General features: G+C 49.4%; 5 protein-coding genes and 2 non-coding genes across 31 annotated transcripts in view; 5 read left to right on the top strand and 2 right to left on the bottom strand.

Moving 5' to 3' along the window:
* PRRC2B (proline rich coiled-coil 2B) overlaps positions 1-67,764 on the top strand; it is a 93,835-nt gene extending 26,071 nt beyond the window's left edge. Inside the window, exons 2-32 of one of the 10 annotated variants that reach the window (XM_087418903.1) lie at positions 3,705-3,874; positions 4,691-4,868; positions 8,251-8,353; positions 11,854-11,926; positions 15,828-15,971; positions 17,855-18,096; positions 18,557-18,678; positions 19,125-19,267; positions 25,316-25,406; positions 27,792-27,984; positions 31,998-32,313; positions 34,046-34,242; positions 37,142-37,337; positions 41,586-41,802; positions 42,492-44,567; positions 45,932-46,128; positions 46,722-46,867; positions 47,468-47,609; positions 49,130-49,212; positions 50,004-50,189; positions 50,335-50,532; positions 51,152-51,238; positions 52,011-52,115; positions 52,223-52,415; positions 53,368-53,465; positions 54,441-54,568; positions 55,167-55,407; positions 58,689-58,865; positions 59,563-59,654; positions 61,815-61,896; positions 63,153-67,764. In XM_087418903.1, coding sequence (XP_087275029.1) covers positions 3,760-3,874; positions 4,691-4,868; positions 8,251-8,353; positions 11,854-11,926; positions 15,828-15,971; positions 17,855-18,096; positions 18,557-18,678; positions 19,125-19,267; positions 25,316-25,406; positions 27,792-27,984; positions 31,998-32,313; positions 34,046-34,242; positions 37,142-37,337; positions 41,586-41,802; positions 42,492-44,567; positions 45,932-46,128; positions 46,722-46,867; positions 47,468-47,609; positions 49,130-49,212; positions 50,004-50,189; positions 50,335-50,532; positions 51,152-51,238; positions 52,011-52,115; positions 52,223-52,415; positions 53,368-53,465; positions 54,441-54,568; positions 55,167-55,407; positions 58,689-58,865; positions 59,563-59,654; positions 61,815-61,896; positions 63,153-63,284 — 6,693 coding nt within the window. In that variant the 5' untranslated portion in view covers positions 3,705-3,759 and the 3' untranslated portion in view covers positions 63,285-67,764. Of the gene's footprint in view, positions 1-3,704; positions 3,875-4,690; positions 4,869-8,250; positions 8,354-11,853; positions 11,927-12,110; positions 12,299-15,827; positions 15,972-17,854; positions 18,097-18,556; positions 18,679-19,124; positions 19,268-25,315; positions 25,407-27,791; positions 27,985-31,997; positions 32,314-34,045; positions 34,243-37,141; positions 37,338-41,585; positions 41,803-42,491; positions 44,568-45,931; positions 46,129-46,721; positions 46,868-47,467; positions 47,610-49,129; positions 49,213-50,000; positions 50,190-50,334; positions 50,533-51,151; positions 51,239-52,010; positions 52,116-52,222; positions 52,416-53,367; positions 53,466-54,440; positions 54,569-55,166; positions 55,408-58,685; positions 58,866-59,562; positions 59,655-61,814; positions 61,897-63,152 lie in introns of those variants that run through there. The other 9 variants (XM_087418901.1, XM_087418900.1, XM_087418899.1 and 6 more) reach the window with 9 other exon arrangements.
* On the top strand, positions 52,963-53,048 carry LOC147913180 (small nucleolar RNA SNORD62). Its single transcript, XR_015549056.1, has one exon. It is a non-coding gene; the product is annotated as a small nucleolar RNA SNORD62 (small nucleolar RNA).
* Positions 57,740-57,825, top strand: LOC147913179 (small nucleolar RNA SNORD62). The gene has a single exon (XR_015549057.1). It is a non-coding gene; the product is annotated as a small nucleolar RNA SNORD62 (small nucleolar RNA).
* Positions 67,765-69,112: 1,348 nt separating the features above from the next.
* On the top strand, positions 69,113-86,524 carry POMT1 (protein O-mannosyltransferase 1). 9 transcript variants are annotated; one of them, XM_087418897.1, is made up of 20 exons: positions 69,115-69,547; positions 70,274-70,424; positions 72,014-72,120; positions 72,292-72,342; positions 72,873-73,019; positions 73,838-73,949; positions 74,324-74,389; positions 74,477-74,570; positions 74,802-74,957; positions 75,510-75,640; positions 76,283-76,378; positions 77,620-77,712; positions 79,457-79,553; positions 81,325-81,417; positions 81,732-81,852; positions 82,258-82,355; positions 82,973-83,086; positions 83,869-83,995; positions 84,798-84,975; positions 85,643-86,523. In XM_087418897.1, exons 2-20 carry the CDS (start codon positions 70,303-70,305, stop codon positions 85,815-85,817), a joined length of 2,178 nt encoding a protein of 725 aa, XP_087275023.1. In that variant the 5' UTR covers positions 69,115-69,547; positions 70,274-70,302; the 3' UTR covers positions 85,818-86,523. The 9 variants fall into 9 exon arrangements, with proteins under 9 accessions (XP_087275021.1, XP_087275022.1, XP_087275023.1 ...); XM_087418891.1 differs by having other exon boundaries at positions 69,362-69,496; positions 74,216-74,389; positions 85,643-86,524; XM_004423594.3 differs by having other exon boundaries at positions 69,362-69,496.
* On the bottom strand, positions 86,509-92,781 carry UCK1 (uridine-cytidine kinase 1). 2 transcript variants are annotated; one of them, XM_087418898.1, is made up of 7 exons: positions 92,623-92,781; positions 91,962-92,121; positions 90,956-91,052; positions 90,621-90,763; positions 90,438-90,532; positions 88,490-88,538; positions 86,509-87,929 (listed from the first exon to the last, which is right to left on the bottom strand). In XM_087418898.1, exons 1-7 carry the CDS (start codon positions 92,701-92,703, stop codon positions 87,748-87,750), a joined length of 807 nt encoding a protein of 268 aa, XP_087275024.1. In that variant the 5' UTR covers positions 92,704-92,781; the 3' UTR covers positions 86,509-87,747. The 2 variants fall into 2 exon arrangements, with proteins under 2 accessions (XP_087275024.1, XP_004423653.1); XM_004423596.3 differs by having other exon boundaries at positions 92,596-92,753.
* Positions 92,782-101,684: 8,903 nt separating this feature from the next.
* Positions 101,685-126,029, top strand: PRRT1B (proline rich transmembrane protein 1B). Of its 3 annotated transcripts, XR_015548911.1 has the most exons (5): positions 117,513-117,890; positions 118,070-118,536; positions 119,396-119,539; positions 120,605-120,884; positions 121,037-126,029. XR_015548911.1 is itself a non-coding variant. In XM_087418888.1 (4 exons), the coding sequence occupies exons 1-4, from the start codon at positions 102,086-102,088 to the stop codon at positions 120,752-120,754; spliced, it is 771 nt and encodes a 256-aa protein (XP_087275014.1). In that variant the 5' UTR covers positions 101,685-102,085; the 3' UTR covers positions 120,755-126,029. The 3 variants fall into 3 exon arrangements, 2 of the variants coding, with proteins under 2 accessions (XP_087275014.1, XP_087275013.1); XM_087418888.1 differs by lacking the exon at positions 117,513-117,890 and adding an exon at positions 101,685-102,095 and having other exon boundaries at positions 120,605-126,029; XM_087418887.1 differs by having other exon boundaries at positions 120,605-126,029.
* An 11,840-nt stretch (positions 126,030-137,869) lies between these two features.
* RAPGEF1 (Rap guanine nucleotide exchange factor 1) lies at positions 137,870-280,888 on the bottom strand. 5 transcript variants are annotated; one of them, XM_087418885.1, is made up of 27 exons: positions 280,692-280,887; positions 210,385-210,524; positions 209,691-209,804; positions 205,032-205,210; positions 200,436-200,592; positions 187,426-187,514; positions 186,586-186,738; positions 185,993-186,116; positions 185,335-185,518; positions 183,699-184,199; positions 177,629-177,828; positions 174,796-174,954; positions 160,983-161,255; positions 159,975-160,067; positions 157,741-157,829; positions 155,103-155,214; positions 153,217-153,292; positions 150,429-150,513; positions 147,985-148,077; positions 146,935-147,120; positions 146,047-146,131; positions 145,808-145,902; positions 144,213-144,291; positions 144,000-144,101; positions 142,469-142,566; positions 141,162-141,290; positions 137,870-140,539 (listed from the first exon to the last, which is right to left on the bottom strand). In XM_087418885.1, exons 1-27 carry the CDS (start codon positions 280,750-280,752, stop codon positions 140,389-140,391), a joined length of 3,807 nt encoding a protein of 1,268 aa, XP_087275011.1. In that variant the 5' UTR covers positions 280,753-280,887; the 3' UTR covers positions 137,870-140,388. The 5 variants fall into 5 exon arrangements, with proteins under 5 accessions (XP_087275011.1, XP_087275012.1, XP_087275009.1 ...); XM_087418886.1 differs by lacking the exon at positions 209,691-209,804 and having other exon boundaries at positions 280,692-280,888; XM_087418883.1 differs by lacking the exons at positions 159,975-160,067; positions 160,983-161,255; positions 174,796-174,954 and having other exon boundaries at positions 280,692-280,883.
* Between the last annotated feature and the right edge of the window lie 2,184 nt (positions 280,889-283,072).

The raw sequence follows: 283,072 nt of genomic DNA, 5'->3' as shown, positions 1-283,072 counted from the left end.
CACATGGTGGTGCTTGGTAAAGTTTGTTGAATAGGTGAGTGTGTTAGTTTTATATTTTCTTGTTACAAATTACCACATATTTAGTGGCTTAACACAAGCAAATTTATTCTCTTACAGTTCTGGAGGTCAGAAGTCAGCAGTGAGTCTTACTGGGCTAAAATCCTGGTGTTGGCAGGGCTGCGTTCCTCCTGGAGGCTCTAGGGGAGAAGCTGGTTCTTGCCTTTTCCAACTTGTAGAGGTGGTTTCTTTCCTCTGCTCGTGGCCGCCTTCCATCTTCACAGAGCATCACTCCAACCTTTGCTGCTGTTGTCACACCTCTCTGACTCGCACCCTCCTGCCTCCCTCTTCTAAGGACTGTTATGATGACATTAGGCCCACCCAGATAATCGCCTCATCTCAAGATCCTTAATTTAGTCTCATCTGCAGTATCCCTTTTGCCTGTAAGGTAACATAATCACAGGTTCTGGGAATTAGGACTTCAGTGTCTTGGTTATTCAACATGCCACACAGAGTTTGTAAAAAGAGTGCTAAATAGTCCCTAAGTATCCCATCATAGTCCATGGAATAGTCTTGTTGGGGCCCAGGGCAGGCCACCCCAAAATATCCCACAATGGCATATGGGTTATTTTGAATTAAAGTTACTTGAGAGGTGAAAAGGGCATTCTGACCCTCCTTTCTCTGTTCCCCGTGAAAGCAGGAAATAAATCGCTCATGTGAAACGTGCTCTCCCTGCATCCTTATCGCCAGAGCTAGGAATTCAGGGCTTGAGAAGCCTGTGTAAACAAACCTTGTTAATTTACTACCTCAAGCCTAAACTCTGTTCAAATTCCTCGCTAATTACATACCTCAAACCTAAATTTCTTTGTCCTGTCATTTCCTCACAAACTTATTGTTTCTTTCCGTAAAAAGATGTATATACTGCCTGCTTTGTTCACTCTTGGAGCATCAATTCTCTGTGATCTTCAATACATACATATTAAGTCGGGTTTTCTCCTGTTAATCTGGTCCTGTGTCAATTTTATTATTAATCCAGCCATAAGAACACAAGGTTAGAGGGAGAGATTTCCCCCTCCCCGACTGTCTCCTGCTGGTGAATGAGGATACATGTGCCATCCCTCTGCCTGGGCCCCTCCCTGTTTTGGCGGGCCCCTGCTGGCAGACCCCTGTTTGAGCTGTAGGGCCTCATCAGGGGTGCTCTCAGGCTGCCCATCTGTTGCCCACCTGGAGACCTTTGAAAGTGCTTTTTTGAGGCTTTTCCTTTTAGACTCAGGATCAGCCAACTTTTTCTGCATGTGGCTTTGCAAGCCGCATGTGGTCCTGTGGCATATTCTTTGTTTTTTTAAACAAATATAAAAAATGTAAGAAAGAAAGAAAGAAAATCATTCTTGGTTTGAGGGCCTTACAGAAACAAGCCGTTGGTGGGACCCTGAGCGATGTTTGCCGACCCCTGTTCTCAACTGTCGGCTCTGTGAGGCAGGGTCCACTGGTTGCTGTCACCATGGTGGCAGTCTCAGGGGCTTTGTTAATAGTGTAGTGTGTACCTGTCCGTGCGTGCCTGTGTGTGAGTGTGTGTGGGGGGTTCGAGTTCCTACCCAAGTGGTCTTTTCTGTTGGTTTGATTTGACAGAAATGTCTAAAAATTAGATCTCATCTAATCTTAATGGAGAATTTCAAGTTGATTCATATTTGAGAGCATATTAAGTACTAGTCATTCTGAGGCGTGTAAGATCCAGTCCCTGTCCTGGAGGGGCTACAGTCCAGCCTGAGGGAAGGAAGCTATTAGTTATGACTTTTGGGGACGGGGCAGAAACTTACTGGAGCCAGCTTCTGGGAGGGCGATTTAAAGATAAAGAGGTGTGTCGTGGAACCCTTGGGCACCACAACCAGGATTTGGACACTTTTGTCCGAATCCCGTCCATGGTCACTGCTGTCCTTTGCGCCTGGCACATGAGGCAGACACTGGGGAGGGCTGCTGGCATTGAGTAAACCTGGGAGCAGTGAGCCCTTGTGAGGGTTTCTCCTGGTTCGTTCCTTCATGGTGCCTGACTCCTGCATGCTGTATTCATTTAGTTTCCCGGAGGTTGGCCTCTGAATGCCAGCCTCCCTCCTAGGCCGTAGCTGACTGAACCGGGATCTGGGTGAGGAAGGGAGTTAAGTGTCCAACTTGGGTGGCTGAAATCACGTGAGGAGGAAAGGAACATTTCCCTGAAGAAAAGGTGACCACCTGGTAGGTGACCCCTATAGTTATGTATCCAACTTACAGGGCTCATCCCTTGGCATCCATCTGTGTGCATTCCTCATGACTGTTCACTGATGCGAATTGCATGCTTATCTGTTCCTGCACCTGAGGCAGTGGTGGGCAGATCTTGGGTGTCAGTCAAGACTTGTGAAATGCTTGAAAGGCTGGATGCACCCAGTGTTGTGTAAGAGCAAACTTACACAGCACTTGGGCTGCGTGGAGGGGTGTGATGTCAGCGTCCCCCGTTTCACCTGTTTTGGGCCTCAGTTTGTAATGGTCTTTGTTCCCTGTGCTCTATAGTTTTGGAGCCTAACATATAGAGCTTTATCTTAAAATCATCTTTGAGGGTGCAGAATACTTCCCTAGCACACAGATGTGTCCCATCTGGTCTGTGTGGCTTCAGAAGAGGATGAAATGGCAGACCTTACTGCTGCAGCTACTACTGAGGCCTTTTATTAGTGATGTTTTCACAGTTATCTGCATGTTGTCATTAAAGACATGTTATCCATATGTGTAAATTGATGCTTTACCTTTCTTTTCCATACATTAATTCCAGGGGGAAATAATGGTTACTCAGACAAGTTTTCTTTTTGGTGATCGAGTTTAGAAACTGTAGCCAAGGTTGAGTACAGAATAAAAGGCACTGGCATGGAGCACTCACTAAGTATTCGAGTGAATGAATGAATGAGTGAGTAAATAAATGATCGATGAGGAAAGTGCTGACATGCTCGTAGCCGCCTGTAAAAAATTAGAAAGTGGCGGAGGGAAGAAGCTTCTTGGTCGTCTTTTGGAGATTTTCTCTAAGTGGAGGGGCACGTGTAGGCCGTGCAGCCCTGTGTGGGCTCTCCCTGGGGAGCACTTGCTTTCTGTTTTCCACGCCTGCACCTCAGAGAGCCCTGCTCTCGTTGCCTAAGCAGGTGTTTTCTCTCTGGATGCTGGTTCTTTATTTTGAAAAGTGCATGCCCCTGACTGTGTCCGAATGATTTAGTGACCTTCGTTGCTCCCTTTGGTTTGGTTTTGCTCGTCCTTGAAATGAACAGCCTTGAATAAGTGAGTGGTGTACCTCCCCTGTTATGCCTGCTTTGTTTTTGATGTTGCATGGAGGTGCTACAAGTGAGGAGCATTTATTTTTCTGTCTTAGTGAGCTGTCCTTGACTTGGAAAGAGGACTGTGTGTGACAGTTTCCATTTCCATGTAGTTGGTGAGCAGTGGGCTCCAGTGATTCAGACAGAGTGCGAGTTCTTAACGCTGGTGCGGGAGTGAGGGGAGGGTGGGGGGAGGTGGGGAGTGTAGCTACAAATGCTCTTCACATGTGAGCAAAACTGCCTGTGCCTGGTAAGGGCATCTTTCTAGGGACAGAGTCCAAAGCTTTCTTCAGATCTTCAAGGAGATCCGTGCTAAAGGATTTAATCCACTGGATCAGAGGTGCTGGTGGATTAACACTGTTTTTTTTTTCCATTTCAAAGGCAGATTGGGAGCGGTGCCGAGAAAAATTTCCTTACTAGATGACATTTCATCGCAATGTCCGATCGTTTGGGGCAAATAACCAAGGGCAAGGATGGGAAAAGCAAGTATTCGACTCTCAGCCTGTTTGATAAGTATAAAGGAAAATCAGTAGACGCAATCAGGTCCTCAGGTAAGAAGCAAGCATGAAGGCCATTGCTTGACGCTTTCCCTTTAGTGAGAACCTCCAGGTCAAGGCCCACGAAAACCCGGAGTCCCCTGTCTGGTTAGACAGATGTGGTCCATGCACACCAGTCTTCTGGGCACGTACTGGTCACCCGGTAGTTCTGAGGAAGCAGAACCTCCCTGCTTCTATTTCCGAGCCTGAAATATCCTGACTCTGCTGTGGTGGGGTTGTTTCCCCATCTCACTTATTTTGTTGAAGCCATGGATATTTTTAGCTTGATGGGTAGAATGGAACTTAATTTGCATTAGAGTTGCCCTTTTTAGATTTTGTGGTTCCAGTATTCTGAAATTTGGTGGGAAAAGTTCCTGTTGAGACTATCCACACCCCATGAGGTTTTGATGACTTTTGGGTGCCCTGCTCAGGCTCGGCTTGGGTTTAGACAGAGGCTGTCCTTTCAGTCCTGCTGTGATAAGGCCAGAGCAGTCTCAGCTTGCAGAGAGGTAGTTACTGTGTGGGAGGGAGTTTTCTGGGCCTGGCTCCTCACCCGTGTCATAAGCTCCCTGAGCCTTCGCCTGCCCACTAGTAAAATGGAAGCCTCTGCACAGATTTCAGCCGTTCCTGTGTCTCGGGTCCTCAGTGAAGAGCTTGTAAAGTGACTACCAAACACTTCTTGTTTGTTTCCACTGTGGGTCTGCCCTTTGTTTTTGTTTGGTTGCCTTTGTCATTATCACTCAGAGTTTGAAAGAGCGCTGAATGAATCCAGCCTGTTTCCTTCTGTAACTTTCCTGTGCGACATCTGTTTCCATCCCTCTTTTCCTGCAGTTATTCCTAGACATGGCTTACAGAGTCTTGGGAAAGTTGCCACAGCCCGGCGTATGCCACCACCTGCAAACCTGCCAAGCTTGAAGTCTGAAAACAAAGGAAACGACCCCAACATCGTTATAGTACCCAAGGACGGCACGGGATGGGCAAACAAGCAGGATCAGCAAGACCCAAAGAGGTGAGGGCGGAGGGACAGGTGGGGGGCTTCGAGGGTCACTCCTGCACCCTTCCCTTCAGCAGAGGTGGTGTGGGCCTCCCGGCGGCAGGACTGGAGAACTGGGGAGAAACCAGAGGAAGCGTTCACCCCACTCCTGCTGCTACTTAGTTGTTTCTTGCTCCCTGCCTTCGTTTTTCCTGGCTTTTAGAGCCGATGCAGCAACGTTTCTGTGGGCTGCCTTGTCCCCAGTGACCAGTGTCCCCTGTGCCTTATTAGGACAGGCCTCATCACCCTGGAGGAGCTTATGCAATAGCTCAGAGCCAGTTCCTGTAAGAGCCACTGTGGACAGAGCTGGTCTTGAACACTTCATTCTGGTGGTGGTCCCTGTGGCTGGGCTCCAGGTTGAGAAGGCAGCCTTCCTCACTGTGGGCCCAGCAGCTTCCCGCAGAGACTGCTGCAGTTGTCCTCAACAGACCCAGTTACGAAGGAGAATAACCCGGGCTCCTTGTTATCTGGAGTCAGTGTGCAGTCTCCCTGAAGGCTCACCCACTGCCAGCACAGCACTTACGGAAACCTTAGGAGGCCCAGGGTCTGGCTCAAAAATCATCATTAGAGAAGCAGAGCAACTGTTGCAGCTGCTGCCGTGTGGTGGGGCTGAACGCATGAGGCCAGGCCGGTTCCAGTTCTGCCCGGGACGCATAGCCTAGGCGATTCCCTCTGACACCTGAGCCTTCGGTCATCTCCTCCTCCTGCAGGTCTTCTCTGACGGGTTCCAGCCCCTGTGGAGGGTGTCCAGGAAAGAGGATTTGTGCTGGGAGGGGACTAGAGAGGGACAGGGCCTTGCTAAGGCTGTAGGCAGACACCTACTGCTGGGGTTTGCCTGTTGGGGAATGAACACACAACAACCCTGTCTTTTGCACCTTCTTGCCCTGCATCCCTCGTGGTCTGGCTGCTGATGCTTGGGATCCAGAAAGTAAAGGTGAACCAGTGTCCTTTTCTCATTGGAAGTGGCCATGGTACCTTTTGTAAAACTTCCCTGTAGTTACTTCAGACAGGGTATAGACGTGAGGAAATAATTCATTCAGATGATCATAAAGTAGTAGTAACTGAAATAGGGTCTTAAAGCTGTTTTAAACAATTTTCTGACAGTTTGCTTAGGGATCGTACTGTTTGATTGTATTGCATGACTTTTGGAATCAGACAGACGTGTATGTGATTTCCGGCCAGACCTTTTATTAGTTTTATGGAAGCTGGAGAATTATCTGACTTTGAACTTCTGTGTCCTCCTGTGAAGTAGAAATAATACCTGGCTCCAGGGGTGGTTATAAGCAATAGATGAGATAACACAAGTCAGTTACTTAGCACAGAGCCTGGCATAGAGGAAGTGCATGGCAGATGTCAGCCATTATTGTCATCATTTTATTCAAATGGTAGACACTACAAACTCCAAAAGGAAACAGGTATTACACATTTCAGTGTAAGCATTGAAATGCCTCTGCTATCAAAAGTTCTAGAGAGAGAAGACAAAGCATCGCTCCCTCCTCTTACCTGGTTTTACCCAGCATCGGCATAGAAAGTATCAGGCAGCTTTAATGAGGCCAGGTGTGCTGCACATGTGCCAGGGAAGAGGTCAAGAATGAGTCCCGGGGCCGGCCCCGTGGCTTAGTGGTTAAGTGCGCGCGCTCCGCTGCTGGCGGCCCGGGTTCGGGTCCCGGGTGCGCACCGACGCACCGCTCTCCGGCCATGCTGAGGCCACGTCCCACATACAGCAACTAGAAGGATGTGCAACTATGACATACAACTATCTACTGGGGCTTTGGGGGGAAAAAATAAATAAATAAAAAAAAAAAAAAAAAAAAGAATGAGTCCCGGAGAAGGCCGCAGACCCTAGGCGCTGGTTCTCTGCTGTCCCTGGGGCACAGCCTCCAGCGGGGTACCGGGGAGGTGGCAGAGTGGAGGGCCATAACTGCTGGGACTTGCTGCTTAGGTTTGGAGAACACAAAAGTGACGCGACCTGGAAGCTTCTGTTTTAGGTAGAGGTGATGCGAGAGGAGGATCAGTGGCCTTTATTATGTAGTAATCGTGAATGGTGAGTTACTTGGGTTAAGTAAACCCTGGAAGAGTGTGTATGTGTAGAATTTGGTTTCAGCTTACAGATGAGCCACCAGTTTTGACTTGGATTCTGGCCAGGTGGATTGCCACCCTCCTTGAATCTCGTCGGGTGGAGGGTCGAATAGAAAGAGTGGCTGGAGAGCTGCTGAGTCAGTAGAAATCTTTCTGCAGAACCTTTTCTTGGGGGCCGGCCCCGTGGCTCAGCGGTTAAGTGCGCGCGCTCCGCTGCTGGCGGCCCGGGTTCAGATCCCGGGTGTGCACCGACACACCGCTTCTCTGGCCATGCTGAGGCCGCGTCCCACATACAGCAACTAGAAGGATGTGCACCTGCAACACACAACTATCTACTGGGGCTTTGGGGGGAAAATAAATAAATAAAATCTTTAAAAAAAAAACCAAACCCTTTCTTGTTGCTCTCTCAAAAGATTACTTGTGAGGTGTAAATTGACTGACAGGCTTTTTTGGACAGCAGTTTGGCAATGTCTTTTAAACCTCAAAACATCTTTTGATCCAGCAATTTTATTTCTAAGAACTTATACACTATACAAAAATACTTACTGCAGTTTTATCTGTAATAGAAAAAAAAATTGGAGATTGGTCAGTTATGACCCACTCAGTTGTGCTGTGCCATTAAAAGAAAGAGGTAGACTCATACGTGTTGCCATGAAAAGGTGTTAAATACGTTAAGTAAAAACAAGTTATGGAATTGTACGTATAGTGTTATCCCACTTGTGTTAAAAAAATGCTATCTTAATATATATAGAAAAACAGGCTTGGAGTTTCTGGAGGATGAGATCATGATGAATTCTGTGTCATATATATTTATAAACTTATTTTTACTATGAACATATATTTGTTTTATAAGCCAAGAGAAAGTAAAAAAATCTCATATTTCAAAGCAGTCAGCCTCCTGAGTAGCTGTGAGCTCCTGGTCAGGCGTAAGGGACTCAGAGCCCCTTCCCTGCAGTGACTCAGTTTCCCCATTGGCAGATCCTCCATCACTTCGTTGTTTGCAATGAGCTTTCAGTTTTTGTAAACAAAAGGCTCTGCAAGAAGGCAGAGGATCGTCCTGTCCTGTAAGATGTCACTGAAGAGACCTCAAACGTGATTCGTGATTCGGTTTCTCCTTGTCCTTGCCAGCTTAACCCTCTATTGGGGAAGGTATTGTTTTTATGGGTCAGGGGAGGTCTTGCTCCGAATGAGCAGCTGTGGCTCTTGGCAATGCAGCCGGACCTCATCAGCGTGGCCTGTGCCGTGTCTAATCTGCACTGTATGTCCTGCCTTTGTCTAGTTCCAGTGTGACGGCCTCTCAGCCGCCGGAGTCGCTGCCGCAGCCGGGTTTGCAGAAATCTGTCTCCAATTTACAGAAACCGACACAGGCAATCAGTCAGGAGGTAGGTGCAGGACCCTGTCCTGATTGTTGCCCCAGCATCGGAGCCCCTAAACGCTTCTGTTGTTGGGGACTGGGAGGAGCTGTCACTGCGAAGGGCGGCCTTGCATGACCTGCTTATTCCAGAGGCAGACCTGATGAGTGACTTTGGAAAATGAGCGTGGAAGTTGTCGTGGTCACTGATGAGGTATTTTAATCTGCAGTTTTTGGAGAAAGAACCCAAATATAGAATAGAATACAGACACCTAATTTGATTCCCATTGACTTACTTTGAGGTGAGGTCGCTCAGGCCAGCCGCAGGGGAGATCAGAGTTCCCTCATACGTGCTCCATGGGAACTAGTGCCATAAGACAAAAGGTGTTGGCCTCAAAGATACAGAAACACGTGGGCAAAGAGAGCAGATTAGTGGTTACCAGAGGGGAAAGGGCTTGGGGGTGGACATAATGGGTAAAGGGGCACATTTATATGGTGACAAATAATAATGTACAACAGAAATTTCACAGTTATAAACTGTTATGACCTCAATAAAAAATTAAAAAAAAAAGTGTTGGGTACAGAAAGGTTCAATGGTCGGGTGAGTTTAAAAACAAAATTAAGCAAGCTCCTTTACTGTTAGACTTCTTCTCAGTGTCTTTAATGTGCTAATGTGTGCTATGACTCTCTAAGGAGAAGACATAATCGACAGTGTTCCCCAATTCATTTGTCCTAGGCAACCTTTTTAACTGAATATTTCTAGGGACTAGTGTCTCGCAGAACACACTTTGGGAAATACCGAGCTATAATCCTTTATTTGTTGATACATTTAAAATGTTTTTCTAGGGCCGGCCCAGTGGCTTAGCAGTTAAGTGTGCGCGCTCCGCTGCTGGCGGCCCGGGTTCGGATCCCGGGCGCGCACCGACGCACCGCTTCTCCGGCCATGCTGAGGCCGCGTCCCACATACAGCAACTAGAAAGATGTGCAGCTATGACATACAACTATCTACTGGGGCTTTGGGGGAAAAAAAAGAAAAAGGAGGAGGATTGGCAATAGATGTTAGCTCAGAGCCTCAGCAAAAAGAGGAGGATTAGCACGGATGTTAGCTCAGGGCTGATCTTCCTCACACAAAAATAAATAAATAAATAAAATGTTTTTCTAAACAGAAAGTCATGATTTAACCGAGCAAAGCTGATAATATGCTCAGTCCATCGGAGTCTGTCTGTGGGATCTCTCCTGCAGAGATCCGTGGGAGGATATACTTAGCTGGTAGCTAGAAATCTAGATGAGAGGTCTGTGAATCTTTTAGAAGACAAGAAGAAATCTAGACATAGATACCTACCTTTCACCAGCTTTCTTGAAAACAACTTGGAACTACCATATTTTAGTTTTTATTGTGACCTGGGCAATAGAAGGTTGGAGATGCCATCCCCCATCTGTGGGGAAAGTTTATGGCTTTTCCAGAAGAGCACCCTCCCCCACTCAACACTGAACTGTCCTTTTGAAAGTAAGAAAAAGAAAAAAAAAGTCCATATTCATGTGAGACTCCATATTCATTGGCCTAAATCCACTGGGACCTGTTAACCAGTCAGAGTACATGGCGTTGAGTTTGTATGTTTCCCAGAATTTGAAACTATTTGTACTCTGGCTGTACATCAAACACACCTTTGGAGCCTGTGAAAAATACATATGCCTGTACCCCACCACTAGAGACTCTGAGTTGAGGCCTGGGTACAATCCTGGGCATCTATTGAAAAAAAATGCTGAGGGAACTGTCTGTGGTCAGGGTCGAAAAGCCCCATCCTAGAGCCAGCACACAGGTCCCTTCACCCAGTGCTCAGCTTTCTCGGCTGTTCCCTGGTTTTCTCCCATGTGCGGAGGTGGAAAGAAGACGACACTCCCAATGTTTTCCACTCTCTAAAACCTCACCCCAGAGGCATTACAGCAGTTCTACTCCTGGGGAGAGATTTGCCAGCAACGTTGGTAACCCCTTCTTGGCCTTGTAGGCATTCTCTTCCAGTTTAGTGCCTTTGGTGGAGGAGGGCAGGGGCGTTGTTCCTTTGGCTGCAGACACAAAGTGGGAGGGTGTAGGTTGGCACTGGTACCCTCTGCTTCCTGCAGGATCTGGAGGCTCGCTCCTCCCTGAGGGACTGCCAACCCCAGCTGCGCTGTCCTGTTATGTTGCTGGCATGTCACTTATGTCGTTAGTGTGGGGGTGACCTGTGGGCATTCCAGACCGCCCATGTCAAGCAACTCAGGGCAACTCCTAATAAGTAAATGGACCGTTACACCTGGTGAGCTCTGCATTGAAGGCCAGAGAGCAGCCGTCTGCCTTAAGTGTGTGTAGCGGTGGTGGTGGGGGGGACCTGGAGGATAGGAGAGGTTGGTTGGGAAAGAGCAATTATTTAATCTGGTATCTGGTCCAGCAAGGGATGAAACTTGATGCTGCATCAGCCTTGTTTTTTGTATCTTTACTTTTTTAGAAGGGGACGGCTAAGTTGAATGTTGTTGAGAAAGGCAGGTGAGCTCAGAGACTGGGAACCCAAAGGGGCTCTCGCCACAGGCAGAGTGGAGACAAGTCCTGGTCCTGCCTCTCTGGTTGGGACTAGTCACTCTTTTCTGAGCCTCACTTGAGATACGACTAGAGCCTTCCCAGGGTGTGGGAGGATTTGGTCAGGCAGGGCATGCCTAACATAATGCCTAGCCCATACTGAGCTTTCAGCAAAGGTTAGCCAGTAGGACTGAGTTTGGGCCAGGCAAGTCCAGATTAGTGGAGGAGGAAGGCCTCTCACCTGGGGAGTTGTGCCTTGTAGAATGACAGTATAGTCATGTGCCACATCACGACGTTTTGGTCAATGATGACCGCATATATGACGGTGGTCCTATAAGGTTAGGACCATATAGCCTAGGTGTGTAGTGGACTGTATCATCTAGGTTTGTGTAAGTACACTCTGTGGTGTTTGCACAACAACGGACTTGGCTAACCATGCATTTCTCAGAACGTGTCCCCGTGTTAAGTGACACATGACTGTAATTATGGAAAGTGGTGCAGTGGCCTGTGCAGTGAAAGATCAGGCATGTTGGCTTTCCCGTGTTTATATTCCTCTGTTAGCAGTGGCACACAGTTTTTGAGACACGTGCTAGAATTGGGGTTTGGTCTTTGCCTCTGGAGCAAGACAAAGTAGCTCTGTGGGCAGGAGAGATAACTTGACAGAATATTCTGGAGGGAGCATGAAGGTGGACCTGGGTTCGAGTCCTGCCTTTGCTGTATAACTGTGTGACTCTGAGCTGGTCACTGCCCCTCATCTGTAACGTGGGCGGGCAGTTCCTGACATCTCGGCTGCTGCACCGAGTGGGGTGCTGCCTGGGCACCTCATGTGGTTTGGATGCTGCTCAGCAAGTGTTGGTGGATATATCAGCGTAGGGTGTGACCCTAAGGTGCAGCCCTATGGGCACCTTATTTTGACTCGCTCAGTGATGGACTGCAGACCGATTGGGCCGGCTCTCTTCTGATTCTCTTCCTTGTTTCAGAATACAAATTCAGTGCCAGGTGGACCAAAGTCATGGGCACAGCTGAATGGAAAGCCAGTAGGACACGAAGGTGGTAAGTGTGTGTGTGTGGTGTGGGGCGGGTGGGTAGGAGGGATGAGTACCATTCTGGCTGGGTCTAGGCAGTCTGTGTGGAGTCTCTTCCCTGAGAGAGATACTGCTCTGTGGAGCCCTGTCCTTTGCCCTAGTGGGGGAAGCACCGGTTCCGCGAAGTGTGTCCACCCCTTGATTTCATTCAGTGTTACTGCTGAAGACATTCATCCTGAGGTGTACAGAGGAGACCTGGGCAGCTATCCCTGCTGTTCTTTAATTCGGCTCTGCTGCTGATGGAATTAATACCTGCTCAGCAGTGTTGCTGACACACATCTACTGCCTCTCTCCTGGGACCACAAGGAGGAGGTGTTGCATGGTTTGGTGTTAACTTCAGGTATGGATTTATGAATAAGCCAGCTCTGGCAATTGAGCTGCCTGTTTGTGGACAGTAACACCAGAGCGTTCAGAGGGTACGTGGTGTTTGTTACCTGTAGTGCTGTGCCCTACACTAAGGAAGCACTCAGGAAGTGTGGTCGGCTGAACTGCCACTGTGGTAGTTCAGTAAGACGGGGGAGGTGAGCGGAAGGGAAGAGTTCAGAGTTTTAAATGAATGCTGAACAACAGATTCAAATGGCTTCCGAGGCAGGCCCAGAACAGAGAGAGGGTCACGTGTTCAGATAAGGGCAGAGAGAGAGCGGTGGAACCTGAGCAGAGAGTAACTAGGCTCCCCTCCAGTGACTGGAGCCCTCTGAGAATGCAGGCCCAGCGTCAGGGGCGTTTTTTTTGACAGAAACCAAAAATCCAGATTTTTTTAATGTGAACTCTTCTGATTTTTCAGTGTTAGTTCGAATGTTTCTAGCCTACTGTGCAGACCAAACGAGGTGTTGCCTCCAAGCTCGAGGGAGAGTGTCGGTGGTGCCCATGGTTAACCCATGATGGCTCCTGCTTCTGTAAAGCAGCGCCGGCTGCCTTCTTCACCCTTTGCCCCCTGTCTTGGCGTCGCCCTCTGCCTTCTGCGTGTCCCTGCCAGCCAAGGCTTCGCCAGACCTTACCTTTTGTAGCTTATATTAGAAAAACAGGTATACGTCTCGCCTTCCGTGTATCCACCCTCTCTCCCGCCCACCAAGACTTCAGTGCCCACTCTGGGTTGGAATCACTGTGCAGTTGAGGGCTGTCCCCTCAGTCTCCCGTGGGGAACGACACATCAGTCAGTGTGCCAGTGGAGCTGTGGGCACAGCCTGGGTACTCCTGACTTCACAACAGGCAGGGCAAGCTCGGGCCTTGTCTGGAAGAGAGCTTTACTGATTCTCTGGTCCCCAGAGGGTTATGTGGAGGGAGCAAGATGAGAGAGGGGCAGGGAGGGGCGGCGACCAGCATTTCAGTACCCTAAAATCAGGTCTTTAAAGAGACTTTGTAAAGAGTACCCACTAGACTGTTGATAGTACTCCTTTGGCTTTCTACAGCCTATCTTTCTGTAAGGTTAGGATTTTAAGTAAATCAAATGTATTAATTTTTATTTAGAAAGAACTACAAAGATTAAAAAAAAAAGCTAGTATAAATTGGCACAGCCAATTTGAGCAGTTTGGGACTGCCTCAAAATAGTAACACATATATTGACCTAGCAGTTCCGCTTTGAGGAATCACTCTATAAATTACACTTGCCCATGTATGAAATGACAGATGTATGAGATCATTCATTACAACATTGTAATAGGAAAAGATTGGAAACAATCACTTGAAATGTCCATCAAATTATGGTACTTTAATGAAATACTTTTTGGCTAAAAGGAAAAAAAGCAGTTTTCTACTGATAGGGCAAGATCTCCAGGACATGTTCTTAAATGAAAGAAAGTACAGAATAATATGTAGAGTGTGTTACCATTCATGGAGAAAATTGGGATGAGGGAGAAAAATGTTGTATAGGCAATAAAAAAATCTATGGAAGGAAACACATGTAGGAAGGAAGGAGGGAAACAACCAAGAAAGTCCCGATTTTTTGAGGGCATTAGAAGTGGGCAGATGGGGCACAGGGTGGGAGGAAGGCTCTTCATGGCTTCTTACTTTTGAACCTTGTGATTGTATTACCTATCAAAAATAAGACCATTTAGAAGACAGTTTTAAAACACAGTGAAGTGCTTTGTAAACATGTGATAGCTCGTCTGGGAGATGGCAGAACCCAGGAGCCCAAGAGGAGAGAACAGACTCGTGCCGGGCCCAGGTGGGTCTGGGGTGGGAATCAGGCTTCTGGTTCCCCCTCCTGTGCCAGAGTCACAAGTCTGTGGTGCCATCAGGGCTGGGAAGACTTGGGGGTGTTGCCCACAAACGTTTTCATGACTCTTTGGGATCGGAAGGACTCTTCCAGAGTTGGTAGACTCTCTCCATTTGGAAGGTGTTCGATTGGTCTGTTTCGCCTGGAACAGATCCAGGAGACCTGCTTCTGTGGTTCGGGCGGAGGCTCATGGCTCATGGGCTCTGGTGCCAGCAACACCAATGGCTCAATGTGGGACCTGAGAAGAAACCCCTGATTTTACTGCTTCAGTTTCTCATGGCAGAGAACAGATGGTGTGAGAAATTGGTGGGTGAACATTGCAGAGCATTGAGACCTTAGGAGTACCACTACTTTGGTTTGAGATTTTGAGTTCTACCCTTTATCCTTTTTGTCTGTAGAGGGTAAGTTTAATTCATGCTTATAATAATACCTTTGTAACTGTTGAGGCAGAAAAAAAGTACTGGGCATTTTTTTTTTAAACTTCAAATAATCTACCATACTTTTAAAGTGTGACTTTCATGCTTCATTCTCGCTGATGACCTTTTAACATAATGAAGTGGCTATGTGAGTCAAAGTCCCCCTTCACGGAGCAGTAGAGCTCCCTCCTGACACTCGGAGATGGTCTCTCAGGTTAATCATTGGTGAGTGATGTGTCCAGTTATCACTCTGGCAGGTTTATTTGACCCTGATGTTTTTACTAAGTGGGATGGCGAATGAATTGCTGCCTTGTGCATCTACACTAATCCCACTGCATCTTTCTGGCAAAGTCTGCCTTAGTCAACAGGTCCGTGAATCACTGGTGCTAAGAATGATACCTAGAGGGAAATTTGGCTTTACTGTCTGGGGAACAAGGCATATCACAGTCCCACGTTGTGCTGTGTGATATTACTGTTATTAAGTTTATATGGTGCTGGATGTGTGCTGCATATTCCAGATAATAGGACCAAATCTCACTCTGGACCCTAAAATGCATTATTTATTATGATCCATTCATCCAAAAGATGATTGCAGGCCGTCTGTGCTGAGTGCTGTGAATGACAGGAACAAGTTGAGAAAAGGCTTCTTCTCTAAAAGAGGTGATAGTGTTGGAGAATGAATGAAAGAACAAAGAAAGAAAGTGTCCCAGGATTCCAAGAGGAAAGTATTTGGCCTTATAGGGCTTGAGGAACTTTGTAGAAAGTGGTGAACTGAAATGGACAATGAGGAAGTGGTACTCAGGAGTGTAAATCTAGGGTGGAGGCCTTTGGGGAGGCATGAGGGGGGCGACCTTCTGCCGGCATTACCTCCACGTGCCAGCAGTGGACTTCCTTGGGCTGATTTTGCTGACAATTGCTCTTGTCTGCCCTCCGGGGCTGCCAGAAGGACCTTACTGCCTTCTTCCAGGAATGATTAAGGATCTGGGCTGGAGCAGCTGTGATAGCTTACCCGTGCACTTTGTAACCAGCTCCTGCAGGTTAGCTGGTGAGGGGCCTGGTGTAGTCCATGACCAGCCTCTCCTTGTCACCTTTGGGGAACTCTTGTGCCGCTCTGCACAGCTCACTTAAAATGAGCGTGCTTCAGAGCAGTGTGGCTTTCAATGCGTGGAGTTGGTGGAGCAGAGAACTGTTGATGCCCAGCTCCCTTGCTCCATAAATCTTCCTGGTTTTCTTGACAGGTTTAAGGGGCTCAAGCCGACTATTATCCTTCTCTCCCGAGGAATTTCCGACGCTGAAAGCAGCTGGAGGGCAGGACAAGGCTGGCAAAGAAAAGGGCGTCTTAGATCTGTCGTATGGGCCAGGACCAAGCCTCCGCCCCCAGAGTAAGTGACCTGCAGCCCTGTCTGGGCACAAGTGGGACTGCAGAATTTCTCCTCCTCTCTTCCCTCTTAGAATTGTGCTGGTTCTCAAAGAACCAGAGCTCCTGGAGTCCAGGCTGCTGCCTGGGAAGCCTGGTTATCTGTGTCTGCGTCTGTTGAACTTCCTCCCTAGGCTGCTCTGGAGGTCATTTCTCGTCTTTTTGCTTGGGCCAGGCCTGTCTGCCTTCCCAGCTGTCATCAGATAGTAGTTCTGATATGCTTGGGTGGTCATGGCAAGGATGGATGGACCAAGGGCCAGTTACCTTGGTCCCTGATTCAGGAGCTTGTTTTCTAAACCAGAGGTTCCTAAACCTAGCTGAATCCTGTCAGAATCACATGGGGAGTTTGTTGAAACGTCTGATTCCCAGCTTGTTCTCCCTAGCCAAAGTACAATCTCTATTTTTTAACACGTTGCCCTGGGGATTGTTATGTAGCCAGCACAGCGCTGGTCTCCATGGTCACCTCATCTGGGGTCTAGCCAAGGAGTCAGCAGGATTCTGTGGCGATATTTGCTGGTAATATTTTTTCCTTAGCGGCGTTGGGTGGTCAGAGGTTAAGGTGTTGTTTAGGAATGAGGTTTTCTATCTGTTCTAATCAGGGATTCTGAAATGGCTCTTGCTTTTTGTAGAGGGGTGCTGGGGGCTTGATCTTGAAATAGGAGGGACTTTTGTTTTCTTGTCTTGGTTAATTCCCCAAGTATTCCAAAGTCAGAACTGAGATCCTGTAAATGAAACGATCACTCTGCAACTCTTTAATAAAACATACTGCCTTTCAGTGGCCTTTGCTGGGTTATTTTGTCTGCTATGTAGTTAAATTCCTGGGGCCAAGAATTTTAACTTTCTGGGGTTAATTAAGAGGAGCTGCTTTGTAGGACTATAAAAATTTAGAACTGGGAGAAGCTTCTGGGATCAGTTTCATCTCCTCATTTGAAAAGAAGCAGATGGCCAGAGAGTGACCACAGGACTTGCCTAAGATCACACGCAAGGTGGTTGATGAGCTGGGAGCAGACCTGGATTTTGTGGCTCCCATCCTGGGTCTCTTTCTCTTAGGGGTCACATACTCAGGGACCTTTCCTATTTCAACTACTAACCAAAAGTTGACTCAAAAGAGGAGCCTTTTGGCTTATCTGGTTTCTTGCTGGCCTGTAATCTCGTCAGATCATGGCTACACTTGGTGGAAAGCATCGTCTTAAAAAGATAGACAGATAGGTCGGCAGGTTTTTATCTGTGACCTGCAGAAGGGCTCCACGGGATTGATGCAGGAGCAAGTGGGGGCGAAGGCCTGGTGGGCAGGGCCTCAGACCCTTCCACGGCCCCGCTGGAGTGAGGGCAGCTCTGCTTTGTCTTAGGAACCAAGGAATCTCTTTGACTAGAGGTGCCAGTGCTAAACAGACTTTGTAAATGTGTGTCAGGAACTCACTGGTTTTGATGTGCAGTCCAGCGTGGGCACAGTGCTGATCCTGACGGGGCTGGGTCAGTATTTGTGGAAGAAAGCACCCAAGGCTGTTTTCGTCAGGGCTGTCTTGATTTCTTTGGGGTATTAGATCTGCGGGTGATGTGGTTTCTGTTAGTCAGTGAAGACCGTGTCTTGTTTTCACTTGCCTTCTCTCTCAGTGGACCTTATTTTGTGGACCTTATGACAATCAGACTTCCCTCCGCAAGTTCCTATTCACTGGCCAGGTGTCTGTCCCGCACTTTCCCTGACCGACTTGACCAGTTGACTCGAGTCTTCACTTTTTGTTTTTTATTTTTTGGTGAATGAGGGGGTCCCTTGACCTTCAGAACCTCATACAATCCCTCCTCCCCCCTCCTCTTTCCTCTCCCCTTTTGCCCCCTTTCAATTTCCAGATGTGACAAGCTGGAGGGAGGGCGGTGGGCGAAACATAATTTCTGCCACGTCTCTGAGCGCCTCCCCAACTGAGCTGGGCAGCAGGAACTCGAGTGCAGGAGACGGAGCCCCCTCCTCGGCATGTACCAGCGATTCTAAGGACCCCTCTCTCCGCCCGGCTCAGCCTGTCCGCAAAGGGGCTTCACAGTTCATGGGAAATGTATACCACCCACCTACATACCATGACATGCTTCCTGCTTTTGTAAGTCTTCAGAGTGTGCCTTTTTTTCCCATGAAGTCGGATTGTTCATGTCCAGCAGAACCTACTTCAAGTGGTTGAATGTCCACCTTGGCTTCTCCCTCCCAACTTCACTCTTTGCCCTGAAAACCCTACTCTGGAGGTTCCCATTAGTTTTGCATTTTCTCTCCCCTTTTCATATCTTAAGGGCCTCTGGCTTCTTTCCCTGGTGATGTGGATATTATTTTAGCCTTGGTTCTTTAGAAAAAGGAGAGGCAGGTATTTCCCAAGACACAAGTCCCCAAATTTGCTTACTGACAGCAGGAAAGAAATGGGGCAGATGGCGGTAGGATTAATTGGGAAACCCTAAGACTTTCCTGTTTCTTTCTCCCGTTTTCCATTTTCCAAGACAAATTCTAATGCAAGTGGGATTGAGAATTTGGGCCATTACCAGAAAATCCTGTTCATTGATGTTATGTTTCAGATGTGTTCGCCACAGTCATCAGAGAACCAGGGTACAGTGGAACGAGGATCTTTTCCCCTTCCCCAGCTCCGTCTAGAACCCCGTGTTCCTTTTAGACAGTTCCAGATGAATGACCAAGATGGGTAAGGCTATTGCATTGTAGTCACATATGTAGTGATTACCCCTGGTGGTGATAATGGGCTGACGTATGAATGACAGTGCTTTGTCTTCTGGAGACCACAGTGAACCTAAAAACCAACTCAGCCTGCAGGGTAGGTGGGATGGCTGGGACCTGGGGCTGAACGAGAGACTGGGTTCTGATTTCAGGTTCCTGGCAGAGTTGAAGTTTTGGCACGTGCTTATTGCTGCCATCCTAGGCATTAGCACTGAGCATATAAGACTGCAGAATGAGGCAGAACTTCTCTCTGGGATGTGTTTGTTCATTTCTTTTAAAAGGAGATGATGTAAATATTAAATGCAAACAAGCACCTTTGCAATGTAGGACTTATTTTTGGAAAAGTATTTGGTTTTGCTTCCATCTGTATACTTGACATGAGTCCAGCATCTTTACTCTTCCTTCTCTCATCAGAAAAGAAAACAGACTGGGAGTGACTCGCCCTATCCGTCCACTAAGGCAGCTGGTGGAACGGGCGCCACGGCCCACCATCATCAATGCGGAAAACCTGAAGGGCCTTGATGATCTGGACACTGATGCTGATGATGGCTGGGCAGGTGGGTTATGGTGTTTACTGGTGGGCTTACCACTGCCAGTTTAGGAAGGGAGGAATGAAGTCGTTCTCTGCTCACCAGGGTTGAAAACCCTCTGACACCACTGTGTGTTTTCTCTTGGGGAGCTGGAATGAAGGCGTGGGGGCAGGGAGCAGCTTCAGTGCCCTGAGTAGATCCTTGTTGGTGATTAGACCAGTGGTTGCTTCCTGACAGAGCCGTATCTTCTTTTGGTCTTTGGTCTTGATCTTAGAGCTGTGGGAGATTTTGCTGTTAACTTTTTAAGAAGACATTTTATAATGGAAAAGTTAAACAAAACAAAATAGTGTAATGAACCCCCAGCTGCCCATTACCCCGCTTCACCAGGTAACCAACACTGCCATTCTTGTTTATCTTCACCCTCGTCCCATCCCCCAATCTGATTATTTTCTTTTAAAATCCTCTTTGTTTATTTTTGAGTAGATTTTAATTACGTTGAAAGGCGCACATCTTAATTGTACAATTTTCACAAATGGATACACTTGTGTAACACACCCCCCTGTGGAGGTAGAGAACTTCCCCTCAGCACCCTGGGTCCGGATGGTCCTCTCCGCCCCACTCCCCCGTGAGTCTTCCTCCCCCAGCTCTGCCCCGGGGGCCTCCTCCTCTTCTCATGATCTTACTGTAGATTGCTTCTGCCTGTTACAGAACTGCAAATGAATGGAGTCACATAGCTTTTATTCTCTGGTAATGTTTTAGAGATTCATCAACGTCATTATATGTCTCAGTAGTCGCTTTTACTTACTGGGGTATATTTCATTGTATCAATATACTGTAATTTGTTTATCCGTTCAGAAGTTCCGTTATGAATGGTATTTTCATTTCTCTTGAGTAAATGTCCAGGAGTGGAATTTTTGGGTCAAAGGGTAGGTGTGTGATTAGGTTCATAAGAACCACCCAAACCTTTTCCCTGGTGGTTGTGCCATTTTACATTCCCAGCAGCAAGATACGAGATTTTGGTTGCTCTACATCCTCGCAGCACTTCGCGTTAGTCTTTTTAATTTTAGCCATTCTAGTGGGTGTGTAGTGGTATCTCATTGTGATTTTAATTTGCATTTTGCTGATGACTAATGATGATGAACACGTTTTTGTGTGCTCTTTGGCTGCTGGTATGTCTTTTTTCTTTTTTTCGTTTTGAGTGTTAGGATATAAATTATGGATACAAGTCTTTTGTGACTTAGATTTCACAAATGTTTTTCCCCAAGGCCTGCCTTGTCTGTTCATGTTTTTAGCACTGTGTTTTGATGAGAAGCTTTCAATTTTGATGAAGTTTAATTTATAAATTTGTGTTTTTTTGTGGTTATTACTTTTGTGACCTGTCTAAAAAAATCTTTGTCTCTCCTTAGTGGTGAAGATATTCCTTTATGTTTTTTAATAGTTTTAACTCTTATTTTTGGGTCTCTTATCCATCTTGAATTAATTTTTGTGTGTGGGGTAAGGTAGGAGTCGAGGTTCATGTTTTTTTCCATAAGGATATTCAGTTGTGCTGCACCATTTGTCGATAAAACTTTTCTTCTGCTGTTGAATTGCTTTGGCACCTTTGCCAAAAATCAGTTGACCATGTAAGTGTAGGTCTATTTCTGGATCTCTTTGTTCTAGTGATCTATTTATTCATCCTTATCCAACATTACATTGTAGCTTTATAGTAAGTCTTAAATTCAGGTAGTGTGGGTTTTCCAAGTTTTTCTTTTTCAAGATTCTAACTATTCTAAGATCTTTTTTCGTTCCCATATAAATTTAGAACTGGCCTGTCAGTATTTATGAAAAACCTGTAGGCATTTTGGTTTGGATTGTCTTGAGTTTATTTCTGGATAAATGATAGCTTAATTTTGAATCTTCCGTCCAGGAATCTGGTGAATCTCTTTATTAGTTCTTTCATTTCACTCAGCAGTGTTTTATAGTTTTCAGGATAGAGATCTTGAATGTCTTTTGTTAAGTTTATTCCTAAGTATTTTGTGTTTTTTGATCCTATTATAAGTGGCATTAATTTTTTTTATAATTTCATTTTTTTTTTAATTTTTATTTATTTATTTTTTCCCCCAAAGCCCCAGTAGATAGTTGTATGTCATAGTTGCACATCCTTCTAGTTGCTGTATGTGGGACGTGGCCTCAGCATGGCCAGAGAAGCAGTGCGTCAGTGCGCACCCGGGATCCGAACCCGGGCTGCCAGCAGCAGAGCACACGCACTTAACCGCTAAGCCACGGGGCTGGCCCTATAATTTCATTTTTTAGTGTTTGATGTTATGTGGAAATACAGTTGATTTTTTTTTTTTTTTCGTGAGGAAGATCAGCCCTGAGCTAACATCCGTGCTAATCCTTCTCTTTTTGCTGAGGAAGACCGGCTCTGAGCTAACATCTATTGCCAATCCTCCTCCTTTTTTTTTCCCCCAAAGCCCCAGTAGATAGTTGTATGTCATAGTTGCACATCCTTCTAGTTGCTGTATGTGGGACGTGGCCTCAGCATGGCCAGAGAAGCCGTGCGTCGGTGTGTGTCCGGGATCCGAACCCGGGCCGCCAGTAGCGGAGCGCACGCACTTATCTGCTAGGCCACCGGGCTGGCCCACAGTTGATTTTTGTATATTGATCTTGTACCAGACACTTTGCTGAATGCACTTATTAGTTTCACTAGTTTTTGTTGATTTCTTAGAATTTTCTACATAAACTACGATGTCGCCTGTAAATAGGGACAATTTTCTGTCTTTTCAGATTATATGCCTTTCATTTCTTTTTCTTGCCTTACTGCACTGTGGTACTTCCAGTACAATGTTATGTTTCAGTTCTTTGTTCCTGATAGTAGAGAGAAAGTGTTTAATGTTTCAACATTAAATAATGTATGTTAGCTATAGATTTTTTGGAGATGTTCTTTATTAGATTGAGGAGGTTCTCTTCTCTTTCTAGTTTGCTGAATGTTTTGTTTTTTAAATCATGAATGGATATTGAGTTTTGCTAAATACTTTTTCTCTCTTTCTTTGTGGTTATATCATTTTTCTCCTTTATTTTGGTAAGCTGGTAGATTGCATTAATTATTTTAATCCTGTACCAACCTTGCATTCCTAGAATAAACTTCACCTTTTTTTTTTTTTTTAATAATTTTTATTTATTTATTTATTTTCCCCCAAAGCCCCAGTAGACAGTTGTATGTCATAGTTGCACATTTTCTAGTTGCTGTATGTGGGACGCGGCCTCAGCATGGCCGGAGAAGCAGTGTGTCTGTGCGCGCCCGGGATCTGAACCCGGGCTGCCCGCATCGGAGCGCACGCACTTAACTGCCAAGCCACGGGGCCGGCCCAAAACTTCACCTTTTTGTATGCCTAGATTCAATTTGCTGATGTTTTATTAAGATTCTTAGTGTCTATGTTCATGGTGGATATTGGTCTATAATTTTCTTTTCTTTTAATATCTTACTTGGGTATTGGTACCAGGTTATGCTGGGCTCATAAGATGACCTGGAAAACAGACAGGACAGGACACTTCCTTCTCTACTTTCTGAAAAAGTTTCCATAAGATTGGTATTTGTTCTTTCATAAATGCTTGATGCAATTCACCAGTGAAACATGTGGCCCTGGAGTTTTCTTTGTGGAAACATTTTTTTGTGTGTGTGAGGAAGATCAGCCCTGAGCTAACATCCATGCCAGTCTTCCTCTTTTTGCTGAGGAAGACTGGCCCTGAGCTAACATCTATTGCCAATCCTCCTCCTTTTTTCCCGTTTTTCTCCCCAAAGCCCCAGTAGATAGTTGTATGTCATAGTTGCACATCCTTGTAGTTGCTGTATGTGGGACGCGGCCTCAGCATGGCCGGACAAGCAGTGTGTCGGTGCGCGCCCGGGATCCAAACCCGGGCTGCCATAGCAGAGCGCGTGCACTTAACTGCTAAGCCACGGGGCCGGCCCCTGTGGAAACATTTTTGATGGTAAATTTAATTTCTTTGATTAGTTATGGGGCTGCTCATATTTCCTCTGTTGTTTTGTGTCAGTTTTTGATAAATTGTATTTTTCAAGGGATTTGTTCATTTCTTTTGAGTTCAATTTATTGGTATAAAGTTGTTGATAATGTTCCTTTTCCTTTTGATGTTTGTGGGATCTGTGGTAATATACCTTTTTTCATTCCTGATAATTAGGTAATTTGTGTTTTTTCTCTATTTCTTGTCACTTCTACCAAGGGCTTACTAGTTTTATTAGTCTTTACAAAGAGGCAGCTTTTGGCTTTAACTTTCTCCATTGTTTGATTGTTTTCTGTTTCATTGATTTATTCATTTTAATTATCGGAGCTTTCTAGATTTCTAATCCCATTATAGTCAGAGAGCATACTCTGTGTGATTTCAGTTTTTTTCAACTCATTGAGACTTGTTTTTTTTTTGTGTGTGTGTGTGTGTGTGAGGAGGATTAGCCCTGAGCTAACATCTTCCAATCCTCCTCTTTTTGCTGAGGAGCACTGGCCCAGGGATAACATCTGTGCCCATCTTCCTCCACTTTATGTGGGATGCAGCCACAGCATGGCCTGACAAGCCGTGCGTCGGTGCGCGCCTGGGATCTGAACCTGGGCCGCCAGCAGCGGAGCGCGTGCACTTAACCCCTATGCCATGGGGCCGGCCCCCTGAGACTTGTTTTATGAGCAGGATATGGTCTGTCTCAGTGACCATTCCAAGTGCATTTGAAAAGGATGTGTGTTGTACGGTTGTTGGGTGTCATATTCTGTCAGTAGCAGTTTAGCCAGCGTGGTTGGTAGTGGTGTTCAGACCTTGTATGCTTACCGATAACTCTTGTCGACATCTGTCAGTTACTGACGGTGACGTGGTCCACTCTCCACTCTAATTGTGGCTTTATCTGTTTCTCCCTTTAATTCTGTCGGTTTCTGCTTCATGTACTTTGAAGCTGTTATTAGGCGTGTGCACTTCATAGTGTGGATGACTCTGACCTATGACCCTTCGTGTTGTTTCACGTGTCCTCCTTTATCTCTAGTGATGCTTCTTGTCTTGGAGTCTGTTTTGTCCTATGTTAATATCATTGCTCTAACTTTATTTACTGTTTTCATGGTATGTCTTTTTCCGTCCTTTTCCTCTCAGCCATTTGTGTTTGTATTTAAAGTGATGATCTAGTAAGCATGCAGCTGCACTTGCTCTTTCATCAAATCTGTCTCTACCTTTAATTGGATTGAGCTTTTTGTTGTTTCCTTTTTTTAAAGATATAATTCACGTAACAGATTTTCATAAAACCTAAAATTCACCCTTTTAAAAGCCTACAATTCAGTGATGTTTAGTATATTCACAAGTTTGTGCAACCATCTCCACTATCCAATTACAGAACATTTCCATCACCCACAAAATAACGCCCATACCTATTAGCAGTCACTCCCAATTACCACCTGCACTCCTCTGCCCCCGCCCCCATCCTCTGGCAACCATTAATCTACTTTCTGTCTCTGTGGATTTGCATATTCTGGGCATTTCATATAAATGGAATCACACAGTGTAATATGTGGCCTTTTGTATCTGGCTTCTCCCAGCATGTTTTCAACGTTTATCGTATTGTAGCATGTGTCAGTATTCGTTCTTTTTTATGGCCAAATGCTATTCAATTGTATGGATTTCTATACAATTTATGTACCCACTCATCAGTCGATGGACACTTTCTGCCACCTGAGCTGCTCAGGGCTTGGGGTAGCTCACAGACTCACTGGTAAAGTTTCTGTCTTGCTAAGGTAGATTCTTAACTAGATTTTGCCTGCTTTTGCTCACTCTCCTGCACCTTCTAATACATTTTTAAAATATTTTGTCCAGATTTAAGAACTGTTATCTGTGGAGCGTTAGTCTAACCAGCTGTTTTGCTGTTACCAGAAGCCAGAACTGTCCTTCACTTTTATCTGCAACGTTTGTTCTGCTGGTGGCAGCTGGGTGGTTTGCCTTACTCCGTACCTGGGTTGGCATCATTCCTGACTGGAGCAAGCCCCCCACTGGCACTCTTGGCACTGCTGAGATTCTCATTTTTTCTCTTTCTTCCTGGTCCCCCACCTGTTGTAGGCCTCCATGAGGAAGTGGACTATTCTGAGAAATTGAAGTTCAGTGATGATGAAGAGGAGGAAGAAGTTGTGAAGGATGGCAGGCCAAAGTGGTAAGGATCCCCGTCCCTGCTCATAGCACCGCTCCTGTGAACTTGACGTTAGTAGGGTGTAAATGCATCAGTGCTTATTGGTGCTGCCGTGTGCTGGTCACCATGCCAAGTGCGTTTCCTAGTTGCCCCAGCAGCCTCACGGGCCGGTATTGTTTCCATTTTGCGGATGAATGGACGATCTCTTGAGGACAGTTGTTTGGGAATGCAGCCAGGATTTGCATCCAGGCGTGGCTGACTGAGTCCTAGTGATTTTTAACCACCGTGCCAGTATTTTCCCGAGCATGTTGTTCCGCAGATTGTTTGTGGGTGTTGTGCCCAGAAAGGCTTCTCTCACCAAGCAAGTGCGGGAAACCACCCTGGGTTCAACTTACTCATTTACTCCAAGGTCGCTCAGGGCCTGGTATATGCTGAAGCATGTGGGGAATCTTTGGGGAGGTAGGAGAAGCAGTAAGCAGGGCATGCCAGATTTCCTAAACTTAATTGACCACTTTAATCTTTTCTCTCTTTTCTGGATTGTTTCGTTGGACTAGTTTTACTCATAATGCCCTTTGGAAAATACTTCATTGTACTGTAGTCCCTCTAGTTTTTACCATAATATCAGTAGCACTGGCTAGTACTTTTAAAATAGGACCTATGGTTGCTTTAATTTGCATTTTTTTGGGTACCAGCAAATATGAATGCTTTTCTTTGTGTGGAATTGCCTGTTTGCTTTGTACATTATCTATTAGACTTACTGTGCTTTCCTTTAAAACGTAATTAATGCTTTATATTTTTTAGATATTAATGCTTTAATAATTTTCCCTTTGTCTATTTTATTGTCAATAATTGAATGTCTATATAGTTGAGTCTGCAAGTCTTTTTCTTTGTTTCATCTTTTGCTTCAAAGTTTTTGAAATAAGTGCCCATCTTCTGCCACTCTTTCTCTGATGATACACAAACAATTCACTAATTGAGGCTTCTGTAATTTATTTTAATGCTTTTTGGTTTCAACTGAAGCTTTGAGTGCACTTGGGAAATATCCATGGGTCAGTTCTTGGACCACTAAGCTCAGAAGGAGAAGTGATCAAGAATTTAAATCAAAGGCAAAGATATAAAATTTTACAGACTTCCCGGAGCAGTGGGACACTCTGTTCCATGTCTCTTTCAGTCGATGTGAGTTGAATGTTCAACTGAAAGAGTTAGACGTGGTTGTTGGCCCCAGTTTTGCTACTGGCCATGACTAAGACACCTCAGCCTCTCTCAGCCTGCTCTTTTTTCAGTGTTCTCTGAGCTGGTTGATGATTTCCAGCTCCCAGGGACTCGTACTACACACTCCCAAGCTTTCTTTGACATCTTTATTTCCCCAATCATGATGGGTTCCTGAAACTTCCCTTGACTCCATCCCTTCCTGCTAATTGTCTCTGGGGCCACTGGGACCAGCATCCTTTCTTTTCTGGACCATTCAGAAGTTAGCCAGCTTGACTCCTTCTTTTCCTCTTATCAGTCACACTGTGCCTTAGTCGTCTTCTAAACACAGGTCTTTTGTGGAGGATCAGGAGCGTTGGAACTGTGGTCTCCATGTCTCTCAGAGTGACGTCAGGAGTCACTAGCAGTTGTTGCCCTGCCATGGTCTCCTCATCCACCTCGCCTGCCTCCTCTTCCCTCCAGCTCACATACATGTGTGTGTGGACACACGCAGACCCACCATATTAGCCAGACCCGACTCCCTGCCTTTCTCTGAACTCTGCTGTGTTTACTGGGCACTTCCTTTGCATACAAGAGGTGCTCAGTAAATGCACATAAGTGTTTTGCCCCAGTGCCTTTGTTGACACTAGCATGTAAAGATGAGCCCTACCCAGACTTCCTCTTTGAGCCCTCCCGCAGCCTCCATTTGTCATCTCCTCTCCTTTCCGTGCTCCACGTGCTCCTCTCCTCTCGCTCTCTTTATCATGGCCTCATGATTCGCTGTTTGGAGGAGCATTTGTTAAGCGTCTCCTTTATGCAAAGCACAGGGGAGGAGCTGTAGTATAAGGAGAAGGACCTTCACCTGTGAGTCCTGGGTCCTGTCTGTTAGCTCCTCCATGGGAGGACAGCTTCCAACCACCGAGACTCAGTTACCAGCTCTTTAAAACGGGGGGAGCAAGGGCTTTTTTTGCGGTAAATGAAGAAATGCATGTGAAACATCCTGCCTGAAGCTTTGTGTGTGTGCGTGACTTGATGAATGTTGGAACTGAATTTTGGTGTTCTGGGCATGTCTTCTCACCCATAAGCGGGAGTAGATCTAGTCTAATGAAGGAAATCGGTATATAGACAGCTGGCTTTGGGATTCAGAGGGTCTCTGATTGGTAAGATCAGACCATGCTTGCACCGACTGGGAAAACTAACACTCAGTGTGGTTTGTCCTAGGAACACTTGGGACCCTAGGAGACAGCGGCAGCTGTCAATGAGCTCTGTGGACAGTGCTGATGCCAGGCGTGGCCAAGAGGAAGGAAAGGACTGGGGCGAAACAGTTGGCATGACTCGTGTCGTCCGGAAGGTGCCAGAACCTCAGCCACCTTCAAGGAAGCTTCACAGCTGGGCGTCAGGCCCTGACTACCAGGTACCAAGGGCACTGGAGGGGTTCTCTGCCTGTGATTAGCTGGGACACATGCACACGTGCACATGCACACACACACGCACGCTCTTTTCACATTCATTTGACGAGGGTCCCAAGACAGTGACTAGAACGGGTCATCTAGTTGGCTGCCCTGTGCATGTGTACTTTAATGAGTTCAGTGGCTGGGTTTTTGAAAAGTCCTAGGTGGACATTTCTCTTTTTTTAACTTAAAAATTTCTTTAGGGCCGGCCCCGTGGCTTAGCGGTTGAGTGCGCGCGCTCGGCTGCTGGCGGCCCGGGTTCAGATCCCGGGCGTGCACGGACGCACCACTTGTCCGGCCACGCTGAGGCCGTGTCCCACATGCAGCAACTAGAAGGATGTGCAGCTATGACATACAACTATCTACTGGGGCTTTGGGGGAAAAATAAATAAATAAAATAAAATAAAAAATTTCTTTAAAAATTTTTAAACAGTCACAAACATATAAAAATTGGAAGTACAATACAAAGAATATTTTTTTCTGAGCCATTTGAAGAGTAAGTTGCCAGCCTGATCAGGTCCTGTTACCACAGAACACTCTTTCCTACCAAAAATGGCGTTCCTTCTAGGGAACGACAATCCAAACCAGGAAATCAGCGTTGATGCATCACTGGCATCTAATCCTCAGTGCCTGTTCAACTTTTACCAGTTGTCCCATTGATGTCCTTTATACAAAGAATCCAGTTCAGAGTCACATGCTGCCTTAGTTTTCTTGTCTCTAGTCCCCTGCAGTCTGGAACAGCTCCTCAACCTTGCCTTAAGGTTCATGACTTTGACACTTGTAAAGATTACAAGCCAGTTATTTTCTGGAATGTACCTCAAATTGGGTTTGTCTGCTGCTTCCTCATGATTAGGTTCAGGGTTTCCATTTTTGGCTAGAATCTCTCAGAAATGACCCTAACTCTTCTCATTGCATCCTACCAGGTGACCATGATTCCCCTCTGTCCTGCTTTGACAGCCTTCACATTGGTCTCTTGATTAAGGTGGTGTCTGCTGAGTTTCACACCGTGGCGTTACTCTCCTCCATCCCCATTTGTAATCGAGGAGAATTTTGTGGGGAGATACTTTGAGTCTATGAACATCCTTTTTTTCATCAAACTTTGAATTTATTTATATCATTAGGTTATAATCTGTTACTCTCATTGTTTTGAAGCTCAAATTGTCTTTGATTGGCTGTCAGGAGCCTCTTCAAGCTGTCTTTTACATGTCTTCATCCTTTTTTGAGCAAATCCTTGCTTTTTTTTTTTTTTTTTTTGTGAGGAAGATCAGCCCTGAGCTAACATCCATGCTAATCCTCCTCTTTTTGCTGAGGAAGACTGGCTCTGAGCTAACATCTATTGCCAATCTCCCTCCTTTTTTCCCCCAAAGCCCCAGTAGATAGTTGTATGTCATAGTTGTACATCCTTCTAGTTGCTGTACGTGGGACGCGGCCTCAGCATGGCAGGAGAAGCAGTGCGTCGGTGCGCGCCTGGGATCCAAACCCAGGCTGCCAGTAATGGAGCGCGCGCAATTAACTGCTAAGCCACGGGGCTGGCCCAAATCCTTGCTTTCTGATAGAACAAGCTTTTCCAAGCTCCTTTTGTCCTTACCCTGCCTTGGCCCTGGAATCACCCCTCCTGGTATTTAAAAACCAGCACGTGGGCACTGGGAGTGCTCACTGCTACTGGGGGGGTCACTGCTCCAGGGCCCTCTCAGTGGCCAGAGTTAGAGAATGTGTATACATATAGACACAACATTCATATATTTATTATTTCTATATCTATCTATGTGGAAAGCCATGAATTCACAATGATATCTCCAATTCCACCCAATTTGTTCTAATATTCTCCCATTTCATATTTATAATTCCTTTCTCCAACAGTGAGAAATCTGTCTCCCCTTGTCCCTAATATTTATACTTACTTGGTCAGTCCCCCTATATGTGACCAGTCTCCCATTTCTGCCACCACCCTCTCTCCCTTGCACCGATGCCCTCTTCACCCACTCAAGTGTCATTGCCTCCCACATGGATGCCCTGGATTTCCCTGTTGGGCCATTTCTCCTTAGAATTTCCTCCTCACCCAGCTTGGTTGGGTACCAGCTCCCACACCAGCCATGTCTCTACGTGAACACCCTCCTCCCTTACCCTCCCTGGGCTCTAACCATCTGCTCTGAGCCACCGTGACTCACTGGCACTAGATGCCTACCTTGTTTTGCCATACCTCATGCCTTTGGGACTGCATTGTTCAAGAGGGGCAGAGCTGGGGATGGGAGAGGCATTAATTTAAATACACCTGGCAAAGCTTGCCATTTTCAACACACTTTCCTATTCAAAGGACTCCTCTTCCATGTCTTATAAATTAAAAATACCCTTGTCTTCAGTCTTTAATTTATTAAGTGCATATTATGTGCCAAGTGCTGTGCTAGGTACAGGGGACACAAAAGTGAAGCAGAATAGACACAGTGCTCCTCTTGGAAGTTACCCTGCAATTAGTCCGAATTTCATTCATTTATTGGGGTTGCTCAGTATTCAGTAGAAGGTTTCACTTTGATCTGCTCATAACAACACTGTGGATTAACTGAATAGAATCAAAAAAGATAAAATCTGTATAATTTTATGCATCCAAATTTCTCAAAAGATTGTCGCAGTTCAAATATTTTGCAGAATATTTAGTCTATAAAATGATAGCTAATCTTAGGGAAGTTTAGAAAGGCACATTGAAAGGCTTGGCAGTGTACACATACCTTTTGATTCTGCTATATCGTTTCTGGGAAATTCTGAAGGAAATAATCAGGGCTATGCATTAAGGATTATCTGCAAGGGTGTATTGAACACCAGGGGATAAGGTACATATGGTATAGGCTGTGTGCTGAGACAATGCACAGCTATTACAGAACATGGACAGAAGGTAATATTTAAGGGCAAAGTGAAAGAAAAGTACACACTTTGGTCCCAGTTATATTATGTAAAAAGTACCTTCATGCTTCTAGATTAGAAGTTTATGTTCTTTTATGATTGTAGTAATTGTCTCTGGATTATGAGAAGTTAATTTTTAGGAGAAAATTCTTTGTTTACAGTAAATGTGTTGCATATTGCTTTTGTGGACGTATAATTAACACACAAGTAAAGGTATAATAACGAAGATCTTGGTTGTTTATGTTTGATGACTTTTGACAACTATATACATCTGTGTAACTACCACTCAAAACAGGAAGTTGTATATTTTTTTTGATAGTCTTATCTCATTGGAATTTCAATGGCTGAGGTTCAGTTAAACTTGCCCATCCTTTGTGCTCTTGTATATTCTGCGTGCAGCTTCACTTCTTGCAGATCAGTGAGAAATCCTCCCAGTGTTGAGTGTTTTTCACACCGCATATTTGGCACCTGGTTGTTGTCCAGTAACTGGCAGCCAGTGAGAAACTCAGAAGTGGATGAAATATCCAAAAGAGATGTTTTTAGAGATGCTTTTTTGTTTTTATATAAAGAATCACTTTGAAAAACCATATGTCCGACTGTGAATTTCAGTTTCTCATGGCTCTTTATACCTAGAGGTTTATATATTTTCATGGGAGGAGGAGTGGAGCAGAAATAAGGAGTGTGTGGTTTCCTGCTTCTGTTCATTAGCTCTGGAGGCCCTAGCCTTGTGTGCCCGTGAGTAGTGGTGAGAGTGCCCATTTACTGTGTTCTGTCTGTCAGTCACAGCGTTGAGTGCTTTGCAAACATTTCATTGCAACTTCACAATCCCAAGGGCTTCCTTTATCATCCCCAGTTTACAAATGAGGAACTGAGGTGTAGAACCTTGGCACATGCCCAAATCTCATTCCAAATGTAATAAAGGGCAGAGCAGGATTAAAACCCAGGTCCGCCTATTGCGTGACTATGCTGCCTCTCGGGTGCTCATGGATCTTGGGAGGGAGAACTGATCCCATAATGGGAGTGGGCCTGTCTCCTGGGTTTGTGACCTCCCGTTTCATCAGAGACTTTCTTCTCTTGGCAGAAGTCCTCAATGGGCAGCATGTTCCGGCAACAGTCTGTCGAGGACAAAGAGGATAAGCCACCCGCACGGCAGAAGTTCATCCAGTCAGAGATGTCCGAGGCCGTGGAACGAGCCCGGAAGCGCCGGGAAGAGGAGGAGCGCCGAGCCCGGGAAGAGAGGTTGGCTGCCTGTGCCGCCAAGCTCAAACAGCTGGACCAAAAATGTAAGCAGGCTCAGAAGGCGAGCGAGGCCCAGAAACAGGTGGAGAAGGAAGTCCCCCGATCGCCAGGCACTGAGAAGGTGCCCGCACAGGAGAACGGCCCTGCTGTCCGCAAAGGTGAGTGGTGGGCCCCTCTCCCATGAACTGGAAACCGTGGGCTATTTTCACTGGTTTGTTGTTTGCATCTCCCTGGCTTCTTAGCACAAACTGTGGCTGACAAGTAGATGATAGTGGGAAGTGTCAGTCACTGAGAGTTTGGGCCTGAGTCACACGCCTGGGTTCACATCCTATTTCAGCTACTTCAACTAGCTGGCTACACACCTTACCTATCTGGAGCCTCTGTCTGCATCTGTAAAATGGGGTGATGATAGTATGTACCTCCCCACACGCTGAGGGGCTGCATGAGGTAATGTACATAAAGCACTGTGCTCGGTTTCTAGATGCAGAAAGCATATACCTACTGTAATGTTGCCAATTTTGTTGTCACTGTTGTTATCACTGTTGCTACTACCAGCAGTGCTCAACCAAAGATGCAGGTGCTAGAGGACTTGAGTACAAGCACAGGATCCTTTCACGTGACGTTGAAAGAAGCACGCCTGCTTGTTAGAATACATTGTTCCTGGCATCAATTCTAAAAGGAGTGGATCACATGGCTACGTAAGAGACATTGAACAGTGCTATGCGGTGGAGAGTCTCTTGTAGCAGTTTTAAAGAGTGTGATCAGCTATGTTCTTTGTGATTTTCTTAAATCAACTAAAACCAACTCTCTTTAGGAGAGGAGGGCCTGATGTTAGCTTCAGTCCCTGAAAGCTTCTCAGCTGGGGGTCTTATTGGTGATCTGTTATCAGCGCCCTTCTGGCCAGGGAACTCGGAGAACTCGACGACTATCGTCTGTAAATTCCCTTTCACGGAAGTCTGCCTGTGCCCAGTCTCACAGTACTCACTGAGAGAGGCCAGTGCCGAGTCCAGGAATTGGGTTGCTTTGGGGTTAGTGTGGTCAGTTGATGCTGGTCCTCCGGTGGGCCTCAGGGTCTTGTGATTCAGGATGGGCCTGGGTGTTGCGTGTGCCCTGGAGCTTCCCTGCACCCACTCTGCCCTTCTGCAGTGTTCCTCTGTCATGCACCACAGAGTCCCTGAGGCTTTGCATTGGGGTTTGTTTGCTGTCTGCAGTAGAGTTAAGAATGCAAATGTCAATTATACCTCAATAAAGCCAGGGTTAAAAAATGCAAAGCTGGGATGGAGGGAAGAAAGAAGGGAATTTCAGAGAGAATAATGATGGGAAATTGTGTTGAGTATTTACTACTTGTCAGGCGCTGTTGTAAGTGCATTTTGTGGATTATCTCATTTAATTCTCACGGAAGCCTTCTGGGGCAGGCACAGTCGTTGTCCTCATTGTACCCGTGAAGAAGTGGGCAAGGAAGTGGGCAAGGAGAGGCTCGGTGACGTGCCAGGTCACACACCTGTGGATCTGTTGACTCATGCTGTTTGGATGGTGGCTGTGTGGGCTGTCCTCGAGCTCCTGGCTGCTCTGATTTACCGGGATCCTTTCTAATAAAACTTCTCCCACCTGGAACCAGATCCCAGCTGCACTGGTGATTGTGTGACCTCGGGCAATTCACCTACCCTCCCGAGCCTTAGTTGTCTCATCTCTAAAGTGATGATGGGTGATGTGGGGAATCCATGAGCTTGTGCGTGTGAAGCATTTCCCACAATGCCAGGGTTTGGGGGTGTGAATAGTCTAGCAGTGGAACAAAAGTACCTACAAGAAAAAGCATTTGTTGTTAAACATCTGGTGGGCCAAGCTTTTGTGAGCTCACCTCAGCCGTTTCTCGGGTTATTTGTTCTCTAGGCTCCCCTGAGTTCCCTGCCCAGGAAGCCCCCAACACATTTTCAGAAGAAGCCCCCACAGCTCCTCCCGCTGTGGCTCAGACCGGCAGCAGTGAGGAGGGGGCCAGGGAGGCTGGGTCCCCCGCACAGGAGTTCAGCAAGTACCAGAAGTCGCTTCCTCCCAGATTCCAGCGCCAACAGCAGCAGCAGCAGCAACAGGTAAATAAAGAAGACACTTAGAAGGTTGCTGTAAACAGACCTGACTAAGGAGCGGATGTCCCCTCTCCCCTGCCCCATGCCCCCTTCAATCACAACAGGCAAAGAAAATCTGCCCTCATATATCACAGTCACCAGCAGGGATGTCAGGAGTTGCACCTCAAAACTTACGGCCTTGGTAGATCAGCCTTGGCCGTTATTTATTTCTCCCAAGTGATTTGTCCTGTGAATGAATCAACCGTTGTTGGTAGTTTATTGAGCTTGCTGTCAAATATTGGTAAGGAAGAGTTAGTGGTGTATGCACTGGACTCCGTGTACTTGAGCTGGAAGAAGGGTTTTTCATTGAGAGCACAGCATGGCCACTCCTTAGACTGACAGTGGCCCCACCCTGGGACCCTCCAAGGAGTCCGAAGGCCTGGGAGCTGCTTGGAGAGCTGTCGGAGAGAGGCGTGTTAGCTTTGGGTTAAGGACATAGGTTTGTAGGTTTGAGTCAGTTGTGGGTTCTGATCCTAATGATGCAGCTTGTCTAGTCGTGTATGGCCTTGGACAGGTCAGTGTAAACCAGGAAGAATGAACACCTGCCTCTCAGCAGTGAGAGATTTATGGTGCTCTATAAACTGGTTTATCTGTATTATCAGTGTCAACTTTACTGGTCTTTCATAAACCTTAAAAGGGACCTACTCTTTGCCCTGAAGAAGATTCATGTGGGTAATGGTAGTAATCAAGCTGATTTCTTGTAGTCCTGGTCATCTTTCCCAGCTGGAACCACTCATTGGTGATTATGCATCTTATAGGAGTAATAAATGAAGGAACAAATGATGACTGATGAGCAGTGCATTTTGGTGGGAAACTGAGATGATACATGGACATAGCCCACAGCTAGGTGTGTGGTAGATTATTAATAATAACCAAAAATGTTTCAAAATGTGTGTGCCCTGGGGAAACAAATCAAGGTCTTGAGCCTTTTCCCAGCATCTCTTTTAGTTTCCTTTAAAACCTACACCCCAGATGCTCCTTTCCTTGGGCTCCTAGGAAGCATCCCAGGAGCTCACCAGGTCCTGTGCTATAAGCAGGAGGTGATGTTCTTTGGGCTTTTATAGCGTTGTAGTGTGAGCGAGCACCGTGCACGTACTCAGGGGCTTGGTGGAGAATTACTAACTGGGGAGGTCTCTGGAGTTACTGGAGCCAGACACAGCAGTAACGACTGCTCTAGGTTACTCTTCTGGGGGATAGTGATGGGTAAATCCTTCCTTTAGAATAGAAAGAAGTCTGAAAGCGCCAGGGCAGCCTGGAGGAGTCTGGCAAACAGACTGTCTGGTCAGGTTCCCTGGGGACCCGGAGTCTAGACGGGAGGAGGAGCTGTGGGTAGAGGCCCGCGTTCTCCTGTGTGGGCTGGGAGAGCTCTGTTTATTGAGTTCTGAGTGCTCTTAGAAGATACCCGGAGTGCTGACGGAGCCATCCAGGGAATCCAGCCCAGGCGGGCTGGTGGAGTGGCCTCTTGTTTGCAGATTGGAAGGTTGTAGCCGAGTCGGCTGTCCTCCTGGTCTCACTCTGCACCTGAGTCCTGCTGGAATGCTGGTTTGTGCACTTGTGCGGGCAGCCCCGAGGTCACTGATGCTTTGGAGCATGGGCTGAGATGAACCCTCACTGGGTCCAGATCTTTGGTTTTGAACATGCTGTTGATGCTTTATGTTCATCCTTTTGTGCAACAGATTTTCTACATACCAAGTCTGGTGGTAGGAGGCAAGGATACCACAGTGAACTCAGCACGCAGTCTCTTATGATTTAGTGAGGGAAACCAGCAGCAGAAAATAATAGCATATTGTTGGTGCTGCAAAGGAAACTTAATACCAGTGCTGTGAGAGCAGAGGACAAGGGGACCTGATCTCGCCTGGGGAGTTGTGACAGGCTTCCCAGGGGAAGTGCTTTTTAAGCTGAAACGTAAAGACTGAGTAGGGGTGAGCCACGTTTGGGGGTGGAGGGAACAGGAGCTTCCCAGACAGAGAGCCCAGTATGCTACCAAGGCCTGAAGTGGGCAGCAGGCATATGGAGCAGAGAGCGAGGGCCATCGTGTGAGATGAAGCTAGAGAGGCAGATGGATCCTGCAGGGCCCTGCAGGTCTCTTGTAACCTTGTGGGATTCGGGCTGTGGAGAACCATCAAAGGCTCTTTTGAAGCAGGGTGTGGACATGATCAGGTGAGTGTGTGTTAAAAGATCAGTCTCATCAATCAGTCTAGTTGTGGGGCTGGCCCCGTGGCTTAGCGGTTAAGTGCGTGTGCTCCGCTGCTGGCGGCCCGGGTTCGGATCCTGGGCGTGCACCGATGCACCGCCTCTCCGGCCATGCTGGGGCTGCGTCCCACATACAGCGGCTGGAAGGATGTGCAACTATGAGATACAACTATCTACTGGGGCTTTGGGGGAAAAATAAATAAACAAAATTATAAAAAAAAAAAAATCAGTCTAGTTGTAGAGAATGATTGAAGCAGGCAGTAGTGAGGAGGAAGTGATGACAGCTGTTCTCCGTGGTGGTTGTAGACATGGAGAGAGGTGGCCAGCATCCAGAGATTCCCTGGGAGGTGTGCTGGTCAGCTGTCTGTTCCAGAGAGTGTTTGATCTAAATGCAAACCCAGTCTGCCTTGGGTAGCAGAGGAGCGCACGGGCCCCAGTTGTGATAATGGCATGACTGTCCATCCACTCTTGGGAGAGGGTCCACAGCCTGAAAGCTGTAATACACTGGGGTCTTTTGAGCAGCTGCACATCCTTCCCTCTTTGGTCTTCTGTTCTGGGTGGGCTTTCTGTGCCTCCTGCTGAAAAGCTGGAAGAATGAGTGTACGCGCACACGTGCTTGCAATGCCTCTGCCCTGCAACACCTGTCTAACCAGGTCTCTCTCCCGCGGGACAGGAGCAGCTGTATAAGATGCAGCATTGGCAGCCGGTGTACCCTCCGCCTTCGCACCCACAACGCACCTTCTACCCTCACCACCCCCAGATGCTGGGCTTCGATCCCAGGTGGATGATGATGCCTTCCTACATGGACCCACGCATCACGCCCACTCGGACCCCAGTGGATTTCTACCCCTCAGCCCTGCATCCCTCGGGTAAGCACGAGGTCTAGTGGGCCATACCTGCAGAGCCCAGGATGGTGTGGCGGTAAGGGTGTTGCCTCAAAAGGTAGACAGGCCCACCTGGAGTCCAGCTTGGCCTCTTCCTCAAGTCACATGACCAGTCTGTTTGTAAACTTCCTTATTAGCAAAATGAGGGTCTGATAATAGCAGCTGTCACAAAGAATTGTTGGGAAGAGTCCTTACGATCATGCATTATAAATTGCTTTAATTAAAGTTGATATCTCTGCTATGTTGTTTTGCCTCGTTCCATTCTTGATGTTCTTTGTGCCTTCTCTCTCTCTTTTTCTCCCTTGGTTAATCTTTCTCATGGTTTGTCTCACTCAAGGGCCGTGCCGTGCCAGCCAACCCTGATCTGGATTGCTTGACATTGTCGAGATTTTTTTTTATGGGCTATTACATGGTCTTTTTTATTTTTTTTTTAAACATTCTGTGTTTGCTTGAAAAGAATATATAGTCTCCAATTTGATGTGGTTCATTAAATTGAGCTAGCTAATTATGCTATGTGAATATCTATATCATCACAATTTTTTGTCTCTTTGATCAATTACTAAGAGATGTGTTAAAATCTCCCACGATGGGGCCGGCCTGGTGGCCTAGTGATTAAATTTGTGTGCTCCACTTCGGTGGCCCAGGTTCACAGGTTCGGATCTTGGGCATGGACCTACACCTCTCATCAAGCTGTGCTGTGGCAGCGACCCACATACAAAATAGAGGAAGAGTGGCACAGATGTTAGCCCAGGGATAATCTTCCTCAAGCAAAAAAGAGAGGAAGATTGGCAGCAGATGTTGGCTCAGAGCGAATCTTCCTCACCAAAAAAAAAAAGAGAGAGAAAAAAAATCTCCCACGATGATTGTAGATTTGTCAGGTCTTCTAGGCCTGTCAGCTTTGCTTTCTCTCTCTGGAAGCTTACCGGTTTGGACTTAACTACATCTGGTTTTTTAATCTGCATGAAGCACCCTTGTTATCATTAATCGTGTTTCCACCTGTACTGTCTACTTTGTTTGATATTGGTATCATCATGCCAGTTTTTCTTTTTATTAGTATTGATTTGGGATCTGTTTTTCTAACTTTTTACTGTCAGCTTCTCTGAGCCCTTTTCTGGGGAGTGTGTCTTTGATGTGCAAGATGATGTGTATGGTTTTACTCACTGTGAAATCTCTGACTTGTATTACCCAAGCTGAATCGCACCCACAACGCACCCACAACCAACTAAAGCTGGTCCCTTTAGATTTGTTGGGATTATTATGTTCGGGTTTCCCACTCTCCAGTTTTAGGCTTTCTGTTTATCCCTCTTTTTCTGTGCTTTTCTTGTTCTTCCTTTTTTTGGATCAAAAAAAAAGTTTTGCTCTTCTTTTCCTTGGTGTGTTTTTCTTCTACATTCTGTTTCCTCTCTCTTACAGTTACATTAAATTCTAACATGCACCCTTGACTCAGAAATGCTAATCTCTATATTTACCCTTAACCTGAGCTCTGGTCACCTCCTTATCAGTCTTGTTTTTGCTTAGAATTTTAGTTCTGCCTTGTTTTTATGCCCACAAACTAGTCATTATCATTTTGATGTTTTATCCAATCTGCTTGTTCAGGTTTGCCTGTGTGGTCACTAGTTTCTTTGCTGCTTTTTCCTTCTTGCATCTTCCATCTGGGTTCAGTTTCCTTCTTCATGAAATACATTTTGTCGAGTTCTTCAGGAGAGTTTTTGGCAGATTTTCGTTGCCTGAAGAAGTCTTTATGTCACCGTTCTCTTGAACAATAGCATAGCTGGGTGTGGAATTCTAGGTGGACAGTTACTTTCAGAACTGTGATAATAGTATTCCATTTTCTTGGTTCCTGTTGCTGCTCAAAGTGGGATTCATTTGTGGGTAATCTACGATGTTCCCTCTTTGGCTGCTTTTAAGATCTCCTCTTTGTCTTGGTCTCCTGCAGTTCTCTCTCGATGTGCTGTGTCTAGGTTTATACTTACTTTATTCTGCGTAGAACTCATCTTGCTCAAATCTAAGGATGTAAGTCTTTAGTCACTTTTGGAAAATTCTCTTCTAATTATTACTTCAAATATTGCCTTTTCCTCATTCTTTGTATCCTTTTTTCCTAGAACTCCCACTTAAATTATGTTGTATCTTCTTCTGTCTTCCATATCATAGGAGAGGTGTTCTCTCTGTGGTGCCTTCTGGAGAAATGCCTCAGAACTATTTTCCAGTTCAGTTTCTTCTCCAGTTGTGTCTCATCTGCTTTTTTTATTTTATTCTCCAGTGAGTTTTTAATTTCAGTGACTACTTTTATCATTAGGATTTGTTTCTCAAATTTTATTTATCTTGTCTTATATTTTTCTTAAGTTTTTAATTCCTCCTTTTATGCTTTTAATCATTAAAAACATAATTTTCTAGTGTTTAACAGATTATTCTGTTATCTGAAGTTCTTGGGGAGGTATATAATCCTGGGGACTTGCCGTGGACTCATGGTGGATTGCTTTCCACGTGTGTTCTGGTAATTTCAGATTGCGAATTTATTTTCAACAGCACTTTATTTATTGTGGGGATCCAGTATGGCTTGCGTTGTGAGTATGTCCCTCCAGAGTAGTTTTATGTTTTCTTCTGCCAGCCTAGAACCACCTTTTATTTTAACTTGGGAAGTTTCTGGACCATTCTAGGGTATGAATCTGTACTCCCCCCTCCCCCAGACCTGCATGAAAGCCAGCATGTAGCTATGGATTCCTGGCAGAGGACTGTTTTTTCCCTACCCTGGCCTAGCCCGAGACACCAACTTAGTCATTTTCCTGTAGTAAAGAGCATGCATTCTTCTAATCCACCTTTTAATTAAGGGCGTAGCCCTTTGAGAGTCTTTGCTTTAAACAGCATCTCAGTTGCAACTCTCTGCCTTGTGCAGAAAAGCCCACTCCCCATCCCTGAGAGTGTTGAAGACCAAGCCCTTGGGTTACTAAGACTGTGTCCCCTGCTTCCCTCCAGGAAGCACCAGCTCGTGGCTCTGGCCTGTGGTTTCAGCTCCCTGGGGATTTCCCATTTTCTTGGGACTACAGCTCTGCAAGTGAAATGTTTGCTATATTCTGTCCAGCATTTTTGTGGCAGAAAGTGTTTGTGGCAGGACGGCTTTTCAGGAAATAAGGGCTGCCGTATTGCCAAAAGTAGATCAATATATAGTGTTGAGCAGTTTAGCATGCCTTATAATCAATACTTAATAAATGGTATGTAATTTTAGGGTTCCAGAGAGGGCCCCCACCACTGCTAGACTCAGACTCTCTTTGTATTGGAGTCGTGTATCAATAGCATTTGAACAGAGCACTCCACAGCTGAAAGAAAGCTTAAAACTGCAGGCCTCATGCAGAACCATTTTCCTGGCCAGATTATCTCAGTTTAAAAGATGGGCACAACAAAATTTTTGGCTACTAAGAAGCTTTGTGAAGAAAGTATTTAAAGAATCAGATCTTTTTTCTCCACAGACTTAGGCCCAGCAAGACCTTTAACATTATCTGCGCCAGCCGAGCCCCCTCATTTGATAGACACGGACAGAGAGGCCCCGGCGGGGGCGCAGGTTCTCCGGCTAGTTTATATCTAGCAGGACTAATATGTCATCTTTATCATAAGCTCCTTGGTCCACTTAACAGTTATTGTCATTTGTGCGTTCCCACACCTGCATTTCCTGTGTAAAAATGAGGAGTGTTGCTCTCGCTGCTAGGGTTAGAAACAAAAGGAACTAAAACCAAAATCCCTTTCTAGAGCTTCTTGCAGGGGTTTTGAAGCAGGTGGATACAAGTGCATGGTTCCGTGTAGGCGCTCTGGTGTGTAGCTAATCTTCCTTGTGTCTGTGCAGAAAACCTTCGGCACCTCAGCTTACGCAGAGGTTCTCATTGCTGATCGACTGGCCCCTCTAGCCTTCTGCTCACAATGATGAACTCTCCAGTTGGATGTTTCCAGTTTCTGTTTGCCAGTTATATACCTTTGAACATGGGGGTTCTTAATCTGGGAACTAAGATTGGCATTCACAGGTCTTTCTGAAGGTCTTTCACAACTCAGATTGCATGTGTGTGTGCCTTCAAAGGTTCTGTGGTCAGGAAAGATTAAGAACCCAGGGGACGTTAAGCAGGTGGGGTGCTGTGTCCATGTGGAGTGAGGGGTAACCATTGTCTCCTTTGAGCCTTTGGTTGGCCCTGAGATTGGAGCGTGGCTTTCTAAACGAGATGACAGAGATGAGTTCTTTGCCTTCTTCAGGACTGATGAAACCCATGATGCCCCAAGATTCCCTCAGTGGGACTGGCTGTCGCTCTGAGGATCAGAACTGTGTGCCCCCACTGCAAGAAAGAAAAGTGACTACCATCGATCCAGCCCCCATGTGGAGCCCAGAGGGCTACATGGCATTGCAGAGCAAGGGCTACTCGCTCCCCCACCCGAAGTCGAATGACACTTTGGCCATGGACCTGCATGTCAGGTGAGATGAAACTTAATCTACTGACCTGCAGCTGAAGGAAGACTCTCCAGGTCCTAACTGAGAGGGGGATTCTGGGAAGAGGCACTGTCCCAGGAGACACTGCCTGAGGGAAAGGGGTGCCTCGTAGGGACTGCCAGTGCCCTTTGGGGAAAGAGAGAGTGATAAGGATTGCGTGAATGCTTTTGTGTGAGAGGCACTTGTCTGATGGCAGGACTGAAGGCCGAGGAGAAATCTTAGGGTCAGAGGCAAATCTGGCTGAACTTTGGGCAGGGGATCGAGGGGTGGGGGCCTTGCGGGGCAGGTGGGGTCCAGCGTGTGGGTCATGGCTCCTTCCTGTGAAAGTAAAGCAAGCTGGCCGTGCCGGCCCAGTGCCCCAGACTCTTCCCGGACTCCCAGGCTCCAGCTTGTTGTTTGAAGCAGAGGATCCCCGGCTGCTCTCTGTCTACAGAGTGGCGCACTGAGTCCACCAGCAGCCACTGCCTTCTTCACTCTCTGGACTCCCGGGCCACCGGCCAATCCATGGCCCAGCAGCTCTGAGACCTGTTTAAAGAGAGAGCAAGTGTTGGTGCTTATGTTTTTTTCTTTTTTTTTTATAATTTTTTTCTTTTTAAAACTAAGCTCTGTATTCAGCATGGAAACCAGGAACCAGGCTCCAATCACATTGACTGATTTTTCTGGTTCCTTTTCAGGAGTGAAAGCTCTTACTCTGCCTCACCCGGAAGGTCAGGGGGCGTAAGTGCCCAGCGCGATCTCCTTGAGGAGAGAGGGGAGGAGTACTTGAGTGCTTTTGACAAGAAGGCCCAAGCAGACTTTGACAACTGTGTCTCTTCTCAAAGAATAGGCCAGGAGCTTTTGTTTCCACCCCAAGAAAACGTTCAGGAAGCAGGTGCTCCTGGGGGTCACACCCCAGGCCTCAGGTGTTCCCCACTGGATCCTGACTTTGCACCAGCAGAGAAAAAGCCAGAGTATAGCAGTTGGGACATTAGCCACCAGCCTAAGACCACTGACACAGCCAACGGTGTCGAGAAGGAGGCGCCCCCAGAGGAGCCATCCTTTAACGTCTCCTCCTGGGAGAAGGAAGGGAGCCCCAACAAACAGCCGTCCCTGGAGCCGGAGTGGACTCCCGAACCCCGGGGCTCCGGCAGCCAGCACCAGGAGCAGGCCAGCAGGACCCGGAGGTCAGGACCCATCAAGAAACCTGTCCTAAAAGCCCTCAAGGTAGAAGACAAGGAGAAGGAACTAGAGAAGATTAAGCAGGACCTGGGGGAGGAGAGTGCCCGCCTGGCCAAGGAGAAGGGGCCGATTCACAAGGCAGAAAAGGACGAGGACGAAGAGAACGACGCCACGCTGGCCAACTCCTCCCCCTCTGCCTTGGAGGACCAGGGCTCTACCAGTGCTAGTTTGGGCCATGAGGCCAGCAAGTCTGAGGAGGACGAGAAAACTGACAGGGCCTGGGAGACCAGAGCCTCCCGGGAGTCCAGCGATACCCCCCCCACGAAGAGGAATAACTGGATCTTTATTGACGAGGAACAAGCGTTTGGGGGCAGAGGGCAGGCCCGCAGCCGCGGCCGTGGCTTCAGAGAATTCACTTTCCGCGGTAGGCCTGCAGGCAGCAACGGCATCTGTGGAGGGGGGATCCTTGGGGCGCGGGGCATCTACAACAACAGCCAGAGAAGCGGCCGAGGCCGGGGCCTGCGAGAGTTCAGTCAGCCCGAAGACTTCCCCAGAGCCAAGCCCCGGCGAAGAATTGCCAGTGAGACCCACAGTGAGGGCTCCGAGTATGAAGAGCTTCCCAAGCGGCGTCGGCAGAGAGGCTTGGAGAACGGGAACGAAGGCTCGCTCCTCGAGAGGGAGGAGAGCACCTTGAAGAAAGGTGACTTCAAAGATTCCTGGCGGTCCAACAAGATGTACTCGGAGGACCACGGTGGTCTGGATGCTAAGAACCGAGGCCCTCGGGCCTTCGGGCGAGCCCTCCCTCCCCGGCTGAGCAACTGTGGGTACGGGCGGAGAACCTTCGTGTCCAAAGAGTCAGCCCACTGGCAGAACAAGAGTCCAGGCACCTCCTGGCAGGAGTACAGCTCTCCCGATGCGTGCGGGCCCCGGCGACCCACAGACAGAGACTATATCGCAGATGCTTACAGACATTCTGACTCATTTGGCCCCAGGGGCTTCGAGGACAGCCGCTTGGAGGACAAGAGGTCATTCTTCCAAGACGACCATGTGGCAGATTCTGAAAATGCAGAGAACCGGCCCTTCAGGAGAAGGCGCCCCCCTCGCCAGGACAAACCCCCTCGCTTCAGGCGCCTCAGGCAGGAGCGTGAATCCTTGGGTCTCTGGGGACCTGAGGAGGAGCCCCACCTGCTGGCAGGTCAGTGGCTGGGCAGGTCCAAACTCTGTCCTGGGGACAAGAGTGGCGCTGTGGGCCGCAGGTCCCCCGAGCTCTCGTACCAGAACTCCTCCGATCACGCGAACGAAGAGTGGGAGACAGCCTCCGAGAGCAGCGACTTCAGTGAGAGACGGGAGCGGCGAGAAGGCCACGGGGCTGAGCCCGACTCCCAGGTGGACGGCAGCCTGCCTGGGGCCGGTTTGGGTGAGAAGAAGGAGTTGGCCAAGAGGAGCTTCTCCAGTCAGAGACCCCTGGTTGACAGACAGAGCCGAAAGCTGGAGCCGGGGGGGTTTGGGGAGAAGTCTGTTAGGCCCGGTGGTGGTGAAACTTCTCCCCGTTATGAAAGCCAACAGAATGGGACGCCTTTGAAAGCCAAAAGGTAAAACAAAAACAAAGCCCAGGTTCTTGTTTGTTGCTGTTGTTCTGTTACGAAGCCGGTTTTTGAAGCAGCACTTCATGCATGCATGTCCTGCCATATGTGAGGTGCCCCTGAATCTCCCTCTTGTGCTCCAGACGGGTGACTGCCCACCAAGGCCATTCGTTTGAGCGTCTGCATCACTTGCTCTTACACCGCTTGTCTTCTTCTCTTGTGGCGTGTTATTGTTGTTTTTGTTGTTGTGTGTCTTGAAAACCAAAATTAGAGTCCCCACTCCCGTGGTCCTCTTTCAGCAGCTGTCCTAGCGCCCGTCACAAGAGTTCAGTTTCCATGTGTGTCCTTGGAGGCCCGCCGCAGTGAAGGGGCGTTAGCCGTGTGTGGAGCCTGGTGAGCAGCGGTCAGTCCACCACATTCCTCTGCTCCAGGGCTGCTGTCAGGCAGCGTCTTGCTGGGGCATTGCTGGCCTCCTGGCCCTGCAGAGACAGCTCTTCCTGAGCGGCTCTGCTTCTCAACAGTGAGGCGATGCGGCACCACCGTGAGTGGCATGGTTAAGAGCCAGGCGGTAGCAAAAGAGAGTGGGTTGCCTGAGGCCCAGGGAGCATCTCTCCTCTGGAATTAGAGGCTTTGAGGTGGATGGTCTGTGCTTGGTGTCGGCTCATTGCCCACGGGCTGCCCCAGAATCGGGGAAAGAGGAGACCACGTGCAGGGAGTCACTCGTGCAGCCTGCATTTCTGATCATGCACAGGTCCTGACCGCTGCTCACCTTCCATCCTCCTTAGAATCTTGGGTACAGAAAGCTGGGGTGTAATTAATTCATACCCCCAAAGAAGGAGCCACGGGAGAACGCCGATTCTCTCAAGTGTTGGTCTAGCCCAGCTTTCCAGGCCCTGGGTGCCAAGGGTTAGCTTTGCTTCTGATTTCTGCCCCAAGAGCTTTGCAGTAGGGCAGGGCCTAGGCTCCTTGCTGGTCAATCTGCTATGATATGAGCAGGAAGTTCTATGGCTCTGTTGTAGGCATGTCGCCTTCTCTCTCTCCTTTCTGTAGTCCCGATGAGTTAGGCACATAGTGGGGAGGAGCAGAAATACTGAGCCCTGGGAAGGGGTCGGGGAAAGAACAGCTTTAGCTTTCTCCGTGAGCGGGTGAAACTGCCGTAGCAGTGTGGCTGGGGGTGGCCTTCCACGTAGGCTTGCACGTGATGCACTGCTACTGGTGAGCAGCCTCTACAGAACAGAGGGGCCGGTGGCAGGAACTGGGCGTGGATCAGGGTGCTGTATGTGTTTGTGTGCTGTGTGCATATGCAGTTTTTCCTTTCCTCTCCTTCCCCAGCCTGTAGTCGCTGAGCTCACAAGATCCTCCTTCCTTTATAGGTCCCCAGATGAGGCCTTGCCTGGAGGTCTTGGTTGCAGCAGTGGGAGCAGCCACTACACCCTAGATCGGGCAGCCCATGCCACCTCTGACATCCCCGAAGCCTCTTGTGAGAAGGCAGAGAAGGAGGCCAAGCTGGCTGCTCAGAGGGCGGGCGAGCAGGGAGAGACAATCAAACAGTTTGACCTGAGCTATGGAAGTGAGTCTGTCCCCTCATATCTTTCGGGGGAAGAACCCAGGCAAAAGCAAGGTCCACACAGCTCTGCGGGTGTCTAAGTTGGCCCTCTCACTGATCATCTTAACCTCCGGGCAGATGCTGTGCTAAGTTCTGGGGCTATAGTGGTGAGCAAAACAGATATGATTCTTGCCCTCGGATTGCTTATAGCCTTGCTAAACCCCTATAGCAGCATTGCAGTGTCCCAGTTTTTTTAGAGGGGGAACCTGAGGTCCAGAGAGGTCAAGTGGTTTGTCAGTGGTCACACAGCTGGTTAGTAGCAGAACTGGGACTTCACTGTGTCTGTCTCCAAAGACTATTTTCCTAACTGAAGTGCTACTAAGGCCTCTTTGGTTTGAGATAGCAGTGTGTTAGAGGGAGCATGGAAGGGTATAGAAATCACAGCCAATTTCTGTAGACCCCGGTGGATGCGCTGCGGCTCCTTGGAAGTGTCAAGCCAGTTACTGCCTGGCCTTCTGAGCTGAGCCCATACTTAGATATCAGGTGCCTATAGGGTTGGGTTATTCTTGGCTTCTGATGAATGGAAACACTGTCCTTCTTGTGGAATCTTGCTTCAGATGCCATCATTGAAAATTGCGGGTCCAGCCCCGGGGAGGAGAGTGAGGTGGGCTCTATGGTGGGTGAAGGCTTCATTGAAGTCCTGACCAAGAAGCAGCGCCGCCTACTGGAGGAAGAGAGGCGAAAGAAGGAGCAAGCCGTGCAGGTGAGGGGGTGTGAGGTGAGGAGGGAGCGGGGGTGGGAGGGCAGGCTGGTGCAGAGAAACGCAGAGCCAGAAGTAAGACAGTCCCGAATTAAGCCCAAGATAGAAGAGAGCAAGAAAGGAGTATTTATTAAGCATGTGTTGTCTCCCAGTGCCCACTAGCCCAGTGGCCCTGTGGGAGCAGATGGTGTTATCACTGTGCTTAAAGAGGGAAACTTGTCCTGGGTGACGACATCTGAAACGTGGCTGAGCAGAATGCAGACCTCCATCAGCCCCCAAGTCCTGAGTGGGATGCGACTTGTCACCCTGGGAGTCTTGAGGGTCGGGGACCCTGCACTCAGACGGAGTCAGGGCTGGGCTCTGCACACTTGCCCCTGCTCTCGGCGCTCAGATCACAGTCCATTGGTCCGTCAGCCCTTTCCAGGGATGGTTTAGTTGACATTGCAGTTCACACGTGGTTGAGGTCTTGAGAGACAAGCGTTCCAGCATCTGGGGAGCAGTTTCTGGTGGTGTGGGTTTGGTGCCCGGGGTACTTTTCCGGGGAGAACTTGTCATTCTTCACCTCATGTCAAGGCTGGACTGCATCGCCTTTTTTCTCCCTAGGTGCCTGTCAAAGGTCGAGGTCTTTCCTCCCGGATTCCTCCTCGGTTTGCTAAAAAGCAAAACAACTTGTGCCTGGAACAAGGCGATGTGACTGTGCCTGGCAGTAGTTTGGGCACCGAGATTTGGGAGAGCAGCAGCCAGGGTAAGAGTTGGGGAGTGGGACTCAGCTCCTTGGCCTGTGGCCGCCTCACAGGCCTAGAGTCTCTTCTTTGGGAACAGCCTGCTTTGGGGGCCATGAATACAGACAGAGCATTACCTGTTTCCTGGCTGCTTCTACTGAGCCTGGAGCGTTAGATGCCATTGTGGCACCATTTGCTGCTGCAGCCCCTGAACAGATGTAAACCTTTCTCTGCCTGAAATTTGGTGGAATTCCGTTTGTCCAGTGATCGGGAGAAGGGGTAGCCCCCTGCCCTACCCAGCTGAGGTCTCTCAGAGAGTTGGCTTGACTTTGCCCATGTCAGTTATCTTTTCTCCGGACCTTGTGGGAGAGCAACAGATGACTACAAGGAAGGAGAAAAAGAGGCCAGAAGCTTTCTGTCTGCTGTGCAGCCTTCTTAACCCAGAAGGAAGGTCCTGTCAGCTCCTCCCTAACTGCTTTCTTAGACAGACAGCCCGAGGCCAGAGTAAGGGAGACCTTACTTGTTGGAAAATAATTCATATCCAATGCTATTTTTCTGGTAACTTTTCATTTTAAAATACAAAACCATTTTAATTGAGCAGATTCTTCTTGAATGCCTGCTTGGGGCAGGGCCCTGCAGAGTACACAGATAGATAAAACGACGACACATGGCTCCTCACGGGAGGAGCTTGGAGAAATCATCCATTTCCGGCTTATTTTTATACAAAGCAGCCAAGCCTTCCAGAGTGAATTGACTTGACCCCAGAGCCACATGACAAACACCCAAGATTCTTGGTTCTGGGCCTTGATTCTTTCAGATTTAATCACATGGCCTATCCTCCTGTTCCTGGTTAAAACCTTGGTTGCAACACATTGCAACCTTGGGAACCTTGGGAAATACTGAACTCTGATTGAAAGTATGATAATCTTTAATAAGATATTGATATTGGTCAGTTTGGTGGTGTGTATGAGTTATAGTTATCAGACAAATGTCCAAAACCCCCACCCACTGGAGTAGGTAAGCAGAGCAGACTAGACTCAGGAGTCACGTCGCTTGTCAGGCCTTTCCCTCCAGGATTCTGCCATGTGGCTTCAGAGGGCCCCTGGACCTTAACATAGCATGGAGAGTTTTGTGTACGTACACAAGGTCCCTGGCTTTTGTCGGAATCTCAGAGTGGTCTGTGAGCTAACAGAATTTGAGTAATACCAGCTTGGATCTTTCAGAGATTTTACAGAAATAAATAGTTGACTTAAGTATAAGAAAGCTTCGCCACAGCAGAGGTAGTGATGCAGAATTCTAACAGTTGTGAATGAAAAAGTTGCTGGAACGTTTACTAGAGCATATGATTGATGAAACAATGAGAAACGTGTTTATTGAAATCTGTCTGAGGGGGTTGGAAAGTTGGGTGAAGCTGTCAGACTGGCTCCTGTGTATCCAGTCTGTTCACTAGTGTATCGTTTGCAGGGCAGGAAGGTGGTTGGGGGACTTGGGTTGTGCTACTTGGTCCTCTGATGCCGTGACTCTGTCTTCCTCCCTTTGGCAGCCCTCCCCGTTCAGGCCTCGACCAGCGATTCCTGGACTAAAGCCGCCACTGTCTTCAACAGCACCGAGTCTGGCTCTGCTGAGGTGAGCGGCCGCCGTGCTGCTTGGGTGCTGAGTGTGTGCTCACTGTCCACATGGCTAGCTTGTCCTGGGCCTCCTTCATGCCCGCGACCTGCCCGAGCTCTCCCTTGGCCACAGCAGTAGAGCCTGGACCAGAGGCCATTGCCACGGGCCCTGGCTCGTTGCTGGTCTTCAGTCTTGATTTCTGGCCTGTGTGAGACAGAGGGAGAGAAGGATGACCACGGAAATCCCCCCTGGTAGGGCAAGCGATTGAGGGCCTCTCCCCTGAACCTGGGACAGTGGTCACGTGGTCTGGTTTGGGTCACAGGTGGGATGAGTTTGGCAGTCTCTGTCCAGGGCCCACCGCGTATCTCGTGGTTATGAGCTCAGGCGGGGTTGGTGCATTTGGTCATGTGTCTTCAGTTGTCAGGCACCATTGGCAGTTCAGGACCGAAATCAGGACACGACTCTGCAAGGGGCGGGCGGATTGGAAGTTTGCATCTCAGTGCCCACTCAGCCTCGCTTTTTGTTTTTTTTAAAGATTTTATTTATTTATTTTTCCCCCCAAAGCCCCAGCAGATAGTTGTATGTCACAGCTGCACAACCTTCTAGTTGCTATATGTGGGACGCGGCCTCAGCATGGCCGGAGAAGCGGTGCGTCGGTGCGCGCCCGGGATCCGAACCCGGGCCGCCAGCAGCGGAGCGCACGCACTTAACCGCTAAGCCACGGGGCCGGCCCTCAGCCTCGCTTTTTGAATGGTCGCATTTTTGAGTCTGGGGTCAGGCTCTAACCCATTTTGTGCCTCGCACAGCAGGGCTTTAAGAGCAGCCAGGGAGACAGTGGCGTTGACTTGAGCGCCGAGTCTCGAGAGTCGTCTGCAACCTCCTCACAGCGCAGCTCCCCATATGGCACTCTAAAACCAGAGGAGATGAACGGGCCAGGTCTGGAACCCAAGGCCGACGGCCACAAGGAGCAGGCTCAGAAGCAGTCTGAGCAAAAGGTACCCTGGAAGTCTCTTTCGCAGGGCCAGGGCCGGGGCAGAAGGGGCCATTCTTTTTTGTTGTCTTCTATTCCTGGGCGCTTAGAAGCTTGACATTGGAGTCATTGCAGTCTTTGTGTCTCAGCCTGTCTGTTTTTCCATCAAGGATTCAGAACAAGGCTCAGGACAGAGCAAGGAACACAGACCAGGACCCATCGGCAATGAGCGTTCTCTGAAAAACAGAAAGGGCTCGGAGGGGGCCGAGCGGCTGCAAGGGGCTGTCGTCCCGCCTGTCAACGGGGTAGAGATTCACGTGGATTCTGTGCTGCCGGTGCCGCCCATCGAGTTTGGAGTCAATCCAAAAGTGAGGCTTTGACTTGTTTCCTTTCTTCCCTCCTTTTTTTTTCATACTTGGAAAGGAGGGAGGGGCTTAGGGTGTCTCTTAGAAAGAGCAGGGAGATGGGAGCTAAGCACGGGGGGTGCGACTGAGCCGCCTTCTAGATTGTCCTGCTGACACCACCCAGGTTCTCAGGCTGAGCAGGCTGGTGATCTTCTGTCGGGTCAGCCAGTGGGCATGGGCAGGGAGAGAGAATAAAAAGGGGGTGGTAATCTTGTTTGAGTGCCATGGGGAAACATCTGGCCATCTTGCTTGTGTGATGAATGCTGCTTAGTGGAGTTTTTAGTGTGTGTATGTGGGGAAGATTATTTCTGGGCTAACATCTGTTCCCATCTTCCTCTACTTTATATGTGGGATGCCTGCCACAGCACGGCTTGATAAGTGGTGTTTAGGTCGGCACCTGGGATCTGAACCTGCGAACCCGGGGCTGCCGAATTGGAGCACGTGAACTTAACTACTATGCCACCGGGTCAGCCCTAGTGGAGTTTTTGAGTCACTGAGACCAGACTGTGGGTGTAATTAATACGCATCTCTGCTGAAAGGCGAGGCAGGGTGATTTCAGTGGGCTCTGTTCCCCTTTCTTCAGGACTCTGATTTCAGCTTGCCGTCTGGTTCTGCCTCTGGTCCTGCAGGGAATCCGGTTGTCAAACTTCAGGAGGCCTTGGCCAGTAACGTAAGTCTGTGCTTCCACCTCCAGCTCTGTTGTCCCCTGTGCTGGCAGGCTCTGGGTGAAGGAGCCTGGTGTGGTGCTCTGAAGCTAGGCGACGAGGACCAGCACCAGCTTTGGGGTTGGGCAGACCTGCGTTTGAGTCCTGGTGCAGTCTCTAGCTAGCTACATGTTCTTGGACACATTTCTAGAATGTTCCACACCCTGGTTTTGTGACTTTAAAATGGGATAATGTAATCCCTGAGGTCTGGTTTATTTGGCATTCTTTGATTCTATAGTCTTCCAAGTTCTGTGGTTACGTATGTTTGAGAATGCTGGGCTAAACAAATGTCTTTACTCTCAGATTTCTTAGAATCCCTGTAATATGCTAATGGGCACTGGGCATCTGCAAAAGGAGGGTCTAGCAGTTGCATTTCTGCACGTAGTTCCCAGGCACCTGTCTTTCATAGTTTCCTTGGGGGCTGACACAGGAGCTGGGGAATCCAGGCCAGGTTGTGAGTGCCCACGTGCTCGTAGCCGGTCATTTTTGTGTTGTTGAGATGTGGCTGGCCCTGCTGACCGCTCTGTGGGGCGGGGATGTGGAGGTGGCTCTCCACGGACTTGTGTCCAGGGCACCGATGAAGGCAGCTATTTGGAGATAAACTATGGTCTCTGCTGATGCTGGCAGCTTCGTCTTGGTGGTCTTGAGTGCATGTGGCCAAAACTGAAGGTGCATTGTGATGTGCTGTCTCTTTTCCTCTCTGCCTGTCTGTGTTCCATGGTTTCCTTCCCCTTCCAGGCTGGGCTAACGCAGAGTATTCCCATCCTGCGGCGCGATCATCACATCCAGAGGGCCATTGGCCTGTCCCAGATGTCCTTCCCCACTGCCGACCTCACTCTGAAGGTAACACCAGCCCTGAGTAAGCAGCCCCGCCCACCCTCCTGGGGCTTAGATTTGTGCTGTCCGTTGCCTCCCTGGTAGTAATTTTCACCCCTCCTTTGCTTCCAAAGATGGAATCTGCACGTAAGGCTTGGGAAAACTCGCCCAGTTTGCCAGAGCAGAGCTCTCCAGGAGGCGCTGGCTCAGGCATCCAGCCCCCGTCCTCTGTGGGAGCCTCCAACGGAGTCAACTACAGCTCCTTCGGTGGGGTTTCCATGCCACCCATGCCTGTGGCCTCTGTAGCACCTTCTGCTTCTCTTCCAGGTATCTGCACTCCCCCCACGCCCCACCCCCAGCTAGCTCAGGGAGCTTCTCCATTCCCTCTTGAGAGGAACCTTGGATTGACAGCCTGAGCACCACCCCTGCCTTGATTTAGGAGTGTGAAGAAGTGGGAGTTTGTTTCTGTGCTGGGTGGTTCTAGCTTCCCACGTGCTGCAACTTGCACTTCCTGCTTCCCTGCTCTGGGAAGCAGAACCGTGGGACTTGGGCGAGGTGCTCATACCTCCTGGAGAGAGGCATGAGCAAAGACGTGGCTTTGAGTCAGACCTGAGTCACATGCAGGGGTTGCGTCTCCACCTCTGCCAGTGAGTGTCTCAGCGCTCTGAGCAGTGGCTCTCTCCTCTGTAAAATAAGAGGAGGGGGATGATGGTGCTCTGTGGAGTGGCCGTGCCCATGAGACAAGGTCGTCCCTGGAGAGTGCTTTGTATCCACTGAGCCCTCGATAATTGATAGCCCAGTTGATAGCCGTTTTTATCACTGTGTTGGTGCCCCACGGGAGAGGGTGGGGGTTTTGAGGGCCCAGCTGCCAAAGTCTCAGTGATGCAATTCCAATAGATCCTTCTGACCCTCCACTGTGGACTCAATAGCAGGGAGATGAAGAGGAAAGTGACTGAGAGACCAAGGCAGCCCTCAATTACAGTGAGACCCCTCCTGAGTGTACGGGGCAGTGGGCGAGTGGTCAGTTGGGAAGGGTAGGCTGGAGCCCGCCCCCTCCTTCTGGGCCCTGAGCTGCTGCCTCCCCAGGTTCCCTGAGGGACGAGCCACGGGTGTGGTCAGCGGGCGTAGTGCTGCAGGAGCACAGGGCCAGCAGCAGGGGACACTCCTTCCCTCCACTGATTCTGCAGGAAAACGTGCCCTTGTAGAATGTCCCTTACAGGGACATTCAGAAGCAGTGAGACTTGATCCTATTCTACCTCCTCTCGGATTCTGTTTCCAGGCAACCACCTGCCGCCTCTGTACCTGGATGGCCATGTGTTTGCAAGTCAGCCCCGGCTGGTTCCTCAAACGATACCTCAGCAGCAGAGTTACCAACAGGTGATGACAGCAAGCAAGGTGGCCCGGTGGGGGATGGGGGTATACCACATGGCGTGATGGCCGTCTTCATTGATTTGTTCATTGTCTGTCTCGTTTTCTGTATCCCTCACATGTAATGCTCAGCTCCTGGGACATCACAACAATCAGTCAATGTTTGTTGAATGACTAAATGAGAGACGAGAAATGGAGCTCAGTGCTCCAGACTCTGCTTAGTTTTCCTTTCTCAAAGTTCTCCTTCCTGTATCCTAGCTGGGGAATTAGCTGAAACGGAATTCTCTTTGGTGATCAGGTGTCCTTCTGATGAAGAGAAGAAAGGCCTAGACTCCCAGGCATGGATGCATTAGAAAGAGGTAGCTTTAGAAATGAGCAGATGTTTGTCTTTGTGCTGGATTGGCACACTTTCTGTGCTGCAAGGGGATGATTTCTGGAAGTCTCCCTTGTGCAGCTGGTGTGGGGCCTTCTGAATGGTCCGGTATCCACACAGACCCGTGTGCCTGCACGCCTGCAGACCAGGATGGTGGAGCTCTCAGGGAGAAGCACTGCTCCAAGTGCAGATTCGGGGACAGAGGACTTGGCCTGTCCTGACCTCTTTTTAGAACATATTCTTAAATATTACATTACTTAGTTTTGCAAGATTTTGGTCTTCATATAACTGGATCATACTGCATGTATTCTTTTTCATGTACACTTTCCATTTACCGCTGTGTTCCTGAAATCCACCTGTATTGATAAGTGTAGCTAGGATTGGTTTGCTGCTGTGCAGAATCCAGTATAGGAACATACCGTGGTTTGGGGTTGCTAGCCATTTTTTGCTTTTTCCTAAGAGTAAGGGAAGCACAGGAAGGACATGCTCGAATTTGCATCTTGGGCAGTGTTCCAGCTGCCACGTGGAGAGGGGCCAGGGCTGTGGGCGGTGGGTAGAGGAGAACCAGCTGGGAGGGCATGGTAGTTACCTGCCTGGCTTTCCATCCACAGGCTGCCGCGGCCCAGCAGATCCCCATTTCCCTTCACACGTCTCTGCAGGCTCAAGCCCAGCTTGGACTGAGGGGCGGGCTCCCTGTCTCCCAGTCCCAGGAGATCTTCAGCTCCTTACAGCCCTTCAGGTGAGATGCGTGCACTTGAGGGGCTGGCAGCTCGCAGCCAGAGGTTCCGAGCCTTCTGGCCTGTGGGCTTGTTCCTTTTGTCCTGCTGTTGCTCCCCGCTCTCTGCTTTGAGGCTGCTGGGGGTGTGGTGGTTACAGTCCATCATTCCCTGTTTTGCAGGAGCAGCCATGAGCCTGATACTTGGTTGGCCCTGCTTTTTTCCCCATGTCCTCCTGCCCCCTTCCCTTCTCCCCTCCCCCCCCAATCCCTTCTTCCCGCCTTCCACGCCTTTGACCTGCTCTTCAGTGTGTCTGAGGTCCTGTGCTTTGGTATCACACAGGTTTTCCTGTGCCTTGTACAGCCTGGATGTGTCCATTTGTTTAATCCAGTGATGCTCAAACTGTGATCTCTAGACCAGCAGCATCAGTACCATCTGGGAGCTTATTATAAATGCAGCTTCTCAGGCCCCATCCCAGACCTTCTGAGTCAGAAACTCTGGGGGTGGAGCCAGCAAGCTGTGTTTTAGCAAGCCCCCCAGGGGATTCTGATGGGTGCCCACGTTTCAGACCTGCTGGTGTGCTTGCACACCTGACCCCGACCATCTGTCTGGCTTTTGCAGATCTCAGGTGTACATGCACCCCAGCCTGTCACCGCCCAACACCATGATCCTCTCTGGAGGCACAGCCTTGAAGCCTCCGTACTCGGCGTTCCCAGGCATGCAGCCCTTGGAGATGGTGAAGCCCCAGTCCGGCTCACCCTACCAGCCCATGAGCGGAAACCAAGCCCTGGTCTACGAGGGCCAGCTCGGCCAGGCTGCCGGTCTGGGTGCCTCCCAGATGTTGGACTCCCAGCTCCCACAGGTCAGGAGTGCAGTCACTCCCCCCACAAACACTAGACCTCTTTTCCGTCAGACTCCTTTTCTGTTTTATCTGCCTCTTCGTGCGTGCTGACTTACGTGCGGTTTGTAGCCCTGACTGGTCCTTAGGCGGCTAGAACCAGGGCCAGATCTTCCACCTCTTCTGAGTAGCCCCCTCACCTCTTCATCCCTGAGACAGGCTTTCCCCTCAGCCCTGCTGCTCCTGCAGCCTCTCTCGCCGCCTCATACTGTGGGGCTTGGGGATGGGGAGTGACCTCTTGGCACACTCAGTGATGTTTCTAGACCGTTCTTCCTCCTTCTCAAAACCCCAGCTTTTTTTTTTTTTTTTTTTTTTTCAAAGATTTTATTTATTTTCTGCCCCCAAAGCCCCAGTAGATAGTTGTATGTCACAGCTGCACACCCTTCTAGTTGCTGTATATGGGACTCGGCCTCAGGATGGACAGAGAAGTGGTGCCTCGATGCGCACCCGGGATCCGAACCCCGGGCCGCCAGCATCGCAGCGCGCGCACTTAACCGCCAAGCCACAGGGCCGGCCCTCAAAACCCCAGCTTTGAGGCCCACACCATAGACTGTGCTCCTGCTGGCCTCCACGTTCCTGCGAGCGCCATATTCCTGAATCCAGTGTTTGGTTCTCCATCTTCCTCTCCCTTGACCCATTGGCAGTATTGGACAGCTTTGAGGGTCACTCCCCTCCCCTGCTTTGACCCCTGGCTCAGTTTCTCCAACATGCTGCTTTTCTAGTTCTCCGTGGTTTCGATGGTTTCTGCATAGATGATACCCCCAGGTCGCTGTACCATGGGCTCTGTCCCCCCAGTTACATGGCCTTGCCACCAGTGCTGTACTTCTGCCATCGTTTCCAGCTTAAGGGTCCTCCCCAGTCACCATCTCTGACTTTTCTACCTTCCTCTCTCTACTGAGCTAACTCCAGCCACCTTTTTATCATTCCTCACCCCACTGTGGGCTCACTTCCCTCCTTGCCCTCGTTAGTGGAGCCTCTCCTTTGTATTTGCACTCGCTCCCCCGCCGCATTGTATTCATCCTGGTTAAATCCAGTCCCGCTGCTGCTGCAGCTATTTGTGACCGGAGAAAAACAGACCCCCATTCAGACTGGACTCGGGCTAAATATGACCTTGCTCCAGACAGTCAACCTCAAGTGGGTCTGGGTGCCTCCCTGCGCTGGAGCCCAGTCAGGCCCCCGCCCTCCCGGTGGCTGTTTCAGACTCACAGCTTTCTCCTCATTGCCTTCTATCCCACCATGATCTTGATTCTGTGTCACCAAGGAAATATCAGTAGTAACAAAAAGAGAATTTGTACAAGCTCGCATCGCCGCGTGTCTTTGCCTGCGTGGGTGGCTGTTGCCAGGGTGGGCCAGCCGTGCTCTCTGCTCTCGCAGCCCATGCTTTCCACCTGCTCTGGGCCGGGCTCCAGCATGTCTCCCTCTCTCCTGCCTCAGTGTCCTTTCCTGTCAGCACACAAATGTGCCGCAGTGCTGCCCTCCGGCTGTGAGGGTCTCTGATTACATCCCCAGCCACCCTCTCTTTGCCCCTTCAAAAAAAAACCGTGAAGTACCCCAGTAAATTCCGTGTGGCCGAATCTGATGGTTTGTTCCTCACGCTCCTGCTGCGTCAGCAGCATCTGAGCTGATCACTCCTTCTCCCTTGAAGCACGTTCTTCACGTGGTCGCAAAGACTCCGCTCCTGGTTTTCCTCCTCCACCCGAAGCCCTCTCCCTTGTTCTTCTCTGCTCTGTCCTCCTTGCCTCCCCCATCTGTAATGTCGTGTGCTCCTGGGTTCTGTCCTCGGGCTAGAAATAGTCCTGTCCGTGTTCTCCCAAATTTATATCTTCAGCCTAGATCTGTCTCCTGGACCTGAACTCCAATCCGGTGGGCTGCCCGGCATCTCATGCTTAACGTGTGCAGACATTGTGTCCAACACGTGACTTTCCGTGCGGTCCTTCTGGTTGTCTAGTCCATGTTGTCTTGGGGCCCGACTTCCCATGACACCTGCTCTGATCATTCAGCAGGTCCTGCCAGCTCTACCTTTGAAAAGTGTTCAAAATCCAGCCCTTTCTCATCTCCTCCACCCACCACCCTGTCTGGGCTACTGCAAAGTTCCTGCCTGATCGCCCTGCTTCAGCTCTCGGTCCCTGACAGTCTGTTCTCAACACAGCAGCCGTGGTGCCCCTTAACACACAAGTCGGGTCATACCACACCCCGAGCCAGCGCCCCACAGGTGGCAGCGCTGTCCTCGTCTTCATTCTGCACCATGTTGTGTGCAAGGGAGGGTATGGGGTCTCGAGGCTCTGGCTGCCACACGTCTCAGTGATGCAATTCCAGTAGATCCTTCTGACCCTCCACTGTGGACTCAATAGTAGGGAAATGAAGAGGAAAGTGACTGAGAGAAAAAGTGGCCCGCCCCTCTCCCCCTGTCCTGAGAGTCTCCAGGCACACCTCCTTCCTCTCTCTCGACTTTAGAAGTGGTCACTTAGGCCTTGCCGTCGTCACCCCATTCTTCTGTCATAACATGCTTCACAAGGATCCCAGAGGCTCCCTAAAGACCAGATCCCAGCTTAGTCTTGTTTTCTAGCCTCCCTAGAGGCCAAGCAGTAGAGGAGCTTTTCCTTTCTGTGCTGCACAGAGGGATGCAAAGACAGACTTCCTGTACAGCTCTCATCTTTTGGGACTTGGCTTAGACGTTCCCTAAGAAGCCATCCTGACGTTCCCTAACTCTTCTTCCCCCTCCCCAGCAAACCCCCCTATGCACATGGGGTTTGCTGCCTGCACTTTGCACTCTGGGCACCCTGTGGCTGTGTCCAGCATGTCACTGCACTGTCATCACCATTTCCCGGTCAGACAGTCTCCTGGTGCTTCCCCAGCACATAGGTGCCTTCAGTAAATCTTCGTTGGATGAAAGCAGGAGGGGCCGGGGATACCCGACCTTTTGCGCACTCGGAGAGGAGCTGCACACTTAGGCTGTGAACTCCTCGCAGTGTGGCGCCTGCCCTTGTCTTCTCACCACCTGCTGTATGTACTCCAGCGATCGGACCTGCCCCCTGCCATCGAGAGTGTGAAATCTAGGGTAATCTCTGCTGTGCTCTGTAGAAGCCCAGGATCTTTACTGTTGTGCAAAGGCCTCACTTTAATTCTTTTGAAATAAGACTCTGAAGTATAACGTGTGGTCACTGTTGGGTGCGTGTGTAACCAGTGGTCTGTGGCATTCTCCCCGACATCCATTCCTCCTCCTGACTGTCCCTGTCGTCCAGCAGCTGACGATGCCGCTGCCTGGCTCCCAGCTGCCCCTGCCTCGGTACGGCTCTGGGCAGCAGCCCCTGCTTCTGCCACAGTCCATCCAGCTGCCGCAGGGGCAGAGCCTCTCTGTCGGGGCCCCTCGAAGAATTCTTCCACCTGGGTCCCAGCCTTCGGTCCTTAACACCAGCAGAGAGGTAAGGATACCTTCATCCTGCTGTGATCCTAGGGAGGGTCCTTGTCTCATCAACCCTTTCGAGCTAGTCAGGAACCACTGTTGTGGCAGAAAATGCCAGAGGTCTGGGATGCAACCTCCTGGCCTTGCCATACCACTGATTTCCTGCTTGTCATGAAGTCCTCTCGGAATCCCATGGCAGGAACAGGGTTCGTGTGTAAGCTAGCAATGTAAGCAAGCTTGAGTGTGGGTGGAGACTGCAGAGCAGAAAGGGACGTATGTGTGATTGATGCCTGAGGAACAGCACGGCCTGGGAAGCATCTGTGAGCCTAGTTCAGATGCAGGTCTCAGAGATCCTGATAGAGTATGTCTAGGGCTGAGGTCCAGGGATCCACATTTCTCACCAGTTCCCAGGGGTTCTCCTGAGGGTGGCCTCGGGTAGAGAGGTCATGTCCACAGCATTGTCAGTGCCCTGTGGTAGTGCACAGTCTGCTCTCCCCACTCTACTCAAAATAGAACAAAAACGTGATGGTACCTGCTTCTAAGAAAAAGCCCTCTTAAGCCTTGATTGGAGGGGAAGGAGAGCAGATTCCTTTAAAAGATAGCTCTATCTGGAAATTCTCTGGGGCCCTCAGCGGCTTTGCCCAGCGTGAGTCCGCGAGGGTCAGCCGGTCTCCAGGGCCATCAGATGACAGCTGGTTACTTCTTGGTCTCTTTAGTCCTCTCAGATGGAGATGAAGGGCTTCCACTTTGCCGACAGTAAACAGAATGTTCCTTCAGGAGGCTCCGTGCCATCACCACAGACCTACAGGTAAAAAATGCCCTGGGAGTCGGATGCTGCATGGCCGAGCGCTCGCTGTAGATGAGACTTGATGGTTCACAAGAATCCGTGGGGCACAGGGAGAGCAGTGGAAGGGCACTGAGGCTGGTCCCCTTTGTAGGCCCATGTGTCCCTGTGAAGTTCCAGTGCTGGATACACTCGTGTTTTAGTTAACCACGAAAAAATCAGGAATTGGGAGAATGGCTTTGTTTTTAATCATGATCATCAAATGCTCTGGATTGGGAGAGCTCTCTGGAAAGGTAGGAAAGGGAATGGCTAACGTTTTAATAGTCTCAGGACCGACCCTGACTACTCCCAGCTTTCTCACCAGATTTTAAAAACAGATTCACTGGCCAAGAAGGCATGCACCCCGGAAGGGGAGGAGACTTTCCTTTCCTGGGGCCGCTTTCCCCTGAACTGGCCCTCTGACCCTGCCAAGGCTTGTTACCGCAGGGCTTGTGGGGCCGTGCCTTGCACACAACGAACTGGCACCTCTCTTTGCTTCCTCTGTATCTGTCTCCACTTCCAGTAACTGTCCCAGGTCCCTTAGCTGGGTTCGGAGGTGGCTTTGTATGGATTATGTGGAATTACTTATTATATTAAAAAATGTGAGAACCTCTGGTTTTGCTGACCTTTTCACCCCTGGAGAAGATGTGCTGGGATGGGAAGACAGCATGCTCTGGCTGTGGGCCCCAGGGTTGGGACAGTCGACTCTTGTTACATGTGGGAGATTCCTGGAGGTCCCTCCTGTTTGCAGATGAGTAAAGCAGACATGTGTGACTGCAGTGCCCTGTGAGAGGTTGACGGCATGGCTCTGGAGCGCCATCAAACCCCTCCACGGCACACAGCCGCCTGACCAGTTGAGGAGCACTCTTGCCAATCGGATCACCATCTCTGCGAGTCGTTTATGCTGCCCGTGGTCACTCTGCCCTGGTGCTCCTTCTTGGAGTGTTGAGGCCGAGGCCACCTCTGTCACATCATTCCATATTTCCAACTGCATTTCCAGAGAAAGGGATTTTTGTGATTTCTTTTTCCCCCATTTCATCATCTTTTCTGTTCTTATTTTCATTCTCTTGGCTTCGCTTACTTTTGTTTGTTTTGTTTTCCAACCATATTTTTCACATAGGCCAAAACAACAGAACTATAAGGAATATATATATGGAGAGCAGCACAGAACAATGAGTATAATTAGGAAGAAAGAAGGAAGCTTCAAGTAGAACCAGATGCTGCCATTCCTCTGCTGCCACAGGCAGACTTGAGCAGCATCTGGCTTCCTCAGAGGCAAATCCAGAAAAACGAAGCTCCCATAACAAGAGTCATCTGTGTCCATTTGGTGTAGGAATGGCAGCAGCTTTATTCTTTGGAGAATATTTAGAAAATATAAGCCTTAACTAGTAGCTTTTCTTTTGTTGGTGTGTTAGTGGGGTTGAGAAAGTTAGTGTATTTTTATAGAGCAGTGTTTCCCAAGTTTTCTGGAAACGCAGCTTCTGAGGCATGCCTTGCCATAAAAGGGTTCCCTGGTCAGATACTTGGGGGGCATGCTGTACCCAAGTGGCTTGTTGGGAGTCGTGGTGCTCCTCAGCACGGAGTCTACGTGGCCCCACCACCGAGAGTCCTGTTCATCTCCGCACACAGCACTTCAAACGCTTTTTGACCACAGAATCTTTATTTACGTAACGCCTGATTAACATCCCTGAGCACTAGTGTCGGGTCAACGGAACACATTCAGAAAGATGTTCTACATTTTTGTTCCTTTTGGTATGTCTCTCTGCTACCCCCTGCCCCCCAAAACAATGAAGAGTAGAAAAATATTTGGCATAATTCTTATACCAGGTTTATAGACCTTTTCTTGGGTCATAGAATCACTTTGCTCCAGACCCTCCAAACCCTGAGAGATGGTTAGTGTCTGTCCATCCATCCGGTCAGTGTCTGCCTGTAGTAGGGGCCTCGGCCTCTGCCCCCTCGGGTGCGTCTCTGTGACCTACGTTGGGGGCGCCAGGGCAGACCGTGACTTCCGCCCTCACTCCTCTGCACTCTGGCTGTCTGCGGTCTTTGTTTCCTCTGTGGAGAGGTCTGCGCCGCGCGCTAGGCTTGATTCCGTTTCCGTGGTGATGCGTGTGTGTTCTCACCCCCTGCCTTTGGTTTTTTCAGGCCTAGCTCTGCTAGCCCCAGTGGGAAGGCCTCTGGATCAGCAGTTAACATGGGCTCTGTGCAGGGACACTACGTTCAACAGGTAGAAGATGGCTTTCCAGACCCTCCGGCCCCGGACGCTTAGGCCCGTCTCCAAGCGCCAAAAGAGAAGGGACAGTCCAGCCTGTTTGAGTGTGCCTCTTATAGAGAGAGACGTGCCCTAGGGCTTAGAGCATGGCGCCGGGAGCCGGGCAGCCCGAGTGCCCCCTGGCGAAGGCATTTCTCCTCTTGACGGGCGTCTGGATCCTTCCTTGTCCTGCAGAGAAGGGAGGATGCGGACTCCTCTGAGGAGGTGACGCCAGAAGGTGGACTATCCCTCCATAGTGATTTGGGCTGTGAAGGCGCTGGACACGGTTAGGTCTGTGGGTCAGCTCTAGAAGCCGGGGCGTGTGCGTGTGTGTGTTCGCTCCCGTAAGTGCTGTGTCTTGTCTTGGTCTTTGGCTGGGTGGGATGACAGATGCAGTGATGTTTTCCCATTTTATAATACCAGGGATTTCTCAGTGTCTTTGCATTCAGGCACTATTCTTTTCACTACTGCTCTAAAACGTGACGGGCCTCCAGAGCTCAGGCCTGGCAGGCAAGGGTTTTAACAGAACAGCACCCCTGGGGGGTGGAGGCGGAAGGTTGATCGCTCATTTCGTTGGCTCCCCAGAGGGTCACTCCTTGAATTGCTTGGACTGAGCTTCTAAAGCTTCTTCCAGAGTTCACCCCACTGTGTGAGGGCAGAATCAAGGCTGGTCACTCTGTGACACATTCCACTGTGCAAAGCTGCAGGCTGATGGCACCCTGACTAGGGATCTCATACTAGGGTCCTGGGGAAAGGTTTCCACAGAGTGGGAGTCGGGGAGGGTCCAAGATCTGGGAGAAGCAGCCTGCCAAGAGGCCCCATACCTCTTCCGCAGACCGTGGGGGGTTCTGAGACTCGGAGGGTGCGCTTGGATCTGCTTGGGGGCGTTTTCACCTGTGGGGCATGGGGTGCACTGATTTGAAAAGGTTCTTCCAGTCGGCCTTGGATGTGTTGCTCCTGCAGAGGCCAGTGGGCATTGCAGAAGCCTTCCGGAGGACCCGGTGCCTTCTTGCCTCTCCGAATCACTGCACTCAGCGCCCGTGGGAGGGAACAGAGCGGCCTCATGCCAGTGTCCTTCATTATTTCTAAGTCTGGTTCTTCGACCAAAGGATGGCCTTAGGGTAGCTTTCCTCTGTGACTCAGCAGCAGGAAGTGGGTGGTGGGAACTATGTATCCAGACGGATGGTTCTGCGTAAGGATAACTTTCTTTGTCCCCATTTATCTGTCCAAAGGCAAAACGAGTGGATGAAAAACCCAGCCTGGGAGCCGTGAAACTGCAGGAGGCCCCTGCGGCCACCTCCCAGATGAAGCGGACCGGAGCAATCAAGCCTCGGGCGGTGAAAGTGGAGGAGAGCAAGGCCTGAAGGTGCTCGGCCACACCTCACCCCTTGTGAGGACAGTGAGGACAGGGCTACCACTTGGCCTCTCCACAGCTGGATGCTCGGGAGTCTCCCCAGATCCACCGTCCAACCACAGGCCGGACTGAGAGATCTCCTTTCTCTCCTCCACTCCTGAAAGCTCCATTGTCCAGCCAGCCTGCCCCCGTGGATTTATGGCATTGACCTGCTTACTTTAGTACAAACAAAACAAGCCAACGACTCCATTCCCACCTCCTCTCCATCCGACCTGGAGTGACTGGGGCCTTTGTGCAGTGCAGATGCCCCGCCCACTCCGTCCTGCTCCGCACAGCCGGGCGCTTTCTCAGCAGTGCTTCCTTCCCTCGCGGACTTCCGGGCCCTGGGCACAGTGGTTTGGCAGCCGGGTCATTTTAGTTTGAGGCTTTTTGTTTTAAAAAGCAGCTAAGGTTTTTACAAAGGAGAAAGGAAAAGAAAACAAAAACACAAGCTACGTCTGTATAGCTGAACTTTTATACTTTCTTCGCCATCCTCTCCCTGACCCCCACTTGTGTTCCAGTAATTTCCTCTAATCTCTTTGCTGTTTAATTTGGTACATCACTGCGATACCTTAAGAGCTGACTCTTAAGAATGCATCTCCTCCTGCTCTCTTTCATTGGTTAACCTTTGAGGGTACTTGCAGACACACACAGAGGTTATGCAACACACCGTGGCTCACGAGCACTCCACTGTCCAGCTATGTGCTTTGGAAGCAGCGATGTGAGAGAGGTGAGGGAGATAGGTTCTCAGTTGGGTTCTAGCCCCTGGCCTGATGACTGCAGGGAGCTTATGGGCAGCCCAGTGAAGTTGATGACATTTTTTTTAGCATTAGAATTAACACAGTGGCTACGCTGACTGCTGGGCACTCAAGATGAATCAAGGAGATATGAAGTCACTGGTGTTTTCCAGTTTGGCTTGGAGGGGGCGAGCTGACGGCACCATGACCCCAGCGTCTCTGCTCTGGGGCTCCAGCACCTGTAGGGGCTGCTGTTTGCACATACACTCCCTTTCCTCAAAGCTTTCCAAAATACACCCTTCTCCTTTCTCCTTACCTGCCTCTTAATCCTCTGGATCCTCTGTCCCCACCTCTCACGCAGCTGGTCACTAGAAACCATGAGGGTTTTCCACGTGGTGGCAGGAGTGCACAGACAGCTTTTGGTTGGGTCTGCAGCAGAGGCGTGTGGTCTGTGAGGCTGCTGGGAGGGCTTCCTTTTTCTCCTTTTCTTCGCTCCCAGCAGCAGACCCAGGTTGTTGGGACAGAGGGGCCTGAGCTGGGCAGTGGGTGTCAGTTTTTCCAGACGGCTGGGGCAGGGTCCAAGGGGAAGATGGGTTGCAGGGCCGACCATGGTTCCAAAACAGCCTGGGCAGCCTTGGAAAAATGACCGCCTCTCAAGTCTGCAGAGCTGCTTCTAGCAAAATGTTTGTGTGAGCCATTTCATGCTGTTTTTTTTTTGTTTTTCAAATGGTTTTGAAATGTTTTTCATGCTGGTTTCTTATTTGTTTTTCAAGTAAGAACTAGAAGGAAATCATCCCAGATTCTGTCATTCCAAGGAAAGGGGAGGGGAAATTTCAAGTTTTGCACATGCTCTTCAGAGTAACTAACCAGTCATCTATCTAAAGGAGTTGCTGCCTGCTACCGCTGGTGGTTCCACAGCGGTTCCAGGAAAGACCTGGCTCGGAGGACGAGCAGTAGGCAGGCGGGGATGTGCCCCCCGGAGTCCTCCCTGGGTGTCACTGCAGGTGTGTGATTCTGCAGGCTGTGGTTCTAAGCTCTGTGTAGTGTGGAACATGGGGAAAGAAGCACCTCGGGAACTGCTGGAGTAACTCCTTGTTGCCGGACTGCTTTGAGGAGGTGGGGGAACAGCCTCCTAGCAGAGTGCCGGGTGTCATCTGGAGAGGGCTGTGTTCTTGAAAGATGCTTTCCTGCTCAGTCTGTAGCTCTCAGCATCCCCTTCTGGCCTCCACCCGCAGAACTCACTTCTTCACAGCTTGTCCTTTTTTACTTCTTCATCCCCCGAATCTTTACTCTGAAGGCCCTTCTTGAGGGACTGCGCACTTGACGGAGTCGCCTGCACTCGCCTGCTGTGTGCTCATCTGCCCTTCTCTCTCTTCTCTTGCGAGCATCTGACTGCAACTCAACTCCCTTCTGCCTGCCTCCACCGCCCCGCTGCCCCTGCAGGAGCCACACACGACCTGCTGCCTGTACACTGAGAAATACGGCCAGACCCTTCACCTAGTTCTGATGCACATTGTTTGTCAAAAGGAAAAAAGGTTTTCTCATTTGGAAATTTAACAAGCCAGCCCTGGATGCTGTTACAAACTCAAGATGTACCCTTCAGGTGAACCTGCCGTCAGAGTGACAGTACTTCCTGTTTGACAAAAAATAAACACAAAAGGGTCACCTGTTCTTCAGCCCCTTTCTCTACCCCTGTATCACCCCCCAATAAAAACAGAAAACACTAGAATTTATTTATATGTATTGATGTTGTAGGTCTAGGTGAAAAAAAAGTAAATGTTTCACTGCTCTATTTATATATAATGTCTGAATTATTCTGTGCAGGAAAGGCCAGGAAATTGCATGTGAAGTTCAGTGCGTTCACCACCTCCATGTGCCCGTGCTGCAGTCTCTTTCCCGCTAAGATACAGATTTTAAATTGGACTCTCGGGGCAGAGGGCAGGTCTCGGGCCTGCCCAGCACCCCAGCCCTTCCTTGGTCTGATTAAATGCAGTTTTTAGTGCAGAGATGTTTTAAGGTGCAATCTCTCTCTTCCTTTCATGTGGTCTTAGAGCCAAGCTCAAGGTAATAGGACTTAGGGTTTTATTTTGGTTCCAAACCCCCATCAGAGTGCAAATCCATGCAGAGGCCTCTGCTGGGGTGCCATGGGGTCTTTGGTGGGAACAGGTAAAGACCAGCACTTAACCTTTTCTGCTGCTGAGATGGGGGCGGGGGTGTCAGAGCCCCCTCTCACTGCACCTTTGCCTGCTATAATCGCCCTCCCTTCTGATACTGGCAGCTTTGCCCTGGCCATCAATGGTGCGGCCTGTTGCTTGGCAACCAGTGACCCTGCAATAGTGTCTGTCCAGTGTCAACTACTCAGTGGGGTGAAATCCCAGAGGGTGGGGTTGTGTATCCATCTGAGAGGCATCATCCAGCCACTGAAGACTTCTCTGCCAGCTGTATTTGGTCTGGTTTTCTTTACTGTTGCTTCCCCCTTTTTATCCATGTTATTAATGTTTTCAAACTTGGAATTCCTACACTTCTGGCCCTAGGTTCCTTAAGGGAGAAACAGAGAGTGACTTAACACATTCAGAAAAAGTGGTTGGTCCAGTTCCAAAGCCGTGGTCATTCCAGCCACTTCTAGGGATATTAGGGTGTCCTGTCATTAAATATTGGTATCGGTTCTCTCCAGCCATGCTTTTGCCTTCCTGTCTTCTGGACCTGCCTTCTGGATGGTTGATGAGGTTTGTGACTGATGCTCAGAGCCAAGGAGGCTGAGGGTGTGCACACAGCCATGTTCAGAACCGGCCCCCTGAGGCAGGCAGTGTGTGGCAGACTGGTCAAGCCCCTCCCTGCTGTTTGGTTCCCCTCTGCCGGGTAGCTGCATGTTGCCTCTCCAATCTGTATTTGTCCCTTTTCACTTCTTGCAGAGCAAGCCTGGGTTAGAAGGTCTGGTTGGAAATGGCCTTCGACAACCAAGGACACTAGAGTGTTGGTGCTTTGTCGTGTTCTGTGATGAATGGGAAATGCAGACTTCCAGAAAGCCAGCTTTGCCTGTTTGAAAATGTGAGACGGAGCTACGACAGACAGACAACCTGGGACAGGAGCCACTTGGTGTTGGGGTCAGACTCTGTCCCCTGCCATGCTCTCCCCGGGACCACCAGCGCATATCCGGCTAGTGATCTTCCAGGCACATCTGACCTGCTCACCGGTTTTCCACCCCGGTTGGGTGTCTCCAAGATGGTAGTGCATCCCCAGGGCCCTGTCTTCAGCATGTTACGAAGCCTCGGAGTGGGAATTTCTCTTAAGGCTCTGTGTGGATGACTTTCTTCCATTGTTTAAAGGGGCTACTGTACTCTAAGCTTTGGACCTCATGCCTTGCGTAGTAAAAAGGGTTTGGGGTTTTTGTTGTTCTTGAGAGGGTTGTGTTTTGTTGTTTCCTTTTGTTTTTATTTTGGCCTTTTCTCTGTCTCTTCACGTAGACCAGATATTTGAAAGGGCAGACGATGGCTAAAGATGTAATGTGCAGCTTGTTTATACATTATTTTGGGGACACTTTTATCTTGGATGGGAAATGGAATCATGGATTCACCAGGCCATGGCGGCACTCACCCTTTGCCCTTTCCCTCCGGTTCAGTACCTATTGTTTCTCCTTTCAAATATGTGATTGTACTAGCTCTTTCCATATGAAAGAATTCTCCTTATTTAAATAAAAAAGTTAAAAAAACTAAAGCTGAACTTGTTTGCTTAGGCTGTGTCCCCCTCGATTCTGTCATTTGACTGGAGAGACTTAACAGATGGAATCGTTTTCCTTTTTATGGACAGTTTACATGGAAATGAGGAATGACCTGGCTGAATGCCTTAACACGAGGGAGAGAAGGGATTGAAACCTGGGTTCTGGGTCCTGGGTCCTGGGTCCTGGGTCGTCGGCATCAGCAATCCCCACCCTCTTCCCAGTGGATGGAACTGAGGGTGTGCAGGACATCTGCCTGCCCTCTGCCCCCCGCCCCCACTTCCCATGAGAAGTGGGTGCATTGGAGGAGATAAGTGATTGATTTGTCGTGTATTGTTGCCACTTCAGGTATCTCTGTTCTTTTCCTGGAAGTAGGAGAAGATCATGCTGCACTTTGGGGTAGGAAAAAGGAGCAAGCCAGGCATGGGGCATTGAAGGGTCAAGGGTTTGGATTTGGGTTCATGCAGTAGTTCTCAGTTCTGCCACTGCCTAGCTGTGTGGCCTTGGGGAGTACTTCACTTCTCCCAGTCACAATCTCCTTAACCTAAAACGTGGACTCTAACAGTACCTCCCTCATGGGGTAGTGTGGATTCAAAGACGCGGCACTTAGCACAGTGCCAGGCACCACTTAGAAATTATCCCCAAGTAAGTTTAACACTGTTTCCGTGAAGAAACCTGCCTGAAGATTCCTTCTAAGCCTCCTCACTATGGAAGAATGGCACCCGGGCATGGGCGCCTATCAGCAATAAAGGCCACATCCATTCCCTGGCTTCACCGCCCCTGGGGACAGGTGGTTCACAGAACTTGAGGAGGTGCCTGGAAGGAGGCTGAGAGCCCCACAGGATGGAGGCTCTGAACCCTGCAGACGGGCCCTGCTTGCATGAAAGACCAAAGGATGAGAGCCCAGCCCAACTCCACCCGGGGGCCCAGGGAGCCCGCTCTGCCACAGGCGGGGTGAGCCTCGGCTCCCTCCCTCTCTACAACCTTGGTCAGGGGTAAGTCAGAAGTCTCCTTCACTACATTCTAATCGGCGTCATCTAATGCTGGGTAGACCAACAGGTGGAAAAAAGTCCTTGCCAACAGTAAAGAGCCCTAATTCCAGTTATTAAATCTGTAGTCCCCTTTCTGTGCATGAGTATTAAGACACACAAACGAGGGGATCAAGACGGGGTGGGACTGGGGAGAAGCGCTGCGCCCCGCCGCTCCAGTGAGAACACGGGAGGGAAGGATCCCTTAACCCAGGGCACCGTGTCCGGCGCAGGAGCCCGGGTGTGGGTGGGGCGTGGGCCCGCTGGCCCCGCCCTCCGCAGCCATGGGCCCCCCCGCGCGCTCGGGGCCGGAACCCGCTCGCGGGCCGGTCGCCTGACACGGTGGGTCCGCACCTCGCTGAGCGAAACGCGGGTAAGGTCCCACCGTGTCGTTTTAAAGGAGTACCGCGTGTTCCGTGTGCACAGGAAGCCTGGACCGCCAAAGCCGTTAACAGAGAGAGGCGTGTCTCCACGCCGTCCACACCCTGCGGCCCGTGCGGCGTCCGCCCAGTGCGCACGCGCCCCTCCGCGTCGGCCCCCGCAGGCGCGGCGAATCGAGCGTCGAGCAGGGCAGAGGGTGGCTCGGAGGGCCGAGCGGTCTTGCCCCCGCGCGCTGCCGGAGCCCGCAACGGTCGGCGACCCCGGCGGATCCGAGGCGTGGCTGGGCGCGGGAGCGGCTCTGCCGGGACTCGAAGAAACGCGAGTACGCTTGGGGCGCCGGGGACAAGAGCCCAGTCGAGACCTGGGAGAGTCGGTGCGGGACGCGCGTGTGCGGCCTGCGGCCGAGCTGGGGTCGGGGGCGTCCGGGTGCTGCCCGAACAGGGGGCGGCGCCCGGGCAGTGCAGCCTGCGGGAGAGAAAGGGAGTCGCAGGAAGAGGAGTGGGGGCCTCCCGGGTAGATGAGGTCTCTGGAGAGAAGGGAGGTGCTCAGGGCAGGTGCAGCTTCAGGGAGGGAACGGGGGCATCCGGGGTGGATGTAGCCTTGAGAGAAGTGGAGCTCAAGGGAAGATGAAGCCTCGGGGAGGAAACGGGGGCGCCTGGGTGCAGATGCACCCTCGGGGTGAGAAAGGGGGCGCCCAGGGGATGGTGAAGCCACAAGGAGGGATGGGAGAGAGGTGCTTGGGGCGGATGAGGAGGCTCTGAGGCTGAGACGGTCGAGGTCACCGGGCTGTAAGCTGGCCACACTGCCCAGGTGGGGAGGGGCAGGGGAGGCCATCTCATTAACAGCGGCCTCCCTCCCAGGAAGGCCCTCCAGGTGTTCGTGGAATGAGTTGTTGAATGAGTGTTCAGTCCTGGGATTCCTGAATTCCCGTCTTGGTTGGCTGCAGGTGCCATCCTGACTTTCTCAGCGACCCCACAAGGTGGTTTTCCCTGGTGCATTTGGGGTCCTTTTCTCAGCCTCTTGTGGGCCTTCAGGGTTGCCCTCCTCCCGCCGCGCCCCCCCCCCATTTACTGATGACAGCTCTTCCCCTCTTTTCCAGGGTGTCCTCCCAGCCTGCTTTTCTACAAGATGTTGGGGTTTTTGCAGCGCCCTGTGGTGGTGACGGCTGACATCAACTTGAACATCGTGGCTCTGACTGCGGTGGGGTTGCTGAGCCGACTGTGGCGACTGGCCTATCCAAGGGCTGTGGTGTAAGCCAAACAGCTCCACTCAGGGTGAACCGGATGGAATTGTAGTTTGTTCAGTGTGCCAGTGACAGGAGGTGCCTTTTTAAACAGTGTAAATGGGAGAGTAAAATTCTGGGCTTCTTGGTGATGGATGTTTTGGGCAGTTAGAGGAGAGACCAGTTTGTCCCCAGGACAGCCCCTGCAGAGTCCACTTGTTCGATCTTGCCCTGAAGGTCTGTAGCAGGTGCGGTAGCCTTAGGTGACCATTTAAAATCTGGAGAGTGGAAGGTGGAAGATTGAGGAATTTGAAAGTGAGTCCTCATTGACCTTAGAGTGTGTTCTTTGTCATAATGGGAAATGATTGCTGTTGTTATTAAAGGGCTGTTTGTTATCTGATTAATACATGTGTGCTTTTTCATTTAACTTTTTATTATGGAAAACACCAAGCATATTAAAGTAGGGAGAAGAGTATAATGACCCCCAACCAATGTATTCACCACCTGGGTTTTTTTTTAATAATTTTTTTATTTATTTATTTTTTCCCCCAAAGCCCCAGTAGATAGTTGTATGTCATAGTTGCACATCCTTCTAGTTGCTGTATGTGGGACGCGGCCTCAGCATGGCCGGAGAAGCCGTGCGTCGGTGCATGCCCGGGATCCGAACCCTGGGCCGCCAGCAGCAGAGCGCACGCACTTAACCGCTAAGCCACGGGGCCGGGCCGCACCACCTGGGTTTAACAGTTATCAGCTCATAGCCAGCCTCCTCCCTGCAGTGGATTTTTTTGAAGCAAATTACAGATGTTATGTTTCATTCATAAATAATTCAGTATATATCTCTAAAAGGTCAGGATTTTTTAAAGCCACATGACCACAGTAGCATTATCAAGCCTAGGAAGTAGATAGCAGTTCCTTCGTGTCGTCGAATGTCCCTGGTTGTCTGAAAACGTTTTGTTGGGGTTGGTTCCTACACGTCTCCCTCTTACACCTGCGACTGTTTCGTTGGGTCACCAGCGCTGGTTCTGACTCTTAGCCACGGACATGCTGGCGGATGGGGGATTAGCCTCGTGTCCATGAGGCCTTTTGGTGGGCTGGGTGACAGTACACCCTTAATCAAAAACTAGAGAGACTTGGGGCCGGCACGGTGGCGCAAGCGGTTAAGTGCGTGCACTCTGTTGCGGCTGCCCGGGGTTCGCCGGTTGGGATCCCGGGCGCGCACCCACGCACCACTTATTGAGCCACGCTGTGGCGGCGTCCCATATAAAGTGGAGGAAGATGGGCACGGATGGTAGCCCAGGGCCAGTCTGCCTCAGCAAAAAGAGGAGGATTGGCAGATGTTAGCTCAGGGCCGATCTTCCTCACCTAAGGAAAAAAAAAAAAAAACTAGAGAAACAGAATTGGTGTCAGGGAGGCCTCCTGTGTGCCCGCTGTTCCTGGTGAAACTCCCCCCATCCTGATGGATGGATGATGCTATACATGTGTCTTAGTATTTGGGGACGCACTGTGGTTGGGGCATCACTCCCTAAGGTCGTTTGGAAACACAGGTGTGCATTTACCCTTGCACCTTTTGTTTACAGCTCAATTTCTAGTTGAGTATGGTGTGGGTTTGCTTTTCAGTTTTGATGAAGTATACTATGGGCAGTACATCTCTTTCTACATGAAGCGGATCTTCTTTTTGGATGGCAGTGGACCGCCGTTTGGCCACATGCTGCTGGCCTTGGGAGGTAGGATTCACCAGTAAAGAAGTAGCCCTTTAACCTTGTAAGTGAAACTTCTTGAGGGAGAAGCCACATCATCTTAATTCTTTTATCATGGTTTCCCTATTGCCTGCCACAGTTTGGCACTCCAGCAGTATTTGCTGAATGGGATAGATCCTGATTAATCTTCTGTTTTAGGTTATTTAGGAGGATTCGATGGTAACTTTTTGTGGAACAGAATTGGAGCAGGTAAAAGATCATTTTAATTTCCTTTATTTGCATATATTAGAATGGAGAGGTAGTGGCTTTTGTGGGGATTAACAGCTGCGTTGATTAATCTGAGTCCAGGGTATGATAAGTTATTTTACAAGTGAAAGACTTTCCAAAAGTCTGGTAAATATCTTAGTGTTAACAGTAATTATTTTATCCCTAGTTTGTGCACACAGCACACTCTTTACATGGCATCTAATCACAGTTATCTTTTGTATGTATAAATTTTGCGTGTTGCCACATGTTTTTGGAGATGGGGGGGTAAATTTATAAGTAAAGCATTAACTAATTTCAGAATCCTTAGTTATCATTCCTGTGCTTAATGAGAGCTGGTCCTTGACTACGTAAAGCTAATGTCACTTGCACACCCAGTTTCTGACGTGGTCCTCAGTCTTGTAAACTTGTGTTTTAGAGTCTATGAACATGATGCTCCATTTGAAAGCACACCTGCAGTATATGAAGGTGGTGTGTGCATGGTGCGCTCAGCTCTGCTGTGGTTGCTTTTCCAGAATACAGCAGCAACGTGCCTGTGTGGTCTTTGCGCCTGCTGCCAGCCCTCGCAGGGGCCCTGTCGGTCCCCATGGCCTACCAGATTTTGTGGGAGCTCCGCTTTTCTCATTGTGCCGCCATGGGAGCTGCTCTGCTGATGCTTATTGGTAAGACCTGGGCCTCTGCCTGCTTTGGTGTGGCACAGGGAAGAACCGAGCGTGGCCTTTGTTACATTTCAGTGTGCGGCCCAGGAGAGTGCATGGGTTTAGTGGATGTGCTGTGGCATCTTATATTCACAGGACAGATGGAAGCACATCCAGTTCATCCAGAGGTGACTCTGGGACTCACGCCACCCCCAGGCTGTGGGATTGTGGAGCTGTATGGTCAGACTTGAATGGTCTGGAGGTGTGGCCATATAAATCGGGGCTGCCCAGAGAGTGCTCCTAGATACGTTGTGAGCACCTTCACCTCCAGCCTAGTCTGTCACTAAAGTATAACCTCTTGTTCCACCACCTCCGGGGCCTCGACCAATTGAGATGGACTCGGGTTAATGGGTATTCCTCAAAAAGGGTCTTTCAGCCCAGATTTATGAACAAATGAAATTAAATCAGATGAAAAGTTAGACTAGAAAATAAAATGAATTTGTGTTTATTAAGTGATGACTCTAATTGAGGCCCTGTGCCAATCTAATGTTATAACATTCATGGTGGCCCTAAAGTCAGTATTACTTCTGCAGGTGAGAAAAATAAAGACTCACAAAAGTTCAGTGACTTGCCCAAGGTCACAAAGGTCTCGGTAGGCGTGAGAGACACGTACAAATGCTTTTGTGGTTCTGGAGTGTGTCCCCTCCAAGCCACCCCTGTTCTGAACTTCCCTCCTTCACATTATGTGACCCTGGAATGTATCCTTTTGTGTGAGTGTTTTTATCTTTATACATTTGCCCTTGCTGCCTTACAACTGACATAACGTATCATCTTTCTAACAGAGAATGCTCTGATCACTCAGTCAAGGCTAATGCTTTTGGAATCAGTGTTGATATTTTTTAACCTCTTGGCCGTGCTGTCCTACCTGAAGTTCTCCAACTGCCAGAAACACAGGTATGGAAGACGGGACACGCCCTCCTTGTTGATGAGAAGGGTCTTGGTGGTTTGTTGACCTGGGAACGTCTGATATCTTTCGTTTTGGGGAGCTGCTCGCTAACTATCTTGCGGTCACCTAGATTGGCCCTTGGCTCATGACTTCATAAATACACCCTCAGTTTTCTATAACTTAAAATAACTGGAAAAACATTCTGGCCAAAAAGAAGAATTCTGCCGGGACTGATGTTTTGGGAGATAAGGATTCCCTTTTCTTATACCTGAAGCCGGGTACCACCAGCCGACCCCGAGAGAGCTCTGAGACGCATGGCCTCTGCTTACATTCGGGCAGTGCGTGGTGAGCTGTTCCCAGCTCTGCTCTCTGCTTCGCCCAGGCCCTTCTCTCCGAGCTGGTGGTTCTGGCTGGTGCTGACGGGCGTGGCCTGCTCCTGTGCGGTTGGGTGAGTTTGCTCTGTGGGTCTGGGCCGGGGGTGCATCCTCCCTGTGCTGTATCTCATTTTAACTTCCTCTCCATCGTGTCTTTGTAGCATCAAATACATGGGTGTTTTCACGTACTTGCTTGTGCTCGGAGTGGCTGCCGTCCACGCCTGGCACCTGATAGGAGACCAGACTTTGTCAAATGTAGGTGCCAATGTTGAGTGTGGCATGAGGGTGGCCCGCGTGGGTGTGCGGAGGGAGAGGTGACGGGGGCATTTGGTGAAAAGGCTCCAGAAGAAGGTGGGCCTGGGCGGGCCTCCCCGTCCACGTCTGCCTGAGAGGTTGGAGTTTCTGCCGCTCACTCTCTCAGAGCCTGCCCTGTCTGATGGGCATTTCCGTGTAACAGGAAGTGAGCGTTCCTCCATCTTCTGGCAGGTCTGTGTGCTCTGTCACCTGCTCGCCCGGGCAGTAGCTCTGTTGGTCATCCCGGTCATCATGTACTTGCTCTTCTTCTACGTCCACTTGGTTCTGCTCTGCCGCTCTGGGCCCCACGACCAGATCATGTCCAGTGCTTTCCAAGCCAGCTTGGAGGTAAGAGGAATGCCACGGCTGTCTTAGAAAGAGGACGATACTCGACTCAAAGTTTTCATATGTAAACGCCATCAAGTGAGCATTGGGGAAAAAGTCAAATCAAGAAATGAGGAATCCACTTCAGTGTTTTAAACTGATTCTGAGTATGCTGATGGTATGGAAATAAATGGAGGGGTTCGCTCTCTTCAGACAGACTGCTCTTCAATGCTGGCTCTGTCGACGGCCAGTTCTGCGTGTCGGGGCAAATTTCCTAACTCAGCCACGTCAGTTTTCTTGTCTCTTAGACAGACATAATTCCTCTTACACGGGATGCCTGTGAGAGCTGAGGTGTGTGTGGAGGCTCAGCTGGGCGCCTGCCCCGGAGGCAGAGTCCGTGGAAGCTGCAATCGTGATTATGTGATGTGATACGACAGGATTGTGTCATGCATGACTGTCGCTAGTTATGTAGTGGTCACTGCCACCAGCCAGGAAACGCCCCCCGACGGAGGAGCGGCTGTCAGGTGAGTGTAGTCTGCTGTCTCTCTCACTTGGCCCCTTTCTGCTTTGTCTCAGGGAGGGCTGGCTCGCATCACGCAGGGCCAGCCCCTGGAGGTGGCCTACGGCTCCCAGGTCACCCTGAGGAACGTCTTTGGCAAACCTGTGCCCTGCTGGCTTCATTCCCACCAGAACACCTACCCCATGATGTAAGGAAAGTGACGGTTTTAATTTGAAGATTATACAATGTTTGGTTTTTTCACATTTTTGCCACTACCAGCTTTCACTTTAAATGAAGAAGTCGGGGCTGGCCTGGTGGCGTAGTGGTTAAGTTTGCGTGCTCCACTTCGGCGGCCCGAGTTCACAGGTTTGATTATCCTGGGTGCGGACCTACGCACCGCTTATCAAGCCATGCTGTGGCAGGTGTCCCACATAAAAAACAGAGGAAGATGGGCGTGGATGTTAGCTCAGTGACAGTCTTGCTCACCAAAAATTAAATAAATAAATGAAGAAGTTGAGAGACAGAAAGAAATGGAGCTCTCAGATCCTGATTAGCAACGAGTCTTGTCGTTCCTGTGTGTAAAACAGTTGGAGGGGCTTGCTGAGCAGAAGGCCCTCGCACTCCCCCACGTCTGCCGTGCGACCCCCACACACGGGGCGCCCTCTCCTGGCTCGGGTGCTGCTCAGCGTCATGTCTTCTAGCCCCTCTTAGATTTAAGCTTATCTCTTTTATCCTGTTTTCTCCTAAATGCCTTGCTAGGCAGTGTTTGTAGGAACCTTGGGAGAAGGGCCCATGGGCCACCTCGCCAGCCCACTCGCAGGTACAGCTCTTTGTTGGCTCCTTCACGCAGATACGAGAATGGCCGCGGCAGCTCCCACCAGCAGCAGGTGACCTGTTACCCCTTCAAGGATGTCAATAACTGGTGGATTGTGAAGGATCCCGGGAGGTGAGGACAGAACTAGACTCCCGCACGGAGCTCCCCTCTTGGCCTTGCTGGCCGGGGCCCTGGGCTAGTCCCTCCCTCCCCCTCCCAGCTCTGAGACTGGCTCTGTGCTGATGGCCTGCGGTCAGGGGTTAGGTGGTTCCTCAGTGAACTGCCTGCCCTGTAACTCTTCCTGGGGTTGTCCAGATGGGTCCCAACTCTCCTTCTCCACCTCCACTCCCTCTCCCCTCCGTACAAAACAAGGATCCCTCTCTCAGAGGCAGCCCCTTGCTCAGGCCTCTCAGATGGAGGTCTCCCTCACTCTCCCTCCCCACCTCCAGTCCATCAGCTTGTCCTAGTGATTTCCTCCAAAGGAGATCTCGAACCATCCGGGTCTCCGTCTCCACCACCTCCTGTCTTCCCCTGACAGTCTGTTTCCACGCTGCGTGCCCCACCCCCTGCCGTGGTCTTTTGAAACATAACTTAGGTTCAGGTCACCCTCCTCTTCACTCCCTGCCAAGCTTCTGTTGCCCCTCACGGTGGCCTGCAGGCCCACGAGGTCGGCCCTGGCCACCGCCTCCTTCCTGCCGCCTCCTACTCAGCACTCACTGCCTCTGATTTCTAAACCCTGCCGTGGGCTGTGCATGTGCTGTTCCCTCAGCCTGGAACCATCCTGCCTGTGGCTCCTTCTTACTTAAGACTCGAATGTCAGCTGTCTAGGAGGCTGCCTGACCGCCCTCCAGGGCTCCATGCCCCCTCTCTGTCCCTGTGCTGTTGTCTCCCTCATATCCATAGTCGTACAGCTCCTGACTGTGGATCTGTGTGCTCTCGTGTTCACTGTTCTTTCCATGTAAACTGCAGTAACGTGAGGGCAGCAGGCCACCCCGCTCAGCACCCCGCCTGGTGTTGGGACCCAGTAGGGCCTTAGGCGCTTTCATTGAGTGAATAGTGAACCAGAGAGCCTGTCTGTTAGAAGGATTTCTGGGCAGGCGTGTTTATCACTGGCATTCGTAGACAAACTGAAAAGTGATCATGGCACACGGGACCGTGTTCGGAAGCTTGAAAGGTGACCTTAGGTTTCAGAAACGAGTTAAATAAAGCCTGTGTGTTTTGTTTCTACACGAGTTCACCTCATCTAAGGTGCAAATTGATTGGCAGCTGCATGATTCCAGACTGCCCCCATTATGAGAACCCAGAGCCCTTGCCGCCCCGGTGAACGTGGTTATTTTGCGAGGGCACCGTCCAGCCGGCGCCGTGTCTTCCAGGCATCAGCTGGTGGTAAATGACCCGCCGAGGCCCGTGCGGCACGGAGACGTCGTGCAGCTGGTGCACGGCATGACCACCCGCTTCCTGAACACGTGAGTCCCCGGACACTTGCCTCTGGTTCTCGTCCCAGGAGAGCTCACCGCCTCTGGTCTCTCCCTCCCGGGGTGGAGCAGTGCTGTCATCTGCACTCTGCGTCGGGGGGGCAGCAGTAGAGCTGCAGGTGAGTCTGGTGAGACGGAAGCACCTAATCCATCCCACAGCAGGAGGCCCGGGAGCTTGGGGACACGCGGTTGGTGACCCGGAGAGTACTAGAGTGCTTGCCACATCGAATGACGTGTGGCCGCCTTCCACAAAGTGGTACCCTCCGAAGTACGGGTGTGTCCAGAAGGACGTAAGTTGAGGGATACTTAGAGCAGGAAGGATCGCTGCGTGTTGGCTCTTGGTCCTTACCTGACTTGATCTCTGAGTGGCCTCTGCATATTGACATACCGCGTGGCGTCTGTGCTCCCTCCACCCAGCTCTCAGGTCATCCGTGGGGTCTTAATGACTCCCACATTTGGGCCTCAAACGCCACGGCTCTCTGGGGTGCTGACAGGCCCCTGGCCTCTGGCCTGCTTCTCCCTGGAGAAAACCCAGTTGCTCAGCCGTCACCGTTGATTCTTCCCTGTCCTCTCCCATTCCACATTTACTCCATCAGGAAGTCCTGGCGTCTCGACCTTCGGAACTGACCCCAGATAAGGTCACTTCTTCCCGCTCCCAGGTCCCAGTCCAGGCCCCGTCCCCTTCGCCCTGTGCTGTTGGAACCGTGCCCTTGACCTCCTGTCCCTGCCCTCCTCACACGTTAGCCCACGGCCCCCTTTGAGGAGACCCACCATCTACTCACATCGCTTCTCTGCAGAAAGCCCTCCAGTGACTTCCACAGTGTGACTACCACACTCAAAGTAACGTCCCCACCTCTCCCCCCGCTGCAGGCCCCTGAGGACCCAGCCCCTGGGGACCCCTTGGTGACCTTCATTCCAGTCACCCTCGCCTTTACACTATCTCTGAAACAGCCAAGTGCAGCCTCCTTGGGGCCTTCATACTGGGGCTCTGTCTACCTTGAATGTTCTTCGACTCAGGTCCTCCATGGCCCACTGACTCACTTTCTTCAGGTGTCAGCTGAAATGTCCTCTCCTGGAAATGCATTTCTTGAGGGCTGTCCCTACCATTTCTGTTTTATTGGTAGTGCTCACACAGCCTGGGCTCTCTGGTCCATCAGCGCAATGGTCTGCTTCCCAGGGGTGAGGGGGTCCTTTTGCTCACCGTGGGGTCTGCAGCTCCTCCCAGTGCCTGGTGCGTGGTGTGATAAAGCGTGATTACTGCGTGAGTGGGGAGGGGAGGTGGTGTCTCTGGATGTCTGAGGTGGGCGTCACAGTGGGCACCTGGTCTTCCAACAATAGTCTTGGTGCCTCAGCCATTTCCGAGTCCTGGCCGTCAGGGCCATCAGCACATGGCTGTGCTCTTGGGACAGCAGGCACCGTCCTCTGAGACTCGTTTTATCCTCTGAAAGTGGAGTGGCGAGACCTGTGCAGTTGGGACTGACGTCTGTGAGATTCCACGTCGTGTGGACTTCCCCCTAGAAATGTGGTTATTGCAGAGTCGCTGCCTTGTCGGGTCTCCTTCCTCCCCAGGCCCTGAGGTGGCACATCCTTGGGGAGTGGCAACTAGGAGACCTGGTCGTCCTTTAAGGCTGAGCCAGCCTTGTTTCTGAAAAGCAGCTCTTCCCCTCAGAGAAATAGTGGATGCCTTTCAGAGGAGTGGGGGCATTCCCTGTGCAAACACCGTTTGGTTTTCCAGGCACGACGTCGCGGCTCCCCTGAGCCCCCACTCGCAGGAGGTCTCCTGCTACGTCGACTACAACATCTCCATGCCCGCCCAGAACCTCTGGAGGCTGGTGAGTGCCCCCTGGGAATGGGGTCGTGATGGCCGTCAGCAACGCGCACTTTCTAACACAGATGTTCAAAACTGCCGTTGACAATGATTCTGATTCAGGTGTAGAGTGAGGTAAGTGATTTCTAGTCATAAAGCGTCATAGGTGTCATCACAGGGAACAGACTTCCTCTTCTGTGGATGTGAGAATCTGGGTGGTTGTCCTGTATCAGAGGGACGAGTTTACAGAACGATTGGTAAAGGCTCCGTGCTGGGCTCTGTGTGGCTCACGTGGCTCTGCCAGGCGATGGTTCCCTCTGACTTGGTCACTTGGTCAGTCTGAAGATCGGGTCACTGAACACACAGGGTCGGGGGCTCCGGCCACCCTCTCTCGACCAGGGGAGCCTCTCTTGTGAACTCTTGCCTGATATTAACAAGTGTCCTTGCACAGGATTTCCCTAGGGAGAGGCTTGGCCCTCCAGTGGGGGGATTCCACAGGACTGCCCTGTCCTGAGGCAGCTGGGTCTGTGGTCACCTTCCTCGGAGTGACCAGGGGAACCTGCTCCCCTTATGGAATCACTCTCGCTCTTCAGGGCTGCACACAGCATCCTGGGGAAGGTAGCAGGAGGGAAGGGTTCTGTTACTGGGCCACGGCACCGTCTGTGAATTCAAGGACGTGAGTGTGAAATACGGCTGCAGTCCAGTGGTTGCAGTAATGCCCTGGGGTCATCTCTGTGAGAGTCTGACTCTCCTTCCAGCCTCCAACTGGCTACAGCAGCTCCCCACTTAACACTAGCCACCCCTCACACCCCATTTTAGTTCTTATACTGTGAAAGACCTATCAGCCTCATGCAGTGCCACTGGGAGGCCCTCACAGCAAAGCCAGGGGTCTGCAGGACTGGCTTTCCATTTTTGTGCACAGCAGCACATCTGCCTCCATTTTGCCTTCTCTGTGCTACAGATGTGTGTACATTCTGCTTCTCCATCCTCTCTGACGTCCGCGCCTTGAAGCGTGTTGTTTGTACCTGCTCCTTGTCATCGGAGCTCTCCTGACAGAATTTCTGCTGAAGGTCCCGCCCACTCCCCTTGCTGCTGCCAGCTTACTGCTGATCCCTTTCCTCCTCCTCCCCCTCAGTCCCTGCTGGTGGTGCCTGTGGCCCCACACCCACATTTCCAGGAGCTGAGGAACTAGCTCACGGAACAAGCAGGGAGGACAGCTGAGCGCAGCGTGTGCCTCCTTTCTGCCCCGCCTTGCCCCTTGGGTTCTCCGGTTCTCGTCAGCAGCTACATGACCTCACGGGGTCATCGTGAGGCTGCGATGAGCTAAGATACAGCAGTGCCAGCTGTTCTTCAGATGTTAGGTTCTTTATTACCCAGTATCAGGAGTCCCCTCTAAGGACATCTTTCAGGGACAGTCTCTATCCTTCATTTGTGCCGTCTTTGCATCTGCCAGATAAGGACTAAGAATGTTCGGTTTGGGGTCGAGCCCTGAGCCCTGTCGGTGATCAGGCACGTAGGGAGGAGCATCAGGCTGTTAAGTCTCCGCTCTGAAGCCTCTGTCTGCTGCCTTGAAGGAGAGCGGTGTGCTCTCCCATACACCCTCACACCAGCGTCCTGTGCACGGTTGTTGGGAAGAATGTCGCCGTGCCATCCAGGATCTGCCCATTAGCTCCCCTCGGGGGCTTGTCTCCTTATATCAGACCAAGTCGATTTCATTGTTTGATGACTGGGCTTCATTCTTACATTTAAGGAAATTTGAAAAAGGAGGAGATAATTGACAAGATCTGCTTTTACAGGAGATTGTGAACAGAGAATCCAGTACGGACGTTTGGAAGACCATCTTGTCAGAGGTTCGCTTCGTGCATGTGAACACGTCCGCCATCTTGAAGGTAAAGGAGCGCTACTTTTCGGCTTGGCCTCTCTTAAGCTGGGCTCACAAAATCCATTTATGGAACTCTTCAGGCTAACTGGGCTCTAAAGCAGGCCGGACGTTTGGTTCAAGTCATTGCTGGTTTACACTGAGGAGGGAGGTCTTTATAACTTCCCGGAACTGGGTCCTAACATGAGCTCCCATGGAGGAGAGTCTGCCACCTTGGATGGCTGCTGACAGAGTGACTGGGTGGGGGCTCCCCGTCCAGCCTGGGGGTGAGCCGGGGACTCGGGCTTCCCCATCACACCCCTTTATTTTCCTCGGTTTTGCTAGCTGAGTGGGGCGCACCTCCCCGACTGGGGCTTTTGGCAGCTGGAGGTCGTCGGGGAGAAGCTGTCCCCGGGCTACCACGAGAGCATGGTGTGGAACGTGGAGGAGCACCGGTATGGCAAAAGTGAGTCCAGTCCGCCTGGCCATCGTGCTCCCAGTCGCGTGGAACTTTAGTAAGACGCCAACACTAAGCCCTCGTTTTGGTGGGAAGTGGACACATTTTCCACGCTCTGTCGCAGACGCTCTCCTTCGCTCTGCTTAGCTGAGGCTGTAAATGACTGAAGCTGTTCTTCTGAGGTGTCTTGGGAAGGCAGTGCATGCTGAGCTTCCTGAGAGTCCAGAGATCCTGATTTGATGGGGTTGTGTTGCGTATGGGGGAAAACTAAGGGGAATGATGTGGTTTGATGGAATCGTTGTGGGTTGTTTGAAAAGCCAGGAAGTCAGCTTTTTACCGAGCTGACAGCTTCTGTTGTGAGCTCCCTGACCTTACTCTACTCGTGTTCTTTTGGGTTCTGGTATGTTCTGTCAGGCCAGGAACAGAAGGAGAGAGAAGTGGAGCTGCACTCACCTACTCAGATGGACCTCAGCAGAAACCTGAGCTTCATGGCCAGATTCTCGGAGCTGCAGGTGACTTTGCTCGGTGGGAGCTGGCTGCCCGCCACAGAAAGCACTGTGGTCTGTAGAGTTTTTACCTCCCCAGCGTCAGTCTTTAGGGGGGACGTGACTCAGTGTAAAGGAGCAGTTCCCTCTGTCCACTGTGAGGACACGCACGGCACTCTCTGTCCTGTGTCTTGTGGCTCTGCAGGCAGGAATAGTCAGGAACCGAGGAGATTCTGCAGCAGTGTAACATTGCCATGTTGCCACCGTATGTTTTGAGGCCCCCCAGGTCAGGTCGCAGTGGGCCAAGGTCAACATGATGGAGTGCTAGAGAAGTCAGAACCAGAAACTCGGTCCCAAATCTAAAACTGCCCTTCACACCAAGTCCAGTCACTGAATCCCCAGACGAAGCAACTAGAGCCCCTGGGGTGGGCACCTCCCGGGGCCCCCGACGGCTTAGAATTCAGGTCTCCTGACCAGCGTGCCCATGTCACGCTGCCTCTGCTGGGTGATCCCAGCGACCTTGAGGGTGGACACCCTACATGAAAGGAGCGGCAGTTTATTCTGGCTCCTCTGACAGAGGGGAGAGAGTGAAGGGAAGACAGCGTCTGGCTGTGCATTTGACTCTGGCCCTGGCTTTATCGCAGTGGAGGATGCTGACGGTGAGAAGTGACGACTCAGAACACAAGTACAGCTCCACGCCACTCGACTGGGTCACCCTGGACACCAACATCGCCTACTGGCTGCACCCCACGACCAGCGTAAGCCAAGCCTCGGTGCCAGCTGCAGTCAGAGTGCCTTGCGCCCCGATGTGCCTCTGGCACTCAGAGCAGCCTGTGCCTCCTACGAAGTCCAGCTTTCTCCAGAGCTCTTCTAACAGAGCCTGGCTGGCTTTTGTCTAAATGCCCATCAGATGCCAGGGAGGAAGGTTCTAGCATGTCTGTATGTCAGGGGAAACCAGGCTTTACTGCTTTTGTGGGAGCGCATTGTTGCGCTTCTGGCAAAAGTAGTTTTTAAAATATTCCTGCTTTATTTTCTGCACGGTACCCAGCGTCTGGGCCTGTCATGCTTTGTTTACGTGCATGTTGTCTCTTCACCCAGGAGAACGAGCACGGCCCTGGAGCTGGCATGTCGTCAGCGCTCAGTAATTATTCGCTGTAATTATTCCTTCCCACCCGAGGGGACTCGAGAGCGCGCTCCTGGGGAAGCAGGGTCTGAGATGAAAGCTCGTGTGTGGGGCAGGCCCCGGGAGTTCATCCTTCGCTCCGTGTAGCTCTGTGTTAGTCCCTCTGTGAACAGCTCTGTCATTAAAGAAACGTCCCGTCTACTCCCAGTTTTCAGTTTCAGCTCACAAAGTTGAAATGGTAGTAATTGTCTAGAAACCTGTTGGGAACAGGTCCGCCCGTCTTCGCGGTCAGGGTGGAGGATACTAGAGTGTCCTGTGTTTATGCTTTGCTGCAGCCTGGCACGCACTCAGGCGTCTTCACTTGGCCCTTCCCTCCGAGGGGCCCAGCGCCGACGGTGTCTCCCTGTGCCCCTCCAGGCTCAGATCCACCTGCTTGGGAACATCGTGATCTGGGCTTCGGCCAGCCTCGCCACGGTGGTGTACACTCTGCTCCTCTTCTGGTACCTGCTCAGACGCCGGAGGAATATCTGTGACCTCCCTGAGGGTTAGCGCAGCTTGCACATGGCTTGTTTTTACGCCTCTTCCTTCTGGTCGTGACAAGAGTGCATTGTGCCTCGGGTGACAGCCTAGCCTCACCAGGAACCTACACTTTAAGGCAACCTCTTTGTTTCTGCATTGAGGGAACTTAAATTATTCTTGTTGCCCCAGAAACAAAATGTTGCAATTCGGTTCCCACGTTGTGTTAGAGGCTTCTCCAGGGAAGTGAAGGTCACGGGCAGGGGTTGCTCCCTGACCCCAGGACAAGAGCACAGCCTTAATGCTGTGTTTCCTGCACCCTGGAAATGGCTGGATAGGACACAGTGGCCAGCAGGCGCTTAGTCAGGGGTGGTGGTCGTTTGTAAGTAACAGAAACCCACTTAAAACCTTCTTGAAACAGAAAAAGAATAAACATCTAGGGCTGGGGGGTGGGGGGACCTTCTCTCTGCCCGTCTCCAGGAGCTGGTCCGTTCTCTCCACTGACTCTCTGCTCCTCTAGGCAGGTGACCAGATATGGCCCCTTCACCACTCCCAGAGGAGTCAGACCCAACTTGGTATTCCCAGATGAGCTGGGGCCAGTGAGGAATCCAGTAGTGAGCATGCAGGGACTGGCCCACCAGGAGCTGAGATTTCTAGAGGAAAGGGATGATGAGGACTCAGGGTTGGGGGGAGCGGTAGAGAGAAGTCAGGAACTGAGAGCATGTGCACGTAACTTGAAGATGAGTAAGCCAGCTAGTTGGACTGGCAGAGAGCCTTTACAGATGGGGCCCAAGTCAGTAGCACTGGCTTGAGACGATCTTTGCCCCCAGATTCCTGGCTGCGCTGGGTGCTGGCCGGGGCCCTGTGTGCCGGTGGCTGGGCCGTGAACTACCTCCCCTTCTTCATGATGGAGAAGACGCTCTTCCTCTACCACTACTTGCCTGCGCTCACCTTCCAGATCCTCCTGCTGCCTGTGGTGCTGCAGCACGTCAGCGACCACCTGTGCAGGTACGGGGCCTTAGCGGCCACCCCTCAGGGCAGGGTCAAGGGAGTCATAAATGACGATTTCAGTGTGACGTGGAATGGGTTCAGGTCACAAAAGAGGCACAGAGAAGGCACCACAGGGTTCAGAGGACAAAGCTCAGGCTGGTTGGGAGATGAAAGCAACCGATGTGGATGGGGACCCGGAAGGGCGTTTGTGGCCTAGAGAACACCAGGAGCAAAGGCACGGAACAGGGCAATGCTGTGTGTTCTGGAACAGCCAGTGGTCATTGGCCGGATTGCATGGAGTGGGGCAAAGACAAACCAGAAAGCTTTGTAAAGTGGAGCGAGTTCTGGAGGCCGGAGCAAAGGGCCTGGACTCTTTGTTGGGTCGTCAGGAGCCTCAGATTATCTCAGGAGGGCTGTGATGTGATCACACGGGGTTTGGGGACAATACTCTGGCGTCCACGTTTAGACGGAGCAAAAGCTGTGGAGAATCTAGAATTAGACAAGTGAGGACGGTCGTCGCAGTGCGTCAGGCAGGATGTGATGAGGGCTGGTGACAAGTGGGGAGGAACAGAAAGGCCAGGGTAGGTGACTGAGTGGGTGACAGCTGCCAAGAGGATGTGCAGGTGGAGGTCACGGTGAGGAAGAGCCAGCCTCCCCCCTCCCGTGCTCTGCTCTGGCACCGCAGGTCCCAGCTCCAGAGGAGCCTCTTCCGCGCCCTGGTGGTGGCGTGGTACTCCTGCGCCTGCCACGTGTCTAACACGCTGTGCCCACTAACCTACGGGGACAAGTCGCTCTCACCCAGTGAACTCAGGGCGCTTCGCTGGAAGGACAGCTGGGACATCTTGATCCGAAAACACTAACAGGACATAGACACGGTGAAGGGGGTGGGGGCTGGGGTCAGGACACGTAGACTCGTCCTTTATGAATACGTTTACGTCTGACAAGCAGAGTGGCTCTAAGCTTGGTGGAGACTGGCCAGGCTCGGCAAGGATTCTCTTCTGGTTTCATTCTTGAAACAGCCCTCAGATAAGCACCTCACCTCCAGCAGTTTATTTCTTGTGTGCAATGAAGAACACGCCCTCTGTGTCCACTTGCTCCTAAGAGCCCTCTGAACTGGGACACGAGTGCTGAGGGGCTAGTGTGGGACTCTTGATGGAGAAAGGCAGGAAGGGAGCTGGCGGCGATGGGCAAGTTAGGGCTGACCCAGACAAGGCCCCAGTCTCGCCGACAGATGCGGGTGTTGAGTCTGGCCGACAGGCCTGGTCCTCCCTCCAGGCACCCGCTGGCCTGTCCCCAGTGAGGCCTTGAGGAATCGCCCTGAACAGTTAGTGTCACATCAGCTACTGGAACAACGAGCCTTTGCTGAGGCAGAGGTGGGGCCCTCTGGTGACTGAGGCAGGCCTGGGTCACTCCTCACAGTTGTGGCTCTCAGACACCCCACCACGGGATTTTGCTGATGTGTGAGGGAGTAGCATCTTCTGAGTCTAGGTCTGTGTCATCCATACATCTTGTCCTGAATTTGCTTTTTTAATGTAATTAAAAAGGAACAAATTGGCACTCAACGTTTGGTGTTATTTATTGATTCTCTTTCCAAAAGGGCACAGTAAGCCTGACAAAGCCGTCACAGTCATCAGAAACCAGCCACGGAGCTCAGCCTAGCTCAACTGATGTTATGTCTTGTGTAACTAGCTACCACTCGATAGAAAGAAACCAGAATTGCCCATGCAGTTAGCTGGTGGCAGTGGGAAAGGAACACTTGTAGAGGAACAGCCACCATGTGGGAGGGAAGACAAACCAGGATGACACAGATGCAGGTGTTTGCAGCCGGGGGCTCTGGGTGAGCACAGTGGCGGCTGGCTCTGGGCAGCAGAGTCCACTCGTGCCCCTCCATTCCAGCACACACCCTGGCCAGGGAGGGCATGGCCTGGACTGGCCCTGGGCCACACTAGGGACGGCCTGTCCACACAGCACCCTGGGCTCAGGGTCCTGTGTAGGACTGGGGACGCTGTGTGTGCCACCCTGCCTTCTACCCCACACACAGGAGCCAGACAGGCTCGGGCTGGATGAGCAGAGACTACGCCTTCTGTGTTTGATGCTAGTTAAGAAACGCTTGTTCCCCAAGGCTCCTTCCCCCACCCCGCCTTTGGAACACAGTCCGGGAGGAAGGAAACATGGCTCTCTGGCTCCTCCCACCTGTGCGTACCAGACGGATCACAGCCCACTGGTGGGTCGTGAAATTCGGTTAATAGGTCACAGCTAGAATGATGTTATGAAGTAGAATAAAACAGAAAACATTTGGACGTATAACATATGAAAAGGGAAAGTAGTATCTCTTCAAACTTTTGTTTAGGTATAAGTGCATGTATGAACCAGATACTAGAAAAAGTATCTCTCACTGTGGTTCACTGTTAAAAACACACCGAACAGCCAGTGTCCAGGCTGTTTCCTCAGTGTTCCCCAAAATACGTGACTTGCATTCCTCCTGGAAGCAAGTGTCACAGGCTTACCACACGCGGTGGCGTTTCTCAGTAACTTAGAGATGTAACCTGCCATCACGTGGGGAAGCAGGTGACGTCAGGAACGCCTGCCAATACCCTGCCAAATGGAGTCTGAACGACACGTCCAGTATCCCCACGTTAGTGAGGGACGCCTTGATCCTACCGCCACCCTGTCGTACTGGATGCTGAGCGAGGCGGTGGCTGCGTTTTTAGGGTCAGGCGGGCATCTCCAGGCCCAGACCCAGAACTCGTGTCTGGGGGGGACCTGCCTGGGAGGCAGACGCCCCACTCCTCAGTGGGGTCTGCTGCTGGACTCCAAGTGTGACCGTTTGCCAGAGGTCAGCACCCGGGGGTGGTCCCCTGGCTCAGGAAACGTCCTCTTGTAGCTCCGCCCGTTGGGCCCTCCGCGGTGCCATTTGCAGATGTCACCGTTCAGAATGTCCTGGATGTGCTGCACAATCAGGTTGATGGCAACTGCAGCAAAGACAGACAGGAGGGGTCAGCTGCTGCCACTCTCCACTGCCCCCACGAGGCCAGCTCACCGGCGGTGCCCACCCCAGGTGGCACCCTCCCCAGGCGGCACCCAGCCAGGAGGGCTGCCCACTCGTCAAAAGCCCGGCTGTTACTCGTGAAGCACAGGTCTTTCCACAGAGGCATCTGTCTGGTGCCAAGGTTCAGCAGACAGAAAAATGAGCACAAGAAGCCTTACTGGCTTGGTCTGCAAGGGTTTCTGTTAACTAAGAGCCTGGTTAAAATACTTTCTGCTAACAAGCGACTCCTTGTCCAACAGTTTTCACTATATATATATTTTTCCCACTAGCTTTACTGAGATGTAATTGACATACAATATGTCAGTTTAAGGTGTACAACATGTTAAATACATCTTTTAAGTATGTCTTAATCCTCTGCCACAAATGTGCACTGACAAGCCTCCTGCGCTGGGGGTTCTCAGGAACCGTGTGCAGATGGGGCAGCGGCTGCTTCGTGGCCCGGGAAGGCAGACGGGTCGGGGCAGCATGGCAGGCGGTTCTTACCCATATTGTCTACCCCTCGTGGGATTATCACATCAGCATACTTCTTCGTCTGCAAGGCAAAAAGGAGGGGCTCGTAAGGATCTGCCTGCCCCCCAAGCTAATTTCAGGTTGCTCTGGGCTAGATGCAATGGCAGGGAAGCAAGCCCAGGGTGCCTGGATGCCTGTCAAGGGTGAAACCGGGCAGAGTTGGGGTAACTATCAACCAGGTGTGAGAGACAGTGATCCAAGACGTGAGGCCACCGGAAGAAGCGGCATCTCTCCTGGCGCCTCTGAAGTGCTCACTCATCTCGCTCTTTTCCAAGACCACTGTTGTAGGGCACAGCCCTCTGTACTAACAGCTTCACTCACTGGGCCAGTGAGGTGTGTGCCTCCCACAACACACAACTGCCTTCCTCTGCAATCAGGAACCTTCCACAAGAACCCTGGAGGAGCGAGCAGGACAGGACACAGGGTCCTCGATCCTCTGACCACAGAGCTGTGCCTTGGGCAAGGGCTCCTGCGGTCCCTGCTTGCGTTTATTCACCATCCGCATGTTCCCACGCTGAGGAGCACTTACTCCCTCGGGCACTCTGCTGGGTAAGGGCAGGTAGAGAGACAGCAGGAGGTGCACGGCTGCCCAGAAGGGGTCCCAACCAGATGCAGCACACCTGAATCAGGCAGAGTAGAGGGAGGGGAGAGAGGAAACGGCCTGCACGGTGGGACAGACCTGCGAACCATTTGGTGTTGCTGGCATGTGGACGTGGGCCAAGTCACTGGCAGGGACTGAGTCCTGGGGACAGCTGTGTCTGCCGGCAGTGGAGACCCACAGAAGACATGAGCGCAACAGAGCCAGGGCTGGCTTCCTCTGGGTTTGCCCACTCTGGGGGGTGCAGACACGGGGCTGAGGGGCAGGAGAGCTGGAGCCCCGCAAGGAGCTGACAGAGGTCCTAACTGCAGGGACGGGGGAGGGACATGGCTGGCTCGGCTCGGCTCCGTCACACTCAGCGTGTGGCCACACGTAAAGGGGGAGGGGAGGGAGATCAAGGATGGGGCTCAGGGCGAGGACGGTGCTGCCTCCACACAGGGTCACCAAGTCAGATTTGGTGTCCAGAGTTTTACTGCAAACTACCTACTTTGCCAAATGTCTTTCTGTAAATAAGAGAGACTGTAACAAGTTACTTTTCTAATTATTTCCCAGAAACTTTAGAGAACATGAATGTAAAATAAAAAATGCTTCCTTTAAATAGCAGCAGATAGAACTCGTTTGTCCCACTTATCTAAACTAAGGTTCCAATTCCTTTGTGCTGTATTTTTACCTTTAAAAAGCAAAATATTGTTACACTTCCCTTTAAAACACTCCAATTTGAGTAGAGCCACAAGTCCTATCTAGTTAGAAACGTAAGATGGAGGAAGACAGATGGCTACACAACAGTGAATTCCTTCTCTCTGCAAGCCAACTGGACCTCAGAGTGCCAGCCAGAAGCAGCCCGGAGAAACACATGGTGTGGATGAGGCAAGGACCTACTATGCGCCAGACACCATTTCTGGAGTGCAGACAAAGATCTTTGTCCTTGTGGCGTTTACCAGTGTAAGGAGAGATAAGCAAAATACAGGTCGGTCAGATGACCACAAGTGCTCTGGAGAAACAGAAATCAGACAGGCCGGGAGCGGAGGGTCTTTGGGGTTACACTGGGGAGGCAACACAGGCGATCTGGGTGAGGGCCCGAAGCAGGGAGGCGGTGAGCCGGTGTACACTCGGGAACGCTGGCTTCTCTAGGCAGAGGGAGGGGCAAGCACAGAGAACACCGGGAGCTGAGAACCACTCCCTGGGCACTGGGGTACGATAAGCGGAATTCTCCGTTTCTAAGTCAGACCACGTTCATCCACAAGTCAGCTCACACAGAGCAGGCACCATGTGTCTTTCTGAAAAGGGAGGAGAGCCATTCCCACGGAAGCAAAGGGCAGGTACCGGGAGGCAGAACTCCTCGAAGGCTGGCTTGACGAAGGTGGTGTACTGGGTCAGGATCTGCTCCAGGTCCCTGCCACGGTGCACGTCCCGGAGAACTGCGACGACAGGAGCAAGGCCGTGCCCTTCAGACCCCGCACGTGCGCCAGCCTCGCCCAGGGGCAGACAGGCCCGCGTCCGCCTTACCTCTTCTCGACAGCCTGACATCGGAGTCGGTGTCCACAAAGAGGCGCAGGTGGAACATGTCCCGGATCTCCTGGCTGTAGAACACCAAGATGCCCTCAAACAGGACCACGTCTGCAGGGTAGACCACCGTGGTCTCCGGCAACCTGTGAGGCGAGACCAGGAAGTGGGCCCTGCACAGTCAGCTTCAGTCCCCAGGCACCGACTCTGTGGAGGGGACAGATCACGGTGGCGGAGAGGGGTGTCCACAGAAACCAACGGGGCAGGGCTTGCTGCGGGGTGGGCTGTGTAAGCCCCGGAGAGACGCCCTCACCAGCTCCCACGAACCACCTGCTTACCTTGAGTGGCTCACAAAATCATAGGTTGGGACCTCGACGGTTCTGCCCTCCACGATGTTCTTCAGAGTCCTGTGCATCAAATCATTATCAAAAGCATCTGCAGCGATGGAAAAAAAGCAAGACAATCCAGGTGTCCTTGTGCTGGGGGCAGGAAGGAACTTCCTCTGCCACGGGGTCAGCCAGCCACAGCCAAGTGCTAGTGGTGCCGACGACCCCAAGGGACACTGGGACTGGAAGCTGCCCATGCAGTTTATATTTGCAGAGTGCCTGCAGTCCCGCAAACCCCAGGATGGACCTGTCCTTGCTGCCCGCAGGCAGTGCCACTGCCCAGGCCGCTGTCCCCCCTATAAGTTTGAACACGGATTCCCTGATCGGCCAGCACTGGGAGGCAGGTGGGTTAGGTGTCTGCTTCTCTGTGTTTCTGGGAAATAACCACAGACTGACACTTCCAGGGCCTTCTTCCCATGTGTCCCCGGGAAAGGAATGACGATGGGAGGCAGCCACAGAGTGGAATGTTCTAGTAGTGGCAGGCAGGGGCAGCTTGGCTCTTCCCCCTCATCTACTCTATCTCCACCTGTTCTCCTGGCCCCTGACCAGACCAGGAAGCAGAGCTCCAGGGCCTCCAGCTCTCTCTTATCCACCGCTGGCTTCTCGAGGACTTGGCCCACAGCAGGCGGGAAATCAAAGTGGACAGTGGTGTGTGCAAAGTGCCCCTAACAGCAAGAAGGCGAGTGGATTTCTCCACGACCCTAGTCGCAGCAGAGCAGTGGTCCTGAAGGCCCCTCCACTGCCCAGACTTCCTGACCGGCTCCAACCAAGGGAGCCAACAGCCCCTGCAGGGCCGGCCCCAGCCCAGAGAGCTCAGCAAAGTCCTTCTGACTTAGCCCAGCCTGCTCCACCGCGGGCTATGTGGGATATTTCATAGACCCACTTGGGTCTCTCTGCATCCCCATCCAACCCTGGACCCAGTGCCGCAGTCGGCCCTCCTTCCCCCTGGGTGGTCTACCTGGGTGGTCAAAATTGTACTGTCCCTTCAGGGCCTTGGCCTTCTGTTCTGGGGTCAGGACCTTATAGAACCTGTCTTGGCTCAGGATGACCAACTTCCGCTGCCGGTGGTCTACTTCGTTCTGTCCCAGCAGCTCCATGATCTTTTCACACACAGTGGACTGGGGACACAGAAACAGGATTCCCGCCTGGAACCGCTCACCCTGCCATGGGCGCGGGGCCTCTCCTCGGCGTTTCTGCACGGAGCTGGCTTCTGGAGCCACGGGCCCACCTGCCCTCGACGGGCTGCCCGCAGGCCAGCGACAGGTGGGGCTGGACTAGGCGGGACGGCCGCGGAGCACTGGCAGGGGCAGCACGGACCTGGGGGGCCCGAGGGGCCAGGCGAGCGGGGAGGCTTGGGGGGAGTCCCGAGGGCCGGCGCCCCTCTGCGGGCCTGCGCCCGGCCCAGGCCTGGCCCACCAGGGCCGCGGCCCTTCCCGCGCTGCCCCCCGCCCCGCCCACGCCCGGGAGGGGGCACCTGGGCAGCCAGGGCCTGGGGTTTCCTCTCTGTATGGAGGCCGAGTCGGGCCGCCCGGGGGCCCAGGGCCGGGGTGCGGTGACACGGCTAGGCCCCGCCGGGCCGCCCAGCCCCTTACCTTCCCGCTCGCGGTGCCGCCGCTCACCCCGATGAGGAAGGGCCGCTGGTGAGGACGGTCCGCCTCGGGCGCGGCGCCCTCGCAGTCGCCGCCTCCAGCCGAAGCCATCCCCTGCCCCGCTCGCCCGCATCGGCTTCCTAGCTCCCAGCGCCTCCCCCAAACAGCCGGCCCTCCGCACTCGCGCAGACGTCGGAGACGCCCCCCCCGAGCTCCACTTCCGGGAGGCAAGTGGTGCGGCGGGGGCGGGGTGGCGTGCGCGCGGGGCACGGCGGGAGTTGTAGTCCGAGAGCGCCGCGCAAGCGCGGGCCTGGCCGCTGCTCCGGGGGGTTGCGGAGGTTGCTGGGCCAGCTCCTTGTGCCGCATGTTTGCTGAGAAGGACGAAAGCCACTCAGTATCGCAACCGGCTGCGGATGTCTCCAGACGCCGGGGGGACCTCTCCAGTAGAGGCCTGTGGCCGGGAAGTTTCCCTTCATCCGCACCTCCGGTGCCTGGGGGCTTCGAGGATGATCCCCCGGGACTGCAGGGCCGCGGTGGGGGCAAGGGCCGGCAAGTCAGACCCTGAGCCCGGTGGCTGGGGTCGGAACCTGGAAGAGGTTCCCCTGTTCCCCTGGAACAGCCCCGGTGGCTGCCTCGTGTGCAGTCACCCTGAGAGGCGCCCCGGCTCCTGCCTCCACCACCAGGATCAGACCTTTCTCGCCAGGCACAGCCTTAGCCCTGCCTCGGCTCACCCCCGCTCCAGCCCTTCCTCCACATGGGCCGCCCGAGTTTCCTGACAATGCCGGGATCGCGTCACCCACCCACTCTTCCTACAGCCTTCAGAGGCTCCCCACTGCCTTCTGCAGCAAGTGCCGGCCCTCTTCCACCTCCCCAGCACGTGGTGGGCAGATGTCATGATGACTTTCTAGACTCTGGCACTAGGCAGGCTGTGAGCCAAGAAGGCAGAGACCAGGTCTGTTGGGGTTCCACCGGTACCTCCAGCGCCTGGCAGAGAAGGCAGATACTGATCCATTCAAATTGTCTGTTTCCCCAGGGCATCGAGACTCTCTTTGCAGGTCAGGCTCCTAATGCACTGTGAGCACTCCATGAATATTTGATGCTGCTGAAATCTGATGCACCAGAGACTACATTAACATGCAAACAGCAAATGAAGTCATGTTTCTGTAACTTCAGGGGTATTAACCCATCTCAGGAGAGGTTACAGGCTGCTTCTGCTGATCAGGGGGAGGGGGTGCAAGGGGACTTCAACCTCCTGAGCCCTTTGGACCTGGACAAAGGGAAGCTGGTGAAGGGGCAGCTGGATCTGCATGAGAAAGCCACCCTCTAACTGAGAGCAACTTACATGGGAGCTCAAAACAGGAAAGACCATCCACCCATTCATAGTGAGCATGGCAAGGTTAGGAGCCAGGCTCCGCGGTGAGAGTTGGGTTCAAACCTTGCCTCTGCTGGGTGCCCTTGGGCAGTGATGTGATCACTCTGTTTCCTTCCCAAATGGGGGAATGTTATGACTTTGTGTGTGTGTGTGTGTGTGTGTGTGTGTGTGTGTGTGTGTGTGTGAGGAAGATCAGCCCTGAGCTAACATCCATGCCACTCCTCCTCTTTTTGCTGAGGAAGACTGGCCCTGAGCTAACATCCGTGCCCATCTTCCTCTACTTTATATGGGACGCCGCCACAGCATGGCCTGACAAGCGGTGTGTCGGTCCATGCCCGGGATCCGAACCTGTGCACCCTGGGCCGCCGCAGCAGAGCACGCACACTTACGGCTACACCACGAGGCCGGCCCCATGACTTTTTAAAATTAACGTTTGTTAAGTGGAGCACAGGGTACTGGATAGTGAGCAGAGGTTCAATAGCAGACGACAAGAGAAATTGAAATAGAGAAGTTTATTACTCACAGGTCCTGGAGGAGGTACACAGCACACCTCAAGGGGCCTCAAGGGGAGGTCAAGGCAGAGTGCAGACAGAGAGGCAGGACCTGGGGCACCTGCCTTTATTAGGTCAGTGGGTAGAGTGCTTTGGGATTCTCAGGCTTGGGCTGGATTGGTCAATTCAAACCAAAGGAGCAGGGTTTTGTAAGCCCCATGGGGGTCTTATCAAAGGGGCGCATAAGGGGAAGGCGCTGGAGGCAGGGGTGACTGGATCACAAGGGCTGCTGGAGAAGTCGTCTCCAGAACTTACATTTGTTTGTGACTCTGCTGGCTGCTGTCCAGGGCACGCGCTTGTATGAACGGGCTGGTGTCAATTTAAAGTCTCCGCAGGCCACTTGGCCAAACAAAATGGATGCCGAGGCAGCAATACCATGGAATAGCTTAGCTAAACTCTTGACAGGGAAATAACACGGCGAGGCTTCCATGCCAGAGCACACAAAGGGCCTGGAGCAGGGCCCAGCCCAGGAGAGGTACCTGTCCTGTGTTTTCTTTGATTCTGCATTGGTGTATTTGGCATCCATTCATCACAGGGTCAATTATATTAACTGTATTTTCTTATTGTTTGTATTCTTTATGCTCTGGCATTTGGGGGCCTTAAAGAACCCTCCCCTCCCGAGGCTTGCCAGTTCTTAGAGATGGCAAAGGGAACACATCTTTCATATGCAAATCAACCCATGCCAACCATCCCTTATCTAACTCTTACACCCTCCTACCAAGCCCCCCCCCCCCTTCCTGCGGGATTGTCTGCCCAGCTGACTCTTCCCAGCCTCCCTTCCCCAAAGACACTCTGGCCCCTCCCCAGCTGGACCAGACCAGCCTTTATGTTCTCAGTGGCCCCCGGCATTTCTGAAAAGCACCTAACACAGCTGCAATTAAGTAGTAGATTCTGCAACCGCCTGCTTGATGTTTGTCCAGAGAGCAGAAGCCCCATGAGGGCAGGGCCATGGTTTGTTGGGCCGAATCTCTGTGCCATGTGCAGTAAGCATTTGTTGTTGCTGGATGAGGCGTGGGGCTGAGACTTGTAGCTCTTGGGGTTTGGGTTTCTCAGAACCAGGTGCGGCAGAACTTGCAAGAATGACCAGTGACTACCCTCTGGGATTCTCTGCTCCTGTCTTCACTGTCCCCCACCCCATCAAGTTCATATGCACACGGGAAACACAGCTCTCCAAGGCTGCCCTCCCTCCCTGTTCCCTTAGCCAACCCAACTGCATGCAAAATGCCAGTTCATTCCAATCCCATCTTTCAGCTTTCACTGAACACAGGCTGGCGCTCAGCTCTGAGAGTCGCCCAGGTGCCCGACATTTTAAGTAGCATTTATTGCTATTTTCCTAATCACAGAAGTAACCCGTGCTTATTGCAGAAATGCAAACACACACACACACACAAAACTAAAATCACCCGTAACCCCTCACCCAGGGAAAACCATGGCTTTATATTCCCGTGTTTGCTCTCCTGCTCTGATAAGGCTGTGGCTAGATAGTGTGAAGTTTAGCAAGGTTGGCCACGTATCTTGAGTAGCAGTAAAGCCTTGGACAACCTGTCAAAAGTTCAGAAATAGCAGAAGTAAAACCAACAAATCACCAAAGTAGTAATGAGTGAAAGCTTATTGTGCATACACCAAAAAGTTCAAGAACTAGGAGCACTCACACCAAAACATGGAATGAGGCTCTGGGTTCTGTTGTTATAAAGCAGTTCACAGAGTGGGGAGACAGGGACTGTTTATTCTTCACAGAGATTGGTTATAATATTAGAATTTACTTAAATGATACAGAATTGGTTAGTGGTTACCTCATATCAATTTTGGGAAACAGTTTAAGTTTTGCTAATGATTTCCAGAGGCGTAAGCAAGAAATGACCCAGGTCAAGTTAGTCTTGCAAAATAAACTAAATTAAGCTTTGTTTGTATGACTAAACTGGTTTTGTCTGCTCAGGGAATTTTCAAGGCTGGTGTCCATTTGTTTTTGATTTCAACACACCCTATGATGTGGGTACCATTATCATCCCATTTTCCTGATAGGGAAATTGAGGAGCAGCGAGATTACATGGCTCGTCCAAGGCTTGTGGTTGCAAATGGACTTCCAGTAAGATAGCCGAGCCGGCTACAGGAAGTCAACACACCTACATTCGCACACATACGCACTCCAGACGCAGAGAAGTGCCTAATCTCCCTGTTCCAAAAAAGAAGGGAAATACGATATCCAGGCCCCTGGATGAAGAAGGTCTTTATACCCAGGGGTTGAAGCCGAGTTGCCTATAAAGGGGCCAAGACCAGACTGTGTCTTTGGGGGTGGGAGTCAAAGCCACAGCTCCACGCACAGCAGCAGGGTTCAGAACTGGCCCTGGAGCCTGAAAGGGACTGCCGTTTTGTGAAACTGGAGCAAACTACTGCCCCAATGGCCCTGGGCAGACACAATCATCCCTGAGAAAGCAGAACCCTGGGCCAACTCTACACATGGGCCGCCCACAGGGTGCAGAAACACCAAGTGGAGAAACTGACGTAAAAAATGGTCCACAGCCGGTGACTTCCATAAGGATCCACAGAGACAAACGCAAAACTGTCTCACATCCCAGGGCACACTCGTGGCACACACAGGGCACCTTTAGAAGATAGCTCCTGCTGTAGATGAACTCACAAAGGTTACCAAGGCCCGGGGGAAACCTGCCACCTGTGAATAGTCAACAGGTGTGGCAGATGGGCCCAATCACATCTAGAAACTAGAGATGATGCGTCAAGAAAGGATTTTAAAATAGGTCTATAAAAGCATTTGAAGACATGACAATGAAATGCAGCAATATCCTGGACTGGGTTCTATACTGGCCAAAAATATTCTAGAAAAGACAAACGATTAAGTCATTTGTACCATTCTCGCAACTTTTCTCTGAGTTTGAAATTATTCCCAAATAAAAAGTTTTAAAAACCCTTTGAAGAGAAAGCACCTGGAATAGAATACAAAACAACAGAAAAGACATTATTAAAAAATGTAGATTTTATTTTATGTTTTGTGAGGAAGATCAGCCCTAAGCTAACATCCGATGCCAATCCTCCTCTTTTTTGCTGAGGAAGACTGGCCCTGGGCTAACATCCGTGCCCATCTTCCTCTACTTTATCTGGGACGCCGCCACAGCATGGCTTGACAAGTGTTGCATCAGTGCGTGCCCAGGATCCGAACCTGCAAACCCCGGGCCACCACAGCAGAGTGTGAGCACTTAACTGCTGCGCCACTGGTCCGGCCCCCAAAAATGTAGATTTTAAAAGAACCAAATGAAAATTCTAAACATGAAAAGGGAAGACATCAAAATGTTGTGCAGAGGGGCCGGCCCGGGGGCACAAGCCGTTAAGTGAGCGCACTCCACTGCAGCAGCCCGGGGTTCGCCAGTTTGGATCCTGGGCGCACACCAACGCACTGCTTGGCAAGCCATGCTGTCACGGCATCCCATATAAAGTGGAGGAAGATGGGCATGAATGTTAGCCCATGGCTGGTCTTCCTCAGCAAAAAGAGGAGGACTGGCAGATGTTAGCTCAGGGCCGATCTTCCTCACACACACACACACACAAAATGTTGTGCAGAGACCCCCTCAGTCTGGGTTTGTCTGAGGTTTTCTCCCATGTGATTGGGTTTGTGCATTCTTGGGAGGGAGAGCATGGATGAGAGGTGCCCACTCAGTGCATCTCACCAGGTGCACATGATGTCCTATGGGCTCCAGTGATGTTAACCTTGATTTCTTTTGCTTAGTGTTTGCACAGTGTATCTTCGTCCCTCATTTTACTTTTAACCCATCTATGTCCTTATATTTAACTGAGTTTCTTGTAGACAATACATAGTTGGTTCTTTTTTATCTAATCTGACAATCTCTGTTTTTTCGCTGGTGTATTTAGACCATTCATATTTAATGTGATGATTGATATGGTTGGATTAAATTCTACTATTCTATCTTTCTAGCTATTTTCCAAGATCATGACTAGGGTAAGCAAGGTGTCTAGGGTACAAAATTTTAGAAGACATTTACTCTCATGTTCATGCAAGTGCTGAACTCTGTATTGCATAATCCTTAGATTTTTGCACCTATGGGCCTTGCTTGCCTCACCCTAGTCCTAGCCTTGCTGTTTTTTATTTGTCCCATCTGTAATTTGTTTCATTTTTCCTCTTTTTCTACTTCCTGTTGGGTTAATTGAGCATTTTTATGGTTCTATTTATCTCTTCTATTGATTTATTATTTATATCTCTATTTTTTTTGTGTGTGTGTGAGGAAGATCAGCCCTGAGCTAACATCCGTGCTAATCCTCCTCTTTTTCGCTGAGGAAGACCAGCTCTGAGCTAACATCTATTGCCAATCCTCCTCCTTTTTTCCCCCAAACCCCCAGTAGATAGTTGTATGTCATAGTTGCACATCCTTCTAGTTGCTGTATGTGGGACGCAGCCTCAGCATGGCCAGAGAAGCGGTGCGTCGGTGCGTGCTTGGGATCCGAACCTGGGGCGCCAGCAACAGAGTGTGCGCACTTAACCACTAAGCCACTGGGCCGGCCCTATACCTCTATTTTTAAAAAATTGCTGGTTGCCATAGGGGTTACAATATACTTATTTAATTAATCAGAGTTTACCTTCAAATGATATTATAATGCTCACATGTGGTGTGCAGACTTTTTTTTACGTGCAGCTTAAGCAGTATAGTCCCAATTCTTCCTTCCCATCCTTTGTGCTGTTACTATTACTGTTGTACAGTTTACTTTTTTTTTTTTTGAGGGAGATTGGCCCTGTGCTAACATCTGTTGCCAATCTTTCTTTTTTCTCCCCAAAGCCCCAGTACATAGTTGTATATCATAGTGTGGAGTTGTAGCTCTTCTATATGGGACGCCGCCTCAGCATGGCTTGATGAGCAGTGAGTAGGTCCGAGCCCAGGATTCGAACCTGTGAACCCCGGGGCGCCAAAGCAGAATGCGAGAACTTAAACGTTATGCCACTAGGGTGGGCCCTGTACGGTTCACTTTTAAATGTGCTATAACCAAATAGTATTTTGCTATTTTTTTGCTTTAGTTTGTCATTACCTTTTAGCACAATTAAAAATAGGGACATTTTGGGGCCGTGGTGTAGTGGTTAAGTTCGGCGCGCTCTGCTTCGCCAGCCCAGGTTCTGGTTTGGATCCCAGGTGTGGACCTACACCAGCTGTCAGCCATGGTGTGGCAGCAAACCACGTACAAAATAGAGGAAGATTGGCACAGATGTTCGCTCGGGGCTAACCTTCCTCAAGCAAAAAAGGAAGAAGTTTGTCAACAGTTGTTAACTCAGGGCGAATCTTCATCAGCAGAAAAAAAAAAAAAATAGGGACATTTTCATTTTAGTTTACTTTGAGCTTTCCATTTCCAGTGCTCTTCACTTCTCTATGTGGATCCATGTTTCAGTGTGATATCCTGTTTATTCTCCCTGAATGAATTCCCTCAGTGCTTTTTCTTTTCATTTCTGCTGTCAACTTTTTAATTCTCAAGAGCTTTCTGTTTTGTTTTATGACTGTCTCTTTTTTGTAGTGTCCTATTCTTGTTTCATGAATGTCTTCTCTACTGTCTCTGAAGATACTAAAGAGACTTTGTTTTTAAAGTTTTATCCTCCCGGCATCATCTGTTTCCTCACAGTTACTTTTTTCCATTTGTTTGTTTATTTGTGTCTCTTTCAGGGGAGATCTACTGTGGGTGATCCTGGTCTCTCTGTTGATATTTAAGAGCAGGTGGCTGGCTAGCAGGATGGTTAGAAATTCTGAGTGAGGAGGTGAGGTTTGTTTGGCTGGGTATTTTCATTGAAGAAACCCTGCTATTTCTATATATCTTGCTCTTTTCTCTTGGGCTGGCCATATTCCCGGGAGAGCATTCTTCTAGTCTCCTGCCAGGAGGGCTAAGGCCTAGCTGCTGGCTTTCTGTGAGCCAGCAATGACCACAGTCATTGTTTAGAACTTAGACCAACGAAATATTCTTTTCAGGGAGGAGTATTTTCTCACTGACATTGTTTAGAATTACTGTCATATGGTGATTAAAAGTAGACCAACTTTTAGTCACTTTTATTATTGTCTTTAAGTCCTTTTCAAACAATGCAGCCCCCTGTTGCCTGCACCCGAGGGGGGTGGACCACTCCCACCCTCCCGCCCTCGGGGTGTCACCCAGTAATATTTTTCTCCGCCTGCTAAGCTCTGGGTTGTTTCAATCTTCTCCGGTTGGCTTTTGCCTCTTCTGTCACCTCCAAAGCCAGCTCTCTGCATTAAAATTCCTGTATTTTAAATACTCCCAGTGGTTTCTGTTTTTCTGGTGGGATCCTGATTGACCCCATTTCCAATCTTGCTATGGCTGTGTTTGCAGACTCCCGCTCATGTGGATAGTTTCCCAGCATCCTTTGCCATTGCGGATTGTGAGCTCATGTGCAAGAGCGCCTTTTCTGTGGGACTCTTGTCAGCTGTGGTGGGGACTGTGTCCCACCAGAGTGCTTTGACTTTTGCTCTGGATAGATCCCAGAGTTCTTTCCTGAAGCCTTTGTTTTTTTAATGTCAATTTTTCGTGTAGGGGTTTCTGACACACATGCATAGGCTGAATTCGAACCTCAGACCCGTGAGGAACAGGCCTGTGGTTAGAACTCCCAAGGAGACTTTATTTCCTCATCCAGAACCCAGGCTGGGTCAAACCAGCTTCCCTGCTACCTCCATGAGCCGCGGGCAGATTTTATTTCCGTTCCCTCTTCATCCCAGCTCCCCACTTCACAGACCTAAAGCTTCATTTCCTGTCTACACTTGGGGGGTCAAACTCAAGCCCTAGACCCCTGAGCCCACTACCCCACCACAGTGCACAGCCCCCAGGGCTGCTGTTCCCTCCAGGGCTTATCATGCTTCCTCTTCCTCGGTTCTTGGGGATTTCCCTTACTATCTGGGGAGTTCAGCTATGAATTTACAGAGACACCCGGCACACTGGTGTAGTCTTTCCAGCATTTCTAGGTGTTTGGACAGAGACCTGCTTAAGTTCTCCAGTCTGGCAAGTTTCAGAGACTAGAAGTCTCACACACGGTTTTAAAACTCAGGAGATTTCACATGAAAATCTGCATTTCTGGCTTCTCTTGCTGGGAAAAATAAAAAGGAAGAACCGGCAACTATGATTCCCCAGGTCCTTGTTGGCCACAGATACAGCTTTGCTCTGCAGTTTGCCCAACTCCCCACCACTCCTTTATTGTCCCACACTGGCCTTCCGGGCCCCTGGGGGCGTTTGCATTCACCACGCTGCCCTTTCCCAAGTCCCAAGCCTGGCCTGCGTCCCTCCTCCCACCTGCCTCCGAGTCCGCTAACGCTCCGCTGGAAACCTCCACCGCGACCTTCCTGCCCGCGGGTCCGCAGCGGCGCGGACGGCGCCAGCGCCAGGGCGCACGGGAGCCACCTGTTGACACAGCCCGGGCGATCCGGCCGGTCAATTATTAACCAGCCGCGCGGCCGGCACCAGGAAACCCGAGCCGGCGGCGAAAGCGGAGCCGGGCCCAACGGCGGCGGGAGGCGCCGGGCGCGGGGAGCCGCTCGCCCCGCTCGCCCCGCCGCCGGCTCGCGCCATGGAGGCAGGTAGGGGCGGCGGGCACGCTGCGCGCTGCGCGCCCCCGGCCCGGGCTCCCGGGGGTCCTGACGCCGGGGCTGCGGGTGCAGGGGCGGGCGAGGCGCGGGCCGGCCCGGCCTGGGCTCGGAGCCTCTTTCCGCGGGGCCGCAACCTGGCCCTGCCCTGGGACACCCCACCCCAACACACTCAGCCCCAGAACTGGGGGGAGCAGGAGGCTGCTGTAGAAAGTTCAGGCAACTTTGGCCATGCCCCCTCCGGCTCTGTGGGCGCCCCTGCGGGAGAGCTGGGGAGGGGGCAGCAGGTGCCGGAGCAATGGCAATTTGGGGGGCATTTTCCACACCCCTCCCCCACGCCCCGTCCTGGCTCTGGTAACTTTGTTCGCCTCTCTGGCCAGGCTGAAGTCCTTAGAGCGGGGGGAGAGCGCGACCCTGGCAAAGGGGGGCAGAGATAGGGCCCGGGGAGGGAGATGGAGCCGGGAAGAGACCCCCCAGTCTGAACCGGAGACCGAGAGAGGCGCGGCGGGGTGCGGTGGGACGGGGCGGGCTGGGGGAACCGAGCTGGAGAGATGGGCAGACAAGGGTGGGACCGCGGAAAGGCTCGTTCAAGCCTCCGACGGCCCCCACGCCACCAGGCGCTGGAAGGGGCGGGGGGCGGTGAACGGAGACCCCCATCCCTGCCCTCGGGAGTCCCAGGCAGGCGGGAGCAGGCGGGCGGCGGCGGGAGCCGGAGCCGCGGACCGTGCAGTCCTGCCGGCCCCCCCACGAGAACCGGGGGCGGCGCCGGGCGCACCTAGATTTCTCCTGCCACCGGCTCCCAGGGGATGCCGCGGGGAGGAGGGGCGGGCCGGGCCGGCTCCAACCGCCGCCACCACCCCGACCCCCGGCATGCCCCCCGACCCTCGAGCACCTCCCCACCCCACCTCCCGGCCCCCCTCACCGGCTGGAATGTCCCGCGGAGGCTCCGGTGTCGAGAACCCGAGAAGCAGAGGCCGCAGCCGGCAGCCCCGCCAGCATGTATTTACTCTGCGGCGCTATCTCCGCGCCATCGGGCCAGGTATTTGCCCTGGCGGCCCCGGGAAGCTGCGGTTTTTGTTGTGATAACTGGGGCAGGGTGTTCCGTGCCAGCATCCCACAGGGACCGGTCTCGAGTGGATCTGAGGGCCGAGGCTCAGGTTACCTGGTGGCAGCCTCCGTTCTCTCATCTCTAAAATGGGGGCAGTAAAGAGAACAGCGCACCTGAGGACGCACTGAGAGGGTAGAGCAAAGCTCTCAGAGCAGAGCTGGTCATATGTTCACGGTTGTTTTTAAATGATTGTTACTATTATTATCCCCATTTTACAGATGATGGAAAAAGAGGCATGGAGAGTTTAAGTCAGTGCCTGTAAGGTGTCACCCCCAGAGTTCTTGCCGGGCAGTGCTGGTTCCCTGTAAACGCAGGTGTAAGGGCTGTGCACGCAGACCCTGGCGCCTAGTAAGTGCTTTCTGCTGGTAGCTGCTGTTCAAGGCGCTGTCATTGCCGTTCATTCTTACCTGCAAAGCTTCCTCCACTCACCAGCCCCACAGGCACCTGAGCCTGCTGAAACCACGGCATTTTCGTAGGGTTTGTGTACAAAATTGTATTTCTGAGCCTACAGCACTGGTCCATTGAAGGTGCTCAATAAAAGTGTGTGGATTGTCTGCCCGTCTGGTTGGGTGCCTCTGTGTAGTCAGCTGTTCAGAGGGTGGTTTGGCACCTGATGTAGCGGGGGTGGTGGATTTTGGCTGAGAGCTTCATAAGTCAGTCAGCCAGCGGCACTGGGGCGGAGAGGAGGCTCTCTGGCTCAGACAGCAAACACAGCTTCTCGATTTTTCCACAGTGTTTTTCCGTAGTTGTCTTGACTATTTAAAAACTCCAGCCCTCGGCTGGGTGGATGAGGTTGGGAGCTGCCCTGGAAACCCTGAGAGGGTCTAACAAGGTCTCTCTGGGGGTTGTGGTCTGGTGGTGCCTCCTCCTGGGATATTTAGACCTCCCCCACCCTCCAATAGATCAGCAAGCCCTGGGCCCCCCACAGGGGTCCTCCTGCAAGATCCCAGCTCTCTGCATCAAACTTCATAGTCACAGACCTTTCTGACTTTAAGGGTGGACCTCATTTCTCATTGGCTTTCGTTTTCCCCGCTTCTTGTAGATTCCCCAAACCAGCCAGAACACACTTCCATTTTCTCATCTTCCAGTCTTCCTAACCTCGGGTAACAGTAGCCAGTGTTAGCTGAGCTCTGCTCACAGTGGTGCAGGCACTTTACAGGCATACACTCATTTAATCCCCACAACCCTGGGAGGTGGCGTTGTCCCCATTGTAAGGAGGAGGACAGTGAGGAGGCACAGGGAGGTGAAGCAGCCCGGGCAGCCTTGCCCCTGAGCTCCAGCTCCCGACTGTAACACGGAACCCATCCCAGATCCAGCAGCCCAGCTCTGCCCTGGACACTGAGGCAGGAGGTGAAAGAGATCTGATCTGCCCTATTGCTTATGGCAACTCTCTTCCTCTCCTCCCCTACATGTGCTGTCAGGCCCGGGTGCCCCTCCTCAGTACTGCCTGAGTCCGTCCACTTGTCCACATCCCTTCCTGCCCTCTGCCCCATTCTGGCTCAGGCCATTGTCGTCTCTCTCTTTATTCAGCCACTGCCTCCTTCCCACTCACCTGCCCTCGTGCTGGTCACTTCAATGCTCCTGGCACTGGCTGCTGGAGGAAGCTTTCTGTATCAGTTATCAATTGGCTATTGCTGCGTAACAAACCAACCCGAAACTTGGTGGCTGAAAACAGCAAGCATTTGTTATTTCTCATGAGTCTGTAGGTCAGCTGAGTGGCTCTGCTTGTTAGGGCCAGCTCACCAGGGACTGGATGGTCTGGGGATTGGCGGGCTATTGGCTGGGAGCCCCCTTTCTCCTTGTGGCCTGTCCAGTGGGCTAGTTCTGGCTCCCTCACAATGGTGGCAGAACGACTCCCAGCAGTAAGACAGAGCAAGTCTCAATAGGCAAGTGCTTTCACAATTTTTTTAAAAGAATGTTTTAACTTTATTTGGGGTATAATTGAAGTACACCAAACTGCCCATATTTAAAATGTGCATTTTGATCAGTTTTGACATATTACACATCTGTCAAGCTATCACCATCTCAAAATAAACATCTTTATCGGCCCCCAAAGTTTCTTGGTGCCCTTCATAATCCCTCCCTCCACCCCTTCCCTGGAAACTATTGATTGGCTTTCTGTCACTCTAGATTGCGTTTTCTAGAATTTTGTATAAGTGGAATCATATAGCATGTACTCTCTTTTTGACTGGCTTCTTTTACTTGGCATGATGATTAGAGATTCATCCATGTTTTGTGTACAAAGAGTTGATGCCTTTTTATTGCTGAGTAGTTGCATCTGTTATCTATTACTGCATAACAAGTTACTCTAAAGATTCAGGCTGAAAACAGCGCACATTTACGCCTTCAGTTTCTGTCAGGAGTCTGGTGCAGCTGAGCGCGGTGCCTGTGGCCTGAGGTTTCTCGTGAGGTTACAGTCGGGCCGTCAGCCGGGATGTGGTCACCTCAAGACTTAGCAGAGGCTGAAGGAGTCGCTTCCAAACTTACTCACCTGGTTGCTGGCAGGTTTCAGTGCCTCATGCTGTTGGCGTTAGGGTCTCAGTTCCATATGGGCTCTTAGACCCAGGGCCTCAGTGCCACGCCACATGGGCCTCTCCATAGGGCCTTTCCCAACATGGTGGTGTGCTTCCTCTTGGAGTTACCAGAGACAGGGAGAGAGCACCACGAGAGAGTGGGAGAGCAGCTGAGAAGAAGCCACAGTCTTTTCAAAACCTAATCTCAGAAGCAACATCCCACATCTTCTGCCATATTCTCTTTATTAGCAAGTCATGAAGTCCAGGCCACACTCAAGGGAGAGGATTACACCTCAGGAGGCAGCGATCACTGGGGGCCACTGTAGGGGCTGCCTGCCCTGGACATACTCCATTGCGTGGACAGAGCACCATTGCTTTACCCATTCTTCTGTTTCTGGACTTTGGGTTGTTTCCAGTTTGGGGCTATTACAAATAGAGCCGCCATAAACAATTGTGTACAGGTCTTGTGTGGTCATACGATTTTATTTCTCTTGGGTAAATACCTATGAGTAGAATAGCTGCATCATATGGTAGGTGTATGTTTAACTTTTTAAGAAACTGTCAAGCTGTTTTCCAAAGTGGTTGTGTTATTTTATTTTCCCACTAGCAGTGTCTGAGAGTTCCAGTGGTTTTACATACTTGCCAAAGCTCGCAAAGGTCAGGTTTGTTTCTTTTTAATTTTAGCCAGTCTAATGGTGTGTGGTGATATCTCGTGGTTTTAATTGGCATTTTTAATTTTGATGGCATTTCTGATGACTAATAACATTGAGCATCTTTTTCTGTGCTTATTGGCCATTCGAGTATCTACTATGGTGAAGTATTTAAAAATATTTCATCCACTTTCTCATTGGGATATTTGACTTATTACTGGGTTGTAAGAGTTCTTTATACCTTGTTGATACAACTCCTTTGTCCAATACATGTGTTATATTTTCCCCCACTCCGTGACTTGCTTTTGTATTTTCTTAGTAATGTCTTTTGGAGACAAATAAAAAATATTTATTTTGAAGTCCAATTTATGAATTTTTTCTCTATGGATCACGCTTTTGGTGTCATATATAAGAAATCTTTACCTATCTATCCTAAGGACACAAAGATATTCTCCTATGTTTTTTTCTAGAAGTTTTATAGTTTTAGATGTTATATTGAGATTTGTGATCTATTTCAAGTTAATTTCTGTATATGTTGAGGAAAGAGTCAAATATTTACTTTTTTCCACACGGATAACCAGTTGATCCTATGCCGATTATTAAAAAGACTTTCCTTTCCCCACTGAATTGCCTTAGAACCCTTGGCAAAAATCAACTGACCAAATATATATGTGTCTATTTCTGTACTGTAATATTTTAATGTTTCATTGATGTATGTGTCTGTCATTTCATTAATAATGAACTGTCTGGTTTATCATAGATTTATACTAAGTCTTGAAATCAGGTAAAGTCCTCCAATTTTGTTCTTCTTTTAAAAATTGTTTTGATTATTCTAGGTGCTTTGCATTTTCATAAAAATTTTATAACTAGCTTGTCACTTTCTAAATGTTAAAAAAGCCTGCTGGAATTTTGATTGTGATTGCAATGACTCTGTAGGTGAATGTGGGGAAAACCGTTATCTTAACAATTTGAGCTTTCCAATCAATGAACATAGTATATCTTTCCATTTATTTAGGATTTCTTTAGCTTCTCTTAGCAGTGCTTTGTAATTTTCAGTGTAGATGCTTTGGAATTCATTGGTTGGATTTATTCCTAAGTACTTTCCAATTATTTTGGTCCTCCTGTGAATGGGATCTTAGTTTTAATTTCATTTTCTAACTATTTGCTGCTAGTACATAAGAATAGAATTGATTCTTTATATTAGCCTTGTAACCTGTGACCTTACTAAATCCATTTATTGGTTCTAGGAGCTGTTGTAGATTTCCTAGGATTTTCTACATAACAATCATATCATCTGCAAACAAGGGCAGTTTTACTTCTTCTTTTCCAATCTCTATACTTTTTATTTCTTTTTTATGCCTTATTGCTGTGGTTAAGACCGCCAGAACAATGTAAAGTAGAAGTGGGAAAGTGGAAACCCTTACTTTGTTTCTGATCTTGGGGAGGAGATGGGAACAATCCAGTCTTCTACCATTAAGTATGAGAGTAGCTGTAGGTTTTTCATAGATCCCCTTTATCAATTTGAGGACATTCTCTACTATTATTAGTTTACTAGAAGTTTTTTGTTTTTTTTAACCATTAATGAGTGTTGGATTTTGTCAAATGTTTTCTCTACATCCATTGAAATGCTAATATGGTTTTTCTTCTTTATTCTGTTAATATGGTGAATTATGCTGATATTTGAGTGTTGAACCAAACTTGCATAATTTTATTTGATCATGATGTATTTTTTGTGTATTGTTGGATTTAATTTGCTAATATTTTATTAAGGATTTTTTTGTGTTTATATTCATAGGAGATATTGGTCTGTAATTTTCCTTTTTTGTAAGTTTGTGGGTTTTGGTGTTAGGTTTGTGCTGGTCTCATCAAATGAGTTGGGCAGTGATCCCACTTCCTCTATTTTTTAAAAAAGTCTGTAATATTGGTATTATTTTCTTCTTTGAGTGTTTGATAGATGTTAGCAGTGAAACCATCTGTGGACAGAGTTTTATTTTTGAAAAGGTTTTTTTGTTTGTTTTTGTTTTTTGTGAGGAAGATTGGCCCAGAGCTAACATCTGCCAAGCCTCCTCTTTTTTTTTGCTGAGGAAGATTGGCCCTGGGCTAACATCCAGGCCCATCTTCCTCCGCTTTATATGGGACACCGCCACAGCATGGCTTCACAAGCGGTGCGTCGGTGTATGCCCGGGATCCAAACCGGTGAACCCCGGGCCGCCGCAGCAGAACACGCGCACTTAACCACTTGTGCCACCTGGCCAGCCCCTGAAAAGGTTTTTGATAGCAAATTTAATTTCTTTAATAGATATAGAACTATTCAGATTTCCTGTTTCTTCTTGTGTCAATTTTGCAGAGTTGTATTTTTCAAGAAATTTGTTTCATCTACATTGTCAGATTTGTTGGCATGAGGTTGTTCATAGTATTCTCTTGTCATCCTTTTGATGTCTGTAGGATCTGTGATGATGACTCCTTTTTCATTCTTGACATAGTTATTTGTGTTCTCTTTTTTCTTGATACATCCACCTATAGATTTGTCAATTTTGTTGATCTTTTCAAAAAACCTTCTTTTGGCTTTGTTAATTTACTCTGTTGTCTGCTTTCTATTTCATTGATTTTTGTTCCTGTATTTATTATTTTCATCCTCCTATCTACTTTGTGTTTACTTTGCTCTTCTTTTTCTTGTGTTCTTGGGTGGAACCTTGTGTCGTTGATTTGAGATCTTTCTTCTTTTCTAATGTAATTGCTTAAAGCTCTATGTCTTCCTCTAAGAACTGCTTTAGCTGCATCTCACACATTTTGAGATGTTGTTTTCTCATTGTCATTCAGTTCAAAATACTTTCCAATTTACATCATGATTTTATTTTCGACCCATGAATTCTTTAGAAGTGTGTTGTTTAATTTCCAGATATTTGGTATTTTCCTAGACACATCATTGTTATTGATTTATAAAATCAGAGAATGATTTTAATCCTTTAATCCTTTGAGCCTTGTTTTATGGCCCAGGACGTGATCTGTCTTGGTGAATATACCTGTGTCCTTGAAAAGAACGGCATCTGCAGTTCTTGAATGTAGTATTCTATAAATATCAGTTGGATCAAGATGGTTTATAGTATTGTTCAGATCGTCTATGTCCTCACTGATGTTTTGTCTAGTTGTTCTATCAATTGCTGTAAGAAGGGTATTAAAATCTTCTACTAGAATTGTATATTTTGTGTGTTTCTCCCTTTAACCCTGTCAATTTTTGTTTCATGTATATTGAAGCTTTGCCGTTAGGCACATATGCATTTATAATTGTTACGCCTGGTGAATCATCTCTTTTATCATTATGAGGTGTTCCTCTTTATATTCTTTCTCTTGAAGTCTATTTTATCTGATATTAAAATAGCCACTATAGCCTTTCTTGCTGTTTATATGGCATATCTTTTTCCATCCATTTACTTTCACCGGTGTCTTTAAAGTATATCTGTTGTAAGTTGCTTGTAGGTCTTGGTTTTTATTCTTTCTGTCAATCTCTGCTTTTTAATTGTATAGTATATTTAGACCATCAACATTTAATGTAATTATTGATATGGTTGCATTTAAGTCTATGATCTTATTATTATTTTCTCTTTATCTCCTCTGTTTTGTTCCTCTGGTCTCCCTCCCTGTCCTGTGTCCCCTCTCCCCACCTGTTTTGGATATTATTTGAATATTTTTTAGTATTCCCTTTTAATTTATCTCTTGGTGTTTTGGCTACATATCTTCATGTAATTTTTTTAGTGATTGCTCTAGGGTTTACAATACATACCTAACTTTTTGCAGTCTACTTAGAGTTAGTATTGTATCACCTTGAGTAAAATGTAGAACCTTGAACCTTGTAACCTTATAGGTCTCTTTACCCTCATCCCCATCCATTTAGCTTTTATAATCTTAGTGTGTGTTATAGTTTTCATGTGTAGTACATCTACACACATTAAAAACTCACCATAAAATGTGATAATTTTTGCTTTCAGCAGTCATACATATATTAAAGAATTTAAAAGGAAAAATTATTTTATATTTACCCCAATAATTATAATATCTATTTCTCTTCCTTCATTCTTGAAGTTCCAAGTTTCCCTCTGATATTATTTCTTTTCAATCCAAAGAACTTCTTTTAGACTTTCTGTTTCAGAAGGTCTCTGGCAAGGAATCTTCTTAGTTTTCTTTCATCTGAGAATGACTTTATTTCACTTGTAGTAGGCAGAACTCTAAAGATGACCCCCAGGTTCCTTTCCACTGGTTATTCGATCAAACACTAGTCTAGGTACTTCTGTGAAGGAATTTTGCAGATGGAATTAAAGTCCCAAGTCAGTTGATCTTAAAATATGGAGATTATCTGGATGGGCCTGACCCAGTCAGATGAGCCCTTTAAAAGCAGAGAGACATCTCTATCTGGTAGCAGAAGGGGAAGACAGAGAATTTTGAAGCATGAGAATGATCTGATGTGCCATTCCTGGCTTTAAGGATGGAGAGGGTCATGTGAGAAGGACTGTCAGCAGCCTCGGGGAGCAGAGAACCTCAAACCCACAGAACTGGAATTTGCCGACGACTTGAATGAACTTGGAAGTAGGAACTTGGAATGAACTTTATGAATCTGTAAATTCATCTTTCACCAGATTTGAGAAGCCAAATATAATACAATATACAATATAATTGTAGCCATTATAACTTCAAATATATTTTTTCCCCAAATCTCTCCTGGGACTTCACTGACATGCGTAGTGAAGACCTTCTTGTGTTACCATACAGGGCCTGGAGGCTCTGTTCATTTTTTTTTTCTTTTTTCCCCCCTCTCTTCTTCTGATTGGTGTATCTTCCAGTTCACTGACTGTTTTTCCTGTCACCTCCATTCTGCTATTGAGGCCAATCAGTGAACTTTTAAATTTCAGATATTATGCGTTTTAGTTGAAGACTATCATTTTTTTTTTTAACTTTCTAATTCTTTGTTGAGAACTTATTTCAAGTGTGTTTGTCTTTACCCCATGGAGCCTGGTTACAATGGCTGCTTTTTCTGATAATGCCAACATCCAGGTTACCTCAGGTGACATCTGCTGATTGTCTTTTCCTTTGAGGACTGGTCACATTTCCTTAGTTCTGCATATGGTGAAAGATTGCTGATTGTGTCCTGGACAGTGTGAATATTGTGTTGTGTAGATTCTCAGTCCCGTTATAATTCCCTGGAAAATGTTGACTTGTTCTGTTTTAGCAGGCAGTCAACCTGGTTAGTTTCAGATCACAAGTTCTGTCTCACCTTCTGTGAGTGGTGTTTACAATCTTGGTTCGGTTTTCCCGTATTCTTTTTTTTTATTGAGGTATAATTGACATAGCAGTGTTCGTTTCAGGTGTACAATGTAGTGATTCAATATTTGTTTATATTGCATAATGATCACCACAATAAGTCCAGTTAACATCCATCACCATATATAGTTACAAAGTTTTTTTCTCATGATGAGAACTTTCAAGATTCATTCTCCTAGCTACTTGCGAGTATGCAATACAGTATTACTAACTGTAGTCACCATGCTGTACATTACATCCCCAGGACTTATTTATTTTATAACTGGAAATTTGTACCTTTTGACTCCCTTCACTCATTTCACCCATCCTTCGCCTCAGGCAACCACCAATCTGTTTTCTATACCTATGACTCATTCTCATTTTTTTTTTTTTTTAGATTCCACGTATAAATGAGATCATATGGTATTTATCTTTTTCTGTCTGACTTATTTCACTTAGCATAATGCCTTCAAGGTCCATGCATGTTGTTGCAAATGACAAAATTTCATTCTTTTTTTATGGCTGAATAATATTCCATTGTGTATATATATATATATATATACACACACACACACCACATTTGTTTTATCCATTCATCCATTGGTGAACACTTAGGTTGTTTCTATGTCTTGGCTATTGTGAATAATGCTGCAATGAACATAGCATGCATATATCTTTTTGAATTACTGTTTTAATTTTCTTCAGATAAATACCCAGAAGTGGGATTGCTGGATCATATGGTAGTTCTATTTTTAATTTTTCAGGAACCTCCATACTGTTTTCCATAGTGGCTGCACCAATTTACATTCCCACCAATAGTGCACAAGAGTTCCCTTTTCTCCACATCCTTGCCAACACTTGTTATTTCTTATCTTTTTGATAATAGCCATTCTGACAGGTGTGAGGTGATATCTCATTGTGGTTTTGAGTTGCATTTCCCTGATGACGAGTGATGTTGAGCATCTTTTCATGTACCTGTTGGCCATCTATATGTCTTCGTTGGAAAAATGTCTATTCAGACCCTCTGCCCATTTTTTAATCATATTGTTTGTTTTTTTGCTATTGAGTTATATGAGTGTTTTAATATATTTTGGATATTAACCCCTTATCAGATATATGTTTTGCAAACATTTTCTCCCCCCTTAGTAGATTGCCTTTTTATTTTGTTGATGATTTCCTTTGCTGTGCAGAAGCTTTTTAGCTTGATGTAGTCCCACTTGTTTATTTTTGCTTTTGTGTCTTTGCTTTTGGTGTCAAATCCAAAAAGTCATCCCCAAGACCAGTGTCAAGGAGCTTACTGCCTATGTTTTCTTCTAGGAGTTTTATGGTTTCAGGTTTTACATTCAAGTCTTTAGTCCATTTTGAGTTAATTTTTGTGTATGGAGTAAGATAGGAGTTCAATTTCATTCTTTTGCATGTGGCTGTCCAGTTTTCCCAATACCGTTTATTGAAGAGACTATGCTTTCCCCGTCGTATTTTCTTGGCTCTTTTGTCATAAATTAGTTGACCATATATGTGTGGGTTTATTTCTGGGCTCTCTCTTCTGTTCCATTGATCTATGTGTCTGTCTTTATGCTAATACCATATTGTTTTGATTACTATAGCTTTGTGATATAGTTTGAAATCAGGGAGTGTGATGCCTCCTGCTTTGTTCTTCTTTCTCAAGATTGCTTTGGCTATTCAAGGTCTTTTGTGGTTTCATACAAATTTTAAGATTGTTTATATCTGTGAAAAATGCCATTGGAATTTTGATAGGGATTGCATTGAATCTAGCTTGTTTTGGGTGTATAGACATTTTAACAATATTAATTATTCCAGTCCATGAGCACAGAATGTCTTTTCATTTTTGTGTCATAGTCAATTTCTTTTGTTGATGTCTTATAGTTTTCAGTGTACAGGTCTTTCATCTCTTAGGTTAAATTTATTCCTAAGCATTTTATTTTTTTGGATGCAATTGTAAATGGGATTGTTTTTTAAATTTCTCTTTCTAATAGTATGTTGTTAGCATATAGAAATGCAACAAATTTTTGTATATTGATTTTGTATCCTACAAATTTACTGAATTCATTTATTAATTCTAACAGTTTTTTTGGTGGAGTCTTTAGGGTTTTCTGTATATAATATCATGTCATTTGCAAATAGTGACAGTTTTACTTCTTTCTTTCTAATTTGGATGCTTTTTATTTCTTTTTCTTGCCTAATTGCTCTAGCTAGGATTTCTAGTGCTATGTTTTATAAAAGTGGCAAGAGTAGGCATCCTTGTCTTGTTCCTGATCTTAGAGGAAATACTTTCAGCTTTTCACCCTTGAGTATGATGTTAGCTGTGAGTTTGTCACATATGGCCTGTATTATGTTGAGGTACGTTCCCTCTATGCTCACCTTGTTGAGAGTTTTTATAATAAATGGATGTTGAATTTTGTCAATTATTTTTTCTGCCTCTATTGAGATGATCATATGATTTTTATCCTTTATTTTGTTAATATGATGTATCACATTGATTGATTTGTGGGTATTAAACCATCCTTGTATCCCTGGGATAAATTCCACTTAATCATGGTATATGATCCTTTTAATGTATTGGTGAATTTGGTTTGCTAGTATTTTGTTGAGGATTTTTGCACCTGTGTTCATCGGGATATTGGCCTGTAACTTTCTTTTCTTATGGTGTCTTTGTCTGGTTGTGGTATCAGGGTAATGCTGGCCTCGTAAAATGAATTTGGAAGCATTCCTTCCTCTTCTATTTTTTGAAAGAGTTTGAGAAGGATTGGTATTGATTCTTCTTTGAATGTTTGGTAGAATTCACCAGTGAAGCCATCTGGTCCTGGAGTTTTCTTTATAGGGAGGTTTTTGATTACTGATTCAATCCCCTTACTGGTTATCAGTCTGTTCAGATTTTCTGTTTCTTTATGATTCAGTGTTTGTAGGTTGTATGGTTTTAGGAATTTATTTATTTCTTCTAGGTTGTCAAATTTTCTGGCATATAATTGCTCACAGTAGTCTCTTATGATTCTTTGTATTATCGTGGCATCAGTTGTAGCATCTCCTCTTTCATTTCTGATTTTATTTGTGTTCTCTCTCTCTTTTTTTTCTTGGTGAGTCTAGCTAAAGGTTTATCTATTTTGTTCATTTTTTCAAAGAACCAGCTCTTAGTTTCATTGGTCTTTTCTATTCTCCTTTTAGTCTCTATTTCATTTATCTCTGCTCTGTTCTTTCTTTTTTACTGAGGAAGATTCACCCTGAGCTAACATCTGTGTTCATCTTCCTCTATTTTGTATGTGGGTCACTGCCACAGCATGGCCGCCGATGAGTAGTGTAGGTCCGCACCCAGGAAATGAACCCAGGCCACTGAAGCCAAGTGCACTGAACTTAACCACTAGGCCACCGGGTGAGCCCCCATGTTATTTCCTTCTTTCAACTGACTTTGGGCTTCATTTGTTCTTTTTTTCCTAGTTCCTTGAGATGTAAAATTAGGTTGTTTATTTGAGATTTTTGTTTCTTGATGGAGGCATTTATCATATGAACTTCCCTCTTAGAACTGCTTTTGCTGCATCCCGCAAGTTTTGGTATGTTGTATTTCCATTTTCATTTGTCTCAAATTTTTTGACTTCTCTTTTGATTTCTTCTTGGACCCCTTGGTTGTTCAGTAGCATGTTGTTTAATCTCCACATATTTGTGAATTTTCCAGTTTTCTTCTTGTAATTGATTTCTAGTTTCATACCTTTGTGGTTTGAAAAGATGATTGATATGATTCCAATCTTCTTAAATTTATTAAGACTTGTTTTGTGGCCTAACATTTGCTCTACCCTGGGGAATGTCCCATGTGTGCTTGAGAAGAATGGGTATTCTGTAGCTTTTGAATGGAATGTTCTGTATATATCTGTTAAGTTCATTTGGTCTAACATGTCCTGTAAGGCTGATGTTTCCTTATTGATTTTCTGTGTGGATGATCTATCCATTGATGTAAGTGGGGTATTAAAGTCCCCTATTACTATTGTATTGCTGTCTGTTTCTCCCTTTTGCCTGTTAATATTTGCTTTATTTATTTAGGTGCTCCTATGTTGGGTGCCTAAATATTTACAAATGTTATATCCTCTTGTTGGATTGACCCCTTTATCATTATATGATGCCCTTCTTTGTCTCTCATTACAGTCTTTGTTTTATTTTTTTATTTTATTTTATTTTTTTGGTGAGGAAGATTGTCCCTGAGCTAACATCTGTTGTCAGTCTTCCTCTTTTTGCTTGAGGAAGATGGTTGCTGAGCTAACATCTGTGTCAATCTTCCTCTATTTTGTATGTGGGATGCCGCCACAGCATGACTTGATGAGTGGTGTGTAGGTCTGCACCCAGGATTAGAACCCACGAACCCTGGGCTGCTGAAGCGGAGCACACAAAGTTAACCACTACGCCACTGGGCTGGCCCAGCAGTCTTTGTTTTAAAGTCTATTTTGTCTCATATAAGTATAGCTACCCCAGCTTTTTTGGGTTCCATTTGCATGGAATATGTTTTTCCATCCCTTCACTTTGTCTGTGTGTGTCCTTAATTTGAAGTGAGTCTGTTGTAGGCAGCAAATAGGTAGATTTTTTTTTAAAATCCATTCTGCTACTCTATGTCCTTTGTTTGGAGAATTTAGTCCATTTGCACTTAAAGTAGTTATCAGTAGATATGTACTTATTGCCATTTTGTTCATTGTTTTCTGGCTGTTTTGGTGGTCCAGTTTTCAAAGTACTTCTCATGCTGGTCTAGGTCTGTCCCCTACATATGAAGCTTGAGGGTGAGTCCAAGACTTGTGTGGATCCGTTTTAGGGTGACTAACCATCGCAGTTTGCCTTGGACTAAGGGGGTTTCCCAAGATGTGAGGTTTTCAGTAGTATCCAAGAATGTCTTGGGCAAACTGAGATTCATTGGTCACCCCAGTTCATACACAGAACTAGGGGACCCCCCCTTTGCAGCTCCTTCCTCTCTAGGATTTCCCCCGCTCTTTCCATTCTGCAGGGACCCTTTCCTGGCTCCTGGGGCCAGAATGACAGGGTTTCTAATGGAGTTTTAGCCACCCGTTCTGCTGCTTACCATGTGGCTCGGCGGCTGGAGCTTGGAGCTTTGAGGGAAACGAGAGAGAAAAATGAGAAACTCACCCCCTTGCGGGTCACTTCTCTCACTCCACAATCTGCCTGCTTTTGTTCACTTTTCGGTGTTTTTGGCTAGTTTCCTTTTATTTTTTTTGTCTAGAGTTTTTAGTTGTAATCAGGAGCGGCTTTTAAAAAACTGTGGTAAAATGTACATAAGATTTACCATCTTAACCATTTTGAAGTGTACAGTTCAGTGGCATTAAGTGCAAGTTGCATGGCCAAGTCCAGATTCAAGGGGTGGAAAACAGAGGGAACAGCATGGGTAAGGGTGTGGAGGCATGAACACCAGCACAGGTGTGTGAGGAGCGGAGGCCCTGAGTGACCCCTGGCTGCAGGGGGGAGGTGGGGTGGGGAGTTATCAGGGGCCCAGCACTCCCTGCCACTGGGGATCCCTCCCCCAGGGATCCCTGGCCTCTGACCCCACCCACCAGCTCTGTGGGGGTGGGAGTGGGTGGGAGGATTTCAGCCCAGCTCCTCTGCCCTCACCTGAGCTGCCGCTGTTACATCTGTTTTCCTTATTTCTCTGCCTTTTGTAACCCCAGAGATTATCGTGTGGATGTTGGAGGCCAGGGCTGGAAGGTAGCTGGGCAGCTGAGGGCCTGGGAGCCCCGGCTTGACGCTGCTGGTGGGCTTCTCTCCACCCACTGCTCCTCTTCTCTCCCCGCCCCTCCCCACCCCCATTCAGGTTCTGTTCCCTCTATGCCTCAGCAGGCACTTGGCCGGTAGTGACTTCCTGGTTCTTCCAGGTCACTCAGCAGGGTGTGGAAACTCCTGAGCACCCTATCTTCCCTCACTCCCAAGCCAGGAATCTGATTGGTTCAGCTCATCTCCTCAGACCGGCCCCCAATGGACGGTGTCTCAGGACAGCCCGGCAGGCGGCTGCCTTGGGCCGATGCTCCTTCTCTGGTCCAATCTGCTGGGCAGCAGGGTAGTGGGGGCAGGAGCGCCTCCTGGCAGGAGAAGTCTGGATCTAGGGCCCTCCGGGCAGGGGCAAGGCTTGTGTTCCATCCCAGCTGGGCCTCGAGCTGTCTGTGTGTCTGCCAGGAAGACACGTCACCTCTCCGCACCCCAGTTTTCTTGTCCCGTCATTGCGCTTTGGGTAAAGCTTCTTGGAGAGCCCGGCATGGAGAGGCCTGAGCGTGGGGGTCCATGCAGGATCAGGGGCGGCAGGGTCATTGTGACTTTCTCCTTAGAGGGGCTGTGTTTGGGGCTCGTGGGGAGGATCCCATCTGGGTCAGTGGCCTCTTGGGGTTCACGGCACCTGCCATTTCTTCCCAGGAGCGGACACGAAACGGGGCAGCGGCCCCGCGGCCCCCGAGGACCCCCGGAGCCCCGCGCACCCCGAGCTCCCGCAGCTGCCGCGCCGCCCGCAGCTCCTGGATGAGGACGGAGGGCCCAGCGAGGAAGCGGCCGCGGATGGGGGCAGCGCCCGGGCCCCGGAAGACCCCCCGGTAGCCCCCCAAGCCGAGGCCTCGGCAGCGCCCTCCACCCAGGCCCACGCCGCGGATGAGGCCAGGCAGGGGCCCAAGGTGGAGGCCGGCGGGGTCCCCAACATCGGCTTCGTGGGCGAGCCCCCGCCCTACGCGCCGCCCGACCCCAAGGCTGTGCACCTGCTCTACCCGCCCTTCCCGCAGGCGCCCGTGCTCTGCCAGCCCGCGCCCGCGCCCCAGGCCCTGTACACGCCGCCCGCCGCGCCCCTCTACGCTGCGTCCGCCCCGCCGCCGTTCTTCGCGCCCTTCCCCGTGGTGAGTAGAGTAGGGGTGTCCCCCAGCGCGGTCGCCCCGGACGCCTGCTCCAGCCCACCTACTTTCCGCTCACCAGCTCACCCCAACCTCACTTACTGGTCCCCCGCTTGCGCCCCACTTTCCCCCAACTCACCCCTCCCTCCTTCCGTCCCTAGGTGGGAGAGTTTGGCACACAGATGATGAGAGGCCACCATAACCAACCCCTGCAGAGGGCGCTTCTGTCCCCAGATGAGGAAAAGGAAAGGGCTCCCTCAGCCTGGGGAGTGGGCGCCCTGGGGAGGCTTCCCAGAAGTGGGGGCATTTCAGCTGGGTTCTGCGGGAAGAATAGGAGAGTGTAGGCAGAGAAGAGAAGGAAGGGCACTCTGGACAGAGGGCACAGCACAAGCCTGGTGTGTGCTGGGAATGATGGTGGTGTGTTCAGCTTAATGGGAAGGGAGGATAGGAAGGTGGGATCCATTGTGAGGGACCCCAGGGCCTTTGGGTGGGAGATGACTTGATTAGATTTTTAGAAAAAACAAAGCAAAACAAAAGATCCTGGGCTGCCTGTGGAGGAGAGCTGCGAGGTCCCCCTGGTGGGAAGCCCAGTGAGGCCATGGAGACACGTGGTGGCTGGACCCTGGACTGAGCGATTTGTAGAGGGCAGAACGGAGAAGACTCCTGGGGGCTGAGTGACGGGCTGGGGTGTGGAGAGAGAGAGCAGAAGGGGGGCCTGACTGACCCCTCGGAGACCTGCAGCCTCAGGGGGTGGGGGCTGGGGGTGGACGGAGTGACCCTTCCATGGCCCTCGCTGGCTGTGTCCTCCTTCTGGTGTCTGGAGGTAGGGCGGCTCCCTCACTGCCCCGTGGCTGTGCCCCCGCAGTACAACAGCCCCATGGCCGGCGTGCCAGCCCCCGCTGCCGTGGAGCACCGGCCCCTGCCCAAGGACTACATGATGGAGTCCGTGCTGGTGACTCTCTTCTGCTGCCTGCTCACTGGGCTCATCGCCATCGTCTACTCCCATGAGGTGGGTGGGCCGTGCGGCAGCCCTCCAGCATACAGCCACCAGTGCCTGGGGGGTCTGCACAGCTCCTTCCCAGCAGCTGGGTCTCTGGTGCTTCCTCCTCAGGAGGGTGGCAGGAATTGGTAAATCCGTGCCCACTTGCCCCTGTTGGATGGACACCTCCTCCCCTCTCCTGTCTCTGCCCCCTACCACTCATGATCTGCTCTAGAAAGTTCAGCTAAAACAATTCACATTGAAGGTGTGAATGGCTGATAAGGCCCAAGGAACTGCCCCCTCCCAGTGGGGGCTTGTGTTAAATGGGGCAGAGACTTCCATCCATTCATCCACTCATTTCTCTACCTCATCCACCTCCAACTAGCCGTCTGTCTAGCTACCCATCTATTTACCTGCTCACCTACCCATTTATTCACCCATCATTCCGCCTACCATCTCTCTAGTCTCTATCCATCTGTCCTTTCACCCACGCACCCCTCTATTCATCCATTAACTCACTCCTCTGTCTACTCCCCCATCTACCCATCCCTATCCATCCATCCACCCACCAGCTCATCTCCGTGACGCCCATCCTCTCTCCCTCCCTCCCTGGTGTTACTGAGCATCACCAGGCCCCCCACTGGTCAAGCTCCCCAGTCATAAGTGAGCCAGGACTGTGGGGAGAAGGCCGATCTCAGGACAGCTCAGACGTGGGACTCGGGAGGCCGCTGCCTGCCTGTGAATTCTGGCTCCACCACCAGCTGTGTGGCCCTGGGCAGATCACTTAACCTCTCTGAGCCTTTGTTTCCTCATCTGCGAAGTGGGGGCAACAACACCACCAAACTCAGGGTTGTTGTGAGGGTTGTACGAGATGAGGCTGGGGGTGTCATCTGTGCCAGGCCCATGGCAAGTGCCCAAGAGCTGGCAGCCCTCACCTCCATGGCTCCTGCTCCTTTCTGGGCTGTGGCCTGGTAAGGTGCCCGAGTTTCTCGGGGTGTCAGTTTCCCAGTCCGTGCCCTGGGGCCTGGCCCGATGGTGCTGTGCTGGCAGGGGGTGGGGCTCTGTTTCCGCTCATCCTGCCCCATCTCGTTGCAGACACGCGCGGCCCTGAGCAGGGGGGACCTAGCCCAGGCTGAGGAGGCCTCGCGCAAGGCGCGCTCGCTCGTGCTCTTCAGCCTGCTCTTCGGGGTCTTCGTGTCCACCAGCTGGGTCATCTACGTGGTCGTGGCACTCTACCTCCCCTGAGGGCTCGTGGCTCCTTTGGGGACGCCAGGACACCCTGGGATACCTACCCTGGCCAGACTCTTTCTGTGGACTTTGACCCCTGCCGGTGGCCATCTGTCAACCATGGAAGGGGCCCAGGAGCCAGAAGAAGGTGGGCTTTGCAGCCCTCAGCACCCCTGTGGCTCAGCCTCAGCCCCTACAGGTGGCCTCAGGCAGTGTCCTGATCTGAGGTGGCCCCAGGGCCCAGGCCCAGCTGTGGGATGCAGGCCCACGAGCCCATTTCCTCGGTGCCTCTTCCTCTAGGTCGTCCTGGAACTGTGCCGGCCGGGTGCCCACGGCCCTCGCCCTCACCTTACCCCTGGGAGACCACTGGAGGGACCGGAGCCCTCACTGTCTTCAGAGCTGTTTGGAAGGACATTGCCTCCCCTGGCTCCCCCACTCCAGCCCAGCTCTGTGACTGCAGGGCAGAGCTGCCGGATTTCTTTTTCACTGGGAGAGAGTTGAGGGGAGTGCCTCCTCTCTCCTTGGTGGCTCCTGGCTGGTTGTCCTGCGCCCAGCCCCATCCCGGAGACAGGCTCTCATGCTGACCCCATATCCAGAGACCAAGGCCACTACGTCTGGTCAATAAACAAAAGGCAGCACCCTGGGCTGAACTTCATGTTGCTGCTTCGGGGCCGTCGCTACTTCCTGGCTCACCCTCAGTGTGAGCGCTAAACGTCTGTCCACAGCCGTGCTCCTGCACCCGCCCCTCTGAGGTGCTCTTCGCACACAGGCAGCTCGGCGAGGATCTGATTTATTGCCCACACTGTGCAGCGCAGAGCCTGGCTTGTGGTGAGCACTCGAGGCCGGAGCTGCTGGGTACTGATGGCGGGGATTTCTGTAGGGTCTTCCACGGCCAAAGGTGATGGGAGAGCAACGACTAAGGGTCTGAGCATGAGCTTCAGGACAGCCAGGAACCTCCCAGTCGGCAGAGAGGGGAACCTGTTAATGGACATTTTCCTGGGGAGGGGTCCAGCGCTCTCAGCAGATTCCCAAAGGGGTCTGTGACCCAACAAGATTAAAAACCATCTGCATAGAGAGAGGAGGAAGGGGCCCCTGGCTGAGCCATACAAGATTGACAGCTCAAGTTAAATCAGGGGCTTTCTGAGCACCCACTGTGCGCTGCTCACAGCCCTGGACCCGGCACTGGAAGATGAAGCAGAACATCCCATCTCAGCCCTTGAGATGCTCTGGGAGCTGGAGAGACGTGGAGGAGGAAGTGAGGGATGAGCAAAATGCTTGGTGATGGAGAGGGGGCCTCGTGTTCTGGGACACAGCTGGTCCAGAATTAGGATCTCAAGCACTAAAATGCATGATAGCCACAAAACAGGAGGAGGAAACCGTATTTTAGGGATCCATAGATGCCAGAAAGTATTTGGTAGAATCCAACAGCCACAGCTATGCTCACTAAACTCTTAAGTAAAATCAGAATAGAAAGAAATCACCTAGACCAGTGTTCCTCGGACTTGAAAGCATATAACACAGCTGGGAAAGCCTGTGAAAGTGCGGGTGCTGATTCAGTGAGTCGGACCTGAGATGCCGCGCGGCTAGCGAGCTCCCAGGTGGTGCTGCAGCTGGTCTGTGAACCAACAGCACGTGGCACATCAAGCAGGAAACGATTACAACCACTGAAAGCCGTCACCACCAGGCTGAAGCCATGCGATGCTCCCGAGTGTCTCTCTTAGTCAACATTGTTTTGACGGTCTGGCTAATGTAAAAAGCAACAAAGTGAAATTTGTAGCATAAAAGCTACAAGAGACAAAATGATTCTCTAGCTAGAATATCCAAGAGTCAGTGAAAGAGTTAGAATAAGAGAACTCGGTAAAGTTGTTGGATACAAAATACACAATAGTCAATAGCAATAATCAGTTAAAAATGGAAAAAATTTAAAATTCCACTCACAATAGTGATAAAAACAGTAAAATCTAGGAATAAATTTAACAAGAAAGATCTGGATCCAAATGAAGAAAACAATTTTTTAAAATTACCAAAAGAAAAAAAAAAAACCTGAACAAAATATCTGGATAAGAAGATGTAATATCATACAAATATCTAGCTTTCTCAAAGAGATTTAATGAAATTCCAACAAGAAAGCCAAGCTTTTAAAACTACGACAAAAATGTTTTAAAAAATTAATATGGAAGGAAAATGTACAAAAATTGTTAATAATTTTTAAAAGTTTAATGAGGGGGGAGTTTCTTCACCAGATATTAAAACTTACCATAAAGCTACAATAATTGAAACAGCATGGCTTTGCCACAGATATAGATCAGTGAAAAATAATAAACTCCAAAAGCGGACCAGCCCCATGGTTTAGCAGTTAAGTGTGCTCTGATGCTGGCGGCCGGGGTTCGGATCCCGGGCATGCACTGACACACCGCTTCTCTTGCCATGCTGAGGCCGTGTCCCACATACAACAGCTAGAAGGATGTGCAACTATGACATACAACTATCTACTGGGGCTTTGGGGGAAAAATAAATAAATAAAAAAATTATTAAAAAAATGTTTAAATAAACTCCAAAAGCATTCCAAGTATGTATGAGAAGTTAACATCTGATCAAAATGGCGCTTTAATTGAGTGAGTCAAGGAGGGCTCATAACAAGCAGAGTTGGCTATCTCTATTCTCCTGTTGTATGCAAAAATAACTTCCAGATGGATTAAAGAGCTAAGTATAAAATAAAGCTAATACTAATACTAATACTAATACTAGTACTAGAAGGAATCGTAGGAGGATATTTGTATGACCTCAGAGGAGGCCTCTGAAAATCTGGAAAACCAAAGAGGGAAAGACTGATAGGTTTGAGTTCTGTATATCAGGAAAGTACAGATTTAAACATGAGATGACTTTTACTTATCAGATTGGGAAAAAATTAGAAAGACTGAATACATCCTGAGTTGGTGAAGGAACGAACGCAGACCCTCTCATTTATCACTGGTGGGTGTGTATTGCCACAATCTTTGTGAAAGTGGACTGATGGTATCCATTAATTATATATGTACCATATGTACCATATATGCATGTAAGTGCAAAGAAGAGACTCCAGAGGGATGTGTTCCAGACTGCTGATAGTGTCTGTCTCTGGGGAGGGAATGGGCCTGGAGGCTTTGTGTGATACATTGCTGAATTTTAAAATGAAGATGTACTCACGCATTGTGTCATTAAAAAATAACTGAAAAAAATGTGCATGCCTTTTGACCCAGCACTTCCAGTTTTAGGATTCACAGTAGTGAAAAAGGCAGTCTGTTTTCCTGAAGCTTCCAGTCCAGTGTGGAAGACAGACATATATCAGATGGTGTGGATACCACCTGTGCTAGAGGGCCACGAAGGAGACATAGCCAGGGCAAGTCTACGATGTCATAGCTGAGAAAAACTCTGATTTCAGAGATGTTGAAATACGTGTGTCTTAGACTCACTCTGGCGGGGCATAGGGGTCTGTGACCTGAGAGAGTGGTGGAGAGAGGCTTTCCTGAGGATGTCATGGATATATAAACACTAAAATCCAATGAGATGCTGCTGGCTGCGTTCCCATGTGGTTGCATCATTTGCGTTCCCACCAGATGGACGGGAGTTCCGCTTGCTCCACAAACTCATCCATCCCTGGTATTCGTCAGTCCTTTAAGTTTTAGTGCTTCTGGAAGTTAAAGCTGTGGTGGCATTTCAGTGTGGCTTTACTCTGCACTTCTGTGGTGACTAACGACACTGAGCCTTTTACCATATACCATCAGCAATTTGGATATCTCTTTTTATGATGTGCCTGTCAAGTCATGTGCCCATTTTTACACTGGATTGTCTTTTCCTTATCAATTTAGAGGAGTTCTTTATGTATTCTAGACATGAGTCCGGTGTTAGATATAGGTATTGCAAATATCCTTTCCCTTTTCAGTCACTTCTTTTCATCAGATGACTGATGAAAATCTCAATTTTAATATATTCAAATTTATCCTTTCTGTTATGGGTCATGGTTTTTGTGGCTTAAGAAAAACTTCCCTACTCCTGGGTCATGAAGATATTCTCTTATATTGTCTTCTAGATCTAGAAGATTTCTTGGTTTATTTTTACATTTAGATCTGCCACCCTTCTGGAATAGATTCCAGAGGTCTACCTGTCTACTCTTGTACCTCTACCATACTTCACCATCACTTCATTACCGGGGTTTGCAGTAAGTCTTGATATTGGGTAGGTCAGGTCCTCCCACCATCTTTAAGAGTCTTGGCCATTTAAAATCATTTGTATTTATAATAAATTTTAGCATTGTCAATTTTCACCAAAATAAAGATTGAGATTTTGACTGTGATTGCTTTAAGTCTATGGATTAATTTGGAGACAATTGATATCTTTTATGGTACTGAGTGTTCCAACAAACACGGTGAATTTCTTTGTTTAGTAGGTCTTTTAAAAAATTAATCTTGACTTTTTTTTTGTGCAGAAATATTGCACGTTTTGTTAATATCCCTGGGTATTTGTGTTTTTTTGATGCTATTATGAATATGATCATTTTTATATTTTTCTTGTTACTTGGTAGTATACAGACATACAATTGATTCTTGACTTTGTATCCAGCACTCTTTCTTAATTCATTTATTAATTTTGATAATTTATCTGTAGATCCTGTTGAATTTTCTATTTACACAATATCATGTGTATATGATGAATTTTTGTCTTCTTTTCCAATCCTCGCCCCTCCTGTGTGCTCCTCCTGCCGTCCTGCACTGGCCGGACCCCCAGCAAGGTGGACAGACGTGCTTGCAGTGGGCAGACTTATCTTTTTCCTAGTCTCCAAAGAAAGGTTTCAATATTCTACTTTTTTAAAAAAAAATAGATATCTTTTTTCTGATTAAGGAAGTAGCCTTCTGGGGCCGGCCCTGTGGCTTAGTGGTTAAGTGCGCACGCTCCGCTGCTGGCGGCCCGGGTTCGGATCCCGGGCGCGCACCGACGCACCGCTTCTCTGGCCATGCTGAGGCCGTGTCCCACATACAGCATCTAGAAGGATGTGCAGCTATGACATACAACTATCTACTGGGGCTTTGGGGGAAAAATAAATAAATAAAATTAAAAAAAAAAAAAAGGAAGTAGCCTTCTGTTCCTAGTTTGCTAAGAATTTTTTTTAATCATGCATGGATATTGAATTTTATTAAATTACTTTCACATGTCTACTAAGAAAATTATCTGATGTATTCTGTTAATGTAACTCAATGTTGATTTTCAAACGTTAAAGTAACTTTTCATTTCTGGAATAAAGCCATGTTGATCATGACGTATTATCCTTTTTCTATATTGCTAGGTTCAGTTGTGAATGTTTTGTTTAGGGTTTTTGCGTCTGTGTTCATGAATGAGGCTGGTCTGTACTTTTCCTTGTTGTGGTTTGGGAATCAGGGTTATAGCGCCTCATCACAAGGGCTGGGAAGTGCTTCTCATTTTCCACTTTTTGGAAGGGTGTAAGATTAGAGTTATTTCTTACATGTTCCTGAGAGAGGTGTGTTAAAACTTCCCGCTTTGCCCATTTTTCCTTGGCATTCTCTTGGCCTTTGCTGTAGATACTTTGAGGCTGTGTAATTAGATGCATACGTATTTAGAAATTGTTAAATCTGTCTGTTGAGTGTACTGTATATCTTTTCAAATGTCTTTTTGTAACTCTAGTAATACTTTTTGCCTTAAACTCTACTTTTCCTTTTCCTCTAATGCTTTTTTCCTTAAAGTCTACTATTAACATAGCTATGCTCAGGGTTTTTTGGCTGTATTTTCAGAGTCTATCTTTTTCTATATTTTTACTTTCAACTTTTCTGTACCTTTACGTTTTAGATAGCTACGTCTTGTAAACAGCATATAGATTTTTATAAAACTACAGTCTTACGTCTGTCTTTCGACTGGAAAATTTAGTCCATTTATTTAATATCATTTTAAAAATACATCGATTTGGGTTTGAATCCACCTTCTCACTCTGCTTTCTCCTGGTCCCACCAGCGCTATGCTGCTTTCTCTCGCCTTTCCTGCCTCCCTTTGGATCAATTATTATTTATTATTGTTCCATTTCATCCTCCCTATTAGCTTGGCAATTATACGTTCTTTTACTATTTAGTGGTTCCCTGGAGAGTAACAACTTGCATTCTCAACTTCTGCAAGTCTAATGTTTTTGGTACTTTCATCTTCTTTCTAGACAATTCAAGAACGAATCCAAGAACCCTCTAACTCCATTTATCTCTTCCTGAGTCACATTTTAATTCTCTATATTGTAAACCCATAATTGTAACCCCTATTGTAATTCTCTATATTGTAAATTCTCTCTGTTGTAAAACCCTAATAATTGTAACCCCTACTGTAATTCTCTATATTGTAAATTCTCTATATTGTAAATCCCAATATTGTAAAATGATATTGTGTTATTGTTGTTTTATGTGGTTCATGCTCATTCAGATTTATCCACATATTAGCTGTTTTTTGCGGCTCTTTCATTCTTTTCTGCGTGTCTGACTTTCCATTTAGAATTATCTTCCTTCTGCCTAAAAACGCTGTTTTGTCTTTTCTTATGAATTCTGTTTTTGTCTGACAATATCTTGATTTTTACCTTCATTCTTGAAAGATATTTTGAGTGAAGACAGAAGTTTGGTTGGTGGTTATTTTCTTTCAGCACCGAAGACACCATTCCATCAATTTCTGTCCCCACTTGTCGAAGAGTCTAATTGTTGTACCTTTGAAGGTAACATGTCCTGTTTTTGCTTCTCTGTCTGCTTAAAGATGTTCTCTTTGTCTTTGGTTTTCAGAAGTTTAACCATGCTGTGCTTAGATGTATATTTCTTTTAATTATCTTGCTTGGGGTTTATAAGTTTCCTCGAATCTAGAGTTTGATGTTTTTCAATAAAGACCAATCAGGAGACAAACTATATAGTAATTTTAACAGAGAAAGGTTTACATAAAGAACTATTAACTATGAGAGGAGAGTAACTATCAAGGTTTAAAGAGAATACTAAAGTTACTCCGGGCTGAAGGTGAGCACACAAGGAAGGCAAAACTCAGAAGGGCCCAACTCCCCAAGGCTGGGATTCAGAACTCACTGGAGGAGGGGTGGTTGCAGCCCCTGGGGGGCAGAGAAACTCACTGGGTGGCCCACGCCGGAGCTGGGTGAGCAGGAGTGATCCCTTGGAGGTGCAAGTGGGCCAGGGCTGGCGGGTGGGCATGCAGAGGGAGTTGGGAGCCTGCTTGCCAGCAGCATGGCACAAGGCCTGGGGTGTGCGGTGTCCACGTCTGGGGAGCTACAGTGAATTGGTCACCAGGCCAGGGCTGGGCTGCGAGCTTGCTGAGAGGCTGCAAGATGTGGGTGCACGGCTGGGGCAGACTGCCAGTGGATGTCTCCACATTTGCCTCTGGCAGCCACGTGGTCAGAGGAGGAAGAAAGAACCGAGCACCACAGCCAGAGCCCTCCCTCCTGCAGTGTCCTCCCGTGCTCTCCACTGACGGAACCCCGTGCTCGCTGTGGAGGGGAAATGCTCGTTGCAGAGCAGCGAATAAAGAGTGCACTTGGACACGAGGAGCAAGAACTTGATAATGGGCACAATCAGTTTTAGAAAACTTTTTAAAACAGTTTATTGAAGTGTAATTTATATATCATAAAATTCACTCATTTTGAATGTACAATTCAATTATATTTAGTAAATTTACAAGGTTGTGCAACCATCACCATGATCTAGTTTAAAAAATTTTCCATCACCCCCAAACATCCCTCCTGCCTGTTTGTTTCCACTCCTGGGCAACCGCCAATCTGCTGTCTGTGGAATGGCTTTTCCTGCACATTTCACGTAAATAGAAGCATGCAATGTGTAGTTTTTGCATCTGGCTTCATTCACGTGCGTGTTTTTTGAGGTTCATCCATGGTGTAGCATCAGTTTATTCCTTTTTATTGCTAAGTAGTGTTCCTTTGTATGGAAATACCACGTTTTGTTCATCCTTTCACCAGTTGATGGACATTCGGATAGTTTCCACTTTTTGGCTATCATGAATAATCTGCTATGCACGTTGTTTCTGCTCTAATTGCTTTTTCCTTTCTTCTGGCACTCCAATTACACTTACGACTAGTCATCCCCATGTCTCTTCCTACCTTCTGTTTTGTTCATTTTTTTCTCTCTTCATGCTTCATTCTACCCGTAGCTCCTAATTGATCTCCAGTTCACGAATTCTGTTACACATATTCACTGAGTTCTTATCATCAGCTAATGTATTTTTTGGTTCTAGAATTTCCATTTGTCCTCTGTTTATATTTTCGTTATTTGCCCAAATTCTCAATCTTGTCTTACTCCTAGAACAGAGTGAGCCTTGTGCTCTCACATCTACGTCTGGTAACTCCAAAACCCCCGCCCCTGTGGGTCTGATTCTGTCAGTTGTTCTGGTCTTTTTCTGTTCATGTTTCTTGTCTCCTTGTATTCCTGTTTTTTTAATACATGAAAAATTAAAGAAATAATCTGAGGCTTAGGATGATGTTAACCTCCTCCAGCAAGGCTTTGCATTTGCTCTGGCAGGTGCCTGGGCACTAACAATCCATGTTTGGGGACTGAGCTGATTTGAAGCTGGCCCAGTCGCTGTGAGGCCAGTAGACTTGTGGTCCCTCTCACAGCAGAGCGTACCTCCTTGGGGTCTCAACTCAAGGTATGGTGAGTTCTTTTAAATCTCCCTTTGTCAGAAGTGCTGGAGGGCTCTCAGCCACCTCTTCTGGAATTGGCAGGTGCCCTTAATATTATGTGACCCCAAAGATCAGGCTTACCTCCCTGGGTTTCTGTGTCCTCCCGAGTCCTGGCCCAGTAAGTCTTCATTCACCTGCCACCTCTCTGATGAATTCAGGCAAGGATTTTAAAATATTTTGTATGGCTTTCCTAGTAGGAGGGCTCGTCTGAATTACCTAGTCTGACATTACCAGAGGTGGAAATTCTTTCTTATACATTTTTAGAATAAACTTGTCAAGGGCCATATAAAATCATGTGGGAATTTTCTTTGAAATAGTTTTGAATATATACATAATTGACATCTTTAAGAAAGTTAACCTTCCTATCCACAAATATGTGTATATCTTAACTTATTAGGGTCTTTATTTTCTAATAAAGTCTTTTAATTTTTATTTATATTTTATTGAGGTATAATTGACATATAACATTAGTTTTAGGTGTATAACAATGATTCGATATTTGTATGTATTGCAAAATGATCACAACAATGAGTCTACAGTCATGCGTTGCTTAACAATGGGGACACGTTCTGAGAAAGGTGTCGTTAGGCGAGTTCGTTGTTGTGTGAACGTCACAGAGTGTACTTATACAAACCTAGATGGTACAGCCTACTCACACCTGGGCTGTATGGTACTAATCTTATGGGACCACCGTTGCAAATGTGGTCCGTCGTTGACCGAAACGTCATGCGGTTCATGACTGTAGTTAACATCTGTCACCATATGTAGTTACAAAATTGCTTTTCTTGTGATGACAACTTTTAAGGTCTACTCTATCAGCAACTTTCAAATATGTAATATGCTATTATTACCTATAGTTACCATGCTGTGCATCACATCCCCATGACTGACTTTATAACTAGCAGTTTGTACCTTTTGACTTCCTTTACCCATTTCTCCCATACCCACTCCCCACCTCTGGCACCCACCAGTCTGTTCTCAGTAGCTATGAGCTTGGAGTTTCTGCTTTTTGTTTTTTCTTAGATTCCACATAGAAGTGAGATGACACATTCTGTCTTTCTCTGACTTATTTCACTTAGCATAATGCCCTCAAGGTCCATCTGTGTTGTCCCAAATGGCAAGATTTCATTCATATTTATGGTTGAATAATATTCCATTGTGTGTGTGTGTGTGTTTGTGTATACATATATTTTTCTTTATCTGCTTGTCCATCAGTGGACACTTAGGTTGTTTCCATACCTTGGCTATTGTAAATAATACTGCAATGGACACAGGTATGCATATATCTTTTTCAAATTAGTGTTTTTGTTTTTTTCAGATACATACTAAGAAGCAGAACAGCTGGATCATATGGTAGTTCTATTTTTAATTTTTTCAGGAACCTCCATACTGTTTTCCATAGTGGCTGCGCCAATTTACATTCCCACCAATAGCGCACGAGAGTTTGCTTTTCTCCACATCCTTGCCAATACTTGTTATTTCTTGTCTTTTTGATAATAGCCATTCTGACAGGTGTGAGGTGATATCTCATTGTGGTTTTGAGTTGCATTTCCCTGATGACGAGTGATGTTGAGCATCTTTTCATGTACCTGTTGGCCATCTGTATGTCTTCTTTGGAAAAATGTCTGTTCAGATCCTCTCCCCATTTTTTAATCATATTGTTTGTTTTTTTGCTATTGAGTTGTATGAGTTTTTAAAATATATTTTAGATATTAACCCCTTATCAGATATATGATTTGCAAACATTTTCTCCCATTCAGTAGATTGCTTTCCTTTTTTTTTTTTTTTTTTTTGGTGAGGAAGATCAGCCCTGAGCTAACATCCATGCCAATCTTCCTCTTTTTTGCTGAGGAAGACTGGCCCTGGGCTAACATCTGTGGCCATCTTCCTCCACTTTATATGGGACGCCTCCACAGCATGGCCTGACAAGCGGTGCATCGGTGTGTGCCCAGGATCCGAACCTGGGCCGCCAGCAGCGGAGCACGTACACTTAACTGCTACGCCATGGGGGCAGCCCCCAGACTGCTTTTCATTTTGTTGGTGATTTCCTTTGCTGTGCAGAAGCTTTTTAGTTTGATGTAGTCCCACTTGTTTATTTTTACTTTTGCTGCCAAATCCAAAAAATCATCACCAAGACTGATATAAGGAGCTTACCGCCTATGTTTTCTTCTAGGAGTTTTATGGTTTCAGGTTTTACATTCAAGTCTTTAGTCCATTTTGAGTTAATTTTTGTGTATGGAGTAAGATAGGAGTTCAATTTCATTCTTTTGCATGTGGCTGTCCACTTTTCCCAACACCGTTTATTGAAGAGACTCTCCTTTTCCCCATGGTATAGTCTTGGCTCTTTTGTCATAAATTAATTGACCATATATGTATGGGTTTATTTCTGGGCTCTCTCTTCTGTTCCATTGATCTATGTGTCTGTCTTTATGCTAATACCATATTGTTTTGATTACTATAGCTTTGTGATATAGTTTGAAATCAGGGAGTGTGATGCCTCCTGCTTTGTTCTTCTTTCTCAGGATTGCTTTGGCTATTCAGTCTTTTGTGGTTCCATACAAATTTTAGGATTGTTTGTTCTGTGAAAAATGCCATTGGAATTTTGATAGAGATTGCATTGAATCTGTAGATTGGTTTGGGTAGTATGGACATTTTAACACATTCTTCCAATCCATGAACACAGAATATCTTTCCATTAATTTGTGTCATATTCAATATCTTTCATTAATGTCTTATAATTTTTAGTGTACAGGTCTTTCAACTCCTAGATTAAATTTATTCTTAAGTATTTTATTCTTTTTGATGCAACCGTAAATGTGATTGTTTTCTTAATTTCTCTGAGAACTCATTATTAATGTATAGAAATGCAACAGATTTTCGTATATTGATTTTGTATCTTGCAATTTTACTGGATTCATTTATTTATTTACTTATTTATTTTTGTGAGGAAGATCAGCCCTGAGCTAACATCCATGCCAATCCTCCTCTTTTTGCTGAGGAAGACTGGCCCTGAGCTAACATCTGTGCCGATCCTCCTCCACTTTATGTGGGACACCGCCACAGCATGGCCTGACAAGCGGTGCATCAGTGCGCACCTGGGATCCAAACCCGGGCCGCCAGCAGCAGAGCACACGCACTTAACCGCTATGGCACGGGGCCAGCCCCTGAATTCACTTATTAATTCTAACAGTTTTTTGGTGGAGTCTTTAGGGTTTTCTATATATATATTATCACATCATCTGCAAATAGTGACAGTTTTACTTCTTCCTTTCCAATTTGGGATGTCTTTTCTTTTTCTTGCCCAATTGCTCTGGCTAGGACTTCCAATACCATCCTGAATAAAAGTGGTGAGCGTGGGCATCCTTGTCTTGTTTCTGATCTTAGAGGAAAAGCTTTCAGCTTTTCACCCTTGAGGATGATGTTAGGTGTGGGCTTGTCATATATGGCCTGTATTATGTTGAGGTACGTTCCCTCTATACCCACTTTTTTGAGGGTTTTTATCATAAATAGATGTTGAATTTTGTCAAGTCATTTTTCTGCATCTATTGAGATGATTCTATGGTTTTTATCCTTCATTTTGTTAATGTGGTGTAGCACATTGATTTGTGGATGTTGAACCTTGCATCCCTGGAATAAATCCCACTTGATCATAGTGTATGATCCTTTTAATGTATTGTTGAATCTTGTTTGCTAATATTTTGTTGAGGATTTTTGCATCTGTGTTCATCAGGAATATTGGCCTGTATCTTTCTTTTTGTGTGGTGTCCTCTTCTGCTTTTGGTATCAGGGTAATGCTGGCCTCGTAGAATGAGTTTAGAAATGTTCTCTCCTCTTCTATTTTTTGGAAGAGCTTGAGAAGGATTAGTATTAATTCTTCTTTGAATGTTTGGCAGAATTCACCTGTGAAGCTGTCTGGTCCTGGACTTTTGTCTGTTGGGAGGTTTTGGTTACTGATTCAATCTCCTTACTAGTAATAAGTCTATTCAGATTTTCTATTTCTTCACAATTCAGTCTTGTATGTTGTAAGTTTCTAAGAATTTATCTGTTTCTCTAGGTTGTCAAATTTGTTGGCATATAATTGTTCATAGTAGTCTCTTATGATCCTTTGTATTTTTGTGTATCAGTTGTAACATTTCCTCTTCCATTTCTGATTTTATTTGTGTCCTCTCTTTTTTTCTTGGTGAGCCTAGTTAAAGATTTGTCAATTTTGTTTATCTTTTCAAAGAACAAGCTTAGTTTCATCTTTTCTATTGTCATTTTAGTCTCTATTTCATTTATTTCACTCACGTCTTTGTTATTTCCTTCTTTCTACTAACTTTGGACTTTGCTTCTTCTTCTTTTTCTAGTGTCTTAAGGTGTAAAGTTAGGCTGTTTGAGATTTTTGTTTCTTGATGTAGGCATTTATTGCTATGAACATCCCTCTTAGAACTGCTTTTGCTGTATCCCATAAGTTTTGGTATGTTGTATTTCCATTTTCATTTGTCTCAAGGTACTTTCTGATTTCTCTTTTAATTTCTTCTTTGACCCACTAGTTGTTCAGTAGCATGTTGTTTAATCTCCACATATTTATGAATTTTCCAGTTTTCTTCTTGTAATTCATTTCTAGTGTCATATCTTCTTGGTCAGCAAAGATGCTTGATATGACTTCAATCTTCTTAAATTCATTAAGACTTGTTTTGTCACCTAACATATGATCTATCCTGGAGAATGTTCCACATGTGCTTGAGAAGAATGTGTATTCTCTAGCTTTTAGATGGAGGGTTCTGTTTACATCTGTTAAGTCCATCTGGTCTGATGTGTCATTTAAGGCCACTGTTTCCTTTGATTTTCTATATGGATGATCTACCTATTGGTATAAATGGGGTACTAAAGTCCCTGATGATTATCATATTGCTGTCTATTTCTCCCTTTAGGCCTGTTAATATTTGCTTTATATATTTATATTCTCCTTTGTCAGGTGCATAAATATTTACAATTATATTCTCTTATTGGATTATCATTTTTTCTATAAAGGTCTCACACATCTTTTGTTGGGTTTATTCCTAGTACCTTAAGACTTGTGATGCTAGTATAAATGGGATCCTTTAAGAATTGTGTTTTCCAATTGTTGATTGTATATAGAAATATAAATTTTTATCTGACTGTACAGCTAACCACCTTGATAGATTTTCTTAGTAATTGCTTGGTTATTTTTCTTTTCTTGCAGCACTGGCTAGGATCTCCAAGACAACAATGAACAAAGTGATAGTAGAATCCTGACCTTGTTCTGATTTTAAAGGAAATGCTTTGAGTAGTTCACCACTAAGTATAATGTTTGCATAGGATTTTGGAGGGTAACTTTTATCAGGTTAAGGAAGTTCTTAATTTCTATTTAATGAAGAGTTTTTTAAAAATAAAAATTATGAGTAGGTTTTGCATTTTTAACAAAGGCCTTTCTGACTACTTAGGTGATAAGATCCTGTTCTTCCTTTAATCTGTTAATGCAGTGCATTCAGGAGAGGCTAGGCCATGTTGTGAAAATTTATAAACCCTGAAATCTCAGTAGTTTAGTTAGCACAAGTTCATTTTCACTCATATAAAGTCCAGCGTGGGGCAGTGGGGGTGGTCCCTGTCTGCGCTCCCTCCACTTGGGACTCCGCCATCTCAATACTGGAATCTAATGTGTCACTGTGGGGTAAGAGTAAGCATGGAGGTGGCACATGCATTCTGAAGTCCCCAGCCCAAAGAGGCACATATCTCTGCTCCTTAGATCCCCTGGCTGACCTGCAAGGGGCTGGGAAGCAGAGTCTCCCCTGTGCCCAGGAAGGAGAGGCACACCTTGAGTCGAGGGTGCTCAAATAAAGGTCTAGCACACTGGGGGCCAAGTACATTCATCCACTTACTGACATCATTCCATCCTTGCACTTGAGGATGAGCTTAAGTCAGTCAGGGAGCATTGATTTTTCTTTTTTCTTTTTTTTTTGGTGAGGAAGATTAGCTCTGAGCTAACATCTGTTGCCAATCCTCCTCTTTTTGCTGAGGAAGATTGGCCCTGGGCTAACATCTATGCCCATCTTCCTCTACTTTATATGTGGGATGCCACCACAGCATGGCTTGATAAGCAGTGCGTAGGTCCACACCTGGGACCTGCGAACCCTGGGCCACCAAAGGGGAGTGTGTGCACTTAACCACTACGCCACCGGGCTGGCCCCAGAGAGCACTGATTTTTAGACGTTGCTGGTTTGGGGTTGCTAACATTATTTCAGAAGTTCTGCATCAGTATTTGCCTGTAATCTTCTTGTACTGTCCTTGTCTGGATTTGATGTCAAGGTTGTATTTCACTCATAAAACGAGTTGAGAAGTGTTTCCCCTTCTGTTCTCAGAAGCGTTCGTGTAAGACAGAAGCTACCAGTTTGGCATAAATTACCTGTTAAGCCTGTCTGGACCTGATGTTTGTGAGTGGATTTCAAACCAGATTTAATTTCTTTCATGTCAAGTGCTTCTTCTTTGTAGCATTTATCATGGTTGTAACATATCACTTGTGTGATTTTTCCCAATTAAGAGGACTGAATGAGGTACAATGGTCAGCAAAGTGCATGGCACCCAGTACATGCTCAATGAGTACTAACAGTGGTGATGGCACAGCAGACTGTTCCGGGTATTAAATGACTGAGCCTTCACAGACCTGAGGGGGAGAAGCGACTAGTACCAGCTGGAGAAACTGGGGAACAGAGAAGGGGCCACCTACCCAAGGTCACTTGGCTTATTAGCTGCAGAGCCAGGACCAGAGCCCTTATCAGCCAAGGGCCAGAGCCCTCCAGCATGTCCCCAGCATGTGCAGGACTAGAATGACCCAAAGCCAGCCTCATCGGGTTCCTAAATAATGTGCCCCCAGTGAACACATGAATGAATGAATGAATGAATGAATGAATGATGGTCTAAGTGAATGTGTGGGGCCTGTCTCATCCCACTGGGGGGAGCACCACGTGGCCATCGCACCCCAGAAGCCTGGCCTTGTGCCACCCATGGCCAGACCTGGCTCCAAGGTTTGAACACAGGGGTGGCTGGGGAAGAGCGGCTCTTCAAGGGGCATCCAGCCTCCTGAGTCGCTGGTTAAGCATGCAGATTCCCAAGCACTGGGAGGGACCCTCTGGGGGTGGGGCTGGAACCCAGGGGTTTAACCTGCCCCCACCCCCAGTCACCAAAGACCACAGCGGGTTGCAGCAGCCGCTGGCCTGCAGCCCTGGTTGGCAGGCTCAGGCCTGAGGTCCACACCTGGCCTGTCACCTCCTGCTGCCACCTCCCAGTTGCCTGGGGGCGGGTTGGGGCCAGATCAAGATGGTTCTTGGCAATGTTGGCTGGTGGGGGAGATGGGAGTGGAGGATTCAGGAGTTGACTGGTCTCTCTCTTGGCCTCAGTGTGCCCATCAGTCAAATGCACAACAGCAGATAATGGGGAAACTGAGGCACAAGTGGTTGAGTAATTTGCCCAAGGATAGAGCTAGTGAAGGGGAGAACTGGGAAGGTTCAGTTGCCCCCAAGGTTCTGGGAGGCTTCATGGTGATGCCTGGCTCATGCTAGGTGCTCAGGAAACAGCTGCGGGGATGACGGAGGGCTCCCTTGATGTCTGGGGTCCTAACAGTGTGACCAGCCCAGGAATACCTGCTCCCCGACTTAAGGGGACATCCTTTTAAGTTGCTGCCTTTCGGGTTAGGCAAGGGGAGGCTACCTAAGGGGCGATCTGCTGGGAGACGCTGGCCCATCTCTGCCCAGTTCTGACCTCTGTGGGCACCTCCCGCAGGGCCCAAAGCCCTGGGTTCTGCACCAGGTGCTCGGTCTCACAGTAGTAGAGGTGCGGGGGGACAGGACATGCTGGGGGACGGGCAGAGTGACCGGCATGTGAGATGGTTCTGGGAAGACAGTGAAGGGAGACGACAAGCGGGCTAGGAGTGAGTCCAACAGCTCCCCTCGAGTGGAGCAGACACAGCCCAGCTCAGGCAGAGAAGGGACTAGAGCCCACGGGGTCACCTCACTCCTGTGTGAGGCACAGGGGCTCTGCTGTTTCCCGCAGGTCAGGTGGGCTGGGCCGGAGCCTCTGAGCACTGCATTCAGGGTGGTAGGGGACAGAATCTGGCAGAAGACACACTTTCAAAGACAGCACTTTGGGGGCTTTGAAAACAACTCTAGACACCCTTGTGCTCCCTGAATTCTACCCGAGAAATTTCAGTCTTTACCTGGACGATGGGGGGTGGGGGGTGCAGTATAGCTCCTGTGCATTAACCCACTTCTGGGGCACAAGACATAGGAGGGGACATTCTGGGGAGGAGCTGGTGACATCTATCCCACTCTGTCAGGCCTACCCCCACGGCAAGCGAGTCTGGGGACTGGGACAAATGACCACACCCTTAGTGTGCCAGGAACACCACCCACGACAGCACAGAAAAGAGGTGGCAGCTCGGACTGTGGCTTTAATTGACACACGCGGCAGATGGCGTACACACCCAGGCGCCGTGGCTTTCATCTGTGTTTAATTTCCTTTCATATAAAAGTTACAGGTTTGAAATGTCTGCAGGAAGATGCCACTATCAGCCAGGTTAGTTGGGGGTCTATATTACAATGTAACATCGGGGAGGTGTGGGGCAGGGAGTGGGAGGCGCACAGCAGTGGGGTTCAGGTCAGACAGGGCGCACCTGCCCTTCCCCGGCTCCCCCACACCTGCAGGTGAGCACTGACTCTGCAGGGAACCAAGCGTGATCGTGTCGGTCTGCCACACAGACCCACTCCCACACCCTGCCCCCCGCCCCGGCCTCAGCCCCCAAGACAGACGGATCACAGCCAGGTGGTGTCTTATGAGGCATGGGGTGGGGAAGCCTGTCAGCCAATAAGTTAAAACACACACTGCGCCTGCTGCCCTCATGCCGGTCCCCTGGACGCGCTGGCCCCTCACCGCCTGCACTGCCTGCCTGGGGCCCCAGACGTCTGCCCAGACGGCCGAGGGCTCCTGGAGGGAAGCGGGCAGGGCCTGTGGGGGGGGGGGTGTGGGTGCAGGGTCCGTTCTGAATTGAGGAAGGGTGAAGCCTCTCCCACCAGCTCACGCCTGAGAACAGACCTGCGGATAGACCCTGACCACGGACACGCCCCCGTCCGCTGATGCGTGTGAGTGCTGGTCACACCACCCACGGGCCCCGAGGGCACAGCGGCCCCCACGCACACAGCAGCAGTCAACGGAGCTGGGCCAGGGCGGGAGGCAAGATGGGAAGGCAGAGGAAAGACTGAAATGAGAGGACTTAAAGCGGGAACAAACTAAATGCCAACCCACACACAATACTGCTCATCAACAGCGACTCCACACACACTCTTTAAATAATAAAGTGACACGTTCCGGCTGCGGCATCACTGGCAGAGGGGGGGTGACTGACAGTTCACAGATCTCTCCCCTCCGTGTCCAGGATGCACAAACGAGAGGAAAAACCAGCCCACGTATTCTTGATAAAAGCTGCTCCAACACCCATGAGGGACTCAAAGGGACGTGGTGGTCTCCTTGACAAAAGTCTAATCCACGGATGTTGCTTTCGACTCTTCCTTGTTCTGTTTAATCTGGACTGAGCACAGGCAGATCCTGGAGTCCGCCTGACCAAGCCCCAAACCCAGAAGTGACCACTCAATCATGCAAAACAGGACGCAGGGGGCGTGGGGGCCACCGTCTGGTTCTGGTTCCCACGGGCACCCTGCCTGCAGCTCCACTCGCAGCTGACATGGAGCCGGCACCTCTGGGTGCAGAGACCCCCTGTAAACCCTGCCTCAGATTGTCAACCTCAGCAGTGAGAGTGGTTCTGAAGGAGGAGGAGGCAGAGGGCATCTGCTCCTGAAGAAGCTTTGCCAGAGGAGAGCCAGCCCGCCAGGGGCTGGGAAAGCCGTGGCAGCCACCCTCAGGAGGCGCCTCTGCACCTGGCCCCTGCCCTTAGGGACACCCTGTCCTTCCCAGAAGAGGCCCCTCTGGCCCCACCAGGATGGAGTAAGGTAAGAGGGGAGCCCGCGAGGCAGGAGGGGGTAGGAGATGGAGTTTAAGGCACACAGCAAGCAACAGAGGACGGGGCCACGGGCCTTCCCGGGACAGAAATGCCCCTCTGCTCCCCTCCCTCTGAATTAACTCACCCAAGAGCTACTGGCCCCAGCTCAGAGAAAATGTATTTCTTGGATGGTAAAGTCATCCCTTGTTCTAGCCTCCTCTTCCCAGCTCCCCACAGCGCCAGATGATGGGATGAGGGCCAGTGGGACGCCGGTGGGGGGATGAAGGGACAAAAAGATGACAGACACTGCTGCCGCCCCACTGTGGGAGGGCCCTGTGGTGCCAGCGGGCAGCAGGACAGCTCTGAGGGCCAGTACCAGGACTGAAGCTCCAGGGCTGCGGAGGGGCCCCCTGTCGTGCCTTGCTGGCCAGAAAACAAGCTTACTCCGTCTTCCACTTTAAATGCAGTCTGGAAAGTACAAGGACCCTCCCCGGGTCCTCTCTGTCACCCACCTGAATGTCCCCTTCCTTCCTTCATTCCTGGTCACTCATCTGTCACTTCAGCAGAGTCAGGACCCTGGAACTTGGAGAGGGGTAAAGGTTGCCACTGTTCTCGGTCTGCTGATGCCATCCCTGTGCTGCTCCAAGGCAGGGGGGGGGCGGGGGGGGGCGGTGCTGGGGGGGAGACAGAAGGGAAAGCAGAAACCGCCGGCTCACACGTCAGTCCTGAGACCTGCCCGCTGGTCCACTGTGGGCCGCGGGGTCCGCTCTCGCGGAGGAGGGAGGCAGGACGCTGCCGCGGGCTCCCACCCGGGCCCTGTGGCTCTGAGGCTGGGAGACTTGCAGCCTGCCCAGGGAGGGGGCGCCGCCACCACGTAACAGGTCCAAAGTTCCTTCCGGTCTTGGAGCCGCCCTCTGAGCCTCTCATGAGCGTTCTCCTCGCTCATGGCACCTGCTCCTAGGTCTTCTCTTCCCGGTCTGTTTTTCTCCTTGATATGTTCCTGGGTTTGATTTTCAGAGAGAGTTCCCACAGGGCCTCCTCGGCCAGGTGGTCACTGAAGTCGTTGAAGAAGTTGATGATGTCGTCATTTCTCCGGATGTCATAATGCCTGGGGGGTGGGGGAGGCAGGCAGTGAGAGCCCGTGTGGGTGAACAGCCCAATGATCTCTCCGAAGGGGCCACGCACCCAGTCCCAGCAAACTGACGAGACAGGGGCTACTGTGGCCCACAGGCTGCAGGGGAGGAGGCCAGTGCTCGGAGATGAGGCCGCCAGCATGCAGGGCACGGGCTGGACCCTAAAGCTGTGCTCTCTCTGCTCCCTGCCAGGTCTCCTGAGCAGCACCCCTGCAGCCAGGCAGGTCTGCAGAAGCCTGGCTCCCCTCTGCATGGTGCCCCAACCTGGGTGGGCTCTGATGCCCGAGCCCACCCTCGACTGCCCTGGAGTCAGGTGGGCTAGGGTTTGCCAGCCTCCTCCTTGCATTAAGGCTGGCCACCAGCTTCCTTTACTGGAAATGCAGAGGACAAGCTGGCTGCCCACTCTGGGTACAGGCCTGGGGCCACGCTGTGCTCAGCCCTGATGTGCACTTTCTCACATCGTCCAGACAGACTGAAGGAGCAGGTGTCGAATCCCCGTTGGTCCTTTGTCACCTGCCATCTGTGCTCTGGGCCCCAGGAGCCCAGGGCTCAGGTGTGCCCCCGCCTAGCCCCGGCCCCCAGGGCGGCAGCACTCACGCCTGCTGGAAGCACCGCATGCTGTCGAGGATGTTGAACTGCTGCCACCGTTTGGAAAAGTTCACCTTCCCGTCAATGTAGTCTGGGTTTCCCAGGTGAACGAAGGTGAGGTCCTGGAGGATGAGCCCCCTGGGAAGATGGAGAAGCCCAGTTACTGCTCTGGAGAGCAACTCAGAAGCCACAGGACGAACCAGTGCCTGACGAGGCCCATGCCTTTGGGCTGCACCTGAGCAGTTGCCCAACCCACGAGCACATCTGGGATGTTTGTGAATTCCTGACTCGCACACTCTGGGTCCCTGGGAAAGCCAGCTCAGGTCCTGGAGGAGCCTCGAACACCCCGTCTGCCTGCAGAGGACCCCCAGGGACCTGACGCTGCAGCATCTGCCGGCAGAGCTGTGCGTGTGCTAACGTAAAATAAATAAATGAACAGGAAAATACCCCAAACTGGGGGTCGGGGAGATCCCCTCTTTGTTAACACGTGGAGTAACGTGCTTCTAAATACAGAGGGTGTGAAGCCAAAGGACGAGTGATGGGGCAGTTCTCCCACCCAGGGAGAGCCCAGCCCGAGGGCACAGCTGACACCCTCGGGAGCCCAGACGTGGACCCCTGACGGTCAAGTGCGTTAGTGGTCAGTGAGGGTGAGAGGCTAGGAAGCAAGGAGAGGGTCATTGGCTGCAAGATCTGTATCTCTGAGGGTGAAAGCCTCAAAGGCAGCCCCAGCCCTGAGGAATCTTCCATCAAACACTCAGCCCTGGGACACTGCTGAGTGTTCCACCCTTTTTTGGAGATTCCCAGTGTCCACTAGCATGTTATGGGCTCTGGTAAGTTCTGTAACAAAGAACCAGTGTAACTTTGATTTTTCCACTATTTCCTAAGCTTACGTGACCAAGGATCCTTTTCCACGAAACACCCATCGACTCTACCCCACGGCCCACACTGGGGAAGTGCTCTCAGGGTTCCTGGGTGACTGCAGGGCCCCCTTGTAACACGCAGCCCAGTCTGAGGACGGCTGGAATAGAGCATGATGCCACCCACGGGCTCTATGTCTGTCCACACACACGCCTGAGCACGCCTACTGGCAGATGAGAGAAGGAAACAGGAGGAAGCCTGGGAGATGGGCACGACAGACCCGTTCTCACTGGATCTCTCCTTTCCTGTTTCAATTGTGTAACAAGGAGCACGTTTTACATTCAAGGTCAAAATACAAGTACAAACACCTAAGCTGGAAACCTGGAGCAAGGGTTTCTGAGCGCGATACATCTTCCCCAGATCAAGAGAGGGCAAACCTGCTGGGAGGCTCTACTCACAGGTACGGGATGCACGGTGGCTCCACCTCAGAGAGGGCGGCCCGGTAGGCGCGGAAGGAGGATGAGCTGTCAATCAGCGTGCAGTACTCTGCTAGGCCCTGGGCAGGAGGGACACAGAGCCTGTGAGCACTGAGACAGTGCTAGGGCACTGAGCCCTGCCCCTCCTCACTGACCCACTCATCACCCACCCTCCGCCGACACTCGAGCGTGCCCACACGTACAAACCCAGAGCCAGACCCAGCCCTGCCCTGGCCGCAGGGGGACCAGGCCTCTGTGGACAAACGGCCCACGAGGCTGCTTGTCCCTGCTCAGAACCGTGTCTCTGGGCAACCAGCGCCCACCAAGTATGGGACCTGGAGCTCGGGCTCTGGCTGGGTGCTGCTCCGCACTGCAGCTCAAGGGAGATTCTAAAGCACACGCTGAACCGGGTCACTTGGCTCTGAGCCCTCCCTCGCTCCTCACTGCACTCAAGGCAGAGTCCACGAGAGATGGCAGGTAACCTGGCCGCGCTGCTCCTGCCCCTGCACACCGCATGGGGTTCTTGCCTAGGAGACTCAGCTGCTCCTGCCCCTCCCCACAATGCCATTCACCCGCTTTGCTGCCTGCTAGGGGCCTCTCATCCTGATGTGTCACAGGACGACCAGGAAGCCTCCCCTGCCTTCTCAGGACCTCGTTTGTGTTTCTAGAGCAGCTGGTGTGAATGTTCCACTTCTCCATACGACATTGTTTTATAACTATCCCTTTATGTCGCCCTGTGAGACGACCACCAGGGGCCCAGCCAACACTCAGCCCTGTGGGCTTTGCCCCCCTTCTCCAGGACCAGCTGCCACACAGGACAAAGGTCCAATTCCTCGCCAGTCTCCCTAAGGCCCTCGTGATCTAGAGCGGGTCCCCTTCCCTGTGATGCGGCCTCTTCTCTGCTGCTCAAGGGCATCAAGCTCCCACCTGCTCCCGGTCTGTGTTCCTCTGCGCCCTCTGATGGGAACTTCCCCCGCCCCCCCCACCAGGAAACTCCTCTGCTCAGGTCTTGGTGTGATCAACACTTCCCTCGGGGGCCTTCCTGACCCCAGGCTGGGCTGACCACTGGGTCACGTGCTTGCTCAGCACCCCGTCCTTTCCCTTTAGCATGCACCCTGAAGAAACCCACCCTATAAGGTGTCTGGCCTTCACAGTACGTCCCCAGTGCCTAACGTGGCCCCCAGCCCAGAGCAGCCCCTTCAGAAGCAGGGGCCAAAGGGAGGAAGGGGCAAGTGAAGCTGGGACCCAGGCACGGGCTTGCAGAGCAGGCAGCAGGGCCTGTGATGTGACAACCCTGGCACCGACCCTGGAGCCCCTGAGGGCCCTATGACTGGAGCTTAGAGACAGGAGATGAAGGTGGGGGCTGGGCCGTCCCTGCCGCACAGCAGGTCGGCGGCAGAGCAGGGGCCCGAGTGCAGGTCTCCATTCCTGTCCCCAGCATGTCCTGCCACAGCCAGCTCCCCCAAGGGCCAGGCAGGCCTCCCACTTCACAGCTTCCCTCCCAGCCGCTCACCTCCGAGGTCTGCTTCTGCCACTCCAGCCTGCGGATGGGCGCCGAATCCAGCGCCGAGAGGATGGCCAGGTAGGAGTTGAAGTTGTTTAGCTTCCGTAGGTGCTGCAGACAGGGGCGAGGTGGCAGTGAGGGCAGGTGCAGGGACAGGCAGGCCCAGGGCCTCCCGGGGCAGGGTCTGCAGGGCTGGGCTCTGGAGAGGGTGCCCACACTCACCTTCATAATCTTGATGAACTTCAGGAGCAGCCGTTCCCGGTCCTGGGCCTTTTCCTGTAACATGATTATTGACCGGACCCTGCAGAGACCAAGAGGAAAAAGGGGCGGCAGCTCAGCTGACCAGTCTCCCTGCGGGACCCAGGGTGCTCCTGGTGGAGATGGACGTGGACTCCTGCGCTGGCCAGCCAGGAGCCCACGCCTACCCAGTGCCCAGGGCTTGCGAGGCAGCAAGTGTAGCCCTAGTCTCTGCTCTCAAGGAGCTCACGGCATCCGGGCAGAGGCAAGAGGCCACCAAGAGGTCTGGTGGGCAGTGCCAAGCACCAGGACAGGGACCGCTGACCGTGTAGAGCAAGGCTGAGGAGGACCACACAGAGCTCTCCCGACAGGTGCTGACCCCAAGTTCCACGGGGCTGGACACGCTCCTCTCGTGGCCTCAGGTCTAGCTGACACCTGGGTAAGAGACCACCTTACGGCCACAAGGCGGGGCACCTCTCGGAACCTTAGCCAAAGCCAAAGCCCGGTCTCTGAGGACCTCATGGTGGCCTCACCCCACTGTGGTTTCACAGGGGCTACACCCACTCGGAGGAAATGCCACCTCTGCTGTGCCTCTTCTGCCCCGTTAAGGGCCCCTGCACTGACGCGCCTTGAGGACCCCACGTGCACCTCCTCCTAGGCAGCTCCCCAAGGGTGTGCCCGGAGCCTCCTGCACTCAGCAAGGGGCTTGAGTCAGAGGCCGGGCTCAGGGCTGGAGGCAGCTTCTGTCTGCCCAGAAACCACCACGTCCTACTGGGCAAGCCCCTGAACTGAGGCTGGGTTGCTGCCGCTGAGCACACGTTGCTGAAGACGGGAGCCCTTCCTGTGCGGGAAGGAAAGCAGGGCAAGTAGCGGATGACCTGATGTTTCTCCAACAAGCAGTTCTTGGAGCATATAAAAAATACTGGACGTCCCCCTGGTGGCAGTGGTGGACTGTGTGTAGGGTGGGGTCTGCCACAGCACCAGACTGCGTGCCTGCCATGCTCCTACCATCTTCTGATGCTGGGAGGCCGTGGCGCATTTGAGTCACATCTTGAAGAGCCAACAATTTCATTATACATTATAGTATAAACACACTTTTGGGCTTCATTATACTTTAAGAATTAAAGGCTAAATAAAAGTATTAATAGAATCTCTCCTTTGCTAACTTTTTTTCTTTTAGGCAGAGTCAGCGTGAGGATCAACCCTGAGGCTGCCTGGCTGTGGGGAGATTGGCGACGACCAATGCAGGATGGCAAACTTCACACCCCCTCCCCTGCCGCCATCTGCGGCAGACATTACTCATCAATCCTGGCACTCTTCCCTGCTGAGTCTCAGACTCCTCCTCCACCAGCCCTCCAGGTGACCCTTCCAACATGCAAGATGCACCCCATCCAGTCCCTGCCCCTGCTCTCTGCTGCCTACAGTTCACAGATAATGCCCGCAGGCCTCAGGAGGAGCTGGGAGGAATCAAAGAGGCACCTCCTTCTCCTTGCCACTGGAACTCTCTGTCAAGAAAAACACGGGAACCCACCCAGATGTGCCGCTGTAGAGAACTGGGGCTTCGCACCGGCGCGCCTTACCAGTAGGACATGTTGTTGAAGTGCTCCGTGAACTGGGTCAAGTTGGGGCTCTTCTCCTCATTCTGCTCTTTTGCCCAAAGCAAAACCTCAGGAATCTGAAAAAGGAAGTAGACGGGATCGAGCCAGAGCCCTCTGGCTCTGCTGTGACAGGGTGGCCTCTCTCGCTCAGGGACAAGCAGCAGCGGCTCGCCGGGACAGCAACAGCCCTCCCCCGGCCCCAGCCCAGCCCAGCGCCATACCTCTATCTTATAAAAGAGCTCAGCATCCAGCAGTGTCAGCTGCTCGGCTATTTCATGGCTGTGAAAGTCATGCAACGTTCCTGGCCTGGAAGACAGAGGCATGAGACGAGTGGTCAGGGCACAGGGACGGCGGGAGCTGAGCAGGTGCTGCACTGCCGGCCTCAGAGCTGAGAGACCGGAGGAGCAGCGGCCCCAAGCCTCGCTTCCTGGCAGGAGACGGAGGCCACAAAGTGGGTCCGTGGCGGGTCAGGACCAGACCACGCTCCTCCTGGGGACCATGGTGCCTGCCTTCCTCTCCTGCCTCTGCGGGGCAGGTGCTGCAGCTCCCCTCGTGAGCCCACGGACAGCTCAGCTGCCCGAGAACTCAACGCCCGACCCCACTTCCCCGGGCCCAGTGGGAGGGGAGCTGGTGCCACGTGACCGAAAGCTAAAACACCAGCAAGGGGCCGATACATCAGCAAACACCGGCAGCTGGGCTGAGGGGCAGGCGCCAGACTGGATGCTTTATACAGGGTCTCAGGAACCTTCAGGACGGCACAGGATGCTGGCCGAGAATTCACAGCCACCATGTCAGTGCCAGGAAGATAATTAAGAGCCGACCACAGTCCAGAACGCATTCACCGGCTCCTGTGAGCTCCCCCACGCCCTGCCGCCCCACTTCCTGGTAAAAAGGCGACTCGTCACACATCACCTTGGAGAAGAGGCCCAGCCCCCAGGGGACCTATCGGGCTGTCCCTGAGGCACCCTGTCACAGGGCCTGGGCAGAACCAGGACGTGAGGCTGCGGGGTACACGAAGGGAAATGGAATGGAGAGGCAGCTGTGGGGCACAGCCCTTGCCAGCAGAGGCAGGGGCTGGAGAAGCCACGGACGGACAGCTGGCGGCTCACCTGGCGGCTACCCCCCTGGCTGCCAGGGGCTGGTCGGAGTTGGCACACCGGAGCAGCTTCTTCTGGTCCACCTTGTCCAGGATGTTCTTCCGGAGCACGCGGGCCAGGCTGAGCTCCCCGCTGCACACCAAGCGGAAGACCAGCTCCATCAGCAGCTTCAAGATCTCTTCTGTCAATTCCACGAGACTGAAGGGCCAAGGGCCACAAGGTGAGGGGCAGGAACACCAGCACAGGGACAGGACTGCTGCCACCGGGTCCAGAATCCACCTCGAGATACCCGAGGCCCCCGCGGCAGCAATCGGCAGAGCTGGGAAACCTCTTGCAGGAAGAGAGCAAGAGGAAAGGCCTTGGGACGGCCGGGGCGTCCTCCCAAGTCTCACCGGTAACAGTCCCCGCCATGCCCTCGGCAAACGCTGGCACCAGGGACCATGCCGGGGCCTGGGCTATGGAGACAAATCGCACACAGACTGTGCCCGGAGGAACTCCTGGTTCCGGGGGTGATGAGTCACTAAGAAAGAGGTCCTGGCCCCTCAGACCAGACGCCCCTGAACTTCCTCCGAGTAGCACTGTCCACACCTGGTGGTTTCACAGCTGTGCAGTCACTGACTAAGGCCATGCCCCAAGGACTCTCCAGAACTAGGAAAGGGACCAGCTTGACGTGTATTTGTTAAATGAATGTGAGTGCCACATCAGCGGGGCATGGAAAGCAGAGGAGGGCGGGCGAGGGCCTCCCCAGTGCTGGTGGCTGAGGACATGGCTGACTGTGGATGAGGCTCTAAGCTCCATGCCAGAGGGATGGCCCCCACGAGGAAATCAGGGCCGGGACGGGGCTGGTCTAAGGAGACAGGTCCTTCTCCACAAGGGTTGTGTTAGTGCAGGCAGGAGCGAGCCCCGTCCAGGACCGCGGGCAGGGCTCTGTGGGCACGTCCCCCAGGAGAGGCAGGTGCACTGTGACAGGACGCCCCTATCTTGGCAGGGAACCCCCAGACTCCCGAGGCCTGCTGGGCTCCCCACCCGCCTCCCTGCGACCCCGTGGGCGGAAGCACTCACCAGAGCTCATCCACCACCCGCACGAGCACGAAGAACGTGTTCTTGCTGACGCGCTTCTTGAACGTGTCAGCGAAGAGAGAGAACTTCTCGTACGTGGAGCGTGGGTTAAAGAAACAGCCATGCTCACCAGGGCAGAGACGGGTGATGGGAGCGGGAGGGCCCCTTCCTCCCGCTACCGTGGACTGAGTGCCGACGGTGGGCCAGGAAGCCCGCCAGTCAGGCATCGTGTCCGGGAACGAGGGCGTGGGGAAGGCAAAGGACTCACGCCAAGTGGCAGAGCCGTAAAGCAGGATCCAGCCCGGACCTGTCTGACCCCAAGGACTGTCCTGGACCTCTACCCTTTCCTGCCCGCAGAGCCGTCTCCACTGCACCGCCCACACCTGCCTTTCTGTTGGGTTAAACCCAAGGGTCCTGTGAGACCTACGGACCCTTGAAGGCCACCTTGCTGAGCTTCAGGCAGAGAAAGGAGGTCAAAACCACACGCCCTGAAACCCCCAGGTCCCTGGGCAGGTGCAGAGCCCAGAGGTGTCTTCCTCCACTCTCGCATGAGTTCCCATCCATCTTTCATAGCTTCAGAGGCCACCTGAAGGACATCCGCCCCCTTCCCCACAGCCCCCTTTCAAACACGGACCACCTCCAGCTCCTCCCTGAGGCCGTGGTTTCCGCCTCAAGGGTCCTGGTTTCTTACCACCCTGTTGTGTTCACCATCAACTCCCTAGACCCTTCTCCAGCTCTGTCCTGCCTGCTCTCTAGTGATGCACGGGCACTCAGGAAGAAGCCACGTGCCAGGGACGATCCCCAGGGCCTGCACCACAGAGGGCTCACTAGCCAGCCATGCCCAGGATCTCGACGCAGCAGTGCTTCCATTAACACACTTGAAGTGGCCGAGCAGAGAGATGCTGGGAACCTGAGCTCTGGAGGGGTGTATATGGGTGTGTCTGTTCTCCAACCAAGCAGCCATATGGGTCACTTAACCTCTCGAAGCCTCAGTTGCCCTATTATAATTATATAATAGGAAATGATATGATGGCACCATATGTAATATGGTAATAACATATACATAAAACGATATTACAGCTGAGAGAGATTACACGTGCAAATGCTCAGCATCAGGCCTGACACAAGGAAGTTCACAACACGCGTGAGTTACTATCACTCGCTGAGCCAGGCCTGCGAGCAGGCGCCCTGAGGAACTGAACGTGTGAGGCTGGAGGGAGCCTAAGGCTCTACAAATGGGGACTGTCCACTTCAGTCTGAGGGACAGGGCCTCCAGAGCCGGGGCAAGGGGAGAGTGGACGGCACAGTCTGGAGGCCGGGGTCAGGGATGCCTCAGGGCACACAGGAAGGGGGAGAGCTGGGAGGGCTCAGGACTTCCTGTCCCTGACTGACAGCAGATGTCCAGCAGATGGCAGTCATGGGCTGTGATGTAGGGACGTGGCTAAGGAGCAGGGGACCCTGGGCAGCAGCTCCAGGTTAGCCTCGGCAGGACAGGCAGGTTTGGACCCAAGAGAGAGGCAACAAAAGTGGGTCCTTCCAGGCCCCAGGGTCTTCCTCTGCCACTACCGCAGGGAGTGATACTTGAACGTATGAGGCAGATGTGCTCAGGGGTAGGAGCTGACACTGGACGTCCTGGACGTGGAGTTTCCATCCACTGCTGGGTCACCCAGCAGGTGGAGTGGCAGTGCCTACCCCTGAGGCCGTTCATTTGAGTCTGGATCCCCTCAAGCCCTGCACACTTCGCACCCATCACCCCCAATGCCCTGGGGCTCAGCTCTGAGAGGCTGCAGGTGCCAATGATGTGGGTCTGCAGGGGCCTGCAGCTCACTTGCTCCCCTCAGGGCTTCCTCCCCTCAGGGCTCTCTCTCCCCAGGGCTCCGTTCCCCCCTCAGGGCTCCCTCCTCCCAGGGCTCCGTTCCCCCCTCAGGGCTCCCTCCTCCCAGGGCTGTGTTCCCCCCTCAGGGCTCCTTCCACCCCAGGGCTCCATCCCCCTCGGGGCTCCGTCTCCCTCAGGGCTCCCTCCCCCCACCCCGGGGCTCCCTCCCCCCCAGGGCTCCGTCCACCCCCCAGGGCCCCCTCCCCCTTAGGGCCCCCTTCCCCCAGGGCTCCCTCCCCCTCAGGGCATGTCAATTCTTTCCAATTCTTTTTCAGAATCACCCAGTGGTCACCACTGCCATCAGGCACCACACCCTACGTTCTGGGCACTTCACAGAATCTCATCAGCCCCTTTACAGCCAGCAAAGGGGCTCAAAGAGGAAGCCTTGCCCAAGGTCCCAACGCCAGGACGCGGCAGAGCAGGCTGCGCACCTCCCTCACTGCTGCCCGCCACAGGCACGCAGCTCCCTGCGTGAGGGCTGAGGGAAGAGGAAGCCCCTCCTTCTCCTGGCTCGGGCAGGATCTGCGGCGTGAGGGGTGTGGGGCCAGGGCTGGGGGCCCAGGAAGGATATCTGTACTGCAGCTTCTTGATGAGCTCCTCAGGGCTGATGAAGGTCCTGTAGGTCGTCAGGAAGGCCTCACAGTACAACACCAGGTCTAGAGGAAGAACAACTGATCAGTGACGCCTGCCACCAGCAAGGGACAGAGCTGGGCAGCACGCCTGCTGCAGGTATCAGCCACCCCCGATCAGACTCTGAGAGCTTCTTGTCCGTCATCTTAAGACTGGATGATTCAAAGGGTCTTAATCATCATGGGCACAGAGAAAATAATGCAAACTTGTCAGCAGGGTTTTGAAGTTAAATCACAGGTAATACTTTTTAGACGGCAGGGCCCAGGAACAAAACCCTTGGGAATTTCCACATATTGAGAGACCTAAGAAAAGGCTGAAGGGGCAAAGCTTGACACGCTGCTGGAATACACAAGTGTGCCTGCTCCGGTGCCAGGGAAGGGACAGGCCGACAGGGAGCAGCTCTCTAGCAGTCGGGTGGGACTTGGGCTGGCAGTTCCCACCCACACCCCATCCCTTTGGAGGGCTGGTTCCAGCTAGGGATTCCCCACCTTTCCAGAATCACAACAGCCCCCTGTTTATGTGCGATTGTGACACTCCCTCCCAACCATGGAGTCGCTGACACTAAAGAAAAAAGGAGTGGAATGTTTAAATGCAGGACTCTCTCCAAGACAAATGCCCTAGCCAAGCTTGTGAACTTCAGAATTATTCTGCGCTGGAGCTGAGGTCTGAGTCCTGACTCAGCTCCAGCCTTCTCCTCACTGTGAGGTGGAGCGGACACAGTGCTCACGTTTTCTGTCCTGGACACAGACCCCCTTCCCCTATCTTCTTCCATTCACCTCCAACTCCCTGGGTGGAGGAATCTCAAGGAGCCCCACTTCTCCAGCTCAGCAGTGCACCTTGGCACAGCCCTGGCTCCTGTCCCCCGTCCGTGCTGATCACCTCCCAGGACACACGAGAGGAAGACCGGCACGTGCTCCTGTGTGGGGTTGGGCGTGAGGGAGGGAGGCTCACAGGTTGGTGTCACAGCAGGGGCCAACAGGATTGTGTTCCGGCTCCTTCCTGGACCTCACTCCCCTACTCCCCAGCTCAGTGTCAAGTATGGGCTTTTGTCTACGAGGAGCTGGGCACGGAAGCAGAGACAGGTCCAGCACAAGCCAACGCATGCCTCTGGAAGATCAGATCAGCGTCTGCAGGCCCCTGAGCCATGGGTGTGGTCTTTAGTCCACAGGAAGCCACCTGCCCAAGGAGCTAGCTATGTGGCCCAGGGCCTCTGCCTCAACAGTCCATCCCACGCACAAATGACTTGGGTTCTGCAGAGCCTCAGAATCTTTCCGTTAATAAAACCAAGCAGAAGCCCCAGCGGGCAGCAGAGCCTCTGTCCAGGCAGAGTCAGCATGGACTGGAAGGTTCCTGGGCAGGGCTCCCTCTGGTCGTGGCCACAGCTGGCTGCACCTGGCAGGACAGTGGCGTCCACTGCCCAGAGCCGAGGACTGGAGCCAGCTCCCATTTCAGCCCTTCGCCTTTGGACAAAAATGAAAATCGCTCCTCCTGCCTGGCTGTGGACAGAGCTCTGACCTGCCTGGCACGGAGGAGGGTTTACTGCAGAAAAGCAGAGCGGGGGATGCTCCTAAGGAGGACAAGGAATACTCCCTGAGCGCTTCCTACGTGCAGCACGTTTCACGTCAGCTCACTCAACCTCACAGCCACTGGACACTGCAAACCGCTTCAAACAGCTGGGTCAGCTGAGGCTGAGAAGCGAAGGGCTGTGCCCTCAGCTGCCCAAGCCTGTGAATGGCCGACCCAGGATCAGAACTCAAAGTCTCCAGGCCTGGGCTCTGCCCAGGTCAGAAGAAACCAAGGGTGAAGAGGCAAACCCCAGAGGCAAAACAGCAGCTGCGGGGAGTCTGTGGGAGCCATTTCTTCTTTTGCTCTATTATTCAAATTTTCTGCAATGTAAAGGTTATTTTGTACTACTTTCATGATTTACAATCTCTAGAATCATTCTGTGTAACATACTTGGGGAAATCTGCTGTAAAAACATGTGGACAAGGTCGTTTACAAAAATGAAATTGATGGGGGCTGGCCCCGTGGCATAATGGTTAAGTTTGGCACGCTCTGCTTCATCAGCCTAGGTTTGTGGGTTGGGATCCTGGCGTGGACCTACCCCACTCATCAGCCATGCTGTGGTGGTGAGCCACATACAAAATAGAGGAAGGCTGGCACAGATGTTAGGTCAATGCTAATCTTCCTCAATCAAAAAATGAGGAAGATTTGCAACAGACGTTAGCTCAGAGCTAATCTTCCTCAGCAAAAAAAAAAAAAAAAAAAGAAAGAAAAGAAATGGATGGGTTAGGGTTTCAAGATTGGGATGTTTTAATTCCTTCCACAACCTACTTTAACATTGTTGTTACATTATCTTTTTAATAATTTTAAAAAATGTAAAAAAGAAACAAGTGTGGGGAGAGGCCAGGTCCTGCTGTGGGGGCACCAGCACTGGGGGTAGGTCCTGTAGGTCCTGGGGCCATCAACAATCTGCACCAACAGAGGACAGACTCAGAGCAGGCCAGGAAGCAGAGGGCCTGGCTTTGAACATGAGCCACCTGTCCCCCAGGGTAGGCTCTACCTATGGTGACCCAACAGCACCAGGACCGCCATTCTGATCTGCTCAGGGCTGGGGGAGAGGAGAGGAGAGTGCAGTGGAGCCGAGCGATGCTGGGGCTTCAGCAGGACCAGCCTGATCCAGTGAGCTCTGACACAGATAAAAGCCACCACAGAGAGCGCTGCCGTACCTTTCCTGTCCGTCTCAGTAGCATGGACCAGTAGGATATCCCCAGATCCTCCACGGACGTCTGGCCCATCATCACCCTGCAATGACAACAGTGAAGGAGGGCATGAGGCAAAATGCAGCTGTAAAAAAGCCGGTTTAGGAAGTCACGGGCAGGGATGAGATGACAAAGATGCTGTGTTGCAGGACCCCAAGTCCCCTTTCCCCTGCTCTCCCTAAGCCCCGGAGCAGCACAGCCGTGCTATAGAGGCCAGGTGTGTGCACCCAGCATATCCACTGCTCCGCGCTCGGCAGACAGGCACAGGCCAGAACTCATCTGGGGTGGCTGGCCCCAGGAGCTGCCCAGACGCCAGGACATAGTGGGCACCAGGACACAGTGTTCTAATGACACAACTGGGTCGGGGGACCTGGCGCCGTTCCATCTGTCTCTGTTCACCTCTCACCCACGGTCAGAGGGGCGAGGAGGGAAGTTCTCACATGCTGGGAGAGGGGGGACTCCACGGGGAGGCCGGCAGGGCTGTTCCAAGTATGTTCATGTTCCTAAAATTGCAGCAAGCTGCCATAAATCTCAATGTTTCCCAGGCGGAAGGAAAAGTCACTTGTAACGTCACAGGTTCTCCCAGGGAGCCCTTCTTAGAGGAATGTGAAGCATCACGAAGATATTCAACTACACCTGACACTGCTATTATGACCTCTGACCGCCACCTGCCAATTAATGAAAAAGTCTTATTTCCATGCAGGCAAACAGAGGCTTTAAGCCACAAACGCGGCCTGGAGACAAAAAAGGCTGTCACCAGGGCTAGGAATGGAAACCCAGGCCACACATCACCAGGCCTGGCCCTGGGGCTGCAACACTCCTCACTCAATCATTCCGAGGGGAACACGACCACCCCTCGGCCTCCTCCTGTCTGCAGCACTCACTCTCGGGGATGCACTCGCCTCTTCAGCGCCTAAGGTTTTCACCCCTGGACTCCGGAGTCCTGAAAGCGCCTTGGATTTCCAGCTAAGGGTGGGGGTGGCTACACCCATTACCTGATATTTCAGAAGAAATTTCTGGCAAGGGTCACGAAACATCAGTTCTCTCTCTGAGAGGAGCCCACGGTCCAAGCGCCTCCACCAGCCCCACCTTCCCCATTACTCTCAGCCTGGCCCAGAAGGTGCAAAGGCAGTATCCGCCTGCTTGTGCGTGCGTGCATGTGTGTGTGCGCGCGCCACTGGCAAGGCAGAGCCCAGGAACACGGTCACTTCCTCAGGGGTGGGCCAAGGCCGTTTTATCAGGCCATTCCTCTGTGTTTCCAGAATCGCAGGGCAGACGGGAGATGTAAAGCTTTCCGGTTAGCCCTCTTCTATCTGACAGGGTTGGGGACTGTTTTTACCAATGAGGCTCTCCTGACAAGCCACAGGATGGAGGCTGCCACAGTGGCCAGGCCTGAAATTTCTCAATTGGCTTGTGTCTCCCCCACTCCAACTATGGTACGGTTATTCTATCAATAACAACATAATAAAATGTCTTATGCTAATGAGGGCTCCCCACACACAGGCTCTGTGCTGAGCCCCCTAATGGATTCGTTCTCACCACACCCTCCAGAGGCCCATCATTTGGGGCCCAGAGATGTCACATAACGTGCCCAAGATCACGCTAAAGTGTCAGAGAAGGGGACAGCACACTCTCTCCTGGAATTCATCCATTTGCCTGGTATCTTTTCACAGCCATGGTGGCCCAGGCGTTGGGCCAGGGTAAACGAGATGCCCAGAGCCCACGGACTCGAGGAGTCAACACCTCGCTGAGGTCTTTCTGTTTGACACACTTCAAGGTTACATTGTCCTCAGAGCCCCTTCACTCTCTTTACGGCTCAGACTCGGAAAAATTAAGGCCCGTGAAGGACTCACCTCCTGCTTGAGTGTCAGCCTCGCCATAATTTCATTGTGGTCGATGAGGGACAGCTCGTCCACTTCCTCCTCTGCCTGAGCTGACTCGGGAGCATCTGGTGACTTTGGGGCCCTGGAAGGAGAAGTGGTTTGTATTGCGTCAAACAGGCCCTGGGCTCCATGACGCCTGGAGGCTGAGGTGTAGCCCTGTGCACGAGAACTGCTCCCCCAAGCCAGTCCACCCTGAACCTATATGTGCTATAATGTGCTATAATGTGAAGCCCAGACCCGTCCCGTGCCCACCACAGGGGGCCTGAGCAGTGGACAGAAGCCAGGATGCAGACGAGATTTCTAGCTCTGCTTCTAATGAGCTGTGTGACCTTGGGACATTTCCTGCTCTCTCTGCATCTCCATCTGTAAACGGAAGGGGTTAAGCAAGATCAAGAAGGTTCCATCAAGCTATTTAACCAAGTGATGGTCTCAGTCATCTTTGTCGAGGCCCACTGCATGGACAGTCAGTATTCAAGGGGAGGAACAGCAAAGGGCAGCAGGATGGGAGAACACGTTAGCATGGACCTGAACGCCATGCCCCACGACTTCATTCCCCAAGACTGGCCCGAGGGCTGTCTCTCCGTGGGACCAAGCAGAAGCGTGAAGCAGGCAGACCAGCCCTTGTCCTCGGGGTGCGGGCTCTAGCGGGAGAGACAGGTGCTAAAACAAGCAGCTGGGGCAGCAGCACAAGCAGGGAGCCGAGTGTAAAGGGCAGGGCAGGCCCCCGAGCACGGGACAGACAACAGGAGACGGAACAGCCGAGGAGGGGTTTGCTGGTGGGGGAGAGGACCACCCGCCAGCGGGAGTGCGCGGGGCAGCTGGGGGCATTCCGGGCAGGGTCTGTGTTTTATTCTTATGACCCTCATGATGGATCCTGTGAGGAACTGGCTGGCCTTGTGGTCACAGGCCACATCTTCCCCTAAGTCTTAGCGCCTTCAGTAAGGCAACCTGGAAGGGCCAGAGTGAAACCACGTGCGGCCCCGGCAAGGGGCTCTGCCACGCGTCTCGTCACTGACTGGCCTGTGTGGACAGAGGACGACATCCTAGTGATTGTTTCTAACCAGTCAACGTGCTCACCCTTCTGCTTCTTTTCCAAGGACCATCTGGAACTCTGAAAATGGCACTGTCAGGTCCAGTGAAGAGGGAGACAGAACCACGAGCTGCTGTCGTGTGGCACAGGCGCCCTTTGCCACCAGGTGTTAAACTAGAAAGCCCATCATCGCTTCACACTTGGGGAAACCTCAGCCAGGCAGACGAATCAGACCCAACAAGGACAGATGGCACAGAACAGTGGCCACAGCATTGGGTCGGTGGCCTACGTCAACAAGCCCCTATCAATGCTTTCTAATGTTTTTTCTGTCTCTTGCTATTTTTACCACCTCTGCAACCATTTATGCTTGGGCCTGGCAATGACCGCCGGGTACTGCTTGTCTTTGCAGCTGGGACCCCAGAGGTAGTAGCTGGACCTTGGTCTAAAGGAGGGACAGCTTGAATGTACGGAACATGGCACAAACGAGGTGACGCCGACACGACGCTGCAGATGGCAGAGCCGACTGGCGCGTCCTGCACATTATGCTTTGTTAGGTGCACACCGGAGAAACTCACACTGTGTGTCTAAACCTGGTCAGGTGTCACTCCTGCTAACACCGAAAAACGTTATGGGAGATTAAGAGACAGACAACCAAACGCAACGATGATTTCTGACTGAGCTTGCTTCCAAAGAAATAAGCCCTGGCAGACACTTGAGGGAGAACTGGGGAACTAGAAGGTGGTTTGCATATCAGATGATATGAGGGAATTTATTACTAATTTTCTGAGGTGTGATAATGACATTGTAGTCAGGCAGGCCTTTTAAGTTTTTAGGGGGCACACTGCAGTATTTAGGGGCTGTCACGTTTGTAACTTACTTTCAAATGGTTTAGCAACACAATGTACACACTACATCTAGAAACTTTTATAATAAAAAGGTTTTTGGGGGGATCTTTTACACTCCCTTATTGCACTGGAACTTGGAAGAGGCCAAGGGAGGTTGGCCTAGGATTTGAAAAAGACAAGACTGGGGCCGGCCTGGTGGTGCAAGCGGTTAAGTCCGTGTGCTCCACTGCGGTGGCCCGGGGTTCGCTGGTTTAGATCCCGGGTATGCACCGATGCACGGCCTGTCAGGCCAAGCTGTGGCAGGCGTCCCATATAAAGTGGAGGAAGATGGGCCTGGATGTTAGCCAAGGGCCAGTCTTCCTCAGCAAAAAAAGGAGGAGGATTGGCAGATGTTAGCTCAGGGCCGATCTTCCTCACACACACACACACACACACACACACAAAAGACAAGACTGTCGTGGGTAACTTGTAAGGTGGATAATATGTGTGCAGATATCAAGAAGTAATGGCAGACCGTATGTTAGAGGGAAGGCCTGTGAGGGGTGGCATGATTAGTGATTTTTCTTGCACTTTTCTGTACTTTCCATGTTTTCTACCCTGAGTATGTATAATTTTGAGACTCAGAGAAAGGAAAGAATGTGGACATAAAGCGCCTGCAGGCCTGGCGTGCTGGCTGGCAGGGGGCTGACACGTGGTTGGCAGGGGACCCGGCTCCACTGGGGTCCCTTCCTACCTCTCCCCGCCGTCTCTGCTTTCCTTCCCCGGAGCACCGCCGACCGAGGAGGGATCTCTGGGATGTCCGTCTTTCACAGCTGGTGATTCCTGAAAAGAGAAGTCAGGGCTGGGTTTGTGACAGGCGCCCCACGCTGGGGCTGATCTGCTTCCCAGCACTCCTGCCTGCACGTGGCTTTTGAGTGCAAGTTCCTACAGAGCAACCTGAGATGTGAACAAGCCGACCGTGAATGTGGTTCATTACACAGGAAGCACACGGCCCTCCTCAGACTGGCATCTTGCCTTTGGGAAGAGTGAAAGGTGCCACTGCTTATGATCTTTGTCAGCAGCCAACCTAGATGAAGCCATCCCAACCAACTCCTGGAAGAAAGGCCTGTCATAGTCGCTCCCACTCAGCCAAGCTCAGCCAGACACTGTGCTAAGGGCTTCGCAAACCTCTCCTCACTAGGCCCTTACCAAGACCCTATCCGTTAGCTGCCGTCACCATGCCCACGCACACACACAGAAACCGAGGCTGGAGAAGTTCAAGGCCCTGCCCAAGACCACACGGCTAGAAGGCTGCAGCCCGGACTCAAACCCAGGGTCGTCCACCTCCAAAACCTGGGTCCTTAACCACCGTGCGCTGCTGGTGCGCAGCAAACCTCTGACTGCCCGGCTAAAGAGGGTCCTCAGGGCTGCTGCGCCCCACCGCCTCCCAGCTCCCATTCCACGGGGTCTAGCTGCTTGAGCGTGTGCACACGTGCAACCCCCTCCTCCTCCAGCAGCTAGCTTCTTCCCAGGGATCCGGCCCGCCCATTCAGCGACAAGGCCCTCCGGCATCCCTGGTCTGCCACCGCGGCCATGACAGGGGACGGGCAGCATGAATGCGCGGAACGTCATCGTGGAGAGTGCTTCGAGGTGAAGAGGAGTCAGCACTGACCATGCTCACGGGTGAAGGGAGAGCCACGGAAGGCCAGTCTGGGATGGAGTCCACTGTGCAGAGGCTGAACTGGATGATGCTGGGGGCACAGGTCACCACAGGGGAGAAGTGAGGTGGGAACACCAGGGGAGAAATAGCTTAGCTCCCACGGACACGGTCGAATCCCACTGGAGTGAAAACTCCATAATGTTCTATGACTTGCTAACACCTGATATGGGGCTTGCCTTGCGTGGACATCTAAGATCCTGTGGGGATCCCCTCGAGGGACCATCATTTTTTTTTTTTTTTTTTTTGCTGAGGAAGACCGGTCCTGAGCTAACATCTATTGCCAATCCTCCTCCTTTTTTTTGCCCCTCCTTTTTCTCCCCAAAGCCCCAGTAGACAGTTGTATGTCACAGTTGCACATCCTTCTCGTTGCTGTATGTGGGACGCCACCTCAGCATGGATGGACAAGCAGGGCGTAGGTGCGTGCCCGGGATCCGAACTCGGGCCGCCAGTAGCGGAGCTCGCGCACTTAACTGCCAAGCCAAGGGGCCGGCCCTCGAGGGACCATCTTAATGGCAGTGACCATGTTTTTAATGGGCTGGGCCCTTTGAGCTGATCACCAGTGAGGACTCGAGTCCTCATGGCACCTTCCCTCAAGGGGCTCGTCCTGCTCAGGACTGTGGGGGGAGTTATTTTCGAGGCTTTTGAACTTGCTCACGTTTTGCAGTAGCAAAACCCGGAAAGCTGACTGCTCCACAGAACAGCTGTACCTCGACTGTGTCGAGCTGGGACAGCAGTAAAACAGGGGGGCAATGTCAGGTAGGGCACCACTCTCTCAGGAGGGAGGGAGGTGTGCAGAAACACAGCAGGGGCTACCTACAGCCTCAGCCAGCTTCCTTGGGAGCAGCAAACATAGCAGTGAAGGAGCATGCTGGGAGGAAGAGGAGACGAAGATTTGGAAGGCTCAGTGTTGGAGAGAAGAGTCCCTCCCTCTGGGTGAGGGATGGAAGATGGACCTCAACACTAGGAGATGGGAAGAAAGAAATCCCCAAGAGCAACCAGACTCGTGGGCAGGCCAACACCAGGCTGCTCCCGTAGATTTCCAGAAGACCCATCGGCTAGGCTTGAGGAGCACCACACGCACTGAAGCAAAAGGAAAGGGAAGACCTCCAATGGGAAGCCACGTCCTCTCCCCATGGAGCCGAGCTGGCTCCTGGCAAGGCCGCAGGGGCCCAGTCTGCTAGCGACCGGGAGGCTAAGCCAGACAGAAGCAGGGGCCCAACCCCTGCCAGGCCAAGCCACATGCATGAGGCAGCCCCGAGGTTACTTACTCCTCGAGAGGGGGCCCGCTCCTCGCTGCTCTGGCCAGAGGAATACAGATTGACATATTCACCCTCACCAGCTTCCTCACTGGCGTGCTCACTCTGGGGGAGACAGGATGAGAGGAAACGCACATGTGACAGGCCCTCTAGCCCGCCCTCACGCTCAGAGATGGCTGTCCACGGGCTGGCCCTGACCAGGACGCTCCTTTCACGAGAAAGAGAAGACGGTGACAGCGAGCACTTGGTTCTCCTTGGGGAGCTTCTCCCAGGCTCAGAGAACAAAGCTGCGTTTGCTCCCTCCTGCCTCTGTGTTACAGGGGGCCTGCGTTTCCTTCTTCCGCAAAGATGTCAAGGCCTTTCAGGCTGTCCTGGAGGAGGCACGCCTCCCTACTCTGCTGCAGTGGGGACCGCGGGGTCCCCGGTGGGGGGAGAGGCAGTTATGAGGGACAGAGGCAACATGTCAAGACCACGCAACACACTGGACAGACAGCCCCACCTGCGTCTGCTCTGCCCCACCCACCTGTCCACATCCACGCCCACCTGCAGGGGCGTCTCCTGGCGCCCGGATGAAGACCTGCAGTCACCTGAACAGACCAGAGAGCAGGTCCTCTGTCCTCACACCACAGGCAACTAAACACACAGCTGCCTTTGGTCTCTGTCAGAGATCTTTGTACCTTTCTTCCAAAAGTGTCTGTATCTTTCTCTAAAAACAACCAAACTGAAAACTAGCATTTTCTGTCTTATGCTTATGATAACTGACTGCCTCTAGATGGTCACTATCCATTTGTGGAAATCAGACCCCTAGTGTGATGGGAACTTTATACAGAAGGTTCGATTTCTGTTCTGAAAATAGACGGGCTAACATTTCCCCTTGTGACCATCCACAGGCCTCAATCCAGCCATGTTGCTAATGGGCACACGCCAGCCACGGAGCTGGCTGCTAGTGAGGGAGGAATAGGGGTACCGCTTTCTTAGAACGTGCAGCCCCACTGGAGGGCGTGTGTGCTGAGTTCTCACCGAAGGCGTCTGGGGCGAGTCAGTGAAAGAGGTTTCGGAAGGAAGGCAGACAGTGTTCCCATGAAAGTTGCTCTCCTGGGAAGATGAAAGAGGCCCGTCCACGGTGCTGGGAGGCGGACTGGCTACGGTTGGCACCGCTAAGTCAGAGCTCTGAGACTGGTGGACGGGTGGGAAATGTGGAGAGGAAGAGGAGGTAGACGGAAGGAAAGGTTGAACGGAAGCTTGGTTGTGAGGCACGAAATCCTGGGAGTAGGACCTAAACACAGATTTATACTAGAGAACCAAAGTGGAAAACAAACACAAAAACGAGAAGATGGGAAGAAGAAAACAGACAAAAGAAAAAGCAGTTAGATTAACTCAGCAGAGCTGTGACAGGCTGTTCACAGTAACTGTACCGAGGACCAGTGATCAGGCCAGACCAACCCCGTTCTCCTCTGGCCCGAGGACCCCCACCCAGCACGTCCTCCCTCGAGAAGGGCCTGAAGCCTGACCAGTGCCGCCCTCAGTGTCTAAACAGCAGGACACGGGTGCCCCAAAGGAGAGCAGGCCCCACACGCTGTTTGGTGGTCCTGTCCTCTGCTTCACCAGAGAATTAAACCCACACAACGCAGTCTAGGCCTCTTGTCCTTTCAGGAAGCTTGCGGCTAAACTCAACGTGACACCTGGTCATATTTCCCGACTATAAATCTTTTGGATGAATCTCTTTGGTTTTAACCCTTGAAAGTCAAACACTGCAGCCTTTTAAATATTGTAACCCACCTCATATCCTTTTGGAAGGGAAGAGCATAAGCCTTCAAAATGGTTGGAAAAATTGTGCTATCGAAATGCTAAAAGTTTCTCTGAGTTCATTTCCTTTCCTACCCAATCTTTTCTTTCTTTTTTTAACAAAGGAAGTGATCTTGTGATGCCCCTGATGTCACCTTAGAGCCGCAAGGCTACACTCTCCCAAATTCTCTTCGAGAGAGAGAAGTCTGAGGTGAGGTTGAGAAGTGACAGCGAAGGCCCACAGCCCCTTATACCAGTGAGCACTCTGCTTCGGCAGGAGGGACAGAGGAGCTCGGGACCATGACCACCAGGCTCAGAATCCGACGACGTCATCATGTCCTGTAAAGGACCTGCCAACACGCTGCTCTCACAGGGAGATGGGAGAGGAACGTGTGGAAGGGACCGTGTCTGAAGTCCCTGCCAGGCTCACTTGCCCACGACAGAGGCCGAAAGTGGACAAGAGTCAAACCCAGCACAAATGTGCAGCTCATTCACTCAGATGCTCTCTGCACGTTGGCGTTGGAGTTTTGGAACCCATGGACAAGGGAAAGAGGGGAGAAGAAACAAAATTGTAAACGAATATGTCAAAACCACTCGCATCCTTAAGCGGTTTTGCAAAGCCACACTTTAACCTAAGAGCTGCTGTGACTCAAGGGCCAGGCCGGCCCCTTCCCGGCCGCACTGTCAGAGTGCTCCCCTCCTCGGTGAGGCCACGGCCCTCGCACTCGTGAGTTCCACCTGCCCTAGGCAGCTCCCCATTCTTACACAGTTTATTTCCCCATCTAACTCATAAACCCAAGGCTAACCCCCGTACACGGTCAAACGAATTAGTGGAAGCGCCACACACAGTCTGACCAAAGGACACTGAGGGCTTAGATTCCTGCTAGAGGTGAAGTTCCGTTCACACCCCTTCTTTCTAGAAAAGCCGGGTGAGTGGACCACTGGCTCAGCACCCCAGCTCAGCTGCTCTCACCTGGAGGGCTGGGGAGCCTGGGCACCCACAGTGACCTCAGCAACCAGGTGCCACATGGTGACCTTTCCCAGAAACCATCCAGCCCTGGGGAACTCACTCTGGGCCTTGATGGGGATGGCAGTAGGGTGACATGTTTGGCTTTTGGGGTTCTCCATTTCATCTCTGGAGTATGCTCCTCCCCTAGCAAGATTCTCTCACTGGCTGGGAAGGTCCACAGAACACAGTGAGTGGAATCCATCTGCCAAGGGAAGCGGTGGCCTGGTCCTGGGAGGCCACTTTGAGAGAGCCCCCACATCACCTGGTTCAGGCAGCGACCTCAGCGTCATGCAGGAGCCCCGTTCTCAGATCTGTCAGATGCTCATTCCCAACGTGTAGGCACTGCCACGAGATTTGCTAACAGATGCCTCTCCCTTGTCCACGAATCTACCTAGTTTAAGATTCATGTTCAATGGTCTGAAGGTTTGTGGCCCTCCAAAATTCATATGTTAAAATTCTAACCCCCAAAGACGATGGTGTTAGGAGGTGGGGCCTTTGGGACATGCTTAAATCACGAGGGTGGAACCCTCATCAATGGGATTAGCGCCTTATAAAAGAGGCTCCAGAGAGGTGCCTTGCTCTTCTGCCTTGTGAGGACACAACAAAAGGTCTGTAACCCAGAAGAGGGGGGCCCTCACCCAACCATGCTGGCACCCCGATCTTGGACTTTCAGCCTCCAGAACTGTGGGAAATAAATTTCTGTTGTTTATGAGCCACCCAGTCTGTGGTATTTTGTTATAACATCCGGAATGGACTAAGACAAAGGCTAGCTCTTTCTGGAGCCCCAGCACTGCCCTCATTACCGCCCCACCCCGGCCCCCGTAAACTCACTGAGCACTGACGCAGGCCCTGCCGTACCTGAGCACCTGACACACACACACAGACGGCTTCTGTGCAATCACAAAATGTGTCACGTTGCACAGCATCTTCCTAACTGATCATACGGCGTGTTTAACGGGTTTTGATGGGACGCATTTGGGGTGGAAGGCTCCCACCTGAGCCTGCCTCTTCTGGGAGACAGCACGTGGGGAATTGCTAAGAGGACACATTCTCAAGTCACAGGGACCTGGGCTCGGGTCCTGGGCCATCTCCTTCTACCTGTGTGACCTTGGGCAAGTGACTCAAGTTCTTGAGCCTCAGTTTCTTCACCTTTAAAATGGGGATGAGAACAACGGCACTCTTCTCAGAGGGTCTCTGTGTGGTTTTCATGAGATGATGCCCTGCAGGCCCTGAGCACAGTGCTGGCATGTGACAACACTCACTCAACGTCAGCTCTCCTCCCGTGCCCTCCAAAATACCAGCCTGGGAACTACTCTAAACAATAGAGCTGAGGCATTTAACAGGGGTCCAACACATACTTACTGATGAAGAAATACTTAGGAATGGATTAATATTATTATGAATTACAGTGCATAGAATATTGCCTGATTCACAGCAGCGTCTCAGTTTTGAGTGTGGGAGGGTAACAGATAAGCTTTGCTCGCTGCCCAGGACAGGTCCACAGTGGGAGACTGGGGAAGGGGGCCTGTCCACAGTGGGAGACTGGGGAAGGAGGCTCGGACGCCACCGGGGGTGTAGACTGCAGAGGAGAGGGGTGGCCACCAAAGAGACAGGAAGGAGGTCTGGCCCCTCTTGAACAAAGCGCCCTGGCCTGCCCCACCCTTCCTGCCCTCCTCCCTCCACAGCTCCTAGACTTCGAGCAGCTCTGGTATTCAAGCTATGCAGTCATGCTGGGACAGGAGCCAAGCTTGAAAAGTACCTTCAAGGGGGTGGGGAGATGTGAGGGGCTGCTCTCCAGTCACCGGAGAGCACACTGCGCCCCTCTGCAGAGCAGCTCTGCGAGGGAGGGCCGCATTGGGGCTCATCATCATACCATTTTCCACAAGTCTGGTCTCCACTGATTCCCCAGAGAAATACTTCCAGGCTCTTTAAGATCATATTTATTCACATGGGCAGGGAGAAAGGCAGAGCTAGCCACCGAACAGAAACACCACTTCACCACAGCCTGGAGTTTATTTTAGGATCTGGCTGGTGCCCGGCTCTGCTTCTGACAGAGAGCTGCTGCACTCTCTGCGGCAGGAATTTTTATTTATAGCAAGAGTAAGACTGTTTGGGCTGAGGATTTTATAACATGAGGGGCTGCCTGTCTGGAGACTGCAGATTTCTGCAGAAGATCTAGGCGTGCCCGAGCGAGCCAGTTCCTGGGAAGGAGAGCAGTTAGGAAAGGGGGTGCCTTGCCCTCAGTGTCAGCCCTGATCACACCTCCAGTCATCTCATGATGATGATGACGATGCTGGCTACTCTTACTGGATTCTTCCTGCTGGTCAGATGAGGTGCTAAGGGTTTTGCAGGAATCATCTCATTTTTACACAAAGTGCTGTTATGATCCTCATTACAAAGATGAAGAAACAGGCTGGAAGGGTAGGCTGTGTACTTAGTAACACATGGCTAGGCTCATAAGAGATGGTGGAGACAGCCCATCTCACATTCAACGAGTATTCTGAGCACGTGACAGTCCCTAACCACGCAGTCCCACAGCTCTGCAGGATACAGCCTACCAGCTCTGCTTGGAGATCTCCTTACTGAGCATTCTATGATGACCAGCATGCAAAAAGCAGTGAGCCGAGGCTGGATACCCACACCAGGGATGCAGAGAAAAGACCTGCCCTCACGAGAGACACAGGAAACAGCAACCCATGCTTTTGAAAATACACACCTGAAATAACCACCAAGAGTTTTCCAGGTGTAAGGATGATGGAGGCTGACGCCCTATACGTTAGTGTGTGGCCATTCACACACTAAAAAGCAAAGGCACTCAAAGCTGGCCAGACACCAGTTTTCAGTGACACTTTCTCTCCATTATGGTCCTGGCACGAAAAACGACTAGGGATGGGCCCCGTGTTGTGTTGGCAAGAAAGTTGGAAAGCCGATCTTTAAATGAAGAATTCTGATTCCTCAATATAACAGACATTCCATTTAATTCCTCTGATTATCAGGAAGACTGGGTACCAGAGAAGACTGCCAGCATGCCAGCAGCTGAGGGCTAGAGCCACAGGCCAAGGACCTTGACTGGAATAGCTGCTCCACAGTGACTTGAGCTTCAAGCTTTGGAGAACTTTGAACTCTACCACTAACAGGGAAATGCGATCATGTGCGTAAATGGACTTACTGTTGTGTGCAGTGTTTGGGAATTATAGAAGTTGCCAGAGGCCGGTCATTACTGCCTACTCTTGGCACAAGCAAGGCTTATGACTTCAGTGTTTTTGGATGCTACCTGGCAAAACAGATAAGTTATTGGACAGCTGGTTTTCAGGCTTAAATTTTGATCCATCCTTTGTGAGAAAACACTCAAGGGCAACTGCTGTCCTGGTGTGGTTTGGGCTTCCTTCCCCTAAGGAGAATCACTGGGAACCACAGCTCAGTACTGGTCCTGGGCTCAGAGCACGCCTCGTTCAGGGACTGCAAGCGTCGACACAATGGGGGGCTAAGTTATTCCTCTCGCGGCACAACACCTCACTCTGGGGCAGGAACTCCTGCAGAGGGGCACATCTGACCTGCTTCTTAAAGACAGGACACGATCACTCCTCAGTCACCAGGAAGGACCCTGGATAACACTCCTTATCACTCCCTGCGGCATACCAGAGGGCAGACTGCTGGCTTTGTCTCCTCTCTCCTTCCTGGTCCTGGTGTTTACAAAAGCCACCCTTTGGGTCTACCCTAGCCCAGAGGCACCCTCCTTCTTTGATGCCCTTGTGTTAATTTACAACTATGTTTTACATAATGTCAAAAGGAGACTTTCGGAAGCCAAGGGGCAGAGTCTGAGGCTGAAGCAGCAAGCACCTGCACTTGGGGTCTCCCTGTGCTCCTGGCAAGGAGAGGCATTTTGATGGTCCTATTGTGTAAATGATGAGATGGCATTCGTCTTACCCAAGAAGAGCAATATCAGCATCATGCTGGGTCCAAAAAATATCTTCTCTCTCTCTCTTTTTTTTTTGTGAGGAGATCAGCCCTATGCTAACATCTGCCCTATGCTAATCCTCCTCTTTTTTGGCTGAGGAAGACTGTCCGTGGGCCAACATCCGTGCCCATCTTCCTCTACTTTTTTTTATATGGGACGCCGCCACAGCATGGCTTGCCAAGCGGTGCGTCGGTGCACGTCCAGGATCCGAACTGGTGAACCCCGGGCCACTGCAGTGGAGAGGGCGCGCGCTCAACTGCTTGCGCCACCAGGCTGGTCCCTCTTCTCTCTTTTTGAATAAACTTGTTGGTGGAATCTATTTTTTAAAATCATTTGAAAATTCTAATTTGTATTTTACAACAAAGGATGTAAAAGAACAAAAATGTTTTGCTCAGGAGAGTTTTAGGCAGTTGGATGGGTAAAAGTAGAAATTTATTACATTTCTTCTCATATGACATATTTTTGCAACCTGAATCACAAGATCTTCCTTGAAAACACTACATTTTGGGCCAACTGTTTCATAGCTAATTATACTCTCTCAAAAACCTCCAATGCATTTGAGGATGCTCTGTACAGTCACTAAATATTGACCTTGACAGCATCAACTCTTTACAGAAAGATTAGCACAGATTCAAAAATGATCTGAATTCAGTTCTGGAAATCTGCCTGAACTATTTTTACTCAGTTTGGATTTAAAGAGCATGACAGGGGCTCTAATTTATATTTATTCTTAGAACTCTATTTAGAGCCTGTAGCTACACTCTGTAACGTCTCAGAACACGGAGAACAAAACACGCCTCTCAATGTCCAGCCTCTGTACGGACTTTTCTTTTTATCTAGCATTACCAGGTCTTAATATTTATTTACTGGCAATTAAGAGTTCATAAATGTCAACCTAACACCATATTTTTCACCATGGGGATCTGGACTCTAACCTTAGCTCTAACTTAAGACTCTGAGCAAACGGTTCTGCTTCTCTATTCTGGTTTCTCCATCTCTAGAATGGGGGTAAGCATTCCACCGCAGGCAGTAAGGAAGGGCCCTTGACAAGCAGACAAGTAGCTTGAAAACATGAAAGGAAAGGCAGCAGTGAACGAGCGTGGACAGCAACCTTTGGGTTCTTGTCACCAGGGGGGTCCGTTTTGTACCTGCCCAGATGGACTGTCATGGACGGCGTCGGAAGGACACCTGCAGCATGGGGCTCCAGAGAAGTTCCTACGTCTGAAGCTGGTCCGAGAGCACTGACCACCCAAAACGCCATGAGCGTCAACAAAGCAAGAGTCAGGAAGCCTTTAGAAGTGAGGTGCATAAATGGCTGAGTCAGAGTGGGTGCTTTTGTGAGCCCCCAAGGCGAGGATCTCCAAGCTCTGGTCCTGCTGCTGGGCTGTGGCCAGTCCTGCCTCCTGGTATGGCCCTGCTGTCTACAGCAGGCATGGCAGGCTCGCTCCTGGGCTCAGGTGGAAACCGTCTCCTCCAGGGTGGGGCTTTAGGCAAAGGCGGGCTCTACACTCTCCTGAGGGTCTTAAAAACCTGGACGGGGGGGCCGGCCCCGTGGTGTAGCGGTTAAGTGCGCGTGCTCCGCTGCTGGCGACCTGGGTTCAGATCCCGGGCGCGCACCGACGCACCGCTCGTCAGGCCATGCTGAGGCCGCGTCCCACATAAAGGGGAGGGAGGTGGGCACAGACGTTAGCCCAGGGCGGATCTTCCTCACACACACAAACCAAACACCTGGACAGGCTGCTGGTCTCCATGTGCCTCCTTCCACAGGGCTGTGTCAAGGCTCAGAGCGCATCGAGTGCGGGCTTCACACCTCAGAGGCCGCGTTCGCTGCACAAGCACCTGGGTCTTTTAGGAAGGGCGGAAAAACACAGGGTGAACGTACCCGAGGAGCCAAACTGTATTTCAAGGGCCCAGCAGACAGGAACTACCTGTGAAGCTCTCAGGCCAGACAGCCAGCAGCCAGACGTCCTGGGTCAGCAAAGAAGGAAAATGAGGAAGAAATCAGGTTTTCAACCACAGCTTGGGACCAGTGTGTTTGATTCATGGGAACAGAGAGCTATCATGGGACGAGTCGGCAGCAGGCTGTTCTGATGAAATGCTGGGAAGCAGGGAAAGGCAGACGTAATGGCGGGATGGAGGGAGAGAGCTAGAGGCCTCCCTGGTCACTGCTCGCCTCTTTTGGGTGAATCAAGATCTTCCTGGTCAGTTCAGCCTCACAGAGCACCTGCCACTTGCTGTCTTGGCCCTGAGCTATGTAGTAAGGCTATAAGCATGTAAAAAGCCCAGGCCCTGCCCTCAGAGGACGTATACCCTTGAGAAAAAAGAACCTGAACGTTACAAAAGAAAGAAAGAATCTCCTGATGTGATAATAAATATTATTACAACAGCTCCCTCTTTATTAAACGCTGGTTGTGCATCCTGCAGTACATTACCTGCTTTACCTGTGCTTTCCCGTTAACCCTCACGACAATTTCATGCCCCCATTGGACAGATGAGGGAATGGAGGCCTAGTGAGTTGGGGGTGGCATACAGGTCTACACAGCAAGTAAGGGGAAAATATGGTGGGGCAGGAGACGGGGGAGGTCTGGAAGGGTGGTGGAAGGAGAGAGAGGCAAGCAGGTGTGGGCGTGATGGGGAGTCGGTGCCAGGAGAAAGTGGAGGGTACGCAGGTCATGGGCATGGGGACTGGTGGGCAGAAGTAGCCGGCAAGGCCTTAGAAGACAGGGGGCCACGCTGGACTGATGCTGCAGTGACGAGGTGACACTTTAGTCTGACCAGCACTCAGAAGGGGACATGGCAGCAGGACAGCCAGTAAGGAGGTCACAGCAGCCATGCTGGGGACAAGGAGGAAGGGAGTGGCGATGGGGCTGGAGAGAAGTGGACCAGCTCAGGGCGCGTGAGGGGAAGTGCAGCAGGGCTTGGTGAGTGGGTGTGCACATGTCACGTGTAAATGTGGTGTATACATGGCAGGGGAGGAGAGACAAGATGAGACCTCATTTCTTGCTTGAACAACTCAGTGGATGGTGGAAACATGCACAGAAATAACAAGGATGGGGAGCAGAGGGGTTTGAGCAGGCAAGACTGGGTGTCTGTCACATGTTAGGCACGTGGGGATCTAATTCCTAATCCCAGAGAGCCCAGAGTCTGAGCCACCTGCACTTGCACTTGTAGTCTACTCTGCAGTGAGGCTCCCCAGAATGGGGATGAGTCTGAGAGTCCAGGACTTCAAGTAATCTGAAACACCCACATGACACCTGGGCCACAGCAGGTCAAGGAGGAACATGCAGCCGGCGTCAGAGGGCCCTCAGAGGCTCTCCCACACGACGGCAGCACGGCCCTGGTCTTCCCGATGCCGACAGTGCCAGGGGCCGCTCTGAAGGAAACCCCAGAAAGTCAGGCAGGCCCCTGGAACAAAGCCCCACCAGGAGAGATGCAGCTCAAAGAAATACCTCTCCCTCCCTGGGCCACCAGTGCTGCCCACGGCCGCCCCGTCCACCTCTCAGAACAGGTAGCTCTAACCACAGCAGGGAGCCGTAAAGATAAGAGGGCATCTGGAGGAAACAAGGGGCAGAGGCCAGGACGGTGGGAGCTTATCTTTCCCACCCGGAGGACACAGAGCATGCCGGGCCGAGCAGCCCGAGCGCCCTGCGGGCCTCTGGTCCACTCTCTCACCGAACGCCATGGTCTCTCCTTTTCTCTCCATCTCCTTCCTCTCTCTCTGTCCTGTCTGGCCTTTAGACCAGTCAGAGCGCTAGGGTCTCCGTGATGGCTGCTGGGTTACTGCTCAGGGCTGGCTGGTGACCTGGAGGTTGAGGAGGGGGCAGACAAAGCGAGCGAGTGACAGATGCGCCAGTGGCCCTCAGGAGCTGCCACGTGTCTCCGGGAGCGGGCCTGAGGGGAGCACGTGGCAGAGACGCCCAGGGTCAACGCAGCGCAGGCCTTCTGTGGAGAGCGTGTGTGCTGAGGTATGAAAGCCGGGTCCAACATCTCAGAGAGCCACTCTCTGCCCGGAACGGGAGACCAGCTGCTCTACAGATCCCCCTCTACACTGAGGTCCTCAAGGGCATACACACCTGACTTTCTTACCCTGAAGAGTTTTTAAAAAAACAAATGACAGTTATTATGGCTATTTCTCAAGTTCTTCTCAAAACCTGGGTCTTCTAGCACTTTACTTATCCAGAATCATTCTGGAAGCCAAGATAGTAAAGGTATATTTCAACAAATTTCTAGCATCCGAATAGATCTCTTGGTGACAGTAAATATCTCTAACTTGCATTTAGCAAGAAAGGATGTACGAGAAAATCGTTTGGGGGGCGGAGGAAGGTGATTTTTCTAACACTAGCCCCGCAATACCCGAAGGCCACTGGCAACCCCAGCGGTCACTGACTGATGTCCAACAATACCTTGGTCAAGGGCAAAGTGAACAGGGACCAATCCAAAACTTTCTAGATTCGCACTAGCAAGGTTCAGAAGCAGAGCAAATGCAGGCCAGAAAGGAGACAGCACAGGGGAACTCAGTGTGGAGAGGGAACAGCCGACGCCGGGAGGACCAGAGCTGGAGTGGAGGAGGAAGGCGGGCCAACACAGGCGGGGCCTCTGCAAGAACACGGCAGGCAGCCCGAGTACAAGCAACCAAGGGAGAGTCTGGGGACAGGAAGAGGGACCCGGGCACCATGTTAGAAAGCTGTTTCCAGGAGGGCCTGTCACTCAGTCACTTAACCAGTGCCCCCAAGGGCAGGCACACTGCGAGGCCCAGTGGAATCAGAACAGGAAGCATTAAGTAGGCCTCCTGGGCCCGGGGCAGGCTGCACTTAGCTCTGCACATCTTTCTGCTGCAGTCACTCATCATTTCCCCAAACACCCTCTTCTGTGAAACCAGTCTTAATGCCCCAGACACCACGCTCAGGTCTGGACGCTTGTCTGTGTAGCTGAAGGATTATGGCACGTGCTGGGATGGAAAGGAAGTCTGTGGACCAGGCTAACACCTCCATGGAATGAGAGAGCCAAGCAGACCCAGCCAAAGACGGCAAAGAGGAGAGTGGGCCCCACCCAGGAACATGAGTAGGAACACGCCTAGGGACAAGCGGTGGGCAGCGGGGGACAGTGCAAGTCCGGCCTGAGTGCTGGAGGGCTGTGCTCAGGAGGGAGCAGCTCAGAAGGCAGCTGGTTTCAGTGCTGGTGTAGGGGCGGCTAGCTGATCCTGAGGACACGTGGAAGGGCTGGCTACTGTCACCACCCTGCAGCCGGCTCTCCCATGACATCAATCCTTGAGAGCTTACATTTGAGGCAACCTTCCAGAACGCATGCCAGGCTTTCTAGCCCCCATCCTCAGGCAGGTTCCTCGGTGTGGAACACATTTGACTCGCTTTCCTGGACCTTTATCTCCCCGAAACCCTAACTGTCCTTCCACAGCTCAAGCGCCACCTCCCTCACGAAGCTCTGGCTGACCCCTCCGGGCTCCACCACCCATGGGGCTTCTAGTGGCTGTCACTCTCGTGCTGCTCCTCACACCCCCCTTAGCGTGAGTCTCTTTTATGCTCATCTCCTGCCTGCGGAACTGCAGGCACCTCTCAAGGACGATGGGGCGGTCTCACTCGCCCTGGATCCTGCTTGCTGCCTGACCCACACAGGAGAGGCCCTGCGCTTGTTGAATTAAACTCGTCCCAGGACCCTGGGAAGAGTGAATAAGGATTTTTTTTTAGCACCCACTTCAATTTAAATTGGTCAGTGCAGGTTCACTGCTCTACAAATTCCCTTGGCAAGAGGTTTTCAATGGTTAGAATCTCCCGGTAGAAGTAACAGGTCATGGGCCGAAAACCGTGTGAGGAGTCTTCAGATTTGACAACTGCTGTATTCCTAAGTGGCACCCTTTCGGAATGCCATGCTGGACTGATGCCACAGGCCCAGGAACGATGGAATGAAGAAGTTCAGGTACAAAGGGCTGCTCTGAGAGCAGTCCACCGCCCTCGGTCTGGGTCTCATCTTAGGATGTAACCACAGAATATAGGAAGAATATGTTGGAATCACACTAAATCACTTCTCTGGGGTTTCAGCATATCAAATGCCAAGCGTTTCAAACATTTAGGCCATTACTAACAGCTCCTGAGGCCTGGGCGACTTTCCTTTTAATGAAATAAAGCACCTTTATTAGCTCCCTCCCCATGGGCTCCTCTGTGGAATCGGTGCTGAGGACGCAGGATTTCCAGTGCAAGATGCCTTTAGACTCCCCCATGCCCCAGGGGTGAAAACTATGACGTACTCATACCCAAACTTAATTAAATGCCCTCAAATTTTCTTTAGTTCTGTAGCAAACACTCCAATTCATTGACAGTCCTCTAACTAAAACTGCTCAAAAGGGATATTGTAGACACTCTTAGGATAACTCACACTTTCTGTTCACAGAGGGGGGAGAAAACAGTCAAGAGCTAGGATTGTCTAAAGGCCAAGTTTTGCAATATTTGTGAAAGGAGCCCGCCAGAGGTGCCTGCTGAGGAAACAGAGGGCGTCTGTGCACTAGGGCAGAGCCGGGGGTTTAGCCTTTCTGTAGCAGGCGCGGGGTTGCTGAGGGCTCTAAAGCCTTAGGCCCTAGCACCCAAAGGAAGAATGCATTCCAGGGTCCTCACAACAGGCAGGACCGTCTTAACCTGGGCACTGAACTGTTCCCAAATATGGAAACTGAAAGACACCACACTGGGGACCCGAGCTTGGACAAGTCTCTGAAGTCACCAGGTCAACCTCATCGTGTACAGAGGGGAAAGAGAAGTCCACGTAGGTGAAGCCACTTGCCCAAGTTCTCACGTGAAGAATCAGAACAGAACCAAACCAGAATCCAGAAACTGAAGAGCAAGGGCGACAATAACAAACTTTCTAAGCTTACTATGTGCCTGGCAGTTTCCTATGATTTTACCTAATCCTCACTTCAGAAAATAAGAGGCAAGTAGCAGTGTAACCCCAAAGGGAAGAAGGTGAGGCCCGGGGAGGAGAGGTGAATTACCAAAGGACAAACCCATCTGAGTGGAACCAAACGCGGCTTGGGCCCGGAGCTCGTCCCCTGTGGCCCGGCTTCACTTCCACAGGGCACAGGGAGAGCGGCAACTGTTCAGGTTCTTGGACAGAAGGAGACTCCAGCGAAAGACAGCGGCCCAGCACTGTGCCTCCTGAAGGGTTCGTGTCCCCTCAGTTTCAGAAGTAAACGGGTCACACGAATGGCTGCATCCACTCCTCTGTACCCATGCCCTTTTGCAGTGTGATTTGGCAGCAACCCCCATCAAGAGGCGGAGTCTACCTCCCTGTTCCCGGGACCTGGGCTGGCCTCTGATTTAACCAGGAGAACGCAACGGCAGTGACAGTGTGCCAATGCTGAGCCTAGGCCTTAAGATATCTTGCTTGCCTCCCTTTGCTTCCGTGGAACCCTGCCAGCTGCCCTGTGAACGAGCCCAGGCTAGCCTGATGGAGCTGACAGATCATACGGATCACAGCCAAATCAGCCCACTGTCCCAACTGAGGTTCCTGAGATGTCAGCAAGTGTAGCCAAAATCAGGAATGCCTGGCCCAGATCAGCACCACCACCCTAACTAACCTGTGTCCTAAGCAGTGACAAACGGTTCCTGTTGTTTTAAGCCACTAGGTTTTGGGGTGGTTTGTTACAAAGCAAAAGCTAACTGATACAGCCTCAAACTCAAACTCTGCAACACCCTGGTGAAGCCTGCTCTCCTTGGCCTTGCTTCCTACGTGGGAAATATTCCTTTTTAAACACAGAACACTTATGGGGCTGACCCAAGGCCCAGAGGGAGACCAGAATAAAGCCAAAACATCTCTGCCAGTTTATGCCTTAATGATCATGCTCCCAGTATGGCTGCTAACATCTCCCATCCCTGCCCCCTCCCCATCCACCAATCCACACAGGCCTTAGGGCACAGAGAACCAGTGTGCATACTCTTTCCCATCTAGTGCAGGGATGTGCAGGGATCTGCAGGACAGAGTCAGTGATGGGCAGCAGCACACGTGTCAGGAGGTGTGGGCTACAAATGAAAGATCAAGTTCACCAGTTTCCAAGTAAAGAGCGGCAGGGAGCGACTCACCGAGGGCACAGGTAAGTTGCCGTGCCGGCTGAGAAAGGAGTTAGAGACGGACACACTGATGCCCTGAGTGGCACTGCTGTCCTCGGGGGTGAAGGCCACTTTAGTTTGCTGGACACAGTAGGAGACAGAGGAGAAGGAAGAAGCAGCATAGGAGGCCTGCTGGACAGAGGGACAAGAGAGAAGACAGGGAAGGAGGGAGAAAAGCAGAGAACAGTCAGGCAGGTACATGTAAAGGCTAAACAGGCTGCTGCCTAATTCTTTTTTTTTTTTTTTGGTGAGGAGATCAGCCCTGTGCTAACATCCGCCAATCTTCCTCTTTTTTTGCTGAGGAAGACGGCCCTGGGCTAACATCTGTGCCCATCTTCCTCCACTTTATATGGGACGCCGCCACAGCATGGCTTGCCAAGCAGTGCGTCGGTGCGCGCCTGGGATCCGAACCAGCGAACCCCGGGCCGCCGCAGCGGAGCGCGCGCATTTAACCGCTTGCGCCACCAGGCCGGCCCCAGCTGCCTAATTCTGCTCGGACACTCTGTGGGGGATGGCTGCCTGGCTCAGTTCAGGGATCAAAGAAGCCTGCTGAAGGCGACCTGGACGAGAGGGCACCCTCCTTCACTTCCTCATGAGAGATTTAAAAAGCTAACTTTCATATGAATTGCGTGCGTCGGAAGTGGTGGTAAGGTGGAATGAGGCCAAGCAGGCTTGGAGCTGCGCAGGCCTGGTTTATTTAGGACCTCAAGTTCCTCCTCTGCGGGGAGCAGACCATGTAGTTATTCACGCTTCAGCAGAGTGCAGGCCGGGAGCCAGGCTGCCTGGTTTGAACCTGGGCCCTGCCATTCGTGACCTGTCTGGCCTTGGGTATTACTTAAAGCTCTGTGTGCCTCAGCTTTCCATCTGTAAAACGGGAACGCCATTGTGTAGGGCTGTATACACGTAAAGCACTTAGAACCCTGCCTACCACAGTGGACGTGGGCCAAGAGGCGTGAGTAATTAGTGCTCCCATTTTTGTCTGTAAAATGGGGGTAACTCTTCACTTGCATTTGAGAGAGGGTATGCCAAGCAGCCAGCACAGGGCATGTCACGTGGTGTGCATGGGCTTCAGCCAGAGTTGGGCTTGGTCCCCAAATCTCCCACTTCTAGTGGTGGGCTTTGAGTAAATCTCTCCTGCTCTCAGCCTCAGTTTACTTAAAATGTGAGGATCGTGTGAAAGCCCCAGTGCCTACAGGTGTTCAATAGGGTGTCTGCCCAGCTCCAGGGCTCCCCTGACTATTGCCTGGCCAGCGTGTGCAATGGCCCAGAGAGCTCTCTCAGACAGGATCTGATTCCAGTGTGCTCATTAGGGACCTGTCCCCAAATACCCTGAAGCCTGTGGACCCCACAGTACAGAGAAGACGCCCAAGGACGGCCAATGGGCACCTGTGGACACTGGCAGGAGGGGCTGAGAATATTTCAAATCTCAACGCAATCTGGCTCAGCTGTTTAACCAAATATTTTAGGTTAGGGGTCCCCAGGGTGGGCATTCATATTTCTGCGGTGAAGATCACTTCCTGAAATATTTTCAGAGCAATTTAGATTCATATTCGGGCATATTCAGGTATTCGTGGGGCACAGGGGGCAGGTGAAGAACTGCGACTCCGAGTGCAACTGGTGAGACGCGGCTGGTTGGCGGCAGGACTAGAACCCAGGACCCCCGGCTCCGTGCTCGGCCTCTCCTCTACTAGACCAGACTGTCTCCCAGCAGGCTGGCTGTGGTTTTGCCCAGTCAGCCCCGAAGGCCACTGAATGCAGGAAGGCTCGGGGACTCCTGGGGCCGGGCATCACACTCGAGGCCCAATCGCAGGAGGGCCGAGCCCCAGGCGGCTGCGAGGAGTAACCAAGGGACCTTTGTCCTCCAGCTGGCAGCTGCCTCCCAGAAAACTCAGAGCAGCACCTTCGTGTCCCCTCACAAGGGGTACAAGACAGCCCAGCTAGCCACACTGGCCTCCTCTCTAGTTAAAACACTACCAGACTGGCCAGCATATGAGCAAAACAGCACATGCAGCTCTGAAAAAGTCAAGAATCCTCTCCTGGGGTGTACTCTGCCTGGAGGGGTGCCTGGATTCTGAAACCGGACCAGAGTCCACCTGGTTAGTAAACTGGTGGCAGAGAGGACGAGGGTTAGAGGCCTGCAGTAGGCACACTGCCTGGCCCCCGCCTGGTCCTGGGATCTCACAGGCTGTCCACGGCAGGACAGCTTGCCTTCTGTGCTGACTCAGGCTTCCTTACCTATGTGGAGTCCTTACCCAGGAGGTGTTTTTTAAAGGAGGAAGGGAGCCATGGATGAAACACAAAGTGGCTTTGTCTAAAGCCATACTGCTTCAATAGAGCTTGTTTTCACTGGGCCATCCCTGGCAAGGGTGGGATGTAAGTCCCTCTGGACAATCAGACCCATTATGTAAATCAAGTCCCAGATGGCCGCACACAGACTGTGCCCTGTGCTTTGATTGAGTCCCTCCTTTCTGGGAGGTCTATATTGGAGCCAAAGAAGAGAGAAGAAAATACAAGAGACTTGTCAGCAAAGAAAGCAAACGTTCTAAGCACAAGCCAGTCCCAGCTGCACGGGGTTGCTCTGGAAAAGAGATGGTGGAGCAGGAGACAGGCTGCACGTGAGCTTGTCAGGAGGCAGTGAGGGCACCCGCGTGGGATATGGCGCATCAACACCAGCCCAGGGCCCTGGCCCAGAAGAAGAGAGGGGTAAAGCTGCTCCCAGGATGATCTAGTTCCTAGAGACCTGTCAGGGTGGGAGGCTCTGGTCCCGGGTGGCAGGACAGAGGGAGATCAGCAGGGGGGCGCTTACCAGCTGCCGCTGCTTGGGGGGCAGGGCGGGGGGTGGCGCCAGGTCCTGCGGATCCCCGCTGCTGAAGGAGTCGTTGAAGCCGTACACCTCCATGAGGAGCTTGTTCTTCTGCTGGTAGATGTGCTCGTTCTGCGGCGTCTGGTAGAACATGGAGGGCTGCGGCTCCGAGTAGTCCTCGAGCAGCTGCATGTACGCCAGCACTGCGGAACAGAGAGGGTGGGTGGCAGCCCCTGCCTTCTGCTGCTGGGGAGAAAGCTGGAGCGGGGCAGGGCGGGGGCTGCTGTAAGAGAATCCCCCTCCCCATTTTCCTCCTGGCAGCCAGGCTGAGTTCCACGGAAAGCACACCAGCGCAAGGAAACCATTCTGTACGACACCCAATGGTGGACACGTGTAAAACCCATCGACTGTACGACCCCCAGAGAGAAGCCTATGTAAACTACGGACTTTGGGTGACAAGAACATGTCAGTGTAGGTCCAGTGAGCGTAACAGACGAAGCACCTCTGGCGGGGATGGTGACGGCGGAGGAGGCCGTGTGTATGGGGGGCAGGATACACGGGAACTCCCTGTACTTTCCACTCAGTGTTGCTATGAAGCTGAAACCGCTCTAAGAAATAACATCTATTCTAAAAAATGCATATTGGGGCACTTTACTCCCTTGCTGAAAAGCCCTCGGGGGTTTCCAGGCACACTCGAGGGACACTGGGCTCTGTGTGGGGCTCACGGGGTTTGGCACCACTTCCTGTTCCTCTCACTCAGCTCCCGCTCCGCTGTCTCCTTCCAGTTCCTGGAACACCCTCAGGGATCTCTGCACAGGCTGTTCCCGCTGCTCCGCCCCCAACCCTGCTGAGCCCAACTCCCTCCTTCACAGCTCAGCTCAGCTGCGACTGTCCCTGAGGCTCCTCCCAAGCAGGCCGTGCCTGGCAGCCCCACCCTGACCCCCCATTCCTTTCCTTTTCAGCTTTTCCCACAGTGTGTCATGAGCTACCTGTGGGCTTTCTTCATTCGTCTGATCTTTACTGAGCACCTACTTTGTATAAGGCACCGACTCGGGGGCCAGCAAAACGAACCTGCTGCCACATGGAGCTCACACCCTCCCCAGGGAGACAGCCAGCAGCCCGAGGCGGGGTGAACGTTGGGGAGAACCGCATGCCGTGGAGAAGAGCGAAGCAGGGTGGTGATGGTGTTGCTTCTCTAGAACATGGATAAGCTGTGTGAGGATCGAGGGAGAGTCTTCCACATTGAGGCCACGGGCCAGGCCAAGGCCCAGGGCCAGGATGGGGGTCCGGGTGGGCAGAGCACAGCTGGCAAGGGGGACTGAAAGGAGGCGAGGTGATGCCCAGGAGGTCACGGGGGCTGTGTGCATGGGGTGAGGAAGCAGGCTTGGTGCTGAACTGGCGGGAACCCACGGAAGGCTCCCCTCTGGGTGTGCCTGGGGCTGCTCTGTCTTGAGGAGGATTCTGGGACCGCTGTGGTTGTTCAGGTCAAAGAGCACGATGGGGGTGGGCGTGGGGAGAGTGGTTGGTTCAGGACATATTTTCAAAGCAGATGCAACAGGATTTACTGCCTCTCACTCAGGAGGTGAAGCTCCAGGAGGACAGGGGCCATGTCTGTCCTGTCCGCTGCTGCATCCTTAGTGCCTGACACACAGGAGGTGTTCACAAATATCTATATTTGTGAATGAATGAATAAATGAAACACATGTCCCTCAGCATCTGTCCCCACCTACTGACTGGCTAAACCAGGCTACAGCCCCCAGGATATGTCTCGTAAATAAAGCACCTACTGGGTATGCAAGAAATAACAGCCACTAAACTTGCTCTCCCCTTCCAGCTGCAAGGCTACAGAACATCCTGAGAGGGACAAAGGGGGAGAGAAGCACTCAAATTCAAATGTCTGCATCCTCTCCGCCCTAAACATCCTTCCAGAAACCCCAGCCTTTGCCACCGCTGCCATCTGATGCTAAGCTGCTGCCTCCCGTAGAGCTCCTGCACCTACATGGCCCATCCAGTCCGTGCAGTGCGGCATCGCTGACAAAGAGACCCCAGCAGCAGACAAGAGCAGGGACCTCACCCGGCCAGGGATGTGAGATGTCAGAGAACAAAGAGCTCAGCTGTCATGTCTCAGTGACCTCATCCTTGCAGGCACTGGCTCCCGAGGCAGGTGCGGAGCCCTTAGCCCTCATGTGGGGGCGTCGGTGTACACTTTCTTCCTGACTTCTGGAGGGTAGTGATCCGAGCCCCATCTACAGAGTCAGGCCCCTCTGAAGACTCCAGAGCATTCTGGGAGAAGCGACAGTTGGGAGCTGACTGTGCCCAGTCACCTGGCGTCCTTATGAAGCTGTGAGGGCTGGGTTGGAGCAGAAGCCCTTTCTCTAATACCCATCTACTCATGTGGACTGGATCCTGCACTTGACGCTCCCTGCGGCAAAGTCGGGGTCCAGGCAGGCCTGAAATCCTGTGCGGCCTTTCCCCTTTGCTAGGGGTGGAGGAAGCTGCAGGGGTTAGGATAGCCCTATCCACATGGCACCGTCACGCCGCCCTGACACCTGCAGTGGGAACCAGCACTAGTTAATTTACTGACAGAGCTGCTGCACACACACGAAGAGGGAGCCCAAGTGACGAGAGCAGGAAAGAACAAGGGCCCTGGGTTTGGAAGCAAAGGAACTTAAGGCCGTGTGTGGCAGGCCCAGCGGTGGCCACGATCTAAGTGGCCGCCTTGAGTGGGTGCTTCCCCTTGGGTCATGCCGCAAATGCCACGAGCACCTGCTGGGTGGAGCCAAGACTCAGACACCAAGAAACAGTGGCAAGGACAATTTTGCAGGGCTTAATTTTATATTTTCATATAACCACAAAGTCAGAGGCTTAACTGGAGGCCTAAACCAGCCAGACAATTAAAGAAAGACAGAGACACTTTGCTGAGGAGGCAGTCACAAAGGTGGGGAGGTGATCTTGTTCTTCTCTGCACCTCTTCTGGGGTCCAGGTAGATAGGAAATGCCTTCCTCCTGGTATGTCCTTCTGGCACCCTTCACTGAAGGAGGGGATTCAAAGCCACTCTCTTTATTTAAAAGAATAACAAGAATGTCTCAGCGCCAACAAGCACTGAGCAGAAGTTGGCCGTAAAAGGCAGGCAGGAAAAGATGGTTTCCGCCTAAGATGGGCTGGCACTGCTGCTAGAAGAAAAGTGCACTCATGGTTCCCCTCAAGCCCACAACGTTTGTTCTTTCACGCTGCACGAGCAGCAGCACTAGGTTCGAGAGGAAGACGCGAGCCCATGAAGGTGATCCCAGATGCCTACCAACAGCTCCCTAAAAAGACACAACACAATGACCTTTGCCTGACCCGAATGGGAAGCTTCAACAAGACTTGAACTTCCGATATTGAAGACCTTGTAGAGACCTGCTAACCAAGCAGAGAAACAGCAGTGATGTTCCCAACCTTCTAGAAATAAGAAGGCCCAGTCCATTTCAAGGGCAGCCCAGCACAAGGACTCAGAGACAAGACCGGCCGGCATCCCTGGGAATGCTCTGCAGGCTGGCACTCCAGCGGGCAGCCGGGACTGTGGACAGCCAGCGATTAGGAAGCTTGTCTGGCACAAGCGGCTTGTGGGGCTGCCCCCAGCAAGAGGGGCTGGGGATCCTCAGGACGTCAAAGCAACCCAAAGGACGAAGACACTCTATGACATCGGGACTGTGCATGTATGAGCTTTGTCCAGCGTTAGCCAAATAATGGATGACGATGATCTCCTCCCTTTCCCTCAAAGCAACTTTGCAAGAAGTTTCTATGGGGTCACAGACTGGAACTCTCCGAGGGTTCCCTCAGGGAGTGAAGAGTGGACTCAAGACTGGGGCCAAGCCTCGGGGAGCCTCGAGTTTGGGGCCCTTTCACAGGGCACAGAAAACACCGCCGCCTGCGTAGGCATCACTACTGAGAACCAGATAGAATCCCAATGAAGGAGGGCCGGATCCCTTCCTCCTCAGCTTGGGAGGCAGTGTAAGGTGCTGGGAAAGCACAGGCCGGGGTCTGAAGCCCCGATCTGCCACCTGCTTGCTTGTCGATCTTGGGCAAAGGCTTAGTTCCTTTGAGCTCCAGTTTCTTCATCTATGAAATGGGAACTAATAACGCCTGCCTGGCCAGGTTGCAAAGACTAAATACGACAGAGAACGTGAAGCTTTAGCCCAGGGCATGCCACACCTTAAACTCTTAGCAGTTTTTTTGTGTGTGAGGAAGATTGGCCTTGAGCTAACATCTGTGCCAATCTTCCTCTATTTTGCATGTGGGACGCCGCCACAGCATGGCCTGATGAGTGGCGTGTAGGTCCATGCCCGGAATACGAATCCGTGAACCCCAGGCTGCGGAAGTGGAGCGTGCGGACTTAACCACTACGCCACCAGGCTGGCCCCTCTTAGCAGTTTTTAAAGGTTTGCAGGCACAAGTGCTAAAGACATGGAGGGATGAGATAAAGCCTAAAAATAGATGCCTGAATCAATAGAAAATATTTTCAGCCACTGGAGACTTGAGGATGTTCAAAAGGAAACAAGGGACACCTCTCCCTTTGCTTTTCTTCTCTACAGCCCCTGCATGAAGACTGCCGCCCACACCTCTTCTAAAAGCTGGAAGGCTGACCCCCTGGCTCCATGGCCAGGCAGCACCATGCATCTGCTGCAGTTTGCACGGATGCAATTCTGCCCTGTGTTCTGGGTTCAGAGGATTCCTAGGAATGGAAAGGAAAGGCTGTGAGCCCAGAACAGCACACTGTTGAAGTCAAGGTGAGGTGAGTGGAGGGGAGAGGGCTGCCCGAGCCGCGGGAGAGATGCAGAAGAAAACATTCCTGGCATTGCTGTCTGCAGCTCCCTCAACTAGTGCCCTGGTTTCTAAGGAGCGAACTCACACAACAGACGGGAATGACATCATGAGCCCTACAGAGCCAGCTCTCCCTCCAGCTGGGGACCACACCACCGAGGCCATTACACAAGCCAGGCGACACCCAGTGAGCAGCTGGGGAACGCATTGCAGCCTTGGTGGCCACCTCCTTCCACGGCTGCCCAGCTGGCCCTTCGGGCCACCCCTGCTGTGTTAACCAGGCCAGGTCTCCCCTTCTTTGAGAGCAGGGCCCACTCTAGGCAGGGCCAATCAGATGGTCTCATTTGGGAATTTGGAATGGAGATTCAATTTCTGGTTCGTGGAAGTTGTCTGCTGGATGCTTCAACTGAGGCCAGGGAATGCTGGGACTGTGGGGCTGATGTGGCCACACACAAATCCAACTGGTGACAGCTGGTCTGCCAAAAACAAACGGAGCCAAACTGTGCGTGTCAAGTGGGGAGAGGGCGGGCAGAGAGAGACAGGCAATGTGGGGCCCTTAGGGGTCTAGCAGAAGAAACAATTTCCAGTAGAACTCTCCTTAGGAATTTGACGGCAAATTTGCAGTTGGAAAATATTCCAAATACAAAAATCCAAAATTTCAGCTCTACCTCTGGGCCCTAATAACACCATGTATTAAAATATCTGGTCCAAGAAGTGTCCTCGGCAACTCCCACCAGGCAATCTCAGACTCCAAGTCATTATGTGACATTTCAGTGTCTGCAGAGAAGACAGACAGATCCCTGCTACCAGGGTGCTCTCTAAACAGCCACCTGCATACTTTCAGGGATCCTCAGAAAATCTCTCCGTGGGTGCGGTAAGTTCTACGCAAATTCAAATGTCCACCCTACTTTACCCAGATGTTGCTGTAATGCTGTCCTGAATGCTGTGACACTCGTTTCTCTTTGTCACCCTGTGTCCAGGCCAGAGGGTCAACTGACTGCCATCTTCAAGAGACCAAACACTCAGGTTCTGTGGGGACCAGGCCCGAGATTTCATAGAGACCATAAGGAGAGGTCAGCCTATCAGGCTTTAAAAACCACCACCAGTATTGACAGAACAAGGCTCCGAGAAGTGTCCACATACCTGTGGTCCTATCTTTTATGAAATTAAGAGGCCACTAGTTTGATTCGGGTCTAATGCTTAAATAAAACATACCACCATTTTAGGTTACAAAACGTGCTTCTTGACAACAGCTCAACAAAAGCTTACTGTGTTTGTTTTTCTTCTCTGGTAGAGGAGGTGGTTTTTCTGGGTCACCCGTTGATTCAGGAACAGTGAAATCACCCACAAATTCGACCGAGGCTGAGGAGCCTCCTTGCTGGAAGGGGAGAATAGCAGCAAAGGGCGTGAAGGGGACAGACTGGACCGAGGCTGGGTTCTGCAAGTCGTCCTCAGAGATGTTGTCGTATTGCGAGGGGTGTCGCTCGTAGGACACCCTGCAGCCAGAGCTGTCCGCGGTCTGGGAGGCTGCACTCCTGCGCTTCTTCTCGGGGAGAGCAGGCGGCGTGTCCGTCTGCTGCCCTGGGGTCGAGGGTCCCTCTGGCTGGGGACAGCTGCCCAGAGGCAACTGGAAAGGATGGCCGAGAAACGGAGACCCAGACTCCCCCGAGGACTCCGGCAATGGGCTAAGGTTACAGGCCACTTGCTGAGGTATCTGGTCTGCGTTAGAGAGGTCTTGCTGAAGGAATTCGTAGTCAGGATCATAATGATCTGCATTCACAACAGGAAAAACATACCCATCAGCCACAAGACCCCACAGAAAGACACGATCCCATCCTTCTTCCTTCACCCAATCCCGTTCATTACAGTGTGACAGAAATGTGTCTCCCATCTCATCTATACAGGCTCTCGCTTTATTTTATATTCTTCATTCATCCCTCTGTTTATAAAAGTAGAAACAGATGGGAATACGGCTGTTTGCTATCCTAGTCTCTGTACTTTCCTGTATGTTTTGAATTTCTCACCTAAAAAAAAGAAAAATCCATGAGCACTGTAGACTATGTGGCCAAAAAAACCATTACAAGCAAACAAAAATCATCCACAATCTCGTAATCTAACTATAATCTCTGTCTACAATTTAATGTCAAGAGTTGAGTCTTTTTTTCCCTAGGATTCTTTTTTAACCTGAGAAAAAACTATGTAAGTGGTCTTGAATTTTGTCCACTGATCAATATATCATAATTGATTTTTTATGGCTACATATTATTCCACCAAATGGATGTGTCATAATTTGTCTGATTTCCCACCACTGAGTAGTTAGATTGTTCCCAGTTTATCATTACTCCTAACAATGCTGAGATTAACATCCTTGGACAGAAATCTTGCTATAAATCTCTTATTATGTTCTTAAGATAAAACTCTCAGAAGTGAAGTAGCTAGTTCATGGGACACGAACAGCTAACTGCTCTGTAAGCCTCCTGCCAAACTGCCTTCCCTCCGGCCCACACCGCACGCGGTCAGCACCGAGGAGGAGGGCAATGCGTGTGGCTCACTTGCCTTCACCCTCTGTCAAAGTTGTCAGGGGCTCTCCCCCTTCGTTTATTAGCTCTGAGCACAGATGGCTCTTAATTTTGGCGAAGGGAGTCAAATCACACACCGACAGATTAACCACAAGAACAGCTACCCTTGAATGCCTTCTGTGTGGTTTCACATTCTTATTTCATTTAAACTTTCAACCTCCTTGAGAGACAGATATTGGTGTCCTCATTTTGCAGATGAGGAAACTGAGGCTCAGATTTTGAAGGACTTGGCCAAGGGCATATAGCCAATGGCTGGCACCACCGTATGACCCCAAAAGCCACTGAGAAAGGATGAGACAGAGTGCTGACGGAGACGCGCGGCCCACCTAGCGTTTCACAGCTTGTGTTCCGGGAGCACTGCCCACTGTCCCTGTCCGGAGAGGACAGCTGCTCGTCCGACTGGCTGAGTTTGCCCATGCTGCTGCAGGGCGACAGGCGGGGCGACTCTCCGCCGTACGAGTGGCTGCCTCCTGACAGCCGCCTCTGTGCGCAACAGTCCACGTCAAAGTCCTCGTGCGAAAAACAGAAACAAATCCCAGTCACTTCCGAGAAACGGTGGCAGAGACCAGGGAGGGGGAATGGGTGCGTGCTCTTAGAGAAGGAAACACCGCCAGGCTCAGAAGCCCGGTGGAAAGGCCCATCTTTGACGTAAGCAATAAAACACCACATTGTGACTTCCCAGAAAGAATCCCTGAGGAATGCTCAGAGTGTGTGGCAAGAGAGAGCCCTGGGGCTGGGCTCAGAGGTAATCAGGAGACAGCCCTTTGGCTCCAGCCTCCCCACCCCTGCCCCCACCCCCAGACGGGAACTTCTACCACGTCTTGTAGAGAGAAGGTCAACGAAGGAAACCTCAACCCCTCTAAGAGAAATCCTCTCGACGTGACTAACACCAGGCACTGAAGACCACGGGGTTTCTTTTAGCTTCAGGAGTCAAATTCCCAAACCCAGAGTCTTCCTCTGCCTTTCCAGATGGGGCTGCATTACCTGCCTATTAATTCCAATGGGCAAACTGGAGCCACTGGTGGCTCGACTCATGGGGGCCACAACAGCCACGCGGGTAGGGGATGGAGCCGACTGTCTTTTCTTCGGTGGCAACGCTGGCGGAGGGCTGAAACAGACCAAGAAATCCTATCAAACCAACAACCCACACAAAAACCCTTCAAACAGATATTAGGGTACAGAATGTGGGGTTCTTTCATTATTAGACACTTCACACTTTCAACTCCCATCCCACTCCCCCTCTGCCAAAATAAAACCTACCAATGCCAAAAAAACTAGAATCATAAAAATCCTTTCCTTTCCTTCCATAATATATTGTACCATCTTTCTCTTGGCTGAGGCTAAAAGGAAAGCCACTGGGAGTTCTCGGAGTGTGTGGAAGGGAGGGTGTGGGGGCTGGGCTCACGTCCACCAGAGACGCCCCTCCCGAGGGAGGTCCAACTTCCAAGTCTTCTAAAGAGCAAGAGACTGGGCTCCAAGTTCTCACCCTAATGGCACTGTCTTCTTTTTGGCTCATTCCACCCATCCATTCATCAAATTATGTCATAGAGGAGGGTGCTAGAAAAACAGGAAATTACCTATTATCAACCACTCGAATGCCAGGTAATGGGGGTTTGGGGGGGGCGACCTCTTCATCTGTAGAATCTGGGAGTAGCTCAGTCGACTGCGACATGCTGGTTGTCTTGTTTAGAATCTCCATCTCTCGATCTGTCAGGGGAAGCTCAGACTGGCTGAAGAATTGAAAAGAACTTGGGGTTACAGAAGGTTACAGAGCACAAGCAGGTCCTGAGAGAGGGTGAGACTGTGACCAGGGCAGGGAGATGATGGCGGTGGGGTTGAGGAGCAGGAGCCCTGGACAAGTCTAGTTTGATCACCAACAGACAGCAGGAGCTTGGCCATGCCCCCCGACTTTGCATCTCAGTTTCCTTATCTGTAAAAGGAATCCTTAGACTAGCCAATCCAAAGGCTCTCTAAAATGCTCTAAATTTCTGTTTTATATTTTCACTAGGGGCTTGTAACAGAAATTGTTGCAAGGCCTTCAAACTGTCCACGTTGACCTCAGTTTACTTTCTTGATAAAGCAAAATGCTCTCAAGCCAAATCCCTAAAACCCAACCCTTCAAAAAAAATATTTTCTACACCTATGAAAGGAAGTTGGTCAGGAGACGTGCAGGTGCGGGTCACTGTGCACACTCACACGCTATCCTTAGAAAGAGGCATGTTAGCTACTAACCTCGAGACCAGGCAATACTTCAAAACGTGTGAGCTATACACACTTCAGAGTGACACTGGGACTCACCGAGAAAGGAATGTGGGCCTCAAACAGCCCACCTGACGGGGCCGCCCAGCGTGGCTCCCATTCTCTCTCAAGTGTGGACCACGTGACCACGGTCACTGGAGGGTTTAGTCAGCACTCACCCGTCAGGTTTGCAGGCTGGGGAACTGGGTTTCACTGGGCTCGTTGGAGATGGATGTCCCTGCTTCTCGATGGTAAGTCTGACCAGCTCCTACACCCCACACAAGAGAAAAGCAATGAGGCCCGAGGAGAGCTCCTCAGTGCTGAGTTTTCACAACGAGGTAGGTCAGCTGTCTGCCCTCCACTGCCGGTCTCATTTTGTGCCTACAGATTTCCCACACACCATAAATGCAAGTATAATTTGACTTAGGTAATCTGCACGACTTCCCAAAATGTCCCCTACCCTCCAAAAATACCTTCATAGCATGTCGTGAAGTTTCAAATGCATGAAGGCACTTCCTCTTAGAAGGGGAAAATGGCAAACCCCGCTGTCTCAAAATTACTAAGTTCATCACACAAGTTCAATCCCCGGAGAATAGATTCCCAGTCAGTCTGTGAGGGAAGAACTCTTTAGCTCTCTAAAGCCCTCGTATAATGTGCAGGACACTGCCTATTAACAACCACACCTCTGGCTCTGGGGAAGGTGGTTTCCCAAAGTGAGGTGTGGTGGCAGCTGGTATCCTGAGATGACTGGTTGGGGTCTTTGTCAAGGAATGGAAAGTTAAGGGCATACTGCCCAGTTGAGAAGTGACTTTAGAAAATATGTTTTAAAATAGAAAAAAAAAAAAAGAAAAGAAGAAGAAGAGATCAGGGCCTACTTCTTTCTTTTCAATTAGAATGCATTTTCCCTCAATTTGATGATCACATATACCCATATAAGCACCATTCAAAAAATTCCACACATCTGAGGCTGGCCCCATGGCCTGGTGGTTGAGTTTGCATGCTCTGCTTCAGCAGCCCAGGTTTGCAGGTTCAGATCCAGGGTGCAGACCTACACCACTCATCAGCAATGCTGTGGTCGTGACCCACGTACAAAGTAGAGGAAGACTGGCACAGATGTTAACTCAGGGTGAATCTTCCTCACCAAAAAAAAAAAAAAAACCAAAAAAACCAAAACAGAACATTCCCACCACTCCTTGTAATCAATCTGCCCCACCCCAACCACTTTTTTACTTCTATTTCTTAGATCATTTTTGCCTAGAACTTGATATAAATGGAACCATACAGTATGTATTTTCTTTTGCGTCCATCTTTTTCTGAATAGCTTTATGGATATATAATTCACATGCCATAAATCCAGCCACTTAAAACGTATAATTCAATGGTTTTTAGTGTGTTCACAGAGTTGTGCAACCCTCAACACAACCAATTCTAGAACTTTTCATCACCTCCAAAAGAAACCCTGTACCCATTAGTGGTCCCTCCTCATGTCCCCCGGCCCTCCCAGGCCCAGGCAACCATTCATCTCCTCTCTGCCTCAGTTCTGTCACTTTCCTTTACGCAGGAAAAACATCCGAGTTTTTGTGTGCGTGAGCTGTTCCTTGTTATGGCTGAGTTGTATTCCAGTGTATGGAGAAACCCACAATTTCTTTATCCATTCTCCTGTTGATGGACATCTGGGTAGGACCTACTTGTGCTGCATGAGTGGTTCAGGCGTTGAGCATGAATGTCTATTGCTAAAGTTACAGAGGAGGCAGCAAAGGTTGAAACTGGGCAATACAGCAACATGTCCCTAAATCAGACTGCAAAGCCTCTCCAAACTCAAAACACCACAGGCAGAAATCGCAACATATGTGACACAGCAAAGAGTTAATATCCTTCCTAGAGCAAGGATTCTTTCAAAAACACAAAAACTAGAAAAAAGATGAACATACCAAAAGAAATATCAAAGAAGAAATTCACAAATGTAAACACCAATGGTCACAATGATCTTTGGAGATTCTCCACCTTTGATGGTAATAAAATAGAAACTTCCAGACACGGTGGATGGGAGTAATGCTGTGGACAGCCTTTCTAGAAGACGACTTGTTAGTATATATCAAAAGCCTTAAATATTTCTTTTTACAATAATTTAGCCCAAGGAAAATGTCATGGATGTGTGCAAATATTAAGCCACAAAGGATAGTCATCACAGCATTCTATGTAATAGATAAAATTAGACTATTCAATATTCCATAATTAAATATTCAATACTAGGTACTGATTACATAAATTATGATAGAACCAAACAGTGGACCGTTATATTGCCATTGAAAACAAACTCGCAACAAGAATATATGGTAACACATACACTATGGTAATGTATTAACATATAATACAACGTCAAGCGGAAAAATAGCCCCAGGTGTACAATGGTGTCTATACGGTGTATTGTGGAAACAAAACCAAACCAAGAAGACATGTATAGAAATAATACGGCTATAAAACACCCCTTATTTTCTTGTTTTTGTTTCTCTGCTTTTTCTAAATTTTGTACAACGAACATATATTATTTCTGAAATACTAATTAAAAAAAAAAACCTAACAGCATACTCCATATGACCAGATTCAGCATCACACCACTCTGTGTAGCCAATGCCTCTTCCTGGAGAAACGCGGAGAGGCGAGATCTCTAAGAATCAAGTCCTGGAAGAAGAAAGGAGGAGCCTCGTATTTTCCTGTTACCATAATTTAGAAGTTAAATAAAATATCACAAATACTTAAGGAATAGCTACCTAGCTGGTGATTACAGACATGATAAGAAGGTGAGGTGAGGGACTAGGTAATGAGAAGAGACAGCAAGTGGTAAGGGGGCAGCCCCCTGCACCCGATCGCCTGCAGGAGGATGGGAAAGGCAGCTCATCCTAAAAGGACGTTGCCAGGCTACACAGGAGAGCGACACGGCATCAGAGGGAGTCAGAGGGCCAGACCAAAGTGCTCTGGAAGCCCCACATGCACGGTCGCTCTTCTTCACAAGCAGGGTAAAGGGAACAGAGAGAAGTCTGCATACTTGCATCTGCTGACATAGGAAAAAATTCCACTAATTCTTCATTGATTCATGAGCAATTATAATTAGAATGTCATCTTTCTAGACAGGCAGCTGTGTGAACTCAACTAGTGAACGATGGCAAAAGACTCATGGAGTGACAGGCACACGTGTGCAGGCGTGCACTCAGATTCCAAGATACCGTCACGCTCGCAGCAACGCTCGCTACCACCGGTCCGCTGGCCCAGGCTTGAGGAGAGTGGAGAAGCGGTGGGCAGCTGTTTGTATTCACCACCAACCTTCCAGCCCAAACAGACCAGCCAGAGGCCTTTCAGCTTGCCTTCACTATCACAGGCAGAAGAGAACCCTTAGAACATGCACATATCCGCCTACTGTGCCAACAACCCCATCTCATTCAGAGCCGTCCATTTGTAACCTGGCGAGAGCCCCACTCCTCCCACTGAAGGCAGAATTTCTGAGAAGGATGCCAGACTTTTCAGTCCCCTTGAAGCACGGGTTAGGAAAGACTGAGAAAGACAGCACCAGACTATGTGTCCACAGCTGGTGACCATAAACTAGACAACTGCCAGTTCACCAAAAAGCAGTTTTCAAAAAGCCAAAAAGTATTTGGAAAGGTACCTTTCTAAATACATAATACTTTATCTCCCTGTTCATTTTATTCATATTGAAAATGATCACAGAGATGCTTCTATCTTAAATGACCTTCAAAAAGTCAAGGTACAGCTCCGGTGCTCACGTAAGACAGAAACACAGTCCCATCCATGCCTGTCGTCTCCTTGGCACTAAGACGAAGCCCCTGTCGGCAGAGGGGACATGGGCAGGGCTTCCTACGAGGTGCCCATGGGCAACACCAACGTCTTAAGACTCACTGCCATGCTGTCCCTGCCACAAAGGTCCTCTAGGATGCCGCACCATGGCTGATGTCCTCTGGGTTCATACAGAGTGAAAACATACTTGAACTAAAAAGTGCACATTCTACAGCCTGTGGCCTGCCGCTCCTGCTCACGGCCCATGCCGACCTGCCACTGTCTATCCTCTGTCACTTCCTGGCCCTGTGAATCTCCTGGGTTCGGGAACTGGGGCCCAGGGAGACATGTACTTATGGCCACGACACAGCCCCTCTACTGGTTAGATGTTCTAAGACGAGTTCTTTATCTAAGTACATGGGATACAGGCCAGTGGGGAGTTTCCTGGAACTGAAGTGGCATAATGAAATCTCAGGGGTGTCCAGCCCCAGTGTGACTTTTTTTAAGTTATTTATTTATTTATTTTGGTGTGTGTGTGGGGGGAGATTGGCCCTGAGTGAACATCTGTTGCCAATCTTCCTCTTTTTCTTTTTTCTCCCCAAAGCCCCAGTACATAGTTGTGTATCTTAGTTGTAGGTCCTTCTAGTTCTTCTATGTGGGACACCGCCTCAGCATGGCTTAATGAGCAGTGAATAGGTCTGCGCCCAGGATCCAAACCTGCAAACCCCTGGCCGAGGAAGCAGAATGCGCAAACTTAACCATTATGCCACCAGGCCGGCCCCTTTTTGTGTGTGTGTGAGGAAGATCAGCCCTGAGCTAACATCTGTTGCCAATCCTCCTCTTTCTGCTGAGGAAGATTGGCCCTGGGTTAACATCTGTGCCCATCTTCCTCTACTTTATATGGGACGTGGCTACAGCACGGCTTGATGAGTGGTGTGTTGCTCTGCATCCAGGATCCGAACCTGCAAACCCTGGGCTGCCAAAGCAGAGCACGCGAACTTAACCACTGTGCCACTGGGCCGGCCCTGTGATGATTTTGTTGACTTAACAAAAGTATATCCCACACAATTCCTATAGAAAAAGTTTCTACTACACATAACCCGCTCTTTCTCTATCCTCTCTTCCTTTCTCTCCTCATCCTTTTCAAAGCAGTGGAATATTTAAACCACTGCATACAGTAAGCACTCAAATACACGATGAATAAGATGAACCTAACCATGAAGCCACACAAAGAAGAACTATTTCAAATGACTGCAAAATGATGGATAACTTGAAAGTCAAAAATAACTCTGAAATATCTTTAATAATTTTTTAATAATCATATTGATGGAGGTAGTTGGTAGTGTTATTCAGAGACCATTGTGTTTGTATTGTGGGAAAAAGCAAATGAGTCATTATGTTGATACTGCTGAAAACCGGCATTTTCAGTAGGGGAGTAAGAAAATTAAGATATACGTTTGATGAGGTTAAGTAAAAACCCAGTGGTCCTGAATGTGAATTGGAAGTACTTGTATAAACTCAAGATGTGCTTTGTCTTAAAGAAACTAAACATGTGACCAGTGGGTAGCAATGAGGACCCTGTGCCCTCAGGGTGGTCTCTGGACACCATTTCCCAATGAGGAGAACCAGGGCTCCTTAAAGGAATGGCTGTTTCCAGTTCTGCCGAAAGAAATGCACAAGATGACTTATAACTCAATGATAAAAAGACAAATAACCCAATTAAAAAAATGGGCAAAGGATTTGAATAGACATTTCTCCAAAGAGGATATACAAATGGCTCAACATCAAAAGATGCCCAACATCATTAGCCATTAGAGAAACGCAAATCAAAACCACAATGAGACACCACTTCACACCCCTAGGATGGCTCTATCAAGAAGACTGATAATAACAAGTGCTGGTGAGGACGTGGAGACACTGGAACTCCTACACACTGCCGGTGGGGACGTAACATGATGCAGCTGCTTGAGCACACAGTCTGGCAGTCTGTCATAAGACCAAATATAGAGCTTGATTGTGCATATGACCCAGCAATTGCACTCCTAGGTATGTACTCAAGAGAAATGAAAACACACATCCACACAAAAGCTTGTCCACGAGTGTTCACAGCAACATTACTCATAACTGCCAGAGGGTGGAAACAACTCACATGTCCAGGAATAAATAACATGTGGTATATGCACACAAATATTACTTGGCAATAAAAAGAAATGATGTACTGATACATATTACAACATGGATGAACTTTGAGACAATTATGCTAAGTGCCAGGAGCCAGTCACAAAAGGCCACATGGTATATGATTCCACTTAAATGAAATGTCCAGAACCGGCAAATCTACAGAGACAGCAAGTAGACCAGCGGCTGCGTAAGTCTGGGGGGGATGGGGAGAAATGAGGGGCAGCGTGGGGAGAGTATAAAGGGTACGGGGTTACTTCCTGAGGGGATGAAAACGTTCCAAAATTGACTGTGGTGATGGCTGCACAGCTCAATGAATATACTAAAAATCATTAAATTGTACACTTTAAATGTGTGAATTATATGGTATATCTCAACAAAGCTATTACCCCCACCGCCCCGGCCTCCTTAAAATACGTAAGTACCAGATGAGCCCAGAATATCTTTTCATACTTTTCAAAAAGTGAGAAAACTGTCAAAGACTCCTAGGGTCATGCCAAAATGAACTCAGGAAACAACCTGAAGAAGCTTTCACTGGCCAAAGATGAACCTGAGATCAGGAAGAAGAATAGCTGCAACGGATGGAACATATGGAGTGTGTTTTAATTCATGAGTTCAAAATGATACTTTAAAAAACTCAATTCATTGGGGCCGGCCCAGTGGCACAAGCGGTTAAGTGCGCACGCTCCACTGCGGCAGCCTGGGGTTCGCTGGTTCGGATCCCAGGCGCGCACTGACGCACCGCTTGTCAAGCCACGCTGTGGCGGCATCCCAAAGTGGAGGAAGATGGGCACAGATGTTAGCCCAGGGCCAGTCTTCCTCAGCAAAAAAGAGGAGGATTGGCAGATGTTAGCTCAGGGCCGATCTTCTTCACACACACACACAAAAAACTCAATTCATCAATCATGTTAGAGGATCCTAGGAAAGACTCATTATTCTGATAACTGGTAAATAAAGGAAGGAATTAAGCACTGATCCTGCCTTCTCTCTGAGAATTGTAACTCAGCATAACCATAAATTGACAAGGGGAAGTCTCTCTTTTAGATGAATTCCAGCTAGGTAATGACGAAAGAATGGCAGGAAAAATCAGAATGTCATCATTTTGCAACCCCTAATGAATTAATGGATCTAGGCAATAACTCTCAATGGCTTTTAACATCAAAAAGGGAAAGCTGCTCCTTGATGGACGAGTAGAGCATCATCTAGGAAGCATTCTTTTAAAGACAAAAAGTCTGAGTCTGACTCAGCCTCTGGTTTCACAGGAAATTCAAGAGACAGAGGAACGTGCATCAACACAGCGAGATGTAATCAGCACATCTAGAACGTGGAGACGTGCAGGAGCAATTGTTGCTGTCAGTGCTGTGGAGTGGATTCCGACTCCTAGCCACCCTGTGGACAGCAGAGCGGAGCCCTGCCCGGGCTTTCTGCACCGTCCTCTCACCTTCCAGCGCTACATCAGACAACGCTCCAGGGCTATTCATGGGGTCTTCAGGGCCAATTTTTTCGGAAGTGGATGACCAGGTCCTTCTTAGTCTGTCTTAGTCTGGAAGCTCTGCTGAAACCTGTCCACCATGGGCCATGGGTGACCCCGCTGGTATCTGAAATACCAGTGGCATAGCTTTCAGCATCATAGCAACGCACAGCTGCCACAGTCTGACAACCGACAGACGGGTGGGGTGGGTCCCTGTGGCAGTGAGAGCACTGAACCTTAACCACTAGACCACCAGGGCTGACCTTTAGAGGCAATAACTCTTCCTAAAAAATAAAAAAGTTGCAAGGAGAAAAATACAGAGGAGGGGGAACTTTAGACACATATTAATGAATTACAATGTATGGACTTTATTTGGATCCTAAGTTGAAAAACTGTTTAAAAACAGCAAACACCATCCTGAAGGCCAAATCCAGCCCAGGGCTTGCTTTTTTTTTTTAAGTCCCTTGAGGTAAGAATGCTTTGTTAAAAAAATTAAATTAAAACAATCAAACAAATAACAGAATATGCAACAGACCCCAATATGCAACAGAGACTGTATGTAGCCCGAGAAGCTTAAAATATATACTATCTGGCCCTTTACAGAGAAAGTTTGCATGTTCTAGGGACAGGTACTAAGGCATCTACAGGTGAAAGGATATGATGTCTGGGATTTGCTTCCAAATAATCCAGGGGCGTACGCAGAGGTATAGAAGAAACCAGACTGGCTATGAGTGGACAACAGGGGAAGCTATGTGATGGGCCTTCATTAGACTATTTTCATTTTTGCAAACGTTTGAAATTTTTCATAAAAAAATTTAAAAATAGGCTGAACAAAGAACAAAAGAGATGGCTTATTTGAAATGTCACTGTGGCTGAGACAGTTAGTTGTCCCACAATATCTGTTCTTCCTTATAAACAGAATTTTAGCTGGGCATGTGACCAAGTTCTGGCCAATAAAATGTAAGTGAAAGTTCTGAGACCTTTGAGGAAGCACTCTTAAACGGAGAAAGCACAACTTCCTACTCTCTGTTCCTCCTTGCTGGCTGGAGCATAGTCATAATGGATGGAGACTGAGCAGCCACCTTGGACCCTGAGGTGGAATTCATGTGCTAAAGATGGCAGGAAAGCAAGATGGGAGCAGACCACACCCCTGACCATTGTGTGAAAATGTCACACTAGCCTTGGACTGCCAATCTCTGGGCTTCTTATACATGGAGAGAAATAAACTTCTATCTTTTAAAAGCCCGTATGTACAGTAGTTCACCCTTATCTGCAGTTACGCTTTCCGTGGTTTCAGTTACCCACAGTCAACCGAGCTCCAAAAACAATGCTATGTCACAATGCCTACATCGTTCATCGCACTTCATCTCATCATGCAGGCATCGTATCATCTCACATCAGCACGAGAAGAAGGGTGAGTACAAGACAATAAGATTTTGAAAGAGAGACCACATTCACATAACTCTTATTACAGTACATTGTTATAATTGTTCTATTTTACTACTAGTTATTGTTTATCTCTTACTGTGCCTAATTTATAAATTAAACTTTATCACAAGTATGTATGCATAGGGAAAAACATAGTATATAGAGGGCTTGGTACTATCCACAGTTTCAGGCATCCACGGGGGTCTTGGAACACATCCCCCACGGATAAGGGGGGACTATGGTGTTACTCTGGATTTCTTTGCAGTCAAATCTAATCCTAACTGATATAGTCAGGAAAACATTTCTTTCAAAATATTCCTGTTAGACAAAGTGAGTCTGGTACACAAGCCCAATTTTGGGTGGTGATGATTAAATGAGAGAACTGCAGGTATTCCAAAGTTTTCCCCCAGGGCTGTCGGTGTAAGAAGGCTTTTATTGTTTTTTTAATTAAAAAAAAAAAGGCGTGGGCGTGGGGGTTGGGGGTCAGAGAAAGAGGCTCTAGGTCTGAGAATGGAGACTCCTGGAAGGTCGGCGAAGAGGAAAAGCAGAGCCCGGGCGACGGGGAGAAGCTGTGCATCCGAGCCAAGAAGAGCTGAAATTCCAACAGTCAAGGTACCAAGAGTTGGGCTGTTGGTTTTGAAAGGACAAACTGGGTTATCTGTTTGACCTTGAGGAGCCTGGTCCCCCACAGCCAGGTCCTCGCTGGGGGTGGTTCCTGGAGAAATGGGGAAGTGAGGGCCTTGAAATTCCTTCCTTGGAGAGTCACTGTCTTCTCTGAGCCCCAGGCTCCCAGGGGTAAAGCACCTGCCTGGGCCAGGTCAGATAACAACAGAGGTCTACCTTTCGACCTGAGACTTCCAGAGTTACATGGAAAAGAGGCACAATCATTGTCAGGGATTGGTAAATGTGAGCCCTTCTAGAAATGAACATTTCCACAGTTAACAGTACTTACCACAGTACTAACCCACTGTTTACTGGGCACCTAGCACTTACCAGGTACTTCATATACATGATCTTACTTAAGCTTCCTTCAAATCCTCAGGGTAAGAAGCATTTTAAAACCTTCTTGAAACTCAGAGAAGCAACTTGCCCAAGGTTACAGAGCTAACAAGTGACCTTATATGGGGGTTTAAATAATAAATGGTACTACTCATTCAAGGACAAAGTAATCCTGTTTTAAAACACCTTTTCAACCCTTCAAAAAAAAATATTCCCTTTAACAACTGAATGAGTCACTTGAAAGATGGTGAGTCAGCTTCAAGGCACGAGCCAACGTTTCTCCTCCACGCGGGATGACGACATCCTCATGCAAGTTCTTTATTTCTGCACAGTCCTGTCCCTCCTAGACGACCAGGGCTCTCACTCCACCAGGACATGGGCTTATAAGGTGTTCCAGGCCTGAGGGGGACAGTGAGAGAGGCTGGAAGCCAGCTGGCTTGGAGGTGGGAGCAGCACACTGAATCCCTTGGACTCATGGGAGGCAGCTGAGGGTGAGGTGAGTGCAGGGGTCCAGGGTCCAGCAGGCCTGGGTGTGAATCACGACCATGCCCCTGACTACTGGTCTGCCCGAGCCTCAGTTTCCACACCTGTGCAGGCGGTGATCATGCCTCCCTCGGAGAGTCATTACAGGCATTAAGTGGGTGATAAATGTTAGCTATTACTACTATTATACTTTCACAACATGCGCCAACATGATAGTGTCTGGATCGTCCCCTTGCCTTGACTGATTCCAACTTCAAAAAGCTTCCAGTAACACAGGCCAATTCCCGCTCATCCTTCAGGCTTCGGCCTGTCTCTCCCTCGGAGAAGCATCTCTGACCACCCCGAAAAAGGACGGTCACCCGTACAACCAAGTGAGATCACGTGCCATTTCTCCTTCGGAGCACTGGTCCCAGTTACAACGACAGAACACACGCTTTTGTTTGCTGTCCTCTCCCCTCGAAGACTGTAAGCTCCAGCAGGCCAGGGACCCTGCCAGTGTCATCACTATACCCCTAATCCTATCATGCTGCCTGGCACACAGGAGGTTCTGAATAAATACTTCCTGAATAAACGCAACAAGACGGAATTTATAGCACTCTTCACCTAGAGAATCGCTGTTCTGGCTAAAATATTTTTAAAACAACTGTGGAAAACTTACTGGCTTTCAGACGCTGATAGGTTCATAATCTACAGGCTCCCCTGCCCCTTATCCCAGTCACTTTGAGAAATCAGAGAAGTTTTTCTTCCAGACATCCTTTCAACCGATACGGTGGTACTTTAATGATTCCATAAAGGAAATCTACTTGGGAATGTCACAAGCTTCATGTGTAGAACCTCTCTCTCTCTTATTTTGGATGTTCTCACTTGTTTTGGACATCTCATCATAATCATTTTGGTAGAAGGAAACCTTAACAATGTCACCTGAAAAATACAATTTTTAATAATAGCATTTCTGGAAGCCTGGACAGGAAGAGAAGGGTGGGTGAGCCAGAACCACACCCACTCTGCTGATGCAGTGTGACCCAGGTCACGTCTCATTCGCCCTGCTGACCTCAAAGAGCTCCTGGGAAGACTGTGTGGGATGATGTGTGACTGTGCTCCGAAATCTGAAAGCGGCAGAAGTTCTCACATAAGAGGCACCCAGGGCTATACCCTTAAATCTCACTGGCCAAAGCAAATAATGTGGGACCTAATCAACCCTGAGGAGGAAGAGAACCTGGGAGCTACCAGAGGAAATTGTGACGTCATCTAGACAAGTCTCCCTCTAAATGAACTCAACAGAGTCCCCAGCAGACACACCAGCCCTACCTAAATGGTGCTGGAGGTGGGGAGCCACCAAGACTTCCCAGCCAACACAGTTCATTTGGAGCAATCTGTAACGTTACGCAAGGCCGTCTTAGCCTTCCCTCTCTAAGTTTTACCTTTTGGGGTTCCTTAGTCTACTCTCCAGAGCTTCTGAGGAATGTCAGTCCCAGGAGGCAGCTCTCAGGAATCTGAGAGCATGGCTGAATGGGGAAGAAATTTTTTTTTTTGACTTAGGGTAACTACCTCAGCTATAATTTTGTTTTGTTTTATTTTTAAAGATTTTATTTATTTATTATTTCCCCCCAAAGCCCCAGTAGATAGTTGTATGTCATAGCTGCACATCCTTCTAGTTGCTGTATGTGGGACGCGGCCTCAGCATGGCCGGAGAAGTGGTGCGTCGGTGCACGCCCGGGATCCGAACCCGGGCCGCCAGCAGCGGAGCGAGCGCACTTAACTGCTAAGCCATGGGGCCGGCCCCCTCAGCTATAATTTTGGATTGAAGGGTCTAGAAAGGAGGAGGACAGAGTTTTTTCAAGCCAAGAGATCTGTTTGCAAAGCATACACCCAGCACCACATAATTAATAACAAACAGCAGCAAGGGAAGGGTGTTTGCTATGCACCAGGCATTGTTCCAAGAACTTTATATGTATTAACTAATTTAATCCTTCTTATAACCCTATGATGTGTGGTGCCATCACTATACCTATTTTATAGATGAGTTAACCAAGGTACAGAGCACTTGAGTAAATTGCTCAAGTTCACAGACTAGCAAGAGGTGAAGCTGGGATTGAAACCTGGCTGGGCCCCAGGCTAGCCCTCTTTCCACTGCATTATATGGCCTCACAGAACAGCAGGGTCTCCACCTTCCCACTGCTCACAGCCCCTGTCCCACAGGCCCTCACTTGTTTCATGCCCTACATTCCGCTTTATTCCTCATCCACTAGGGCTTATCTTCTCAACTAGGGTTTGTCCCTTGGACTCCAATTCCAGACCCTCTACGGCCTTTGCTTCCTACCTTAACTATGATTCACTATTTCCTATTATGCCATCTCTGACTTCCCTGGGTAGTAAATTCACAGACCACATCCGGGATTTCAAATACAGACAGTTTCATTTCTTACTCATCTCAATCCTGCTTTTTTTTTTTTTTTTTACCAAGAATCCCAGAGTTCTTAGAACATGAAAAAGTAGCAGCTGAAATGCTGGGAGTCAATGTAAAAACAATTTACTTTGCATTTTGTCTAGCTGGCAAGCATACACAGCCAGAGCTGTAATGTAAGGACTCACTGAAGATTTAATACAATGCTCAGTAAAGGCTGATGGGTCTGGCAGCTTTTCCAACTATTGGGAGGAGTACTCCAAAGGCTTGTATTGCTATAAGAGCCATTTGTACCAGACAGAGCAGCACACCAAACCAGAGAGGCTGGAAGACATTCACTCTGTGTTCAGCCCAGGAACAAGTCCTTATGTGGTAAACATCCAGCAGGGAGGCTGCTCTAAGGCCCTGGCTAGGACCGTCTGGACCTGTGCCCGTACCTTCACTCCGTCCAGCACAGCCTTGATGACCCCCTTCACAGTCGTCACCATCTCTTTATCTTCTGAGTTCACACCTTCCAGCATCACCTGGTCAGACCAACGAATGAGGTTGGCGAGACTCTGGTACACTCGGCTATAGCAGGAGGAGAGGGCTGAGCTGGAGGGAAGAGAAGATTTTTAAAAAGAATGTTAAAAATCTAAAGCCTGACCATCACTTTAATATACTCGTTTAGCACAGAACCAGTTTCTTGCTGACGAGGGCATGTTTCTTGATCGTTCATTCTGTAAGGTCTACACCTCCTTTTGATAAACCAACTCTTCCTTCCTGAACCTATCTCCTTACATCCAATGAAGATTTTGTGGAGCTTAAGATTCTAATCAGTTGTAAAATTTTTTTTCATTTCCCAAATACAACATAAAAATTCCATCACAATAGTTACTATGCTTTTTCAAACTTCACATCCTCCACAAGATTCCGATAATGCCTCTCAGGGAGTGCTCCATATTCCCCCACCTCCTAGTTGCTCATCATTGGACTAGGTCAAAGCACTGTGCACTTCTTGTTTTGAATTAGACTAAAATTCACATTAGATGTGTCACAAGGAGCCAACAGGTTTGTGGGATTTTAGCAGGCAGGATCCTTTAAAGGAACAGCCTTTAAACATGAGCTCAAACAGATCTGTAATTTACTAGAATTCCTTGTAACATGGGCTCAGCTTCGTCATCCCCTGCACTGTAGCCTCGGCTGAGACGTCAGAGGAACACACAAAAGAAGAGTTCTCCAAGAACGACAAATCAGCGGCAAGGAGAACTGTGGCGGCTGGGAGGAGGTACCAGCTACACTGTGATGCCAGTACACATAACAGAAGCCCCGGGTACTTCTGGAAGCCTCAACGATCTAGGGTGGAGGCCAGAATGAAGGCTTTCTGTATCTCCCACATATTTTTAAATAACTCAAGATAATTTTCCCTAGGAATTACAGAAAGGATTATTTGACTATTTTAAACATTACGTATTACAACAGAGGAAGAGCAAAAATATAGAAAATTTTGTGGGTTGCCCCTGCTTTCACTCAAGGAAAAAAAGAATGAGGCAGACACTTAGGAGCCAAAGATATAATTTTGAGAAAAATATATAATATTGTAAGATATGATTAAAACAGGTTCTAAAAGCAAAGCTATTTAAAACAAAAACCTGAACCAAACAATGCTCTAATGAGCAGCTCTTCAGAATAAGGTGAAGGAGGGAGAAAAAATTCCAGGAGACCTAAAATTTCCATTTAGCCAGTCATTCCACTCTGAGCATGTTCCAACAGGAGAAAAGAAGAGTCAGAAAAAATGAAAGCAAACTCCTCAAGTCCCATTAGAAACAAGAAAAACCGACAAAAGGAGCCCGAGAAAGCCAGGGTTTGGCTGCTTAAGAGGCTAATACGAATGACAAGTACTTGGTGCTGGACCTACTCTCTTAGGAAAGAGATTGAGAAGGTCAAACAGAAACCACAGTCTTTCCTGGGGGCTGGAGCGTAGGTGACATCATCCTGAAGGGGGAGGGCACTCCTGGCAACTCTGCCTCCTTCTTCCTGGCAAGGCCAGGTGAGGCCTCTTTAAACAAAGACTGCTGCCTCCTTCCACCGATGTGCCCATGGGGGATTCCACCCAAGCTTCACGCTGTTAACCTACGGCAATAATTAGATGGGGACGAGGGGGGCACTTTATTATATAAAACTCAATTTCTAACTGCACTGAATGGCAAGTTTCCCTGAAAGCACCTAAAGAATTGGCCATTGTGTCCACCCTTCACCTTATTAGCTCAAAAGTAGAATACTCCTCCATGTCAAGGGGCTAAGACATTAAGAAAGGAAGGGGGCTCCTGTACTATGAAAATGCCATCCAGTGGACCAGTCGCTGGTCTGTTTCTGAAATGGAACAAAGCCATCTATATGGAGGGCGAGCACAGATCCTGCTTGCAAACGTCTCCGGGTGTTCCACCGCGCAGGAGAGGCCTCTGCTCACCGCTCACATTGAACAGCAGCTGCTTGTTCAAGGGCCAGTCCACCCCATCCTAGGAACCCGGGGAGGGGTGGCGAAGAACATGCCTGCTGGACCCAACCCACAAAAGAGGCTCTGAGCAGAAGGCAGAAAAACACCTTCTCAGCTTGCAAACTTCACTGGGAGGTACAAGATGATGGAAGCAATCTAAAAGAAACACGTGAGGGCCGGCCCGTGGCTCAGTGGTTCAGCGTGCGTGCTCCGCTACTAGTGGCCCGGGTTCGCATCCCGGGTGCGCACCGACGCACCGCTTGTCCGGCCATGCTGGGGCCGCGTCCCACATACAGCAACTAGAAGGATGTGCAACTATAACATACAACTCTCTACTGGGACTTTGGGGGACAAAAAAGGAGGAGGATTGGCAATAGATGTTAGCTCAGAGCCGGTCTTCCTCAGCAAAAAGAGGAGGACTGGCATGGATGTTAGCTCAGGGCTGATCTTCCTCACAAAAAAAAATAAAATAAAATAAAAAATAAAAGAAACACGTGAGAACGATTTCGATCATCTCAGGGACATCAATACAAATATTATCAATTGGCTTTGGAAGAATTTCAGGAGGAAAAATCCCTTAAATGGTATTAGCCAAAGAACTATCAGAAAGAAAAATATCACTGTTCCTTAAGGCCACACCCAAGCATTTCTCTTTTTCCCTCTAGGAAATTATTATAGACATTAAATAATTTTTGTCAACTATAAAATGATTATAACACCTCCCCCATGGACAAAAAATACCCCCAACCATTATCACATTACTTGATCAATTCTTCCAGCGCGCACATGTCTAGAAAGTCACTTCCTAAGCAGAGCTGCTGGCTAACACTCCAGGAAGCGACGATTCTAGCAGCAACACACTGCCAGCACTCTGTTACAGGATTTAGCTAAGGTGACTCCGTCCTGGACTCTCCCAAAGAGGCTCAGCCCTGAGAGTGGTGGGGTGAAGTGGCCCACTCATTTCCCACGGCCCCTCTGTCAATGCCGCAGAGCGGTCACACTGCCCACACGACCGCCGCTGCTCCTCTCTTCCAGGAACACACCATGCCCCGCTGGCCTCGGCGCCTCTGCCCTTCTCGAAACCCTGCCCCCACTGCCAAGCCAGTCCCCACTCTTCCCTCAGGCCCGGCTGCAGCATCTCCTCCTCTAGGAAGTTTCATGGGACCACTGCAAGCCTCGTGTAGCTCTCCCTCCTTCAAATCCCAACAGAGCTTCTCTTGTACCACAAAATCAGCACTTTATTAGAGGCCGGGGAGTTGATGTTTCAACTTGATTTTAACTCTTCCAGGTAGGGCCCAACATGTGAGAAGAGGTAAATGAGAGCATTTCATAAAAAGCCATCTACACACCTGCCCCTGGCACAAAGTCAGGCACATCCCCTCAAAGGAGAACAGCACTGGGCCCTTCTACGAGCTGGGCACTGCGCTAACTGTGGGAAAGACACAGGACTTGGTCTCGAGGCTCTCGAGACCAGCACACAAAGCACTACATACGTGGCTACTGAACAGGGCCCCGAAGTGACTCACATCCTCAGAGGCTTTCCCTACCTGACAGGAGCATGGCACAGAAAAGTAGAGACAGTAACAGGGCAAAGCCACACCAACGCTTTATCCTTCCAGCAACCAGCTTTTGTGAGCTTCCAGCCAAAAGACCACAATCTACAGGGGTCAGCTGAAACTCCAGGGTGGAAGTCGCAGGGCAGAGAGCTTTTTGGAAATAAAGACACTGTTTGCTTTATCCACCAGAAGAAAACTACGCACTTCATCGCCAAGTTCTGAAAGCAGTTCATAAAAGCTTAGCCTCCTGGGGCTACATGAGCACTAAACCATCTTGAGGAACTGCCACAGAGCTGCGTTTATCCTGAACAGGTACCACGGAGAAAAACAAAGCCAGCAGGCATCCGACAGCCTCTCAAGAAAAAAGCTCCTGCTAGGCTTTCACTTAAGATTACATTTAATACTGCTTTTCTCTCTGTACTTAACAAGAAATACGGGGACACGCTGTTCACTAACCTTTAAGGGGAAAATGCACTCTAGCAATAAAAGCATTCCCCAACAAAAGCTTCCTGGGATGAGGCTGACTCCATCTCCCATACCTGGCTTCCAATGAATCCAGGTACTGTTTGGGAGGTCCTGGCTCAACACAGGTCAATGTTTCACCGATCCATGCTCTAACGGGGTTCTTCTCTATCTCTTTTGGCCTAATCATCTAAGCAGTTGAGGTCCTTAATAGGCAGGATTTAACGTCACAATAAACTCTGGTTAACATAGGGTACTAGAAGAAAATCAATGGGATTATTGCCAATGAGCTAGTGGAAAGAAATAACCACAGACTTACACGGTGATTGTATTTCTAGCGATGGTAGAGATCTCCCTCAGTGTTGAGGCCTCATGAGCTAACAATGACCTCTACCCTGGGAGAGCATCAAGTGATAGCCATGGGGGGCAGGGAGAAGGCTCCTTTCCCTCCCGAAACTCTTCACTGTTCCTAGAAACCTTGAGTAACCCCAAACCAAGACGCCTCCAGACCTCCATTGCTTTGACACAGAGCAGCTCACCTGTGTTGAATTCGAGGATCACTCTGCACCAGGGGTAAGATGGCCTCCAGCACCTTGCTGGCTGACCCTGGAAGCATCTCCAGTACCTTCTTATCAATAGCCATTTTGTCCACAATGGTCTTAAAGTAGCGCAAGGCACTGACAACTTCCTTCTCTTTCTCTTCCAGCCAGCTCAGGTTCTGAAAGGAAATGTTAAGCATAAGGAGGGAGGAGAGAAATTAAAGGGAGCTATTTAAAAATAAATAAATAAAATTTCCTGTAAACTAGCTTGAGATTGACACGAATGGGAAAAGCTTCTTGCTGCAGAAACCAAGCCAAATTATTCTTCTAAGGATTGCAATCAGGATACAGAGGCTAGACTTGAAGGAAGAAGAAGGGGGCTTGGACCAAGAAAGGCTCGTTAGATATTCCTGAACTCCCTTCCTGGAACAGAGGCTGATTTGCCCTGAGCCTTGAAAATCTGCTTCTCCTCCTCTACCACACTGAGATATCACCACTAATCTCATTAAGTGCAGTGGGGACTAATTTGCTCGTGGCTGTAGGACACTTAGAGAACCAACAGTTAAGTCCCATGGTGCATATCTATCCAGTAAATCAAATCAAGAAACCCCAGGCCTGTCAAAGATCCGAGGGACTGTGTAAGACTGGACAGAGGCAAGAGCGTTCAAAACCCATTCTCCCAGGACTCCTCTCTAGATTCCCACATTCAACCCAAAGATGCGGCCCTCTCTCGATGAAATGATACAGCTATCCCAAAGGACCTGGAAACCCCAGGGTTAGAAGGGGTGGATGCTCTGGGGTGAAAAGGTGAAGAAGCCAGAGTAGATGGCAAGGACCCAATCACAACTCATGCAGCAACTGCTAACAGTATTCAGGGTCCCTGTGCTCCTGAGAAAAGCCCACTGAAGAGGAAAATAAAACACAGAGCCCCGCATTTCCCAGTATTCAAATTAGCACGCCCAGATCTTTTCTCCTGGACTGCAGGATACCCTGAATCCACGCTCAGTGGGTATACATACCCCTTTGGTTCCTTTCTCCAACCTCTCCCTATATTGGCCCTTATGTCAATGACCCAAGTCCCAGCTGGCTGGCAGGGGAAGGGGAATCAAGGATAATCTATAAAATGGACAAATCCAAAAGGGAATATCTACTCAAGTAGGATCGATTACATGTCCAGTGCAAATTAAGAGTGGTATGTATGAGGAAAACTGCCACCTGTGGGCTCTTTGAGGTCCAGAGAATATATAAATCAAAGCAACTGAGGGCAAGAAGATAATTTCTAGAAAAAGTAGGTTTAAACGTTACTCTATAAATATAAAAAATGATATATAATAAAATGATTATGAATCTTTTCTTATAAAATGATGGAGAATGTCATTTTAAGTAAAAAAAACTCAATAGTGGAGGCATTTATTATGGGAATATCAAAAGAAAAATACATAAATGGGATCAAGAAGTAAACAGCTCCATTAGACAGATAACTTTCAAAGACCTGATTAAATTTCTCTCAATGGGGTACTTCCCAAAAGGTGCTCTGTAGACCAAGGGGAAAAGCACCCCTTCCCCATTCCCATCACTGCAGCCTCTTTACCCTCGCTTTATTTTTCTCTTTTCACTTCCTGACATTTTTGTTGATGTACTGTCTGTTTCCAAGAGGCCAGGCATTGCTTCTCCGCCTCACGGACAAGAGCTCTCTGCTTTGCCATCACCCATCCAGGGCCGAGTGTGAAGGAATCGTGGTGCCTGCAGACATCAAATGCGACTAAAACCACAGAGGGCCAGTCTGGCTAGAGGACGGGGACCACAACACTGCCCTCTCAGCACACCAGGACGTGTCAGGAGCCCGCGATGAGGAAACGTGGGGAGGAAGCAGGAAACATTTTAAGAAACTGTGTCATCAGGTTTGCTCAGGAGACGGGGGGCTAACCTGGGGATGGGAGGCATCTAAGACAGGAAGGCACTTGAGACCAACAAGAGCATTCTCCTGCTGTTTGCAGACAGACCAAATGAGCCACTGAAGAGCCAGGCTGCCCTGGGCTCCTAATAGAGGAGCCGACAACCTAGCAGAGTCAGGTTTCATCCATTAACTCTCCAGCAAATTCAACTCCCAGAATTAATGGCCTCTGAGTGTGATGCCCTCCCCCAGCCCTTCAGCTGTTAAATCTGGCTTCTTGCAAAATGCAGCCAGCAGTCAAGAGAGTTTACAATGAGACACTAGACTGAGTGCTCGCTAGAACTGGGAACTGGAGGCCTTGGCTTTGCTGAAGTTGCCCAGCTGCCCCACCTCAGAGAGGCAGCTGCCCCACCTGCACAGGCCCTCCTGCCTGGGGGATTAGGTGCCACCATCGGTCCAAACAAACCTGGAAACTCCATGAGGCTAGCAGTGCAGGGGGGAGGGCCTAGATCCAAAGCCACCACTGGGCTTGGGGACCAATGGGCTTCATGCTCCTCATCTGCAAAACGGAGAGAATCATATCTCGCCTGGGTAATCTACAGAGGATGATGTGGGGGTCTGAATGAGAATGTATATGGAAGTATTTCATAAAATTTAATGGAAAAACAGATTTTGATTAAGAAAACTTGGGCCAGAGCCCAAGCTCTCTGTATACTGGGAATAATAAAAGCTTCCTCACAGTTATAGTGAGGAGTAAATAAGACAGCAGGTGCAATCGCCCAGGACAGGGCCTAGGCAAAGAGAGACCCTCAGAAAGCTGCAGGTGAGTCTGAATCTGTACTTGCATCTATCTGACGACAGCAAACGGCAGACTGTTGTAAGATTTCTCTGCAGAGTCTCCGGGTTCATACACCTTGGCAGATTCCCCAACACTTCCAGTCCTGTCTGTGGGCCTCCACTAAATGACAGGTGAGTACTCACTTTATCTCCTGCAGGAGACTTGGGGCAGAGCAAAGAAATTCAATCCTTCTTAAAGGGTGACGACCAAAGACTGGGGTTACCTTCTTCCCCGGGTGAAGATCATCCCCACAGCTTCTTGCTACAGAACAGGGTTTCTCAGCTGCGGCACTGCTGATGTTCGGGGTGGATAATTCTTTGTTGGGGATGGGGGAGGGGTGCTGTCCTGTGTACTGTAGGATGTTTACCAGAATCCCTGGCCTCTACTCACCAGATCCACCACTTGCTTCACTTTCCTAGTTGTGACAACCAAAAATGTCTCCAGCCATTGCCAAAGGTCTCCTGGAGTTTACAGGAACCCTACGAAGTGAAGGGTACTCTAACGTCCAATTTTCCCCCACAACCCCTCTTGGAGTAATGAAGAAAGGGGGAAAATTCCAAGAACGGAGTGGTTGAAACAGTTTCTTAACAGAGTTCACTGGCAGAACACGTTTGTTAGTGAATCATTTTACTCTGGACTGCCTGGACTAGTGTTGGATGACAACTGGCACTCTTCTTGGAGTTGAACAGTAAACTCAGCTCCAAGAGGTTGCTAAACAGATTGTAAAAAAAAAAATCATTGTGGTACAGACCAAATCCTCTACTTTATTACTCTTCTTCAATCTGGAATTTAGATCAATCTGGCAAACACTGAATATTTCACTCTTGCTCTCAGCCTCCTTTTGTTAACAGATGGGGCAGGAAAAACAATTACTCAACAAAAGACTTCTGGATTTAAAACTTTTATTTTCTCCACTTTTAATTAGAATTGTAAGATATTCTGCTGGTCAATGTAAAAACAAAAATAGGTGCACTGCAAAATTCAAGAATTATGTGTATGTAACAGGGTTGTTTTTGCTAGTGGCGTTAAACTGATGGCTGTATCAACAGTTCTACCACAAACTATGCTCTGGACAATCACTAGAGGACTAAGGATCTATTTGTCTGCACGGCTTGTTTTTATTTTACATTGCTGAGTTTAATTTTGTTTTTATGTTTACTTATGTGTGTGGGTTAACATTTAGATTTGTGAGATATTCAAAAATAAACTCGGTTCTTCATAAAGAATACATGTAGCATCACAAGAGTTTCAACTTGGACGTCACATGGCCTTCGTTCAAATCTCAGCTTCACCACCCTTCTTCTGTGGGACTTTGGCCAGATGCTTAATATGTCTATAGCCTCAGTTTCCTTTTCTGCAAAATAAGTTTCCACCTCCCAGAGCTGTTATAAGGATTAAGTAAGAGACAAGTATCAAGCACTCAGTGTGGGGCTAAGAAAGGCGAGGAAAATGCGAGCACACACAAGGAGCCCATGGCTCTGAGCGCCCCTGTTCTGGCAGCCTCACCATACCTCATGAGTCTTGCTAGACACCTAACAGAGCACCTTCCACGTCAGACGCCCTTCCCTTTCTCAACGGTGCAGAGCATCTCAGCAACTCAAGGAAAGAACAGCTGGTCTTGAGATGAGACTCACCCACTTCCCCTGGAACCCGTTGGACCCAAGCAGCACACCCAAACCAACCCCAGAAGAGATCCCCGAGGTTTCGCCACGGAGTACTGAGCTCTCTCCAAAGAACACGGGGCCTGGATAAACTCTTACTTTTACCCAAGGTCCCTTGGACTGTTTCCTGAACAATTAAGCCCACAGTTGCCACCCAATTGAACACAATGATACTCAATAGATTTTTTTTCCATCCCCAAAACCATAGGCCAGGATTCTGCAGTAGAAGGCAAGGCAAACCCAATTGTTCTTAACATCACACTGACCTTCTGCCTTTGAGACCTGGAAGCCACAGCACTGGTGGACATAAATTCTACTGCCTGCTGCTCCAGATCCAAGGGGATAGGGTAGCCCTCTGGTAGAAATCTGTCTGTTGCCTCCTGGAAGAGAGGAAACCTGGATTCCTACAGAGCTTGAAATGGCCGTTTTAGGCTGAAGGGAGGGGATCGTCAAAATCAATAGCGTTTCAATACACCTGGCTTGACTGGCCCTGTTGAATTGACTAGTGTTTGAGGACATCTTTGGCTGGGTTTCAGGGATTTTGCATGTCTCAGAGCATGGGCCCTACAGCCAAATGATGGATGTTCTGGACATCACAATCTTCCCTACATGTGTGTGTGTGCCAGGGCAACGTGGGGCTCTGTGGGACAGGGAGGCAGCATCCTGGGGTGTGAACATGATGCGCTGAGCTGTTTTAAATGCCCAGATGATGACACATGTGGAAAAGGAACACTGTCCTAGCTAATCGAGCTCGATTCTGATTAACATGAGAAACACTCACCCATCCTAAAGGTTCATATTTCACAAGGACGCTGAAGGCCCCACTTGGAACCATGGAATGCTATGGATTAGGTATTCTATACTGAAAGCTCAATCCTCAGGGAATGAACTTAAAAATAGCACAAACTCATATTGCTCACAGCAGGCGAAGGCCAGGAGAAACGCCTAGAGTCAGCTTACTTTGTTCACAGGCTTCTCCGGAATTTTCACAGACACCTCAGCTGGTTTTCCCTTCTTTGATGGCGTTCTCTTGATTTTGGGCGAGTGGAATTTGTCCATCAGCTTCATGGTGAAGGAGGAGAGATGAGAACGCTGAGAGTCTGAAAACAGAGGGTACTAATTGTTAGAGGCAGAGTGGGAAGGAGCTGTGGTTCACTGACCTTTTGTGGAAATGAGTATCGTTCCAAAACAAATCTTTTCCCCTGGCTGTTCAGAGTTACAAAGGAAAGGAAATATGGATCCATTAAAAGATTTCTGCTTGCATGTTTCAATTTTTGCAATTTCTGTCTAGCTTAGGTTGTTCAGAATTATGGAAGTCAAAGGCAGTCAAAATGGGTACAGAAAAAGAACTTGCAAATATTTCCAAGTGTCCTTATAGAGTTTGTTATGATGATCTAACCAACGTCCAAGGGAACTGGCCAAGAAGAAAGAAGACCAAAGTAGAATCAAAGAAGTGTAGGATGTAAAAACCGGAAAGGAAGGCCCTTTCAAATCAGCATCCTCATTTTTTGGTTTAGGGAACTGCAACAAGTGACATGGGCAAGGCCTCAGAGTTGGCAGTGGAGATGGAAATAGAACTAAGGTGTTCAAAACCCTCTGGGACACAGTAAAAGATTGAATGGTTTCTCCCTGAGATGAAGAACAAGACTAAGGTATCTGTTCTCACCATTCCTATTCGATGTTGTACTCCAGTACTCCAGTAAAAGCCATCCAGATTGGACAGGAAGATGTAAAACTATCTCTGTTTGTAAATGACATGATCTTGTATACGGACAATCCCAAGCTATGCATTAAAAAACTATTAGTATGAATAAACAAATTCGGTAAGCTCACAGGATACAAGATCAATATACAAAAATCAATTGCATTTCTATACAGTAGCAACGAACATTCTAAAATGAAATTTTAAAAAGCTTCCATTTATAAAATCATCACAAAGAATAAAATACTTAAGCATAAATTTAACACAAGAAGTGCAATACATAATCACAGAAAACTACCAAACATTACTGAAAGAAATTAGAGACGATCTAAATAAATGGAAAGACATACCATGTTCATGGATCAAAGACTTAATATTGTTAAAATGGCAATACTCCCCAAATTGATCTACAGATTCAGTGTAATCCCTACGAGAACACCAGCTGGCTTTTTTGCAGAAATTGACAATCCAATCGTAAAATCAGCATGGAAATACAAAAGACACAGAATAGTCAAAACAATCTGGAAAAAGAGGAATAAAGTTAGAGGACTCATATTTCCTGACTTCAAAACTTATTACTACTGGGCTGGCCCCATGGCTTAGCGGTTAAGTGCTCGCGCTCCGCTGCTGGCGGCCCGGGTTCGGATCCCAGGCGCGCACCAAGGCACTGCTTCTCTGGCCATGCTGAGGCCGCGTCCCACATACAGCAACTAGAAGGATGTGCAACCATGACATACAACTCTCTACCGGGGCTTTGGGGGAAAAATAAATAAATAAATTAATTAATTAAAAAAAACCTCATTACTACAAAGTTATAGTAATCAAGACAGCATGGCACTGGCATAAGGACAGGCATACAGGTCAATGGAACAGAACCGAGAGTCCAGAAATAAACCCAAGTGTCTTTGGCCAACTGATTTTTGACACAAGTGTCAAGACCATTCAATGGGGGAATGAATATATTTTTCAACAAACGGTGCTGGAACAACTGGATAGCCACATGCAAAAGAATGAATTTGGGCCTTTACCTCAAACTATATACAAAAAGTAACTCAAAATGGGTCAAAGACCTAAATGTAAGAGTTAAAAATATAAAACTCTTAGAAGAAAACATAGAGATAAAATTTTTGTGACCTTGGATTTGGCAATGGTTTCTTAGAGACAACACCAAAAGCACAAGTGACAAAAGAAAAAATAGATAAAAAGGAATTCACTAAAATTAAAAACTTTTTAACTATACTTATTATGGTGATCATTTCACAATATATACAAATAGCGAATCATTATGTTGTATACCTGAAACTAATATAATGTTATATGTCAATTATACCTGAATAAAAAAATTTTTTTAACATTTACACTGCAAATGATACCATCAAGAAAGTGAAAAGATAAGCTACAGAATGGGAGAAAATATTTTCAAGTCATATACCTGACAGGGATTTGTACACAGATAACATAAAGAATTCTTAGAATTCAACAATAAAAGACAACCAAATTAAAAATGGGCAAAGGATTTGAACAGACATTTCTCCAAAGAAAATATACAAATGGGTAATAAGCGTATGAAAAGATGCTCAACATCATTAGTCATTAGGGAAATGCAAATCAAAACGATCAAAAGTTACCACTTCAAATTCACTAGGTATAATCAAAAAGACAGTTAATACTAAGTGTTAGTGAGGACTGGGGAGACTGGAACACTCATACAGTGCTGGTGGAAACGTAAAATGGTGCAGCTCCTTTGGAAAATACCTGGCAATTCCTCACAAGATCAAAGATAGTTACCCTATGACCCAGCAATTCTATTCCTAGGCATATACCCAAAAGAAAGGGAAGTATGTAACCACATGACTTGTACACAAAAGTTCACAGGTGCATTATTCATAATAACCATAAGGTGAAAACAACTCAAATGTCCAAATGTCCATGAATGAATAAATAAAATGTGGTATATCCACACAATGGAATACTACTAGGCAATAAAAAGAAAACTGCTACATGCTACAACATGGATGAATCTTGATAACATTATGCTAAGTGAAAGAAACCAGTCACAAAAGACCACATATTGTATAATTCCATTTATTTGAAATGTCCGAAATCTATAGAGACAGAAAGTAGATTAGCGGTTGCCTAAGACTGAGGGGAGGGGAGAAGGATGGCGATGGATTGCTAATGAGTATGAGGTTTCTTTTGGTGGGGGACAAAAATGTTCTAAAATTAGAATCTGGTGATGGTTGCACAACCTAGTCAATTACTGAAAAAAAAAATACTGAATTCTACACTTTAAATGAGTCTATGGTATATGTGAATCATATCTAATGAAGCTGTTTAAAAAAAACAAAAACCCACTGAGCAGCCTTCCTTCATCTCACCATTTATCACAGAGCTTTTCAGTGTCTGAAACTATCTTATTAAGTGACTTATTTACGTGTTTGTCTCCTCACAAGAACGCAAACTCGCTGAGGACCTTGTTCACGCCTGCATCCGCAGTGCTAACATGGTATCTGGCTCATAGAAGATGCTTAGTAAACACTCATTCAACAAATGAACAAATCAAACAACCAAGAAATACCCCATGAAAAGGGATGCTTCTTTTGGTAACATTAGAAATTCATAGAAAATACTTCAAAGTGGTTGAAAATTAGGGAACAGAACACGATCCTATGCAATGGAAAAATAAATATTTGTAGTTTTAAAAGTAAAAAGCACTCCCCCTTTCATTTTTTCCAGCAATTTAGTACTAAGAAACCCTTCCAAATAAGTGACATAGCACCTTGTACGACAGGCCTGTCACTATTGTTGCATGTGACCAGAAGGTCAAAGTTCAATTCCTTTGTCAAAGACCTTCCAGGCAGCAGGCAGGATCAGATAAACTATCTGCTCTTTAAAAATTATCTAGGAGCCCACTGCACTCTGGACCAAAGAGAAATGCCAGGGCCTGACCTTCGTTCACATGTGGAGTCAAACCAAACATGGCTTCACGGCTGTCTGCCTGCTGGCCAGAGCTGCAGGAAGCCCTTCTCAGACCCTGAACATGCAAGCAAATCCACAGGGAGCTAGTGCACCTCTCTCCTCACCTGGAGCAGCTCAGCATGGGGCAGGAGGGGCTCTCTGCACCAGCCCTTGTGTGCCACAGTCAGCTCTGGGACTCAAAGCGGGGGAACCGGGATGGTGTGATTTCTCCAGCTCCCCTCTGCCCGGCCTCTTCTCCTTCCCCACCCAAGTAGGGCGGGTCCCCTATAGAGTTTATACTTCCTTCCTGATACTTCACAATGACATGACCAGTCTAGTCATTCATGCGATGGTTACGAGGGTGAGCTTTGTAGTCAGACTGCTTGGGTAAAAATACTTCAGCGTCACCTCTCTAAGTCATAAGTTTTCTTGTCTGGAAAACAGGGCTGATAACATCGTTCGTCCTGAGATGGCTGATGTGACGTCGATTAAATGAGATGCTGCCTGTGGATGATGCAGTAAGGTACTTATCCAAGTGCCAGGCACATGGTACCTGCTCAATACAGGGAGCTAACCTAACTAACTATATGATCTGGATGGCTAGCAAGGTTATCAAACTCTGAATTCTTATTTCCCAGCTGCTTACAGATCTGAACCAGGCAACTGTGCCACAGTGAACATTTAACTCAGGACCCCGAGTAACTGAGGGCCTTACAAATGCCCACTCTCCTCTTCCTTGAGCACTGAGCAGAAGCCCTAGCCTGTTCATCTATTTCCCTCTTTGGTTCCTCGTGTCTCCTTCTGCGTTGCTCCCACTGCTGCCCCCATCCCACTCCTCAGCATCCCTCGAGTCACAGCACAGCCCTCACCAGCCAGGTTCCCAAGTCAGATGGGATGTTAGAGCCATGTACTAACTCAGGTGACTTCCGCCCTGGCAAGTAAGACTGAAAGTGGGGCAAGGAAAGAGACACAAATGGGGAAGTCAGGCAGGACACACGGTTCCTTTGCTTTGCTTTGGTGGTCAAAGATCTTCAGAGATGTGGTCCGGCGAGCCGACTTCTGCCTCTTCTCATCTGCTGCCCGAGTTGCCGCATGTGCAGGCATGGGGCTGAGGGGCTGGCCAGATCCACATTTCTGCTATCATGACCAGGGCGGGACTAGAGTAGGCAAGCAAGGTGTAGGGGGCCCCAAAAGACCTCTCAGGGTCCTGCCGGTGCAGGGCCAGCTCTGATCATGACCCAGAGGCCAGCTAAGGGCACCTCCACCTGAGAGCAGACAGAGCACAGGCAGTATATCACAGCACTCGCTCTCTGCCTCTGCTCTGCCAGCCACAGCCTGAAATTCTGGTCTGTCTTGGGGCACAGCTGGGAATCCACGTCAGCACTTACAGAGAAAGTGCTACAGCTACCAATAAATCTCTCTTCTTGGAGTATTTCATGGCCTCAAAACGGCCAGCTACAGCACACAAGTGATAAATCAAGTGGAGAAAGCAGGTGCTCTGTAGTGCCAACCAACCTCAACTCTGGAAATTGAGGACAGCACTAACTGGGACAGATTTTGACTTGGACGCTGCTTGTACCTTTTCCCTAAAACAACGGGTTAGCAACACAGGTTTCAGGTGACTTGTGAGGTCACTCAAATAAAGCACTATAACGACCAGTGATAGCAGGATGGGAGGAAGCAACAGATGGCAGCTCTGTTAGGGTTACCTTGCTAACAGCACCAGAGAGACAGGCAGACACACACACACACACTCTTCCTGCCCCTCTTCTCACGTCCCTCATGCATATCGACCACCTGGGGTAGAGGGCAATGCCCAAGAGGTGCTGCCACACTACTGCAGAGTCTCAGGCAGCTTTACCAGCCACTCTCAGTATTCCCTGGCTTTTCACTTACGAAGTTACACTTCAGATCTTGTAAATGTGTGTTTTCATAGATTTTCTAGTACTGAAATTAAAATTTTCAAAGATTTCATACACGCATATATACAACTTGGAGAGAATTAATCAAAGCCACACATCCACCAACCTAGCCTATCAAACAGAACTTTCAGCAACGATGGAAATGTTCTTCATCTGCACTGTCCAACATGACAGCCACTCGTGGCTACTGAGTACCTGAAATGCAACTAGTGTGACAGAGGAACTGAACTTTTATTTAACTGTAACTAATTTAAACAGCCACATGTGGCTGGTGGCTGCCACACTGGACAGCACAGCTCTAGAAGTAGACCATTAGCAGTTCACTGATGCCACCACACGCTCTGTCGTAATCACATCTCTCTTTCCAACAACAGGCAACCATGATTCTGATTTTGTCCTGAGCATCCCTTACTTTTTGTGACAGTTTACATCTGTAAGCATAGTTTAATTTATAAGTTTGTGAACTTTACCTAAATAGTAGTGTATTGTAAATATTCTCACGCTCTTGCTTTTCACTCAGTGGTAGGTCTGGCAGTTAACCATGCTGAAGCATACATATGTGCTTTCATTTTCAGTGCTGTGAAAGTCTATGTATTCTGTAATACCAGTTTATTTATCTGCTCTCCTGTCAGCGGACAGTGGATTGTTTCCAGCTTTTATAAACAACGCTACTCTGAACATTCTCATCCATGTCTCCTGGAACACACCAAGAGCTTTCTATGAAGAGAATGGCTGAACTATAGAGTATATGCCATATTTAATTGTATAGATATTGCCAAATGATTTTCCAAAGTGGCTGTGCCACTGTGCAGTCCCACTAGCAAGGTTAAGAGAGCCTCAGTTGCTCCATACCCCCACGAGCACCTGGGATTGCCTGACTCGCATACTTTCCATATGGCCATGCCTAACCAAAGGAAACAAAAGCCCTCCTTCACATGGAAATGCTGTAAGTGGGTATCCTATTGTGATCTGTCAAATCTGGGACAGCAACTTCAAAGGTCACTGATAGAACTTAAGAAAACAAAGCCTTAGACCTCTGCTCAGTGTGACATTTACACCCAGGAAGGTCAGGAACTCCCAATGACTAATCTGCTAGTCATTTCTTCCAGAGGAAGGCGAGATGACACGGCCTCACAATTTCTGTATAAATGGCCACGAGGTTACTAAGAGCAGGCATTTTCTTGGGCAACCATCACAGGCTGCAGATCCAGCTGTCAGACAAATGTCGAAAGAGGAGGACAGGCTGGAGAAGAGGCACGTGGCCTGCTCACAGAATCACGTCTCAGCAAAAAACAAAACACACCTAAGCCAAACCAATTTCTTCCCAAGTAGTCTGCCAGGTGTCACTATTTCACTTTGAAATTTTCATCTTGCCCCTGGAACAGGCCTAACAACGATCTCAGCCTGTTGTTGACAAATGTTCAGGTCAACTGCCTGTCAAATGTCACTTGCAGCAGCAGCTGGGATCCCAACTTAGCAGTGGTTTCTGTCCGGGCTTAATTCGGCCCTGGACAGGGGAGTCTCCAATATCAACCACACAAGGGACCACAAAGTCAGGGTCATGGTGGACAACACTCTGAGGCAGTTCCAAAATTATTGCAGCCAATCTTGAGAAACACCATGGTGTTAATTTCCTGTTACCTCCAGCGTGCTGAGCGCAGAACTGCGCCACAGGGAAGGACTTCCACTGTCTGCTTATGTAGGTTCCACTGGTCCAAGCCCACTTCCCTAACCCACACCCCCACTCTCCAAATGAGTAAAAAGGACAACTAGATTGGAGAAGTGACTTGAAGACATTAGGAAGAACCTTTTTAAACATGAGGATTTCAGATTTTTACTTATCCAGAATTTTACAGACTGTAGCGTAAAGATAAAGACAAGAGTCCCGGCCGAGTGGCTCGTGGGCACAGCGGGCAGCTCATGGGCTTTGGAGTCAGGCAGTCTGTGCTTTAACCCGAGCTCGGCCACGACCTTGGACAAACTTTTCATCTCTCTGAGTCGTGGGCTCCTTGTCTACAGAACAAGCATAACCTCGGGACCCACCTCCTCAGGTTGCTGTGAGGATTAAATGTGACCCGGTGTGTAAAGTATTTAGCCAAGCAAATGCTCCATGAATGGCAGCCATTATCGTTATTTGATAACATCGCCAGGCCTCTTCCAACACTTAATAAAGCAAAAGCTAAAAATAATCCCAGCCTAGCAAAGCAGAAAGCAACCTGATGTTTCATTTTTTCCAACAATTTCCATATTAAAATATCCTCTGTCTTACTTAGTATAGAACTACTCATGTTAAAACAGAAGGAAAATAATAATTGGAGTTTTGTCATGAAAATCTGTTCATATTACCCATTTGCTCAGGAAGTCTACCGGTAACTATGACGCTGCTGTGAGTGCTGATGGAAATATTAAATATATCTTTTTCTTTTTCAGCAACAAAAGTAAAACAATCTCATTATAAAAATCCAAGCAGTGCAAAAATATATAACCCAGAAAGTGAAAACCTCTCATAGCTCCACATATGGCAGAGCTGAAATATGTTTTTGACTTGTTCTTTTAACTTAACAATACGTTGTGGGCATTTTTCCCTGTGAGCATAGTTAATGGCTGAATAATGTTCTGTTGAAGAGCTGACAACAACACATTTAACTAGTCCCCTGACGGTTCCTAACTTTTGCTCTTCAAACAATGCTGCAGGGATGAACATCCTTGTGCTCGCCTCTCTGGGCATCTGTATGAGACAGACTCCTAGAAATGGAACTGTTAGGTCAAAGGTCTGAGCACTGAAAACTTGATAAGATACCATCCAGCTGCCCTGAGCTGGATGTAGGCCAGCAGGGGCTGTGCCAAAGAGTGAGTCTCGGGGCAGAGGCAGAAGAGGTGGGGTGCAGGAAAGAGTCTAGGCCTAAGGGGCCCCACCATCTCTGGAAGAAACCAGGCTGCACCTTAGATTTGGGCTCAAATCTGAAAGAGCCACCATTTTCACTTTATTTGCATAACTGGTAAGGATTAAAATAGATTCAGAATTGAACAGACACTTCACAAAAGGTGATATCCAAATGGCCAAAAAACAGATGATAAGGTGCTCAATTCCATTTCTAATCAGCAAAAAATAAATTAAAACCATAAAGCAATACTACTACATACACTCTAGAAAGGATAAAAAGAAAGAACGGAACACTAAGTGATGGCGAGGATGAAGAGCAACAGACACTCTTCACCTACTGCTGCAGAAAGGGTGAATCCAGCCCACAGTTGAACATATGCTTCCCCTGTGGCCCAGTGATCCTGCTCCTGGTGCATACCCCAGAGGAATGCCTACAAGGGCTCATCATAAGACATGACCAGGATATTCAAAGCAGCACCACCCAAATGCCTGTCAACAGGGGAACGGATAAACTGTGGCACGTTCACACACAGAATACTACGCAGCAGTGAGAATGAACCATCTACACCTACACACAACAATATGGATGAATGTCACAGAGCAGAAAGGAGCCAGACACAAAAAAGCATATTTTGTATGATTCCATTTATATAAATACAAAAACAGGCAAAATTAATCTATGATTTTAGGAGTCAAGATAGTGGTTATGCTCACCAACTGGGAGAAGATATTTGCAAATCATATATCCGACAAGGGGTTAATTTCCAAAACATATAAAGAACTCACACAACTCAAGAACAAAAAAACAACCCAATAAAAAACGGGGAGGGGCCAGCCCCATGGCTTAGCGGTTAAGTGCACGCGCTCCGCTACTGGCGGCCCGGGTTCGGATCCCGGGCGCGCACCGACACACTGCTTCTCCAGCCATGTTGAGGCGGCGTCCCACATACAGCGACTAGAAGGATGTGCAATTGTGACATACAACTATCTACTGGGGCTTTGGGGAGAAAAAGGAGGAGGACTGGTAATAGATGTTAGCCCAGGGCCAGTCTTCCTCAGCAAAAAGAGGAGGATTAGCTTGGGTGTTAGCTCAGGGCTGATCTTCCTCACATACACACACAAAAAAAGGGCAGAGGATATGAACAGACATTTTTCCAAAGAAGATATACAGATGGCCAACAGGCACATGAAAAGATGTTCAACATCACTAATTATTAAGGAAATGCAAATCAAAACTACAATGAGATATCACCCCCCACCTGTCAGAATGGCTATAATTACAAAGACAAAAAATAACAAACGTTGGAGAGGATGCGGAGAAAAGGGAACCCTCATACACTGCTGGTGGGAATGCAAACTGGTGCAGTCACTACAGAAAACAGTATGGAGATTTCTCAAAAAATTAAAAACAGAAATACCATATGATTCAGCTATCTCACTACTGCGTATTTATCCAAAGAACTTGAAATCAACAATTGAAAGAGATTTATGCACCCTTATGTTCACTGCAGCATTATTCACAATAGCCAAGACATGGAAGCAACCCAAGTGCCCATCAACGGATGAATGGATAAAGAAGACGTACTATATATATATACAATGGAATACTACTCAACCATAAAAAAAGACGAAATCATCCCATTTGCAACAACATGGATGGACCTTGAGGGTACGATGTTAAGCAAAATAAGCCAAACAGAGAAAGACAAACACCACATGATTTCACTCATGTGAAAGATAAACAAACATACGGATTGAAGAGAACAGATTAGTGGTTACCAGAAGGGAAGGAGATTGGGTGAAAGGGGTAACAGTGCACATATGTATGGTGATGGATAAAAATTAGACTGTTGGTGGAGAGCACGATGCAGTCCATATAGAAACTGATAGATAATGTATACCTGAAATCACACAATGTTATAAACCATTATGACCTCAATAAAGTAACTGGGGAAAAAAAAAGATAGTGGTTACGCGTGAGGGGGGATGATAAGCAGGCGACCCAAGGGAGTGAGCTACGGTCTGTTTCTCTACTGGAGTCGGTTACACTGCTGTGTTCAATTTATGAAAATTCTGCAAGCTGCACATTTAAGACAGACATAATCTTCCAATACGTGGTATACTTCAATAAAAAGTTGAAATAGACTAGACACAAAGGTCTAAGGTTCTTCTAAAAAAGAGTCCACATGATTTCTACAGGGGTCAGATTAACAGATCATTTAAAATTTAAGGAAATCCTATTCCCCGAAGAAAAAAAAATGTACATATTTAACCATGAATAGTCCAGAAGGAGTTATCTTCCCAAAGAACTCTGCATTGACTATCTCAGGAGGAATCTGTGGATACTCGGGAAGCTTTGTTTCATCTTTGCAAAAACAGTAAAAGAGCCTATATAAATGTAAATACAGCTTATGATCTTAAATCACCAGCAAATAAATGTTTTCTAATCTCCTTTCCCTTATTATATGGAAAATTCAAAGAACTTAATGTAAATACAGTTATATCCTATAATTTCTTTTATTTTTAACCAAGACTGAATCAATGTATTTTTGTTTAATAATAATAGCACCTATTCATGAGGTTAGTCTAAGAATTAAAACCACTATTCATTCAAATAATATTTGAGCATCGCATCAGTGCCAGGCCTTGGATAAGTACTGAGGAACCCTCCCCCCAGACTTCCAGGGGAGCCTGAGTCAGGCAGTGGATGGACGAGTGTGAGTGAAGGCGACAGATGGAGCTGGAGGTACACATCTGGGACCTGGCAGCATACAGATGACATGGGAAGCCGAAAGGGTGGAGGAGAACCTGGGATATGAGCTGACAGAGAAGAGGTCCAGCTCACTTGACTGTCGAGTGGTCTACACACCAGCTCTTAGTGATTCCCCTGGATGGGTCACAGGCAGCTCAAGCACAACAAGCCCCACTCTGTATTCCTGATACTCCCTCCCCAAACCTGCTGTCACTACATCTTGGTAAACAGGAAACTTCACCCTCCCAGTAGCTCAGGTCAAAATTCTTGATCATCCAATCCTTCAGCAAATTCTGTTAGTTCTACCTCAACGTTATATTCAGAATCGCACCAGTATCACCACCTGCCCCACTATCACCCTGGCCCAAGGCCCCGGCACTTCTCACCTAGACCACTATGATGGTTTCTAGAGGGTCCCCTGCTCCTTGCCTTTCTAGAGTCTTCTCAACCCAGCAACCAGAGTGATCCTTGTAAAAGGTAAGTCCGGTTATGTTGCCCCTCTGCTCAAACCCATCCCGCGGCACCTCTTCTCACGCAGAGAAAGAAGCAGAGCCCTTCAGAGGTCTCCGGGCCCGCCATGATTTGCACCGTGTGTGTGCCACTCCCAACCCCCACCCCACCAGTGCCCCCTACAACACACACGCACCTTTGGGAGTAAGCCCATCCACAGGAACCCTGTTCCCTGACGGCCCCCTCGTGGGGAGGCCTGACAAGTACAAAGTGGCTATAACTGGATGGGTAAAGCTAGTCTAATCCTAACATTTGAAAATTAGGAAGCTCATCTGGCTCCAAAAGCAAGCTTCATCCTTTAAGCAAGTCTTTACCAGAATTCAGAATTTATTCAGCATTCAGGGGAGAAAAAAGGTTCTACTCACTGGTCCCTTGAGACCCTGATGACCATCAAATCTTACTCATTTTGGAATCTGACACTGAGACCAATAACTGGCGCACAGTGAAAATAAACACGTGCTTGTTAGGGAACACGCAGACAAAAGGTCAACGAACGAGTTCTGTAACAACGAACAACTACATTCAGCCTATACCAGAGTGTGACATCTGATTAGCCATGAGGATGGGACAGTTGATACGGGTTTTCAATATCACTCTCTAAGGAGCACCAACGCACTAGTCGGTGACGACTCAATCGAGAACTTCCTTTGGCGGGAGCTTCCGTCTGGGTTACCCGGGTTAACAGAATGTCTGTTGTTCAAGCCACTTCCAGGGCTGAGACAAGATAAACACCACACCTTCCCCGCCCCTCTGGGTCTCCAGAGGACGGTGGACTCTCTGGGCCAGCGCCGTCCAACAGAAACACAATAGGAGCCACACTCGTAATTTAAAAATATTTTTTAATTAACCCAATTTATCCACAATATTATCATTTCAACATATAATTAATATAAAAACTATTAATGAGACGTTTTACCCTTCTTTTCTTTCATTCGAGGTTTTTAAACTCTGGTGTGTATTTTACGCTTCCAGCCATTTCCAGGGCTCCCGGAGCTCTCGGCCCTCACCTCCCACGCTGTGGAGGGCTGGAACTGGACTGCTGATTCCACTGGCCTCTGGAAAGAGAGAGCTTTGGGCTGGGCTGGATTTGACTGCTCAGGCTTGTGTCACTGAAGTCCTCAAGGCTGCTTGCCTCTCCTCAGAAGGACAGACAAGGGGGGGAGGTGGGAAGAAGGCAGGGGGCCGCGCTCGCCCTCAGGCTGGGCTCAAGGGCAGCACGTGAGTGCCTGGCTGTGAGCCTCCCATCACACTTCCCACGTGGAGGCACTGCAAGATCGCATTCTAACCAGAACCCGGCACAGGGACAGGGACTGAGGAAAGGTCACCGTGCGTCTGGAGGCCTGAGGTGGAGTGCAGGAAGAGGAGGCAGGCTTCGCGTCCACAGAAGACATTTCTGACACTCATAGCTTCCAAACAACGCAAACCGATTTCCTCTGGCGGCAGGAACCACGGACATACATAGTGGCACCGACACCATGTCCTACTGCTATGATACGTGGGCAAACAGGAGCGACACCGACCTCTGCACGTGGCCAAGGACAGCCCCGTGAACTTATTCCCACTCTACCTGCAGCTCTGGTGTAAGCGAAACCCCTCGATGTGTGGGGCTCTCGATAACTCTACCTCCTGGGGCCTCATTTTTCTCATCTGTAAAATGGGAATAATTATCCTCACCTCACTGGGCTGTTACGAGGATGTGATAAAGTACTCTATGTAAAGTCATTTAGCCAGTCCTGGCATTTCGTAAACATTAAATAAATGTTAAACATTAAATGAACACTAAAAACTAAACATTAAAGAAATAAACGTTAAATAAACATCATCTGCTGCTACCCAAATTTTTCTGAGATAAATGCCACCATTTTGAGTGGGCAATTATTATTTTTTACTACAGTAGAATTTAAAAATAGAAGAGAAAATTCATTGACTGGTACTCTTATGATTTGAGCACTTTTCTACATGTATGTTACACTTTAATAAAAAAATTTTTATTGAAAAAAAGAAAGTAGAGCAGAGATGAGGAGGGAAGCTGGATTCTTGGTGACATTGTCTGGGCTGCTAGATCCAGCTTTACCTGAGGCTCAATTGTCTCTCAACTTCCAGCAACAGGGGGGGGGAAAAAGAGAGGAGAATCCAATAACTAACGTATCTTGTAGGATTTAACTAGAAGCCACAGTCTCCATCAAGTAAACTTTTGCATGTGAACAAAGCATGGAGAGAATCTCCTAGGGGGCCTCCTCTTCCCTATTTGTCAAAGAGGGCTCTGAATAAATCCACATGAAGAATTTTCCCGAGACTTACTCCTATTATGAAACATTCATCACATAATGGACAGCTCTCTGGGATCGAGAGCTGCTTCTCTCCTGGGGCCCAATCAAGTGGCTAAACTAGCAGCTCCTGATTTTAAATATCCCATTAGAAGCCGGGCCCTGTGTGGAAAGACCTCCACATCTTATCCCTGACCCTCACACTAACACCGGAAGGGAAGGATTCTTACCACCATTTGACAGATGCAGAAACCAAGTCATAGGGGCCTTCTCCCCACCCTCACCCCCCACAGACAAGGCAACTGCAGCCCTAACATGTGCCATGAACCACTCAAGGTCAGCCTGTCCCTAGGGTGGCTGACTCCCAAGGAAATATTTCTTTTCTATTACTGTTTGAAATTGACCTAGACGTTCCTAAAGCCAGACTTCATAGACTTTGGAGATGTGAAATAGTCATTTCTCCAGTTTTAATTCCAGAGACCAGAGAGAGAGAGAGAGAGGGAGGGAGGGGGCAGGGAGGGAAGGAGCGAGGGGAGGGGGAGGAGGGGAGAGGGAGGAGAGGGGAGGGAGGAGGGGGAGAGGGAGGAGAGGGGAGGGAGGAGGGGGAAAGAGAGGAGAGGGGGAGGAGGGTGGGGGAGAGGGAGAGGGAGTGGGAGAGGGAGAGAGGGAGATAACAGTTTATCCTGAGTAAACATACCAACGCACTGGGCAGAAAGTAAGCAGACCAAAGCGCATCACAGCACTGGGGACCCTGGCTGCAACGGGAAGCGAAGTCCACCCTAACCTTTGTCCTTTAGGTGGAGTTGTTTGGAGCGGCCTCCGTCCCTCGGAGGAACTTGCACCTTAGGACTGGTGCCAGTTTAGAATTCCAACAATGCTTCTCAAGGGCCGCAGAGCTTCTTCTTCAGCATCATGTCACCAGCAAGGCAGCCCGAGTTGGGGGCAGGAAGGCCTGTTTGTATGGGGCCAGGCCACAGTGATGGGGCACACGGTGCTCGCGGGCAGTGGAGGCTGTGGCAGACGGTGACTCCGTCGGCCTCAGCGGCGCTCAGCCCTGCTCAGGGACCCTGGGAACGCATCATTTGTCAGGCCACCCTCTGGGCTTCCAGAGGAAAAACAACATTTTCATCTGTCAGTGAGCACATATTCATCTATTTACTTCCCAGGCAACGGAGGAAGGAGCTGGGAGCCACAATCCCTAGCAGCTTGGGACACTGCAGAAAGAGCTCACTGGGCAGAGGACGACCAAAGTGAGAGGACAGAGGTCGCATGTCAAGCCCCTTCCCTATCACCTCAGGGAAATGGTGCAGCAGACAACGCAGGCCAGGCCGTATGTGGCGTCCGCATCCTTCACTCCTTGATTCCACACATAGTGATGTGCCAAGCATTTGCCAAGTGCTAGGGTCAGCAAGAGGAGCAGGACACAGCTCCTCCCTCCACGGGGCTCCCAGTCTCGCAGGGGAGACCCAGGAAAATCCTCAGTCATGACACAGAGTGAGGGGTCCTGGGATGGAGACCTGCCCAGCAAAGGCAGGGGCTTCTCAGATGCTCCCAGCCCTGCTCGGGAGGACAGCCCCACGTGCCAGTGGAAGTGCTCTGGGGCCCAGGGTTCCTGAGCGAAAAGCCAGCCTGCTCTCGGGGCGGAAGAAAGGGCTGAGTTTACAGGAACAGCTCCAGGCTGTGGGCATTTCACATGGGGACCAACGAAAAGCATCAGACTCAGAAACAAGCGTAGGTTTGGAAATGACTTCAGAACCTCTGAGGACGCAGCAGGATCTGAAAACAACCACTTCTCCAAAGGCACACTTCTGGCTGCCCAGGCCCGGGGCGGGGGTAGGAAGGGGTGGGGGTGGAGGAGAGGCAGCCTTTCTTCGCACATAACCGGAGGCAGTGCATTTTTCTCCACAACAAAATGAGCAGTCTTCTCAGCTGCTCTTTGATGAGCACTTTTTCATGGATCCTGCCCCTCTGGCTCCCGTCTCTCAAATATGTTCATGGTCAGGGGGCGTGTTCTGGCAAGAATATCTATTATGTATGACAGTTCAGACATACATGGGGGAAAAAAAACAAACCCACTCTGCTGTACACACTCCGAGTCAAGTGCTGATCCACCCCAATCTCTCCAAGGTCAAGGCCAGCGTGGTCCCGCCAGGTGCCGAGTGAGGGGTGGGGCTCTCAGCTTCCAGGCAGTTGGGAGCTGGAAAGGGTCCTGAGTCTACCCACGGGGGAAGCGGGGCCCTGGGAGCTGATCTGCTCCCAGCCTGGGACCCAGGCCTCCTGAACGAAGCCAGTCCAGGGATCCTTCCTCAGTAACGTCTGAAAAAGGACCAGCCAGCCTCCCAGTTGCTTCTCCTCACGAGACAACTTCGGCATAACAAGTAAAAATGCGCAGGGGGCCAGAATAAAAGATAGCCCTCTCCAGTGCTGGTGACACCCATCCCCTCTCTGCTTGTGGATTACTCACAGCCACAGATGGTCTAGCCCCCACCGGAGGCTCCGAGGGCCTTGGAAATTCTGGGACTAAACCTGAAGTCATGCTGGTTTAGTCAAGGCCCGAGTTTCAGTGGCTCAGAGCCTGAGATCCAATCCATTTCACTTCCAGTCAGATGTACGGGTCCCCCACATACAAGGCACTGCATCAGGTCCTGAGTGTCACACGTGGAGTTGACGGCAGCGGTAACACAGCAATAGCTGGGGCCAGTTCTCGCACAGTGGGTGCCCAGGACCAGCCGGGCGCTTTACAGGCCTATCTCATCTCATCCTCACAGTGAACCTCCATGTAGGAACACTGAGGCTGAGGAGTAAGTGACAGACTCTGGATTTGCACTCAGTGCACTTGGCATGCCAACCACGCGGTCTCCTAACTTAGTAGGCGGAGAAGTGAATAAGTACCCTAAAGACGGCCGGAATGAAGCAGAATGCAAGTTCAGAGGAAGGAGGCCCATGTACTCTTTTGTCCCTGCAGGAATTTTCTATTCCTTCCAGGTCAGGGCTCCTGTATAACAAGCCAGCGCCTACTACGTGCAGGGCTCTGGGCTCTGTGCTCTGCTATGCGCACACCACCTGTCCTCACCCTCGGCTTCCGACTCAGATGGCACATCTTAGCGCGGGCCTCCTCTTCCTCTTTTTTAAGCCAAAGCCTAGCAAATATGCTGTTTATTAGATGTGTTCACAACTTTGATCACCAGGGAAGCAGGTCACCACAAGAGCAGAAGAGAAGACTTTCAGGCCGGTACTGCTTGTAAAAGTGAGTCACACCCTTCTGGAAAAGTCCAAGAGCAGGATGGCTCACCCACAGCAGCAGCACATCAAAGCCCTCCTGGCAGTGCCGGCACCTGGGCTAAAAACACCCTGAGTGGTGACATCCCAGGCACAGTCTCCTGAGGAGAGAGGCCACAGTTACACCGGCTCTCTCAACTTGGGAGGGGATTATGGATGGAACCGAGACACTATTTTTAAACAACCCAAAAAACAACTGGTTGCAAAAGAATATATATTTCAATGACGGCCGGAGTTGCCAACGGCTGGCTAGAAAGCATTGATGGGGATTTTCTGAAGTCAAAACAGCCTCCCAGTTCTCACGGAATTTATACCTTTATAATCTGTGATTAGTAACAAAATGGCCTCACAACACGTGTTTTTAAAAGACAGTTCTTCGGTAGCGGCCATCCCCTCTCCTGGATCTTGGACTCAGCCAAATAACATTCCTCTTTAACTCTCTCCAAATTCTGTCTTGTTCAGAACTCTCCAAAAACCCACCCCACCTCGGGAGTGCCTTTAGGAAAAATCCAGTTGCTTCATTCTAGAATCCTCAGAACAGGAAACAGTGTGCATTTTCCCTTGTTCCCTCTCACCAGTGGTATCCTTTAAGTCTCCTAGAACTCAAGTTCTTTTTAAAAGACCAAATCTTCCCACCAGAGGTGGCCTCCTGCCATTTGTCTGAAGGCTCCCATCTCAGACGCTAGGAGGAAGAACGAGCACAGGCCACAGAGGCGCGAAGGAAGAAGGCAGAGAGAGACCTGTCCTCTCAGAGTCAGCTGCTTGAAATCAGAACCTACTTTCCCACTGAAACAATGTTAAAAACCGAGTTCAGGTCCTAGGCCGCCCACACAATGGAGCACAAGTTGGCTGAGCTCCTTCCACCAGCCAGACGCTGGGCATCTTGCATCAGAGAGGGTCCGTGGTTGACGAGGAAAGTAGACCCTGCCCTCAAGTGGCTTATAAGCTAACAAGGAAGTAAAGCCGTATACCCAGGGCTCCAACACACAGCAGGTGGAGTCAAATGCTGAAGAAACAAAGGGTTTATAGTCGGCCCTTCACATCCACGGATACGGAAGGCCGACTAAGGGACTGGAGCATCTGAGGATTTTGGTATCTGCGGCGGGTAGACACCGAGGGATGACTGTACTTCCTGAGAAATCCAGGAAAAGTTCATGAAGGAAGCCTTAGAGCCGAGCAGACAGTGTGGATCTGGCCGAGAAAAATGCGAAGGGACAGGTGTGAGGCGGGGGAGGGAAGAGGTGGCAGAGAGGGCAGTGGCTACACGGGTGGGCAGATGTGTGGTCTATTCCTCCTGCTAACATTTACTGCAAGTCACAACCTGTTAGCAGGTCCCCAAATCAATAGAATAGAAAATATCAGAATAGAAAATATCAGAGGGCACTGCAGGTCATAAGGTAAATATTGTTTCATGAAACTATTTCATTTACAACCAACTTGAAACGCTGAAGATTCTCCTCCCTGGGGAGTGTGGGGAGGAGAAAGCCCCTCACTGGGACAATGGGGAGCTCCTATAGGTCAGGGGTCCTGTAGGGGCAACCAAGACCTCAAATCTAGTCTTTACCCAAAGTCACCGGACACTGATTGAGCTTCCTGCCTGGGTCTGGAACTGAAGATCACGCACAGGTGCAGCGCCAACGGGTGGGCCATTTCCAAGGCAAAGGCTATCAGTAGCTTTCAAATCTTTTTTGACCACAAACCACAGTAAGAAATGTATTTGATACTGCGATCGAGTATACAAAGTATATCAAAAATCTAAAAGATTTGCATTCTATTTCACTTTTTAATCTACTGCATTGATTTCATGACCAAATAGTGTCTTAATCCTTCCCCCAACTGAGAGTGAAGAGAAGGGGCAGGGGCCACACGGTGGACGGCAGCATTAACGTGGCCTGGAGCTGGTCAGAATGCCCATTCTTCAACCCGACCCAGATCTAATGAATCAGGGTCTCTGGGGAAGGGACCCAGAAACCTGGGCTTGAATAGTCCTCCAGGTTACTCTGCGGCACACTCAAGTTTGAGAAGCACTGTTTTAGAAGACAAAGATCTGGGGGAAGTGGTAAAACTGTTAAGAAATTCCATATCTTGGGCCGAAGAGGGGGAGGGGCCGACTGCAAGCCCAGCAGAGCCACGTGCACACCCAAAGTGACAGGCAGGTGGGTCCTGTGCCTTTGACAGCCGGGGAAGTTCTCACCTCAGATCAGAACGTTCCTCAGGATAAGCACCTCCCGGCTGAGAGACAGATTTGCAAACGCTGTAGCTAGAACAGGCCTGTATTAGCACAGCCATGGGGTTTGGGGGGGAGTGGGTGACCAGCAGGCCCAGCCCCAAATTTCAACTAACCAGCCACCCCAAGCAAGGAAATTTGGCTGAACAGGTCTCTTCTAGTAAAGGCTCAGAGCACGAGTACACCAATAAATACTTCCTGAAGACCCACTGTGTGCAGAGTGCTGTGACGACATATATCCCCCAGAACCAGTGGACCAAAGTGATCAATCGTTGCTCCTCCTTCTGCCTAACGCCACACTTGTTGACATCTGGCTGTGATATTTGTTTAGCATCTACTTGGTGCTGGAAAAATAGGTGGTTTTTGCCCTCGAGCAACTGCTCTAAGGCAGTGATTCTCAAGGGCGTGGGGAGGGGGGTCAACGACAGGGTGTCTGTCTGAAAAAGCTACCCGAGGCCACTAGACACAACATATTTGCAACCAGAAGAAAGCAAACCTGTACAAAATACACAGAAGCTAAAAGGGGAGGGGCTGAGGTGTTAGGGCATCCAAAATTAGGGCTGAATGAAAAGTCACCAAGCTGCATGGCCTGGGGGCCCGGCCCAACCCTGTTCAGGAGCAGGCCCTGAGGCTGCAGGTCCTGCTGACCCCAACCCAAGAATTAACTGTTTCCTCAGTGGAAAACAAAGTGTCTTTCAAGTCCTTGGAGCATATTCTAAGACAACTATATTTTACATTTAAGATGGAAAACCTTGAATTTTCTAGACAGGAAAACAAATTAACTGGGAAGGAAAGCAATTTGCTGAGGACCCAGCATCCCCAAGCGCAGGTCGCCCAGATCTGACAGCAAGCAGGATGTTCCTATCACCCAGTCTGTGTAGGAGCTACAAAAACTCTGTCCTTAGGAGGAAAGCAGGTGGCAGGGGAAAGGCCAATGGCGTTCAACCAAAAATTTCCAAGGGCCACCAAATGACAATGGAGAAAAACACGTCACTTCATTTTCTTTCAGGAAGTCTTGGGCTTGTACTCACCATGACTTAAATCTCCTAAAAGATAGTTTTTGTTTTGCAACTGGTGTCTGCCAGCCACAGTGACCTCAGAACTAAGGGCACCTTAATAACAACAATACACAGCTTCCAAAAAGCTAGTGGATATGTTTGAAAAATGCATGAAAATCAGTGGATTGGAGCTGTAAATGGGTCTACGCTCTGCAGAAAGTTTGACACATTTTTTAAGGTCACATTTTAAAAGCGTTTTTGGTTCCAACTCTCTTTACAAATTGAAGCATCACCACAGAGCAGGGATCGAAATATATTTAGTTTCTTCATAATAATATTTTTGTATTCTTTGTGGTGGAGGTTGAGAGTAGTGTTTTCAAGTTTTCATCAAAACAAAAATATTAGCATAGAACTATGTGTCCTGAAGCTCGGTTAAAGTCCAGCTGCTTCAAACAGAGCTTGTCACTTTATCTTCAACATTCATTTCCAAGGACGATGAAACAAAACCAACCACGGAAAGGCCAGTTCTGAAACGCTGAAATAGGCAGCCTCTTCTATCCAATCTAGTGGAGCACTGTTGGGCCTTAAAATTCTGATCGCTTACCCAAAGAAGTCAGCCTCCTAAAATTGAGCTCACACCTCTACGCTATACAACTGGCCCTGGGCCAACTCCCCGGAGCGTGAGAGGTCCCCTCTGGAGCTCCAGACTTGGTTTAGGGAAAAATTCTTCTGCACGATTGTCCCCTTCTAGGGCTGTAGCCACACGTGGCACGGCTCTCTGCCTGCCTGGCGTGGCATGAGCTAGGGGAGGTGTGAACCGGTTGATGGCGTCCAGTCTGGTGAATGCAAACGTCCCTTGACACTACTCCAACCTGCTCAGGTTAGGATGGCCTCCACAGGGCCCCAATCTGAAGAGGGCTCCCCATAAGCAAGGTCCCACCCGAGCTGGCTGCCTGCCAGGGAAGAGCCTCTGTCACTTTCCCTCACTCCTCCTCAGAGAAACAGGAACTTGTGGAGGACTGGATGAGGACATACGGCACACAGCCCTAAACACTCAGAGCTGGGATGCAGCAGTGGGTCACCAGACATGACGCCAATGCTTACAAGGAGCAGGGGAGAAAGGCTGACACACACCATTACACAGGTGACGACTGCACAGAAGTGGGGCCAAAGTCCCCTGACCAAATCTTGGGAAGGTGTGCATGCTCAAGCCTTCACCTGGACCTCCCCAGAGGAGACTGAGACAAGGGTTCAAGGGCAAGTGGTTCAAGTGGGAGGTGCAGGGAACGGGTAGGGGAGGCAGTAGTGAGACCCGGAAGGGAAGGGAGCCGAGAAAAGGTGTGCTTCCACGCCATCTTCCCCGGTGGACAACCACACGTAACCCTGCAAGGAGACTGGTTTAAACTGAAGCCTGAGGGAGTCACTGCAGGTGGCCAGATTTTCGTTTTCTCTCTGGTGGGGGTGGGTGTGGATTGTGGAAAAGTGTTCCTGGCAGAAGAAGGAGCGCTTCTAGAAGGCCCTGGGCCAGCAGGGTCAAGGTGAATTGGGAGCCCTGACAGAGGCTGGCATGAGGCTGGCATGGCGACCGAGGGAGTGGCAGGAGAAGAAGCAGGGCCAGTGAGGCTGACGAGGTGGCCTGCTGACGAGGTGGGCCTGCTGATCGAGAGCCTGACAGCCTCCTGAGGGAGCTGGGATGCACATTTCACAGTGGGCGGTGCAGCATGGGGCTCACACGTGCCATCTTCACCTGCTGGGAAAAGGGATCAATTCGGAAATCGAAACATGGCACCCAACACGGTGAGAAGCCAACCACCCTGAAGCCATCTTCCTCTCAGCAAACAGATTCGTTACCAATGTACTGGTGGTCTTGATATTTAGACAGAATGAATTCTCCCAACCTCGTCTTAAAGCAAGTTGCCACAAGGCAAAATCCAAGTGTGTAGGCACGGCCGTCCTATCCTTACGCTGGCAGAGACCCCAGGAAGTGAGGGTAAAGGGGAATTTAAGGCAAGTGGTACTCAGGTATTCCTATAACCCAATCTAGTCCACATCACAGTCTCCTTAAAATAGCTGATAATTTATTGAACACTTACTATGCCAGCCTTGACATAAAAAAGGTAGACTTTATTTTAATGGCCATTTTACACATGAAGAAATTCAAGCTCAGAGAAAATAACTAGGCCCAAAGTCACACAGCAACTGAGAAAGAGCCTAAACTCAGACTCTGCTCATTTTGACTACAAGATCACTCTCAATGACATTAAAGTGTTTTCCCTACGTGTCACCAGTGACCATGTCTTTTAGAGTAGAATGGTGCTGCTAGGTGATGGGTGCCAACAGTACAACGGATGGGAAATGAAAGAGAACTGTGTGAGCAGGACATGCCTACAACCACCTCCTTCTGCCCAAACCGACAGCTTCTGCAGCCAGCCTGGATGCCCACCAGAGATCCCGACCACCTCACGCAGAGGAAAGACAGAGGGCTGTGAGAGGGGCCGCGGAACTCCAGGCACCCAGCAGGAGTGCTCCCCCATCTTAGTACCGACCACAGAGCGTGGAAATCACCTGTGTAGGTGCTGACCGCTCCTTGAGGCAGCATCCTGTTCACAGCTGACCAAGCACGAGGGCTGTGCCAACATCTCTGAGATGGTGAAGAGCCTTCAGGGACGCACCTGCCAACAATGAGAGGCCTTGACTCAGCTCCCAAACAAGCCACTTCTTTTCCTGGGTGGTGGATGTCGTACAGTTCCAAATGGGCAGCTGGTACAGGGCACGTTTGTAGGAGTAACTAACAAATATCTGGAACACCTCTTGTCCTCCTGTTCTATCCCAAAGTTGTCAGTTTCCTGGGACTAAATCCCAAGAAAGAAACTGGGGCATGTGGTCACCAGAGCAGTTTGCCAATTTGGGGACACTGGAATATATTTCTCTCTCCTGGAAGTCAGGAAGTAGGAGGAAAGGTCTGGCTTTTGTGGTTTTGGTGTTGGTTCTGCCACTAACTACTTTTGTCAATTGGGCAAAGCACAGTTTCTCCAAACCTCTTTTCTCATCTGGAAAACAAGGGCAATAAGCCTAGATCAGTGGTTCTCAAAGTGTGGTCCTAAGCACGCAGCAGCCTCACTTAGGGACTGGTTAGAAATGCAACCTCTTGGGCCCCTGCCACACTTACTGGATCAGAATCTCTGCGTGTGGGGCCCAGCGATCTGCTGTAGCCGGCCCTCCAGGGGATTCGGATACACACTGCGTTGGAGAACCACTGGCCTAGTGATTTCCCTTCTCACTTTATTGTTTTATGAACCCATCCTTCTTTCCTCTTTCCCTACCTGTCATGCTACTAACTTCATTTATACAAGAAATACGTAAGAAGTGTCTACTGTGTGCTAGACACTGGGGACCCCTAGGGAACGAGCCCACGTCCACTTTGCGACAAGTTCGTGTGTAAGCTCTAATGACAGTGGATGTGCACACAGCTTGTTCGCTGGTTCTTTGCTGGATAAGCAGCACAAGTGTATTTTCCAGCAACTTTCCTCTTTCACCATGACCTTCCTCCAAAATTTACTGCACTTTTAAAAATAAGGTGGTCTGCATTCAAGCAGAGATGCGAGGTGCCAGAAAAGAAAACGTTACTGCACTGCTACCGAGGAAAGAAGCAGACTATGTGTTCAAGTAAAACAAGCACAGAACATCAACTGGAAAACTTCTAGAAGGAAACACAGGAAAGAGGAACACAGATAACATTTCTTTCCTCCTAAAACTATTTTAGTGACCCAGAGTGCTCACAGGTCTTGACTGTTATTCTAGGCACAAAATAAACACCAAGTGACATTTTTAGCAGTCCATTTTGCTTCAGGAGATACACACAGGAAATGCAAAAGCTACAACGCTCTGCTCTAAGAGGAAAGACGCAACTAAACTACCATCACATTAAAAACAGAACTAAAATTAGCTTCCTCCCTCACGCCTAAGGGTCCTGCTAAAAGCATCTGCCGAGAGTTCTTCCTCCTCTCCCCTCTAAGTGACCGGGGAGGGCAAACGAGACTTGGCCTGAAGGCAACACACTTGCTGCAGAGGAGCCTGGCCTGCGCCAGTCTGACAGACTCGCTCCAGGTCAGAACGAATTCTCTTCAAACAAAATTACTTCAGGGGATTCGACCCTTGGAGTAGAAGCAGAAACCAGAGTTCTCACCCAGAGCACAAGTCAATAAACTCTTGTCTACATCAGTTAAAAGACGCACCTAATAATTAACATAACACACTCACACTACTCAGCAGCTGGGTCAAAGCAAACCACAGAACTAATATGCAAAATTACAAAACGATTCTTCCCCTAATGGTGGGTATTTTTCTTTTTTTTTTTTTTTTGTGAGGAAGATCAGCCCTGAGCTAATATCCATGCTAATCCTCCTCTTTTTGCTGAGGAAAACCGGCTCTGAGCTAACATCCATCCATTGCCAATCCTCCTCCCCTTTCCTCCCCAAAGCCCCAGCAGACAGCCCCATGTCACAGTTGCACATCCTTCCAGCTGCTGCATGCGAGATGCAGCCTCAGCATGGCCGGAGAAGCGGTGCGTCAGTGTGCGGCCGGGATCTGAACCTGGGCCGCCAGCAGCGGAGCGCGAGCACCCAACTGCTAAGCCACGGGGCCAGCCCAATGGTGGGTATTTATTTAGGCAACACTAAACACATAACGAATAAGACAAGTTAAAAGAGAACAGAATCAGAAGCTTGGAACACCAAGATTTACTGCGACTGAGCCATGGCCATTTGGTTCTAAGTTTCCTAGCAGCAAAGGTAAAGAGGTAAACGAGATGGGTTAGTTTTGACCATCCAAAGAAAATCTATAAACTCAATAGAAGAGGGAAACTTTTCCTGGGATAACATTCTAGAAGGAATTTCAAGGAGGATGTAAAGTAACACTGTGAATTGGGTCTTCAATCTTGGTTTTACAAGATCTATAATGTTCTGCAAATAACCACTTAATATCTGCTCTAACTTTATATCAATGAAGACATTTCTTAGGGAATCTCAACTATTAACGTAGCTGGGTGTGTTGTTTCCAGGGGCTCTGACTTAATATAGCAATAACCCTTAAAAAGCGTAATGAAAATAGGGTTTTCTGCCACCTATTTTGGGCAGGAGTGAGATGTCAGTCACATCAACACTGAGTTCTGAGGCCTAAACTCAGTGCAGTTCAAGTCCTGATGACTAAGGCCGTGCCACGGAGGCTGTCAGCACGCCTGGTACCAGCAGAACCTTAGAGTGCAAAGGAACACCCCATCAGAGGACGGACCCGGAGGCCGGCCCCCATGATCGGCAGGGTGGAGAGAGTCAGGGGCCAGGGGAGGAGGACCAAGCAGCCCACTTCCTCCTCAGAGAATCTTTCTTCAGAGAGCCCCACATTCAAACAGGCAGCCAAGATCACACAGGGAGGCTGGAGGCTTGGTTTTAGGATTTTCCTCAGCTTTTTATGAGTAAAACTGGACAACGTCTAGAAGGGCAGTGGCAAGACAAAACAGGCCAGCAGGCGCAAGCCAGATGAAAAGTCAGAACCTTCAGCCTGGAGAAGCAGCACCAACAGCTCAGGGTAAATAGGAATGCCATCACCCCTGTGGCCCCCGGTGCCGGAAGAAGGGGCCCCCTGTGAAGCTCCAGTGAAGAAGTCAGGCCAGGGCCGGCTCCGTGGCTTGGCGGTTAAGCGCGCGCGCTCTGATGCTGGCGGCCCGGGTTCGGATCCCGGGCACGCCCCAAGGCACCACTTCTCCGTCGAACCCGAGGCCGAGTCCCACGTACAGCAACTAGAAGGATGTGAACCTATGACATACAACTATCTACTGGGGCTTTGGGGGGAAAAAAATGAATAAATAAAAATCTAAAAAAAAAAAAAAAAAAAAAAAAAAAGTCAGGCCACAAAGGGGGCCTCGTTACTGACAAGAAGGGGCATGTGGGCCATGGTACGGAGGAGGGAGGGTAAGCGTCTCGAGACGCCAACCTCCCTGGGAGCTGAGGCTGACTTCAGGGAGGATGAGCACAAGGACAGGCCCCATCCTCCACGTGTCCCTCGGTACAAGAACCCTGGACTAGCGTCTACCTCTTCCACTGTGACCACGGAAACATCATTAGCAGGGCATCTCTTACTAGCTACCTGGTCAGTGCCACAGAAATGACCGAGAGCCACTTGGATTTGCCTGGTGAGATGAGAAAGGGACCAAAGACGAAGGCTCACCAGGGCTGGGATCAGATGTTCCCATTGGAAGGTGAAGGGACGCGGACTCGGCGTTAGGTTAGTGGCTCAACATCTCCCTGGAGGCCAGTTTAGAAGGGAAACAGGCAGGAACAGCACTCTTGGGCTGAAGTTCCGCAGTAACCAGGCAAGGGCAGGGCTCTCGGTTGACTGCTTGCAGTCAAGCCTGGCTCCATCACTAACTAGCTCTGAAAACTTGAACAATTAATTTAACATCGTCATTAGCAAAATGGAGACAAATAATAGCACCCACAACAAAGGGCTGCTGTGAGCAGTAAATGAGAAAACATGTATTTATCTGAAAATTAAACATTTTTACATAAGGCACCACATCAGATAGGGGTCCTACATCTGCTAGCCTCTTTCGCCTAGGCACAAAATAAACACCAAGTGACTAATTTAGCAGTCCATTTTGCTCCAGGAGATACACACAGGAAATGCAAAAGCAAAAACAAAAGATAAAATGCTCTACCCCATGAGGAAAGGCCTTCTAAGACCTTCTCTGATTTAACTTTTAAAAAGCAGGAGAAAATACTATACACACACACACAATTTATTTATGTTATACATATACACATTTTTTCTGAACCATTTGAGAGTAACTTTCATACATCATGGCACATTCCCTTAAATACTTCAGCGAGCAGTTCCTAAGAATAGGGGTCTTCTTTTTCATCACCTCATTGCAGTTATCCACTTCATTAAACTTAACATTGATACAATACTTTTATCTAAGCTACCATTCATATTCCAATTTTGTCAAGTGACCCAATAAGCTAAGGACAACTTTCGAGGGGGAAAAAACATACTGTAGATTCCAAGGGTTGGCTTGGATTTTTATAATGTTAAATATGAACTAATAAAAACTGTTGTAAACTCCTTATGCTTTGTATTAGTATTCTATTGCTGTGTAACAAAAAACATGCACATTTATTATTTCACAGTTTCTGTGGGTCAGGGTCCAGGCACAGCTTAGATGGGTTCTCTGCAAGGCTGCAAGGTGTTGGCAGGGCTGAGGTCTCATCCGGAGGCTCGACCAGGGAAGGGTCTGTGTCCAAGCTCCCTCAGGTGGTTGGCAGAATTAATTTCCTTACAGCTATGAGATTAAAGGCCCTGGCTTTTTGTTGGTTGTAGGCTGGAGGCCACCCTCAGCTCCTTGCCACATGGTGCCTCTTACTTCTCCAAAGCTAGCAAGGGAGAATGTCTTGAGAGTGTGTCTGCTAGCAAGAGAGTCTCATATAACAAAACGCAATCAGGGGAGGGACCTCCCATCACCTTTGTCATCTTCTATTGGTTGGAAGCGAGTCACAAGTCCCTCCACATTCAAGGATTAGACAAAGGTGTGAACACCAGGAGACAGCAATCACGAGGGCCACCTGCAAGTCTGCCTGCCACACGTGTACAGCTCCTATACAACTATGAAATCAAACCAAATTTATAATTCAATGCAAATAAAACAAAAACCTGCCAAACATTTAGATTAACAGTATTGGCTGAATACACAGACAATGATTTCTTAAGACTGCATCACCAGTTATGACATACACACGGTGTGGAGAGCTGTAGGATAGTGTTTTGGGTTCAGGATGATTAACTGTGTGTCAAAATGGTGACTTGTTCTTACCAGTTTTCTCCTCTGAAATCACAATGACATCATTTTAGCTTTCAGGTAATGAAAACGCACCATCTGCATATTAAGTCTACCTGTTCTTTTCTCAACAGTCCATCACAACTGAAGTAGAGAATCTATGACGGACTCCACTAACCTCAGATGAATTCAATTACGTGCACTTGAAAAAACAGAGAGACAGACAGAAGAGGGGAGGAAGGAAGGGAAAGGGAAAAGGACAAGTATTTTAGACAAATCCCTCTCCATTTCCGTTAAGGAGCAGATGACCCCAGGTGCAAGTAAGGCAGGAGAGGTGAAATGACTGTTTCCTCAGTGCTTTCATGCCTTCTGTGGGCGAACATCTCACCTCACTAATAGGATTCCGGTGTTTAAAGATAATTTTCTTTTTACAACATGGTGCCTAAATATAAAACTAATTCCTACATTTGCTCTAAGGCAAGGGTTGGCAAACTTTTTCTTTAAAGGGCAAGAGAGTATTTTCAGCTTTGTGGGGCGTACAGTCTCTGTGCAACTACTCAACTCTGCCATGTTAGTGGGAAAGTAGCATAGACAATATGTAGATGAATGGGTATGGCTGTGTTCCAATAAAACTTTATTTACAAAAACAGGGAGCGAGTGGTTTTGGCCCACGGGCAGTGCCTGCTGACCCCTGCTCTAAAGAAACAGCATTCCGTTTCAGTGCTGCAAGGATAACCGAATTGTTGGTCTCCAACGGGATTTTCAAGGGTAATTTTGACTGCATAACTGTTGCCTTGTGTACTTTTAGTGAAACTCGAGCCCTGTCTGTATAAAATGCATCTCCACTATACAACTGGGCATCGACACAAAGAGCTGTCAAATCTGCCCTGAAATCAACGTCAAGCCGCCCTCCAGACCATCTAGAATATGCTCGGCTCCTTCTGCGTACATAATTTTCTCTCCTCGACCTTCCCTGACCTCCTAAACCAGGTAACTGTGTCAGAGGCCCTGCGGCGCCCTCACCCCACTGTCCTGTGGGTTAAGCACACTGCCCCTCTTTTCCACCAGGCAGTGAGAGGCACGGCTGCGTCTGTTCTGCTCATTGCTGTAGCCCCGGTGCCCAGCACAGTGCTAGACACATGGAAAGTCCTCGTTAATTTTTGCTGAATGAAGTAAAGGTTAGGTCCCATTACAAGCTTTCTCAGCCCAGGCACTTTTCATCCATAGCACTTGAATGTAATTACACAGTCATACTATAAGTATTCAGTTAAACTATGAAGGGAGTTCTGGCGAAAAGAAAGATATAAGCTGAACATTTTAACTGCTGAGGTTCAAAACCATACAAAGATAGTAAAATTACCAATAGTATCAGTTATGTTAAATCAAACTGCTAACCGCTGGCTTCTCAAAAACAGTGGAAAATTTGAGAAGGCAAGCCCAGATGATGGATTCAATTAATAATCAATAATTTTGAGTGGCAAATCAAGTCTCTTGCACAGGGAATTCTATTCACCCCTCTCCACAAGCCTGTTCTCAACTGAGTATGTTTCCTTTGGATTTCATTTTCAAAAATGGCTCAAGAGTAAGGTGGTCCTTGGCTTTTTCTTAATTGGAAGAAGCAAAGGAGATACATGGAAGGATTTCAGCTCATTTGTACAACCAGCTTCCTGTGATCCTTTTGAGAACTCAGAGCTTGCCCAGCCCCTGGGTTGGTGCCAAGGATAAGTTTAAATGTAGCTAGCACATACTTAATGCCAAGTAGGAGATCCTGTCCTCCCTCCCTCCATGCCATCCATCCCAGGGTTCTCCACATCCACGCCTTAAAAGAAATTAGCTTTCATTTAAATAGAAAATTAACTTGTCCATTTTGATACTCCATCATCATGAGTCCCAACTGCTGGGACAATACTCCGCCGGCTGCTCGTAGAAAGTGTTAGCTGCCCACATGAGCACCCTTAACACACTAGTTCTTCCGATAAATCACGTGAGTCACTCACGGATGGAGGCTTCCTGGGACCTCCTAATGGAAAACATTCTCATTAGGAGCCCAATTGCCCATGAAAAGGAATAAAAATGAGCCACAGCCGGGTCTCTGCCCCTTCTGAAGGTCAAGACATGTGCAGTTACCTCCCTGGACAGAGCTACCTGGAGCAGACGTGCTGGAGATGTCACGCCAGGCAAAAGGAGGACTTCTCAAGAGGGTCCTAGAGCACGAGAGTCACTCCCCTTTAAAAGCTCCTAAATCCCACAAGTTAAGAACTTCAGGGAGAACTTAGTCAATTATTCTGAGTCCGCAAACACCTGCCACTAACGGTTTTGACTCCAGTGGTTAATAAAAATAGAAAAAGCCTTAAAAGAACCACAATTCACTGTTTATCTGTAAACCAAATAACAATGGGTTTCCTCCTGTCCTTCTTATCTCAGTGGATGGTGACCACCTGCTAATACGCACCAGAAACCTGGCTGTCATCCTTGACCTGCTCATACCGTTATCCCCAGATCCCACCCGTCACCAAGCCCTGTCCATTTTACCTTCCAAATATCCAATGACTCTGTCCCACTGCCACCACCCCCATCCAGGCTGCCATCATCAGCTGAGATGACTAACTCAGCCTCTGAGTCCATTCTTGCTTCTCCAGTGCATTCTCTCACTGAAGTCAGGGGAATCTTTTCAAAGCACAAATCTGATCTCCTCTCTTAATCAGTCTCTTTCACAAATACACACACACACCACTTAAAACACTTAGTGGCTTTTCAGCTTGTTAATGTTCTTAAACTCAAGCCTCTGACCCGACAGGTACACGTCATCTCATCTCTCACCCCCCACACCTTGGCCTAAGGGCCTGTAACGCTGTTTCCTCAGCTGGGCTGTGCCCCCCATCCCAGGGCCTGCACTTCACCTGGCTAACTCTGACTTAACCCTGCAGATCAGATCGTACCTCTGATCTCTCACAGTGTTTATCAGTCTGAAATTACGGATCTACCTGGGGCTAATCTGGCTTCCGCCTTCCTCAACTAAGGAGGGGTAGAGAGAGAATGAAGCCTAAGACCCTAAGGCAACTATTACATGAAATGAATTAACTTCTCTCCTATGCGTCCAGAACGACATTAGTTATGTTCCATCCCTGGAAGATCTGAGAAAACAGTCACTCAGCTAATTCTGTGTTCTGAGGTTCAGATGAGGAACTCAGGTTTGGAAAGATTTGTGCCTAACAGTATCTGACACATAGCAGGTGCTCAAATATTTGTGGATAGAAAATGAAAAAAGAAATCAATGAACTACCCACCCAATGCTTCCATGTCTTTCACTACATTGGGACCTCTGAGATTTAAAACCCAAGCCAATGACAGTCTCAGTCTGGGCGCCTCACCCCACCTCCTCATTTGCATGAGACACTTTAAACCATTCAAATTACACTAAACTCCACACGTAGCACCACAGCCACTCACAGCTCAGGAACAACAATGGGACCCCACACACTATGGAGGCAGAAGGAGGTGGACGCCAGTTCCTCAGAACACAGGCCGCTGGGTATAGCCTGGAGCAAGTGCAACCCCTGAATCTGTTTCTTACCTGTGAAGGTGGGTGATACCACCATTTTAGCCACAGCTCCTTTGCTGACAAGGAATAGAAACGCAACAAAAGATGTTCACGTAAAAAGGAAGGTTGAAAGTAAGTAAGAATGCAAGGAGACTCCTGGGAATCCCAGGAAAGCCAGACACCCAGCTGTCGGGAAGGGGAGGAACGAAGAAGGCGGCCCCGAGGACCAGCATTCTCATCTTTCCCTGCTTTGCTGCCTCTCTGCACCTGGCTCCATTCTCCATCGAGGCCCACTCCCTCGAGGAGCTCATCCACTCTTAGGGCTTTAAATACAATCTTTAAGCCAAGACTCCCAAAGCTATACCTCTAGTGCAGAGCTTTCTCCTCTCAAGACTTACATATCTAACTATCCACTCCGTATTTCCACTTGGACATCTAAAAGGCACTTTTTTTTTTTTTAATTAATTAATTAATTTTTTTCCCCAAAGCCCCAGTAAATAGTTGTATGTCATAGCTGCACATCCTTCTAGTTGCTGTATGTGGGACGCGGCCTCAGCATGGCCGGAGAAACAGTGTGTCGGTGCGCACCTAGGACCGAACCCAGACCGCCAGCAGCGGAGCGCGCGCACTTAACCGCTAAGCCACGGGCCAGGCCCATAAAAGGCACTTCTAATTGAACTCCTGATCCTCCCCCACAGCCTTCCCCACCTGAGTGGATGGCAACTCCATCCTTACAGTGAGATGCTCACACCAAAAACCCTGGAGTCACCCTGCACTCATCTTTTTCTCCTACAACCCTCATTCAAGCAGTCAGGAAATCCTGTTGACTCTAATCCTCAAAACACGTTCAGATCCAACCACTTTCCATCACCTCCACTGCACCACCCTGGATTCCTGTACCAGCTTCCCGCAGGGCTTCCTGCCTCTGCCCTGGCTGCTCCCCTCTCCCCTATATACACAACAGAGTGATCCTACTAAAGCTTAAACCAGATTACATCACTGCTTTGCTCAAAACTCTGCAACAACCCCCCATCTCTCTCATGATAAAAGTCAAAGCCCTTACAAGGGTCCTCAAGGCCTGAGAGGATCCTGCTCTCTCTGTTCCAGTCATACCAACCTCCTCACTATTCCTTGAACACATCTACCTGATCTCCCTGCCTGGAATGCTTGTTCCTCAGATATCTGCTTGGCCAACTCCCACACCTCCTCCAAGACTTGACGTAAACCTCACCTTCCCAACAAGGCCACCCCTGGCTGCCCTATTTAACTCGGCAATCTGACCCCGCGTGCTGGGAACTCCTGATGCCCCTTATTCTGCTTCACAGCACTTATCACCTTCTCCCATTCTTCATAATTCACTAATGTACAGTGTCTGTTGTCTATTTTCCCCTACTAGAAATCTAAGTTCCACGAGGCCAGAGAGCTGTAACCCAAGTAACTAAAACAATGCCTGGCACACAGCAGGTTCCCCCATCAATATTCGTTTAATAAGTGCATGAACATGCTTCTTCTGCGTTACTACTCCCTCACAATTTGGGAGCACATCATGGTTGCCATCTCCAATTCTGTATGACTCTTTAGCTCAAACGCCCACGAGTGATTAGACAGTCTCTCTGACTCCTGGTTCAAATTCCTGAGCCAGAACCAATTGGCCCAGCTCATCTTTCCAAGGCAGGCCACACGACACAGGTCAATGGCCAGCTGCCTGTGGATGAGCCATTAAGTACAGAAAGTCCTCTGGGCAAAGCTGAGAAAGAGCAAAGCCATCTGGAGCTGTTCACTGTGGGAGCAACAGCTCTCCACAGCTGCCGAGTGCCCTGCTGTACTACGGCAGAGCCATAACGAGTATCAGCGAGAGCCTAGGAGGGATGGGGGCAAGTAAGATTCAACTGGCTGTTCAGCCCCTAGTCCTGACCTTAGCGAGGGCTGCTGTGGGGATTAAGTGGTGTACTTACTCATAATCACACTGCATCATACTCTCTGAACTTCACCATCCTCCCCATAAACAGATTTGTTGATGTGTATAACTGGTACAGACACTTAATACTAAATAGGAATTGATTAAACTCTGTAGGCAAGCAGGCATTCTTTAGAATTCCTCGTTGTTCCCCTTCCACTGCTGAGGATTTTATAATTACCTAAAGAGAGAATGATTTCAATGAGCCATATGGTTCTGGCTCAGGGTCTCCGATGAAGTTCAGGTCTCGGCCCAGGGTGCATCACCTGAGGCCTGACGGGGGCTGAGGAGCCGTTTCCAAGCTCATCCCTGTGCTGTTAGCAGGAAGCCTCAGCTCCTCACCTCGTGGGCCACCCCTCACGACAGGTAGCTGGTCTCCCCCAAAGTACAGGATCCAAGAGAGGCAGAACCCGCCAGAGTCAGACGTGACACACCATCCACCACAATCCACCCTGATACAATATGGGAGGGGACTACCCCTGGGCTTGTGAACCGCAGGAGGCAGGGACACTGGGGCCACCCTGAGGCTGCCTACCACATGTCGTTAGTGTAGACCAAAGCCTGTCTGAATAGCCCAGAGCTAAGAATGGTTTTACGTTGTAAAGGGTTATAAAAAAGAAAATGAATACGTGACAGAGACCACACGTGGCCTGCAAAGCCACTATTAGTAATGGCTCTCTCTAGAAAAAGTGTGATGACCCCCTGATGTAGACTGTTTATTATAGATGATTTAAGGGGTTTTCAACAGTAATACTGACTATACGCAATGTTCCCCTTATGCCCTGATTTTAGAAACTAACCCCAGGTGAACGACTCTCCTGAAGTGGGTCCTCAGCAAACTGTAGCTCTGAATATTATAATGTCAACCACTAGGAAATGAGCAGCTCATCATAATCTGAGCAGAAAGAAAATAATCAACGGTACCTCACCCATAAGTAGGTGCTTGATAAATACAAACTCAGTGGACGGATGACCAAGTGAGTAAGAAATACTACAAGGACACAGCTTAAAAGTATAGAGTAATCATGAAAATATGAAAACTCTGTAATGAATGATCTACAACACAAACAAGACAAAATGTGAGTTTTATATAATTAGAATCATAGCTGAAATGTATCGAGTGCTGACTCTGTGCCAAATACCCCCTCCTCCCCTCCTCCTCACGCTCCGTGACGTAAGTGTTATTAGTGGTCTTCATTTTACAGACGAGCAAATTGGGGCTGGCAGAAATTAAGCAATTTCCCCAAGGTCACATGATAAATAAGTGGCAAAAGTATGTAAGAATAAAGACCCCCTCTGCACCCTAACTCTCAGGCCTGGGCATCAGCTTGCTGAAAGCACAGTAGACAGACGGAAGCCCTCCTTGCTGGCTCTCCCTCCCTCCTTCCTACTCAGCTTGCCGGAATCCCAACCCAGGGACTTGAAAGAAGGGCAGAACTCCTGGGCTCCCTATAAGCAAGGTTAGAGAGACTTGAAATGCTTGATTTAACCTCATTACTCACTTATCTGCCCCCTCCACCCAAAGAGAGCTGTAAAAAATATGCTCACTGTGGTCTTGGCTTTCCAAACAAATATCACCGTTCCTGAGATTGTGGAATCAGCACCCAGACCGGCCATCTCTCCAGCTGCTTTCCTCATGAGCTAAGGGAGGGCAGCTGCTCTGGCTCTGGAGCCAACAGTTTTGACACTGGAATGATGAGAGGGCAGAGAGAATGCTGGAGCTCTTGCCCCAAACCGAAGGGCTGTCGGAACAGACAGAGGTCAGGACGCGGGACACACAGTAGCCACGCACACAGAACCGAGCTCTGGGCCAGTGGTTTCCTCTGTGGACAGAAGCAGACCTTGCTCTCCCTGAGTGGTCTTTGAGATGGCTCAACTCACTCACTCTTCTCTGATTCACGAACCTGAGTGAAAATGACTTGCCCAAGGCCACACAACCAGTGGCAGAGCCAAGGTTCCCAGATGCTAATGCTAACTTTTCCGCTTTTTGGACTCCGCTCTTGGAAAGCTTAAATGAAGTCCAGCTGGTTGAGGAGACAGCTGTTAATTACAACAGGTTCTGGAAGGAGGAGGACCTGAGCAGAGGAGGCTAACCTTGGACTAGAGGCAGGATGTCCCCATGTCACGGACAGAAAGAGAGGCAGGGATAAAGGCAGACAAAATCAGAAGGCCTGGAGGCAAAGGGTTTAAAGGGGGTCTTGTAGACAGTGGTGACTATCTGGAAAGGCTTCTACGAGACACAGGAGAGTCAGCTGACCAAGGACAAGCAGAAAGACTTTCAAAGGGCACTGAGGGTCCAGCTGAGAGTGGAGACATGAATTTGTGTCAATGAAGCCCCTAATTACATACACCACCATGACCTCAATGGGATTCTAATAAATATCGTTGTCCAATCCCCATACAGTAAACATGCAAACCACAACAAGATAACCACCTCCCTCGGGCCTTTCTAATTATGAGATAATAACCATCTACAAAAATATTATTCCCTTGCCTGACAAGAAAAGAGAGGAGGCGACACTCTAGTCTGCTCTTGTAAACAACACTATCAGGAGGGTAGAACAGAGAAGAAAGAGACTTTGGGATCAAAGAGACCAAGGTTTGGGTCCCAGCTCTGCCACTTACTAGCTGTGTGATCCTGGGCAAGTTCCTGGACCCTCACCGAACCTGTTTCCCCATCTGTGAAATGGAGACAATACTGCCTACCATATGGAACTCTTGTGAGGATCAAATGCAACGTACTCAGCTCACAGACAGCTGTGGCAGACTGCTGGGAAAAATGGCCCAAGTGTCCCCTCCTTGTAGCCACACCTCCTTGCAAGGTGACTTTAGGACCTCCCATCAAGAGGTATGGTCTCTCTCCCTTCTCCTTGAATCTGGGCTGGCTGGGGACTTGCTTTCACCAATGACATGAGGCGGAGGTGACACTGTGCCAGTTCTGGCCCTGGGTCTCAGGCGGCCCTGCATGCCGCACTCTCTAGGAAAGCTGCCAGGTGAGTGACCCCGGGCCAGCCTGCTGGAGGTACAGAGATGAGCCCTCCCTGCAGACACATGAGGAACCCCAGCAGAGACCAGAAGCCCAGCCTAACCCGTCACCTGCAGAAGCAGGAACTAAATAACCAGTTGTTTCAGTCACTGAAGACGGCAGGGACTTGTTAGCACTGACTGACAGCTAGAGCAGCACTCAGCAAAAAGCAGCTGTTACAACTACGACTTCTCCCTTGTCCAGTAGTTCTCCCAGTCACCAAATTCTCCTTCTCTACTGGATCATGCCCATCAGCATTCAGTCAAGCCGTTACGTCTCCCTTAAAGCTTTCCCTTGACCCCACCACCCCGAACAACTACCACCTTGCCTGCAAAACTCCTCAAAGAATGGTCCGTGCTCACTGTGTCTAATTCCTCTCTGTCCATTCTCTTTGAAACTCTCTCACCCCCAGGAATGCACTGAAACTTCTTGTCGAGGTCCTCAGTGACGGCCATGTTACTAAATCCCACGGTCAAGTCTCAGTCCTCATGCGACTTAACTCAAATCAGCATCGTCTGTCACCATTGCTCCCTCCTCCGTGTAACACTTTCTGCACTTGGCTCCTAGGACACCACAGCCTCCTGTGTGTCCTTCTCCCTTCCTGGAGGGTCCTTCTCATCTCCTCGACCTCCTAATGCTGGAGTACCCAGGGCTCAGTCTTTGGCCCCTTCTCTTCTCTAACTCACTTCCTTGGTAATTTCATCCAGTCTCATAACTTTAAACACCCTCTTTATGTCAAAGACTCAAAGCCTAGACTTTTCTGAACGCCAGATTCTTATACTCAACTGCCCAATGGCCATCTCCTTTCCGATCTCTAACAGACATCTCAAACTTAATCCATACCATACATAACTCCTGATCTCCCCCTGCATCTGCTGCACTGGCACTCTTCTGTCTGTTTATAACAGACAGCACGCTCAGGCCAGAACATCGGAGTCATCCTGGACTCCTGTTTCTCTCACACTCCATACTCAACCCCTCAGGAAATGCCCCTGGCTCTCCCTTCAGACTCCTCACAATCACCTAGAAGGCCCTACATGATTTGCTACTCCCCGACCCCATCTCCTGTCACTCCTCCGAGTCTACTGTACTCCAGCCACACTGGCGTCTCAGTCTTCCTCAAACAAGCCGCCGCTCCCATCGCAGGCCCTCTGCACCAGCCATTCCTCCTTTAGAGTGCTGTTGCTCAGACAGCTACAGTGCTCATGCTCCCATTCCTCATTGCGGAGCAGCCCCCTTTCCATCCTCTGTAAAACTAACCACCCCTCCCCGAGCCCTGGACTTCCCATCCCCTTCCCTGCTTCTCTATACGATGCCTGGCATCCAACAGACTATATATTTTACTTGTTTATATACATACCGCAAACTCTGGAGGGCAGTGATGTCTTATTTTTTCATTAGGTATCCCCCTGTGCCTAGGACAGGGCCTGACATAGGACACATTCAATAAATATCTGTTGAAGGAATGAACATCCATCCATCCATCAATGAATGACTATAGAAACTGTGGAATTTTTTTTAGTACAGTGTCCCACTTAATGATGAAGGAAGACTATTTAAGGCCTCTATATTCAGCTGCACCAGCCTCTTCAAACCTTCCATCTTCTATATCTCATCACTATCATGATGAGAAAGACGATTTTTACAGATAAAGACCTGAACGTGTGTGTGGCAGACTAGAAACCAGGAGGCTCAGCTAAGTCACCCCAATTATAAAAATGAGGCAGCTGGAGGGTGATATTTAAGTCCTCTTTTGGCCTGAAAATTCGAAGATTTTCTGGTAACTGATGAATGACCTGCTTCTGAATTCCAGAGTAATAATGACGGCAGAGAGCACCAAACTAAAAAGACCCCGCAGATCAGGGGCTGGCAAACTGGTGTTCGCAGCCTAAAACCCGCCGGTCTTCTCACTGTTTGTACAGGTTGCTTGTTTATAGCCTGCAAGCAAAAAATGGTTTTCACATTTTTAAATGCTTTCATTTTAGCTGGTTATATAAGTACCTACATAATAGTCTTGATTTTGCCTCTTAGGGCCCTGTGAGGCCTACAATATTCACCTTTAAGAAGCTGACCCACTCCTGACACAGATGGACCCCCTCAGCTGTGGTCCACGAGATCCTGAGAAACAGTCATCTGGGTACTTCGGCATGAAGTGACTTCTGAAATCAAGTGCCCTTTAAACAATTGCCAAAATGTAATTAGATATCAAGTGGCTGCCAGCCATCGCTATTATCTTAGATAATGGTGACACCCTCTATACAACTGGAAAAGAAATAGCCCAACATGGAAATGTATTTTATGCATGTTCCCAGGGTAAGGCATATCCTAAAGCCAATGGCTAGGGACAGATATTGTTCTAAATTTGGAAATATCTGATGACAAAGTTTCCTTCCCTTTTCTCACCCACACCCAAAACAATACCCCACATTTCTCATGAGAAAAATTCCTTCACACTAATGGTTTCCATTTTCTACATCTGATCTTTCACTTAACAAAAAACTGATATGGAAGCCTATAATGTACACAGATCTTTTAGTACCATGCCTGGCATACAGGACGCCATCAGCACTACTGTAACATTATATCCCAACATATTATTGTATTATTATCACATACATTATTGTATCATATTACATACTGTATATATGATAGATACAATATATAATGTATTATGTATATACAATGTACTGAACATATTTTATTCTATAACATGTAAATGCACATCATAAATATAAAATATATAATACATATCATAAATAAAAAATATATATATCCTATACTATAGTATAGTATATATAACTATGTTAGGATAGTTATATTACTATCCTAACACAGGAGACACTAAGCCACCAACTAGAAGCAGGACTTCACACAAGTTACTTCACTTCTCTAACCCTCAAATTCTTCACTGGTTAAAATTAGGGAATCATTCTGGAAGAGTTTTACAGTTCCCTTCTAGCTCAAGACATCTGTGATTCCATAGCATGGTAAATAACATTGGCTTTGAAAACTTTTTCTGCTACCCTGAAGCCTATTGATGGTCACATCCAAACACGGCTTGGAGCCTCACCAATGACCAGCTTAGGTATCATCTTCACCCGTTATATTTACTCTAACACCCTGATGCTCGCACTTGTTGATTCAAACCACCCTCACAGCAAACTGTTTAATAGCAGTGTATCTATTTTAATAACAACTGAGTTGGTGTCCCCTCATGTACAAGCAGTTGGGGAAAATGGTAACAAGTCAGCCCTCAACAGAAGCAGTGAGGAGGAAGAGTTAGGTCATTAGTCACGATGGGTCATTAGTCATGCTGCCTAACAGTAAGCATTACACTAACAATGTTAATAACACTTCTGGGCTCACTGTGTCCCTTTCATGTGAGGAAATTCAAGTATTTAACAATCGTTGCTCCCTGGGAGGCAGAAGACAAAACATTACAATGGTAAATGGGTATCCTTAAATAAAGTCTCATGCCTCTTTTTCATGAAATTCAGCACTGGAATGAGACTGAGCCAAGTCCAAAGCAAAAGACTATAGGAAAATGGAATTTTAAAATAAAAACAGGATTCTTAGCACTGATAATGGTTTTTTAACTTCCCATGCCCTTCTCTGAGCCCCATGCCATTAGGTAACTCATCACTATGGCACTAGTATATATAGTTCAAGTTTTACAGAAGAAACAATTTCAAAATGATAATACTCAATGCTGATGTGCTTGTGGCTAACTGATAAACTGATGCATCACTCATGAAAATGTTAAAAGATACATCCCTTAGAGCCTTAAAGCTATTCCTATGTTCCTGGCTTGGGAACTTGACACTGGGAACTTATCCTAAGGAAATCAGGCAACAGAATCACAAACATACATGAACGAAGCTACTTATTGGTGCCTTACCTATAACAGCAAAAAGGGGAAATAATTTCAATATTCAGCAGCAGGTAAATGATTTAATAAGTTATAGAACATTAATATGATGAAATGTCACAGTCATTACAGTAGCTTGAAGACCACACAGAAGCATGAAATCAAAGAAAAACAAAATGATTTGCCCCTGATTAAAATTATATGAAATATGTGCAGCAGCTCTGGAAAAGAGTAACTGTAACTGCTAATACTTCTGCTCATTCACTATGTTTTAGGCCCTTTAGATTTAGACACTCAACATTTCTTCTTTGCATTCTGTCACTTTTTCCCAATTTTTTATTTAATAATGTAACATCTTTTCAACTAAAATAAAATATAATTTCTCTGTATTTAACCTAAAAATAACAACAGTAATAAACACTTTCTGGACACTTACTGTGTGCCAGGCACTGTTCTAAGTAAGCACTTTACATGCATAAACCCCGTGATCCTCATGCCACCCCATGAAACAGGTACTACATACAGAAGAAGAAACTGAGGCCCAGAAGTTAAGTAACTCAATCAAGATCAGCCAAATATAAAGTGGGGGAGCAGGATTCAATTTTGGCATCCGAGCTCCAGAGTCCATGCTCTCATTCACAATGAAAAAAAAATTTCAACACTACAGTACTCAGAAGGGGAAAAATGGATTGTCCTGGTTAGTTTAATATTCTAGTTAACTAGGAATAGCTCAATTATGTCTGGTCCTACAATAACCATTTTCAAAGAAACTCAACACCATAAAAATCCCCTGTGACCACTGTGCTCAGCAGGACTGATGCCTTCTCCAGGTACTGAACACCCAGGGACCTTGCAGATATGAAAGGCAGTGGCCAGTGCTGCTGGTCATTGATTCACAGCCCTCAAAGCCACCTCTGAGATCATCTGGCATGTGAGCCCTTCAATTGAGAGAAGGAAATAGGCCGAGTTAGCAAAATGCACACCGCTAGTCGGGACTGGGACAGAGCCAGGGCCACGATCCTGGCAAATCCAGGATTCTTTCTATTATGCAATGTATGATAACAGAATTACTATTATTCATGAAGTGCTTACTGTGTGCTAAGGGTTATAACCCCTTTTCATGAATTATCTCATCCAATTCTCACAACAGTCCTTCCAGGTAGGCGTTATTACTAATGGCGTGTAGAGACCAGGAAATAGGCTTACCAATGTGAAGTATGTGGCTTGCCTCCTCAGCTGGAAGGCACTGAGCGGGGTGGTCGGAGTGAGGGATGCAGCCCTCGCACATTCCGGAGTACTGCCTGAGAGGCTGACACCAGACACCACTGCGGCCCCAAAGCTATGGAATAAAGACCAGAAAATGGCTGGTGGGAGGGGGGGCCGGCTTTAGCTTTGGCCAAAAAAGCCATCAATATTAATTACCTAGCTCACAGGTATCCGGAGGCCCAAATGCTTCTTTGCTACCTAGCTTGTAGAGGCAAGTCTCAACACCAACACCGTGGCAGCCTGGAATCCAAACAACTCTAAATTTGCCCCTACAGCAGAGGAACCAGGGAGCATGTGGAATTCATGCAAATCCTGGACTCCCCACTCCCACCTCAGCCAGCCAATCTCCTTCTCAGCACTGCCAAACCCCCAGGCAGCCGGCCTGGGAAAGACACTTTCTCTAGTCAACTCTTCCACTGAGGCTGCTAATTTCGTGCGCTCACACCCAACTGTGTACAAACATGCAAAATCATTAATGTTTCCATTCACCAGGCTGGTATGGCCCTGAGCTGCTGGGATTTCTGAAGGAGATAATAATTCAATTTGCAACTACTGCTTCAATTTTTAATTCCCAAGGAAACTTCTGCCCCTGTTGTACTCCCAAAAGCCAAAATGACCACTGTAAACAATCCTTCAGATTATTTCTGAAAAAGAACGAACGAACGAACAAAAGAGAGAGTCTTCTGAGACGGCGGGACTATAGGAATATTGCAGAGAAGTTCAATTTAAATTGATGGTTTCCCCACGTGTCCGGGTCAGTGAATCAACAACTAAGTGTTGACTGTGATGTAAGTGACCTTTATGAAGCAATCTTTTGCAATGTGAACAATCGTCAATAAATTTGCTCTTTGTAAATTCGGAATTGCTATGGGATAGAGGAAAGTATACCTATTTTCATCCCCCAACGTCTCTACTTCAGGCAGAGAAAGGCAAAGAATGACCGTTTCCAAGCCTCATATAACCACCCAACACCCACCAGCACTGGTGGCTACCATTTCCTGAGCACCTACTATGCACCAGGAACCAGCCTCTACCTTTCATCCCTCATTTATACCCACAGTGACACTGGGATCCAGGGAGCACTCAGCTTTGTCACCGAGTGCACTCATGGAGGACACCAAGTGCCACACACTGGGCTAGTATGGAGGACAGAACAATGATCCTGACAGAGAGCCCTCAGGCGGTTTACAAACAAGTAGTGTCTAAGCAGATAAATTTTTTAAAAATCCCTGTAGTGAGGGCTCTGAGGAAATAGAGAACATGATAAGAGGCAAGCATTTGGAGAAGGCCATTGGAGATAAGGGCAGTGAGTGAATGAGGCGATTTGGGATTACGAAACTCACTTGTTCAAGGTCAGAGAGCAAGGCAGGGGCAGAACTCTAGTTGGCTAGACCACTCAGGATTATGCAAAGCCACTACCTTACCCTACCTCCCACCCTATTTTTTTGTATGGAGGCCTGCTAGAATTCACTATGGTAATAAAAATGACAAATTTATCAACCACTGCAAGCATCCACTATCACAAAAAAACAAAGAGCAGTGCTGTTTTTTCCTTAGATTTTCCCTTCCGAGAGCTATTAAGAAAAATAAGAAATACGTGTAAGGTCAGAGAGTATAACACTGGTCCCCTCAAAGGGTGCATGTCTCGCACTGTTTAAAATCATCAGAGAGATGGTTCTCTACAAGGTGTAAAATGCTCTTTAGGACCACAGCAGGCAGAGGCGGTGAGAGTCATGTTTCTCCAACTAGTACTCTGTCACTTCAGTTTTTCAACTTTCCAGATATATGACCCGGAAACAGAAATGGAAAAGCTCTAGAGGGCAGATAATGATTTCCTTTAAACTGCCCTTCAGAACGTATTCTGGGCTTGACCTTCCTAATCACGACTGTCTGGCTCTGGTTAAAGCCTGCCATCGCAGGGCAACAGACAGGCAGACAGGGGTCGGGGGCAGCCCGGCCTGTCCCAGCTGCCTGGAGCACATGCACACGAGGACGTGCCCGTTTCCCAGTCTCCTGCTCCTAAAGCAGACGCTGACACCACACTGCTGGCCCTGGAGCCTGGAGCCATCAGTCATCCCGAGATTTCACAACCGTGCTGAGCAGGGATGTGGAAAACGCACTCAGATCAGGGGCAGGGTGGGGCCTGGGGTTCACTAGATCTGCTTCCTAAATATTGTTCTAAAACCCATTTCCAAAACATAAACAACCTTTAAAGACAAAGACAAACAGACAAACTGAAGGACGACTCCACATCCTTGTTACTGTGGGTCCTCGGTGGGGCCTCACTGCCGTCCTGGGTCTAAGCTGCGCCAACAAACAAACCCCAACACCAGCCAATCTGGGGGCTCAGAAGTCAGGGGCAATGAACTGCTCAGTTCACTGTGGGTCCTGAGATCCCTACTATCAACGGCGGTCCCACAACTCCTCCAAGTTACTCAACACAACTACACATAATGAAACATATAACTTTCTTTAATTTTGTCTGTAAACCCACCTGCTTCCAATGGAAATTTTAAGAAGCTTTAACTCTTATACATTTTCCTAAGGAAAACCAGGGACAATCTAAAAGTCAGGAAATGGGGCCAGCCCCGTGGCTTAGCGGTTAAGTGAGCGTGCTCCACTGCTGGCAACCCGGGTTCGGATCCCAGGCACGCACTGACACACCGCTTCTCCGGCCATGCTGAGGCCGCGTCCCACATACAGCAACTAGAAGCATGTGCAGCTATGACATACAACTATCTACTGGGGCTTTGGGGGGAAAAAAATAAATAAATAAAATCTTTAAAAGTCAGGAAATGTATTACATTCTTGTTATAAAAGTGGTGCTTTTGAGTTACTGGATCAATGCCAATTTTCTTCTTGGTGGCTACAGACACCAGCCCACGGGGCACTGAAGAAGGGTGGGTCCTGACCCACCTCAGTCAATACCCACATCTGCTAAGATCCATTCTTCTGAAGGACACTGTACTACAATGCTGTAACCAGCAACTGGTTTTTAAATGTTTTTTCTCCTAAAAAATAAGTAAAAATACATTAAAGAAAATATAACAAACCTCATATATCCATTGCCTGGATTCTAACACTGGTTAAACTTATTGTATTTTGCTTATCTGTATGTATGTATGCATGCATGCATGCATTCACCTGAACCATTCTGGAGTAAGATTACAGACAACAGAACACTTCACCCCTCAATACTTCAGCATGACTATCCAAAAAAAGACATTCTCCTACATGACTCATTACCATTATCACACATAGTAAAATGAGCAACAGTCCCCAAATGTCATCTACTACCCACTTCATATTCAAATTTCCTGATCTGTCCCCCAGACATCTTTTACCGCTGTTCTGTTCAAACCAGGATCGGATGAAGGACCACTAAGGAGTATCTTTTGCAAAGTAACACATTGGCCCAAGAATGACTGATGGCAAGTCAGAGGGGCTGGAACTTGACAGTGAATTAGCATCCCACTTATTTTTCCCTTTTAAAAAGAAAAAAGAATTTATCCATAATCTGACCACAAAAGACAACTACTGTTAACATTTCCATGTATTTTCTTCCAGTTTATCTTTTCTGTTCATAAACACACACCCGTACATAGAACTGCAATTACACTGTCTTGTACAGGTGAATTGCTACCTTCACTTCTTTTTGGCAAGTGGAGGCAAAAGAGGCAAGACCCGATGAAGTCCTGCAGGTACCACCTTTGGGACTGTGACATGCCTGCCGGGTCTGCCAACTGCTGGTCTGCGGGGTTAACAACAGCGGGAAAAGGCAGCCGAGTGCACTGGAAGACCGAAACGCCCTGGGACACTGTTAAAAGGTCCTCCAGTCCAGGCGCGCCACGGCATCACTCTGTGGTCCTGCCAGCTCCTCCTCCTCAAAGCTGACACTAACACAGCCCTTGAGAGACACAGAGTAGGTGTTAATAGATGCTGCTGCCCTGCATCACAGGCGTCTAGGATGGATAAACATGAGATTTTTTACAGAAGGTACTTCAAACTCTTTGCAAGAAAGGTGCTATATATTTGACAGCTATTAATAACATTCTCTAAACCAAAGTGTCACAAAAAATTCAAACTCCTGGATATCAAAATTTTTATTTGGAATATCTTTTAAAGCTAAAAGATTTCAACCAACAGACACATGCTGCACTGAATAAAAACCGCAAGCTGAACTAAATTCTCAGCCAAGCCATGCCATCATTTTACTCCTTAAGAACTGTCAATTTTCTCTCAACTATGTTGAACTGCAAGCGTTGTCTGATCGGGAAGGCGTTTCCCCGCGCAGTGTCAGCTCTGGACTTGAACCAAAGCATGCCAACAGAAGGCAGTCTCCTTCCTTCTTCCTGCAGATGAGGCCCAGGGCCTTCTTACCTTGTTTCCAGGGGCACAGCGGGCTTCGTTTCGGGGGCTTCTGTTTTTGAACAGCATTGCCCATTGTAAAGCCAGAGGATCACAGGGCCCTTCCAAGCCCAGGCGACGTTGCTGAACAGCGAATAAGGACCGAGTCACTAGCTGAAAGGGGATTCATCTCTCGGACATCCCAAATCACCCAGTGGCAAGCCCTGGCAAACCCTTACAAAAAGAACTTGAATTCTACTCTGACAGTTCTTTGCCTCCTGCCTTTCAAACTCCCTGCTCTCCGGGAGGAAACCAGAAGAAAAGGCTGGTTATCGCCCTACTGGTGGGTCTCGGTAATCGTCTAGATTAAGCAGCCCTTCCCTCGGCCCTCCTCTGACACTCTTATTACTCATCGGCACAGCAGAGGCCTCAGGGTGAACTGTATTTCCACCTTCAATACTGCTTTTCCTTGGGGGAGGAGTGGGGAATACAGGAGTGTGCCGTGAGAAACATCTTCTCACAGATCCTAATGTCACACGTCCTTTTTAAGGTTCTCGCCCTCAGACCAGTGTGCGTCACATGACGAGTCCCATCAGAGAAAACAAACTGATTTCACTAAAACTGCGTTTCCAAGGGAAACAAACAAACATTGAAATGCAGCTACACCTCAGTGTCCAAAGAAGAAAAGACCATGGAGGACAAACACAGCTAAGAGTTTACAATCTCAAGCTCCAATCTGCCACTCTATTTTGGAAATATTTTTTCTGGAGAAAATAATGCACCACCTAAATTCTGAACAACAGGTTTCCTGCAAGAAAAGAAGGGCATGAAATTATATATTTTTTGGGAAAAGGGAAGAAAATGTCAAGGTACACAGAAGATCTCAATCCCAGAATATAAGGTTAGAAAAGCTCTTAAAGAACTGCCCGGAACAGGCACAGGCGGCAAGACTACAGCCCAACCACCTGGGTTCAGATCCTGGCTCTGGCCCTGGGCTTTACCACTGAGCACAGCGTCTCGGCTTCCTCATCTGTTCAATGGGCATAACTGCAGGCCACCTCCTCTGCTGGAATGAGGACCAAGTAACAGAACGTTTATGAACTGCTGAGCATCCTGCCCCACACTTAGGAATCCCTTGGTAAATATTTATTGTCAATATTTTTATAATCATAGACTGTGAAACTATATTAGCTCAGATTGCAGATTTCTAGCTTTGGTCAAGTTAGCCAAAGGCGTACAATCAAAGTGAATTTCGTTCTATTGTGGTGAGACGGTACAATATGGGAGCAAATCATAGAACTAGAGTGAACCAAAGGCCTGGGTTTAAGAGGCACTAAACGCCACTCAGGTTCCGACTACAACTTCCAGGCGCCCTGGCCATCGTGGCAGACCAGCTCCGGCCCATCCCGAGGGAGCGGGAAATAATCCTGCTATGTTTGCAAACTGAACGAGGTCAAACCCAAATCTCCATGAGACCTTAAGGCTCCATATTCTGATCTACCACTATCGAAATATTGTTACAGAATCATAGCCTGAGATTCCGAACTTGGAAAAGCCAACAGAATGTGTGCATTTTACCCCACCAAAGACGGGCAGGAAAGAGAGCGAATCGTGCGGGCCCCTGCCAGTTCCCCATCTCTCTGACACTGTGCCACCGAGCTCTTCCTCAGATCAAACTGCAACCACACACCGGAAGAGAGCAAACACCCGGGAGCACCACCACGCCAGGGGGCCCCTCTGAACATAACGGTGGTGCCATATCCAACCTGAACTCTGCACCCCCACACCTTCATCAATAATCAGCCCCCCATAGGTCCTGAAGGGACCAGTTTCTTACTAAATGCCATAACAATCTTCCCCAAGGAACTCTTCAAGGCCAGATATGCTCTCTGACCTCATTTTCTCCACAAGACACAAAGTTCAATATATCTGCAAAAGCACAATAGATGGAAAAGGCTCTACTTATGAACCTGGATCTCGACGTTTCCTGTCACCTAAGGGAAGCTGTCACTTACCAAGTGCTCTGCACACGCTGCCGCCCAGCACTAGCCGAATACCCGCACACAGTAGGTGCTTAGTAACTCTCTGCTGAATGAACAAATGGGCAGACAGAAGAAGGAATAAACAGATGAGAATTCTCCCCACTTACACACACACCGATGGCCCCCACACCCCCTGGAATGGGTTAGCCAGAGTTTCTAACCCACAAATAAACCTTCCCTCCCGCCAGAGCACTGCTGCCTCCACCTTCCCACCCTCAGCTCAGGCAGAGCTCCCCGTGTCGCGTTTCATCTCTATCTTTTTGCTTTCCCCTATTAGTCTATAAAGCCCGTGAGGTCAGGAACCATGCTTGTGTCAGCTCCTCACACACCTGTGCACACACAGGACAACGGGCCACAGTCAGGGAACCTGGGTTCAAGTCCTGCTCTGCCCTTTCTAAGCCGGGGCTGCCACATTCGTAAGAAAGTTTCCACAAGAAAATGCATCCGAAATTCCAAACAACTAACTTACTAATGAACCTTCCAAACGAACGAGAAATGTCCCCGAGAGAACAGCTTTGAAATGAGGAACCTGTGGTTCAACTGCCTCTCAGGTAATCAGGGCCTCCCAAAACGATTCCAACGATTCCAACGTGAACTGTCTGCGGGTGCAGGAAGATAAATGGAATAGCCTATTGTTAAGAATGCCTCACTAACTCCCAGCTTGGGAAAAGCGTCGTTTAGAGTCACCCCCAGGGTAAATATGCTCACAATCCAAGTGGGCGAGTGACCCATCTCCATCCACCCCTCAGGGAGACAGCATGGGACTCTAACAGACCAGGCAAACCGAAAATAAAATGCCGCCAGAAGCAGAAAGGTCACTGCAAGGCCCATACGACGTCTCCGTGTCTCACACAAAGGCCCTGCGGCTGCTGGATGTGTGCGCTGCCTTCAATCACACAGCATTTGGCCACATGTTATCAAAGTTATTCCTCGAGGTACAACTACCACAAGCCCCAAATCACTCAGAACGGTGGGGCCCAACAAGCCCTGCGTCTGCTTTACAGATGGGGGGATCAAGGCTACACACTTAGTGAGAGAGGCAGCTCCAGCTCCAGAACTCTCATCCTTGGCTAGGACACCTGCTCCCCACTTCCTCATGACCCGAGGAGGCAGGAGAGCAGTGGCACGTGCTGGCTGTGAGGACAGCGGGCCTGGTTTGATTCCGTGTGGGCACTTCCCAGCTGGGCAACTTTGGGATAGGAACATAATCTCTCTGGACCTGATTTTTTCACCTATGTAAAATGTATACTATTATGCCGCCTACTTCTTAGGGTAGTTTAAAGGTTAAATATGATGTTTAAAAAGTGCTTGGCACAGAGCAGATACTCTGAAAGAATAGCCACCGTTGCTGTTGTTACTATTTTATTATCTATAAACATCCAGCTTTAGATACAAAGAAAAATTATTTCCCCTCACAAGGGATTGTTTTTCCCCCACATCACGGTAAGATCCACTGCAACGTACTGGTAAATAACTCATTCCCTTAGTGCAATTAAAACAAAATTTCACCTACAAACATTTGTACCATGGAAATAATATTTTGACTGTGGAAAGTGACATAAACTAGGGAGGTAATATTGTGGCTACTGAAGTCTGAAACACTTTACAGAGAGCCCTCCCCTCCATACAAGACACTACTGCACTCAGGAGAAACCTGGGCAGGGAGTCCTGCAAGGCGCAGCTCACTCCCTGAGGGAGATTAAGACAGAAACCTTAGCCGGGAAAGGCCCGTGATGGCTGTCAGGTGCACATTCGCCCCAGAGGCAGGCAGACAGAGGCCCGGCTCTCCAGCCGGTGCCCAGTGGCTGACTCCAGGCTTTGTGCATGGAATGTGTCGCTGGGAGGAAAGTCTGATGTTGGTCACTTCCCCTCCAGAGAAAAATACAACAATACGAGGAAGCGCCAAGCACTGTGGGAATGTTCCAAGTGGGAGCTCCAGTGCAGTCCAGAACATAAACAGAGGGGAACGGCCAGCCTGGAGGAAGGCCCCGCAGAGCACTGAGGAAAAAGCCCGGGAGCCCGTCTTCTGGGCCCTCTAGACCCTGTTTTGAGGACTTCCCTGCCCAGCCCTGGAGGAAATCATCGAAGGCAAAGGCACATCTCCTGTAGTGCCACAGGAAGCGCAGATCAGGATTCTCTTATGACACACTCACAGAGCAGTCTCAGAATGTCACAGCCAGAGGGGCCTCAGAGATTCACCCAACAAATACCGACAGGGAGCTTGGGGAGAGTCAGATACTGTGTGCAAAGACTCCCTTAGATACCACTGTGACCAGTGCTGAGAATCTCAGGGTAGGGCAGCACGTCTAGCAGAGCACCTAACCTAATCTGGGAGGTCAGGGAAGGGTGAGACTGGGAGGAAGAGCAGGAGCGGACCAATCAAAGGGGTGAAGAATCAGCATGTGCAAAGGCCCTGTGGAGCTGGAGGTGCGTGAATAGGGAGGTAGGTGTCAGGGCAGGGCCTTACAGGTCCAGGGCTTCGTCTCATGGGCTTCAGGGAGTTCCTCAAGTGTTGGCCAAACCACGTGTGTTCATTTCTCTGGGAAGAGAAGTCCATGGCTTTCACCAAAGTCACAAAGAACCACAGAGTTAGTCCAACCCTCTCATTCCAAAATGAGGAAACTGAGGTCCAGCGAGGGAAAGACACTTCCCCAAGGTTTCACGAACAGCCAGAAAACACAGATCACTGACGCCCAGTCTGGTGTTTTTCCACAGCCAGCTGCCTTACTTCTGGCAGGAGCGCGTCAACAACAAGAAAGTGCTGACCCTCCCTGATACCAATACTGCACCCCAAACAAGGCAGCCTGTCCCTGTCCAGGCCTGCAGTGACACTGCAGAAATGGATGCTACGTCCACCCCCCCACCTTTCTTGGGGTCTAACTTAACCTGCAAAGTACAGGCAGTCAGAACCTCCGATTCCAAGGCACCCCCACGAGGCAGCTTCTGGGTTTCCAAGGACCTTGGCAGACAATGCTGGTTCCCTAGAGGAAGGGCAATCGAGGCAGGGCCCTCACTGCTGAGTCAGCATGCAGCTCCTGAAGAAACTGTTCATCTGTCGTCTTTTTTTAAAGTCAGGACTGTGCCAGGAACGAAATCCAGCCCACAAGATACAAAAGGGAGAAAGCCCACACCTCTAATTTTATCAATTCCACCTGGAATTGAGAGACAGGAACTACTTTTTTTTAAGCAAACAGAAATAGTAATTTCCTCCTCTGCCACTTCACGATATTTGGAATACTCAGGGGAAAGTCTAAATATGTGTGGAGAACATTTTAAGTTTTTGATGCTTCCTGGAATACCTACAGGAGGAAGTCTCAAGTGCCCGGATTGGCATTCGAGGCCTTTTGGAATCCGGCCCCAAATTATGTTTCCCAACTTTATCTCTCCACTCAGGAGGCTTTACTTAGGCCAAAGGCCCAACACCATGTGCAAACCTGCCCCTGCCTGCCTGCCCTGTGTCGTACCACCTTCCTCTCCAGCTAAGCAAATGAGACCTAACAGTCCATATCCAGCAGACTCTCAATCGGCAGCCGTCAACGGGTCTCACAGCCTCTGCTGTGCTTGGACCACGACAGCGTCAGAAGAGGCGATGCCCTCGCTGGGGACAGGCTCCCTCCCCCTTCTGCTCACTCGCTCAGCCTCCAGGATCTGCGGCCTCCTGCCCTTTACAGCTCCGACGTCCAGAGACAGAGGCACCCACCTTGACTAAGCGAGTGATCAACCACGGCCTCCACGCTGAGCAGGACGGCCCAGGAGAGCACTGCAGGCGCTCTGGTTACGCTCCCCAAGCTTTTCAAGATGCACGCCCCTCTCGGTTAAGAGGCTGAGCCCACACCCAACGCACGTCTTCATTTACTCACTCAACAAAAATTAGTGAGCTTCAACTACGTGCCAGGCACCCTTCTGGGCTCTGGTGAAATAGCAGCTGACAAGGAGCTTATCTCCTAATGAGGGAAAAGATCATAAAAAAGAAGGAAATAAATGCTACATTTAAAAAAAAGATAGGGCCGGCCCCGTGGCTTAGCGATTAAGTGCGCGCACTCCGCTGCTGGTGGCCCAGGTTCGGATCCCGGGCGCTCACCGATGCACCGCTTCTCCGGCCATGCTGAGGCTGCATCCCACATACAGCAACTAGAAGGATGTGCAACTATGACATACAACTATCTACTGGGGCTTTGGGGAAAAAAAGGGAAAAAAAAAGGAGGAGGATTGGCAATAGATGTTGGCTCAGGGCTGGTCTTCCTCAGCAAAGAGAGGAGGATTGGCATGGAGGTTAGCTCAGGGCTGATCTTCCTCACAAAAAAATAAATAAATAAATAAAATAAAAAAAAAGAAAAGAAAAAGCTGGGATTGAGAGATAATGAGGAGATCAAAAGTGAGGGGAGCTACTTCAGACCCTGCGTGGAGAAGGCCTCTCGGGGTGACAGGTGAACAGAGACCTGAAAGGAGTTAGGGAGCAACCATGCACACAGGACAGCTCACACTCCCCGAGCACATACGAGCTAAGGCTCCCCGTGCATGAACTCACAACCACTCTACCACCGGCCCCGTTCTACTGATGAGAAAATCGGTTTTTACAGGGAAGAGGCGTGAGCAACTTTCCCAAGGTCACCTAACCAGTGAATGGTGGAGGGAGCATCTGAACAGACTTCCGACCGTGGCCTCTCAGCAGGCGTACACAGTACCTGGGGGAGCGAACGTCCCAGGCAGAGGGAACAGCACGTGCAAAGGCTCTGAGGCAAGAGTACGCCTGGTATATTCCAAGAACACTTGAAGGAAAAGCTTGAGAGCCCGAGTGGCTGGAACACAGCGGCAGGGGACAGTGCTAAGAGCGAGCCAGGGGCCAGAGTCCGGGGTGCCACGGGCCCTGGTAAGGACTGTGGATTTTATTCACGATGTGATGGGAAGCCACTGGACAGCTCTGAACTGATTTGATCTAATTTATACTCTGGCTGTTGCATGAAGCCTGGACGATTGCTAGGCAAGAGTGGAAACGACGCCAGTCAGGAGGGGTACCACGGCAGTCCGGGGAGGGCTGGCAGCAGCTGGACTGAGTGTCAGCAGAGGAGGCGAGAAGAGTGATTGGAGGCGGGATATACTTGAAATGAGCCCAAGAGGACTTACTGATGGACTGGATGTAGGTTGTGAGGAGTCCGAGAGGACTCCAAGACTTCTGAGCCTGAACAACTCAGTCGAAAGTGGCCTCACTTCCTGTCCTGGCACCCCGGGAGGAGCCGTGAGGCAGGGGGTAAGGGGGAGACCGAGAGCTCGGGTTTGGGGACGTCAAGTCCGAACTCTCACAGACGTGCAAGCAGAGACGCTAAGTGGGCAGTCCGCAGTTCAGCTCGGAGTTTGCGGCTCGAAATGTACATCTGGGAACCACCAGTACTTGGATGGCATTTAAAGACATGGGACGAGATTGCTTAGGAAGAGATCAGAGGACTCAGCCCTGGGATGTTCCAAAATGGTGAGTTCGGAAGAGAGAGAGGATCCAGAAAAGGACAGCTGAGATGGATGTGTCCACATGTTACTAGAACACTTATACATTAAGACAATTCAGAAGAAGCTTATAAACATTTACCACGACGCTATTCAAGTGAGTATTGTGTGACTTTAAACACAATTTTAGAGTACAGTTTAAATTCTAGATGCTTAGTTTTAAAATGTCTTGCTAATCATGATGATTAATATATCAACCCAATTAATTAGCTAACGTCCCAAGGCACAATATACATTTACTGTGAGATTCATCAAAGAGTTTTCTTCAAAACTGCCAATCTTCTGGCCATCTTCTTGTCAGAGCTAATTAATTAGATCACTGTTTTTTACCTCATAATACTGCTGACAAGAGTATGTACTGGAAGTAGAAGTATCAACATCCTCAGCCTCTTGTTCAATTGTGCTTCTATTATTAGAATCCTCTTCAATCTGTGATGTCTTCGCCATGTATCCATTTTTACAAGGGTTCATTTCAGTACCAGGCAGTGGCTTCAAACCGGCTCTCCCACACGCCAGCAGGGCAAGTCTCACAAACCCTCTGGGCCTCACTTTTCTCATCTGTAAAATGAGGCCATTACCACCTCCTTGCAGTGCTGTTGAGAGGACTAAACATTTGTAGCACAGCTCCTGTCATCCATGCAGAGCAGCTGTTTTTTATACCAACACCACCAGCACCACTACTATTCTAAGGGCAAACTTTTAGGCAGAATCCTAGAACACTTTCCATTCCCCTCCATACTTAACTTTAAGCAGTGATTCCAAAGGGGACCCCCCACTCGCCCACCCCACCAGCAGCATCAGCATCACCTGGGAACTTGTTAGAAATGCCAATTCTCAGCCCAACTCCAGAACTGTTGAATCAGAAACTGGAGCTGGAGCCCAGCAACCTCTAGGTGCTCAAGTTTGAGACCCACTGGAGAAGGCGGGCAGCGTTCCGGGACACCCAGCGGGCCCTCAGGACAGGGACCGCCTGGCCCCAGATGATCCGTCATCAACACTTGCCAATATGACAGGCTGCAAGTTACCAATCTGTCATAAACACAAAGCTTCCTACCTGTCTTTCTGGCTGTTTTCTTTAAACCTCAAATATATCACTTGAATAAAAATGAAACTTCTGACAAAAATTCAATCCCCATACTCCTTTCCATAGCAACAAGGAAAACAAAATCTCTGTCCAACTTAACCCAGACTAGTTTTCCTATATAATTATTTTTCCAACTTTTTCTATAAGACTTGACACAAACATTAATATCCTTTCCATCCATTCCAAAGAATACGAATTTAAGATCTGGTTAATCTAAATTTTATCATAAGGAAAACACGTTCTGGCTGTTGTGTGTACGTGTTTATTGTTTTTTAAACCAAACTGTCCCAGATTTTGATCCTTCCATGAGTGACTGTAACATACGAAGTGGCAGATGCCCACAGGGAGAATGGGACCAAAACCAAATTCAGCTGACCCTCCTGTGGACTCTGTGGGCTTGATCCTCTATTGGAACAGGCCATATTTCTGAAATAGTTCTCTCACTGCAAACCAAGACCCTCTCCAACACAAATCTGTGGAACTCGGTAGTTGTAAATGATTCCTCTCTCAGTGTTTTCCCATCCAATCCAGGGCACTTCGGAGAGCGACAGGGAGGGTGCTATTAACAATTATGCCAGGACGGCAGGTGTGAGCCGGGATGTGTGATCATCTCCCCATCTGTCACAGTCTACATGAGCACTACAATTCTCCTCTGGTGTCCAGACATCTAACTGTGAGGCTAGAACAGGGCTACGTTTATAAGCAAGACTGCAGAGTCTGACCCTTCAATCAAAAGCTAGGTCTCACTTGGAGGGGAGAACTTGGACAGTTGCAGTGAGCTCCATGACAGCAGGAGCCTTGGCTGATCCATCACCATGTCCCCAGCATCTCTGCCACAAACTGTAGACAGTAGGGGCCCAAGAAACCAGCTGAAAGAATGAATCAACGCTTCACATTGTATTACCCTGATTCTAAGATGTATACTTCTTCAGTTTACCTTCTGAAATCAGGATGTATTGTTTTATAATCCACCCTGCTAATGTATTTTATTTTTCTTTGTTTCCTGAGAAGAGTTATTAAATCAATAATGTGTATTACATGTGTTGGTGCCATAGTATCAAAAAAACATAGTAACTACCTATCATCCCAGATTCACATAGAGACGTGTTAATGACATTTGTGGGAAGAGAGACTCTCTCATGGCAATCTTTGGTGGCAACTCCCAAATGCAGGCACCATTCCATCTAACAGGGTCTGCTCGGCCTTAAAACTCTGAGAGAAAGCCTTGATCTTGCTTCTCTCTCTCTCTCTCTCTCTACCTCTTTCTTCCCCTCCCCAAGTCAGTGAAGCCTTCTCATGAATGTGGCCAATAGCTTGGAATCCTGCCAAATGATGCCAGAGTAAATGCCATCTGTGTCATCAACTCAGAGAGTAAGTGCCCACGATGGTGTCCAGACAGAGTCTCAGATGGAAGCCACGGAAGAGACTGAGAGAGTCTTTATTAATAGCTGACATGCACTAAGCACTCACTATGTGCCAGGCTACACAACGACCAGGCTCTGGGGCTCAACCGGAATTTAGGCCCCCTGGACTTCCATCAGCCACTCTTAGCATTGATCTATTCAGAGGGATACAGGACGGCAACCAGACGTTGCCAGAGGGCAGCACTGGACAATCTCCTCTGTGAGGGTCCTTGAAGGAGCCTAGCACAGCTGAGAAGCTCAGGTCCAAGGCGGTGAGATCCAGACTTGGTGGGTACGGGATCCACCCTGGCTTGAAAGCTTCCTGCCTCACAGAAGCCAACACCTCATAATTGCACAGGCTCCCTCCAGGGCCGTGCCCAATCACAAGGGTCACCACACTCAGGAGGCCCAAGGTATGCTGTCCCACCAAGCGTTTACAGTTCATCTACAGTTCCTCCCAGCTCAGATGTAATTAATTAAACTACAGGTCATTTTTACCATAAGCACAGTTACCTAGTAATACAGTTGTCATATGCCGTCATTTTTTTAATGTTTTAATATAACATTATATTAAGATATTTAAGATTAAGTAATAATTATGTAAATATATTGAAAAATATTTGTTATCTGTAGTAATTTTTTACAAATTGTGGTAAAATACACGTAACAAAATTTACCATCTTAACCATCTTTAAGTGTACAGTTCAGCAGTAATAAGCACATTCACACTGTTGTGCTACTGTCACTACCATCCAGCCACAGAACTCTTTTTGTCTTGCAAAACTGAACTTAAATATTAATTAAATGTTAAACAGTAACTCCCCATTCTCCCTTCTCCCTGCCCCTGGCAACCACCATTCTACTTACTTTCTGTCTCCATGATTTTGACTCCTCTTAGGTATCTCATACTAGTGGAATCATACGGTATTCGTCCTTTTGTGAATGGCATATTTCACTTAGCATAATGTCCTCAAGCTTCATCCATGTTGTAGCAGGTGTCAGAATTTCGTTCCTTTTTGAGGCTGGATAATATTCCATTGCGTGTATAACGCCACATTTTGTTTATCCATTCATCCGTCTTTGGACACTTGGGTTGCTTCCACCTTTTGGCTATTGTGAATAATGCCTGGGGTGTACAAATATCGTTTTGAGTCCCTGATTTCATTTCTTTTGGGTATATACCCAGAAGTAGAATTGGTGGATCATATTGGAATTCCATTTCTAATTTTCTGAGGAATCGCCATACTGTTTTCCATAGCGACTGCACCATTTTACATTTCCACCAACAGTGCACAAGAGTTCCAATTTCTACACATCTTCACCAACACGTCTTAGTTTCTGTTTTTTTTGAAAGTAGCCATCCTAAAGGGTATGAGGTGGTATCTCAGTGTAGCTATAATTTGTGCTTCCCTAATGATTAGTGATGTTGAGCATCTTTTCATGTGTTTACTGGCCATTTGTATATCTTCTTTGGAGATGTCTACTCAAGTTTTTTAATTGAGTTGTTTGATTTTTGTTGGTCAAATGCCATCTTCATTTCCAGAAAACAGAGCTAGGTAACCAAGGTCAAATTCTACACAGATAAACACTGATTATGTCCATACAATGGACTACTACTCAGCTATAAAAAAGGAATAAACTACTGATAAAAACAACAACTTCATGAATCTCAAAGGCAGTACAATGAGTAAAAGAAGCCAATTTCCAAAAGTTACATACTATGTGATATTCTGGAAAAGGCAAAACTATAGGGATGGAAAACAGATCAATGGTTGCCAGGAGTGGAAGAAGGGTTTGACTACACAGCGGCAGCAAGAATTTTTTTTTTCCTGGCGTGATGGAATTGTTCTCAATCCTGACTGTGGTAGTGGTTACACAAATCCACAGATGAGTTAAAACTCAGAGAGGGGCCGGCCCCGTGGCTTAGCAGTTGAGTGCGCGGACTCGGCTACTGGCGGCCCGGGTTCGGATCCCGGGCGCGCACCGAGGCACCGCTTCTCCGGCCATGCTGAGGCCGCGTCCCACATACAGCAGCTAGAAGGATGTGCAGCTATGACATACAACTATCTACTGGGGCTTTGGGGAGAAAAAGGGAGGAAGATTGGCAATAGATGTTAGCTCAGAGCCGGTCTTCCTCAGCAAAAAGAGGAGGATTAGCACGGATGTTAGCTCAGGGCTGATCTTCCTCACAAAAAAAAAACACCTCAGAGAACTGTACACCCCAAAAAAGGTCAATTTTACTATATTGTAAATGAAAAAAAAAATTCTCATGCAGAAAGGGAAAGATTTCTCCTTTTATCCACATAGGCATTATGCTAAGCAGCTTACAAGCATCATCTCACGAAATCCCTACAAAACTCCAGGAATGTATAATTATTGACCAAAACCAAGTCTGACTGAACTAGGAGAAACTAAGTCCTGATTATTTCCGATAGCTGAGATGCCAGGAGAGCTTTCCAAGACCTGGGGTGTTTGCAAATTATTGTTTATCATATAGCAGCAGAAATTTAGAGTTGGTAGAACCATGTCCACACAAATGAATCTTTCTTCCAGGGGACAGGGACCACGGAGCTTCCATCACATTCCTGCAGGACATATGATCTTAAAAAGCTCGGGAAGCACTACTCCAGTTCAAGGTCCAGGGAGGGATCATGGCCTGCCCCAGATGACACAGCGGATCTGCGGCAGCACCAGACGTTCAGGCCAGTTCTCTCTCCATCGTCCAAAGATGCCACAGTTCCAAGCATTCCTGGTGACAGTGACTCACACGTTCCACAGGATGGTTTTAGTCCACGGGATCTCCTCACTAGGAGGTGCATTTCACCTACTAAGCTGGGACAAGGGCACTCTGGGCTCCCTGCAAGGTGGCGCTGAAATGCAGTCCAGGTCTCTAACTCAATTCCTATGTTGGTCAAATGTAAAAACTGCATTCTACAGCCTTGTGCCTTTAGGGTAATTAAGAGAGACAGCTCCTCGTGAACAGAAAAAACAAGGATAGGTCATGAGGAAAGCATGCTTTTGATCTGTGCCTTTGGTTTTCTGATGAGCTCAGAGAATTAATATTTGTAAGGCGCTCTTAACAAGCTGAGGCAGAAGCACAAATTAGTGTGGTTATGCTAATTAAGTGAGAGGTTCTGTAGCTCCCGGACAGAATGATTAAAGAAAGTGAAAAGGGTTGACTGGGCTTTGGTCTCTGCAAACAGCCCTGTGTTCTGAGCTGGTTGCGCTGAGAACCGTGCAAGGAGACTACACACAGTTACTTTCATGTATCAGAAAAGCCCAGGAAAGCACAGCTGAAGGGAGACTCAGAACAATACAGCAGGATTTCTGAATTTATCTTCACTGTGAGGAATAACCAAGGGGGAAAAATAGAGGGTCTGAAGTCACCCCAATTGCAGCAATGTGTAAGTTACGTGTACACGAAGACCTTGAATAGCTTGTGGTATTTTAAGTGTCACAAAACAAAAGCACCATACGGCGATCACTTCACCTTCGGTGCTGAACTAAGATGCTCTAATTAATCCTCTGAGTCACCCCTGCAAGGAGAAACTGAGGTGGTGTCTCCTGGGATGGAGCAGAACTATCCCTGCCAGGGATCAGCCCTGCTCTGGCTCTGAGACGAGCTGCCGCCCATGAGGACAGGCCCACTCCTCTGAGATGGACTTAAGAAAGAACACAATCAGGACTTTCCTTTATCTACCACGATGCGCTGGGGCCACATGTGTAGCTCAACTGGAACGCCACCACCCACTCTTCCTATAAATGATCTCTCTGCAGGTTTATTACTTAGCTGTAAAAATCTATTCCCTGGAATTCAGCTTTCTCAAATGTAGAAACAAACAAAAAAAAGACCCTGAAAGGAAATACCTCAATAGCAGAGACCTCCCCGTCTGCTGTGAGTGCTGGGGTCTGAATTTCACTTACCATATGACCATTTTTAAAGAAATGGTCATTTTAGAGCAGAAGGGGACATCAAGTAAGAACAAAAGCTGCTGTTTATTGAGCACTTATGTGTCCAGACTCTGCTAATATGCTCCAGGTGCATCATCTCATTTCATCCTCCCTCAGCACTGTAAGGCAGGCACTGTTATGATCTTCTCTATTTTACTGATAAGGAACTGAGCCTTAGACAGGCAAAGGGACTTGCCCAAGACCCCACAACTGTTCCATGGGAGAGCTGGGATCCAAATCCACAGCTATAGGACTCAGAAGCCCATGCTCTCAGTCCCTGCTCCATACTGAGTCCATCCTCCCACTTCACAGACGGGGAGACTGAGGGCACAGAGGGCCACTGATCCAGTGCTTCAGTGCAGACCCAGAGGCCATGAGGCAGGTCCCCTAACCTCCAGCCCAGGCTCATGCTGCCTCCAATATGGATGAGCATCAAGAAAAGTATGAAAGCCCAGATCAAAAGTCTCCTGCACACAACACAGGCAGTGGCCAGACTGTCAAGTTCCTAAGCACACAGATGCCTCTAATCTTCTCAGTACCCTCCACTGCCCTGGCAGCCTGCTTGGCACTCAGTGAGCACTCAGGCAATGTTGCATGGACGGATGGATGGGTGGGTGAGTAAGTGGGTGGGTGGTGAATGAGTGACTGGGTGTGTGGGTGGATGTATGAGTGGACAGATGGGTGGGTGGTGGGTAGGTGGGTGGATGGAGATATTTTAACTAAAGCCCACTTCCCACTACTCACATTCAAAGCAGATTCCCATGCAATATTTTCAGCAAATACACGTTGAAAGCCACCTCTGTAACTGAGAAACCAGAAGCTGCCTCATCAATCTGTAGGCAGATATGGAGTCACCTTCAGAGTCCCACAGAGAGACTGGAAAGCCCCAGGGGAATCCCAGAGCAGTTCCAACCAAAAACAAGGACGGTGTCTCCAAGCCAGCCTCCCTGTGGCTCTGCAGTGGACTAGCAGTAGATCCCAACTCTCCTGTGGCCAGAGGAAAACACACCGAGGAGGGAAGGGAAGCGATGAGTGAGACCCAAGTTCCCCAAGTGGCTCTACCTCTCACTCAACACATGACCTTAGCAAGTCACTTCCCTTCCTGCTGCCTCCCTTTCCTCAACCGGCAAACGGGCCCAATACTTGCTATTTCTCTCTCTTTATAAGAACAGAACTAAATAAATCATACACATATCTGAAAGTAATGCTCCTCGCACGGCACCTGGCACACAGGAAGTACTCAACAATCGTTAGCTGTCATCCTCATCTGGGAAAAGTGCTATGTAACTCCAACACCTTATAATAACCAAATAAAAGAACAAAACCTAAAACAGAGAAAACCTCATGTCTATAAAAGTGTTTTGAAAGCTATAAAGGATTATGTAAGTTGTATTGATGAGGAATAGTTAACTGCCATGCAACGTTAGTGTCATTAAGATCCAACAAACCAACCCCAAAACATCCAGCTCCCCACTTTACACTGCAGACTAGACTCACAGAGAATCAGCATTAGAAAGGGCTCTGAGATGGGTCAGTCCACCCCTTCAGGTTACAACAGAGGCACCAGAGGCTCAGAAAGATTAAGCGATTTGCTCACGAAGTAGGGGTTCCTGGCCCCTGTGAGCTGACGCAGGGCAGCCCGGAGGACCACTGTCTCCTCAGGCGCCCCTCCAGCATTATCAAGTGGCCCTTTTAGTGTAGCAGCCACCTCAGTGGCAGAGGGGTCCCTGCACATGTGGAGGCTCATTTCCACGCAAGTCACAACAGCCAATAGAATGTCATCACAGACGATGAAAATACGGATAAATGGGAAGTAGTCAAACGGGTTTTAGTCCTAACTTGCTCCCAACTCGGTATATGACCAGGAGCAAATCTCAACTATTTTGGATCTCGGGATCCCACACACAAAAGAAGAGCTCTGTGCCTCAGTTTCCCCCTCTGCAGAATGAGAACCTCTTGTTGTGAGGATCAGACGAGACCACACGTGTAAAACACACAGAGCAGAGCCTGGTCCCGCCACATGGTAAGCGCTCCATGAATGAGCACTGCTACTATTATCTGTATTTATTATTGAAAGGAGGGGCTGTGAGTGGCCAATCCTCTGACCCAGGCACAATCACCCATCTGTTTATTCACAACCAGTCACTTGAAGGAGAGAGGCGCATGTGATTACCCATAACCAGCAAATAAATACAACAACTGTTTCCAACCAGAGGTTCTGTTTGTTTGTTTTTTGCTAGTTTGGGGTCAATGAAGTGGTTATTCGGAGCCGTCACATTCCACTGGACTTCCACTGTCCTCTCCTCATTCCCCATCCATGCCTCCCTTCTCCCAAAGACTGCAAGCGTCACCCTCCTGCTCAGGGAGACTGCGGGCTGGCTGCCATTTTGAACAGTACAGTGTGTGGCTGGGAGCCCCGTCCGTCACGTCCGCACCAATGGCATAAATTTTTGAAAAGCTAGAAAGCAAACACCTGAACTCCGCCCTTTTGTCCCCAGGCCTGGGAAGCACCACCCACCATCCTGTGCTCGACAGCTCCATTTCTTTTATGCTCTAAAAGCAGGGCAGAGCTTCCAGATCACAAAACTTAATTTGCAGTAAAATGACTGTGTGGAGCCAGTGAAAAGCAAGGAGAAAGATCCCCTTTAAGGGGCTAACGGGACTGGAGGGTCTGGGCTGTTATGACAGTAACAGCATTTTAGGAAGAAGCAGACCAGACTGCAGGTCAGGACTCTGGTTCAGAGAACCATCATCCGTCTTCCAAACCGCTGTCTGAAAGAAAAAAGGAAGGAGAAGGAGGCATTGTGACCACCAGATACCAGATTCCTAATCCCTTTAGGTAAGTCTCTCCACTGCGTCTTCACTCACAGAGGAGGAGGAACTGGCAAGAGACTCTGCCTAAGCCCCTTGACAAAGAAGAAAGGGGGAGCCAGAAGAACCCCAAGAGCCTACCTCTGCCAGCCCCTCAAAGAGAGCGTGCACTGTGCAGTCATTCCATACACAGAGAGCTGATGGTTCAGAGGCCAGGTGGAAAAAATAACAAGTAGAGACAGAGACTCCAACCATGGTGCTCGTCAGGGGCGGCAGGCTGAGCAGAGCTGGCATGTGCCCTGGTCTGTAAGGGAAAGGCGAAACGCGAGCGAGCACTGCCAGGAGCACTCTGTCCCTGCGCACCCACAGAACCACACAGCCAGTGCAGGCGCCAGCTCCGGGAACGCGCTGCCTGACAGTTGCCGAGTGTCGGGGTTGGGTGTGGCTTGGTCTCTCGTCATGTCCCAGAGCTCTCTCGACACAGTGTTCTGAGAATCTCAGCCTCATCACCAATTTTCAGAAAACTATACTGAAACACTGATCAATGTATATGGTTAACACAGAACCCCCAACTAACTCTATACCCTGATGAGAGTACTGGTCCTACTGGTTCACCAAGAAATATCCTCATTGGCAATTCAAAACCCAGTAGCGGCTCCATTTAAAGATAATTTTGAAGCTTGGAATCAGAAACCTAAGTTCGTTCTATGCTACTATAAGTAAATTCACGAGGCAGTAGTTACTGAGCACCTACTGTGTTGTAGGCACAGTGACAGCAACCCTGTGGGGGACCAGACAGGCCCAGGCACACCCCCTCAGGGAGCAAACGGTCTATTTAAGACTACATTTATTGATTTTTAACTTGCAGAAAGAAAACTGAGGCTTTGGTTTCTGAATGAGCTATACAATATCATTCTCCCCAAAGTGTTTATCTGGGACTTCCCATGGAATTTACCAATTGCTAGAGCAAGGGAAGGCACAAGGAGGGAGGAAGCTGGTTTTGGTGGAGGAGGCTAGGTGCATCCAGGAAGTGGGTTTTCACACCGTGTTAGGTGGAGGCAGCCCCAGGACAAGCCTCAGGGGCCACAGCTGAGCAAGGAGGACTCACTGTGCCCCAAGTGGCTCCCCGTTACCCACTATCTAACAGCCTTCTTATGTGTAAAAGAGGATGGGCTGCTTTAAAACAAAACAAAACGGGGAAGCACTAATTTTAGAGTCCCTCCCTTCCGTGGCACTAATGGAGAAAATGAGACCCAGAAAAGGGAAAGAATTGCCCACAGTCACAACGCCAGGTCTCAGACTGTTAGTCAAATGGTCTAAAACAAATGACCAGAAACTAAGATGACAGATCCCTTAATAATTCACAAACCGTGGGTTTTGGTTTTTTAATCATAAAACAGCCTTCGGGGCAAGGTGGGCGCCGAGGCAGAGGAACACCTGTCCCAGCAGCGAGGCGCCCGGTGGGCTGGCGGGGGCCGCGTGGGTGCGGGAGCAGACAGCGCTGCCAGGCCGCTGCCCTTTCCAGCGCATCATCTTATTATGGCAACGGGCACACACGCAGCCGGACTGAGGCAAGACCCAGCCCTGCTCAAGGCATTCTCCAATCCAGGCTAATTTGGGAAATGATTTTTCTGCAAGCTCACACATGACTCATCTTTGCAGTCCTCCTATCAGCTCTGTTGGCTACAAGGAATCCCATTCAAACCACCTCTGCCAACAGCTGCTCAGGAGACCAGGAAACAGTGGGGTTGCTGTGGTTGATTTTTTAAAACATGCTCAGCCTGTGTTCGTGCTATTTCTTATCTCTTTATAGTACTGCTAATGTTATTAGTATGATTAGCGTCACATGCAGCCTAGAGACCCCGTCAGGCCTACCTTCATTCAGCTGAGATTTTTTTTTGTAAGATCAGAAAAGAAACTCAGAACCAGGAACAGGAATTAAGATAGAAAGCTACTATATCGCCAGCAACACGGGAGCCCCTTGGCAGCGCTCTGTAAAAGCCGGAAGAGGGCCGGGCAGGGAGTCAGGGACTGAGGCGAGGTCCCCGGTTCACTGGCTAGGGCTGTGACCCCGGGCAAACTTCCCTGGGCTGTAGCTGCCCTCAGGTGCCAAATGGGGACAGTCGGCCTTGCTCTAGCCTTCAGGACAGTGGCGAGGATCAAGTGAAAGGCGGTCTATCAATGCATGCCGAAAACATAGGAAACTGCAGAAACGTTCAAGACCATTTTGATGTTACCCTGGGACTGTGACCCCAGGAGGGCCACGCTCCTGCGGGCTCTGTACCACCGCAAGGCATCACACGGTGTCTGCCAACAAGGAGGGACTCGGCGAGTGTTGCAAGAGCAAATGAATGACTAGAAGGCGCCATAAAAATGTCCTGTTAGTTGACAGGATGCATTTTGACCACAAAGATTGCGAACTGTGGAAAAAAAGGAAGTGTAAAATTTGGAGGAGTTCAAAATTGATCAAGACACAGTGACTGCTGATCTACAAGGACTCCTTCCTAGGCTAAAAAAATGTGCAGCCTCATATGACAGTACCTGTACTTTTTATCTGTTCTGAGAAAACACAATGACAAAAAGTTACTACGAACGCAGTCAGTGTAGATTTTTCTTTTTAATTTATAATAAAAGCATCGTCACACATTTGAGGAACGCAGCACTGGAGCCTGACACACCACATTTATCCTGTCCTCGTCGGGGCACTGGGTGAGCCTGCTGCCACTTCACCAGCCTCAGTGGACAGCTCGAGGCCGCAGGGAGCCTGGACAGCTGGCCAGAGGGTTCCGTAAATGACAAAACTCCTCAGCAGACTGTGGTTTGCTGGGAACACAGAGTGGGGAAAGAGACTTAAAAAAAAAAAAAACTGCATCATTTACATCTCTGTGACATCTGTTTCGATTGGCGCAGGCAGAAGGTAAGGCCCAGGAAGCAGGGTTTTTTGCCATATCCCAAGGACTAGAACAACTCCAGGGGCTTATGAGATGCTGGATAAACTATCTGGTGAATGAACTGAGTGAATGAAGGAAGGAAGGACGAATGAGCAACTGAGACTGATGAGTGCAGTCAGTAAAACTGAAGCCACCTTCTTCCCCACCCCTGCTGCGCCCGGCGAACTCGGCTCGTCCTCCCCGTCTCACCTTGAACCTCAGTCCCTCATAGAGAAAACTCCCTGACACTCCTCCCCCATAAGTCTGGTATGGTCCCTGGTGATCTCCCCAGCGCTCCCCACACTGCCCAACCAAGGCCTGTGCCGAGGTGCAATGAGTGCCGGGCTCACCACCGGCTCCCCAGAGCCTCGTACGGTGCCTGACAGGGCAGGCGCTCAGTCAGTGCTGGACGCAGGAATCGGGGAAAGAATCAACAGAGGAACCGGGCAAAGATTTCCAAGTCCAGATGAAGAGCAAACAAACATGAACAGTTTCTCTGAGGAAGGGGATACAAACTCAACGTCAACAGTCCAAGCGGGAAACAGGAACCCGCAATGTGGCTGGCAGCGGGAGTGGTGCCCCCCAACAGCCGCCTGGTAGGAACGAGGGCTCAGGGTCACCAGAGCTTCTCATTTTTCAAGAGAACCAGAAACCTGAGATTTGTGCGTGATTTCCTGATTTTTAAATATTGACCATCAATCCTTCCTTTTTCTTCAAGAATATGTGTGGATCAAACACGACACATCTATGGACTGAATCCAGCCCACAGCAACCAGTCTGTCACCTCCATTCATGGGCAAGAGCATCTGAGCTCCAGAAGCGTTAGGGCATCAACCCTCCCCACCCAACGTCTTTGCTGGAAGTGAGCAGGAGCAAACCGAGACCCAGCAGAACTGCATGCACAACCAGAACCATGTTCACTGCTCCCCAAAGTGGCCTCTGGGCGGCTGCGCACATGCCCCGCTGGTGTCGGTCTTCTAGAACAAGTCCCTCTTAGTTCTAAGGAATAGCATCCTCTCCTTGCCAGGCCTGCCTACAAGCTCACCCGGGGGCTCCCTAATCCATCTGGCTCCTCTCTCCTCCCCCTCATTATCTCTGGAAGACACCAGGGAGTCTAGAAAAGCCTCCCCTCCACCCTAGCCTTCCCCCTGGACCTCCAAATTTAACCTCCTCCACCAGACCTAACCGGACAGGCCCCAACCAGCCAGTAAGCTGAGCTCCCTCCACCCTCTGGAACCCAGACTGTCTTGGTCGCCCATGCGCCCTGGAGCAGATGACTGTGGACAGCCCGATTTGAGGCTTGCCTTTCTGTGTCCCCACGAAACAGTAGGCCCTCAGAGGAGGGCAGTATGTATGCGTGCACAGTCCCCACCCACGGCCAGGCCCGCTGAATGAATAAGTAAACGTACTGAAGAGCACCATGACAGACTCAAAAAGATCTCCTCAGAGGCTAAAGGGGCCACTGCTCCCCAAGGAGGTATCAGGATGGAAGAACAGGCAAGAGTCTCGGGCCTGTAAGGGATGCATAAAGGAGGTTTCTTTTACACTCAAAAAACCTTAGATTTGGGCCCCGTGGTGTAGCGGCTAAGTGCGCGTGCTCTGCTGCTGGCAGCCCCGGGTTCGCTGGTTCGGATCCCGGGCACGCACTGACGCATCGCTTATCAAGCCATGCTGTGGTGGCGTCCCATATAAAGTGGAGGAAGATGGGCACGGATGTCAGCCTGGGGCCGGTCTTCCTCAGCAAAAAGAGGAGGATTGGCATGGATGTTAGCTCAGGGCTGATCTTCCTTACAAAAAAGAAAAAAACAAACCTTGGATTCCTTAAACCGCTGGTCCTACTTTCAGAGAGAAGAGATTATGAACACACGTAAGCGACACTTCTGTTGCTTCAAGTCAACAGAAAATAGCAAAACCCAGTAACAATGATTGTTGTTGTCAGGCTCTGTAATTTACCAGAGACTGTTCACTCCCTAACAGGAGTCGCAGCTTCACCTAAGACCTCTCCTTTGAATGAAACACTCTGCTGGTGACTTAACAGTAGATCCATTTAGAAAACTCCAACAGAAACCGGGCAGGAAATCTCATCGAATGCAAAGCAAAGTCCCCCTGTAGTGACTGGGAGAAACCACCGGGAAGGTGTACCCCTCACTCCAGGAGCGTCCCAATCTCCCTGGACAGCTGTGTGTGAGTCACAGCAAAAGACCTTACACCAGAAGGTCGCACCTCTTGCTAGCTGCACATGAGGTGCCAACCCTGGTCTTGCCAACCTCAGAACTTTCTTGCTCAGCTGTCTTTCACCAAATGAACCTTCCCCCTGAGCTTTCCAGAGCCCCTGGTCAGCCCCTTCCACTCTGCCCTCTTTCCCCCATCTCCACCTCCACCTGCGGTACCCTTACTTCAGGGCCAAGCACCAACACTGCCCCCTCCAGAGACTTCCCCATTCCGCTGGCTGATGAGGCCCCCCTCACCTGCACCCACAGGCCCTGACCCCCGGTATAGCACGGTCCATCAGGCCTGGTAGCCCAGGTGTTTCCCTAGGTCTGGCTCTCCCAGCCTCAGACAAGCTTCTCAGAAGGCGGGCACTTCTTTTTGCATCTACTCAGCCCCTAGCAGAGGGAGGTGCCCAAAGATAACCCAGGCTGAAATGACTGGCCTTAGGCCTCTTTCTCCAGTAACAGAGAATGCAAGTGCAGAGTCAGCTCATTCTGAGAGGTCTGAGCTGTGGAAAGCAGCTCATGTGATGGCAGGTGGTTTTCATTTGGCTTTTTACTTTTCCATGATTTTCAAATTTTTGACAATGAACATATCCTTATAATCAAAGAAAACTCTGTTAATGTTATTTTAAAAATAAATTATCCAAGTTTCCCAACAGTACCATTCTGAGACACTACGCAAGGAGTTGCTGAGAAATGCTGCATAGATTAAACCAAGATATTTCTGGAACAGCACATGTGCAGGGAAGCAACTTATGGTCACTGGGCACAGCCCTGGGGCTGAAGAACAGTTAGAAAAATACCCACAAAGCAGCACCCGAAACCAAGGGCCCTGCCCCTGAGGAAGGCACCCAGCTGCCAGTCAGAGAGCCAGGCATCAAGGCCCGCCTGCTGCCCTCTTGCTGGGTGGCCTGCGGGAACTCATTGAACGGCCCTGAGCCTGTAAAACCAGGACCATGTTCTCTCTCACAGAGAATCTGCAAGGATTTACTAAGTAATACGTTTAAGATACTGAGCACAGAACCGGATATATAGAAAACCCTCAAAGGCTACAGAAACGTCCTTCCTGTACTTAAACCACAGGCTGCAATTTACACTGCCTTCTGAGTCCACTCCCCAGGCGCATCTCAGGAAAGTATCCTGGTTCAACCTGGGAAACAGCAGCAACTTCCAAAATCAATGCAACCTTCACAGCCCCCTATAAGCCTGCCCTCCACACCTCAGCAGCCAAGCTCACCTGGTACCCGGCTTAAGACAACCAGCGGTGTTCCCAGACAGGAGGCCTGGACGGGCCGCCCACCTCACCTTGCACCCAAGGATTCACCCGGCAAGGCGTCCCTGGCTAATTAAGCCCTGGGCCCCCAAAGCCCAGCGGTTATCGAATCTTTGGAGACTCTATTTCCAGTACCATGGGCAAAACCAGGTAATCGGGAGGCAGCTCTCAGGGATTTCTAGGAACACACAAAGAGATGAGGCTGCGTCAAGATTCACCATCTACCCCAAACCCAACCGACTCCCCACACGCCCTGCTTCCAGGGCTGAGCTCGATGCCAGAGGAAAACTCGGCGAGCCCCGCAAATGCCCAGACACAGCCTGCCCGCTGCCTTTGAAGCCACCGAAGAGGGCACTTCTGGTTACATTTAAACTCGAGCTGCTGAGCAGTGACACATTTTATGGCTCCGCTCCATCCGCCGTCTGAAAGGCGGCCGCACGGCCGGGCCCGGGGCGCCGCCGGCTCCGCGCGCGGCCCGGGGGCTCCGTCCGCTTCCCGGCTGCGCGCCGGGGGCTCCCAGCGCCCGGGGCCGGACCCCGGCCGCGCCGCCCCGAGCCCGCCCGCCGCCCGGCCCGCGGTGGCCGTGCGCGCCGGGACGCGGGCGGGCGGCCTAACCCGCCGGGGAAGCCGCCGGCGCCTGCAGGCCCGCGCGGCAGTGGCGCTGCCCTCCCGCGCCCCGCAGGCTCGCGCCCGCAGGCCCGCGCCCGGGGCGCCGCCGCCCCGCGCTCACCTGCTTTCTCGATCTTGCCGGACATTTCCGGGCTGCGCCGGAGGCCGAGGCCGCCGCTCATCGGGCCCGGCCCGGCCGCTGCGGGGCCTCCGGCCGGCGGCCGCCGCTCGCCTCGGCCCTGGCTCGCCGCGCCTCACACCCGCGCCGGCATGGCGGGCTCGCGGGCCGCGGCCTGTGCGCTCGGCCGGCGCCGCTCCCGCCGCCGCGCCCTCCGCGCCCGCCGCCGCCGCTCCGCCTCCTCCGCGCCCGCCGCCGCCCGGGCCCGCGAGCCGGCCGCAGCGCCCCGCCGCCGCCCGCCGGCCTCGGCCAGAGCGCCCCCTGCCGGCCGCCGCCCGCCCGCGAGCCCAGCGCCCCCTGCCGGCCCGGAGTCTCCGTGCCAGGGCGAGGCCCACCCCCCGCCCGCACCCCTGCCCGCGCGGAGCCTCCACGAGCGGCTCAGCGTTCTCTGCAGGCCAGGGTCTCCACACCAAGGCCCGGGACTGACCCCAGCCAGGACTCAGCAGCCCTTGCCCATGGGGCCTGACCTTCCCGCCCAAGACGCAGCACCCCTTGCTGGCCCGGAGTCTCCGCACCGGGGCCTGGGACTGACCCCCCACCCAGGTCTCAGCATCCTCAGTCCTGGAACCAGGGTCTCCAGGCGGTCCCAACCAGGACTCAGCGCTGCCTGGGGCTGGGAGCCTCTCCGACCCTCCCACCTGAGACACGGCACCCCCTGCTGGCCCATAGTCTCCACACCAGGGCTTGGGATGGGCACCCCCAACCCGGGGCTCAGTGCCCTTCCCCTGCCCAGAACCACCCCCTCACTCGGAACACTGGGCACCCTCCCAAACTCTAGCCTCCTTGCCAGGGCCTGTAACTGACCCCACCCAGATTCAGAGACCCCTGCTGGCCCATAGTCCATGCCGGAGCATGGGACTGATGGGGTTCAGGGCAGGCCACCCCAAGATGCACCACTCTGGTATGCAGATTATTTCGAGCTGAAGACAATAAAGGCTCAGAGGACCAATCCCCCCTCCTCCTACCTGGCCCTCCCAGCCCCTGCTGGTCTAGTCACCTGGCCAGGCCTACGCCTGACCTCACAGGAGACTTAGTCTCCCTGCCATCCCAGAGGCTCCAGGCCTGGGACTGACCTGACCAGGGGTTCAGCCTGACCTGACCTTCCCCCCCTCTGCCCCCCCTCACCTGAGACTCAGCACCCCCTGAGGGCTGGAGCCACCTGGCCAGGTCTGAGCCTGAACCTACCCAGGGCTCAGTGTTCCCAGAGGCCAGAGTCTCCACGCTAAGGCCTGGGTCCAACGGGTTAGGACACAGCGACCCGTGCCTACCCTGCTCATTCGACCTCAGATGAGGACCAATGCGTCCTCCACCCTGGGGCTCAGCTGTGGGCCTTTCTCAGCGTGGAGATGAGTTCAGGAAAAGTCACTGACTTAGGAATCAAACACCCTACAGAGGCTAGGCACATGTGTTCAGTGCTGTGGGTCCTACAAAAATGTGCACGGTTGATTCTTCCCTCCAAAGAGCTGGTAACTTGGGGAGTCAAAGTTAAATCATAAAATGCAGGTATAAATAACAACAAATTTTAGTAACCCAAGGGATGTCCACATGTGAAAACATCTGTCTCCTGCTCTCTGTTCTCGGCCCCAGATGAAATACAAAGTCACACAAAACCAACTCAGCTAGTTTTCCCTCCTGTTTCCCTCAAAATAGGTAAATTAGATCATCTGGCGATGGGGACAGGATTCGGGAGAGGTGCAGGAAGAGGGAAACCGTGATTGGTGTTGTGAGAGATTCTGATCTGCATCTCCCCACACACTCTGGTGGGTTCACTGATCCTGTAACTGAGAGCTGGCTACAGATGGCAGCCAAATTGCCAGAGTCGTCAGTGCCAGCCCTCTAGGGGGCAAAGGCAAAGCCAAAGATTGACAAATTCATTTCTCTTTTCGGACTGATGAATGGCTGCTCTGAGCCACAGTGGCACTGCTCAGCTCTCTCCGCAGCGGCATCGCCTGGCGATACTGGCCCTTGGCTCCAGACCCACCTCCCAACACTCCCAAAGCTGCCCCCAATCCTTCTAGGCTGCTGAGCTAAGAAGAGCCAGTATTTTTGGTCCAAAATCCTAGGTGCAGAGTAGAAAATTAGACTGAATGAATAGTACGCCCAGTCAGGGGTTCATGAGAGGAGAACCGAATATATTTAATAAATCATAACATATTAAACGACAAGCCATTTTCAAACAATAAAGTGCTTTACAAATGGACACTACTGTAAATAAGGGTCATGGAGCCTGTTTAATGAAGGTTATTCATCAAAGGAGTTTATAGCTATAACAGAACACACACAAGGTAATGAAGCAAACAAGTTCCTAAAGCGTTGTTCTTCCC

Source organism: Ceratotherium simum, chromosome 29, assembly GCF_057802395.1.
Source record: "Ceratotherium simum simum isolate JZ-2026a chromosome 29, ASM5780239v1, whole genome shotgun sequence".
NCBI classification, from domain to species: Eukaryota; Metazoa; Chordata; class Mammalia; order Perissodactyla; family Rhinocerotidae; genus Ceratotherium; species Ceratotherium simum.
Note: the sequence above shows the minus strand (reverse complement) of the source record. Positions and strands in the feature narration are given on the sequence as shown.

Bases quoted from the DNA above. Each gene is read 5' to 3' on its own strand.
- POMT1 (XM_087418895.1), top strand. From the start codon at position 70,303: ATGTTGGGGTTTTTGCAGCGCCCTGTGGTGGTGACGGCTGACATCAAC. The intron at 74,390-74,476 runs GTGAGTTTGCTC...GTGTCTTTGTAG, and splicing joins GCCTGCTCCTGTGCGGTTGG to CATCAAATACATGGGTGTTT. The intron at 76,379-77,619 runs GTGAGGACAGAA...CGTGTCTTCCAG, and splicing joins ATTGTGAAGGATCCCGGGAG to GCATCAGCTGGTGGTAAATG.
- UCK1 (XM_004423596.3), bottom strand. From the start codon at position 92,703: ATGGCTTCGGCTGGAGGCGGCGACTGCGAGGGCGCCGCGCCCGAGGCG. The intron at 88,539-90,437 runs GTACCTGCCCTT...TTTGCCTTGCAG, and splicing joins TCGAGGAGTTCTGCCTCCCG to ACGAAGAAGTATGCTGATGT. The intron at 87,930-88,489 runs GTAAGAACCGCC...TCTTTGCTGCAG, and splicing joins ACGAGGGGTAGACAATATGG to TTGCCATCAACCTGATTGTG.
- PRRT1B (XM_087418887.1), top strand. From the start codon at position 117,638: ATGGACGGTGTCTCAGGACAGCCCGGCAGGCGGCTGCCTTGGGCCGAT. The intron at 118,537-119,395 runs GTGAGTAGAGTA...GTGCCCCCGCAG, and splicing joins TCTTCGCGCCCTTCCCCGTG to TACAACAGCCCCATGGCCGG. The intron at 119,540-120,604 runs GTGGGTGGGCCG...ATCTCGTTGCAG, and splicing joins CCATCGTCTACTCCCATGAG to ACACGCGCGGCCCTGAGCAG.
- RAPGEF1 (XM_087418885.1), bottom strand. From the start codon at position 280,752: ATGAGCGGCGGCCTCGGCCTCCGGCGCAGCCCGGAAATGTCCGGCAAG. The intron at 187,515-200,435 runs GTACGGGCACAG...TGTGGGGTGTAG, and splicing joins CTGTGCTGGACGGAGTGAAG to GAGCTGGTCAGACTTACCAT. The intron at 174,955-177,628 runs GTAAGCGCCCCC...CCCTCTGTCCAG, and splicing joins CCCCCAAGCAGCGGCAGCTG to CAGGCCTCCTATGCTGCTTC.